This window comes from Odocoileus virginianus, chromosome 23 (assembly GCF_023699985.2).
Source record: "Odocoileus virginianus isolate 20LAN1187 ecotype Illinois chromosome 23, Ovbor_1.2, whole genome shotgun sequence".
NCBI lineage: Eukaryota > Metazoa > Chordata > Mammalia > Artiodactyla > Cervidae > Odocoileus > Odocoileus virginianus.
In genome coordinates this window covers 26307253-26595610 of record NC_069696.1, presented here as the reverse complement: position 1 = coordinate 26595610, position 288358 = coordinate 26307253, and the positions used below count along the sequence as shown (strand labels likewise).

The window sequence follows — 288358 nt, the reverse complement described above, 5'->3', positions numbered from 1 at the left end:
TGCCAACTAAAGAATTTAAGATAAAAAAGAAAACCTTGGCAATGACCTAGAGATTGTCATACTGAGTGAAGTAAGTCAGACAGAGAAAGAGAAATATTGTATGACATCCCTTATATGTTGAATCTAAAAACAATGATACAAATGAACTTATTTACAAAACAGAAACAGACTCACAGCCTTAGAGAAGGAACTTATGGTTCCCAAGGGGAAAGGAATATCGGAAGGGAGAGTTAGGGAGCTTGGGATGGACATGTACACACTGCTATATTTAAAATGGGTAACCAGCAAGAACCAATGTATAGCACAGGGAACTCTGCTCAGTGTTATGAGGCAGTCTGGATGAGAGGGGAGTTTGGGGAGAATGGATACATGTATATGTAAGGCTGCTCCCTTTGTTGTCCATCTGAAACTATTACAACATTGTTAGTCAGCTATATTCCAATATAAAATGAAACGTTAAAAAAAAAAAAGAGAAACAAAGGGAAGAAAGAAAACCTTTGCAATAATGAATCAAAATATGCTTCCTCTCTTGACATTTTAGTCACACAACATCTAATTATCTTTATTATCTTAATGAATGTATACAATATGAAAACAGTGTGGGTACTCAATAGCTTCTAATCAATATTTTAAATAATATACCATCAGTTATGATTTATTGTAATGCTTTCAGTCTTCTGGGTTATTTCCTTCTGACTAACATTTTATAAAGGGGAAAAAAAAAATACCAGAGGGCTCAAGACCATATACAGTATGATTCCATTTACATGATGTACAAGAAAGTAAAATTAATCTACACTACAGAGGCTAGATAAGAGCTTGGAAGGTTATCTTGTAAAGAAAGAATGCATAGAAGAGTTTTCTAGGGTTCTTGTAAAGTTCTGTTTCTTGAGTTGGTTGCTGAATACCTGGATGTGTTTAAATCATCAGGCTTTCATAATAAATACACATTTGGTATATATGCTATACTTTGAAAGTTAAAAAAATAAATTTTATTCCTAGGCACTAGCAACTATCAGAAATCATACTTTTAAAAAAACATTCTTCATACCTATGAGACAGGCTAATTTTAAAAATTGGCCATACCAAGTGCTGATGAAGATATGGGACATTTGGAATTTTTATGCAGTGCAGTTAGGAATGCAAAATAGCACAGTTTGGGAGTTTCTTATAAAGTACATGGCCCAGCAATCTCTCTCTCCTAGGTATTTACACTAGGGAAATAAAAAAGTATGTGTGGATGAAAAGCTATACACATATGTTGATAGCAGCATTATTCACAATCACTCAAAACTAGAAGCAACCAAATTATCCCTCAAGGGGTGAGTGCATAAATAAGTGCTGGTGTATTTATACAATGAAACACTCCTCATTAATTAAAAAAAAAGAAAATCCACACGTGTAATGACACAGATAAATCCCTAATGCCTGACCCTGAGTAAAAGAAGTCAGCCTCAAAAAGATACACACTATGATTAAGTTTGTATGACATTTTGGAAAAGGCCAAACTACAGTGATGGAAAATAGATAGCTAAGAGTTAAAAGTAAAGAGTTAGAAGTAAATGGGGTGTGACTACAAAAAAGTGGCATGAGGGAAGTTGAACGGGTGATATATTTACTTCTGCATTATTATTATGGAGATGATTAGGCAAATTTAGACATGAAAACTCAGATAACAACCATGCACCACTGAAATTTTGAAATTTATTATATAAATATTTTAAAATAATTAGAAATAAAGTAACCTTACTAATGGCAACAAAAATATCAAGTGCCTAGGAATAAATCTAACAAAAGAGAAGCAAACCTACTGGAGAAAATAATATATAATGTTTATTGAAAGATATTAAGGAGTATGTAAATTAAAGGAAAGATATATAAGTGATTCAGAAGATTCAATATGATAAAGATGTGAAGTGTCACCAAATTGATCTGAAGAATTAGTACTTTCTTAATAAAAATACCAAATGGCAACCCACTTCAGTACTAGTGCCTGGAAAATCCCATGGACGGAGGAGCCTGGTAGGCTGCAGTCCATGGGGTAGCAAAGAGTTGGACACGACTGAGCAACTTCATTTTTTCATTTCAGGATTTTTTTTTACTTATTTGATAAGATGGTTAAAATTTACATGGCAGAGAAGTGGTTGAAAAATAAGCCAACTTGCTTCTAAATAAAATAAAGTTAATAAACTCATTCTATTTGTAAATAAAACAATATAAAGCTATGGTAACAAAGACTGAATATTGATGCAGTGCTATAAAGAGAACAGTAGAACAAAATAATAAGTCTCCAAAAGGTCTCATGTATATAGATGAATTATAAGAGAATGAGATTGCATAATCAGAGGAGAAAAATAGACCTTCAATAAAAGAGTTAAGGGCAATAAATTTGTCTCCTTACTGTCATGATAACAAAAGGATGGATAAAATCACTCTGTTTAAAAAAAATCACTCTGTAAAAGAACAAAGTTAGAAGACTACACTATCTGACTTCAAGACTTACTACTTAGAGCTACAATAATTGAGAGAGTATCGTATTGGTGTCAAGATAGACAAATGGACCAATGGAATGAGATGGAGTTGACAAATAGATGCACAGATCTATATGGTAAATTGATTTATGACAAAGCTGCAAAGGCTTCTAATGAAGAAAGAACAATCTTTTCAACAAAGGGTGCAGAAACAATAGGACCTCTGTATTTTAAAAAAAAAAAAATGAACTTCAATCCTTAATTTTGCATCATAAACAACAGTTAACTCAAAATGGACCATAGACCTATTGAAAACCTAAATCTATAAATCTTCTAGAAAAAAAAATCAGGAAAGAAACTTTGGGACCCTGGGTTAGGCTATAATTTATTAAATATAACTCCAAATACACAATACATAGAACAAACTGATACACCGGACTTCATAAAAATTAAAAATGCCTATTCTTTGAAAGAATAGAATAAAAAGGCAAGCCAAAGACATGTTTCCAGACATTTACAACTCTCAAAACTTGATAATAAGAATTTAAATGTCATTAAAAATGTATAAATTCGAGCAGACAGTATAAAAACAAGATATACAGATGATACATTAAAAGATGCTCAGCATTACTGTCCACTGCTTCTGCTGCTTTGTCGTATCAGCCGTGTCTGACTCAGTGTGACCCCACAGACGGCAGCCCACCAGGCTCCAGTCCCTGGGCACTAGGGACATGAAAGTTAGAGATATGTAAAGATACCACTACACATCTATTAAAACATCAAAAAAATCTTAAAACTGACCATGTCAAGTGTTGGCAAGGATGTGAAGCCACTGGAACTCTCACATACTACAGCTGCAAATGCAAAATGACACAACCACATTGGAAAATAATTTAGCATTTTAAATTAAAAGACGCTTGCTCCTTGGAAGAAAAGCTATGACCAACCTAGACAGCATATCAAAAAGCAGAGACATTACTTTGCCAACAAATATCCATCTAGTCAAAGCTATGGTTTTTCCAGTAGGCACGTATAGATATGAGAGTTGGACTATGAAGAAAGCTGAGCACCAAAGAGTTGATGCTTTTGAGCTGTGGTGTTGGAGAAGACTCTTGAGAGTCCCTTGGACTGCAAGGAGATCAAACCAGTCAATTCTGAAGGAAATCAGTCCTGAATATTCAGTGGAAGGACCAATGCTGAAGCTGAAACTCCAATACTTTTCCACCCGATGCAAAGAACTGACTCATTTGAAAAGACCCTGATGCTGGGAAATATTGAAGGCAGGAGGAGAAGGGGAAAACAGAGGATGAGATGGTTGGATGGCATCACCGACTCGATGGACATGAGTTTGAGTAAACTCCAGGAGTAGGTGATGGACCGGGAAGCCTGGTGTGCTGTGGTCCATGAGGTCACAAAGAGTCGGAAATGACTGAGTGATTGAACTGAATTCAATAAAATTAAACATATATCTATCATATGATTAAGGCATTCCACTCCTAGGTATTTATCCAAGAGAAATAAAGGCATGTACCCAAACAAAAACATATGCACAAATGTTCATAGCATCTTCATGTGCTATAGCTAAAAACTAGATACAACCCAAACGTGCATCAACAGTTGAATGAATGAATAATTTGTAGTAAATACATACAATTGAATTCTACTCAGCCAAAGAAAAAAAGGAACTTGTTATATACCATAACAGTAGAAAAATCTCAGATTAATTATGCTGAATGAAACAAACCAAACAAAAAAGAGTACATGCTATAGGATTCCATTTTTATGAAAGCTTAGAAAATACAAAATAATCTACAGTATAGCAAGAAGGTCAGTGCTTGCCTGGGAATAGAGGAGGTTGGAACAGGATGCAAGGGATAGATTACAAAAGAGCATAGGGGAATTTAAGGTGTTTTAGTATATTTATCTTGCCTGGAAAATCCCATGGACGGAGGAGCCTGGTAGGCTGCAGTCCATGGGGTCACGAAGAGTCGGACATGACTGAGCGACTTCACTTTCACTTTTCACTCTCATGCATTGGAGAAGGAAATGGCAACCCACTCCAGTGTTCTTGCCTGGAGAATCCCAGGGATGGCGGAGCCTGGTGGGCTGCCGTCTATGGTGTCGCACAGAGTCGGACACGACTGAAGTGACTTAGCAGCAGCAGCAGCAGTATATTTATTATCCTGATTTTGTTTATGATTTCCCACATGTGCATATGTTAAAATTTACCAAATCATGCTCTGCGGTAGTTTTCTTTTTTGGCTGCGTGGGGTCTTTGTTGCAGTTCACGGGCTCTGTTGCTCCACAGCGTGTGGGATCTTAGTTTCTGAACCAAGGATTAAACCCGTGTCCTCCCCTGCATTGCCAGGCAGATTCTTAACCACTGAACCACCGAGGAGGTCCCCTGTATAAGTTTTCTATTGCTGCATAACAAATTGCCACAAACCTCGTGGCTTAACATGACACTAACTTAGTATTTCACCATTTCCATAGGTCAGAAGTCCTCGTCAAAGTATGGGTTAACTGGGTCAAGATCTCACCAGGCTTAAATCAAGGTGTCAGCTATAACTGTTATCTCATTGAAAAACTGGGGTCTAAGAATTCAGTGCCTTGTGGTTGTAGGATTAAGGTCTCTGTTTTCTTACTGGTTGTTAACCTGGGGTTCTCTTAGCTCCTAGAGACTGAGAGTTCTAGTCATGTGACCCTTTCACACATAGATACTTACTTCTTCAAAGCAATCAGGAGAATCTCCCTCCAGTCTATCCTGATAGAGTCTTCTATAACATAATCTCAGCATGATGATCTCATTGTATTCACAGGCCCTGCCCAAACTTAAGGGAGGATTTTTAGTCAGCTGGGCTGCCATAACTAAATGCCATATATTGGACGGCTTAAACCACAGAAATTATTTTCTCACAGTACCAGAGCCTGGGAAGTCCAAGATCAGGGCTGATTTGGTTCCTGATGAGAGGTCTCTTCCTGGCTTGCAGATGGTTGCTTTTTTACTATGTCTTCACTTAGCTTTTCTCCTCTCTCTTTCTTCCTGTTTCTAAGGCCACTAATCCCACTAGGAGGTTCGCATCCTTAGGTCCTTACTGAATACTAATTACTCCCAAGGGGCCCATCTCCAAATACCATCATACTAGGGGTTAGAACTTCAATATATGAATTTTGTGGAGACACATTCAGCCCACAACAGAGGGTATTATATAGGGTTTGTACACTAAGAAGTGGAATCTTGGAGCCATCAGAGAGGGCTGTTTACTACATATTCTCTAAATACGCACAGTTTATGTCAACAGAAGACATCAATATAAAAGAAGAAGAAATTATATAAGGGGAAGAAAATTAGATTAAACTCAGACTTTTTGAAGTAATGTTTTATTACTTAATACAAAATCATGCAATACAAAATATAGAGCAATATTTTAGATACTCAAAGAAAGAATATGTGAGCTACAGATTTTATACCTCATAAAACTCATATTCAAATATAAAGGGCACAAGCAAATTTTTATCAACATGCAACAACTCAGGGAATATTGTTCCTGTTTGCTTCATTAGAAATCTACTACAGAATGTACTTTAGACAACCAAAATGAATAGAAAATTATCAGCATTAGAGCAGATAATGAGTATAAAATATATACAGTAGTTACTTGTAGAACTGACAGTGAAAAAAAAAAAGAAGAGAGTATAATATATAAAGTCAGTGAAGTTATAAAAATATTGGGTTTAGGGACTTCCCTGGTGGTCCAGCGGCTAAGACTCTGTGCTCCCAATGCAGGGGGCCAGGGTTCAATGCCTGGTCAGGAAACTTGATCCCACATGCTGCAGCTAAGGCCAGGAACAGCCAAATAAATAAATAAATAAATATTTTTTAAAAATTAAAAAAATATATTGGGTTTAATGTATAAAACATATTCAAAAAATGGTTTTAAAATCCTTAGCAATTTTTAATCATAATGGTTTTAGTATGCTATTTTAAGACTATTCTCTTTGTAACATGGGATAAAGTAATAGGGTAATTATGGGAAATTCTAATTTTACTTTCTCCTGTATTCATGAGAACTGGGATACTTGATGTGGGAAAAAGTGGTTACAGTTAAGTAAAAACAAATAAACATAACCCACCATATGCATGCGTGCATGCTCAGTCGCTTCAGTCCTGTCTGACTCTTTGCTACCCCATGGACTGTAGCCTGCCAGACTCCTCTGTCCATGGGATTCTCCAGGCAAGAATACTGGAGTGGGTTGCCATGTCCTCCTCCAGGGGGTCTGTCTGACCCAGGGATTCAACCTTGTCTCTTATGTCTTCTACATTGGCAGGTGGGTTCTTTACCACTAGCGCCACCTGGGAAGCCCCCTAGATGCCAGGAGCCCTCCCAAGTTTTGACAATCAAAGATTGCTAAAATGAGGGGTAGGCAAATTACTCCTAGTTAAGATTAATTGATCTAGAAAAAGCACATGCTACTTCTGATATTTTCCTACTGCCTAGAATTTAGCTGTATAGTAGTCCAACAATGTAACAAGCTGGATAGCCATGCCCATCTAAAAGTTGGGAATTCTACTGTAAGAAAGAGAGAGAGAGAATGAATGTTTGGGGGCAACTAGTAGTCTCTGCATCTATTTCAGGCATGTGCACCATCAAATTTCTGAAGTCCCATCTCATGTCCTGAGATGCCAGCTCAGAATACACAATGGGGTTGGCTTTGGAGAGGAGAGAACAAGGGTGGTCACCAGGAGGAATTTCTGGGGTCCTTAGCCAGAATTCAAAATCTATATATAGTACATGATTTAAAATAGAAGAAAGAAAAAAGAGAACGCTGGTTAGAGATCTGAGGGAATCCCAGTTTGCCACCCATAGCACAACCCTTGAAGTGAAGAATTAGATCAGTTTTACATAAGAGTTTTTAAAAATTCAAACTGCAACAAAGTTGGCCTGGCTTTTCCTTAAGCCTCCCAGAACAAAACCAAAAATGAACTACCACACCCGCACAGACCTTCCCACACCTGAATTTTAAGTGGAAATATATTGATATGATTTTCTAAACTAGTGTATGTAAATGTGTGTATGCACACACATATGTCTATGTGTATATACACTCGGGGCTTCCTTGGTGGCTCAGTGGTAAAGAACCTGCCTGTAATGCAGGAGACACAGGAGATACCGGTTCGATCCCTGGGTCAGGAAGATCCCATGAGGCGGGCATGGCAACCCACTCCCAGTATTCTTGCCTGAAGACCCCACAGCAGAGGAACCTGGTGTACTAGTCGATAGGGTCACAGAGTCAGACATGACTGAAGCGACTGAGTACACACACACGCATTCACACTCATAAAAAGATATCCTCCCTTTTCTGCTCTTCTTCACAAAGGGTCTTCTGGCTACATGATCCTGCCAAGACAATCAAGAATCAGTTGTACATAATTCCTTGTGTAGGATCTAGTTCCTTACCACTGAGCTCAGGCATCTCCTCATATGACGTGACAATTAGGTTCTACACCCTAGTGATCGATCACACAGCCCTGGTTTCCCATTTCTATAAGGAAATTCTCAGGGGAGGGGGGAACACACCTATACTCCTCCATAAAACAGCATTTGTTAGGCTTGAGGCAGTCTAAATCTAAACTTAGTCGGGCGGAGAGGGAGGTGAGAGGGGGGCTCGGGATGGGGAATACATGTAAAACCATGGCATATTCTTGTCAATGTATGACAAAAACCACTACAATATTGTAAAGTAATTAGCCTCCCACTAATAAAAATAAAATAAAATAAAAATAAAAAAATAAAATAAATCTAAACTTAGGGAGAAAAAAAATTCTAACTTCGCAAAGACAGAGTTCAAACAATTTATATTATTAAAGAAAAACCTTGACACTGCAATTTGAAGTTACCACATTTGGTTTCCTCACTGAATTTCAGAGTTTCTCTAAGAGGAACCCCTGGAGAAGGAAATGGCAACCCACTCCAGTATTCTTGCCTGGAGAATCCCATGGACAGAGATCCATAGTGTTACAAAGAGTCAGATATGACCGAAGCAACTTAGGACCAATGGACTAAGAGTAAGAGGGTGGAGGCAACTGATCTTTTTGTATCTGCACTGGGAAGAGCTCTCCACAAAGGCAAATTCCTCCATCCCCACCAGAAGATGAACAAGAATCACTACTCCCCAGCTGAAAAGTTCTCCAACCGCCACACTGAAATCCAAAAGCTATGGAGCACTCGACATTTTAGAATGAGCCTTCTGTTGAACAAATAGAATTTGGTCACACAGGTTTGCCAAAATGCCATGTGGTTTGTGCGTTCCTAATACCTCAAGTGTCCCCAAGCAGATTTTTAAACATACAAGTTATTCCTTCAAAATGCCAAGATTCCATGGGAACATTATCCTCTGTTTTAAAAATAAAGTTTAAAGTTATTTGAAAAGGAAGTATTCATCAGTCAATGGTGAGTAGCCAGATTCACAGCTCACAGCAATATGTGATACAGTTTTAATCTCCTCTGTGGAAACAGATATTAAAGGCCCCTTGAAGACACAGGCTTTTAGGCTCAGTCAGTAAAGAATCTGCCTGCAATGCGGGTGACCTCCTGCAATGCAGGAGACCAGGGTTCAATCCATGGGTCAGGAAGATCCCCTGGAGAAGGAAATGGCAATCCACTGTAGTATTCTTCCCTGGAGAATTCCATGGACAGAGGAGTTGGATAGGCTATAGTCCTTGGAGTCACAAAAAGACAGGACTGAGCAACTAACGCTTTCACTTTTTTTCACTTTCTATATTAAAGCCATGCTCTTAAGTCTTTTTGTCATTTTAAAAAAAAGTTTCAAAGCACTGAACTACCTTATTTAATTGTCACTAAAATTATTCCAATTATAACCGCATAGGTTCCTCTGGGGCCTTCCTGGAACAGACCCCTCCCCTGGGTCCTCTGCCTGCCTCTTGTTTGTAGAAGAGATTTAGTATACTAGTCTTCCTCTAAATCACAAAAGCCTGGATCCATAATTAATGGTTAAAAGGAGGTGAACATGTAGTGATTAAAAAAAAAATAGTAAGTTAGGCCAGGAAAACTGGTAACCATCTAAACAGTAAGTCAGCCACATGACAGTCACAGAATCTTTCAGTTCAGTTCAGTTCAGTCACTCAGTCGTGTCCAACTCTTTGCGACCCCATGAATCGCAGCACGCCAGGCCTCCCTGTCCATCACCAACTCCCAGAGTTTACTCAGACTCATGCCTACGGAGTCGATGATGCCATCCAGCCATCTCATCCTCTGTCGTCCCCTTCTCCTCCTGCCCCCAATCCCTCCCTAAAGTACAACATTCAGAAAATCAAGACCATGGCATCTGGTCCCATCACTTCATGGGAAACAGATGGAGAGACAGTGGAAGCAGTGTCAGACTTTATTTTTTTGAGCTCCAAAAATCACTGCAGGTGGTGATTGCAGCCGTGAAATTAAAAGACGCTTACTCCTTGGAAGGAAAGTTATGACCAACCTAGATAGCATATTAAAAAGCAGAGACATTACTTTGCCAACAAAGGTCCATCTAGTCAAGGCTATGGTTTTTCCAGTGGTCATGGATGGATGTGAGAGTTGGACTGTGAAGAAAGCTGAGCGCCGAAGAATTGTTGCTTTTGAACTGTGGTGTTGGAGAAGACTCTTGAGAGTCCCTTGCACTGCAAGGAGGTCCAGCCAGTCCATCCTAAAGGAGATCAGTCCTGGGTGTTCATTGGAAGGACTGATGCTGAAGCTGAAACTCCAATACTTTGGCCACCTCATGCGAAGAGTTGACTCATTGGAAAAGACCCTGGTGCTGGGAGGGATTGGGGGCAGGAGGAGAAGGGGACGACAGAGGATGAGATGGTTGGATGGCATCACCAACTTGATGGACATGGGTTTGGGTAAACTCCGGGAGTTGGTGATGGACAGGGAGGCCTGGTGTGCTGCGATTCATGGGGTCGCAAAGAGTCGGACACGACTGAGCGACTGAACTGAACTGAACTGAACTGAAAGTACACAGAAGACAGTATCTGGTGCACACTCTTGAGCTGTTCTACAGAGACTGAAGAGAAAGTCGCTCAGTTGTTTCTGACTCTTTGCGACCCCATACACTGTAACCCACCAGGCTCCTCTGTCCATGAGATTCTCCAGGCAAGAATACTGGACTGGGTAGCCATTCCCTTCTCCAGAGCATCTTCACAACCCGGGGATCGGACCTGAGCCCCCTGCGTTACAGGCAGATTCTTTACCAACTGAGCTACCACAGATAATAAAGCCTCCACCAAACGGAAGAAGTTGACTCCATGATGACCATGCGCACGTAGCCCCCAGACTTACTGGATCTGAGAATTAATAATGTGAACCCTGGTGACACTGGCCTGTTTCCTCACCATCAACCAATCAGAGAGCTGTGCACGAACTGATCACATACCCTGCAACACCCTCCACCACCTTGCTTTAAAAATGCTACCCTGAAACCTGTTGGGGAGTTTGGGCTTTATGAGGGTTCATTGCCCCCCACTCCTTGTATGACATCTGCAATACACATGGCACTTTCCTTCACCACAGCCTGGTGTAAGCAGATTGGCTTTACTTCTTCTGGCCCCACGTTTGGTTGGGTAGTGGCTAAATCATTCCAATGAGGAGCATTGTTTCTTGTCCAAAGAAAAGGAACGTAATTTCTTTGGTCCTATCTGCTTCTCCTTCTCCCTCCTCCCCTTTCACAAATTCAGGCTAGTTCTGGGAGTGCGCTGGGCAGATACTCATGGAGGTATTTGGGGGTTCCCTGGTAGTTCAGATGGTAAAGAATCTGCCTGCAATGCAGGAGACCTGGGTTTGATCCCTGAGTCAGGAAGATCCCCTGGAGAAGAGAATGACTACCTGCTCCAGTATTCTTGCCTGGAGAATTCCACAGACCAGGGAGCCTGGCGGGCTACAGTCCATGAGGTTGCAAAGAGTTGGACAAGACTGAGCGACTAATACTTTGACTTTTTTTCCACTTTCAATGGAGGTGTTTCAAATGCTGTGATAAGCATGAGAATTGAAAATTCTTTTCCCCACTAGAATATCATTGGGAAAATTCCAGACCAAAAGGAGACAAGGAAGTGAATGTTTATAGAGTGCAACCAATGTGGAAGATAGAGCTTTGCTCCTTTGTAAGTTAAGTTTGAATCAGCCTGCTTTTATCCTGGGAGTAGATTGAAAAAGAGAGAAAGGGAACTCACCATTGTTGAGTATCGACCGTGTGCTGGCACTTCCTAGCCTGTGTCTCCGTGAATCCTCACGTGGGCATCGTTATCCTCATATTATATATACGCCCATGTATCTGGCATGCAAGAAAGTGCCCAAATCATACCCAGACCTATGTATTGTAATTGTAAAGATAATTGTATCTCACTGATAAAACTTGTGTTCCCTGGTCTGTAGCCACATCCTCAGTAGTGGAAGGAGCCCTGAAAATTACCCTTCTCTGCAGCAGCTAAAATCAGATCAGCTCATCACTTAAAGCTATTGAAAATGATCCAGATAAACCCCACAATCTAAAAATACAAAAAAAAAAAAAAAAAAAACCATCAATTTCTAGCTCTTTTTCCATGTCTCTTGAATTTTGAGTGTGAAATGTTTGGTTTAAAAACAGCTTCATCAAGCCAAGTTTAAAGAAGAATGTCCAAGCAAAGTTTTGGTTCAGCACAATTATAGGGTGTTTTTGTTCAATCTTTACAAGGTTTTCATAGATATTTTTAAGAAATGGGGAAAAAAAGTTTACACGAAAAAGTTTGTTCCCCAGGCTGAAACATGGACTTGTGGATACAGGATAGTTGAACAAGAAAATTATTCTTGGAGAAAAGAGCTGAGAAAGAAAATATTCCATATTAAGGCAAATTGAGTGAGAGGGTAATTAGGTGAGACTGAGACCAAGGTCATGTCAGATTAGACAGCCTCACTCTTTCATCCTTAAGGGAGTTGTGCCTAGGATGTGACAAGGATTGTTTATGACAGGTAATGCTTCAAGTCACATATATGCAACCACACCCCAAAAAGAGATTCCTCCCACTGCCAACTAACAGTTTTACATACACTTTAATGCATGGAATCCAAGATAATCTTTTACTGTTTACTAAAATTGTTTCTTACTGAAGGGTAATCCAAATTCCACATAAGATCACCTTATTTCCAGTGTTTGCTTCAAGGTTTGGCTTAGATGGTAAAGAATCTGCCTGCAGTGTGGAGACCCGGGTTTGATTCCTGGGTCAGGAAGATCCCCTGGAGAAGGGAATGGCAACCCACTCCAGTATTCTGCCTGGAGAATCACATGGACAGAGGAGCTTGGTGGGCTACAGTCCATGGGGTCACAAAGAGTTGGACACGCTGAGCGACTAACATGTATATATATATATGCCCAAGTGCACATTTTCGCACTTTTTTTACACCAGGAAACTATGACTCTAGCATTCTGGCTTGTCAGTGGTAATACAGTAGGAATTTTTAAGCATCAATCTTAACTTAGTCATTGATTCATTGGTAGAATAACATCAAGCAGAAGAACAAGGGATGGGATTGACGTGGAGAAATGGATGAATGGGTTATTACTGCCATCTGGTGGCAAACATGCAAAAATACAGGCAATACATTCAGTTCAGTTCAGTTGAGTCGCTCAGTTCTGTCCCACTTTTTGCGACCCCATGGATGCAGAACTCCAGGCCTCCTGTCTGTCACCAACTCCCGAAGTTTACTCAAACTCATGTCCATCGAGTCAGTGATGCCATCCAACCATCTCATCCTCTGTCGTCTCCTTCTCCTCCCGGCTTCAATCTTCAACAGCATCAGGGTCTTTTCCAATGAGTTCTTCACATCAGGTGGCCAAAGTATTGGAATTTCAGCTTCAGCATCAGTCTTTCCTATGAATATTCAGAACTGATCTCCTTTAGGATGGACTGGTTTGATCTCCTTGAAGTCCAAGGGACTCTCAAGAGTCTTCTCCAACACCACAGTTCAAAACCATCAGTTCTTTGGCGCTCAGCTTTCTTTATAGTTCAACTCTCACATCCATACATGACTACTGGAAAAACCAAAGCCTTGACTAGACAGACCTTTGTTGGCAAAGTAATGTTCCTGCTTTTTAATATGCTGTCTAGGTTGGTCATAGCTTTTCTTCCAAGGAGTAAGCCTCTTTTAATTTCATGGTTGCAGTCAGCATCTGCAGTGATTTTGGAACCCATAAAAATAAAGTCTGCCACTGTTTCCACTGTTTTCACATCTATTTGTCATGAAGTGATGGGACCAGATGCCATGATCTTAGTTTTTTGAATGTTGAGCTTTAAGCCAACTTTTTCACTCTCCTCTTTCACTTTCATCAAGAGGCTCTTTAGTTCTTCTTCACTTTCTGCCATAAGGGTGGTGTCATCTGCATATCTGAGGTTACTGATATTTCTCCCGGCAATCTTGATTCCAGCTTGTGCTTCATCCAGCCCAGCGTTTCTCATGATGTGCTCTGCATATAAGCTAAATAAGCAGGGTGACAATATGCAGCCTTGACATACTCCTTTTTCTATTTGGAACCAGTCTATTGTTCCGTGTCCAGTTCTAACTGTTGCTTCCTGAACTGCATACAGATTTCTCAGGAGGCAGGTCAGGTGGTCTGGTATTCCCATATCTTTCAGAATTTTCCAGAGTTTGTTGTGATCCACACAGTCAAAGGCTTTGTTATAGTCAATAAAGTAGAAGTAGAAGTTTTTCTGGAACTCTCTTGCTTTTTTGATGATCCAACGGATGTTGGCAATTTGATCTCTGGTTCCTCTGCCTTTTCTAAAACTAGTTTGAACATCTGGAAGTTCACAGTTCATGTACTATTGAAGTCTGGCTTGGAGAATTTTGAGCATGTGAGACGAGTGCAATTGTGAGGTAATTTGAGCATTCCTTGGCATTGCCTTTCTTTGGGACTGGAATGAAAACTGACCTTTGCCAGTCCTGTGGCCACAGCTGAGTTTTCCAAATTTGCTGGCATATTAAGTGCAGCACTTTCACAGTATCATCCATCAGGATTTGAAATAGCTCAACTGGAATTCCATCACCTCCACTAGCTTTGTTCGTAGTGATGTTTCCTAAAGCCCACTTGACTTCACATTCCAGGATGTCTGGTTCTAGGTGAGTAATCACACCATCATGATTATCTTCACATGTCGTAAGGATCTCTTTTGTATAGTTCTTCTGTGTATTCTTGCCACCTCTTCTTAATATCTTCTGCTTCTGTCAGGTCTATACCATTTCTGTCCTTTATTGAGATCATCTTTGCATGAAATATTCCCTTGGTATCTCTAATTTTCTTGAAGAGAGCTCTAGTCTTTCCCATTCTGTTGTTTTCCTCTATTTCTTTGCATTGATCACTGAGGAAGGCTTTCTTATCTCTCCTTGCTCTTCTTTGAAACTCTGCATTCAAATGGGTATATTTTTCCTTTTCTCCTTTGCTTTTCGAGTCTCTTCTTTTCACAGCCTTTTCTAAGGCCTTTCTTTTCACAGCCATTTTGCCTTTTTGCATTTCTTTTTTTGGGGATGGTCTTGATCCCTGTCTCCTCTATAATGTCATGAACCTCCATCCATAGTTCATCAGGCACTCTGTCTATCAGATCTAGTCCCTTAAATCTATTTTTCACTTCCACTGTATAAATTGTAAGGAATTTTACTTAGGTCATACCTGAATGGTCTAGTGGTTTTCCCCACTTTCTTCAATTTCAGTTTGAATGTGGCAATAAGGAGTTCATGATCTGAGCCACAGTCAGCTCCCAGTCTTGTTTTTGCTGACTGTATAGAGCTTCTCCATCTTTGGCTGCAAAAAAATATAATCAATTTGATTTCAGTGTTGACCATCTGGTGATGTCCATGTGTAGAGTCTTCTTTTGGGTTGTTGGAAGAGGGTGTTTACTATGACCAGTGTGTTTTTTGGCAAGACTCTGTTAGCCTTTGCCCTGCTTCATTCTGTACTCCAAGGCCAAATTTGCCTGTTACTCCAGGTGTTTCTTGACTTCCTACTTTTGCATTTCAGTCCCCTATAATGAAAAGGACATCTTTTTTGGGTGTTAGTTCTAGAAGGTCTTGTAGGTCTTCATAGAACTGTTCAACTTCAGCTTCTTCAGCATTATTGGTCGGGGCATAGACTTGGATTACCGTGATATTGAATGGTTTGCCTTGGAAACGAACAGAGATCATTCTCTCATTTTTGAGATTGCATCCAAGTACTGCATTTCAGACTCTTTTGTTGACCATGATGGCTATCCATTTCTTCTAAGGGATTCCTGCCCACATTAGTAGATATAATGGTCATCTGAGTTAAATTCACCCATTCTAGTCCATTTTAGTTTGCTGATTCATAAAACATCAACATTCACTCTTGCCATCTCCTGTTCAATCACTTCCAATTTGCCTTGATTTCATGGACCTAACATTCCAGGTTCCTATGAAATATTGCTGTTTATAGCATCAGACCTTGCTTCTATCACCAGTCACATCCACAATTGGGTGTTGTTTTTGCTTTAGATCCGTCTCTTCATTCTTTCTGGAGTTATTTCTCCACTGATCTCCAGTAGCATATTGGGCACCTACAGACCTGGGGAGTTCATCTTTCAGTGTCCTATCTTTTTGCCTTTTCATACTGTTCATAGGGTTCTCAAGGCAAGAATACTGAAGTGGCTTGCCATTGCCTTCTCCAGTGGACCACATTTTGTCAGAACTCTCCACCTTGACTTATCCATCTTGGGTGTCCCTACACGGCATGGCTCATAGTTTCATTGAGTTAGACAAGGCAGTGGTCTCTGTGATTAGATTGGTTAGTTTTCTGTGACTGTGGTTTTCAGTCTGTCTGCCCTAGCTGATGGAGGATAAGTGGCTTATGGAAGCTTCCTGATGGGAGAGACAGACTGAAGGGGGAAATGGGTGTTGTTCTGATGGGCAGGGCCATGCTCAATAAATCTTTAATCCAATTTTCTGTTGATGGCTGGAGCTGTGTTCCCTCCCTGCAATTTACCTCGGGCCAAACATGGTGGAGGTAATGAAGATAATGGCGGCCTCCTTCAAAAGGTCCCATGAAAGCACTGCTACACTCGTGCCCCCAGCCCTGCAGCAGGCCACCACTGACCCACACCTCCACTGGAGACTCCTAGACACTCACAGGCAAGTCTGGGTCCGTCTCTTGTGGGGTCACTGCTCCTTTCTCCTGGGTCCTGGTGCACAAACTTCTGTTTGTGCCCTCCAAGGGTCTCTTTCCCAGTCCTGTGAGTTCTGGCAGCGCCGTGGTGGGGTTAACGGCGACCTCCTCCTAGAGGGCTTACGCCATACCCAGGTCTGCTGCACCCAGAGCCCCTGCCCCTGCGGCAGGCCACTGCTGACCCACACTTCCACAGGAGATGTTCAAACACAGCAACACATTGGAGAGATCAAAATAGGACTCATTCATTTGGGAAATGCACTGTTGTACAGACTGTGAAGAAAATGTTTAATTGCCACATACTTTTGTGTCACTTATTTGACCCATACCAGTTGGAATGTCAACTGTTCTAACTCACTTTTTTTCTTGATATACAGGAACATAAAGGTGTGTGAGTTTTTGGACCTGAAGACCACAGAAAAGATTTAAGAATCATTGCGTCCATTTCCCGTTCCTGTGGAACTCTGCCCCCAAAAGTTTTCATCTAGAACTTAAAGTTGATAGATATTCTATTAAGGGAGTGCAACTTTCAAAGGGGACACCTTGTCATCTATTTGCATATCTCAGGTTCTTATGGTATGTTTCCTAGGCAGTTGTCAACATGATAAATCAGGTAAAATTCAGGATACCATTGTTTCAACAGGGGAGACTTAAAGTGTCTGACAATGGCTTGGCAGGGAGATTTGACTGCCAAGGATAGCTAAACATCCTTTTATGCCAAACCTCTATCCTACACTAAGCAACATCATCTCCTGCTATACAGTATGCAAATTCTGTCCAGGAAACCAACCTTCTTTCACTGAACACTTGCACAACTTGTTTGTTTCTGCCTTCGTCACGCCTTCTTTTCTTTCCACCTCTATTTCCTTCCACTCTGTCTTAGATAACTACCTGGCTCTTGGCCAAACTTCAAAATGAACCACCTTGAAAATGCTTTAAAGATGATTTACATGTGGTTCTGATCACTATAATTATCATTGGGGATGTTTCTTGCAATGTGTTAGACACTCTTTTAAACACTTTATACATATATTACTATTATTATTCCCAAATTCTCAAAAAGACTTGAGGAATTGTTATCCCTGTTTAAGAATCAACAAATCTTTGGGTAAGAGCAGTTAAGAATTGACTCACACCTACACAGAAAGTGAGTGGAGAAAGAGTAGAGAAACCAGATTTGGAAGCAAGTTCAGTCTAGTTTAAAGATTAAACTTATTCCTTCCTTCATAATCATTCCATCAACTCTATCTGTGCACCCACACACACACATACACAAATATGCATACACACACAGAGTTTGGTATGAATGATGCAATTATATATTGGCATACAGTGTATTGGAGAAGGCAATGGCACCCCACTCCAGTACTCCTGCCTGGAAAAATCCCATGGACGGAGGGGCCTGGTAGGCTACAGTCCATGGGGTCACAAAGAATCAATACGACTGAGCAACTTTACTTTCACTTTTCACTTTCATGCATTGGAGAAGGAAATGGCAACCCACTCCAGTGTTCTTGCCTGGAGAATCCCAGGGAAGGGGGAGCCTGGTGGGCTGCCGTCTATGGGGGCGTACAAAGTCAGACACGACTGAAGTGACTTAGCAGCAGCAGCAGCATACAGTGTATTGTTATTGTTGTTTATTCACTAAGTCATGTCTGGCTCTTTGTGACCCCATGGACTGTAGCCCACCAGGCTCCTCTGTCCATGGGATTTCCCAGGCAAGAATACTGTAGTGGTTTGCTATTTCCTTCTCCAGGGGATCTTCCTGACCCAAGGATCGAATATGTGTCTCCTACTTGGCAGGCAGATTCTTTTCACCACTGAGCCACCTGGGAAGCCCACGAACAATATTTATTTATTTATTCTCAAATCACTTGCATTTAAAATTGCATTCATTGACCTCAACAGAATCTGAATGATTTTAAATTAGAAATAATACCTGACATTTTCTTTTAGCAGTTCCAGAGAGGGCACATGGGCAAGTTGTATGGTCTTTTGATTCAGAGAGTGGATTCTAAGGTCATGCTATATTCTACCACCATCCGACCATCTGGATGGGACTAAAAAAGGTGCTTGACATCAGACTCTCAATTTGGTAACTTGGAAATGTTCATAAGGCTTTTGAAAATTAGATGCGATTGTCTAGGAAAAGAGTTTAACTAGCGTTATGTCTATCACATGTCCATCATGTATTAAAGGTGAGTTTTTATTTCTGCCTCTTCTACACACTGCCTATTGCATTCAGATGGTTGATTAACTGTTTTTAGTGATACAGCCATTTTTCTTCACAACAGTAAAAGAAAAGAGTTATTATACAAAGTTTGATGACTCGAGTGGTAACAGAATAACAGGACAAAGCTCCTTGCACGGGCTATAAATCTTGTAAGGTCTGGAGAGATGGATATTGGAAAAGCAGAGGGTACCAGACTCCTGAATTAATCTAGCCTGGCAACAGGCATATGGAAAGTTCTAAATGTGAAAATGCTAATTTTTTTTAGTTTCCTTCTCAAGGCCTGCCAAAGACTGTCATCCTCCTTGTTCATCTCTAGTAAATCATAGTATCTAACTCAGTTCCTCTAAATGTTGGCTTTTTCTAGGACTTTTCCCTAAAATAGAAATACAAAAAGGCATTCCAACACAAAAACTGTTAAGCTATGTAAATCACAGAAATTATATTCAAAATAAATTTAAGTTTTCTAGTTTTGTCAGAGAAATAAAATAGCAATCACAGGGAGGAAAGTCTAATATTCCTGGGAAAATAAAGTGCTTTTAAGAAGGAGAGCAGTCATCTCTCATTCTAGGAAATGACAGAATTTTTTGTTAATTATGGTTTAAAGTTTTATAAAAATTGTATGCAGTTCTATACTTGTATATATCATGCATACACATCACATATATATAGCCTAAGTTGATAACATTTCTTAAACCACTGCCCCACTGCCATGGGCACTGATATCTTAAGAATCCCCATTTCTGCCATGATCATGGCAAGAGTTACACACTTCAGGGACCTTGCATTAAGATTCGGAAAGAACCCAAATCCTTTCATTGTTAATCCAGGAAATCCACTTCTAGAAATCAATCCCAATACACTACCAAGATAAAAAATACATCTGCTCAAGATTATTCATTGCAAAAACAAAATACAAAGAGAACAAACAAAAAAGGAAAGAAAAAAAATTATTACAACATAATTTGTTACTTGAAAAGTCTAAAAACAATTCAAAGACTCATCAAAATGGGACTAATTATTTAAATAAAACATCTTTACATGATCAAACACTCTGCAGAGTTTAAAAAAGAGTGAGAACTACCTCCATGCTCCATGCATTTCTATGGATTGTGGTGTTGTTCATTCTCTAAGTTGTGTCTGACTCTTTGTGACCCCATGGACTGCAGTCAGTACTAAGAGTACCCTCGGTGCCCAGACTGTGATATCTAAATTTTTTTTCCCCCAATTAGGTGGAACCTGGGCTTCTTAGAGAACTGACTGATTCTGGATCTGGAGCAAGAAATTTACAAGATAAACTTGAACATTCTTGTTGGGTCAAAAAGCAAGAACACTGCCCAGATTATTTTCAAAAGACTCATGGTTCAACCTGAAAAGATTCCCACCATCCCAAAGTTAGACAATTAGAACACCAAGAAGAGTAATAAATGCAATCACATGAAATATGTGTGTATGTTATAATGTGTAAAATATTATCACAAACCATGTGATAGGATCACAAACCATATCACATGGTTTGTGATAATATTCAAGCAAGAGAACAGGCAAACTCATTGACCATACTTGGAGAATGATAGGGAACATGGTCATTTTGAAAACTAGTAAATAGAAGGAATGGACCAAACTTCATCCTGCTTTTTCTATATAAATTATACTTCAGAGTAATTCAGTGGGTAATGGGGCTAGAGATCTCTATGCACTCAGTCCCTTCAATTGTTTCTGACTCTTTATGACCCTAGGGACTGCAGCCCACAAGTCTCCCTCTGTTCATGGGATTCTCCAGGCAAGAATACTAGAATGGGTTGCCATGCCCTTCTCCAGAAAGAGTTCTCTATATAGAAATATTAATATTTCAGCTAATAAAAAAAAGGATTGTAGAATAGTGATATTCCAATGCATATCATTCTTGCAAGCTCTAATGTGTTAATAAATTTAGACAATGGTCATGAACTTCTAAAATCACAAAAAGAGAACCAGCTAGACAATAGGTGCCTTCTATTAAAAGGTCACTACCCACTATTCTTGCAAAAAATTAAATCTAAATTTCATCAAGACTAAATCTATCACTTTTTTTGAAATGACAGAAACATGTAAAATGATACCACAGATTAGCTAAATGCAGTGCATAAGTCTTATTTAGAACCTAATGATAGCAAAAGTGAACTCAAAATAAATTGAGACTATGGGAAAATTTGAACATTGACAGAACACTTTATGGTATTAAAAATAATTATGAATATCTTTCTTTGACAATCCCAGGTCTCCTGCATGGCAGGTATATTCTTTACAGTCTGCATTACCAGGGAAGCCCAATCCAGTTATGAGAGGCACACAAATGAAAGGGCGAAATATTCACTGGGGAAGGAGGCGTTTGGGGAGCTGCATTCCCTGATTTTTATTCCAGCTCCATTTTCCCAAGGGGAGGAGGGATTTTTTTACCTTATTTAGTTTAAATCAGAAGTGTCATGGCATCAGTGAATGATGGATGCTTCTTATCTGCAAGGCTAATTTTATTAGAATGAGAGCGTAATAAGCAACAAGTTACATTCCAAGGTAGGAGAGTCCCATCTTTCCCCACCTCTCTTTGTCTGCTTTCAGGACTCTTATCACCCAAAAGATGTGGTTTCCTGTTAGTCTGGAGGTTCCTACTTTTATTTGTCTGCCCATGGAAATCCCCTGTGTGCAAGATGTGTGATTTCCTGCCACCTGGCCTCTGCCTGCATGTCTCTGCTTGTATTTTCTCTACCTGCCTGCTGGAACAAAATGACCCAGACACCAGTATTAACATGCCTGGAGTGTGAGGTTTACAGTGATTAGATTCTATGTGACGCCTTTACAGCCAAGGTTTATAAGGGTGGTGGAGAAACAATAGCTCTTTCTCATTTAATTTGCTTCAGAAATGAGAAGGGAATAGAACGCTATCAATACAACTTTTGAGGTCTTCCAAAGGCACTGTTTTCCCCTTTGGTTTTTAGGGCAAGAAACTGACCTAAGGTAGGCTGAAGTGGGAGGCTGGCTTCAGACAACAGGTACTAAACAGGATCTGAAATGCTTCAGAGCAAAAAAGCAAGAACACTTAAATCAGAAAAGGACAAGAAAATGGGGGTAAAGAAGAAAGCGACTGCAGATGTGGGATGTTGTTTGTCCCCAAGGATTTCTTTATAATGACACAAAATAAATTCTACTTCTGTGTTCAGGGCTAGTTGTAGAAATCTGGCCATAAAATAAACAGTAGAAGACAAAGGGCACATTGCAGTAGAAAGGTGGATGAAGGCAGATGGTTATGTAATTTCACAGCAGCTCCCCACCCCTTGGTGAGAACTGATGGTTCTGTCAGGCGAGTGTAGTCTCCTTGGTTCTGTCTTGTCTCAACAAAAATTTGAAGCGATGGACATTAAAGCCCTCGGCGCGTCACAGCTCTTAGACAGACCATGTTATAGGTCTTGAACAGACCCTGTTATAGCTTTTGGACAGATCAGTGTTACAGCCCTGTGTTACAGCTCAGTTTTACTTAGAAAATAATAGGAAAATATATCCTGGAGGCGTGAGGGCATGCCAACCCAAAGACGTGAAGAGAAGAGAGAGAGAAAGAGAACGAGTGTGCGGGCGGGTTGGGGGAGAGAGACCCCTGGCCCTTTGGCTCCTCTTTTTATATGTTTTTCCTCCCCCCTGGGTCTGCCCTATGTAAATTGGGCTAGCCAGGAGTGCTGTTTGTTCTACCTGAGGTCCTCACTCCGGTCCTTGGACCTTCCTTTGTTCTGTTTTCATGGACTTTCCCCTTCCTTGTCTTTTAGCCACTGACTTTCTGGACTCCTTTTTCCTATTCTAACTACCTAACAGTTCCAAAAATCCAAGAATATCTCCCCATGTGATCCGGGACTTATTGGGAAGGAGCTTGTACCTGGCTTGATGAGGGGAGAGCTTGCCCAAAAAAGTGATGAGTGAAGAAATCATTTTCCCTGCTAGGCTTAGGACAGAAACCTCAGAGAGAAGAGATTTGAGATTCAAAAGACAGTGATGGCCACCATGGGGCTGCTTTTAAAGAAGCTGGAGGCTGTTAACACCATATGCCATTTACCTCATTTCCTTCCCCATATCACATTCTTTGAACAGACAACGCAAGTTCATGTGCCTGAGGCACACTGCGGTCAAACAAACTGAAACGTTGGCGTTTGAAGCAGAGAAAAGTTTATTGCAAGGCCTTCCGAGGAGACAAGGTGACTAATGCCCTGAAAAGCTTCCAGCTCCCTGAAGTGTGTGCTAAGTCGCTTCAGTCGTGTCCGACTCTGTGCAACCGCATGGACTCTAGTCTGCCAGACTCCTCTGTCCATGGGTTTCTCCAGACGAGAACACTGGAGTGGGTGCCTTTCCCCTCCTCCAGGGGATCTTTCCAACCCAGGGATCAAACCCACGTCCCTTACATCTCCTGCATTGGCAGGCAGGTTCTTTACCACTAGCGCCAGCCCCGAAGGGTTTCAACAAAGCGTTTTAAAGGGCAGGTGAGGGGAAGTGTCACAGGGCAGGTGATCAGCTTACACACAATTCTCTGACTGAGGGTGAGGGAGCAGAGTGCTGTCACGGAGTTTAACATGATCAGTCCCTAGGCTCCAGGAGGCCTGGGGCTACGCACTTAGTTAACATCTCCCATTTGGTGGGAAGGGTTTTCATGTCTGCAAAACAACTCAGGAAATTTGTATCAAATACTGTTCTCCAGGTACTTCAGAGAGGAGCTAAAGCAGAGAATATGGGGCAAGTCCTGTCCCAGGAAGGCCCCAAGAGGTTCTGCTCAGTTACAAGTTTGCCAAGCCCTGAGCTAGACCCAGGGATTGCATCACTGAGAAAAGCAGGCCTGGGGTGTCAGGACAGAGTATTACATCCTTGTCTATCAGGATTCAGTTGTCCAGTGATCTTCAGTTAGAAGCCCAGCAAAGGGCTTTCCTAGGCTCACCTTTCTCAGCTTCTTTTGCCAATAATCTTTCCCTCTATACCCCTGTAAGCCCTATTTTAAAGCTGACAGAATCCATAAAAGATTAGTACATGGAACAAAGGATAGGAGACAAATATCTCCAGAGGCCAGAACTCTTTACTCTGCAGAATTTCTGATGTACAGTGATGAAAAAAACAAAATCCTCAAACATTTAGTTATCTAAACAGGACAAAATAGCTCAATAAAAGTGTCCCATCCACTTCACCATCACTACTGTAGGCACTTTTGTTCAAAGATAGACAAGTCAAGGTTGGCCTTGCCTATTTCTATTTTGTCTAGTACAGAAAATAATTCATATTATGACAAATGGCAGTATCAAAGAATGGACTGAATGAAGTCTGCTTTATTTCATACATAGAAATTAATGTATATAAAGTGGACTGATTAAAAACTGAAAAGTTTTGGTGTGTGCAAAACTGGCATCAAAATTAAAGGAACTTAGACAACATGGTCCCACTTAACAGACAGGACACAATATACAGGTGCCACGAAATGAACAAATTAAGAATATCTTATCAGAATGTATACAAAACTTCTCCTAGTTTTAAAATTAATAAGTAATTAAAATACTAATACAGAAAAGAGATTTAAAACACCATTTTAATTCTGTTATAAAACCATGTAACCATTGGCATATTTTTTCTTGTATAAGATAACTATTTTAATTTTTTTGAATAGGTAATAAATGTGTTTGGTTAAAAAATCAGGAAACAGAACTTCCCTGCTGGCACAGTGGATAGAAGTCTGTTTGCTCATGCCTGGAGTTCATGCTCTGCAACAAGAAAAGCCACAGCAATGAGAAGCCCACGTACCACGATGAAGAGTAGCTCCCATCACCATAACTAGAGAAAGCCTGCAGGCAGCAACTAAGAACCAACACAGCCAAAAATAAATAAATAAGATTTTTAAAGAAAAGGACTCAATAGGAAAGTGCATCTCCTCCCCACTCTTTATCACCTCTGTCTCACTTTCAGAAGCAAGCAGTGAACCCGGATGCTTGAGTATCCAAGGGAAGCAAGCAGTGCAGACAGGTTTTGGATGGGTAGGGCTGGTATCGGAATGCTAAGTCACTTCAGTTGTGTTGGACTCTTTGCGATCCTATGGACTGTAGCCCACCAGGCTCCTCTGTCCATGGGATTCTCCAGGTAAGAATACTGGAATAGGTTGCCATTTCTTCCTGCAGGGGATCTTCCTAACCCAGAGGTAGAATCCACGCCTCTTAGGTCTCCAGCATTGGCAGGCAGGCTCTTTACCCTTATAGCCACAGGGGAAGACCCGCTCTATTGCTTGTTAAAAGTCAACACCTGTTCTGATTGGTCAGTCAGCATCCCCGAATGAGTACAAGTATGTGTACACGTGTAAAATCTTAGCACACTTTGTATCAATTGCTCTGCTTACTTAATTTATGTGTGATTTTCCACATACATTAATATAGACAGCTACTTGTCCTTTCAGTGTATTAGCTCTACTCTTCAGAATGTCCCAATTTACAGATGAGTAAACCTAGACAGCCTATTAAAAAGCAGAGACATTACTTTGCCAACAAAGGTCTGTACAGTCAAAGCTATGGTTTTTCCAACAGTCATGTATGGATGTGAGAGTTGGACCATAAATAAAGCTTAGCACCAAAGAATTGATACTTTCGAACTGTGGTGTTGAAGAAGACTCTTGGGAGTCTCTTGGACTGCAAGGAGATCAAACCAGTCAATACTAAAGGAAATCAACCCTGAATACTCATTGGAAGGACCAATGCTAAAGCTGAAGCTCCAATACTTTGGCCACCTGATGGAAAAGACCCTGATGCTGGGAAAGATTGAAGGCAGGAGGAGAAGGGGAGGACAGAGGATGAGATGGTTGGATGGCATCACCGACTCAATGGACATGAGTTTGAGCAAACTCTGCAAGGCAGTGAAGGACAGGGAAGCATGGTGTGCTGCAGTCCACGGGGCTGCAAAGACTCGAACACAACTGACTGAACAACAACAAATCCAAAGTTTAGAAAGATTAGGCAATTTCCCTAAAACCACAAAATTAGCAAGTGACAGAGTCCTGATTGAACCAGATCTGCCTCAGTTCAAAAACTCAACCTCTTAGCAACTCTTTACAATTTTAAATTCATTAAAAGCAATAATAAATAAAACATAAATAAAAAGAAAAAGACAATTTGTTAGCACTACTGCTGCGTTTTATTGCTCCCTTAGCTTCTAGTCACTGATTTCATGGGAATAACAAGAGGTGAGAGATGGGAGGTGAGGGAGGTCAGACTGAAATAGAGAACATGCTGGGTTTCCCACAGCAGTTCTAGAAAATTTCCACCAGGTGGCAGTATTTAAGAACATTACTGAAAACCACCAGGAGGACAGCTATTGCTGCTATGAGATTGAATGTCAAACAAGATTATTTAAACTTTGGCCCACACTTGCTTTTCCAGTAAACTTTTTTGTTGTCCTTGGAAAAATTCAGGAGCTAAAGTTTTACCATTTCCAGTAACGAAGGGTGGTTCACCCTTCAACTTGCTGATGTAGAATTTGGGCTTTAACAAATTACAGTAAATTTGGTTAACCTGATTCTGAGAATTCTGTCCTTGAAATTGCTCCAAATACCAATTCCCCCTCTGGAATTTTTTTGGCTATGCAACAAAGTGGTATTTAGAAGGCTGTTAATCTATATGGTGTCTAAAGTCCTGGGCCATGTGTGAAGTGCAAGGTCAGGAGATCCTGACATGGCCCAGGAATCATTGGTAAGAACTCTGCCTGGAAAGAAGAGTAACTTTTTCCCAACAGTTAAGGTCTTTTACAAGCTTCCCCACATTTGTCTTTTCTTATCACTTGGCAACACTCGACCCCTGACCCAGTCTAATAAGCCATTTGTCTTCCTGTAGACATCACATCACTGTTGCTCCCACTACCACACTTTGCACACACTTTTCCTGTTTAAAAAATTCCTTGATGGGACGTCCCCAGTGGTCCAGTGGTTAACATTCCATGCTTCATCTGAAGGGGTTATGTTTTCAATCCTTGTCGTGAATACTGCACGGCCCAGTCAAAATGATAATGATGATGACGATTCTTGCGTCATTCTTTTTTTTCATGTTTATTTGGCTGCCTTGGATCTTAGCTGTGGCACGTGGGAGTTTTTCTTGGGGAATGTGTACTCTCTAGTTGTGGCAGGAGGGCTCAGGAGTTGAGGTACTTGGGCTTAGTTGCTGGGCACGTGGGATCTTAGTTTCCCTTCCAGAGATCAACCCTGCATTCCCTGCATTCCAAGGCAAATTCTTAACCGCTGGTCCACCAGGGGAGTTCCTCTTGCTTCATTCTTTCTCAATTAAGGTACCTACTGAGAAACAAAGAAATTGTTTTTTCACCTCCCAGGTCAGTAAACAAAGAATGTAGACCACTATCAAGCTACCAGCTACTGCAGAGCCTTGAGGGGAATTTGGGTTGGAGAAAAGCAGGATATGGGGCCAAAATATTCAAGATACATATCTAAGGAATCATTTCAATGAACGCAGACTCTTGTATCTTCCCATACATAATAAGCGACTTTCCTGGTGCCTCAGTGGTAAAGAATCTGCCTGCCAGTATAGGACATGTGGGTTTGATCCCTGCGTTGGAAACATCCCCTGGAGAAGGATTCTTGCCTGGTGTATTCCTGTCTGGGAAATACCAAAGACTAAGAAACTGGGGTTGCAAAGAGTCAGACACCACTGAGAGACTGAACTGAACTCAACTGAGAAGCCTGGTGGGCTACAGTCCAAGAGGTCAAAAACAGTCGTACACGACTGAGCGACTAAACAACAACGACATACTAAAGATCATTAATTTGAGATTTCCGGCTTTTGCAATTAGCAGTAATCTTTTGTGGTTCAACTGCCTATTTTTGCTTTGTTTTTCAGCAAAAACTCCTGTATTTCCTGGTTCTTCTCTTACCTCTTCAGAACAGTTCCTCAGAGCTATCTGAGAGGCTGTCAACCAGGTTAGAATCTTCAGGAAGTCCCCCCAATAAAGCATAACTCACAACTTTTAGGCCATGCATTTTTCTTCAGTCAACACTCCCTTGCTTCAAAAGTTCTCTTCAAAAAAACAAAATCTAGGCATTTTCTTGACTGATTTTCTGTTGCTTTTTGCATCTCCACTCAGGACTTATGAAACTAATTTTCCTGTAATAATTTATGTATTTCATATATGTTTAATTATTCAAGTCAGCATTTACTTAGTACACACAAAAAGCCATTCTGAGATTTTTATATTTCCAAAGAGTCATCTGTGGCCAGTTTGATTTCTCATATTAAATATTTTTAGAATATACATTCCTCTTAGAATTGGGGCTTCTTCCATAGAGAGTAATTTACGTTTGCAAGGCACTCTGAATCAAATGTGCGTAATATTCACATTTTCCTTTTTTCTTTCTTTACTATTTTGTGTGCAAATTAATATTGCAGTATAATACACCTGCAGAAATACATGTAAATCACAGACATAGAAATGATAATTCTCAAAGAAAACATACTGCATAACCAAATCTAGATCTAGAGATTGAGCATTCTCAGAATCAGGCGTCCCATAGAGACCTTGTGGACAAGAATGTTGTCTGCCACATTAGTAGGTGAAGAATGTTGTCTGCCACATTAATAAGTGAAGAATGTAGTACAAGGCCCTTAAGTCATCAGCCCTACAGCCATCCTAACTGTGTACCCTGAGGGGATTCAGGAAGGAAAAAAGCAGAACACTGGCCCTGTACAGTTAAAGTGCATCAAAAGAATGATTTCAATGAGCCCAGACTCTTGCGTCTTCCATACACAGAAATGCACTAAGTTCATTAACTTGAGATGTCTGATTTTCCTTAATTAACAGTGATCTTTTGAAGTTTGACTACCTGGGATGTATTCTGGCTCGTTTCTTACCTCTTTGTAACAGTCCACCTGAGCTATTTGAGAGGCTGTCTCCTGGGTTTATGTCTTCAGGATGTCCACCCAGTAATGAATCTCAACTTTTAGGTTGCACATATTTTTCAGTGAACAGCATCTTGCAGTCAAAACTCTTTCTAACAACCATCCTGCCTGACTTCTACCACCATAAATTCACATCTAACTTTAAGAAGCATAAATAATCCAGCACACTTGCAATAGATGGAAACATAAATATATTTAGAATAAATATATCTAACTAGTGGTTGTACTTCATCTCCATTTATTTATGTCAACCTTCTCATTAACTCTATGAATTATGTCCTCCCATTTTCCTAATTTTCAGATAAAGAAACTAAATATTAGAGCAAAGACAGCATTTTCTTAAGGCCACCCAGACAGGTAATGGAAAAAGTGTAATTGTAAGCAACACTGTAAAGCAGTTATCCTCCAATTAAGAATAAATAAAATTTTAAAATAACATAGTAATAGCATAGGGAGAGATGAAAACAAACTATATCCATCAAATATTTACTGAATGGTTACTGTGCAGCAGGAATGAAACCACAAACAGTACAGATTCTTGTTCTGTCCTCTTACAGGTTTATACCCTTGCAACTAGAACTCTAAGAGGATGCCCTAAGATAACCTTTCCTCCTCATGCTGGTGGAGCATCCAAAGTAGAGACACCAGTCTCAGGTTGCCCTGATACACTTCAAGCATCCACTTGAGCTCAGAAGGATTTTGAAAGCTTTGTAAACATTCGTTCCCCAGCCTGCTCGAAACCTGAGCCTAGAAAGAGAGGTTAGGACCACAAAAGAAGAAGTGTGCTAAAACACCTCAAAGACAAAGATGGAAACGAAGGAGAATGAGGAAGAGGAGGAAAAAAGCAGCAGAAGCAACAGCAAAAGGGCCTGAAGCTCCCATGTATTCATATAATCTTCATTCATCCGAGCACTTAAAAGAAATGAATCATTAAATGGTTTTCTATGACATGCCTTCATTGTTTTAGCCCTGAAAATACAGAGATGGAAGATGGGCTTCTAGAAGTTCGAGCTCACGGATAAATTAACAGACTCTGCATGTTGGTGAGTAAATGCAGAGCGTCACACCTGTTCAGAAAGCCTTTCACCGGCTCAGGGGCACCCGTGATGTGGCCACACGGATACATGTGCAAGGTGCAAAGGAGCAGTGAGAGAGATGCTGCCCCCATCTTTGGGGTTTAGAAAAGTTTCCCAGAATTTTAGACCAGGAATTATTATTTCTCTCTTCAGTTCAGTTCAGTTCAGTAGCTCAGTCGTGTCCGACTCTTTGCGACCCCATGCAGCACGCCTGGCCTCCCTGTCCATTGCCAACTCCCAGAGTTTACTCAAGCTGATGTCCATTGAGTCAGTGATGCCATCCAGCCATCTCCTCCTCTGTTGTCCCCTTCTCCTCTTGGTTGCAGTTTTAGAGAATATGCCGCACATATTTTATCTAATTTGGGCTTCACCCACAAAACGATGCTATGCTTGTGCCCATTTTACAGGTGAGAAATGTTCAGAGAGGTTACATTGCCCATGCACTTTGACATAGCTAACAATGGGAGAGCCTGGATTCAAACCCAGACAATCTGTATACTTGTGATCACCACCTTCATTGACTCCTTTATTCGCCTATCACCTTCATCAAAGCATTTGGCATTGAAATATATATATTTGTGCCCTGTTTAAATGTAAGCCTGCATCTTAACTGTTTAAAACACCTATTTTTTTGACAGAAAACAACAAAATTCTGTAAAGCAATTATCCTTCAATAAAAAGATAAATTTAAAAACATAATTAAAGCAAAAAAATTTTAAAAATAAAAAACACCCCACCCAAAAAACCCCCACCTACTTTTATACTGATATAGTGGGAAATTGAGAATTTTCCTCAATTTTTGATTATTAAAAAAAAAAAGTTTTGGAGCTCTAGTAGAGGAAATGATGCCAGGTGGACTTGCAAATATAAACAACCAAAAAATAAACAAAATAGGAAAAGCAACAGTTTTTAGACACTGGAAAAAAGGCATAACAAGACCATGATCCAGAAAAAAAAAAAAAGAGGAAAGAAGATGACCCTTAAATTGAGCCTACTGTTGACCTGACTTTCTTTCTGGAAATATTTTTTGATCACAGCATTAGCAGGAGTCCACGCAAAGCACTAACATCTCACTGGATTCAAGTAACAGGGATTCCAAAGCTTAAGGTGACTGAAATATGTGGGACTCATGTAAGATTCGTGGTCAGCAAAGAACAACTGCCAAGAAATCTAACTGGATGATTCCCAGAACCCAAATGGGATTTGATGTTGTTCAGTTGCTCAGTCATGCCAACTCTTTGCGACCCCATGGACTGCAGCACGCCAGGCTCCTCTGTCCTTCACTATGTCTTGCAGTTTTCTCAAACTCATGCCCATTGAGTTGGTGATGCTATTTAACCATCTCATTCTCTGCTGCCCCCTTCACCTTTTACCTTAAATCTTTCCCAGAATCAAGGTATTTTCCAATGAGTCAGCTCTTCACATCAGATGGCCAAAATATTGGAGCTTCAGCTTCAGCATAAATCCTTCCAGTGAATATTCAGGGTTGATTTCCTTTAGAATTGTTGGTTTGATCTTCTTGCTGTCCAAGGGCCTCTCAAATGAGATTTGGTGGTATTCAAATTTTGATCAGCCATTGTGTAGAAATCTTACTGAAGGCCCAGGGTCTCAGTACATACCCTAGAAATCTAACACCTTGTTAAGACATGTAATCTGACCATAGACTAAAGCTACCATAGAACTATGTGTGTGTGTGTGTGTTAGTCATCAGTCATGTCTGACTCTTTGCAACCCCATGGACTGTAGCCCACCAGGCTCCTCTGTCCATGGGAGTCTCCAGGCAAGAATACTGGAGAGGGTTACTGTGCCCTCCTCAGGGGATCTTCTCAACCCAGGGATAGAACCTGGGTCTCTTATGTCTCCTGCATTGGCAGGCAGATTCTTCACCACTAGCACCACCTGGGAAGCCCCAGACTTCAACACTGAACTGTGTATCCATAGAAGATGGCAAAGTCTGGAGACTTTAATATGGTAGCATTCACAATTACAATGTCTAGCATCCAACTAAAAATTGATAGTTATAGGAAGAAGCAGGGAAACACTCAGCCAATACAAACAGAAAACAGAAGTGACAAAAATGGTTGAACTTAATATACGGACATGCTCACACTCAAAGACACAAAGGAAAATATGAATATAAACAAGAGAGAAACTGAAACTATGAAAAGAACCAAATGGAATTTCCAAAGATGAAAATATCATTTCCAAAATTTTAAATACACTCGCATTGACTTGAAAGTCGATTAGAAACTACAGAAGAAAATTTCAATAAACTTGAAAAGGCAGCTATAATAACTGCAAATTGAGGCAGAGAGAGAACAAAAAAGCTGATTTGTAGAACCACATCAAGCAGACTAACATTGATAATTTCATGCCCTCCTGAGTTTGGTTCTTTCTTACCATCACCACTTAGTACCTTTGTGGTCAATTGATTTGACTACTCTGTAGTAATAACACCTGGATTAAAGGAGTCTCATGGGAATGAAACATGTTTATATATGTTAATTTAGGTAAGGCAGTTATAAAGTAACCACTCAATGAATTTTAACTATTTTTATTAAATTCCAAAACAGGAAGAGAAAAATATTCATCTTGGTAAGTTATTCATTCCTAACTAGCGATCTAGGATTTTCAATATTTGAAACTAGAAAATATAATTAGCTAAAAATAGAACTATTGGTATGAATGAAAAATAACTTACTTCTGAAAAGGAAAAGGATTTATTAAAATCTTGTAATTAACAAAATTTTAACTGTAATTTAATTTTAAGAAGTGGAGACAGAAAAGATGCACAATAATTGTTAATTGTGATTATTTCTAAATAGAAGAATTAGAAGATGAGGAAACTGAAGACTTTTGCCTTCTAATGTGTACATTTTCATATATTTTTAACCCTTTCTAATATTCAGTTCAGCCTTTCAGTGGTGTCTGACTCTTTGCAACCCCATGGACTGCAGCATGTCAGGCTTACCTGTCCATCACCAACTCCTTGAGCTTGCTCAAATTCATGTCCATTGAGTTAGTGATGCCATCCAACCACCGTATCCTATATCATCCCCTTCTCCTGCCTTCAATCTTTCCCAGCATCAGGATCTTTTCCAATGAGTCAGTTCTTCGCATCAGGTGGTCAAAGTATTGGGGCTTCAGCTTCAGGATCAGTCCTTCCAATGAATATTCAGGACTGATTTCCTTCAGGATGGACTGGTTGGATCTCCTTGCAGTCCAAGGGACTCTCAAGAGTCTTCTCCAACACCACAGTTCAAAAGCATCAATTCTTCAGTACTCAGCTTTCTTTATAGTCCAACTCCCACATCCATACATGCCTACTGGAAAAACCATAGCTTTGACTAGACGGACCTTTGTTGGTAAAGTAATGTCTCTGCTTTTTATTTATTTATTATTTTTATGTCTCTGCTTTTTAATATGCTATCTAGGTCGGTCATAGCTTTTCTTCTGAGGAGCAAGCATCTTTTAATTTCATGGCTACAGTCACCATCTCCAGTGATTTTGAAGCCCCAAAAAATAAAGTCTGTCATTATTTCCATTGTTTCCCCATCTATTTGCCATGAAGTGATGGGACCAGATGCCTTGATCTTATTTTTTTGAATGCTGAGTTTTAAGCCAACTTTTTCACTCTCCTCTTTCACTTTCATCAAGAGGCTCTTTAGTTCTTCTTTGCTTTCTGCCATAATGGTGGTGTCATCTGCATATCTGAGGTTATTGCTATTTCTCCTGGCAATCTTGATTCCAGCTTGTGCTTCATCCTGCCTGGCATTTCACATGATGTACTCTGCATATAAATTAAATAAGTTAAATAAACAGGGTGAAAATACACAGCCTTGGCATACTCCTTTCTTGATTTGGAACCAGTCTGTTGTTCCATGCCCAGTTCTAACTGTTGCTTCTTTGTCAGGGAATGTTTAACAGGAGGATTCCTGAGTGCTGTTTCCTATCTCTCTTGAGCCCTCTGTTCCTTATCAGTTCCTGTCAGGAGCAAGAGGAGTGGCAAGCCACTCCAGGACTGAGATCACAGAGACGGGATGCTTGCATAGGATCTCCTTCAGTAGCTTTTCCATTTGATGAAAGGGATTATTTACGGCCCTCTTTTGATATGGATTGCCTTGTGGCCTTATAGCCTCTATTGCTCCTTGTTTCCCCGGTAACTTGTAAAGTCTGGTCTTTAGATCTTTATCTGAAGAAGCTACCTTGTAATATGGTATATATACTCACACAGAATTCAATAAAGCACCCTTGTTCCACCAGAGACTTGGATCCCCGTGTCCTTCTTTCTCTCTCTCTATCTCTCTGGCTGATTCCCTGGAGCACGAAGGCCGGCCGAGCTCATTTTCCTGCCCGGGCTTCCAAGACCTCTCAAGACTTCTTGAGAGGGCGCCCTGCGCCTACGTAAGTGGTACAATCTCAGTCCAAGGGCTTTATTGGTTTTCTGCATAATCCAGGGAATATTAGCCTCTTTCCTTCTTTCACTTTCTTATCGTCAACTCCGGACCACCAGGTTCCGGTCCATTAAAGGACCCCAACACTTCTTGACCTGGACACAGATTTCTCAGGAGGCAGGTAAGGTGGTCTGGTATTTCCATCTCTTTAAGAATTCTCCACAGTTTGTTGTGATCCACACAGTCAAAGGCTTTGGCACAGTCAATGAAGCAGAAGTAGATGCTTTCTGGAACTCTCTTGCTTTTTCTATGATCCAACAGATGTTGGCAGCTTGATATCTGGTTCCGCTGCCTTTTCTAAAACCAGCTTGAACATCTGGAAGTTCTCAGTTCATGTGCTGTTGAAGCCTGGCTTGGAGAATTTTGAGCATTACTTTGCTAGCATGTGAGATGAGGGCAATTGTGTGATAGTTTGAACATTATTTGACATTGCCTTTCTTTGGGATTGGAATGAAAACTGGCCTTTTCCATCCCTGTGGCCACTGCTGAGTTTTCCAAATTTGCTGGCATATTGAGTGCAGCACTTGCACAGAGTCATTTTTTAGGAATTTCAGTGTCATCTGGAATTCCACCACCTCCACTAGCTTTGTTCATAGTGATGTTTCCTAAGGCCCACTTGACTTTGCATTCCAGGATGTCTGGCTCTGGGTGAGTGAGCACACTATCATGGTTATCTGGGTCATGAAGATCTTTTTTATATAGTTCTGGGTATTCTTGCCAGCTCTTCTTAATATCTTCTGCTTCTGTTAGGTCCATACCATTTCTGTCCTTTATTGTGCCCATCTTTGCATGAAGTGTTCCCTTGGTATCTCTAATTTTTTTGAAGAGATCTCTAGTGTTTCCCATTTTATTGTTTTCCTCTTATTTCTTTGCAATGATCACTGCAGAAAGGCTTTCTTATCTCTCCTTGCCATTCTTTGGAACTCTGCATTCAAAGGGGTATATCTTTCCTTTTCTCCTTTGCCTTTAGCTTCTCTTCTTTTTTCAGCTATTGCCTCCTCTGACAGCCATTTTGCCTTTTTGCACTTCTTTTTCTTGGGGATGGTCTTGATCACTGTCTCCTGCACGATGTCATGAACCTCTATCGATAGTTCTTCAGGCACTCTATCAGATCTAATCTCTTGAATCTGTTTGTCACTTCCACTGTATAATTGTAAGGGATTTGATTTAGGTCATACCTGAATGGTCTAGTGGTTTTCCCTACTTTCTTCAATTTCAGTTTGAATTTGGTAATAAGGAGTTAATGATCTGAGCCACAGTCAGCTCCCAGTCTTGTTTTTGCTAACTATATAGAGCTTCTCCATCTTTGGCTGCAAAGAATATAATCAAACTGATTTCCATATTGACCACCTAGAGATGTCCATGTGTTGAGTCATCTCTTGTGCTGCTGGACGAGAGTGTTTGCTATGACCAGTGTGTTCTCTTAGGAAAACGCTGTTTGCCTTTGCCCTGTTTTATTTTGTACTCCAAGGCCAAATTTGCCTGTTAATCCAGGTATCTCGACTTTCTACTTTTGCATTCCAGTCCCCTATGATGAAAAGGACAACTTTTTTGAGTGTTAGTTCTAGAAGGTCTTTCTAGTATTAGGCACTATTTACATAAAAAAGTAAGGCATGAAATAAGATGACTTGACAGTATATCATCGATTAGCCAGAAATTGCTTGATATTTTCTTCCATCTCTGACTTTACTATGATTTTGTTGCCTCTTTAGATCATCACCCTTCTTCACTAAATACTATTAGATGATTGTCTCAAGGTCAATAGCATCAGTTCACTATTGATGATATTGCCAAGATTACGTTGGGCCATTCAAAGCAATCAGTGTGGCATCTAACATACACGAGTCTTAATAAATACTAGTTCCCTTATGCTATACTCCCAAATGGCACCCCCCCTCTTTTTTTTTTTTTTTTTTTTCATTTAATGAGCAATGTCAGGTTTCTGGATTTTAGGTGTTGCTTTTGGTGCACCTGTTTTTCTTAATTAGATGTTTTTGTTTGTTTGTTGTCCACACCATGTGGGTTCAAACCAGGGATTGAACCCTTGTCCTCTTGCATTGGACAGCCAGGTAAGTCTCTGTACTTGTTTTTCTGCAATTTGTTTTTTCAGTTTTGTTTTGTTTTTTATTTTTCCTTCTTTTTTTTTTCTCTAGCAGCTAGTATCAGAGAAAACAAAATGAGATTTTTTAAAAGGCTTTTTAAATTTTAAATGCAGATGAGAAAATTATTCCTTACCCTATTTTTGCTTTGGAGTGAAAGGTAAACACAGCTGCAGGAAAACCAATTTCAAAAACCCATTAAGAGAACTGATTACAGACAGATGGATGAATGGTAGAAATAAATTCCTTTGTGGTACACAATAGCACTGCAGAAAGTTGCATTTTAACCTGCCCTAGATAAGCAAGAAGACATAATAACTAACTTAAATACACATTCCATGCCAAAATGCCTGAAGCATGTGCTCTTTGCAACATTTCTACTCTATAAGTGAAAGACATTATTCAAGTCTATCGACATTGCCTAGAAACCTTCGTAAAGCTTGATGTATTTAAAGTATATATAGAGAATGTATTATGTTTATTTTCTAGTTAAAGAAATTATCTGTGGACATTGCACAAATTGTTCAATATAAAGAAATGTATATATTTTAAAAACAGTGAGATGCATATAAAATCTAGTGAAACCTGAATGAGTAGTTTAATTTTTGTAGTTTCATTTATAGAAGTGTACCAATATCAATGTATTGGTTTTAACAATGTACAAAGGTTAAATCAGATGTTAATCAGAAGAAGTTAAGTGATGAAGACATGGGAGCTTTCCAAGTGATTCTGCAACATTTTGTGAGTCTAAAATTATTTCAAAATAAAAAGATTTTAAAAATCAGCTATAGTTTTGATATTTTGGTGTGGATATAGGTTAGTGTGGTTTAAAAAAAAAAGAACAAAAGAATGTATCAGTAAGAACCCTTTCTTTGGTCAGTGATTTGTTTACCTGAAAAATTCCAGAGGAGCGGTTCAAATGCTATCATCTGTTTTTTTCTCTTGCCCATCATCTCCCAATTCTTATTTCTCTTGGTTGGTTCTAGTTTCAGACAGACTCTTCTCTTGAGCAGTTCCAGTGGATCCTAGGAGAGGATGGGGTGAGAACAGGACAGAGAACTCCGGGCTGGTTTTACAAGGTAAATAGTTGCTAAGTGGAAAAAAGCAAATGTCCACTTCAGTAGATGAGCAGAGATACAGAAAGTTAAACAAACAACTCCCTCAAAACCACCTTCTCCACAAATATTCAAAAGATATATATCTTAACAAATAGTCAAAATTACATAAATTTACAACATATTCCATTTTCATACAACAAACTGGAAAAAAAATTAAGCAAGACATACAAGGGCTGGGAAGCATAAAAGGGCACAAGACTTCTAGAAAACAGTACATTCATAAGCTTTGCTAATTTCATTTTCAGTGATTGTAAGGAAAGAACTAAAAACATGCATAATGACTATGTACAAGAGGTATTTATGCAAGATTTTTTTCATAGTGAAAGACATATGCCTCAAAATATGGGGATAAGTGAATAAGAACTTGATATTTCTGAATGACTGAATATTTGTAAACTTTCAGATTTCTTGTAATATTTAAAGTAATATTTTTTAAAAGAAACAAGTACATATAAATCTGTATTTTAAGAATGATCTTCAAATTTTAAAACAGTTTGTTTACTAGCTCTCTGATCTTGGTCAGGATATTAACTTCTGTCTCAGTTATCTCATTTGTAGAATGAGGATAATAAGAGAGCAATATAAGCTTGAAATCAGGATTGAATTTGTTACTACTAGTAAAATAAGTATTAAATTGTTGTTAATTTGTGTAATTGCATGTATTATATGCTTCTTTGATGTATTACATGTCTGGCACATAGTACTTTTTACAATAAATGAAAGTTTTTTATTATATAAAACAAACTCCTTGATGAATATTGATTTATAGAACTCTAAGAAAATATTAGGGGCTCCAGCGTTTCCCAGTTAAATATCTCACTTTGTGCATGTGTATTAGTCACTCAGTAGTGTCCAACTCTTTGCAACCCCATGGACTGTAACCCACTAGGCTCCTCTGTCCATGAAATTCTCCAGGCAAGAATACTGGAGTGGGTTGCCATTCCCTTCTCCAGGGGATCTTCCCAACCCAGGAATCAAACCCAGGTCTCCTGCATTGCAGGCAGATTCTTTTACCTTCTAAACGACCAGGGAAGCCTGATAACACTTTGCACCTTACAAATGGATGTGCTTTAAAGAAGTATATTGTTGTTTATATTTGAATGAGTGCAAAGAAATAAGGGAAGAAGCAGGTAGGCTTTAGAAGAATTCAAGAATTTAGGAAGACGGTACAGTTGCATCTGGACTGGGCATGACAAGGAAGGGGCAGGGGACCATTTATTTCATTATTAGTACAAGCATTTTCATTTCATTTAATTACTTATCTATCTTTTCTTTGCTAAAAGATCATGATATCCAGTACCATCACTTCATGGCAAATAGATGGGGGAAAAGTGGAAACAGTGACAGTTTTTATTTTCTTGGGCTCCAAAATCCTGCAGACAGTGACTGCAGCCATGAAATTAACAGAAACTTACTACTTGAAAGGAAAGCTATGACGAACCTAGACAGTGTATTAAAAAGCAGAGACATCACTTTACCAACAAAAGTCCATACAGTCAAACCTATGCTTTTTCCAGTAGTCATATACAGATGTGAGGATTGGACCATAAAGAAGGCTGAGCCAAAGAATAATGCTTTCGAACTATGGTTCTGGAGAAGACTCTTGAGGGTCCCTTGGACAGCAAGGAGAGCAAATCAGTCAATTCTAATGGAAATCAACCCTGAATATTCACTGGAAGGACTGATGCTGAAGCTGAAACTCTAGAACTTTGGCCACCTGATGTGAAGAGTCGACTCATTGGAAAAGACTCTGATGCTGGGAAAGATTAAAGGCAGGAGGAGAAGGGAGCAACTGAGGATGAGATGGTTGGATGGCATCATTGACTCAATGGACATGAGTCTGAGCAAATTCCAGGAGATAGTAGAGGACAGTGTGCCTGGCATGCTGCAGTTCATTGGGTCACAAAGAGTCGGACAGGACTTCGAGAGTAAACAACAACAAAAGATGGCCAGAATGCAGAAAAACTACTTATCTTCTTCAGGGTCTCTAAAATAGGAAAAGAAACCATCAAGAAAACCCGTGGCAGCACAAACATTAAGAGGTCACGATTCCAGGAATGGGAAACGTGGATGGAGGACTTTCACACAATGAGGACCTTGGCAATGCCCTTAAGGGCATGTGGAAGCAGCGCCCAGGCAAATTCAAGGGCGGCTCCTTGTAAGGGTAGGAAGTTCCTGCTTTCTGATTGGCTGTGCTGTAAGAACGTTCTGCTTTTTGACTGGCTGTGCTGCAGTTGGCCGGCCTGAAAGTTCACCTTCAGGCAAAAGTTGTAACCTTTTACCTGGTGTATAATTCACTCTGTGTGAATATTTTCATCTCAGTATCAAGTTAACCGGAGTGAACCTTTACCAAGGCAGGACTCACCAGAGGCGCCTTTCAGAGATTTATCCCCCTCCCCCAACAGAAGGGCAAAAAGACATTTTTCCGTGAGTGGGACATGGTTAGTCAAAAAGGTATCACTGACGTTTTTCAGACACCCAGAGAAAACATCCTCCAAGGCCAAGGGAAGTAAAAATGCATGCCTGATTTTTGGTTAGAGTCCAGGAACTTGTCACCAACGACACTACTTCTAAATGCCTAACACTCAGATGTACCAAGGGACCCTATGCTGGTTAGAACTAACCAGTTCATACCCAACTAGATTCAAATATAGGTCATTTCAAGACTACTAGTATAATTTAGAATATCATTACCTTCCTTTAAAAAGGAACAGCTAGAAGATGGCAGAGGAATAGGATGGGGAGACCACTTTCTCCCCCACAAATTCATCAAAAGAACATTTGAACGCTGAGTAAATTCCACAAAACAACTTCTGAATGCTGGCAGAGGACATCAGGCACCCAGAAAGGCAGCCCATTGTCTTTGGAAGGAGGTAGGAAAAAATATAAAAGATAAAAAAGGGGGCAAAGGAGTTAGGGATGGAGATCTGTCCCAGGAAGGGAGTTTTAAAAAGAGAGAAGTTTCCAAACACCGGGAAACACTCTCACCGGTGAGTCTGTGGCGAGCCTTGGAGCCTCAGAGGGCAACATAACTGGGAGGAAAAATAAAAAAATAATTAAAACCCACAGATTACGTGCTAAGGGCAACTCCCAGCAGAGAAGCAGCGCAGACGCAGACGCTTGCATCTGCCGCTAGCAAGCGGGGACTGGTCAGGGAGGCGCGGGCTGCATCCTTAGGGTAAAGACCAGACATGAATGCCCCGAGGGCAATCTGAGGGAACTAACTTGAGATAGCAACTCAGACTGGGATATCTATCCTGTGAAAAGCCCTAACCTAAGACACCGCCAGGCCCGCGCACAGAGCAAAGGACTGAGCAGAGCTGGCCGGCTGCGGACCGGCCCACCCCCCGCCAGAGACAGGCAGGCGAGGGCAGCCAGAGCCAGAAAGGGGCAGTTGCGGCCCCAGAGGGGCATCATCTACCAACCTGCAAGCAGGTTTCGTTGCTAACCAAGACTTCCTGGGATTCTGGACAGTCGACATCCGCCAGAAGGGTCAGCAGCCAGAGATCAGCTCCCCAGAGGAGACATAGCGCACATCTGAGAAAGCGCGCCCGCTATGCACCCAGAAAACCCAGCGGCTGGGACGGGGGAGGCGAGAAGATGCAGCCCCCAACTTGGGGCGACCGCGCTCGCCAAGCACCTGGTCACCTGAGCGGCTCAGACCTGTGAAGGGCACACAACGCAGGCCCCACCAAGTCTGCACCTTTGGCAAGAACCGGAGAGCCTGAACCTGAGCGGCTTAGACCTGGGAAGTGCAGGAAACCCAGGGCCCACTTTAGACAGTTCCCCTGCAGAGCAACCTGGAGCCTGAGTAGTGTAGATGGGGAAAGCACACACGCTGCGAGCGGGGGCAAACCCAGGGTGGCCGAGACACTGCGAGCGCTCCCCACAGACGCCAGTGCTATCAGTGATATGTGTCTGCAGTGTTCCTCCCTCCCTCAGCATGACTGAACAAGTGAGCCTACAGAAGTGACCACCACCGCCCCCTTGTGTCAGGGCGGAAGTTAGACACTAAAGAGACCAGCAAACAGAAGAAGCTAAAATAAACAGAGGCAACGCTTTGGAAGTGACAGGTGCAATAGATTAAAACCCTGCACTTAGCACCAACTACATAGTAAGGACCCTATAGATCTTGAGAGGTGTAAGCTGGATCAAGGAACTATCTGAAAATGAACTGACCCCACACTGTCCACAACAACACCGATATTTTTACTATTATCATTTTTTAATTAAAAAAATTAAAAAAAATTTTTAAGTCCTCTATTACTCCTTTAATTTTCATTTTTATAACCTACTATTACTTTGCCAAAAAAGACCCTATTTTTAAAGCAAACTTCATATATACATATTTTATAATTTCTGTGACTTTGTTTTTTTCTTTAATATTGTATTTTTGAGAATCCAACCTCTACTCTAGGTTTTTAATCTTTGCTTTTTGGTATTTGTTATCAATTTTGTACCTTTAAGAACACAATCTTCAGTACCCATTTTTACTTGGGAGCGAGATTACTGGCTGGATATTTCTCTCCCCCTTTGGACTCTCCTTTTTCTCCATCAGGTCGCCTCTAGCTCCTGCCTCCCCCTTCTCCTTTCTACCCAACTCTGTGAATCTCTTTGTGCGTTCCAGGCTGTGGAGAACACTTAGGGAACTGATTACTGGCTGGATCTGTCTCTCTCCTTTTGATTCCCCCTTTTATCCTCCTGGCCACCTCTGTCTCCTTCCTCCCTCTTCTCTTCTCTGTGTAACTCCATGAACATCTCTGAGGGATCCAGACTGTGGAGAGCACATAGGGAAGCGATTACTGGGTAGCTTGCTCTCTCCCCTTTTGAGTCCCCCTCTTCTCCTCCTGGTCACCTCTATCTCCCTCCTCCCTCTCCTCTTCTCCATGTAACTCTGTGCATCTCTCAGGGTGTCCCTCACTGTGGAGAAACTTTTCACCATTAACCTAGATGTTTTATCATCTGTACTATATTGATGGAGAAGTCTGGAGGCTACCATAAGATAGAAAACCAGAGGCAGGAGGCTTAAGTCCAAATCCTGAGAACAACAGAGAACTCCTGGATCCAGGGAACAATAATCGATAGGAACTCATCAAATGCCTCTATACCTACACTGAAACCAAGCTCCACCCAAGAGCCAACAAGTTCCAGAGCAAGACATGCCACACAAATTCTCTAGCCACACAGGAACACAGCCCTGAGCTTCAATATGCTGGCTGCCCAAAGTCACACCAAACCCATTGACATCTCAAAACTCATTACTGGACACTTCATTGCACTCCAGAGAGAAGAAATCCAGCTCCACCCACCAGAACACCGACACAAGCTTCCCTAACCAGGAAACCTTGACAAACCACCCGTCCAACCTTGCCCACAGCGAGGAACCTCCACAATAAAGAGGAACCACAAACTGCCAGAATACAGAAAGGCCACCCCAAACACAGCAATCTAAACAAGATGAAAAGGCAGAGAAATACCCAGCAGGTAAAGGATACATGCCCACCAAACCAAACAAAAGAGGAAGAGATAGGGAGTCTACCTGATAAAGAATTCTGAATAATCATAGTGAAAATGATCCAAAATCTTGAAAACAAAATGAGCCACAGATAAATAGCCTGGGGACAAGGATCAGGATGATGCAAGAAAGGTTTAACCAGGACCTAGAAGAAATGAAAAAGAGTCAATATATAATGAATAATGCAATAAATGAGATAAAAAACATTCTGGAGGGAACCAACAATAGAATAATGGAGGCAGAAAATAGGATAAGTGAGGTAGAAGATAGAATGGTAGAAATGAATGAAACAGAGAGGAAAAAAGAATTAAAAGAAATGAGGACAACCTCAGAGACCTCTGGGACAATGTTAAACACCCCAACATTCAAATCATAGGAGTCCCAGAAGAAGAAGACAAAAAGAAAGACCATGAGAAAATATTTGAGGAGATAATAGTTGAAAACCTCCCTAAAATGGGGAAGGAAATAATCAACCAAGTCCAAGAAACCCAGAGAGTCCCAAACAGGATAAACCTAAGGCAAAACACCCCAAGACACATATTAATCAAATTAACAAAGATTAAACACAAAGAACAAATATTAAAAGCAGCAAGGGGAAAACAACAAATAACATACAAGGGGATTGCCATAAGGATAACAGCTGATCTTTCAATAGAAACCCTTCAGGCCAGAAGGGAATTGCAGGACATACTTAAAGTGATGAAAGAAAATAGCCTACAGCCCAGATTACTGTACCCAGCAAGGATCTCTTTCAAGTATTAAGGAGAAATCAAAAGCTTTACAGACAAGCAAAAGTTGAGAGAATTCAGCACCACCAAACCAGCTCTCCAACAAATGCTAAAGGATCTTCTCTGGACAGGAAACACAGAAAGGGTGTATAAACTCGAACCCAAAACAATAAAGTAAATGGCAATGGGATCATACTTATCAATAATTACCTTAAATGTAAATGGGTTGAATGCCCCAACCAAAGACAAAGACTGGATGAAAGGATACAAAAACAAGACCCCTACATATGTTGTCTACAAGAGACCCACCTCGAAACAAGGGACACATTCAGACTGAAAGTGAAGGGCTGGAAAAAGATATTCCATGCAAATAGAGGCCAAAAGGAAGCAGGAGTAGCAATACCCGATATCAGATAAAATTAACTTTAAAACAGAGGCTGTGAAAAGAGACAAAGAAGGACACTACATAATGATCAAAGGATCAATCCAAGAAGAAGATATAATAATTATAAATATACATGCACCCAACATAGGAGCACCGCAATATGTAAGACAAATGCTAACAAGTATGAAAGGGGAAATTAACATAACACAATAATAGTGGGAGACTTTAATACCCCACTCACACCTATGGATAGATCAACTAAAAAGAAAATTAACAAGGAAAAACAACTTTAAATGCTACAATAGATCAGTTAGACCTAATTGATATCTATAGGACATTTCACCTCAAAACAATGAATTTCACCATTTTCTCAAGCACACATGGAACCTTCTCCAGGATAGGTCACATCCTGGGCCATAAATCTAGCCTTGGTAAATTAAAAAAAATTGAATCTTTTCTGACTGCAATGCAGTAAGATTAGATGTCAATTACAGGAGAAAAACTATTAAAAACTCCAACATATGGAGGCTGAACAACACGCTGCTGAATCACCAACAAATCACAGAAGAAATAAAAAAAGAAACCAAAATATGCATAGAAATGAACAAAAATGAAAACACAACAACCCAAAACCTATGGCACACTGTAAAAGCAGTGCTAAGGGGAAGGTTCATAGCAAAACAGGCTTATCTCAAGAAACAAGAAAAAGTCAAATACATAACCTAACTCTACACCTAAAGCAACTAGAAAGGGAAGAAATGAAGAATTCCAGGGTTAGTAGAAGGAAAGAAATCTTAAAAATTAGAGCAGAAATAAATGCAAAAGAAACAAAAGAGACCATAGCAAAAATCAACAAAGCCAAAAGCTGGTTCTTTGAGAAGATAAATAAAATTGACAAACCACTAGCCAGACTCATCAAGAAACAAAGGGAGAAAAATCAAAATCAACAAAATTAGAAATGAAAATGGAGAAATCACAACAGACAATGCAGAAATACAAAGGATCATAAGAGACTACTCAGAGAAGGCAATGGCACCCCACTCCAGTACTCTTGCCTGGAAAATCCCATGAATGGAAGAGTCTGGTAGGCTGCAGTCCATGGGGTCGCTAAGAGTCAGACACACTGAGTGACTTCACTTTCACTTTTCACTTTCATGCCTTGGAGAAGGAAATGGCAACCCGCTCCAGTGTTCTTGCCTGGAGAATCCCAGGGATGGGGGAGCCTGGTGGGCTTCTGTGTATGGGGTCGCACAGAGTTGGACACAACTGAAGCGACTTAGCAGCAGCAGCAGCAGCAAGAGACTACTATCAGCAACTATATGCCAATAAAATAGACAACTTGGAAGAAATGGAAAATTCTTAGAAAGTACAACTTTCCAAAACTGAACCAGGAAGAAATAGAAACTCTTAACAGACCATCACAAACACGGAAATTGAAACAGTAATCAGAAATCTTCCAGCAAACAAAAGCCCGGGACCAGACAGCTTCAGAAACTGAATTCTACTAAAAATTTAGAGAAGAGCTAACACCTATCCTACTCAAACTCTTTCAGAAAAGTGCAGAGGAAGGTAAACTTCCAAACTCATTCTAAGAGGCCACCATCACCCTAATACCAAAACCTGACAAAGATGCCACAAAAACAGAAAACTACAGGCCAATATTACTGATGAACATAAATGTAAAAATCCTTAACAAAATTCTAGCAAACAGAATCCAACAACATATTAAAAAGATCATATATCATGACCAAGTGGGCTTTAATCCCAGGGATGCAAGGATTCTTCAATATCCGCAAATTAATCAATGTAATACACCACATTAACAAAGTGAAAGAGAAAAACCATATGATTACCTCAATAGGTGCAGAGAAAGCTTTTGACAAAATTCAACATCCATTTGTGATCAAAACCCTCCAGAAAGCAGGAATAGAAGGAACATACCTCAACATAATAAAAGCTATATATGACAAACCCACAGCAAACATTATCCTCAATGGTGAAAAATTGAAAGCATTTCCACTAAAGTCAGGAACAAGACAAGGGAGCCCACTCTCACCACCACTATTCAACATAGTTTTGGAAGTTTTGGCCACAGCAATCAGAGCAGAAAAAGAAATAAAAGGAATCCAGATCGGAAAAGAAGAAGTAAAACTCTCACTGTTTGCAGATGACATGATCCTATACATAGAAAACCCTAAAGAATCCACCAGAAAATTACTAGAGCTGATCAATGAATATAGTAAAGTTTCAGGATATAATATCAACACACGGAAATCCCTTGCATTCCTATACACTAGCAATGAGAAAAAAGAAAGAGAAATTAAGGAAACAATTCCATTCACCATTGCAACGAAAAGAAAAAATATTTAGGAATATATCTACCTAAAGAAACAAAAGACCTATACATAGAAAACTGTAAAACACTGGTGAAAGAAATCAAAGAGGACACAAACAGATGGAGAAATATACCGTGTTCATGGATTGAAAGAATCAATATAGTGAAAATGACTATACTACCCAAAGCAATCTATAGATTCAATGCAATCCCTATCAAGCTACCAATGGTATTTTTTTTACAGAGCTAGAACAAAAAATTTCACACTTTGTATGGAAATACAAAAAACCTCAAAAAGCCAAAGCAATCTTGAGAAAGAAGAATGGAACTGGAGGAATCAACCTGCCTGACTTTTAGTCTCTACTACAAAGCCACAGTCATCAAGACAGTATGCTACTGGCACAAAGACAGAAATATAGATCAATGGAAGAAATAGAAAGCCCAGAGATAAATCCACACACCTATGGAGACCTTATCTTCGGCAAAGGAGGCCAGAATATACAATGGAGAAAAAACAATCTCTTTAACAAGTGGTGCTGTGAAAGCTGGTCAACCACTTGTAAAAGAATAAAACTAGAACACTTTCTAACACCATACATAAAAATAAACTCAAAATGGATTAAAGATCTAAACATAAGACCAGAAACTATAAAACTCCTAGAGGAAAACATAGGTAACACACTCTCTGACATAAATCACAGCAGTATCCTCTATGACCCACCTCCAATAATATTGGAAATAAAAGCAAAAATAAACAAATGGGACCTAATTAAAATGAAGATCTTCTGCACAACAAAGGAAACTATAAGCTAGGTGAAAAGACAGCCTTCAGAATGGGAGAAAATAATAGCAAATGAAGCAACTGACAAAGAATTAATCTCAAAAAATATACAAGCAGCTCCTGCAGCTCAATTCCAGAAAAATAAACGACCCAATCAAAAAATGGGCCAAAGAACTAAACAGACATTTCTCCAAAGAAGACATACAGATGGCTAACAAACACATGAAAAGATGCTCAACATCACTCCATTATCAGAGAAATGCTAATCAAAACCATAATGAGGTATCATCTCATGCCAGTCAGAATGGCTGCTATCAAAAAGTCTATAAGCAATAAATGCTGGAGAGGGTGTGGAGAAAAGGGAACCCTCTTACATTGTTGGTGGGAATGCAAACTAGTACAGCCACTATGGAGAACAGTGTGAAGATTCCTCAAAAAACTGGAAATAGAATTGCCATATGACCCAGCAATCCCACTGCTGGGCATACACACCGAGGAAACCAGAACTGAAAGAGACACGTGTACCCAATGTTCATCACAGCACTGTTTATAATAGCCAGGACATGGAACCAACCTAGATATCCATCGGCAGACGAATGGATAAGAAAGCTGTGGTACATATACACCATGGAATATTACTCAGCCATTGAAAAGAATACATTTGAATCAGTTTTAATGAGGTGATGAAACTGGAGGATGAAACTGGAGCCTATTATACAGAGGGAAGTAAGCCAGAAAGAAAAACACCAATACATTACACTAACGCATATATCTGGAATTTAAAAAGATGGTAATGATAACCCTGTATGCGAGACAGCAAAAGAGACACAGAAGTATAGAACAGTCTTTTGGGCTCTGTGGGGAAGGGTGAGGGTGGGATGATTTGGAAGAATGGCATTGAAACATGTATATTATCATATGTGAAACAAATCGCCAGTCCAGGTTTGATGCATGATACAGGGTGTTCAGGGCTGGTGCACTGGAATGACCCAGGGAGATGGGATGGGGAGGGAGGTGGGAGGGGGGTTCAGGATGGGGAACACATGTACACCCGTGGCAGATTCATGTCAATGTATGGCAAAACCAATACAATATTGTAAGTAAATAGCCTCCAATTAAAATAAATAAATTTATATTTTTTAAAATAATTTAAAAAAATAAAAAGGAACAGCTAATATGTACACAGAAAAGTCACTCCAAGTTACAATTATTCAATAAATGGTCAGACAATGAAACTTTCATTTCTCTTCTTTTCCCACAGGCATTGATTTCTCTCCCTTGGCCACATCTGTTTCTTGTAGTTAGAGATAACCAGCAACATCAGTTCTTCATTTTATAAACAAACGCTGCTAGTACAGTTTCAACTTGAATGACAACCCACCCACTAGAAACTCAGCTTCAAGAAATTTAAGTATTGGAAACATGCTTAAGAGATGGGAAATAAAAAAAAATTACTCTCTCTCTCTATATATATACACACATATATATGCATATAATGTATGTGTGTATTTGTGTGTGTGTAAAAGAGTCTGAATCAAGTCTGAATCTTAAATCCTTGCTCATATTGTACCCCAAGTTTAATAAGTATCTAGCTATAAGAGACACAGGTTTCTTTCAGATACTATGTTATTTGTCTATAAAAGGATGAAAAAAACCTCAAGTAATTAACAATTCTAATATGATTAACCTGGTTTCATAACCACAGAAGAACAAAAACAGAAAAAAAATAGAACTGAAAGGATTCCCACAGGCAGGCACACAGACAGTGGCAAGACCAAAGTGCTTTCTGGTTCTATTTTAAACTAACAGAGTAACTTGAGGCCAGTCACTCAGACTCTGGGTATTCATTTGGATGACATGATGTCAAGGTTTCTATTCCATTCTAAAGTTCTATGAATTTGGTTTTAGAAACAGTCGATAATCTGGTGACAGGGCTCCCTAGGTGGCTCAGTGGCAAAGAATCTGCCTGCCAATGCAGAAGATGCAGGGACTCAGGTTCAATCCCTGGGTTGGGAAGATCCCCTGGAGGAGAAAATGGCAACCTACTACAGTGTTCTTACCTGGAGAACCCCATGGACAGAGGAGCCTGGCAAGCTACAGTCCATGGGGTTGCAGAGTCAGACACAATTAAAGCAACTTAGCACACAGGCACATAAGGGATAAGAGTTAAGTCGCTCAGTCGTATCTGACTCTTTGAGACCCCGTGGCCTGTAGCCCGCCAGGCTCCTCGGTCCATGGGATTCTCCAGGCAAGAATACTGGAGTGGGTTGCCATTTCCTCCTCCAGGGGTTCTTCCTGACCCAGGGATCGAACCTGGGTCTCCCACATTGCAGGCAGATTCCTTACCACCAGGGAAGCCCTTAGCACACAGGCACGTAGCTGAGAAATAACTTTTCCTTCCCCCTCTTAAGGCTCCCTGGCTGGGTCTGAAAAGTAAATTGACAAAGACAGGTTAACAAGAGAAAAGCATTTATTGAATCATTAAAATTTTGTTAAAAGCATTTAATTAAATTTTATTAAACTTTCACACATACATGGGAACCCTCACAAAAAGAAGCCCCAAAGAATTGACCAGAGGAGAGAAGTTTCATAACTTTTAGACCAAGAAACAATAAATTTGTGAAGAATTTGACAAGACAGGGATTTGGGCTAGGGGTAGTAGATAGTGAAAAAGTGGTTAGAAAGCTAAAGGTTAGCTTAACAAAAGTTTGTCTATACACATTTTCCTTCCTCCTGGTAAAGGAAGGGTACCTATCACAGGGGAGATTTATCACCTGCTCTCAGGGAAGACGGGTGATACAGGGGGAGGGGAGGTCAGAGAAAACTTATTGATCCTACCGTTTCCTCAACCCCTTCAGTTTAAGATATTCAAGATGCCAAGGTACAGTATTTTGAGGGTGGCGTGTCCTGAATCCTGCCAAAGGATTTTATTGTATGAATCATTGTATATAAAATTGTCTTTCACACTGCATACATAAAAAGATCACTGGTCTGGTTATACAGTTCTCAAAAATCTTCGAGGCAGGTGGTGTGTCCCCTCCTGGCACTGAAAGCTGCAGATGGAGAACTCAGTTTGATCAATCAGATTAGTAACTGAATGTGGAGGGAGGGGATGGAGCTATGGTAGAAGAGCTACAACTTCTTATTTTTTCTCGTCCCATCTCCTTACCAAAGACACGCAGCAGCAGGGCTGACAAGAAGGGGGAAAACTAGGAAGATACTTAGAAATCTATAGCAATGTAGATTGACTGTTTTTGGAAAACAGAAGAGAAGGATCTATGGTGGCTTCTAGATTTCTTGTCAGAGTGAGTCACTGGTCTTATTTCAAACTTGGATTCAAGATGAACATAATACTACTTTTGAGGTTACAGTGGCTCAGAAAGTAAAGAGCCGCCGGCCTGCAATGCAGCAGACCCAGGTTTGATCCCTGGATTGGGAAGATCCTCTGGAGAAGGGAAGGAAATGGAACTCCACTCCAATACTCTTTTCTGGAAAATCCCATGGACAGAGAAGCCTGAAGGGATATAGTCCATGGGGTGGCAGAGTCAGGCATGACTGAGCAGCTTACACTTTAACTTCCTTTCACCAAATCCTTTCTATCCCTGATTATCGTGTTTCAGTTTGTAAGTAGACTGTGTCTTCATGGGCATCAAGGTCCTCACTAACTGGCCTCTGTAATCCTGGAGTTTGAGGTTTATCAATTTTTCTAGCCACACTCTTTCTTAGGGGCTCTTTTCTTTGCATTTTTTTATTGTATTTTAGCCAAATCTCTATTACCACTTATCACATTGAATTGTAATTGGAAGAGTTTGCCTACCTATCTCCTTGGAACTGGGAGCACCTCAGTGAGCACAGTGTTACATTCATCTTTGTACTTCCCACACTTGCCACTGAGATAAAATTAAAGAATAGGATTAATGGCCATCTACACAAAATAAATAAATAACACTAGCAAAAAAAAAAAAAAGAAAAAGAAAAAAAAAACTCCATTTCAAATGCAAGGGGTTTCTGAGATTGCTGTACCTGAAAACATAATAAACACATACAACTGAATCCAAATCTTTGGGAAACTTTCACCTGCTTGATCATTCATTCACTCACTCATTCATTCACTCATTCACCAACACTGAGGCACGGGGCTGGGTGTTGGAGACACAGACTGAATGGACACATGAAGCCTTGGAGTCGCTCAGGGACTAAGAGAAACTGCATTTCACTCACTAGTGGCCCAATTATATGCCCTTGAGACCAAACAGATTGGTAGAGAAGTTTAAAATGCAGGCACTAGGCCTCACTGACTTCACAGGCAAGTGTATGTGTGTATGTGTGTGCGCGCACACACGCTCAGTTGTGTCTCTTTGTGACCCCGTGGACTGTAGCCTGCCAGGTTTCTCTGTCCAAGGAATTTTCCAGGCAAGAATACTGGAGTGGGTTGCCATTTCCACTTCCTCCTCCAAGACACCTTTCCAACCCAGAGATCAAACCTGCCTCTCTTGCATCTCCTGCATTAGCAGACGAATTCTTTACCGCTGAGCCACCAGTAGGTAGTTACTGCCTATTTGCTGAGTTAAGGTGGGGAAAACCCTTCCATCAAATGAACTTTATATCAGAGATGAGGAGAAATGAAAATCCAGCTTTACTTTTAAAAACATCCAGAAGCAGTATTATTCCAGAGAAACTACACACACCAGCAGCATCTCAGCTTAGAAGAGTGGTCCTCTAAAGTTGACCTGGGTGCTCGCTTCGGCAGCACATATACTAAAATTGGAACGATGCAGAGAAGATTAGCATGGCCCCTGCGCAAGGATGACACGCAAATTCGTGAAGCGTTCCATATTTTTAATAAAAAAAAAATAAATAAATAAAAAATAAAGTTGACCTGGAATGCCAAAGAGAAATTTACTTCTACTGGGACTAAATTTATCCAATCAAGAGCGTGAGAGTCCAGAAGGGCTGAAGATGGCCAGGTTTCAGAAATAACGCAGCCTCTGTGTGCAAGAGTCTTTAAGCCCGGAGGCTAGCAGAGATCGCGGCCGCCTTAGCGGCCAGAAGGTGACCTCCTCAGTTGGGCCGAGGGAGGGCGCGGGCGCACCCGAGCCCTTGTCCTTGAAGAGGATTGAACGAGCCGGGGGGAGGGGTGGGCGGTGCTCGGGTTTCCAATCACAATAGAGGAAGCTCGGAGGCGGCCAAGGGGCGGGCCCGCCGGTTCTTCCTCCCTCCTTGCCGATCCTGCGCCGAGGAGACGCACGCTGCCGACCTCGTCTTCTTCGTGCAACCCTTACCAGTGTCTGGAGAACTTTCTTTCCCCTGGTAGGTTTCAGCTGGGACCCTGCATCCTGGCTCTGCGGAAAGACCTGGTGGGACTTGTGCAGCAAGACTCAGCGGGGGAAGGACCAGGAAGGACGTCTGAGCTCGCGGGCCTGGAGCCCTGAGCATCCGGATCGGGGTGGGGCGGGGGCCCTGTCCCGGGGCTGGGGGACCCGGCGGAGCCGAGGGCCTCCGCCCGATCTCCGGGCTGTGTCGGTCGCCCAGCGGAGCTCGCGGCCAGCCTGTGCCCTCCCAGGGGACGGATTTGTCGCATTTGCCGCTACATCCCGGTCCTGCGTGTCCTTGATGGGTTCATGGCGGTCGCATCACCCTCGGTGCCTGCTGGCGGGCGCCCGGACACGTGCCGGAGGAGTCGGGGCAGGGAGAAGGGGCCAGGCGACCCGTGAAGCTGGGGGGTGAGGGGGTTTTTGGCGCCCACCACCTCGGGCCTGGAGAAATGCCCGGCTTTTCGGGGCTGAGAGTGAAAGATGATGATCTTGGCCCTGCCCTTAGCCTCTTCCTAGCCCTTCCCGGAGCGATGGGCCGGCTCGTTTCTGGCCTTTTTTTCCTTGATGCTTCGGATGCTGTTTATTTACCGGCTTTGGGTGTTGCGAGTTTAGAAAGGCCTAGACTTTTCCACGCTAGAGACCTTCTCTGGGGAGATCCGTGGTGGCTGCCTCCCCTGGTGACCTGAGCTCAGCGCTGCGGCGCGAAGAGGAAGAGGTTGCCCGTGGGCGGTCGGCGCTGCGGGCTGGAGGGATGGAGTGGGGGAGGGGAGAGCCGGCTCTCAGCCGAGGAATTGCAGGGCAAAAATTGGCTGTTAAGAAGGTTAGAATCGAGATAGTCTGCAAAGTGGAGCTTTGTTCTGAACTAAAGGCACGGGTTCTTTTCTAGTGATTTATATCCACAGAAGGGGCAGAAGCATGGGGATGAAAAGGACCAAATATCGATTATTTTTACCCTGTTTTTCATTTTTTGCCCTTACAAGCCGCCACTGATCTTGAGACAGCCCTGTGTATGATATAAAACACTTTCTTGTCATTTCTTACAATCCTATTAAAGAACCCCTGTTAAAGAAAAAAAAATTTAAATCACATTTCTGTGGAAAGATCTGAAAGAAAATCTGTGTTGGCTCAAGCCTCTACAATGTCGTTTCTGAAATTCCCCAGATAGTTTAAAAGGTCTATCTGAACAACTAATCTGTATTACTAGAGCAGTCTTTCTAGATTTTTGTTTTCCACTGCTTTGCTGGATCCTCTATACCTAGAAGATTTTAAACCAACTAGTGAAAAAATACCGTGATGAAGAGAAACAGCGTTTGTATCTCAGTTCAGCAGGAGAGGCAGCATTCGGATTCTGCTCAACTGCTCAAAATGCAGGACGTGTAAATTTCACTGCAAGGTCATCTATTTGTGGAAACATTTGCACCATTGTATATTTCTTTTTTCTCTAGCATCCAGGAGAAAACTGCCAATGTGCTTTGGAAAGGCAAAATAACCTCCCAGCATAGACCCTAATGATTGGTGGGGAATAGTGTTTTTTGGGAAAAATAGCTATAGAACAAAACAGTTGCTAAACAGTTGTCCCCAAATTCAAGTCCAACTAGGAAGTCTTACGGACTCTTACCTAATATATACAATTACTCAACCAGGTTTTGTTACTTAGTCCTTTGCAGATGACAAACAAAAAAGGAGACTGGGAAGCAGGGGTACAATTTGAAAGAGGGACCTTGCCCTGCCACGTGGCTGTCTGCAGCAAAAGTAAAAGGCAGACATAAATAGTAGACATTTTAATGGGTTATAATTATAAATGATACTTAATTTTGAAGAAAGGGCTTTTTAAAAAATATCATCTGAATCCTCTCTTTAAGAAGGCAGGTTGATACAACAAGTTTCACCATTTGTTTTATTTATCCAGAAAACTTACCTGATAACCTGATGACAGAAATACAATTGGTGTTACTTGTATAAATGCTTCCTAACAGTTTCCTTTTTTTTTTTTTAACTTTATTTGTTTATTTTTACTTTTTCTTTAATAGCTGGAAAGAAACTGACTCAAAGACTGGTGTTTTCCTTATGTGGTCCCTTTGGGGGGAAATGTGTTAAGCATCTACCCACCTTCCAGTAAGCTTCAAGGCACACTAAAAGGAATTCAGAGTAATAATTTTTACAGATTTTGTGCAAACATATTTGTCACTATTTTATCATTATTGTATTTATTGAAGCACACGTTGCATGTCCAGTACACTGACAAATTTTAAGTGAGACCTCAGTAGAAGAAAATAGACAAACCAGTTGGTCCCTATCTTCTAAGAGTGATAATAACCATTGATAGTTGAAATTATATTCATAAGTAGCTCTTCTTTTAGACTGAGTTTAATATGGGTTAATACTGGGCCCTAACTTAAATAAATATTTTGTAGGGAGCATGGAAACCAATCAGCTAATCTAAATATAAATGTTGTTTATCCAGTAAATGAATAGCCACAAGACAATTATTACAGCTTTGTTAAATACAACTAGATAGTCATAGGCTGAAAAGAAGAACACAAACTCCAAAGGGCTTCGTGGAGATTTTTGTTAGTGGGTCACATTTTTTCTTTTTCTTTTTCTATTTTTAAAGAAACTGTGTTCTGGAATACCATTAGGCTCATTTTAAAATGTATTTTGATTCAGACTTGCAACAGTAACATACAAGTTTCCCTTCCTGTTTCTCAAGTGGATACATGTATCATATTTTGATTATTTTCTTTCAGGGCACAATGGCAACTCTTAAGGACAAACTGATTGCACCAGTTGCGGAAGAAGAGGGAGCAATCCCAAACAATAAGATCACTGTAGTGGGTGTTGGACAAGTTGGTATGGCATGTGCCATCAGCATTCTGGGAAAGGTACTTTTCAAGAACTCCATATGTGATAGGTAGTTTCATCATGTGTATGCAATCTCTTTAGGCTTTTGAGAATTTGATTGTATCTTTAAAAGGTCTTTTTTCCCCTGAAAATTTTAAAATAAGTTGTAGACCATAATCAGTTCAGTTATCAACATCAGAAGCTTTAATACTGATAACCTGCTTCTAGCACCTTCCACTCCTCTAGATTATATTTCCCCACATACCTCCGTAGACCTGGTGATGCTTTATCTTTAAACACATTAGCAAATATTTCCTGAGAGAATGACATTCTTATCTGATACAATAGACTTACTGTACTCAGTAATACTGATTAAACACTATTATCTACTATACAGTACCCAGATTATAGTTCTCCAGTTATCAGAATCATACCTTTTCTCCCCTAGTCCAAGATCATATTTTTATATACTTTTCATGTCTCTTTATTCTTCCTTAATCTGGAACTTAGCCCTTCCTCATCTCTCATGTTACTGGTCAGTTTGTAGAGACATCAGTTTTGTAGGATGCCCCTCGATTTATGTTGGTCTGATGTTTGTAACTGAGTTCAGGTTATATTTGGGGGTGGCATTATGACCAGGTGATGGCCTTTCCTTCACAATGCATTACATCAGGAGGTGTGTAATGTTATCTTGCCTTGTTATCGGCACAGTTGCTTTTTGAGGTCATGGAAATATCCTATATTATTCCCCTCAAGCCTTCACTCAGTTGTTTAATTTTAATGTAATTTCAAATTTACAGAAAATTTGCAAGAATATTTTTTAAAAAGTAAAACTTCCGTATTCACTTCACCCAGATTTACCAATTCTTAATGTATTTCTGTTTGTGTGTGTACACAAGTGTGTGCCTGTGTGTATGGGCATATGCATGTGTGTGCACGTGTATGCACATGTGCATATGGGCTTTTTTCTGAACCCTCTGAGAATAAATGCAGACATGCCCTTCCTTCTATCTGAGTACTTTTCCTCAGAATAGGACATATTCTAACATAATCAGTTCAGTTATCAACATCAGAAGCTTTAATACTGATAACCTGCTTCTAGCACCTTCCACTCTAGATTATATTTCCCCACATACCTCCGTAGACTTTTAGTTTGCCTCCTCTCTAATTACTTCATTGCTTTCTGAAGGCTGTTTTTAATGTTTTTTAGGGGGATCCCCTGCCTCAAAAAATGTTGCTGGGCCTTCGGTAGAACACACTTGTCTTTTTGTATTGTATGCGAAGGCTGCTGGAATAACTCCTAGGCGAGCATATTTCTGTCTATAAAATTTAAATTCTAAAGGATCAAATTCTGAATCTTCACTGAGGAAAGAATCATCAGAGAAATCAACTAAAATGTGTAGTGCACACCAATGAAAGTTTTATTCTTTTGTATTTTCCCCGGCTAGTTTAATTGACTAGGTTCCCCTAATTTAGGAGAAGAGCTGCTCCCCAAATTACAGGGGAAATAAATAATCACAATTTAATGTTTACCATTCATACCAATAAAAATGGAAAAAAATATTCCAGCTTACTTTTCTTTTAAAATATTTATTGTGTAACATATTTTAAGTGTTTTGTTTAAAATGCTTTATTTAAACAGTAATCTCAATAAATGGAAACTGTTCATATCCTGTTTCCAGATACAGCAGCTGAGGCTTGACTAGATTAAGTGGCCTGCTTGTTATCACACAGTTGGTAATGGTTGAGCTGTATTTGAGCTCAGGACTCTGAACTCTTAACAACAGTAACTCTGTCATTTCTTTTTATTCTATGCTGGTGTTGGGGCAATTAAAGACAATTTTTTTTAAAAATTGAAGTATAGTTGGTTTACAATGTGCTAGTTTCAAGTGTACAACAAACTGATTCAGTTATATATATATATATATAAAATGTATGCATATTCTTTTCCAGGTTCTTTCTCATCATAGAGTATTACAAGATAATTGAGTATAGTTCCCTGTGCTGTACAACAGGTCTTTGTTAGTTTACCGCTTTTATATACAGTATTGTGTATGTGTTAATCCCAGACTCCTGATAATTTCTCTCTCCCTGCCCCAGACATAAATGTATTAATAAAATAGTAAAGATTTTTCATTCCTTAAGCTAAACTCAAAATTTGGACTTTTTAGGAAATTAGCAATATATCTGAGCTATCATTATTCTCTGAGAACCTCTCTGATTGTTTTAATTGTAAATGTAAAGTCCTCTTTGATAAATAATTTAATTGACTCTCTCTGCTGTTATATAATACTTTGGCCCAATTCAAGTGCTTGAGAACCAACCAGGCTCCTAGCACAGTAGGAATCTTTCAGCTGAGCTGCTGTGAAGGAAGGACTGCCTTGTTCAAAGATCATTTTACTAATTAAAAATGTTTAAATCTTCTTGTAACGGGGAAGGATTAGAGTCAAAGTTGTTATTACTATTTGGTAAGGATTATAAGCCCCATTCCTTTAAAAAGAAAGATACCCCAAAAAGGGAGAGAGAAAGGGAACTAGTCAATTCTATTTTGTTAAGTATCTATATATTACTTTATTCCTCTGCAAAGTTTCTAGGGAATGTTGTCATCCTTATACTACTGGTGGAAAAACACAAACTCAGAAAGATTAAGTGCCTTGATTAAGATCTCAGAGATCTTACATCCCCGGTGTGGTTTTCAGAGGATACACAATGCTTTGGCCCAGAAAGGGGATGAGCTAGGGCATCAGACTGGTTGAGAAGGTTCGTACCTTGACTGGGCCCATGGAGGTACCTGAGTCCAACCTCCACCATGACAAAGATGCTGATGTTTTCTGCTTCTCTTGCCCATTTTCCACATCCTAATTGCCAACATGGAAACCATTGTATAAAAATAGCTCCCCAGCTTAGAACTGCACACATAAATGAAATACAGGCAGGATCTTTCCCTGCCTGTCTCTCCGAGCAAGGCAGGGTGCACCCCTCCAGGGGGTGCCATTCAGAATGTTGTGGTTTCCTTCCAGTGCTGTGTGGTGCCTGGTGCCACCTCTGACTTCATCTCTTACCTTCTCCCCTCTTCAAAGCACTAAGATCATCACGGCTTCAGTATTAGCCACTCAGTCATGTCCAACTCTTTGTGACCCCATGGACTGTAGCCCACCAGGCTCCTCTGTCCATGGAATTCTCCAGGCAAGAGTACTGGAGTGGGTTGCCATTTCCTTCTCCAAGGGATCTTCCCAACCCAGGGATCGAACCTGGGTCTGCTACATTACAGGCAGATTATATACTGTCTGAGCCACCAGGGAAGCCTATGGCTTAAACCGTTGTATTTTTAAAAAGTATTTTAAACATTATTGTATTTACTTGGCTGTGTCTGGTCTTCGCTGCAGCCTGCAGGATCTTTTGTGGTGGCGTAGGCTCTCTGCTTACGGCACACAGGTTCTGGATTGCACGGACTCAGCAGTCGCCGTGCTTGAGCTTAGTGGCTCTGTGGCATGTGGGAATCATAGTTCCCCGACCAGGTATCGAACCTGCACCTCCTGCATGGGAGGCAGATTCTTAACTACCAGGGAAGTCCCTTAAACCCTTTTAGAACTTGATTTCCCTTCCTCTGGAATGACTGCCTTGGATCATCAGAGTTAACTCCCTCCTATCATTCATATCAGGCCTTTGCAGACGGGTCTTCCTTAATCATCCAATACCAAGTAAGCTTCCTTCCATTTCCTTTAACTTCGCTCTGCCTTGCACTGCTTATAGCATTTCCATGATCAGAACCATCTTAAATTGTTTGCTTCACTCCTCTCCCCTTCTTGGTACATTCCATGAGAGCAGGAACCTTGTCAGATTTGCTCATTACTATATTCCTCACTAGTAGAATAATGCCTGGCACGTTGAGTAGTGAACATTATTAAATAATGGATATTCCTCTTACTAAGAAACAGCACTTATATCCGGTCAAATTTTAATCAGAGCTTTTCCTTTTTCATGGTTTCTCCTGTCGCCCCTACCAATCATAAGGTGTCTGCTTTGGCTGCCAAGACCCCATCACGTTGTCAAGGTCATATAGAGCTTCCATGTGATTATTCTGCCCTTAGCCTCTGACCAGCTGTTTTTGGTTTGAGTGTCTGTCAGTCAGCTGTAGTCACATTCTTCTATAAAGACAGCATACAGAGCAATGTAATTACAGGCATACTGCAAAGTAGTTTTCGCACTGCAAGACTTGGCCTAAAAGTGAAACTTAATTAGAATTTGGTGTTTGTATAAGAATAGACAGGCTAATGGAACAGACTCAAAACCCAGAAACAAAACCAAAGAATATTTAATACAAAGGGACATGCCAGAGAAGAAAAACAAATTATTGAATAAGCGGTGGTTGTCCATTTAGCTATTTGGAAAAAGTTATACCTTTTCCCCCCACAAAATGTCATGCAGACTGAACACTTGAATATAAAAATGCAGAATTCAGCCATCAAATATTAAGGCACTGTTAGCACAGTTGGATGTGACTTAGCAACTAAACAGCAACAAAAACAATAGTTTGCTAGCTCAGGGACCAAGAGGTAGGTTGTGGCTATGTCTGGTCCACACAGGACTTAGATTAAGAGATTTTTTTTTTTTTTTGCCAAGCCTTCCAGCATTCAGGATCTTAGTTTCTCCACCAGGGTTTGAACCTGTGTCCACTATAGTGGAAGTACAGAGTCTTAACCACTGAACCACCAGGAAAGTCCAAAGCGATGATTTTTGTCTTATGTTAAACAGGCTATCAACAAATGTTGTTCTTGGCTTCTAACTGACCTTGTTCCTCAATAAGTTAGTGCTTTTGCAGTTAATCTAAGCCTTGATGTATTGATCATTTTAAAATATTCAGCTTAAGTGGAATATACATGTGGTAAGTTCATTGGCTAGTATACACTATGTGAATACAGAAGGATTTATTTAAGTCCAAGTGTCAGTACTTAGTCACACATCTTCTGTTTGCCTGCCTCCCACTGGGAGGATATTCAGTCGCATAAATGCAGCTAAATTCAGCTCTGCAATTATTTTCTCCAAGTGTTGGATCTCTTCCTTCCTTGCCAGCTGACTATGCACTTCTCCGCCAATTCTCTACCCACAGAGACAAAACAGAGGATCTGAGATCTTGTGACATCCTTTTCCACTTAAGCCCCAAATTGTGCCCCTTGACTTCAACAGCACACGTGATGTCCCCAAAATAAGAGTGACATCCCCAGTACTTGGCACCTGAAAGGAATGGCTATGAAGTTCTCTGGAGTGAATTTAGGGCTCCAGAAACATAAGTGAGGGCTTTGTGTGATCTTGCAAAGGAACGAAACCATTTAAGTGTTAAAAACATGTGTAAGTGAAAAGGGGTGAACATTAATGCCTGCATTTGACATACACGGAAGGAGAAAATACTTCACAGGGAAGCCTGGCGTGCTGCAGTCCATGGGGTCACAAAGAGTCGAACACGACTCCGTGGCTGAGCGACAGCAAAGCATCCCCCAGTTCACGAAAGGGTCTTTTGACGTTGGCAAGTGAGTCAACTGCTTGGAACTAAGAATGCATTCAGTCACATGGAAGTTTGAGTCTCATAGAAACCCTCCCAAGCAAGCCTATTGTAGCTCTCTGCTTCAGGTCAGCCGACACTGGTTTTCTAGAAACAGGTGACAGTCTTTATTCCTAGGCTCCTACCTGGAGCAGGACCTGTTTTGCTGGCAAGTTAACTGGGTCAAGTTTTCTTATTGGCCACCTCACCTCTCTCTGCCTCTCCCTCTGCTGCTCAGAGCCTTCCTGACCCCTCCTGATTCCACATGGATTATTCTATCTTAGCCTTCAAAGCTCTTTCTGAACCTGAGTTACTTCATACTTTTTTCCCTTTACATAACTTATCAAACTATCCTTCACATATTAGGCTAATTACTTTGCTAACAGCCTGAAAAGCAGTAAAGGCCAGGATTTGGGTGATAGGTCAAAGGGAAGGGTAATTGCTTTTTAAAAGAGTTCGTAGGGACTTCCCTGGTGGCCCAGTGGTTAAGACCCCATGCTCCCAGTGTAGGAGGCACGGGTTTGACCCCTGGTCAGGAAACTAATATCCCACACGCTACAGGACATGGTCAAAAATATAATTAAAAAAAAAAGAGTTTGTAAATTACGAGTTTTTACAAGACAACTGACTTATTTTTTAAGTTTTGGGGCCATGTTGCATGACATGCAGGGTCTTAGTTCCCTGACTGCGGATCAAACCTGTGCCTTCTGCATTGGAGGCCTGGAGTCTTAAAGACAACCGATTTTAAAAGCTGAAAGGTTATTTAAATGCAACTAGATCTCTTGATGCGAAGAGCTGATTCACTGGAAAAGACTCTGATGCTGGGAAAGATTGAAGGCAAAAGGAGAAGGGGGTGGTAGAGAATTAGGTGGTTAGATGGCATCACTGACTTAATGCACGTGAATCTGAGCAAACTTCGGGAGATGGTGAAGGACAGGAAAGCCTGACATGCTTCAGTCCATGGGGTCACAGAGTTGGACACAACTGAGCAACTGAACAACAGATCAACAGCTCCCTTTCCCTGAGAAGAAAAGATTGAGGACTTGCTGAGAAGCAGACAGGATAATTGATTGAGGGTATTACTTGGGATGGATGGCACAAGATGACAATCGGAATAGAAAATAAGAAAACATTGACACTGGCCAAGTTTGCCTTGAAAGCGTATGGAGAATTCACTAGCCCTGTAGCCCTGTGCTCCTGACTCTTATCTTTCATCAGCAGGATATTCAAGTTAGTCAGAGCCAACCTGAGGGTTCCTAGCTTCAACCAGGGCTTCAAAGCCTCCTCTGAAGTGAACTGAGCCTCTTGTTTTAAATGAAATCTGCCCTCTCTAAATCCCTCCAAACTAGGAGTGACCTTCAGGATGGACACAATGCCCAAGACTGTTTCTAGGTCTTTGTGAGTCTATTTGTTTGCCATCACCCCCCTTTAATGTGAAGACTTGAGCACCCTGAGGCCACTGTTGAACCATAATACTTGCATGTTTACAGATTCTTAAAACAATTATATCAAGCTCATTGAATGTCCATTGAGTACTAGAGGTGAAATTCTTTCTAAAAAAATGGTATCAAACATTAATAGTTCATTATTCAAAACGTTTCATCATCAAATTGTTTAAAGCACACCTAACTCCATGGTAAAAATTCTTCCCTAGGTTTTTAGACTTTGGGCATTTCCATTTCAAGGGTCTTTGACTTAAATACTGTGAACTGAGGTGTCCTTGAGTGGCTTGGAGTCCTAACAGCTCTTTTTGTGTTTATAGTCTCTGACTGATGAGCTTGCTCTTGTGGATGTTTTGGAAGATAAACTCAAAGGAGAAATGATGGACCTGCAGCATGGGAGTTTATTCCTTCAGACACCAAAAATTGTGGCAGACAAAGGTAGGCTCCTTTCATGCCTGAAGTGATCAAATAATAAATTGATATCCTTGCTCCCTGAGAGAAAACAGGTTTTCCCATCCCGGTGAATCTAATGTCAGCAGTTTCTTGTTTCTTCTGGGTCCAGTTCATCCTCCGGGACAATCGTAATTGTTATCTCTGTAAACTTTCCCCCTCTTGCCTTGCACATATACAGTGCATAACATTTTAGGAAATTGGACCCAAATACTTACTTATATATACCTGAGAACAGGGATGTTTTAGATCCAAAAAAATATTTGCACAAAATAATTTGAGTGCCTCAAAGAATCTAAATAAATTCGTATTCTAGCCATCTTCTGGATTAATGCATTTATGCAGTAATTTGGCAGTGCCTACAGATGTCCAGCCTCCAAAATAATTTCTAACAATACTACTAATAATAGTGTGTGTGTCAATCACTCAGTCATGTCCAACTCTTTGCCACTACATGGACCCCTCCATAACCCAGGCTCTTCTGTCCACTGGATTACCCAGGCAAGAATACTGAAATGGTTGCCATTCCATTCTCCAGGGGATCTTCCCAACCCAGGGATCAAACCTGGGTCTCCTGCATTGTGGGCAGATTCTTTACCATCTGAGCCACAGGGCAAGTCCTCTACTAATAATAGCTGTTACTTATTGAATTATTAGCATTCTGGGTATTGTGAAACTTGTTGCATGTCTCATCTTCACTGCAGCCCTGTGAAAAGTGGGTCTTATTACCTCCATTTTATGGAAGAGGAAGCTGACAAATTATTAGTAACTGTCAAAAGTCACATAGCAACATGGTTTAATTGTATGAGTCAGCCATAAGTATTGAGTCTAATGACCACATCAAATCAAAATGTCTGATTTGAGAAAGGATTCACTTGCTTGGGGAAAAAAATAAAATACTCTCTAGAGAAACTCACTGCTAAAAACAATAAGCTTCTTTGAAATATTGAGTATTAGAAATTAAATTCTAGCCAAGAACAAACACTTGAGTGCCTTCCTTAGCCTTCATAGATTGAATTAACATTACAAGTCTACAGTTACCTTCCAATTGCTTTTTTGTTGGATGACTGCCAGTTGAACTTTGCACTCACTGTTTATACTTTGTATTATTACTAACAATCCAATATTCTCTGAAGGCAATAGAATTTTGAATCTGTTAACAAGAAACATAATTTAGGGCCGTCTTTGTTTCCTGGGTTCATTTTCTGAGCCAGTGTTATGGTCGGAATAGTTCCACATCGCTCAAGGAGGAAGAACACCATGGAACACTGGTGTCACAACACGTTATACAGAAAACATGATTCTCACATACGTTCCATGAGCTTATGTATGTTTGGGTTCCTAGAGCATCTCATACGGCATGTTTTGATGCAGAGTTGTATGTAAAGTCCTTTTCTCCTCTCTCCTTCAAGATTACTCTGTCACTGCCAATTCCAAGATCGTGGTGGTAACTGCAGGAGTTCGCCAGCAAGAGGGGGAGAGTCGCCTGAATTTGGTGCAAAGGAACGTTAACGTCTTCAAGTTCATCATTCCTCAGATAGTCAAGTACAGTCCTGACTGCATCATCATTGTGGTTTCCAACCCAGGTATCATTGTGATGTCTTAAGGTTCAGTTCTGTTCAGTTCAGTACTTTGGGATTTTTTTTTTGTTTTCCTTTTTTTTTTTTAACTTATAAAATATCTTTTATGGTGTTTGGCCTAAGCAATTCACGTGTCTTCTGTTAATTGGCCACAGAGAATGATGTTTGCAAAAACCCTGGCACGTTCCCAGGCCACATGCGGAAGAATGTGAGAAGAGTTTTATTTAAAGCAGTTTCATCTCCTTATTTTATCTGGGTTTGTTGGAAAGTCTAAAAGCTTTTAAAATTTTCTATTAAGATTATCCTGGGATACAAAATGAAGCATTTGAATGTGGCTCCAGATTGGAAGGAATATTTTGGCATATTTGACCTTCTATTTTCCAGAAAACACACTTTAGTCTTCTTATTTCTAAAATTCTCGAAAATTAAGTTGACTGATTTTTTTTTTTAAGGAGTTAAAGAAAGCCATTAATTAGTCTATATTTAAAGATGGAAGATAGCCTATTGAGGGACAAATACATATTTAACACCAAATGTTGTAACTTAAAATTTCTGATTAGAAAAAATTGTATTCTTTCAGCCCAAAGAGTCAGAATTCACTGTTTCACACTTCTTTTGCCTATAATTTGCCACCAAACTTACTTTTTATTGGTAAGCACAGTAGATAAATATGTTGTTAAATGGTAAAGCTGATTATCTCTGATACTTCACGTAGAGAAACATTGTAAGAGCCAGGAAAAATCCTTAAATTTTATGGGATGTTGAGAGTTGGGAGCCAGCAAGACCATCTTGGCTTGGAGTTTCCTAGTCAACCTTGTATCTAAAATTTCTCATAAATGGAGAGTGGCAAATAGATGTAGCGCATTAGTGACAAACAGCAGGCACAAATGAAGTTGCTACATCCTGTGCTTAAGGCAGACATTATTAACTGGTTATACAACTTTTCCAGGTATAGCTTCAAAGTCTTAAGTGTCCAGGGAGTCACTCCTACTGAGTCAGTGTTGCCAAGGAAGAGGTTATGATATCCAGGCCAAAATGACCTTAAAATATCTCAGCCAGGGTCTATATATGAGAGTGGGGGTGGAGACTTGCCTCCTTGGTGTGCACATTTTCCTGCCTTTTACAGCTTAGCCTGTATAAATGCTCTGATCTTCTCTAGCCCAGCAGGTTTTACCTCTGTGCCACACCAGAATAAAGGCTCTGTCATTAAATTCTTTCTGTTAAATACTAGGAAATGCTAATAACCTATATTATAATAATTGTTTACTGAAAACTGTCTTGTTCCCAAAGGTAACTTTTAGTGCATGCCTTGGTTGTTTAGTAACCTATAGCTTTTGATTTCTGCAAACAGTTGTTACAATCCTAGAATGTTAGAATTGGAAGAAACTTGTGATAATCGAGTTCGGCCCTTTTTTTCTTTCTTTCCATATATAGTAAATTAATCTGCAAGACTCATATATTCTTGTTTCAATGATAATGTAAATTAAAACCACAATATTGCATTTTTCATGTTTTATAATCTCTTGACTATACAGCTTAAAAGTTTTTCTTATCTTTCTAACCCCCATGGCCCCTAATTATGAAAAGTCAAATATTTATATCTTTCTGTCCACATCTCATTTGGGGGATGAGGCAGAGGGGAGAGGAGAAAACCAGGGCACTGCTGATTAACATAGCAGTTGACATCAGTTTTGATGTGCTTACATATATTATATTTTAAAATTTTAGTGGATATTCTCACATATGTTACCTGGAAACTAAGTGGATTACCCAAGCACCGTGTGATTGGGAGTGGATGTAATCTGGATTCTGCTAGATTTCGCTATCTTATGGCTGAAAAACTTGGCATTCATCCCAGCAGCTGCCACGGATGGATTTTGGGAGAACATGGCGACTCAAGCGGTAAAAAAACAAAACAAAACACGGATAGTGTTTGCTGTGTACTTAGGATATTGTTTTTGCCATTCTGAATTTTTTGTTTGTTTTTACATTATAGTTTACATTTTCACATACTTCACATTACAGATAAGTAATTGTGAGAGAATACTTTGATAGTGACTAGGTAAATACCTGATTCCTTATCTGTTTTTTGCCTCATAAGTTCAGTATCCACTAATGATTCTTAGTTAAATATTATTTAGATAATAATGGTTTAAAAATGGTTATTACTGCGATAGTTTTGAAACATTCTAATTCCATCATTTCATCTTAAACATTGAATATTATACATTGAATAGGCTTATTGTATAAAACTGTAATAGTCCAAGACAATGATAATATTGGTTTTACTAAATCTGCTTCTGCCCAATATGCAAGGGGCTATTTTCTCCCTAAAGGTTAAGGTGTAAATTTTTCTTTGAAAAATTAGTAGTATAATTCTGAAAGAGTGAACTTTGGTACAGTAAAATTGGGTCTTAAAATTATTACTTAGTTTTTAAAATATAAGCAGGCAGAAAGTTCAGAATTCCTCAAACCCAGAGTCTAGGATAGTCCCAAACTAGAATCCCTCAACGATTTCACAAACCCACAGAAAGGGAAGAATTTCATAACGCCTGTGAGTCTGACACAGAAGTTCTGTTTGCATCAAAATGGTTGAAAGGTAAAAGGTCAGATTTGCCGGCAAATGTTAGTCCCTGGGGGGAAGTGTATGCGAGTGAATTGTCACTGGAGCAGTTAGTGGATAACTTGCATCAAGGGTGAAATCTGAACTAAGAGAAGGAAAGATTTTTTTAAAATAATGTCAGAGGTAAAACGCCTATCTCTCCCCCACCCCCAATAGTGGCTGTGTGGAGTGGAGTGAATGTGGCAGGCGTTTCTCTCCAGGAACTGAATCCAGAAATGGGAACAGACAATGATAGTGAAAATTGGAAGGAAGTGCATAAGATGGTGGTTGAGAGGTAAGCAGGGGTAGGAGGTTTAAGATTTAAGACAATTAATATCATCTCAGATAAAATTGGGAACACTTTCCATGGTTGCCTATTCAGATAAACTTTTTCCAAAATTTTTTTTCTCATAAAATTGGGAACACTTTCCATGGTTGCCTATTCAGATAAACTTTTTCCAAAATTTTTTTTCTCCTTTTAAAAAAATTTACTCTTTTTTTTTATTTGTTTGAGAGAGAGTGGTTTTTTTTTTCTTTTCATTTTTTAATTATTTTTTTCTTTTAGATAGACTCAGCATAGCAAATATGCAGCTATTATCTTCTGAAAGAGGCAAGACTGACTTATACTGGTCAAACTTGCTATGCTGGTGCCCCTAGGGAAAGCAGATATTTTTCCAGAGAAATTCTGTTGTAATAGGAGTGAAACATGGAATTCACAGATGACAAAGTTGGCTTATTTAGAAAAGTAAACCTAGGCGCTGTTGTGTCATAATTGACTAAAATGATACTTACTGATTGATTGTTAATAGTTTTCAAGCTATTAGCAAGCAATAGCTTGAACACTGATTCAGTGTTTCTCCACACCCAACCAAGGATGTCCCCTTCCCCCTGTTTTTTAAAACTGCCTTTTGTGACTAACCATTCTCTCTATGACCCTCATGTTTATCATAAAATAAGGTATCATTTTGGACCAGAGTAAAGACTGTGGGCTTGGACTGAAATTATGGGTCTTTTGACACTAACTGTATAATATTGGGAAGCCATTTAACCTTTAAACTGAATCTCAGTTTTCTCCTCTGCAAAGTCTTAAGGTGTTTATAAGTCTAACTGGTTTCTCAAATATGTCATTTCATTTAGTTCAATTTTAATGACTTTTTTCCCCCCAAGAATTTGACCTGTATATGGAGGAAAAGGATCTTTAAAAAGTTGAAAGAGTTCTTAGGATTTCTTTAAGATAAACACAATGTAGCTCACCCAAGGTCTTTTAATTAGTGATAGATTGCATTAAGTCCCATTTTTCTAGTACTGAGTTACTCCTGCTACCTAATTCTCAAATACAAGAGCCTTTGTGGGTTCAGAGTTGTAGATAATTTGTGCTCAGAAAGTTGTCTGCAAGGTTTTGACATCACGTTGCTCTTAAGTTAGTTGGTCATAGAATTTTAGGTGACAGTGATTAGTGGCCTCAAAGGGACCTGAAAATCAAGGTGTAACTTGTCCTTTGAATGTGAATGTGAAGGTTCTTTTACTTCCATTGTTCCCTGATTTTATTAATCTCTTTGGAAATATTTATGTTTATAAATAAGAAGATTGGTTGCAAAATGTGTATGCTACCACTGTGACTTTATAAATGGCCATTTATACAATAAACTACTTAAATTTGTCAAAGCATTTACATAGTACCTACCATGTAGTTTTAAAGTTTTAAATATTTTACATAATGTACTAACTCATTTAACAAACTTATGAAGTAGATACCATTGTTACCCTTATTTTACAGAAGTGGGCTCTGAGTTAGGTAGTCTAAATACGGTTCTCAGGATGACAGAGTTGAGACAGCAGGAATCAAACCACCAAAGCATCTGGTCAGTTACCAAAGCATCTGGTCAATTATCTCCGATATGATTTTTTTTTTCTTAGTGCCTATGAAGTCATCAAGCTAAAGGGATATACCAACTGGGCTATTGGATTAAGTGTGGCTGATCTTATTGAATCCATGTTGAAAAATCTATCCAGGATTCACCCAGTGTCAACAATGGTGAAGGTAAACTGTTACAAATTAGGTGGTTTCTCGTCCGAGTATTCCATAAGTAGATTAATTTTAAGAAAGATAATGTCTCAGTCCATAATTATTTTTCATCTCAAAGTTTTATGGAAACTTTACTCGTTTCTATCAGAAGCTTAGGCCAAAAGAGCAAAAGTTTATAGAAGCTGAGACATCAAATGCCTTTTTATAATTCTCCTTTGTATAATGTGGCAAATTAAATAATAACTCTGAGTCTTATTCAGCATATTCTTAGATGGTCATTTGAATAAGTTAAATAGTTTCATTTCAAGTTGGTGTATTATAGACTATAGCTTGGCTTTGATGTATGTGGCACTGATACCTTAGCAAATTGAGTTTAATTCAGAAGCTATGGAACAGTTAAGTAGAAATTGATTATTTTTAAATAAAACTGAGATAACTGACTCATTTTCTGCAAGTCAACAGCAGGAGTGAAAAAGTAAGGGGGAAAGTGCATTAGACTGAAAGAAACAGAAGAGGTAAATATAGAAGTATTTGGGGATAAAGCATGTATCAGATGTTTTGAGGGTTTTTTGTTATTGTTGTTTGGCTTTTTGACACTATAGCAAAAACAAAAAATAAAAAGCAAGTATGGCAAAATCAGATAATTGCCGAGTCCATATATAAAAATTTGTTTATTCCCTCCACTTCGGTGTATGTACAAAAACTTTCAGAGCTAATTTAAGAAAATATTAAACTGACTTGATTAATATACTAAAATAATTACATAGTTAAATTGACACTGTGAGTAAATTACTTTGTACAAACCAGTACAGTGTTTGGGGAATTGTGTGATTTTTTTTTTTTTTTTTTTTTCCCAGCAGTTCTTGAGTATTCCAAGAATCTTGCCTCTGTGTAACTTCCAATTACTTTCCTGGACCTTGTAGGTCAACTACTACCTGAAATCTTCTACTTAACTAAAGAATTTTCAGGATGTTTAAAACTTCATGAAAAAAAAAAGTCCAATAAGAACCACATTTGAATGTGATTTAATTTGAAGACATAAGCAGAGAGGTGTCAAAAAGTTTGATAAAGTATTTTAAAAATTCTAGTTTTATCATAGAGTCTATTTGTATATTCTATGTGCAAAATCAAATTTGAAATACAAATATTAGAGATAGATAGCACTGTCAGTGATAAAAACTAGAGGAGTTTATGCTTATCAAATTTCCTGTAATTCGTCCTGTTCAACCCCAGGACCTGTGGTCGTTTTTACCTTTGGTTTCATTTCTTAATCTTGGTGCTTTTCTTGTTCTGGCAGGGCATGTATGGCATTGAGAATGAAGTCTTCCTGAGCCTTCCATGTATCCTGAATGCTCGAGGGTTAACCAGTGTTATCAACCAGAAGCTGAAGGATGAAGAGGTTGCCCAACTTAAGAAGAGTGCAGATACCCTCTGGGGCATCCAAAAGGATCTAAAGGACCTGTGACTTCTGGCTGCGAGGCTGTAGAAACTTAAAACTACAGTTTGATTAACCACAAGCCTTTAGTTTGCGTCCATGTACATGGAGCACAGTTCGCTTTTGTCTTCCTAAGTCTGTGAATCTAGGCTCCCAGAATCAAAGCCCATGCTTGCTATTAAAGCTTGCAAGATGAGTCCTTGAACAAATAAAATAAACCACCTAGCGTAGTGTGCTCCTGTCTCTCGAATTCTTTAATTTCTGAAAGATTTCCATCTGTTTGTTTTTTTTTAAATAATTCTTCCCCCATATCATAAATTTCCTTAAATTCTGTCATCTACATTTCATCCTGTACTTCTTCCACCAAACAGCACTACAATTCTTTGTCACAACATGTGCTGTGATTTTGTTGTCCTAAGAATGTTACCATTTTTTTGTTTCATGTATTTTAAATTTATTTGGCTGTGTCGGGTCTTAACCATGACATGCAGGATCATTATTGCATCACGTGGGGTCTTTTGGCGCAGCACATAGACACTAGTTATGGCTCACTGGTTTAACTGCTCCATAGCATGTGGGATCTTAGTTCTCCCACCAGGGATTGAACCTGCATTCCCTGCATTACATAGCGAATTCTTAACCATTGGACTGCCCGGGAAGTCTCAAGGATTTTGGGGGTTTTTTTTTTTTTTTTTGAGAGTTTAGTTTCACAGCAAAATTGATGCAGAGGTTTCCCATAAACACTTTCCCCTGTGTTTATAGGAAATCTGTCTATGAATATATGTATATGAACACATATATTCATAGCATCCCCTGTTATTAGCATCACTCAGAGTGGTGTATTTGTTATGTTATGGTCAATGAACCAACATTGCTATGACATTCAAAGCCCATCATTTACATTATGGTTCAGTCTTGGTATGCATTCTGTGGGCTTGGACAAATGTAAAGTGACATGTACCCAGTATTTTCATGGCCCTAAAAATGCTGAGGGTACCATTTTAGGTTTACCAGTGAAGAAAGAACTAGAACCAATGGATGACATTTACGAAGAAGTCCATTTTATTTCTCTCAAAGGAAAAGCCTCTAAAATGACTTTCTAAAGTTGGGATTAACTTTGTTACAGTTGGTTCAATTTGATAATGAAAAATGAAAATGAGCTAAATTATTCACATCCAGGCTACTGGGAGACAGCTTAATACAGGGGTTAAGAGGGGGCCTTAATGCAGACTTCCTTTAAAAAATAGAGTCTACTTTACATGTAATATCTAGGGGTCAGTTGTGGTAGTGTTAAAAGCATGGTAATTATTATCATGTAAACCTGGATTTCATTGATTAACTGCAATTTGGGGCAAGTTACCTTCTTAACCACCCCCAAGCCTCAATTTTCTCACCTATGAAGTAGTGGTAATAATGGTACCTCTTCAATATGGTGTATGAATTAAATGAGAAAATTAAAGCACAATGCTTGATTCTAATAGTATTTTAGTGCTTACTGTTATAAGTGATTTCAGTTCAGTCGCTCATTCGTGTCTTACTCTTTGTGACCCCATGAAACGCAGCATGCCAGGCCTCCCTGTCCATCACCAACTCCCAGAGTTCACCCAAACTCATGTCCATTGAGTCGGTGATGCCATCCAACCATCTCATCCTCTGTCATCCCCTCCTGCCTTCAATCTTTCCCAGCATCAGGGTCTTTTCAAATGAGTCAGCTCTTTGCATCAGGTGGCCAAAGCGATTTACATATATGTAATATATGTGAGTTACACAAATCATCCTAAACTGGCTTAAAACAGCATTCGGAAGATTATGGCATCTGGTCCCATCGCTTCATGGCAAATAGATGGGGAAAAAATAGAAACAGTGACAGACTTTTGGGGTCCAAAATCACCACAGACAGTGACTACAGCCGTGAAATTAAAAGACACTTGCTCCCTGGGAGAAGAGCTATGACAAACGTAGGCAGCACATTAAAAAGCAGAGACGTTACTTTGCCAACATTGGTTCGTCCAGTCAAAACTGGTTTTTCCAGTAGTCATGTACAGATGTGAGTTGGACCATAAAGAAAGCTGAGCCCAGAAGAACTGATGCTTTTGAACTGGTGTTGAGAGTAGACTCTTGGAGTCCCTTGGACTGAAAGGAGATCCAGCCAGTCCGTCCTAAAGGAGATCAGTCCTGAATATTCATTGGAAGGACTGATGCTGAAGCTGAAGCTCCAATACTTTGGCCACCTGATGTGAAGAACTGACTCATTTGAAAAGACCCTGATGCTGGGAAAGATTGAAGCCAGGAAGAGAAGGGGATGACAGAGGATGAGATGGTTGGATGACATCACTGACTCGATGGACATGAGTTTGAGTAAGCTCTGGGAGCTGGTGATGGACAGGGATGCATGACATGCTACCATCTATGAAGTTGCAAAGAGTCAGACACGACTGAGCGACTGAACTGAGCCATAAGGTAGTGTTTCTGCACCTTGGCACTATAATTTGGGGCTGGAATATTCTGTGTTGTGGGAAGGTATTCCCTGGTAGCTCATTTAGTAAAGAATCTCTCCTGCAGTGCAGGAGACCCGGTTTGATCCCCGGGTCAGGAAGATCCCCTGGAGAAGGAAATGGCAAACCACTCCAGTATCCTTGCCTGGAAGAATCTATGGACAGAGAGCCTGGTGGGCTGCAGTCCATGGGTTGTAAATAGTTGGCACAACTGAGCAACTAACACACAGTGCATCATAGCATGTTTGCTAGCATCTCTGGCATCTACCCGCTTGATGCCAGTTACATACACCTCTCCCCAGTTTTGTCAACCCAGAATGTCTGCAGACATGTCAGATTTCTCCTGGGAGCAAAATCACCCCTGGTTGAGAACCACTGCTCTAAAGTATTTGAATCCTCATTTTACAGAAAAACTGAAACACACACAGAGGTCACACAGCTGCTAAGTAGTGAAAGGTTGTTGCTGAACCACGAGAGATGCCAGGATTCTTGGCTTCCGAAGGAGAAGAATTCAATCCGGGGCCAGAGACGAGGCTTGATCGCTCAGAGCTTTTGTGCAATAGAGCTATGTTAAAGTATAAAAGGGATAGAGAAAGCTTCTGACATAGACATCACAAGGGGGCAGAAAGAGTACCCCCCTTGCTAATGTTAGCTATGGAATTATATACTTTTTAATTACCTTTTACAGTGAATCAAAAGAATGTCTGGAGGTTGTAAAGACCTTACTAGATCCACTCCCATAATTTACATTTTAAGATAACAGGATTAGCCAGAAGGTTTTTTCCAGAAACTGTCCTCAAGCAGGATGCATTATTGTTTTATAATCCTAAGGAATGTAGAGGGAAAAAAAGTTTGTCCTTTCCTCCTTGAGAATTTCAGACTCCTCTCTTCTTGGGGACCCCTGGACTTCTTATCAACCTGCCTAGGAATTGACTCTCTCAATAGCAGAGTTGAGGTTCAACCCAAGCACCACAGCTCCTTAATCTGTCCTGTGCTACTATTGCTATAAATACTAACACTTATTGTTACATTTTTGTATCTTTAACATAAAATAATGTCAAAAATCACTGTTTCATTTAATGTTCCAGCATATTATGAGGATGTTCTTTTTTAAAATTTGGTGTAATTATCAGTTTGCATGTGTTCACTATTCTTGCATCCTGCTTACAATGTCTAACTTACAATGTTACTCCATCTTACATGTCTTTTTTTGTTTTTGTTTTTGACTTTCAACATTAACATTTTATTATGCAGGGACATCAAATGTCACTTATAATTTACATATATTTGAAGAAATTAACCAGTTATATGTATCCGTACCTGGCTCAAGATACCAACCTTAAAACATCTCAGAATTTTTACAGAAAGGGAGTCTAAACCACAGGTACTAAGTATACTTCTCAGGTCACATTTTTTAAATGACTCAGTCTGCTGAACAGAACAGAATGCTATACTCAACATTTTGCAATACCTATAAAGGGAAAGAAACTGAAAAAAAATACCTGAATTACTATGCTATATGAAGCTCAACACAGTACTGTAAATCAACCATACTTCAATTTTTAAAAATGACAATCTTAGGATGATAATCATATCTAGCTAGATGTAAGGAGAAAGGTTATTTTAATTTGTAATTCATTGTTTCGCTTTATTCGTGAATACTAAATTTACAACAAGCCAATGGTTTCCAAGCTTGCATTTCATAGAGCAGTTTAAAATCTTTTAAACTTTGTCAGGGATAGAAATGAGTCTTTCTGTGGAGGGAGATCCGGGGCCTCAAGATAGCCAGATAAAGACATGGAGGGGGAAAAAAAGACTATGTATTCTTACCATTATACAGAAGAACAGATACTTTAATGCCAAAAGAAGGAAAACATTGCAATCAAATTTATCAGCTGTCCTGCACCATGAGCAGAAAAGCAAAACCCTTGCTCTGGAGGAGCCAACAGCTGGAAGAAGTCTGGGTCTTTGGAGTTTATGGAGCTGCTCTTCCAGCTACAGACTGCCTGCTTCCAACTTGCTTTTGCCTGAGGAGGAAACAAATGCCTATTGCTGATATTTTGGGTGTGTGTCTCAGCAGCCAAATTTAATTTAGTAACACATTCTGTAAGACTTTATTGGGAAAATTACCATAAGGCAAAGCACCTGCTAGCAAATAACTGTTTTTAAAATTTTATTTGCTTATTTCTGGCAGCACTGGGTCTTGGTTGCTGTGTGTGGGCTTTCTCCTCTTGCAGCGAGCAGGGACTGCTCTCCAGTTGCAGTGCATGGGCTTCTCACTGTCGTGGCTTCTCTTGTGGAGCATGGGCTCTAGGGCTCGTGGGCTTCAGTAGTTGGGGCGCAGGGGCCAGCTGCCCTGAGGCATGTGGAATCTTCCCAGAGCAGGGATCAAACTCATGTCCCCTGCATCAGCAGTGGACCCCCAATCCCTGGGCCACCAGGAAAGTCCAGAAAATAACCTTTTATCTAATGGAGGAGATAGTCGTGAATGATAAATAGCAAAACAAGGTGCAGTAAAATCAAGACTGACTTCACTTCACTTGTGCAGTCAGAGCTCTTTGGTTGTTTTCTTATTCTCTGGGGAAACAAAAAATGGAATTGCTAAGATTCCTTAGGAATAGAGTGGATCACCAGTGAGCCCCTGACTAGTTAATATATAAACTCAGAAATACCCTGATGCTGGGAAAGATTGAAGGCAGAAGGAGAAGGGGACGACAGAGGATGAGATGGTTGGATGGCATCACTGACTCAATGGACATGAGTTTGAGTAAACTCCGGGAGTTGGTGATGGACAGGGAGGCCTAGCATGCTGCAGTCCATGGGGTCGCAAAGAGTCAGACATGACTGAGAGACTGAACTGACCTGAACTGATTCCACGGATCAGTATCCAAAATGCAAAACTCATGGACTCTTTGGGGCCGACATTGATAAAGAAAGCTAATTTTGTCTCATATAATGTTAACATTGGAAATGACCTTGGCTCAAGCATTTCTAGAGCCACTGAGACCCATGTGCTAATCTAATTTACCTAAATGTGACCAAGCTAGTTTACGGAGCTGATCTATTGGCTAGTGGTCTTTCAAACTAGCTAAAACAAAACAAAAATGAGGGATGATTTATTGGTGCACCCAACTGAAAAGCGTAGAAGTGGAACCGACATTAAGCAAGATTATATTCAGGAACAAAAAAATGTTACCAGAATATTCAAGGTTTTCTCTAACCCTCTAACTTTTCTGTCCTTAGTATATGTGTTTGATTTTGAGGTTCCTGTGGTGGTAAAAGTTCAGTCTCACATAATCTACTAATGAGATCTACTTGGAAACTACCTATGCTTCCTAGAAGCTTCAGGAAATATCTCATTGTATCCTACTCTCACTGAGTCAAATGCACATCCCTGGACCTGTCTCCATGGCCTAGAAGATACTGTGCTCACACTGACTAGTGACTTTGTTTTTCTGGAGCCAGAGCCCAGGAAAGCTGAGTGGTAGAGGAAAGTGTCTGAGAAGAAATTTAAAATGTTCTTACCAAACATTGGGGGAAAATAGATGATAAATGATAAAAACAATAGATGTCAAATCTCAACACCTAATCTGTGATCTTTCCAACACCCTATTTTATTGCCTAGTGTTACTGTCCTCCAATAGCTAACCTGGGCTTCCCAGGTGACACTAGTGGTAAAGAATCATCAGTGCAGGAGACGTAAGAGACGCAGGTTTGATCCCTGGGTCGAGACGATCTCCTGGAGGAGGAAATGGCAGCCCGTTCCTGTATTCTTTGTTGGAAAATTCCATGGGCAGAGGAGCCTGGTGTGCTAGAATCCATGGGGTCACAAAGAGTCGGATAGGACTGAGCGACTAAGCAGCAATAGCCAATGTAATAAGTGCTTTCAGTTATATCTGGATTCTGCCTTAGTGAAGGTTTTTTGTTTTGGTATGGTTTTTTTTAGGTCAATTGCACATCTTATAAGGGGAAACTATGACATTTTCCACTGTAATGTCTGACTCAACCTGGTTTCTATTTTTATTGGAGCTCCCACATAGAAACCCTAGTGATTACTTTAGGAAACTGAAAGATCAAAGGAAAGTAGGAATTCTGCACTGTTTTGGAGCAAACAGGTCTATGTGAATAAAATTAAGGCAAAAATTAAAAGAAGAAGCCATACAACACTAACTCAGCCAAGACACAAATGTTTATTGAGTGTTTATTTAGCATATATAGCTTCTAGTTGTCATGGTGAAAGTCAAAAGACAAAGTCCACATCTAAGGGAAATAAAATATATAGAAGTGTGGTAATTTGTGTGTTTAATATAGCACACAGAAAATTACACTTGGGTCCAAATGTCACACTTGCAGAGGGAGTCATTGTTCTTACTCAAATCCATGTGATCACAATGTCATATTCTTCCATTTAAGTTGTAGTGAATAAGGACATAAATGTAGAAAACGAGTCCCCCAAATTGTCAAAACCTACACATGTACATTATTATGATAAAACCACAGTACAGTGGTAAAACCTGAAGTGCCATGAAAGTTCTTAAAAGTAAATCTCAGTGGACTAAGATATACTTTATGGAGATGATTTAGATAATAAGATTTAGATAAGTGGAAAAGATTATGAATAACTCAACAGCATGACTAGAAAAAACATTGTATACATGCCCCACACCCTAAAACATGACAATCTGTAAAGTAATCAAAGATTTAAATGCAGGAAGAAAAAAACAAGTATGTTCTAAAAGAAAATAGTACATTCCTTTCTTACCTTGGCTTGGGAGGGACTTCCTAATTAAGTCTCCAAATCTAGAGTCATTAAAAAAAATATTGGTCCAATTCAACCACAGAGAAAAAGAAAAACCTGCTTGGAAATACAATGCAAACAAAGTCAAAAAACAACAACATGCTGGGGGAAATTATCAACTAAAATCTCAGGCAAAGGATTAATATCTCTACTGTATGTGGATTTCTTAAAAATTGATTTTTTGAATGCCATAGGAAAAGAATCAAAGATATGCATGAACAGTTCACAAAAATAAAGAAAATTACTATGAAATATGTGAAAAAATTCCCAGCTTCATTTAAGAAGTTCAGGTTAGGGACTTCCCTGGTGGTCCAGTGGTTAAGAATCAGCCTTCCAATGCAGGGGATGCAAGTTTGAGCCCTTGTCAGGGAATTAAGATCCCACGTGCCACAGGGCAACTAAGTCTGAGCACTGCAGTGAGAGACTGAGCACTCTAGAGCCAGTACTCTGTAACAAGTTAAGGCTCCCTCATGAGCCTTAACTAGAGAAAGCTGGTGCACCACAACAAAGACCCAGAACAGCGAAACGTTTTTTTTTTAAAGAAGTGCACGTTAAAAGTGATATACCACTTTTCACCTAGGAGGAAAAATCCCAATGTTTGCTCACACTCCATAATAATAACATGCCGATAGGGTGGGGAAGTGGAACTCATATACTTCTGGAAGGAGCATGAATTAATGTAACACTTATGAAGGGCAATTGAGCAACATCAATCAGGTTGTAAAAGCGAATGACTTTGATTCAGAACTTCTAGTTTTGAAACTTAATCTTGCTTGTTAGCACAAGAGGGACACAATGTATGTGTTAGTTTAATCAGGCAACATTGTCTATAAGAGCAAAAGATGGAAAACAATTGAACTATCTTTCAAAGGAAGACTGTTAGAGTATATTGTTTCACTCAATGGACTATTATTCTACTGTGTAAATGAATCAGCATCCTCTCTACGTATCAATACAAGAAGATGGATTGATAGGCAAAAAGAATAGCTTGCAGAAAAATGGAAGGAACAAGAGGACATATTTGACATTGAGTATATGTACGTTAAGAAACTGTAAGGGAGGAGAGATAAATTAGGAGTGTGGGATTAACATAAACACACTACTATATATATAAAATTGGTAAACAACAAGGACCTACTATATAGCATAGGGAACTGTGTACTCAATATCTTGTAATAACCTAAAATGGAAAATAATCTGGGAAAGAATACTTATAATTGAGGCACTTTGCTGTACATTTGGAACTAATGCAACATTTTTTAGCACGTATTTATTCGGCTGCCTCTGGTCCCAGCTGTGGCATGTGGGATCCTTCGTGGCAGTGAATGGACTGTAGTTGCGGTGCACAGACTCAGTAGCTGTGGCTCCCAGACTTACTTTCTCCATAGCACATGGGTTCTTAGTTCCCCAACCAGGGATCGAACCTGGGTCCCCCGCATTGCAAGGTGGATTCTTAACCACTGAACCATTAGGGAAGTCCCAACATTGTAAATTAACTATACTTCAATTTTTTAAAAAGTTGTAAGGTTATAAAAAATATCCTATGTATCTTTACAGTGAACTAGTAATGGTTGGGGATGGAGAGAGGGGCTGTGGTAAGACCTGGGCATATGAAAGGGCATCTTAGGGTATAATTTTTATACTTTTATGGCTTTTGAATCAGATGAATGTATTGATGATTAAAGTGAATTCAAGTTTTTTAAATAAAAAATTGTTAAAATTGGTTTCAAGGTAAAAAAAAAAAAGCAGCAAAGACATTAAAATCTTCAGAAATTTTTATAAATTAATTTTGTCTTATGTTTTCATCTTTTCCCCAGCCTCCTACACTGTGGGAAAATAGCAAGAGTAAGATAATCTTTTTGTAAAACTTTTAATTTTGTATTAGGGTGTAGTCAATTAACAAAAAAATGTTGTGATAGTTTCAAGGAAAGAGTGAAGGGACTCAACCATACAGATACATGGATCCATTCTCTCCCAAGCCCTCCTCCCATTCCGGCTGCCACATAACATGAGCAGAGCTCCATGTGCTTATACAGTAGGTCCTTGTTAGTTCTCCATTTTAATTAAAGAAGCATGTACATGTCCATCCCAAGCTCCCTAACTATCCATTCCCCCACCTCTTTCCCAGCAACCATAAACTCAAAGAACAATATAATCTTTTATGAAGTGTTCTTTACAAATATTCTGAGGGCTCTAGTGAATTTTTTTTTTTTAAATAATGTTCTTGCCTAGATCATAAAGTAAAACAACCCATGACACTCAGGTCATTAGATTGTAAGAGTTATTTGCTATTGTTTATAGAAGTCAGAGTTCACAAAGCTTTTTCTAGATCTCCAATTTTCTTTGGGAAATTTTGGAGATTCTACAGAACATAAGGTATTTTCATTGTAAGACAACTTATAAGCAGTATTATAAGACAAATTCTGTGTCTCCTTTCAAGCCCACGGAACAGGGTGATTTTGAATAGACACTGTTTTTCAGAGTCTAGCATTGAGACACTTCTTTTCTTATTTCTAGATTAATAGACACTAATGGTTAAAGAACTACCTTTCTCTTTAAATATTCTGTATTACTTTATCTGCGCTCAGATAATAAGGAACAAATTTTACCATCTTAAGTCAATAAATTTAGCTGAGTGATATGGAGGAAAAATGAATTCTAACACCCTTAGACAACAGATTTAATTTAATTTGAAACAACCAAGAAATTTTACTATTTAGAGATCAGAGAAATAAAACGTGTGTGTATATTGATATGACTTTTTTATGTTTAGCCTAAGGCACACAACACTACACGTGTGTGCAAATGTTATGCTTCCAAAGCCATGGATCTTCTACTTCAAATCCATGTGATGAGATTATTCTGAGATAAATCTGGTTTGGGGCGAAAACAGCTTTCTAAGAAATATAGAAAATCCTGAGGTTTTTAGAAGGGTTAAATATACAGGAAGTTTTCCTTCCAAGGGAAAAAAATTCAAACAGAAGGTGATGACAACTCACTTTTCAGGTTATCTCTTGTTTATTCTACTGGCATGGTATTTGGCCGCCTGCATTACCAAACACTCAAGGTTGCTGGGCATGTCCTCTTAGCCACGAGGAACTAGCTAGCTGGCTGAAAATTATGACGCCCACCTGATACCAGGCAGCTGGTGCTTTCAATTCTTGTTGAAGACATCCGTGGTCATTTCTAATCAATTACATAATTCTAGAACAATGCACAGGATATTTTTAACAGTAGACAAAAACAACACATATATTAGCCAAGGGGTTTACAAGGAAACATCATGAGCTTATTTAAAATTTAAAGATTTATTACAGTTTGTTTCTAGCTCTAAAAATAATGTGAGGGAGGGGAGATGGGAGAGGAAAAAAAGTGTGCTAAAAAATTTGTGTGAAAAGCTTTACACAAGCAGGATGAATGTTATAGTTCACGTATATATTTATAGGATGGATTTTTTAGGTTAAAAGGCCTATTTTATACATAAATATTGTATCTATGCCCATTCCATACAGATACATAAAAGACATGTATGTTTTTTCTGTATGTTAATTTTGGACACCTTGCAAACTCAGTAATATATTTACATCTCAGTTTTAAATTCAGTTCTGTTCAGTTCAGTCAGTCAGTCAAGTCCAGCTATTTTCGACCCCATAGACTGCAGCAAGTCAGGTTTCCCTGTCCATCACCAACTCCTGGAGCTTGCTCAAACTCATTTTAAATTAGATGCCTATTAAATGGTTTCCTCCATGTTTCAACCCATACACTAGTCAGATCTTTAAAATTTTAATAGTAATCATATCTTTGAATATTCTAAAGTGTTTTAAAGAGAAAATCTGCTAAGAAATTGGTTTTGCTTTTTATTTTGTAAGCATCAAGAATGGAATGAGAGATGATGTCTTGTTTTATGTGGACATATTTAAGGCTAAATTATACTGCAAGGAATTTTGTCTATGATAGTAACAGTTTTCACTTTAGTCCTGAATATCCTTTATCCTCATTCTTATTTTTTTTTCAGTCCTACTTCAGAATTGTGCTACCTTCATACTATTATATGAATCATTGTAAGCCATGTGAAATATTGTCTAAAAAATGTATACTTTAAATAAGTCAAACTACATAAAGAACAGTAACAAGAAAATCTTCAGACTTTTATTGACTGTCATGTTCCAGACGTTGTGCTAGGGGCTGAGAATTAAAGGTGAAAACAGCACAATTCCACCTTTAACCATCTTAGAAGAAATAGAGGCAAATAGGAAATTGCTATAAAATACAATATGACAAAGTAGCCAGGGATACATCCAGGGCATTAAAGAAACAGCTGGACCAAGGCTTTCTGAAACTCCACTTTCCTAAGGTCTCCTTAGATATTCTTCCTTAAGGGATATCTTGAGGTCACTTAGAGGTGCTGGCTGGGGGCCCAGAATGAGCAGCGCTTAGACTATTCCTGGCAAAGGGGACAGTAACTGCCCAGGGAGAAATTCAGGTCTGGGGGTTTTGAAATGCAGCCTGATGGCCCTGGAACATTAGATTCTTGGTTCTGCATGTTAGATGGTGAGGCTGGGGCAGGTGAGGGGAGGTGGCTATTTCACAGAGATTCCACTACTAAAAGTGGCCACAAAACACAGGGCATCACAAAATCGACAGTGGGTGCTGACACTGTGGAGCCCTACACCAAGGTCACAGATATGGGGCCCTTTACCAAGGTCACAGAACAAAAAACTCCGTCATTGACTGAGCCCCATAAAAACTGTTGCCTTGAGCCTCCTGATCTAAACTGGTCAGCTCCCCGACTTTAGCACCCTAACAAATCACTTACTGCCACCCTTCCCGCAGGCATTTTCTTTGTCTTGAGGCTATAAAAATTAGCTACCAGCCCTCGAAAGGTGTCAGCTCTCCCTTGAACCAGCCCATTGTTCTAATAGCGTCTCCTGCTCTAATAAACTCTATTATCCTCTCATTCTGCTCATGTCTGAAAATTTTTTTCCAACCCATGCATGGACCACAATAGGCATTATTTAGACGCTGAATAATTATGGACTTCTGGCCTTATTGGGCTTATGAATAATGTATCTGTTAAACTCTACATAAAGATATTCATTGAGTTACATGTATTTTTATAAAGAAAAATCATCTCTTTCCTCTTCTTCCTCCATTACTTAACTTGAGAATGGACTGCAAGTACACATGGAGACCTCAGACTCAAGTGAGAAACACATCATTTCCAAAGGAAGGATTTTCCAGGGAAGGCAGAGTTCCTGGTTCTTATCAAGTACTAATACTTCCAATTTCCTTGCATGCCAGTAGTGGCTTAGAAAGATGGGTGCATCTCTGCATTATCCTTTCCCCGCCTCTTTTCCTTGTTCCATTAATCCATTCCACATCTTCTATATTTCCCCTATTATTTTTTAAATTGTGCCATTTCAACATTTCACTCATACTTGATAACTGAAACTTTCCTGATTTTGCTTCTAGAAAGTGCCTAAATATGTTGAAATCAGCCTAGGCCTCCCTCGAGAAACAGATTTGTACATTCATGAATCTAACCATTAATTTCAAATGAGTACTTACTTCCCTTGTGACTCAGCTGGTAAAGAATCCACCTGCAATGCGGGAGACCTGGGTTCGATCCCTGGGTTGGGAAGATCCCCTGGAGAAGGGAATGGCTACCCACTCCAGTATTCTGGCCTGGAGAATTCCATGGACTCTGTAGTCCATGGGATTACAAAGAGTCTGACACGACTGAGGACCTTTCAATTACCGAGTACCAGGCAATGTAACAAGCACTGCAGATAGAGCGGATAACCACAGACATGAGCCTAGTGGACAAAAAGATTCCACTCAAATACATGTGTGCCGCCCTTCTTGCTTCTACTTGAGCTTAGTCTCCGGCATTGCCAGGCAGACTAGCTCATGTAGAAGCAAGAAAGGAAACCTTACACCACCAGACAATTTTTGGAGGTCTTGTGAGATTAAGCAAGACCAAAAAAAAAAAAAAAATAATAATTACACAGTTAGATATATTGAATGTGTAATTACAAACTGTAATGCATATTATGAGGAAAGTGTGCCTTGCTTCAGGGAACAATAGAGGGCTTCTCTCTGGGACAGGTACACTTGATCTGAAGGGGAAAGATTTGAGGAGCATTCTAGGCAGAGAGCAAAGTATGTACAACCAAGACTCTGGCAGAAAGAACCATGATCTATTTAAGAAACTGAAAGAAAGTCAGTGAGGAGGGGGCTCAAAGGGGGGGAAAACTTGATAAAAAAGAAGCTGTGGAAGTACACAGGAGGTGGATTCTGTAAGAACTTATAAGTCAGGCTTCTGATCTGAATATGTAGCCTAAGAACCTGAAGGCAATTGAGAGTTCTGAGTTTGAGTGTGACTTGATCCAATTTGCACTTTTCAAACAAATAAAAAACACCAAACAAATAAACAGCACAACATTTTAGTTGTCAAGTGACAAGAGTGAATCCTGGAAACGATTACAAGAGATGACTGTAACTTAGACTAGGATAGCTCAGTCGGTAAAGAATCTGCCTGCAATGCAGGAGACTTGGGTTCAATCCCTGGGTTGGGAAGATCCCCTGGAGAAGGGAAAGGCTACCCACTCCAGTATTCTGGCCTGAAGAATTCCATGGACAGTCCATGGGGTCACAGAGAGTTGAACATGACTGAGCAATTTTCACTTTCATTTAGACTAGGATGATGATGGCAGATAGAGAAGCTGAAGAATTTTGGAGATATTTACCAGGCTGCATTGACAAGGGCTTAAGAAAAACAGGCAGAGCAGTTTCTAGAGCCAGACCTCTTGATGTAAATTGTAGCTCTGACACCTGTTAGCTGTGTGATGTTGAACCAATGCATTAACCTTTGCCCCATTTTTCTCATGTGTAAAATGGGTAAAATATTGGTCCTTCCCGGAACATACCTCAACATAATAAAAGCTATATATGACAAACCCACAGCAAGCATCACCCTCAATGGTGAAAAATTGAAAGCATTTCCCCTGAAATCAGGAACAAGACAAGGGTGTCCACTCTCACCACTACTATTTAACATAGTTTTGGAAGTTTTGGCCACAGCAATCAGGGCAGAAAAAGAAGTAAAAGGAATCCAGATAGGAAAAGAAGACGTGAAACTCTCTCTGTTTGCAGATGACATGATCCTCTACATAGAAAACCCTAAAGACTCTACCAGAAAATTACTAGAGCTAATCAATGACTACAGTAACGTTGCAGGATATAAAATTAACACACAGAAATCTCTTGCATGCCTATACACTAACAATGAGAAAACAGAAAGAGAAATTAAGGAAACAATACCATTCACCACTGCAACAAAAAGAATAAAATACTTAGGAGTATATCTACCTAAAGAAACAAAAGACCTATACATAGAAAACTATAAAACACTGATGAAAGAAATCAAAGAGGACACAAACAGATGGAGAAATATACCGTGTTCATGGATTGGAAGAATCAATATTGTCAAAATGGCTATACTACCCAAAGTAATCTATAGATTCAATGCAATCCCTATCAAACTACCAATGGTATTTTTCACAGAACTAGAACAAATAATTTCACAATTTGTATGGAAATACAAAAAACCTCGAATAGCCAAAGTAATCCTGAGAAAGAAGAATGGAACTGGAGGAATCAATCTGCCTGACTTCAGACTCTACTACAAAGCCACAGTCATCAAGACAGTATGGTACTGGCACAAAGACAGAAATATAGATCAATGGAACAGAATAGAAAGCCCAGAGATAAATCCATGAACCTATGGTCACCTTATCTTCGACAAAGGAGGCAAGGATATACAATGGATAAAAGATAACCTCTTTAACAAGTGGTGCTGGGAAAACTGGTCAACCACCTGTAAAAGAATGAAACTAGAACACTTTCTAACACCATACACAAAAATAAACTCAAAATGGATTAAAGATCTAAATGTAAGACCAGAAACTATCAAACTCCGAGAGGAGAACATAGGCAAAACACTCTCCGACATAAATCACAGCAGGATCCTCTATGACCCACCTCCCAGAATATTAGAAACAAAAGCAAAAATAAATAAATGGGACCTAATGAAACTTAAAAGCTTTTGCACAACAAAGGAAACTATAAGCAAGGTGAAAAGACAGCCCTCAGAGTGGGAGAAAATAATAGCAAATGAAGCAACAGACAAAGGATTAATCTCAAAAATATACAAGCAACTCCTCCAGCTCAACTCCAGAAAAATAAATGACCCAATCCAAAAATGGGCCAAAGAACTCAACAGACATTTCTCCAAGGAAGACATACAGATGGCTAACAAACACATGAAAAGATGCTCAACATCACTCATTATCAGAGAAATGCAAATCAAAACCACAATGAGGTACCATCATACACCAGTCAGGATGGCTGCTATCCAAAAGTCTACAAGCAATAAATGCTGGAGAGGGTGTGGAGAAAAGGAACCCTCTTACACTGTTGGTGGGAATGCAAATTAGTACAGCCACTATGGAAAACAGTGTGGAGATTTCTTAAAAAGCTGGAAATAGAACTGCCATATGACCCAGCAATCCCACTTCTGGGCATACACACCAAGGAAACCAGATCTGAAAGAGACATGTGCACCCCAATGTTCATCGCAGCACTGTTTATAATAGCCAGGACATGGAAGCAACCCAGATGCCCATCAGCAGACGAATGGATGAGGAAGCTCTGGTACATATACACCATGGAATATTACTCAGCCATTAAAAAGAATTCATTTGAATCAGTTCTAATGAGATGGATGAAACTGGAGCCCATTATACAGAGCGAAGTAAGCCAGAAAGATAAAGACCATTACAGTATACTAACACATATATATGGAATTTAGAAAGATGGTAATGATAACCCTATATGCAAAACAGAAAAAGAGACTCAGATGTATAGAACAGACTTGTGGACTCTGGGAGAAGGCGAGGGTGGGATGTTTCAAGAGAACAGCATTGAAACATGTATATTATCTAGGGTGAAACAGATCACCAGCCCAGGTTGGGTACATGAGACAAGTGCTCGGGCCTGGTGCACTGGGAAGACCCAGAGGGATTGGGTGGAGAGGGAGGTGGGAGGGGGGACTGGGATGGGGAATACATGTAAATCCATGGCTAATTCATTTCAATGTATAACAAAAACTACTGTAATGATGTAAAGTAATTAGCCTCCAACTAATAAAAATAAATGGAAAAAAAAAATATTTGTCCTTCCCACCCAGGGTTGTTGTGAGAACTAAATACTTGAGAGACATAAGGCACCTAGTCCATTGGCGGACACCAGAGCTCTAGAAATGTGTGGATGCTCTCAGCCTAGATACAAAGTAGGTCAGTGGCGAAAAGGGAGGTGCCCTGGGCTACTCATAAATACATTCAGTGCATTAGAATGTGACTTGAATTGGTTTAGGAGGAATCACAAAGGAACATGAACTTGTTAGGCTCTAAACTGGCAACAGTTTGGAGAAATGATCTGTGTTGTGCTCAAGGAGAGAAGCTTTTTTTTCAGTTCAGACCCCAAAGAGGAAATTACTCTCCCTTCAAAAAGTGATTTAAAACAATAGAACTCGATTTCGCCGAGGAATGTTGAACATCAAAGAGAAAAATCACAAGTGGGTACCCTTATTACCTCAGGTAATAAGGAATTAGCAGTAGCTTCCTTAGGAAGCTATTGACACACCCAATCATCCACCCTTTCAGCAAATACTTCCAGACTGTGTGCAATATGTCAGGCAATTTGTGCAGTGCAGGATAGGGAAGTGACTATAACAGAGTTATGTCTGTTATAACCATGTTACAACAGATTAGTGAATATTAGTATGGAAGCATTAAGCAAATCCAAGAAATTATTTTAAATAAAACACTATACTTGAAATTAACAAATTTAAAAAGGAAATAAAATTGATAAAGAAAAACAGGAAAAATAGGAAAAGTTAATAAACACAATAAGGGCTGTGTTTTAGAGTTCAAGAGCAAACATTCTATTAAAATATTAATACTTAAAGCAGTCTCATAAGAGTCACTGATAGACACTTGTCATGATTATTTGGCAATGCTTAGTATATTCTAGCTCTTACAATCAAAGAAGAATGAGATGTGCTATAAATATTAAGAAAGAATTACCACCTTGATATGATTGCCTACCTAAAAATATTCAAGAAACACTATTAAAAACCTATCAGTGCTAATAACACAATGTAATATGGCAGATACAAGAGAACTGTAAACATCAACTACATTTCTTTATACTAGAAATTTAAAGTTGAAATTCATTTCACATATCACACTAAAGATAAAGAATTTAAAATAACACATGAAAAGATGCCCAACATCACTCATTATCAGAGAAATGCAAATCAAAACCACAATGAGGTACCATCTCACACGGGTCAGAATGGCTGCTATCAAAAAGTTTACAAACAATACATGCTGGAGAGGGTGCGGAGAAAAAGGAACCCTCTTACACTGTTGGTGGGAATGCAAACTAGTACAGCCACTATGGAGAACAGTGTGGAGATTCCTTAAAAAAAATGGAAATAAAAGTGCCATATGACCCAGCAATCCCACTGCTGGGCACACACACCGAGGAAACCAGAATTGAAAGAGACACGTGCACCCCAATATTCATCGCAGCACTGTTTATAATAGCCAGGACATGGAAGCAACCTGGTTGTCCATCAGCAGACGAATGGATGAGGAAGCTGTGGTACAGATACACTATGGAATATTACTCAGCTATTAAAAAGAATGCATTTGAATCAGTTCTAATGAGGTGGATGAAACTGGAGCCCATTATACAGAGTGAAGTAAGCCAGAAAGATAAAGACCAATACAGTATACTAACACATATATATGGAATTTAGAAAGATGGTAATGATGACACTATATGCGAGACAGCAAAAGATACACAGATGTAAAGAACAGACTTTTAGACTCTGTGGGAGAAGGCGAGGGTGGGATGATTTGAGAGAATAGCATTGAAACATGAATATTATCATATGTGAAACAGATTGCCAGTCCAGGTTCGATGCATGAGACAGGGTGCTCGGGGCTGGTGCACTGGGATGACCCAGAGGGACAGGATGGGGAGGGAGGTGGGAGGGGGGTTCAGGATGAGGAACACATGGATACCCATGGCTGGTTCATGTGAATGTATGACAAAAAACCACCACACTATTGTAAAGTAATTAGCCTCCAATTAAAATAAATAAAAATAAATAAATAAACAAAAGAATTTAAAATACCCATGAATAAATTAAATGAGAAGGTGAAGTAAAAGTAAAATTTTATATGATGAAAATTATAAATTTACTAATCATAAGTAATAATAAAATAACTTTATAATTGATGAAATTTATTAATGAAAGGATGCAATTTCAGAGAAATTTATATTTCTGGGTGGAAAGACAATATCCTAAAGATATCCATCCTTCAGTTCAGTTCAGTCAGTTGTGTCCGACTCTTTGTGACACCCATGGGCTGCAGCATGCCAGGCTTCCGTATCCATCACCAACTCCCAGAGCTTGCTCAAACTCATGTCCATCAAGTCAGTGATGCCATTCAACTATCTCATCCTCAGTCATCCTCTTCTTTGCCTGCCTTACCAATATAAAATAACTTGAATCCCAGGCAAAATCTGAATGAACTAATGTTTTGGTGTTTGGTTTGGTGGGGTGAGAGCTGTGAGGGGAGGGTGATTGTTTTGGTGGTGATGGATTCATCCAAATGCAATGGAATTAGATGATACATTTAAAGTAAGATAGAAACACGTCATCCAGGAGCCACGACCCTGTGGAGGCCCTCACCCAGCAGTGAGCACCAAGTACGGGATGCCCTCCAGCCACTCCCAGTTTATGTGGTTCTTCTCCGTCTACTCCTTCCTTTTTCTGTATTTAAGAATGCACCAAACGAACAACGCCAGGTTCCTGGACTTGCTGTGGAGGCATGTGCTGTCACTGGGTCTCCTCACTGTGGCCTTTCTAGTCTCCTATAGCAGGGTCTACCTGCTGTACCACACCTGGAGCCAAGTGCTCTATGGGGGCATCGCTGGAGGCCTGATGGCCATCGCCTGGTTCGTCTTCACCCAGGAGGTCCTCACCCCGCTGTTCCCTAGGATAGCAGCCTGGCCTATCTCTGAGTTCTTCCTAATCCGAGACACGAGCCTTATTCCCAACGTCCTCTGGTTTGAATACACAGTAACCCGGGCAGAAGCCAGGAACAGACAACGCAAGCTGGGGACGAAGCTGCAGTGACGGGTGAGCGTGGCTGGCTCCAGCCTCCAGATCTGGCCTGCACGATTCCTTGCAGGATGGATGGGATGACAGTCAGAGGGACGAAGCAGAGACCTCTACAGACCCAAGTCACCGAGTGGAGCCTTTTTTTTTGCTTATTTTAATTTTGATGAACAGAGTGGACCAAAGGGCTGAGCCAGCCCCTCAGCCAAGACCCTGGAGGGCCTGCTGCTGGGGGGGGTGGCCTTATGGCCAGAGACCCTCACAGTGCTGCTGCCAGCCCCCAGTCGGGCAGAGCGTGCCCTTGGCATGGGCACCGGGGTGTGGGGTAGAGGAGGAGGGCTCGCACCTCTGGTCACAGGGCCAGGAAATCCAGGTGGCGTGAAAAGTGCACACTATTTATTTTTGGGTTTTGTCAAAGGCAGATGGGATTTTGGAGAGGAGGCTAGAAGAGCCTGCTGTGCGGGGGCCTCCCTGCGTACTGAGGCGCCCAGGTCAGCTCCCCAGGCCCTTTGCCTTGGGCCCAAGAGGTGGCCTGCCTGGGGGCCCCAGGGGAGGGAGCATCCCCACGTCCTTCCTGGCGCCAATGCCATTCCAGAACCTCGGTCAGTGTTTCCTGCGTGGGGATGGGCCCAGAGAGAGCGCGTGTCTGGCGCTGCTGTCCTTGTGTCCTGCCCGCATCGACCCTGCACCACAAGGGCTTTCTCTGGTCCCCTGTCCCCAAGACAGTGGTCCCTCTCTGACAGAAAGAGCCTGCACATGTGGGTGAGCAAACCCAAGCTGTTTACAGCTCTTTCCTGTCCCGCCGTCCAGTAGTGGTTCGTCTTCATCTCCACCCAGACAAACTGCAGAGGGAGTGGGAACTGGCGGGGGGAGTGAGGCGGTGGTGTCTACTGTCTCACCCCCCAGCCCCCCACCCCTGCCCTCTGTGTGTTCTGAGCATTCCTCATCCTTCCCACCCCCTCCGAGAGGCTGGGAATCTGCTTGGGTCACCTTGGCCTGTGTCCGGGGTGTGGCTCGCAGATCCCCAGGGTTAAGATAGTAATATGATCATAGTTTTATGTTTAAATGGCCACTTTTACTACTGAGTGGAAAATAGACTGTATATTTGTGGCGAGGAGGAGAGCTAGAGAAATGCAAGAAGTCTAGGTAGGAGGAGTAAGAAGGTCCAAGATGGAGGGAATATATGCATACATACAGCTGATTCACTTTGTTGTACTGCAGAAACTAACATGATATTGTAATTACACCAATAAAAAAAAAAAAAAGAAGGCTAAGGCAGTTTAAGGGCTTCCCAGGTGGGTGACTCAGTGGCAAAGAATCCACCTGCAATGCTGGAGACACGGGTTTGATCCCTGGGTTGGGAAAATCCCCAGGAGAAGGAAATGGCAGCCCACTCCAGTATTCTCACCTGGAAAATTCCATGGACAGAGGAGCCTGTCGGGCTACAGTCCATGGGGTGGCAGAGTCGGACACGATTTAGTGACTAAACAGCATTAATAACAGCAGCAGGAATGCAGTTTAAAGGTAATAGTTAACGGCAGCAGTATCGCAGTGGTGGCCAAGGTGGAGGAGAGAAATGGGCTCCCTTGACATATAATTATACGAAAAAAATTGTTAGGACTCAAGGCTTAAACTGTGAACATTTTCAGATGCAGAATGAAAAGTTTGGAAGTATTATTAATAATAAGAATCCTGACATGAGATAATGATTTCTAATAGGGATGTCATGAAACAGACCGATTGCTAGGAAACATTAGGGAAAGCCCACGTGGACATCTCAAAAAGACTGAGACTCAGAAATGATGAGAGACTTTGCTCTCATCCGAATCTAGCTAATGCTGGGCTTTCGGTAGCTCCCTGTAAAGAGAAAACTGGAAGTTAATATTGGAACTTCCCTTTGTATCTGCTGCAAAGGTTATGCTGAGGTGTTTAAACATTGTTCATTTTATACTTGAATTCAGTCACAATCTAATCCTGTTGTCTTCATAAAATCCTTGCAATCTTCCAGAGGCTGATACACATTAAATATATCGACATTAAATATCTCGACTAGGTGGATGCTACCTGAATTAAACTCCAGCTTCTGCTATCCAGAGTAAGAAAACTGGGTGAGCAGTATTTCTCATATAGAGTTTTCTTTCACCAGGTCAAATTCCTGTATGCTGTGTTGATTCCAGAGAAGAAATAATTTTCTCCAGGGGAGGATCAATTCCTTTCTCCTGACTTCTCAGGCAGGTTTAAGGAGGTCAATTCTCCATGAGAATGTTTTTTAAAAGTATCATTTTGGCAAATAATTACCATCACAAATAACAATAAAAGCCTAGCTATAACAATCTTCTGAATCTCTTAAAAAAAAAAAAATCAAAAGAGAAAGAAACATAGGCTTAAGACAGATAATAACTTTCTCTTCCTGTTATTCTAGAAATTGCTCTGCTTCTCACTGAAAGAAAATTTTTTCATTTTAAATTATATATTTCAGTAGAGGTGAATTTTTAAAATTCTGCCCAATGAAGATAAAGTTCTTTTTTTTTTTTTTTACAATGATGATAAAGTTCTTAACTTCACATATATACTCACAGGCTGGTACACATGTCCCAGGTTGTCTGCAAAGCTTCTTATAGTAGTATTCGGATATCTTACAATTCCTAATTAAAATTTGTGTGATTTGAGACAAAATAAACTTTAAGAACAAGAGTCAAGGTCTTTTTCTATTTTTCCACAAGTGATCTTGTGAAAACTGTGTGCTCTATTCCTGAATCCAGGCCTAATTTTTTTTTTTTTTTTTTTTGGCTGCTCTGGGGTCTTCACTGGGGGTGTGTGGGCTTTCTCTAGTTGGGTACACTAAATTGTCCCAAGGTATCTGGGATCTTTGTTCCTGGACCAGGGATTGAACTCACAATCCCTGCATTGGAAGGTGGATTCTTTACCACTGGACCACCAGAGAAGTCCCTCGAGGCCTAATTTTAATGAGGTGCAAAGATGAGAAAATAAATTCTTTCTGAACAAGCAGTATCTTTGAACTTCCATCCAGAAGTTTATCTGGTCTTGGATGGAAGGACTCAACATCAGTTTTTAACTGCAAAACTGTAACCTAGTGCCAAACCGATTTTCTCATTCATTCTGGGAATTTGGCCACCTGACTGAGACACATTTCCCAGCTTTTCCAGAGACCAGATATAGACATGGAAGTAATTTTCCACCAAAGGAAAATTAACCTAGATCAAACCAGTCAATCCTGAAGGAAATCAGTCCTGACTATTCACTGGAAGGACTGATGCTGAAGCTGAAGCTCCAATACCCTGGCCACCTGATGTGAAGAACTGACTCATTGGAAAAGACCCTGATGCTGGGAAAGATTGAAGGCAGGAGGAGAAGGGAGGATGAAATGGTTGGATGGCATCACCAACTTGATGGACATGAGTTTGAGAAAGCTCCAGGAGTTGGTGATGGACAGGGAAGCCTGGCATGCCACAGTCCATGGGGTCGCAAATAGTTGGTCACAACTGAGCGACTGAACTGATACTGAACCTAGTGTATTTTGCTCATCTCTCCCCTGAAGGTAAGAACTGCTAGGCTAACTACAAGAGATAATAAATTGCTTTTAATTTTAACTCTTCCTTGGTTATCTAGAAGACATTGCTTGCTTATATTCATTCTGATTATTCATTTCCTCAGCCTACCTATCTGCTTTGCATTGTAGTTAACTTTTCTTCTCTGATTGGTTCATTCTAAAATGTCATCCCTCACTACTCAGCTAATTATGATGTTATATGATATATTTCCAAGAAGAAAAATTTTCATAAATTCTGGGATTTTCTAAAGTCTGGGACATTAATCAGTTCTGTTCACATTCCTTCGGTGGAAAATTACTTCCATGTCTATACCTGGTCTCCAGAAAAACTGGAAAGTGTGTCTCAGTCAGGTGGCCAAATTCTCAGAATGAATAGAAAAATCAATTCAGCACACAATCTAAAAAGTAAGCTATCCAAGAAATAAACTTTTGATTTTGCAAACCAAGTTAAAATTTCTAAGTATTGTTGCAAAAAAAAAAGGAAAGAAAAATTTAAAAAAAAATCATAATATTGTTAACACATTCTGTGGATAGTAGAGACAACAGCATTACCTTTATCATTCACTCTCTTATTCATCTTTGATTTATTTATTTATATATGATTTTTAACTAGATAGCTATATATATGTTTGGTGAAATGCCGACTTCATTTAAAACACTTACCTGAGATCATGCATCAAAAAAAAAAAAAAAAAGGGACAACCTCAAAAGGCAAACCCACACTCTTAATCACTAAGATACCAATATGGTGAAGAATATATGTGCCTCCCACAATGCTTATCTTCATTGCCTTGCATTAGAAAGACCTCTGAAAATAAACACAGTACTTATTTCCCATGTGTAGAAACATGGTAACTATGGATGGACTTAGAAAAAAATCTCTTGGCATTTTCTAATACTACTTTCCTCTTAAACTTTCAGTTTAAATTCAACATTAAACAGCTTTGTAATTGTATCAAGAATACTTCCACAGTATTTGTTGGGGACATTTCTGGGTCACAAGAACAACTTTTTTTCTAATTGAAGTGCACATGCAATTGCCAGCCACATAAGGTAATAAATACTGTTTCTCCTCCAAGTGCAGGGATTGAGAAATAGCCTGGTACTGCTCTTGTGAAAGATATGATTTTAAAAGAAACTTTCTATATATATAAAAACGTTTTATATATATATATATATATATAAAACGTTTAGCATTAAACAGATATGTTTAGTATAAAATCATTGTGTAAAAAGTTGTGGTCATATTTTATTTCCTGATTTGGGTGGAGAATGTCAGAAAAGTAAGCCTGTAACTTATTTCTAACCTCCATACCAGTGGCCTTGCATCCAAGTAGTGCTCAGAGAAAAGGGAGTCTAACTGGCAGCCAACCAGTGGTCTCCTGGGTGGAGACTGGGGCAGAGGCAGCTTTGCATCTTGGCCAGCCACAGGTCAACTTCATGCATCAGGATTGCAGTCCCCAGACTCTGAGCCAAAGCAGGATTCGACAGACCCTACGAAGGAGGTGCTTACATTCTCAAGTAATCCTCACAATGACCTCATGAGATAAATGTTAATACCCCCATGTCACAGGCTAGTGAGTAGTTCAGTTCTAACTGAAACGAGCCTGACTCCAAAGCTCTTTTTATTTTTATTTTGTTTCTACTAATTTTGCACACCTCATGTGGGATGTTAGTTCCCCGACCAGGGATAGATCCCTCGAACCCTGTATTGGAATTACAGAGTCTTAACCACTGGACCACCAGGGAAGTCCACCAAAGCTCCCCCCTTTTAAAAAAATTTCACTGTCCTACCTCTCCAGCAATCTGATACGTGGACAGTCTCAGCAGGCTTTGGTTTCTCCCCTTGGCAGATTTTGTCATCAACTTTACACCGCTTTGCTTTGATTCTGATTTTTTTAACTGATATTTTTAAAAAGTGGTCATATTGATTCTATTAAAATTTGAATAGGAAAAAAAGAGGATGGGTACACATTGAAAAAAAAAATCACAAAGTTCAATTGAACATCTCAGGGTGACTTCCTCTCTCCCCAGAGAGAAATCCTGTCTCTGCCTTCTGTCTTCCCCCAATCCCACTCTTTCAGCTCTTCATTCACAGGAGCTAAAGCTCCTCCTCCGAATCTCTTCATCTTGTATAATCGACTCAGGAAAGAAGAGTTTAAAATAAAGCCAGAGAAGAGAGCAGAGTGAAGCAAAAGTTCTATTCCAAAAACAAGTTCTGAGTGTCTGAGCAAAACTCCATTTATGCTCCCCTAAAATCATCTCAATGATCAAGGTCAAAAATCTTTCTCATTGTCATCAATAAGCACGACAATGGGCATTGACAACTTAGATTACAAGGTTAATTTTAGAATAACTTCTTTCTTTGACCATTTCCTGATCCAGAAACTCCAAGTGCACACAGTAAAAAATAAAATTAAAAGCCTAAGATTCCTGTGTTTTTAGGGAGTCATTTACAGTTAACCTAAATGAGTAAAATAGCCCTGTCGAGACAAGGTAACTATGGTGACTGGTAAACTAAGACAGGTTTCTCCAGTTCCAGTGACTGGTACTGTGAAGGTATGCAAACAGAATCTAGATTTTTCAGGAGAAAATAGAAACCCAAAGTTTTATGTTAAATTTCCCTTTTTTGAGAAATAATTACTCCTTTTATATTAAGCACTAGGAATCTGCCTGTAATGTGAGAGACTCGGGTTCGATCCCAGGTTGGGAAGATCCTCTGGCGAAGAGAATGACTATCCTCTCCAGTATTCTTGCCTGGAAAGTTCCATGGACAGGGGAGCTTTGCAAACTATAGTCCATGGGGTCACAAAAAGTCAGACACAACAGAGCAACTAACACTTTCACTTTCACACTAAGTAAAATTCAGGGGACCGTATTGTGACTTCTGCCATAAAAGCTGAATTTTCTGGAGCTCTGTCTCAGCACCCTGCAGTCCCTCTTCCTGGGATCTTACTATTCCCATAACCTCAGTTACCAGTTATGTCTGAGGTCAGTCCTCTGAGGTTCTGAGTAGGGAGTATATCTAACATCTATTTGAACATCTGGCTGGTATTTCAAACTCACCATGGCTAAAACTGAAGTCAGTCTAATCTCTCAAGTAAATCTACTTTTCCCCTGTTTCTTATTTTAGTACACTGCATGACCATCTGCAGAGATGCCAGGCTAGGCACCAAACTACCTTCTCTACTATCAGAACTCCAGGTCCTAAGATCCTGTAAACTCTTGTTTTGTGTGTGTGCCAATTGTTTCCACTATTTATTTATTATTTATTTATACTGAAGTATAGTTGATTTCTGAAAGAGATGGGAATACCAGACCACCTGACCTGCCTTCTTGAGAAACCTGTATGCAGGTCAGGAAGCACCAGTTAAAACTGGACATGGAACAACAGACTGGTTCCCAATAGGAAAAGAAGTACGTCAAGGCTGTATATTGTCACCCTGTTTATTTAACTTATATGCAGAGTACATTATGTGAAATGCCAGGCTGGATGAAGCACAAGCTGGAATAAAGATTGCCAGGAGAAATATCAATAACCTCAGATATGCAGATGACACCACCCTTAAGGCAGAAAGAGAAGAAGAATTAAAGAGCCTCTTGATGAAAGTGAAAGAGGAGAGTAAAACTCAACATTCAAAACAAAACTTAAAACTCAACATTCAAAAAACAGAGGTCATGACATCTGGTCCCATCACTTCATGGCAAATAGATGGGAATATAATGGAAAGAGTGACAGACTTTATTTTCTTGGGCTCCAAAATCACTGTAGATGGTGACTGCAGCCATGAAATTAAAAGATGCTTGCTCTTTGGAAGAAAAGCTATGACCAACCTAGACAGCATATTAAAAAGCAGAGACATTACTTTGCCAACAAAGGTCCATCTAGTCAAGTCTATTGTTTTTCCAGTAGTCATGTATGGATGTGAGAGTTGGACTATAAAGAAAACTGAGCATCGAAGAATGGATGCTTTCCAACTGTGGTGAGAAGACTCTTGAGAGTCCCTTGGACTGCAAGGAGATCAAACCAGTCAATACTAAAGGAAATCAATCCTGAATATTCATTGGAAGGACTGATGCTGAAGCTGAAACTCCAATACTTTCGCCACCTGATGCAAAGAACTGACTCATTAGAAAAGACCCTGATGCTGGAAAACATTGAAGGCAGGAGGAAAAGGCGATGACAGAGGATAAGATGGTTGGATGGCATCACTGACTTGATGGACATGAGTCTGAGCAAGCTCTGGGAGTCAGTGATTTACAGGGAAGACTGGCGTGCTGCAGTCCATGGTGTTGCAAAGAGTCAGACATGACTGAGCGACTGAACTGATAGTTGCTTTACAGTGTTGTATTAGCTTTGAGTTTATATATATATATAATATATATATTCTTTTCCAGCTTTTTTCCCTAATAGGTTATTAGAAAATGTTGCTATACAGGTTTTTGGTGATTATCTATTTTACATATCAGCCGGTCAGTTCAGTCGCTCGGTTGTGTTCGACTCTGCAACCCCATGGACACACATAGTAGTGTTTATATGCTAATCCAAAACTTATTTCATCCCTCCCTCCCACTTTGCCATTTGGTAACCATCAGTTTGTTTTCTATGTCTGTGGGTCTGTTTCTGTTTTATTAGTTCATTTGTATCAGTTTTTAGAGTCCATATATAAGCCATATCTCAAGATACTTGTCTTTCCTTGTCTGACTTGCATGACTTACTATGATAATTTCTAGGCCATGTTGCAAACAGCATTATTTCATTCTTTTTTTAACAGCTGAGTAATATTCCATTTTATGTATGTACCATATCTTCTTTGTCAATTCTTAAACACATCCCCCATCCAGGTCTCTCTACTTCCATTGCTATCACTCTAATACAAATTACCACCATCTCTTGCATAGATCTGGGCTTCCCTGGTAGCTCAGATGATAAAGAATCTGCCCACAAGGCAGGAGACTGGTTTTGACCCCTAGGTCTGCAGGATCCCCTGCAGAAGGGCATGGCAACCCACTCCAGTATTCTTGCCTGGAGAACCCCCATGGACAGAGGAGCCTGGCGGGCTACCGTCCATGGGGTCACCAAGAGCCGGACATGTCTGAGTACTTGCATAGATTACATTGGAGTCTTTTTTTTTTTTTTTTTAATTGAGATTGGGTTTCATATCCAGCATATAAGTGGAACGTCTAGGTCAAAATGTATGTGTCAACCCTCAGGCACATTCAGCTGGTGAGATGCTCAGACTCTGAAAAGACCAGTTGTAGGAAATACAACCTTCTAGTTCCTTCTCACTCTAAGACATCCTCTCTTCTCACTTGGGATCCTCCCAAGCTATTTAAATTATTCTCTCTCTTTCTAGCTTCTATTTGTCTTGCAGGTATAATTGAATTTTAAGAATTTAGATGTTCATTTATGGGTATTCAAAAACTGCAAACACATCTTCTTTAGTCTCATCCCTCCATAATCTATTCTCCAGTGTTCAGTGAGAGTGATATTTGGAAAACATAAATCATCAGAATGATTCCATTTTCAAACTGGCACACCATGGAATCAGAAGCCACTCACAAAACTTGTCTGAAAAAAAATCCTCACACTCCTATGTGATTTCTTCTAATTTTTCATTAAGCTATTATACAAGGGTATTAACTTTCTAAGAGCTCATTGGGCTTACAATTTACACATCCTACTGTGTGTATGCAGGTTTGCTAAGTCACTTCACTTATGTCTGACTCTTTTTGACCCTATGGACTGTAGCCCACCAGTCTCCTCTGTCTGTGGGGGATTCTCCAGGCAAGAATATCAAAGTGGGTCACCATGCCTTTCACCAGGGGGTTTTCCAAACCCAGGGATTGAACCCACATTTCTTAAGTCTCCTGCAGTGGCAGCCGGGTTCTTTACCACCAGGACCATCTTGGGAAGCCCATGTGTGTACTCTGTCTCAACTTAAAATTTAAATATATGTAAAAATTAAATTTAAAAAATTAATTCTATCATGGTTTTTCTTTGCTGTCATGATAAATTCATAACTCCTTTTCTCTCTCTCTCTCTTTTTTTACCAACTTTATTGAGATGTAATTGACACGTAACATTGGGTAAGTTTAAGTTTTACTACATGATGATTTGATGAATTTATGTATTGTGAAATCATTACTACATAGGGGTAATTAATACCTCTTTCACCTCATATAATTACCCTGGTTATAGCATTCAAGATCTACTCCTCTACCAACATCAAGTATGTAATAGCATTGCTAACTATAATCATCATGCTGTACATTTGACCCCCAGAACTTATTCATTTTGTAACTGGAAATTTGTATCCTTTTACCAACATCTCCCCATTTTTCCCAGCCCCTAGCCCCTGGCAATCACCAATCAACACTGTTTCTATAATTCTGGCTTTTTTTAGATTGCACATGTGGTAATTGTATTTCTCTGACTTATTTTGCTTAGCATAATGCCTTCAAGGTCCATCTGTGGTGTTAAAAATGGCAAACTGTCTTTTCTCATAGTTAATATTCCATTGCACACACATATATACATATATATATATTTTTTTTTTTCTTTATCTATTCATCCATCAGTGAATACTAAGGTTGTTTTCACATCTTGGCTATGGCAAATAATGCTCCAAAGAACAGGAGGATGGAGTTATCTTTTCTAGTTAGCATTTCTATTTCATTCAGATAAATACCCAGTGCCGGGAGCCAACACGCGAGACCCTACCCCTAAAAAGGCCATAGGGGATAAAACCTGACAGGCAAGGCGAATCAGGTTTTCAGGGGTTTTCGAACAGGCCAGCTCACGAGATCCTACCCATGACAAGGTCACGAGGAGAAAGCCTGGCAGGCAAGGCAGATCAGGTTTTCAGGGATTTCGAAAAGCTGCCCCCGGCTCTCACCTTAAAGATGATATCTGTCTTTCTGATGCCTGCCTCAATGAACTCTGACACAAGCAGGAAGGCATTTCCCGATCTCTTCCCAAATAAGAATCAATTTAGAACTTTAATCAATAAGTTTCCCAGGTGGTGGTATTTTATGAGATTATTTAGGGTGAAAGGGGTGTTTTAATTCAAACTCCTTTGCTGGTAGTTTGTTAGCCAAATGCATTTATGCGCTTGGTACTAATATGCATGATTGCTTATAATATTCTAATCATAAAATAGCATAAAGAACCTGATTATATAAAAGCCCTAATAGATATAGAGCCCTTTTAAGGCATAAAGGAGTCCTATTAGAAAACATAAGAAAATTATCCTATAGGTGGTTATTGGGTTGTGATTTGTTTGCTGTGTTTTGCTTGCTGTATTTTTGCCTTTAATGTGCTAAGGTTGTGTTATAGAAACCATTGTTAATATAGTTAAAGATCTAGAAAAATAAGAACTTAGCCCTAATGTGGTAACAATGGGATGGTTGTTAATTGTCAGCCAGGAGTACTAGGCAGAAGCTGCCTCACTGAAGCCGCAGAGTCTGTATGGGGTAAACTTCTTAGATAAACGCAACTGACAGCTTTTGCAGAAAGATTAATTTTTGTATTAACAAGAATATAATTCTACTCTGTACTATTTCCCTATGACCCTGTTACCTTTCAGTTAAGGTCACCATAAAAACGGAAAATAGGTTTACAATCACCTGACCTGCATGAAATGTTAATAGGCCCCAAGGCCAGAAGATAATGTACAAGACCCTCATAAACAAAGAAGTATGCAGAAAACACCCTGGTTTTGTGAAGGACAAGCTGACGTAATGTTAAACTATCTTCCCCTTAGAAATGTACTAACTTAGGGTATAAAAGCTATGGTAAAAAATAAAGCATTGCCAGACTCTGCCAGACTCTGCACCCCCAGTCTGGTCACACTCTCTCTCTCTCCCTTGCAGATTTGGCCCTATCAAGGCTGGTCTCACGTGTCTTCTCTCTCTCTCGCCGACGCTGTTCATCCTGAGGGTACCCCCTGGATCCTGCCGAGGCTGGACCCCGGCAATGCAGAATGCAATTGCTGAATCAAATGGTAGTTTTCAGTTTTTTGAACTGCTTCCCACAGTGACTACATTAATTTACATTCCCATCATCAGTGTCCGAGGATTTCATTTCCTCCACATCCTCACCAGGACTAGTCATTTTTGGTCCATTTGATAATAGCCATTCTAACAGGTGCGAGGTGGTATCTCATAGTGGTTTTGACTTGCATTTCCCTGATGATTAGTGATGTTGAGTACCTTCTCATGTACCTGATGGCCACCTGTATGTCCTCTTTGGAAAAACGTCTATTCAGATCCTCTGCCAATTTTTAAATCAGGTTTTTTTGGGGTTTTTTTTGGTATTTGGTTATATGAGTTTCTTATATACTATCACATATACGATTTGCAAATATTTTCTCTCCTTCATAGTTTGCTTTTTTATTTTGTTGATGGTTTCCTTTTCTGTGAAGAAGTTTTTAATTTGAAATAATCCCACTTGTTTATTTTTGCTTTTGTTGCCTTTGCTCTTGTTGTTAAATCCAAAAAAACATTGTCAAGACTGATGTCAAGAAGCTTATTTATTATGCTTTCTTCTATGAGTTTTATGGTTTCAGGTCTTATATTTAAGTCTTTAATCCATTTTGGGTTAACTTTTGAGTATGATATGAGAGAGCATCCTAATGTCATTCTTTTGCATGCAGCTGTCAGCCTTCTCAACACGGTTTATTAAGACCGTCCTATGCCCATTATTTGTTCTTGGTTCCTTTGTCATAAATTTATTTCTGGATTTTATTCTTTCTGAAGCAATCGTCTTTTAAAAAAATATTTATGTATTTATTTATTTGTCTGTGTTGGGCCTTAGTCGTGGCACTCTGGCTCTCTAGCTGTAGCACACGGACTCCAGAGTATGCAGTCTCAGTAGTTGCACTACATGGGCTAAGTTGCTCTGTGGCCTGTGGGATCCTAGCTCCCTGACCATGAATTGAACCCAGGTGCCCTGCATTGGAAGGTGGATTCTAAACCACTGGACCACCAGGGAAGTCCCCTTCTGATGTAATTATAATTGGAATTGTTTTCTTAACTTCTCTTTCTCACAGTTTGTTATTAGCATATAGAAATGCAACAGATTTTGGTATTGATTTTTTATCCTTCAGCTTTACTGAATTCATTTATTAGCTCTAATATATTTTTGGTGGAGTTTTTAGGGTTTTCTGTATATAATATCATGCCATCCTCAAATAGTGACAGTTTTACTTCTTTTCTGATTTCCTTCTGTTTCTCTTTCTTGGGAGATCATTCTCAACATCTAGTTGTGTTAATTCTACTGTTACCTGTATTTAATTCATCACTTTCAAAGTCCTTTAATTACTTGTTTCATACTGACTTTCCCTGCTAGAATGTAAACTTCATGAAGTCAAGGATTCTGGTCACAGTCCCTGAGACATTGCATTTAATTCTCTATTTTAATCTTATTTCTGTAGTGACAGCAGCAGCCCATGTGTAATAAGCTACAGACAGTGAACAAGTGAGAGTGTAGAAGTGAACTATAGAGAGCTGCCAGCTTGGAAAGTCACTCTCTATACTTTAGGAAGGAAAAGATCAAATGTTAATATCTTTTTGAGAAGAAAACAGGAGATTATCTATGGAAGGGGTTAAGTACCACGTTCTAGAATCTGTTACTGATAGAAAAGCTTCATTAACCTCAGATTCCAAGCCTCTTCTCTTGCCCTTCTTGATATTCCTTTTTTTTTTTTTTCTTTTTTATAGAGAAAACTGAGAAATCTTTTCAGAGCATAAATAAGAACACATTGCTACCCTGCATAAAATCAGTCAATGATTTTCCAAGTCAACCAAAATAAAATGCAAGTTCTCAAACAGCATTTCTTTTATTTGTTCTCTGCTTTTGTCTCTTTTTCCCCTCCAGACTTATTCATTTTGCTCTGGGCCCCAAGCACATTGGCCTTTCTGTTGCTGTGTGACTTAAAGGTATTACTCTCTCTTCTCTCCCATCTTCAAGTGTAGCCTCTTTTCATTTTCTGTGTCTCAATTCATGTAATACTTCCTCAGAGTCATCTTCCTTGCCCTCTCCAGCTGAAGCACCCATTTCTATCAAATGGCACCCTCTAACATTGTGGTTTTTCTTCTTTGGAAACTTTGGCTTACATGATTAATGTCTGTCTACTCACACAGAGGCAGAGACTTGTCTACCGTTTATAGAAAATACCTTCAGCTCCTACAATAGTAGTACACAGTAGGTTCTCCCTATATGTGTTAATAGAATCCTTCTGGATATGCAGGTGAGGGCTAATCAAGCCTTGGAAATCCTAAAGACTTGCAAGAAGACTGCAAACTTGCAAAGCAAATGCGTGGTTTTCTAAATGTATCTAGTGACCCCTGCTGGGATACTTACCAAGGAAACCATCTAGGAATCCTTTTTTCTCCCCTCTCAGTTTCCCTCTCACCTCTCTCTTTCTGGTTATTCTCACAGTTATGGTTTATTACAGGGAAAACCCAGAGATTAAAATCAACCAAGAGCAGAGCAGCATAAGGCAGAATCTAGGAAAAGTACTATTAATAAATATGGAGCTCCCGTGTCCTCTCCCCATGGAATCTTGTACTTGCTCTTTTCCTGGGATCTGCGTGCAACACATGGAATATTGTCACTGTGGAAGCCCACCTGAGCCTCACTGTTCAGAGTTCTTATTTGTTTAAACTCTCTTTAATTGAATGCATAGTTTTTTTGTGGATTTTTTTTTGGCCACCTTACATGTAGCTACAAGATCTCACTTCCCTGGTGTTGTTTAGTTACTAAGTTGTGTCTGACTCTTTTGTGACCCCATAGACTGTAGACTACCAGGCTCCTGGCTCTATGGGATTTCCCAGGCAAGAACACTGAAGTGGGTTGCCATTTCCTTCTCCAGGGGTTCTTCCCTACCCAGGGATTGAACACACGTCCCCTGCATTGGCAGGCGGATTCTTTATCACTGAGCCACCAGGAAAGCCCTTACTTCCCTGACCAGGGATCAAATCCCATCCCCCTGCAGTGGAAGCATAGAGTATCGACCACCAGGGAAATCCCTGAAGAATAGTTCGTTTATAATGTTGCATTAGTTTCAGGAGAACAGCAAAGTGATTCATGTTATCTTTTTTGAATCAGAGTTTTCTCCGGATATATGCCCAGGAGTGGAATTACAGGATTGTGGTAACAATTTCTAGCTTTTTAAGGAATCTCCATACTGTTCTGCATAGAGGCTGTGCAAATGTACATTCCCACCAACAGTGTGGGAGTGTTGCCTTTTTTCCCACACCCTCTCCAGCATCGATTTGTAGACTTTTTAATGATGGACATTCTGACTGGTGTGAGATGATACCTCATTGTGGCCCTGATTTGCATTTCTCCAGTAATTAGTGGCTGAGCATCCCTTCACGCAGGGCTTCCCCAGTGGCTCAGCAGTAGAGAATCCACCTGCAGAAGAGGAGCCACAGGAGACACGGGTTCAATCCCTGTGAGGGGAGGATCCTCTGGAGGAGGGCGTGGCAGCCCCCTCCAGTATTCTTGCCTGGAGAAGCCTGTGGATGGGAAGCCTGGTGGGCTATAGTCCATGGGATGGCAATGAGTCGGACATGACTGAAGCGACTTAGCATACATACACATCCTTTCATGTACCTGTTGGCTGTCTGCATATCTTCTTTGGAGAAATGTCTGTTTAGGTCTTCCACCCATTTTTTTGATTGGGCTGTTTGGTTTTTAGATATTAAGGTGTATATCACCTCTTTTTACTGAATGATAAAATGTTGGTGTGAATGTAAAATTAGAGCTCAGGAACTGTTGAGAGTTTTTCTCCCGTCTTGGAGAAATCCCACCTCCCTTTCTGTCTAGATATCTGTTCTCTTTTGGCTCCCAATTAATCAGTTTGTCCTTTTAGCACAAACCTTAAAGGAGAGTATTCATGAATATAGGAAACAGAGAACTTTCTCTGATTCTCCTCTAAATCTTATTGCATAAATGACTTCATTCTTTTCATATATATCTGAAGGAAAGCAAATTCATCCAGATAAGTGTGGATTGATAAAGGTATTTTCCATGGACATATTTCCATGGAAAATATGTATTTCTTTTTCCTGAAAGAGTGTAAAAGGAGCTGAGAATTCTGCCTTACATTTGGAATTCTCTGCGAAGTCCATGAGATTTATTTCTGCTGGTTTACCTCATATGAGAATCTACCAAAGCCTGTGATCTCCCATCTCTGAACCTCTGTGTCCCTAACACGCACCACTCCTAGGATTACAGTTCACCAAAAGAGGGACCAAAAGTTCCGGAGAACTGAAGGAAGAATGCTTCAACGTCAATTGCTATCTGTGACATCCCTATGTGGGCTGCCTCAGTGGGAAAATATAGTTCATTTATTTCACCTCTGTTGACTCAGGGAGCAATTTTGAAAAAGACATTCACTGCTAAAAAGCAAAGAATTGACAAAGTGTGTCCTGGTGTCAGGAATAATAGGTTCAAGGGTTATATTACTTTGGGTTAGTATTTACGAGGGTTAGTATACTTTGAAGGATTGTTAGGAAATGAAGGGTTGTTGAGAGTGTTGGTATTTGAGGCAAAGCCCCAGGTGAAAGCCAACAGCCAGGAATTTAAAAAATCCAAAGTAATGAGAGTGAGAGTGAAATAATTAGGAGGTGATCTGATTGTACTTTCAAAAACTCTATGCTTATTCTGTGTATGGTATGACTATATGCACATGTGTTTATTGCAAAAAATTTGTAGGATAACAGTGAACAGAAAAGATCACCTAAATATTAATCATCATCATTACCACCTAAAGAAAACCATTGTAAGAATTTTGTTCTTTATAATATTTGAGGTAAATTGACTGAAATTAATTTCTCATTAAATGATTTCTCATTAAAATGATCTGGTGATCATTGATCAAAATTACATTCTTTGTATATTATACCTAAAGACATCCTGGTATTTATACTTTTTCATTAGGAAATTTTTAAGAAAAGTAATCAAGGAAAGGGGAACCAAGATCAACGTTTATCATCAAAATTCAATTTGTCAATGTGGAATAAAACAATTAGAAAAAATATTCTTATTGACCTAAAAATCGGAATCAGAAGAAAAAATAACACTTAGGAAATCTAAAGAGATTTAAAGCTTATGATGTCCTAGTCAATTCTACATGTAACCTACAATGATCTGCATACTTTATAAGTGGAATTGCTATTCCTGGATCACTTCGGAGGTGATGAAATAAGTTCCAGTGACTGTGTGAGTGTAGGAGTTTGTTCTAGAGGACAAGGGTTAAAGGTCCGTGCTAACGTCAGGATGAGCCTGTAAAGATTCCGTTATCCTAAGAGTGTTTACCTAAGCCCTAAACTGGTGGGTTTTGCTTGTGATTGCTCTGGGTTATTTGGGTAGATATTGATCAGAGATAGTGTCCTCACTGGACCTCCCCAGAAAGAGTGTAAAAGGAGCTGAGAATTCCGCCTTCCATCGGGAATTCTCTGGGAAGCCCTTGAGATTTATTTCTGCTGGTTTACTTCATGTGAGAAGCTACCAAAGTCTGCCATCTCCCAGCTCTGAACCTCTGCGTCCCTAACACGCATCACTCCTAGGATAACAGTTCTCCGAGAGAGAGACCAGAAGTGCCCGAGAACTGAAGGAAGAATGCTTCGAGGTCGATCGCTATCTGTGACATCCCTAGGTGGGCTGCCTCGGTGGGAAGCCGGACTTCCTGTGGAGAATTTACTGCTCTTTGAAGTCTCTTGGGAAGTGACCAATAAAGGTTTGTACTACCCCTGAGGCAGCTCTTTGCCAGGGCACTGAAGAATGTAAATTAGGAATTCACGGAACGCACTTTAGTGAGAATGAACTGCCCTTGTGAATGAGGAAAATACTCAAACCGAACATAGGTTTAACCTCGTTTATTTCAACAGGCGACGAAAATTTACACTGGTGTACGTGTTGAAGGGAGAGACAACTGAAAATATTAGTCTTGGTCAGGGAATGTGCGTTTAAATTAAAATTAGAAATTCAAGTTATGACAAAAATAGAAATATAGAATTAATATTTACTTTTTGGGCTTCATGATTATTTTTTTCAGGAACAAACTTCAATTTTGTAGTTTATTTTAGGAAGAATTGTGCCTGATCAGGACTAATTAGAAATTTCAACCCCTGTTGAAAGGATCTGAAATATACATGTGCTGTGTTAGCAAGTATGTGAAATATTTAATAATATTTCTAATAATTCAAGATTAGCTTGGAATTAAAATTTTAACTTAGAAGAAGTTCTGAAGGTATAATATTGACCTCCTATTAAGAAGAATGCATGTAGTTTTTTCTTCAATGCTATATAAACATAGAAATTATAAGATAAAGGAAATAAAATTAACAAAACTAGAACTATTTCCTAGTAAGATGTAACCTTTTATGCTGGATTAGAGAAGGCAAGGCAGAGAACTGTGGCCTAAACTTTTTTAATGATAAAGGTACCTGTAAAATTCTTAAAAAACAATTCCTTTTGGGTTGATAATGTCTAGTTTAAAAGTCTCAAGGCTATTACCACTAATATTGAAGGAATATTGGTAGAGAAAAAGCAACAGTTGTGAAGGTTGAGTTTTTCAAGGTCAAGGAAAACCAGCCCAAATGATTGTTGGATGAAGGCAGTGATAATGTGTGGAATTTAAAGGATCTGAAACGAAAATATGTGATATGTTCTATTATATACTCATTTCTGGTGAAATTATATTTTTTGTTTTTGTTACTTATGTTTATTGCAATAATTTAAAGGATCTGAAATATACATGAATGTGAAAATTGCATCTTCCTTTTAGCTAATCAGAAAGAACCAGCAAAACCTCAAAATCAAAGAAATTACATTTAGCATCTGTTCTGATTTTTACCTTATGCTCAGTGTTCACTATCACACGTATGCACTCATAAAATTCATAAACTCATAAATAAAAATAAATTCTTCCTAGGTAGAAATGTACAGAATGAATGTAAGAGAACAAAGCACTGTCTTCCTCTCTGTAGTTTACTGAGTAAGAGGCAAAGAGGACAGAAACCTTAATATGGAAAAGCCAAGTGTTTTTCAGTCAGCTTGTTCCTAATGTTCTTTTTCCAGTCACAAGATTTTTAAATATGCCCAAAGCTCCTGGGAGCAGAGCCATCTTTACTACACATAAATCCCAGACTGTGACTTGAAATAGAGATTTTCTCTGCCTAGCAAGCAGGCATTCAAGGATATAGCTTATTGGTGGAAAAGAAACGGGGCGGGGGGCCTCTTTTGCACCAGGAATCTGTTCAGAAGTGTTCTGTGTGGGTTCTTCTTTTTGGTTTGTTTTTAAATCGTTATCTATTTGTTTAGTTTTACTACCTTTGGGCTGTGCTGGATCTTCATTGTTGCGCGGGCTTTCCTCTGGTTGCAGAGGGCGGAAGCTACTCTCTGGTTGTGGCGCTTGAGCTTCTCTTGTTCCAGAGCGCAGGCTCTAGGGAACACAGGCTTCAGTAGCTGCGGCATGTGGGCGCAGTGGCTGTGGCTCCAGGTTCTAGGGCAGAGGCTCAATAGTGCGGTACACGGGCCAAGTTGCTCCATGGTATGTGGAATCTTCCTGGATAAGGGATTGAACCCATGTCTCCTGCATTCTCTGCTTCTGAGCCAACAGAGAAGCCCTTCTGTGGGTTCTTCTGAGCAGAATGCTTCCCATTCCTTCCTTTTCTCTCCTTTTAGCAAATGTTAACAGGGTATTGTCTCCTGGTGCTGGGCCCACAATGGTGACACTGACTGTTCCCCATCCCCCAGCCTGAATCTTCTAGCCTGATGACATGCATGCTGCTCTCAGGGCCTGGAACAGTGCCTGGTGCATAGAAAATGCTCAATGGATATTTTTTCTTTTGAATGAAGGAATAAATACATTTATTTTTCAACTTCTAAGCTGCCTTTGATACTATTATTCTTTCATTTTCCGTGCAGGATAAAGGGAATTTTCTTGTCGAGAGGAAACCCATTAAAGTGATTTACCCAATCACTTCAATATCTCCTTCAATCTTTATTCCTTCAATATCTATCTCCTTCAATATTTATTATAGTCTGATTTTATTGCATTTTTATATAAATGGACAATTATTGTGTGCATCTCTGACAAGACATTGACACTATAGTTTCTTTGAATTTGAATTTTACTTTGAGTTTTTATTTCCCTGCCACTCACAGCAATATAGGAGACATCTTCAAGATCATGGATCCAACTTCTCTACTTCATAGATGAAAAGGATGCCTACAAGGATGCATTAAATGGTCAAGCACATAGCAGGGTTGGGATTAGCATTTTGGTCTCCTGAGTCCACTTCTCTTTTTTATTAGCATGCAAGAATAAAAAATTAAAATGTCCACTGTCTAAGGAAATATCCTGTAGGTATAAGAACACAAGAGTTGCAGTCCAAAAAGATCAGGGTTTTCTGAGACTTAGAAAAAAATCCCTTAAACTGCCTGAACATCAGTTTCTTCATGATGAAATGTACATACTACATATGCTCCAGCCATCTTACAAATGTTTCATGGCAAGCAAGAAAACATATCCAAGAAAACAAAAGATTTTTTAGAGAAGGGGACAATTGCGTACTGACAGAATTTTACCTGTAAACAATGGAAATGTGTAAGATATAACAAATAATTGAATCATAGTTAAATTATTGGGTGTTAATTCTCTGACTTCAAAATAACCTTTTCTACTTTAATAATTAACCTTGAAATATTTTGCTTTTATGCATTCATTCATTCTTATGCAATAAAGATTCATCAGCTATCTATTGGATATCAGACACTGGGAAATGAAGGGCATAGAGTTCAACAACACAGAATTGATTCTCAATCTTTCAGAATTTATAGACATTAAACATGCAATTGTAGTCAACTGTAATGAGTGTAAGAATGAGAACAAGTTGCTCTAGAACTGTACAGGCAGACCTGATTTTATTGTGTTTCACTTTATTGTGCTTAGCCAATATTGTTTTCTTTTGACAAGTTGAATGTTTTTGGCAATCTTGCATCAAGCAAGTCCATTTTTCCAATGGCATTTAATCACTTTCTGTCTCTGTGTCAGATTCTATTAATTCTCATGATATTTCAAATTTTTTCATTATTAATGTATTTGTTATGGTGATCTGTGATCAGCGATCTTTGACATTACTTTTGCAAAAAGGTTATAACTCACTGAAGGCTCAGGTGGTAGGTAGCCATTTTAACAATAATATATTTTTACATTAAGGCAGGTACATTATGTTTTCAGACAAAATACTATTGCATACTTAATAGACTGCGTTATAGTGTAAACATAACTTTTATATGCACTTGGGAAACCAAAAAATTCATGATTCGCTTTATTGCAATTTCATTTTATTGGGATGGTCTGGATAAGAATCTGTAGTATCTCCAAGGTCAGCCTGTGCTTTAGTGCGGGAAGGGAAGGTTTCTGTCTAATTGGAGGCTTGGGAAAAGCTTTAGCAGAGAGACATTTGAGCTGGTTCCTGAAGGGTAAATAGCTGGTGGGTAGAGATGAGGAGGCGGTGATAAAGAGCAGACAGTATTCTGTGTGTGGGAATGGTACATACCGAGTTCAGAAGTGAGAAAGTGAACCATGTTTAGGGATCTGAGGGAAGCTCAGAAAGGGTAAGAGGAGCGGAGCCTGAGCGGGGATGGGAGACCCCAACAAGGGCTGGATTGTGGAATGTAGAGTGAGTTAATAGCCGTAAGGGGCTCCATTTCCAATCCATGAAGCATGGGAGGCCATTGAACGTCTAGACAGTGGAAAGCACTAAGGAGTGAGATGTGGTTTTTAATTTTTTTTTTTCCTGAATGAAAGATTCTTTAAATCCTAGAGTGCTTTATAATTTTCAAGTCCCACACACGTGATTTCATGTAATCCTACAATAACTTTCCCCCCAGCCCTACATTGCTCCTCTTCCATTCCCTCTCCCCATGAGTAACCACTAATTTGTTCTCATGATCTGTGAGCCTGCTTCCTTTCTTTTTGTTTACTAGTTTTGTTGTGGTTTTTAGATTCCACATATAAGTGGTATCATACAGTATTTGTCTTTTTTGGTCTGACTTAATTCAGTTATCATGATGCTTTCCAAGTCCATCCATTTTGTTGCAAATGGCAACATTTCTTTCCTTCTTTCTGGCTGAGTAATATTCCATTACTGTATATTAATGCTGTGCTTTGCTTAGTCGCTCAGTCATGTCTGACTCTGCAACCACGTGGACTGTAGCCTGCTAGGCTCCTCTGTCCGTGGGGATTCTCCAGGCAAGAATACTGGAGTGGGTTGCCATTTCCTTCTCCAGGGGATTGTTCCAACCCAGGGAATAAACCCAGGTCTCTCACATTGCAGGTGGGTTCTTTACTGTCTGAGCCGTGAGGGAAGCCTGTATATATTAATATATACCACAAATAGCACTAACTAGTTGGGGGACAAGTTAGCAAGAAAGGAACAATAAGAGATTGTGCTGTGGTCTAGGAAGGAGCGTTTGGCCCAAACACTGGAAATAAGCTTTACTTTCAACTTCTCTACTGCAATTATTTCTTCTGTACAAACTTGCCTGAATCATTGAAAACTGTGGACCAATGATCACATTGAGAATTTTTGGAGTCATTAAAAAAGACGTTAATGAATGTTGTCAAAAATAATGTATGGTAATTTAATAAATGTGAACTATTTTGAAATTTAGTCACTAAATAGATGCTTCCCTCTAAAAACTGACTAAAAACAACTTGTTTTAGCCCTAAGCCAGTGTCAGCTAAAAAAAAATTGCACAATCTAAAAGTTGAGAGTTGTGTTTTATTTGGCGGACTTTCTGAGGACTATAGCCTGGGATACAGCCTGTCAGATTGCTCCAAGGGACTGTTCCAAAGTGGTAAGAGAAGAGTCAAGATATACAGCAATTTTTGCTCATTATATGTACATGTTTTTTCAGAGTCAACATCTGAATGATTTCATTATATTTCTAAAGGGCTCTATGATCAATGTGAGAACCACTGCTCTGAAGTTCCCTTAACCCAGGTTTGTTTTATTTATTTATTTTTTATTAGACCAGAATGTTTAGAGCCAAAGTAAAAGAGCCATTTCCCTTACGTGTTGTTTTCCAGATGGACCTTCTCTAAAGCACAGTAGAAATGATTCCACCCTCTCCAAGACTTAAAGATGCTTGTCTTTGTGTGACCCTGCTCACTTTCTACTTTTGTCCCTCCCACCACCACTTGCAAAGATTCATCAATATGTTGCTCCATAGAGTTAAAGGCAGCCCTCCATATCTGTGGTTCCATATCTGTGGATTGAACCAACTCTGGATCACAAATAGTGGGGAAAAAATTCCAGAATGCTCCAAAAAGCAAAACTTTACCACACACCAGCAGACTGACTATACCCCATTTACACTGTGTTAGATGTTACAAGTAACCTAGAGATGATTTAAAGTATGTGGGAAGATGTGCATAGGTTATATACAAATATTATGTCATTTTATACATAGGACTTGAGCATCTGGGATTTTGGTATCCAGAGTGGTAGTCAGGGAGTTGTGTCCCAAAACCAACCTGCTGTGGATACCAAGGCACAATTCTACTTACAATCCTGCTGTCTAAGGTTTGTGAGTCTGTAGTCAGACTGCCTGGATTGGAAATCCCAGTTCTATCATTACATGTCTAATATTGGACCCATCTCACAGCCTCTATGTCTCAATTTTTCCACTTAAAAAAAAAAGATAATAGCATCTTCCTTAACAATGTGGTGAAAACAAAAAGAAAATAGCAACTGTAAATCAGTTAGAACAGTGCCTAGCATTTAATTACTCTCTGTTAGCTTATTATTATTTCTTACAAAATTTATTAATAAAATGGGGACCTTGAATCATTCATTTTCACACTTACTCTCAGTTTGAACAATTGCATGATTCTGTTTTTAAATGCAAAAGCAGGGAAAAGGGAAAAAAGACATGGATCAGGATTACTATAGTCATGAGCAGCACTGTAATTAGAGGTTGGGATTGCTCTTTCTGAAGTGGATATACACAGCCATGTCATGTCAAAGGCACCCCAAGTCACACCACACGAAACACACAGTTTCTGTAAGAACTATACTAGGCACACACATAGGTTCAAGAAGAGCACTAGTCTCCCCACTTCCCTTTCATTCAGATTGCCATGACTAAGCCCTTCTTGTATAAAGCATTCAGATCTGCCATTGTGGATATAATCAGAGAGGGCATGCCTGTGGGCTTGCTCCAAGTCTGTCATCTCCCACTGCCCTGGACTACAGTTGCTCTGATTGGAACCTCAGACCTAGTCAATTGCCAGGCACACAAACATTTGGTGACCATCAACACCAGTAGCATTTAGTCTCTTTCCCGCCAGACCTGCTGCCTCAGAGAATGATGTCTAACACTGTAATGACTAGCCCTGCTTCTGCAACTATGTCTTGGGATAGGAATCAGATGAGCAGCTATGACACTGAAATCATAGACTTCTAAATTCTCCGACTTTTAATCACTTAAAAATAGTGAAGAGTCTCTCTGTATACATACTTATATATTACTATATGTATCTCCTTTTTATGTCTTTCCTGGTGGTTCATTGATAAAGAATCTGCCTGTCAGTGCAGGAGATGAGGGTTTGATCCCTGGGTCAGAAAGTTCCCCTGGAGAAGGAAACCCCCTCCAGTATTCTTGCTTGGGAAATCCCATGGAAAGAGGCATCTGGTGGGCTCCATACAGTCCATGGGGTTGGGAAAGAGTTGGCCATACCTTAGCGACTCAACAAAATATCCTTTTTAACAGGCTCCCACCTTCCATACTGCCTTGGAGTTCTGCTTTTAACAATGTTGGCAGTGCTTCATCAGTCGTAGATGACGACTTGAAGTTTTAGCTACTTCACTGACACATATGTTATGAGAGCTCATCTTTTCTTTACTTTGCCCTCACATGAGAGATAGCTCCCATGTTGTTTCAGGAAAATAGAGATCAATAAAATGCAAAGTACATGTTTGAAAGTGAAGAGTCAGTCCAAATTCAATGACCTACACTGTGGAAAAACAATAATTCATTAAAAAATAGATTTTAGTGAACCTTGGTTTATATTCCAAATTTAAAAATAGGAACGACCCTATTTCTAGGCTATCATACTCATCTTTAATTAGCATGCCAGGTGGGGAGTTGGTTTAAGATGGTAAATAGAGTGAGAACTAAGGGGAGTTCAGTTCAGGTCAGTTCAGTCGCTCAGTCGTGTCCGACTCTTTGCGATCCCATGAACCGCAGCATGCCAGGCCTCCCTGTCCATCACCAACTCCCAGAGTCCACCCAAACCCATGTCCATCGAGTTGGTGATGCCATCCAACCATCTCATCCCCTGTCATTCCCCTCTCCTGCTTTCAGTCTTTCCCAGCATCAGGGTCTTTTCCAATGAGTCAGTTCTTTGCATCAGGTGGCCAAAGTATTGGAGTTTCAGCCTCAGCATCAGTCCTTCCAGTGAATAGTCAGGATTGATTTCCTTTAGGATGGACTGGTTTGATCTCCATGTAGTCCAAGGGGCTCTCAAGAATCTTCTCCAACACCACAGTTCAAAAGCATCAATTCTTGGCATATAAATCTGAGAAGGACAGAGAGGGCCTGAAATGAAGCTTTAGCATATCAATTAGCAGTAAGAGCACCTCCTCACAGAAAGACTGTAAGGGGAGAAGTCTGAGGGATGGGGGAAAATTTATTTACAATCAGGTCTCAACCAATATGGGATGAAAAAAATTTTTTTTAGTTTTATGCTTCTATTCCTAAGAGACTGAAATAATATAGTCATAGTATTTATAAGCACTCTAAGACTATTTGGGGACTGTTTTATTTCAAAGCTGAAAGCCTCAAATGGGAAAAAGAAGTAGAAAATTAATTAATTGTGTTTATCTTTGCATTTCAATTCTCAAATCCTATCTTTTTTTGAAATACAGAATTTCTCTTCTCCCTTATACCCTTTAACAAATAAAAATGTTTTGTTTGCATTAATGCAATTGTATTTGAATTTGCAACACAAAATCTAACAAACAGGAAAGATGTTTTAAAATCTCTGGTCAAGATACATAGTTGCAAATAAAAGAAAGTGTTCAAGGGACACCCCTGGTGATCCAGCCATTAAGAATCCACCTGCCAATTGACCAGACACAGGTTCAATCCCTGATCCAGGAAGATTCCACATGCCGCGGGCCAACTAAGCCAGTGGACGCAACTACTGAGCCCTTGTGCTAGAGCAGGTGCTCTGCAATAAGAGAAACCACCACAATGAGAAGGTCAAACACCACAACGAAGAGTGGTCCCTGCTCCCCACAACTAGAAAAAGCCTGTGGGCAGCAACGAAAATCCAGCACAGCCAAAAACAAGTCAACTAATGAATTTTTAAAAAAGTTTACCGTTAAAAAAAAGATTGTCCAAGAATAGAAATGTAAGACATTTAAGAAGTGTATGCCATCAGAACCCGAAAATGTATTCCCCTGGATCATATACAGATGAAGGAAGAAAGTCTACAAAGAGGAGAAATTATTTGAAGATTTTGAATTATTTTGGTAGTGGGTTTGAATAAAGCTTATATAAATATATATATTTAAAGATGTTGCTAAGACGTGACTCTCAGACTTTTGAGAAAAGTTCTATTTAGTTACCCTTGCAAACTGTTTGTCTAATTTTTTTTTTCTCAACAAATGGTTTCGATGGTCCCTAAATTTTTCTGGAATTTGGTGAAGTGCGTAGGTGTCCTTGATGTTGGCATCAATCAGATTCATCATTGAATGGCTAAGTGAACCCTGTCAGTTCTGATCCAGTCTGGAAGGCTCTGCTAGTAGATTTGCAGATCATCTCCTGTGTCCCATACTGCATTCATCAGCCAGTGGAACTGGGATTGATAATATCTTTATTATCAGACTCTGCTCAAGTGGCCGTTTCAATTTCCTTTAGGTATGGTCAAAAAGTTTTTTCTTAAAGATCAAGTTTCAAAGGACAATAAGCTTATGTAGGCTTATATGAAAACTACATATAATATTTACATTTTGGAAGTTATATTAGCTCTTTTCTAAGTTAGTGAACCCTGTTTTGTCATGTAGTAGTATTTATATTTGCTTTTTGTGTCTCACCTCTCAAAAAGCAACTTATCAAAAACTTTGTTTTGAGTGGTTCAAAACATTTGCAGAGGGCAATTCTACCTTTTGGCTGTCAATTATAACTATCATTGTAAGTCACATAGTACAAGTAAAATGTATTATTTAAGGTCTGAGTGATTGAAATAAGAAATTTAAGAGATGCAGTTGCCATCAAACTCCGTATGCTGAAGAATTGAAATACTTTATGAAAAACCATGATGAAAAATAAGACTTTTTCTTCTTCATGTACAAGTAACGAAATTGTTCTTGGAGGTAGAGTTGATGATTAGTGCCAGAATCTGTATTAGCTTGGGGGATTTTACATGGAATTTCTTGAGTCATTCCTTTGCCTTGCAAAGTACCACTCAAGAAACTGATTTAGACTGTTTTCATATTCTCATACTAGGTGATTGCTCTGAGCTGGCATAAGAATCTCTGGGCAGTTTACTAAGGGTCTTCTTCCCCTGGACCTTCCCCATCCCTCCTGCCCGTCTACTGAACTCTTCCTTTTGAATGCCCGTGGCTCTTCTGGTACCGCCTCTCCTCCTAAATTAGTGCCTTGGCTCTAACTGTTCCCTCTGCCTAAAAAACTCTTCCTCATGAATCAACTTGCTTGATTTCCTTACTCTTTTAAGTACTTACTTTAAATACCACCTTTTCAATGAGGCATAATTTTTAATACTGCTGCTCCAACCTGTCCTTTCTCCCCAGGTGAGGTATTGGGTTGGCCAAAAAGAGGTCTTGCACTGAGGTTTTTCTGTAACATCTTAGGGACAAATCTGAACGAACTTTTTGGCCAACTCAGTACTATTGTATCCCCGTTGAACAGGTGAGCTAATTAGCCTCAGACAGGTTAAATGAGTTAACTAGTTCAATTTAAGCTAGTTACAATTTTTCACCTTTATAATTCTTTAATAAATATCCTTATGCATGCATATTAAGTTGCTTTAGTCATGTCTGACTCTGTGTGACCCTATGGACTGTAGCTCGCCAGGCTCCTCTGTCCATGGAATTATCCAGGCAAGAATACTGGAGTAGGTTGCCATTCCCTCCTCCAGGGAATCTTCCTGACCCAGGGATCGAACCTGGGTCTCCTGTATTGACAGCTGGATTCTATACCATCTGGGCCACCTGGGAAACCCAAATATCCTTAAACGCATACCTTATTTTCCCCTCAGGATAATTTTCCATATGTAGACATGCTGGCTATAACAGTAGGCATATTTTCTGAAAGCATACTATTTTTTGGCTTTGTGTTTTAATTGTAGTGGCAGCAATGGCAGAGAACTAAAGTGAAGTACTATATGAAAACTTGGATTTATGTCATGTAAGTTGGACCAAGCATCCCCCTTTAAGATCTGTTAGGTTTTCCGCTTTGTCAAAAGGTACTTGCTTGGTCCCTAGAAGAGAAGTGGCTCTTTATCCTGGGAGAAAGTAAAAAAAATGTGAAAGTGTTAGTCACTCAGTCATGTCCAACTCTTTGCAACTATGAACTGTAGCCCACCAGGCTCCTTGGTTCATGGAATTCTCCAGGCAAGAGTACTGGAATGGGTTGCCATTCCCTTCTCCAGGGGATCTTCCCGACCTAGGGATCGAACCCAGGTCTCCTGCATTGCAAGCAGATTCTTTACCATCTGAGCCACCAAATTTGCTCATAATTTGAGCAGTAGCTGATACTTGGTCTTCTGTTATGCCCTTGGGCCACTGAAGGAGAAGAGGTGAAAGGTGATTACTGCTGCTGAGGGCACATGCCATGACAATAGCTGTTTGTCCCACCTTTGACACTTCCATGTAGATAGAGCTTTAAGCCAGGTACTGCTTTATCCCAGTTGTCTCTTCAGGTTTCTTTGAAATATTTGTGATTTGCTGCTGCCAATCTGCTGCTCTCTGACAAAGTACCCAGCATGGAATTGAAACAAATACTAACTCTTTGATAGTATTCTTTAAAAACTTTCTTTTACAAAGCTAAATAAATCCTTGTGCTTGATTTCAGGTGCTAACTTAAAAATGAGGACTAAAACAATATTGTAGATCAACTATACTTCAAAAAAAAGTTGTCTTCAACTTTCCTGATGGTTCAGTGGTTGAGACTCTACCCTTCCAATGCAGGGATGCAGAGGGCATGGGTTCAATCCCTGGTCAAGGAAATAAGATCCCACATGCTGCATGGCACAGCAAAAAAAAAAAAAATTGACTTAAGCAATATAGAAAAACTTAGGACTTATTTCCATCCCTTCATCACTTAACATGAGCTACTAACCTGAATGATAATAGGACCTTTTCTTTTTAACAGTCGGTGGCATCTATACTGTGATTCAGACAAAGGCCAAAACTACAGCAGATGAATGGGGAGACAACTATTTTCTGATTGGTCCATATTTTGAGCATAATATGAAGACTCAGGTGGAACAGTGTGAACCTGTGAATGATGCCGTTAGAAGAGCCATGGACACGATGAACAAACATGGCTGCCAGGTAAAAGACACCGTCTGATGCTTCAGCATCTCAGTACACTGTTGTGGAATCACACCACACTTTACATAACTCATGAGAAAAGACCACTCATCTTCTTCGACCAAAGAAGTTGGTTTATGAGAAAGATGATGAACTTGATTTTAGATAGGTTACATTTGAGACACCTTATGAAAACCTAGTAGTATAGTAGGTTTGGGACTCAGCAGAATGTATAGAATAGAGATGCTTGGGGGAAAGTCAGTTGTGTCTAAATTGTAATTGACATTATGGGTGTTTATAACATTATTCAGTGGGAGATTATAGACTAAGAGGCAACATTTTGAGCCAAACCTTGGGTGATGTCAGTGTGTTAGAACATCCACATGAAAAGAAGTCAGGGACTGCAAAAGTAGAAGTTCAGCTAATGATTAGAACCAGAAGGGCTTTGTAGTTGTGACAGTGTTAAGGTTCTTGAGATGGGAAGGTTATCCTGGATTATCTGGGTAGGTCCAATGTAATCATAAGTATCCTGATATTAGTAAGAGGGGAGCAGTAGAACTAGAATCAGAGAGGAGATATGACAATGCAAGCAGAAATTGAAGTGATGAGAGCTTTGAGGTGGAGGAAGGGGCCACACGCCAAGGAATGCACATGGCCTCTGGAAACTGGGCAAGGCTAGAAGACAGATTCTCCCCAAGAGACTGCTGGTGAAATGCACCTCTGCCAACATGTCAGTTTTAACTCATAAGACCCATTTCGGAGGGCTAACCCCCAAATCTGTAAGACGATAAATTGTGCCATTTTTAAGCTACTAAGTTTGCAGTAGTTTTTGCCATCTCAATAGGAATAGAGATATCAAGGCAAGGAAGGAGAGAGTTTCAAGTATAAAGGAGGGACTGGATCAACCAAGGATTGAACCTAGGCCAGTTGGGTTGAGCAATACTCAGGTCATTTGTGGTCATCTTGCTAATGACAACTTCAGAGGAGAAAGTGGGGTTAAAGCAGATTGCAGTAGCTTGAGGAATGAATAAGTAGTGAGATAAAGGATACAGAAATGTGACTGTGAGGCTTTTCTATGAAGAGGAAGGATAAAAGTTATTTCAAGTGATATGGCTTTGAGAATTTATGTTTTCTTAAATATGAGTGAGCATATTTATATTCCAAAATGAAACATCCGGAGGATAGAGAGAAAATGAAAGCTTAGAAGGAACAGATGATGAAAGAGAGTAAGGTCACTGGGAACAGGAGAAGAAATGAGATCCAAAACCCTACTGAAAGGATTGTTCTTCACTCCTTTTGCTCAAACTGGAAACACAGGATAAATGCAAACAGAAATGAGTTACTGAGGAATTCAAGATCATCTCACTCTGTGTTTTCAATGATCTTAAGTGCTCAAGATAAACTTCTGAGAGTTAGAAGGCAAGTATTAATATAAGAGTGTGAAGAAAGAAATTCTGGAAAAGTGTTTAAGGAATAGGGAAAAGAATTCCCGAACACTGTTAAAGTATGTGTGTGTGTTAGTCGATCAGTCATGTCTGACTCTTTGTGACCTCATGGACTGTAGCCCACCAGGCTCCTCTGTCCATGGAATTCTCCAGGCAAGCATACTGGAGTGGGTTGCCATTTCCTTCTCCAGGGGATCTTCCTGACCCAGGGATTGAACCCAGCTCTCCTGCATTGTAGGCAGATTCTTTACCCACTGAGCCACCAGAGAAGCCCCTCTTTAAGGTATAATCATGACTTTTTAATGGCACAAATATACACAACTGTGACTTTCTCCAGCTGTCTCCTACATAGGAATGAGTTCTGTTTTGAGAGCACATTCTCAAGTTCAATTGTCTGTTCACCAAAGTTAGCCTAGGTACCCAACTAACACAATTGGCTATATAGCACTGTCCTGTAATAGGTTTATAACACTTTTCAAACAAACAATATATAAAAAATGGACACAAAAAGTAAAACATTTTTAGTCTTACAGCACAGTGCCTTGAAAAGTGCAGTAGTACGGTCCCACAGCTAGCATTCAAGGGCTGGCATCAGGTAAACAGACGAGAAGATTTACTGACTGGAGGAGGGAGGTGGGAGGTGGTAGAAATGGAGGATCATCAGCAATAGGAGATGGAAGGTGAGTTGCAATTTCACGAATGCCTGATGTTGATGGCACAGGGTCTGGGGCCTGAAATAAAGCACTATACTATTGTACTCTATACAGTCCTATACAGTAAAGTACACAAGAGCACAACCATTTGTAGAGGATGCACACATGTGACCGTATATGCCACACATGTGAACTAACTTATGTGATTGGACATGTGAACACATGTTTGCATCTTTGAAAGTTTGCAACTTGAAGGTTCATATGTAGAGGGGATTTACTGCAGTCAGCAGCCTGACTGAAAGTGTTAGAAGTTAAATAGCTGGAGATTCAGGTCGTTTAATATCAGCACGTGTGCAACGTGGCAAGGTGGCATAAGTCTTGAAGGTAACCATGCAATTGGCTGAATTAATGGTTGAGTTGCTGGACAGTTGGATCTGAAATGGACAGGAAAGGAAGCAATGAAAGGAAAAAAAAAACGGTGATAATGTAGGACAAGAAGGAGGGTTCTAGAGACTGGAGATGCTGAAGAGAAAAATGAAAGAATACATACACTGGGAAAAACACAATGAGAGAAGTATGGAAGTTGTGGTTGAGGGATACAGTGCTAAGGTTAAACATTTCAGAGGAGTAACAGTTCGGCTATTGACAAGGATAAGATTGTAGCCTTGAGCTTGGGGGGCTAACATGCGGTGGACATGAAGTTCTTTAAAGTCAGTAAGGTCAAATAGCTAGGAGGTAAGTGTGTAGGATACAATCCTGAATTTTAAAATTTCCCAGAATAAGGTAGAAAAGTACCCAGGAGAGTCATAGAACAGGGAAAGGTAACATGTTTGGATGATGTAAATTTCAGAGATGTCTTTATATACAAAGAAAGAATAAGGTTTTAAAAGTTTCAGTGTGATGTAAAAAAATCTGCACTTTCCTTCACTTTCACCCAAGGAATATAGTTTCTAAGAGTGGAAAAAAGAGTTTTCATTAAGATGTCGATAGGAGTGGTGGTGTCTAGGAGGTTTAGGGTGTAGAACATTTAGTTTAAAAGGTAAGTTGAAGTCCCAGAGGGTACTTTGGAAGCATATCACAGTGAAAATGGTGTGGAGAATTAGGAGAATAGGGAAGGTTGCATGTTATAATGTTGGTATGAAATGAGTGAGATGTTAGAAGGGGTTCACATTTGCAAGTGTGAAAGTGAAAGTTGCTCAGTCATGTCCGACTCTTTGCGACCCCATGGACTATACAATCCATGGAATTCTCCAGGCCAGAATACTGCGGTGGGTAGCCTTTCCCTTCTCCAGGGGATCTTCCTAACCCAGGGATCAAACCCAGGTCTCCCACATTGCAGGCAGATTCTTTACCAGCTGAGCCACAAGGGAAGTCCAAGAATACTGGAGTGGGTAGTCCTATCCCTTCTGCAGAGGATCTTCCCGACCCAGCAATCAAACTGGGGTCTCCTGCACTGCAGGCAGATTCTTTACCAATTGAGCTATGAGGGAAGCCCCTCACATTTGAAGCTCTTGTGAAAGAAGAGGGAGATGAAAGTCATGATGAAACTGACTGCTCTCAAGATTCCAAGAGGATTTCTAATGTAAAGATGTTTCCTGTCATGAGCAAGAATACACTGGAAGTCAAGACAAGCTAGCTTACATTTTCTGTAGTTTCAACACTTCGCTGTGCTCTTAGCTCACTGCATCATATGCCACATATCAGGCAGCCAGTAGCTGTTTGTTAAATGAATGTATAAATCAATGAATGTCCCAAAAGAATCTATTGAAAGGTTGTTTGGAGCTCAGGAAAACTAAATCTGAAAAGGAAATTATGCCATGATAAATACTGAATTGCAATGGATGCAACTGACAAGTAATGAGGACTTTTCATTGTTGACCAAGGCATGGACGGGAGAAAGAAATCACCATGAATTCCCGAGTTCCAAGCAAGGGGATGGTGATCAAATGGGCTTTCATGCTCTGGAAAATTCAGCCTTGGGAGGAGTCATAAGGTCAATGTTAGCAATGTAGACAAATTCAGTTTACTAGAGAGGACTAGATACCCAATGAGAGAGGCTCTTCACTTCTGCCAACTTCAAAAAGGGTTTGAAGTCACTTATGGAATTGCCTTGCACATAATAGGAGAAGAAACATAAAATAAAAAACATGAGTAAATTACTATAGAAAAGTGGATACCAAAAGGGAAGTTAAAATTTAGCTATACAAATGACTATATAGTTACAACTGGAAAAATTTGAAATAGCTACTGAATTAAAACTTGCACAAAGTAAAATATTTTGGAATAAAATAATCAATTTGAAGAATATAATAGAATTAGACTGCTATCTTAAAGAGAAAATGCGTCTTGCCTGTGTACGTGAAGTCACTTCAGTCGTATACAGCAGTGCAACTGTATGCACCATAGCCCTCCAGGCTCCTCTGTCCATGGGATTCTCCAGTTAAGAATATTCGAGTGGGTTGGCATGCCCTCCTCCAGGGGATCTTCCTGATCCTGCATTTTATATCTCCTGCATTGGCAGGTAGGTATTCTAGCACTAGCACCACCTAGGAAGACCCCAAAATATATCTTGGTCAATATATTTAGTTAAGACTTCTTGCAGCAACCATATTGGGAAACATTTATTGTCACTTTTTTTTTTTTTTTGAAAGGAGGAATAAGAGCAATCATATACCTTTGTCTAGAGAAACAACCTAAAACCATGAGCTCAAGGTCATGGAAGGTAATGATAGACAGAAGAACAAAGATCACATGATCTACATACTTCATTTTTGAATGACTAAATTTAATGAAAAGCAAGAACTCGGAGATTCTAGATGAATGGGTGCTGGCTCATTTCCTCTTCAGGCTCAAACATGAGATGCTCCGTGTTATCACTATTGTTTCCTATATGGCTCGTGTCATCTCTGGAGTTCTAAATACAGTTTCTATCAAGCACAGCTTCTAAGTACAAATAGATTTTCCTCCCCTGCATCGCCTAGTGTTACTCCATGGCTGTGTGTCCTTTCTATGGCAGGTGCGCTTTGGAAGATGGCTGATAGAAGGGAGTCCTTACGTGGTTCTCTTTGACATTGGCTTTTCGGCTTGGAACCTGGACAAGTGGAAAGGAGACCTATGGGAAGCATGCAACGTTGGCATTCCTTATCACGACCAGGAAGCCAACGATATGCTGATCTTTGGGTCACTAACTGCCTGGTTCTTGAAAGAGGTACTGTTTACTGTAGAGTCCCATGAGAGAGGAGAAGCATATTGTAGTACCCAGCAATGATCCTCTCGTTTTTAAGCTAGTTTTGAGATGGTACCGTTATTAATTGTTTTATTGACATATCAAAGGAATCTGAGAAAATGCCTTCTTGTAACTAAATGAGGATTCTCCAGGCAAGAGTACTGGAGTGGGTTGCCATGCCTTCCTCCAGGGGATCTTCCCAACCCAGGGATGGAACCCAGGTCTCACACATTGCAGGCAGATTCTTTACTGCTGAGCCACCAGTGAAGCCCTGTAACTGAATACCAGTCTTTGAAACATGATGATAATCATGCTTATTAATATTTACCTCATGTCAGGTTTAACTAGAACAATGTGGGTAAAACACCCAATTATATTTCCTGCTACATAAGTAATATTCAGTATATATATGCAGGAAAAAATATTCTACATCATGGACTATGTACCTGCGTTCCAGTATCAGGGGAGTAGAAAATGGCTTGAAATATTTGGCTTTGTTCATGCCTGAGTGCTTGTGTGACTGCAGTGGCTCTTAGATCTGTTAATCATTTACGAAAGGGTGAAGTGATCTCAGCAGTTGCTAAGAAGTCCACAGCAGTGAAATATTCTGTAGATTTAAAAAAACAATAAGAGCCTTGGAAATCAGTCTTTGTTAAATGAGCCATGTCTGTACCAATTCCTGAGAGCATGGCAGTGAGATTTCTTCACATTCCTTGCATTACCTCAAGATGATTATGATTTGCTTAAAAATAAAAAAATTAAGAGTACCTCTGGCAAAGTGGGACTGTGTTCTAAGAACAAATCACAGAGCTGTATATTAGCTGTGTGTCCTCTTTACCAGTATAACTTCTTTCTGATGAAGCCAACAGTCATAAAGGGTGTGTAGGTTATTACAAGATATAAAATACAATTTGTGAATCTTTACTGCTTATCTATTTTATATATAGTACTGTGTATCTCTTAATCCTATACTCCTAATTTATCCCTACCCACCACTGTTTACCTTCTGGTAACTCTAAGTTTGTTTCTATGTGAGTCTGTTTCCATTTTGTAAACAAATTCATTTGTGTATTATATTTAAATTTCCCTTATAAATGATATCTCTGTCTGACTTACTTCACTTAGTATGATAATCTCTACTGCACCTATGTTGTTGCAAATGACAGTATTTCATTTTTTTATGACTGAGTAATCAGCTCAGTTCAGATCAGTTCAGCTCAGTTCAGTTCAGTTGCTCAGTCGTGTCCGACTCTTTGCGACCCCATGAATCGCAGCATGCCAGGCCTCCCTGTCCATCACCAACTCCCGGAGTTTACTCAAACTCATGCCCATCGAGTCAGTGATACCATCCAGCCATCTCATCTTCTGTTGTCCCCTTCTCCTCCTGCCCCCAAACTCTCCCAGCATCAGGGTCTTTTCCAATGAGTCAACTCTTCGCATGAGGTGGCCAAAGTACTGGAGTTTCAGCTTCAACATCAGTCCTTCCAATGAACACCCAGGACTGATCTCCTTTAGGATGGACTGGTTGGATCTCCTTGCAGTCCAAGGGACTCTCAAGAGTCTTCTCCAACACCACAGTTCAAAAGCGTCAATTTTTTGGCACTCAGCTTTCTTCACAGTCCAACTCTCACATCCATACATGACCACTGGAGAAACTATAGCCTTGACCAGACGGACCTTTGTTGGCAAAGTAATATCTCTACTTTTTAATATGCTATCTAGGTTGGTCATAACTTCCCTTCCAAAGAGTAGTCCATTGTATATGTATGCCATGTCTTTATCCATTCATTGGCTGATGGACATTTAGGTTGCATCCAGGTCTTGGGTATTGTAAATAGTGCTGCTCTGAACACTGGGGTGGGTGTATCCTTCCAAATTAGAGTTTTCATCTTTTCCAGACATATGCCCAGGAGTGGGATTGCTGGATTGTATGATAGCTCTATTTTTAGTGAAACAAAGTAGCTTTAAGGCTAAGAAATTGCTGCCTTGCCTAATGTTAGAGTTAGACCTGGAATTAGATCTGGGTCCTCAGTGTGTTACTAAATTTCTATTTGATTCTAGTCAAGTTATTAACCTCTTTCTCCCCCAGTCCCATATTCTTAAAATAATAATATACAAAATAAGATATATTAAAATAATATTAATAATATAAAATAATATCATAATATAAAATAATGGTGTATACAATAATAATATACCAGCCAAAATGTTTTTGGCTCTAAGTAGCAGAAAATCCAAATAAGACTGACTTAAAACATGAAGTCATTACTTTTAATTTAAAAAGAAAGATTGTAAGTGGCTTGTCCCAGTTGATTAAGCTGCTCAGTGAAACCTCAAAAATGTTATTGCTATTAATCATTCATTCATTCAATGAATATTTATTGAGCACCTCCTGTACATTTATTCTAGAAGTCCCCTCTGTGAATGCAAAAATAAATCTGATCCATATTGAAAAAGAGGATTAAGTCATAAACATATATGGGCTTTATGAATAGGAAGCTAAATTCTAGAAAGCCTTTATAGTTGATAAATCTGCATGGTTTATATTTAGATTCTTTCTAATTGTGCTAAAATTTACAAGCATAACAACTTTCCTTATGCTGTGGACCATGAGCAAGATCAAACTTCATCCTCAACTTTTCTACAAGTTTCTTTTCTGACCTAGGTGACGGACCATGCTGATGGGAGACACGTCATTGTCCATTTCCATGAATGGCAGGCTGGGATTGGACTGATCCTTTCTCGAGCTCGGAAACTGCCCATTGCTACAGTCTTTACCACCCACGCCACACTGCTTGGGCGGTATCTCTGTGCAGCTAACATCGATTTCTACAACCAGCTTGATAAGGTAATTAGCTCTTCCACCCTCGCCACCTTTCCTTCCGACCCTTGAAGCTGAAGGATGGGAAGTATTGATCTTCACCTTTCATCTGTCATCCAGATGGCAGAAATGCCCTTTTAACCAATCAATATTCATGACGCAGCCTCCCCGAGGGGACTGAGAGCTCATATAAAGTTTAACTTTGTTCAGAGTGCAGCCGAGTGTAGCCAGGACAGGCCAGATGCCTGTCCACTTTGAAGTAACAGACCCAAGATCCAAAGAGGCCTGGAAGACATCAGCCACTGCGGTCCTGAGGTTGGGCTGCTCGGGAAATGCTTTCAGGACCCGGGATCCTCACGCAGCTCTGAGTGACAGGTACCCCACAGGGACGCTAGGCATCCGCTTGTACTATGAGCCTCACTTCCTCCATCCTCCAAGTGAACCAAGGTCAGATTTCTGCTGTAACTCTGCAGTGAGTTATAGGTGGAGTTTTGTGGGGGTCCAGTCAAGACAGAGTTACCAAAAACAGGAATGTAGATCCTTGGTGATCAAAGAGTTGGGTTTGCTTATCTTAGAACACTGCCCTATTCTGTGACCAAAAGTCATTCAGTTTTGACTTCTTTCTTCCAGTTTTCATCAGTTCAGATTAATGTAGCTATGTTTTTCATATCATCCTGTCAATAGTAGTGGTCAAGGAACCAATATAACATTGTAAAGCAATTACCCTCCAATTAAAATCAAACAAATTTTAAAAATAAATAAGGAAAGAATGTAACAAAATTAAAATTAAAAAACCGTGGTCAAGCATTTGAGTAACATACAGTCAGGACTTTTGCAGAATTGGTGTCTATATTGCCAGTCAAATCAATTTAGCATTTTAGGGTTTTGTCTCACTCTCAGGAACATTAGGAAGTTGAAAAATTGACACCCCCCCCCACCCAGTTTAAAAAAGCTCTAGGAGTCTATGCAACAGACTGCATACTTTTCTGAGTGTACTTTTGTGCCTATTTGTAATACGTGATTAATACTACTCAAATAATGAGAGTAGGAAGTTATACCACCATCTCAGAGGCATTTTGAGTGTAGGAAAGTTCTTTTGATCAAAACTTAACATTTGCAAAACAGTAAATGGTTCTAAGGAGAGCTTGCCTATGAAAAGGTCAACTGAACCTGAAGGTCAAATTGTAAACATAGATGTATATTCAAAATAAAGTCACCAAGGAATTCAGAAAGGTCAAGAGGTCAGGGAGATTTCCTAATAGTAGACTAATAAGGGCAAACCAGTGATCTGTGATGAGCTCGACCACTGTGTTTCCTGGAAAAGAGTAGGCTTTGATGCTTGTGAAAGAGAAAACATTACAGAGGCGTAGTGAATATTTCAAGCACAGCAAATATTTCACGTCAGAATACTTAAGAGCATAGTATATAGCAATTACTAAAAACAACTCATAATATTCATCAGGTTTTATTAGTTGTTTTTAAGGAACAAAATCATAATATATAGTTATATATCAATATTATAACTTTATCCTTTCAACAAAAGGTCAGTGTTCATATCACACTGTCTTCAAATATGATTGCCTATCTCCCCAGCTTAAAGTAAAGAGCATTCTTTGTAAGCATAAGTAACTTTGTGTTTCAGTGATGGGTTTAATAAAAATTTATCGCTCCTTTTTTGTGGTCATAGAATTCCACATAGCCGTAAGGAAAAGCGGTGTGAGAAATATGTGATTTTGCTTTGCCTGTGCAGAAGGACTGGTGTAAGCAAATGTCTATGTGTGTGTGTTTGTTTTCACAGTTTAACATAGACAAAGAGGCTGGGGAAAGGCAGATTTACCACCGGTATTGCATGGAGCGCGCTTCCGTCCACTGTGCTCATGTTTTCACCACAGTTTCTGAAATTACAGCCGTAGAGGCAGAACACATGCTGAAGAGAAAACCTGGTAATTAGTTATTATCCCTCAGTTTGTCACCAACCTGTGATAGTCTTGTTTTAAACAAAAATGCATAAAATAATTATAAGAGGAAAACTGCACTATCACTTCTCAAATCTTTATATGTATTTGAATTCTCATTTTCAGTAGCTTTGTTGAACACTAAGCTATATCTGGAACATAATAGTAAACGATCTGTGCTTGTAGAATAGTCTATGTTTAAAATACCCTAATTCTGAACTGGGTTGTCATAATGACTTCCTGTGTTGAAGCAAGCTGAGTTGACTTTTCTATTTTAAGAAAATGAATGTCAAGAAAATATCAGAAATGTGTATGTGACTTCCCCAGTCCTACATCTTAGAACGTTGCCTCATTGGTCCTGTTTAGTAGAAACCTGTTGTTTTACTTCTCGAAAGATTTTCTTGCAGGTTTTTCAGGGAACTAGCCCCAGACCCGTCCAGAGGTTGCAATGCCAAGCGGTGTGTTTGCAAAACATGACCCTGTCACCTGGCCGGGGTCACAGCTGATTGGTCCAGAGGTGAATTCCTGGTATAAGTTGGCCCAATCAGAACGCTTTCATAATGAGTCTAAACAGATGAGTTTGTTTGAATACTCTTGTATAATAGAAGCTTGGAAGCTGTAAAGATGCAAAGAAAGATAAACTACAGCGAAGTACAATTAAGAAGCAGAAACAGACTGAGAGACCTCTAGATTCTCTACAGTGTTTTAGACCATGGTTTAAACTAATTCCTGCGGCCCAGCTACATCTCTGCCATCAGACACTCCAGGATCCTAATAATAATTCCTCCTTGTAATACTTCAACCAATGTTAGTAGGTTTCTCCTGTGCTGTGCTTAGTCACTCACTCATGTGTGACTCTTTGTGACCCCACGGACTGTAGCCCACCAGGCTTCTCTGTCCGTGGGGATTCTCCAGGCAAGAATATGGGAGCGGGTTGACATGCCCTCTTCCAGGGGATCTTCCCAACCCAGGAATCGAACCAGAGTCTCCTGCATTGCAGGCGGTTTCTTTACCAGCTGAGTTACCAGGGAAGCCTAGATTTCTCTTACTTGCAACAAAACAGTCCTGATTAATACATCTTCCTTGCTTAATCCCTGTGATCTTAACTCTAGTTAATTAGTCTGTCTTTTGTATACCAGTTTAACATCTAGAGAAAGCATTATAAAGTTCTACATAATTAAAAAGGAAGCAAGTAATTTGAACAGTGGCAGCCGAAAGATGCTGTGCTATTCTTTTTTCTTTCCAAAGGTGCTCTTGAGTCCACTTTGCTTCTCACACTCGTGTCTCTTGCAGGAGTTTGCTTCATCAATATGCTCACTTGTTTCTTGGATCTTACTTTTCTTCCTGTCATCAGTATCGTTTTCTGTGCTTACAAAAATGCTTTGTTTTTTCCTATTCTGAAATAAAAGTTTCTCTGAAAACCACTACTCTCTTAGATGTCTACATAATCTCATCCTTCCTCCTGCTATCAAGTATTTTACAAACATAATCCATAGTTTTTCCACTTAGAGCCTCTTCAACTTTAACGTCCAACCTCCAACACTTGATCTAAAATTGCTTTTTCAAAACTCACCAGGTTCACAATTCTGTAATTTTTTTGTATTCCTTGACATTCTTTAGCAATTAAAGGTGGCAGATACCTCTATCATTCCTTATTTTCATGACATTACACATTCTGAGGTTTCTCAAATATTCTTTTCTAGTGTCTAGTAGTTTCTCTACTAACTTCTGTCTTTTAAAAGCAGACATTCTCCATCATCAGGTTCTGGACCCCACTTTCTCTATATACTGTTTTCTTAACTCCTTATTTTCTTAGGGGGTTTGTTGCAGGTAGTGGTGAAAACTGTGGACTTATCGCCAAACTGTCTGAATTCAGTAGCAAGAATGACTTTGTGTTGAATATATGTTATTAGCTGTAGACACTGTGGATATTGCTTAAGTCCTCTTTGCCCAGATTGTATAATGAGGATGATATCATCTCTTATGTAGAATTGTCTCAATGATTAAAGGAGCTACTACATGGGAAGGACTCAGATACACACCTGGCCCATTGTAAGAGTTCAGAAAGTGACAATTATTATTTTGTGTGGATTAGGCTTTTCATAAATTCTCATCTCTATTTCTGCTAACTTCACCTTGAGGTTCTACTAGAACTATAAACCCCATAATCTACGACATTTCTGACTAGTCATGGGATCACGTGTTGGCCCTAATTGAAATTGTGAAATCCTTGATGCTTTGTGGCTCGAGAAAATCCACAGACTTTTAGTGAATTATCAAACACAAAATTTTATTGAGTGCTTGGTGTGTGCCAGACTCATTCTAGTATTTTATCCACATGTATAATCTCATTTCATCATCACAGTAGTCTAATGAGATAAGAACTATCATTATCTTTCCTTGCTATGGATGAGGAACCCAAGGGACAGAGAGGTCAAGTGACTATTCCAAAGCCAAACAGCTTGTAAGGGCTGCCATCTGGATGCTGTTCAGCTGGACCTGTTATTTCTCTTATTAATTTATTCTATTGAAGTATAGTTCATTTACAATGCTGTGTTAATTTCCACTGTTTAGCAAAGCAATTCAGTTATACATATATACATCCTTTTTCATATTCTGTTCCATTATGGTTTAATCACAGAATATTGAATATAGTTCTCTGTGCTATATAGTAGGACCTTGTTGTTTCAATAATGCTATTTTAGATACCCAAGGAATCATAACTCATCTTTGGTTCAGAATTTCTGAGCAATTAGACTTTCCAACTGTATGGAGATTCTAGAATTGCAAGTATGGAGCAACATTTCAATAATGTCATATGCAAATTAATCATGAGTCAACCAATTAATTATTAAACCCTGCTTCAAGCAATATGAAAGAGTAAGTGGCTAAAAACACAAGTCTACTTTCATAAAGCTTACATTCTAAGAGGAGTAAGTAGGTAGTAAACCAGATATTCAAATAAACATATGATATGTTTGGGGTAGGGCTTCCCTGATAGTTCAGTTGGTAAAGAATTTGCCTGCAATGCAGGAGACCCCGGTTCAATTCCTGGGTCAGGAAGATCTGCTGGAGAAGGGATAGGTTACCCACTCCAGTATTCACGGGCTACCTTTGTGGCTCAGCTGGTAAAGAATTTGCCTGCAATGTGGAAGACCTGGGTTCGATCCCTGGGTTGGGAAAATCCCCTGGAGAAAGGAAAGGCTGCCCACTCCGGTATTCTGGCCTAGAGAATTCCATGGACTATACCCATGGGGTCACAGAGTTGGACGTGACTTACACTTTCTTTTTCATGTTTGGGGTAATAAATGCCATGAAGAAAAGTAAAGCCGGTAAGGGAGTGTAGGTGATGGGCATATTTTGCTTTTGTATTTTCTCCTTTATATAGGGTTTCAGACAAGTCCTCTTTGATAAGTGGAATTTGAGGGAACACCAGATGAGACTCAAAGTTTCATCTATATGGGGATGCCTTTGTATCCAAGAGGGAGAAAAACAAATACGAAATAATGAGTCCCTGATATCTCATTTGGGGCTTCCCAGGTGGCGCTTGTGGTAAAGAATCTGCCTGCCAATATAGGAGACACAGGAGACAAGGGTTTTATCCCTGGTTTGGGACGATCCCTGGGAGGGCATGGCAGCCCACTCCAGGGTAATTGCCTTGGAAATTCCATGGACAGAGGAGCCTGATGGGCTGCAGCTCATGGGGCTGCAAAGAATTGGACATGACTGAGCGACTGAGCACTCATAGTCACATCTCACTTTGACATAAAATAATAATACATACCTCAGAGGTTATTTAAAAAATTAAATGTTAAAATTTCTGTGAATGCATAGCACCATTGCTGACACATGAATAAAATAAATTTTAAGTGGTTTTAAAAAAACTTTTCTTTCTTGGACTGTCACAATTCTGTGAGCTCCATGCTTAAGCTGCTTGCAGTCTAAAATGTTCCCTGCTCCAAAAGCCAAGCAAGATATTTTATTTTATCTTTAATATATATTTTAAAATATTTATTATATATCAATATATGCATGAGTGCTCAATAGCTAAGTCGTGTCTGAGTCTTTGTGACCCCATAGACTATAGCGTGCCAGGCTCCTCTGTCCATGGAATTCTCCAGGCAAGAATACTGGGGTGGGTAGCCATTCCTTTCTCAAGGGGATCTTCCCGACCCAGGGACTGAACCCGGGTTTCCTGCATTTCAGGCAGATTCTTTACCATCTGCACCATCATGGAAGCCCATGAAGATAGGCAAATCTTTACTAATAATAAAACATTTCTCTCTTTTTCTCTTTTTCCTGGAGTGTTAGATACCACTGCAATGAATATTCATCAACTATAGTAGTGAAAGTGAAAGTTGCTCAGTCATGTCTATCTTTTTGTGACCCTGTAGTCTGGGACCTGCCTGGCTCCTCTGTCCATGGGATTCTCCAGGCAAGAATACTGGAGTGGGCAGCCGTTTCCTTCTCTTGGGGATCTTCCCAACCCAGGGATCGAAACCAGGTCTCCTGCATTGTAGGGGAATTCTTTACCATCTGAGCCACCGGGAAGACCAGGAATACTGGAGTGGGTAGACTCCAGGAGATCTTCCCGACCCAGGAATGGAACCAGGGTCTCCTTTGTAGCAGGTGGATTCTTTACCAGCTGAGCTACCAGGGATAAAACTTATAGAAATAGATATATTGTAAGAGGGGATTATCTGCTATCCTGATCACACTATATGGTTAATCTAGGTATTATTCACACGAGGGCTTTTATTGGAAACCTTGGTAACCTAAAATTAACTCTGCTGTGGCAAGATATGGAAATGAATGTAGCAAATGTTCGATTAATTAGTAAAAAAAAAAATCATAAAAACAGAAGTTCTTTTTAAATTTTTCACAAGAAATGACCAAGACGCCTGGATTAATTTTTATGGAGCCATTTCAAGGGAATATCTTGTTTTACTATATAAAATATCCTTCAAAATGATTACGTTCTTATAATTCTAGCTCAGATCTCCTTTGAAAAATCTGTATGGCGATGTACTAATTTTTTTATTTCTATTGCTTTTACTGTTTCTAAATACAATAACCCATGAATTCAACTCAGTAGGTGATTTCCATCATGCATTCTGAGCAGTCTTTATTTTTCTTGACATAGACCACTATTCTGAAAAATCAAAATTGTCTCCCTACCCAAGCAACAAAATCTTCTAGGCAGAAAGAATCAGTTATGTGTTGGAATAAATGGCTGCTTTTCCAATGTTCCTTATGGACAGAACACTCTTCACACATTTGACTAAAGTAAAATGAAGAGGTAGTTTAACATGGACGGACTTAGAGGCTATCATATGGAGTGAAGTAAGTCAGAAAGAGAAAAACAAATACCATATATCAACACATATGTGAAGTCTAAACAAATTGCTATAGATAATTTTATTTACAAAAGGGAAATAGAGACCCAGGCGTAGAGAACAAACGTATGGATACCAAGGGGGAAAAGGGAGGATGGGATGAATTGAGAGATCGGGATTGACATATTTATGTGACTGTTTATAAAATAGATGGACTTCCCAGGTAGCCCTAGTGGTAAAGAACCCACCAGCCAGTGCGGGAAACATTAGAGACCCGGGTTTGATCTCTAGGCCAGGAAGATCCCTTGGAGGAGGGCATGGCAACCCACTCCAGTATTCTTGCCTGGAAATCCCACGGATAGAAGAGCCTGATGGGCTAGTCCACTGGGTAGCAAAGAGCTGGACAGGACTGAAGTGATTTAGCACGCATGCACGTATGCAATAGATAACTAATGAGAACCTACTGTATACCACATGGATTCTACTCAGAGCTGTGTGGCGATCTAAATGGGAAAGAAATCCAAAAAACAGGTGATACATATACACATACAGCTGATTCACTTTGCCGTACAGTAGAAGCTAACATAACACTGTAAAGCCACTTTACTCCAATAAAAATCAAAACAAAAACAGGTAGTTTAGCACATAGCACAGTTAAAGATAAAACAGGTGGAGACAGATAGCATAGACTCCACCCATGTGTTCTGGAACAGATTCTGTAACAACTCTGTGTCTCAGCTTCTGCCTCTGAAATATCACCTCGCTCCACCGGGTGTTGCAGGAATTAAATGAGTTACACTGCAAGGCGTTTAGAGCAGAACCTAATGCATAGTAAGTGATCAGTAACTGAAAACTCTTAACAATGACTATTTTGCTATTGGTCTATTACGTAATACCCATTACTCAATGCTATTTCAGTCAGCTCCTTCTGATTGTCTATGTCAGCGGTTCATGGTGGATTTTTTATAAACTTCCAATTCTATGATAGTCAGAAACTAGAAATGTTAATAGACACCTAACTTGTTGTTTTTGTTCAGTTGCTAAGTAGTGTCCAACTCTTTGTGACCCCATGGACTGTAGCACTTTAGGCCTCCAGGTCCATGACCAGCTCCCAAAGCTTACACACTCATGTCCATTGAATCGGTGATGCCATTCAGCCATCTGATCCTCTGCCTCCTCCTTCTCATCCTGTCTTCAATCTTTCCCAACATCAGGGTCTTTTCCAGTGAGTGGGCTTTTCACATCAGATGCCCAAAGTATTGGAGTTTCAGTTTCAGCGTCAGTCCTTCCAATGAACATTCAGGGCTGATTTCCTTTAGGATTGACTGATTTGGTTTCCTTGCTGCCCAAAGGACTCTCAAGAGTCTTCTCTAGCAAAATACTGTTGTTTTTGCAATGCTATCCTCTCTCAAAAGAGATTTTTCCATGAGGATTTTACTTTGCTTTTCCAGATGTAGTTACTCCAAATGGCTTGAATGTTAAGAAATTTTCAGCTGTACATGAGTTTCAAAATCTCCATGCTATGTACAAGGCCAGGATCCAAGAATTTGTTCGAGGTCATTTCTATGGGTATGCTTCTCTTTATTTAAAAAAAAAAAATTGTCCTGTGATGTTAGGGATCTGGGGTATAGAGAAAACAGGGTTGTTAAAGTAAATGTTTATCCTTCCCAGTCCCCTTTGTACTTTCACAGAATTCATGTGTACATTTTGTTGCTGTTGCTTTCTTTCATTGGAAACTGTTTTGTTTTGTTTTAGTCATCTGGACTTTGATCTTGAAAAAACATTGTTCCTCTTCATTGCTGGGAGGTATGAGTTTTCAAACAAAGGAGCTGACATCTTCTTAGAATCCTTATCCAGGTTAAATTTCCTGCTGAGGGTAAGACCACTCTATAACACCAAACAGTGCTTTTGTAGAGGACTTTCTTCTGTGGAAAGTAAAGAACTTCCTGGCTTCTTAAATGGTTTTCAAAAAAATATATGATTTTGAAGACTTAAAATGACAGCTTTATTTTTAAAATGCCTTTGGTCTTTCAATTATCATATTTAAAATGACAAATATGACTGCCACACAATTGTGTATTTGTCTAGAATGTCAGGTATTTTTTAAAGAGAGCTACAAACTTATCATGTTATATTGGGTATATAGCCAATATAATAGTATGGCTTTTTTTTTTAAGAATCATAGAAACAAAATTTTTTTGGAAATGCACCCCAAAGAATGTTTTATCTTAATTTAAAATTTTTAAAAAATTCTACTGATCTATAGTTGATTTACAATGCTGTGTTAGTTTCTGGTGTATGCAAAGTGATAAAGTTATGTGTGCTCAGTCGCTTCAGTCATGTCCAACTCTGAGACCCTATGGAGTGTAGCCCACCAGGCTCCTCAGTCCATGGGATTCTCCAGGGAAAAACACTGGAGTGGGTTGCCATGCCCTTCTCTAGGGGATCTTCCCAATCCAGGGATTAAACCCACATCTCCTATGTCTCCTGCATTGCCAGGCAGGTTCTTTACACCGGTGCCAGGTGGGAAGTCCTGATTCAGTTATACATATATATATATATATATATGTGTGTGTGTGTATATATTCCTTTTTTTTTACATTCTCTTCCTTTATATGTTATATATGTGCCATGTTTTAAGCTGACCATATAGCATCCTCTTTCCCACTTATCCCCCAAAGTTTGTAAACAATTGAAAGATACAGAGAAATCAAGCAAACAGAGAGTAAAGAGAACAAAACCTTGCCTTTTTAAAAACTGGTAGACTTAATACACTGTGGTGACCTGAATGGTAAGGAAGTCTAAAAGAGAGAAGATGTATGTGTATGCATGGCTAATTCACTTTGCTATACACTAGAGACTAATGCAACATTGTAAAGCAACTATACTCCAATAAAAATTAATTGTAAAAAATACTCTAATGGGAACTATGGCTTGGTTGCATGGCATTAATAGGCTTCCCAATATTGGACCTTGGTATTAAACTTTGCAGTATTAGACATCTGATCACCGACAGCCCTGACCATATCCATCGCCTCCAACCAGAAGCCTTCAGAAAAACATGTGCGACGTGACTGAGAGCCAAGCAGTTGCCCTTGTAGAATGGGGCAGACACACACAAACTCTATTCCTCTCCCAGCTCACTAGCCATGCCTTGACTCTGAAATCCGAAAGCCTCAAACCATGCATCTAGGAGAGGCCCCACCACACATAAACATAGAGGAGAGTTTCCCACTCCTAAATATGGAATGATTTTTTGCTCAATAGGTTAGATTTGCTCAGAATCTTAAAATATATTCTGAACTGTTGTTGTGTGTGCATGTTCAGTCATGTCTGACTCTTTGTGACCCCATGGACTGTAGCCCGCTGGGCTCCACCAGGCAAGAATACTGGAGTGGGTTACTCTTTCCTTCTCCAGAGGATCTTCCCGACCCAGGGATCGAACTCATGTCTCGTGTTTCTTGCATTGGCAGGCGTATTCTTAAAATAGATTCTGAACTAATCCAGCAATAAAACCTGTGCCAACAGAAGTACTGCATCATAGATATTGATGAAAGTTATCAGCTTATATTCTTGTCACATCATAGAAAAATACAGAATACATAAGGAAAATAGAAGAGGTCAGTATAGAAGTCTAATTTTACTGAGATGCTGAGACAATCTAAATTTTCCTGAGCTCTGTGTAACTCTCCCGCTAAGTTTTTATTTCTCGGACTTAGATTTATCACTGTCTTAGCCCAGATATTCCTGGATGGCTCAGAGGGTAAAGAATCTGCCTGAAAGGCAGGAGAGACAGGAGTTGCAGGTTTGATCCCTGGGTCCAGAAGATCCCCTGGAGAAGGAAATGGCAACCCACTCCAGTATTCTTGCCTGGGAAATCCCATGAACAGAGGAAGCTAGTAGTCTACAGTCCAAAAGGTGGCAAAGAATCAAACATGACTGACAGACTAAACATATACACTGTACCAAGTATTTTAGGAGATTACTAAAATCACATTAATAAACACCCATGCTTATAAAATAGGATTGAAGATCAGAAAGATTATTCAAGAATAAACAGGAATAATCTTATTTTACAGTATTTTCTGATATGTATCTATTTAACAAACTTTATAGATGGACTCACAACTATATAAAAATGTAGCGTGTCTAGAGACATTATTAATTTATCCATACATTTATTAAATATTTGCTTTATTTTTAGATGTGAAGAAAAAGTGAATTTCTCTTATTCTAGACATCAAAGATAATTATGATCCTTGGAGAAATCAAAATAAGACATTTTCCTTCCATATAGTACATTTAGTCTTCAATAAAAGCACATTGCCTACTCCTGGGGTGTTTCCTATTTTATGATTCCTATAGATATTTTGAATAGAATATAAGGTCCCAGAGGGCTGAGACCATAGGTTAGATGATAGTGCTCCACATTCAAGAGTCAGTCATTTCAGAATATAAAAGCATTCATCAGTACACAGTCTTAAGTAAGTTTACACTATCATTCCCACAGCTGTTTGGCATGTCATTTCTTTCTGAGAAACTTCAGGTCAATAGTGTTTTTGGAATAGGAAAAGTAAACAGATTGTAGAGTCAAAAAACACTAGTTTAAAATAACAAAACAAAACACTAGTTTGACTCCTAGGTTTGCCAATAACCTGTGATAGGAGCTCAGGAGAATAATCAAAAGTCCTGTGACTCTCTTTTGAAATCAATGAGGAAAGTGATAGTTAGGCTTGGGTTAAGTTATGTGTTTAAAGCACCTAACACAGTAACTGCTACACCAAAAGTTCTGAGTCCCCGTTCTGGTTCCTTTATGCTTGGAAAAAAAACACAAAATGCAACATCATGAGAACCAAGATATTTAACAGAAAAATGTAATAATCTCTTTGTGCAAATCCATGTAAATTAGCTATAAGACATAAACCCAAGTGAAATCCTTATTAACTTTCCAATCTGGAATTTTAACATTTGTGTTATCTTTTATGTAATTTTTTTAACGACAGAAAACCACAGTGATATCAGTAACAATTGCTATATATTTTAGATGATGGATGCCATGAAATTATTCTGTGTGGATTTTTAATTGTTAATTGTCAGATCTCAGTTGAATGTCATATTTAAATTTTCTGAAGAAGCTTCAAGACAGTGGTGTATAATTTGTCAGTCATAAATAAGTATTCTTATTCCCTCAAGATGTTTCAAAGCACTCTTTGCCACAGTTTAAGGTCCAGCTGTCACATGGTTTATTTTATCTTTGATAGTTGACTCTGTTGTGTTTTCTAACCCCTCATTAGATGCATAAAAGTGACGTCACCGTGGTGGTGTTTTTCATTATGCCTGCCAAGACAAATAATTTCAATGTGGAAACCCTGAAAGGCCAGGCAGTACGCAAACAGCTATGGTAACCTCGCATCTTGTAAATATTCTCAAGCAATAGGTGTAAAGGGATCTTTTTTTAAGTGCATGATTTCTGATCTATTTCCTTGAACTATTTTTTCCCCTTAAGGTTATAATAGCTTACATACTACTTGGTTCTCTTCTCATTGGTTCTTTTGTTAAATTTTGTCATGTCTGTTCATATAAAAATGTTGGAATGAGCTACTGTGGAGGGATAAGGCCTTTGTAGAAATCTTTAAAGATGGCTCAGATTTTTAAAAAATTTATTATGGAAATGTTAAAACATATGCTGAAGTAATGAAATTAGTATCGTGCTCCCCCTCTTCCCCATAGGCCAGACTCAACAATTATAAATGTTGACTTAAAAAATAGTTGCAACCTAAAAATTGAGAGTTATGTTTTATTTGCTGGGAATATTTAGAACTCTGAGCCCGGGAGACAGCATCTCAAGTAACCTTGAGAGAACTGCTCTGAGGAGGCCAGGAGAGGAGCCAGGTTATGTAGAAGTTCTGCAACAAAGGGCAGGGAGTCTGAGCATCAAAAGATTATTGCTAATTAAGGAAAATCAGATATCCCCAGTTAAGGAACTTAGTGCGTTTCTCTGTATGGGAAGATGCAGGAGTCTGGACTCACTGAAAACATTCCCCTGATAGAAACCTCCCCTATCTGCGGCTAGTTTGCAGTGTTTTTCACATTCTGAGCTCCCTTGGGACTCACAGTAGTTAGTGACTGCAGTCTGATGGCTGCTAGATGGCAGTATTCTTCTCCTTTCTGAGTTTCCTTAGGGCTCACTATCTCACACCAGGGGCTACAATTGCTGATGACTGTGACATCCTTGTTTACTGATATGGCAGGAATGTTCCATTTCTTATAAACAAATTCCTCATATTATATGCATACCTCCATACACTCCCTTTCCCTTCCCCCAACCTTCTCCTGATTATCATCAAGCCAAAGAAAGTTACACGCCCCGCACTGGTCAGGGTGTTCAGTTGCCTCAGCTCTAGAGGTGTTAACTCAGGCTAAATTGGCAAATAAGAAAAGAACAAAAGAGGTGATATAAACGAGACCTGAAGTTTCAAAGAATGCACTGACAGAACACCGTCATGGAAAGAAAGACTTAAAAGGGTGACATTGTTTGAGTTGTATATCTTTCTGTTCATACAGGGACACTGCACATTCTGTGAAGGAAAAGTTTGGAAAGAAACTGTATGATGCATTATTAAGGTAGGAGCTTGGAACACTAAACCACTCAAACATTTAGGGCTTCACTATTGAGACACGTATTTAGACACTATACTAATTTTGTTCCAAATATAAAAGAATTAATAGCCTCTGAAGATTTTCCAAGCCAGGCTTCAACAGTACCTGAACCCTGAAGTTTCAGATGTTCAAGCTGGATTTAGAAAAGGCAGAGGAACCAGAGATCAAATTGCTAACATCCGGTGGATCATAGAAAAAGTGAGAGAGTTCCAGAAAAACATCTACTGTTGCTTATTGACTATGCCAAAACCTTTGACTGGGTGGGTCACAACAAATTGTGAAAAATTCTTAGAGGTGGGAATACCAGATCACCTTACCTGCCTCCTGAGGAAATCTGTATGCAGGGCAAGAAACAACAGTTAAAACTGGATGTGGAACAACAGACTGGTTCCAAATAGGGAAAGGAGTACATCAAGGCTGTATGTTGTCATGCTGCTTATTTAACTTATATGCAGAGTACATCATGTGAAATGCCAGGCAGGAAGAAGCACAAGCTGGAATCAAGATTGCTGGGAGAAGTATCAATAACCTCAGATATGCAGATAACACCACCCTATGGCAGAAAGTGAAGAGGAACTAAAAAGCTTCTTGATGAAAGTGAAAGAGGAGAATGAAAAAGTTGGCTTAAAGCTCAACATTCAGAAAACTAAGATCATGGCATCCAGTCCCATCACTTCACGGCAAATAGATGGAGAAACAGTGGAAATAGTGGCAGACTTTATTTTTGGGGCTCCAAAATCACTGCAGATGGTGACTGCAGCCATGAAATTAAAAGACACTTGCTCTTTGGAAGAAAAGTTATGACCAACCTAGACAGCATATTAAAAAGCAGAGACATTATTTTGCCAACAAAGGTTCATCTAGTCAAGACTACGGTTTTTCCAGTGGTCATGTATGGATGTGAGAGTTGGACTGTAAAGAAAGCTGAGTGTCAAAGAATTGATGCTTTTGAACTGTGGTATTGGAGAAGACTCTTGAGAATCCCTTGGACTGCAAGGAAATCCAACCAGTCCATCCTAAAGGAGATCAGTCCTGGGTGTTCATTGGAAGAACTGATGCTGAAGCTGAAACTCCAATACTTTGGCCACCTGATGTGAAGAGCTGGCTCATTTGAAAAGACCCTGATATTGGGAAAGATTGAAGGCATGAGGAGAAGGGGACAACAGAGGATGAGATGGTTGGATGGCATCACCGACGCAATAGACATGGGTTTGAGTAGGCTCTGGGAGTTGGTGATGGACAGGGAGACCTGGCGTGCTGCAGTCCATGGGGTTGCAGAGTCGGACACGACTGAGCGACTGAATGGAACTGAAGATATGTTGCATCATATGAGCAGGCTTTGTTTAATCCTTCATCTGACAAATATTTGTAGACAGGTAATATAAATGAGAACACAGTTATATACACGGGTAAGTTATCTGTGTGTGAACTCAGTCACTCAATCATGTCTGACTCTTTGCGGCATTTTGGACTGTAGCCCACCAGGCTCCTCTGTCCTGAAAATGGGATTTTTCAGGCAAGAATACTGGAGAAGGGTGCCATTTCCTCCTCCAGGGGATCTTCCCCATCCAGGAATTGAACCCAAGTTTCCTGCATTGCAGACAGTTTCTTTACCTGCTAAGGCATTGAGGAAGCCCTCAGATAGGGTCTCCTTCAATGGAATTCTCATTGAGAGTTAACATGTCAATTTGAAGCTGCAGAAGATTTCAAGTCAAAATATATACTGACATATTAACATATATTTATTAATGAACATATTAGTTAATGTTAACTTATATTTACTTAAGTAATATACATTACTTAATGCATATTTAGTATACACTGAGAAGCTCACCAGAATGAGAATCCCATGCACTGCAACTAGAGTAACCACCACTCGCTGAAACTAAGAGAAAAGCCCACAAAGTAGCAAAGACCCAGCACAGCCTAAAATAAATACATAATTTTTTAAAATATCAACTTACAGATGGAAAGGTTATGGCCACTGTAGAACATAGTACTCACTTCCTATAATTGTTAAAGTAGGCAAAATATTATGAAAGTATCCTCCTGATCATCAACAGTAATGCTTTAAAAATTAATTTTAATTTTCTTTTATGCTAGCAATGGTATTCTTTTATCAAACTTCCTTGCCCTTTGGAATTTGTCTGTGAGCTTCATCAGGAAACTATGTATGTTTGACATTTATTTTTAAATTGCTTGAAATGGTGTTTGACGCATAGGAAGCAGTTGGTTAGTGCTAACTGTTTTTATTTTGATTTTTAAAACTATTTTCCCGACAGAGGAGAAATTCCTGACATGAACAATATTTTGGATCGAGATGATCTGACAGTTATGAAAAGAGCTATCTTTTCAACTCAGGTAATAAAGGAAAAAATGCCCATTACTTCCCATAGTTGTTAAAGTCTATTTAGATCAATATCTTAATTTTTTGAAATGGGCTAATTTGGGAAATTTTTAAACCTGAAAGCTAGAAAAGTCATCCTCAGGTATTCACCTAAGGGACACCTTTGTAAGTTCTTTTTCACCAGTGTTTTTCAAGGCTCCTATAAACAAACGTCATGGAATTTGTCTTCATATCTACTTAAAAAATTCATTTGGAACCTATGTATCAATTGAAGAACTATGTATACTGCAATGACAAAAAAAGTGCCTAAAGTTTTCAAAAAGCTTAGACTTTGGAGTCACTCTAGAGAAGAGGTGAATGTTTCTCAGTCGAGTGGAATTGTTAAAAAGATAATTGTGTTAGCCATGTATAGCAATCTTGTCATTAACAGGGAGGCATCCGAGAACAGCCCCCTAGTGGGAAACAGCAGAGTCGCTCACCTGGAGTTCCACTGTTATTGCAAATACAGTCAGTCCCCTACATATGAATTCTGAGAGCATGTTCCTAAGTCCCTCTTGTTCATAAGTCCAACGAAGTTAGTCTAGGTACCCAGCTAATATAATTGGCTATATAGTACAGTACTGTAATGGGTTTATGATACTTTTCACACTAATAACACATAAAAACAAACACAAAAAATAAACATTTTTAATCTCACAATACAGTACCTTGGAAAGTCCAGTAGGACAGTCCAACACATCTGGCATACGGGGGCTGGCATCAAATGAACAGGCAAGAAGAGTTACTGACTGGAGGAGGTGGCGGAGGTGGGAGATGGTAGAGCTGAGGGACCGCCAGCAATAGGAGACGGGGGGCCAGCTGCAGTTTCACACACGTCTGATGCTGATGGAATGTGCTATTGTATCTTTTTGAAAATTCCCAACTTGAAGGTTCGTATGTTGGGGACTTACTGTAAGTCTCAGGAGACTTCAAGAAGTCTAGGCTTTCCAGAGAGTGGCTGCTGGTGAACAAAAGCATCGTGTGTTCAGAGTATAGAAGAAAGTTCTTTAAGCTGTTATCTTCCTATGAAATACACAGACAACCCCTCATCCCCTTTAGTGGCATCTCAGACCATAAAGGCATAAAGGTTGGATGACATATCACTGATGAGCTATTGTTGAAATTAGTCACACTTAGTAATTCTTTTCCTGAACTGACATTTTCTTCCCCCTGCTCCTTCAGAGGCAGTCTTTGCCCCCGGTGACCACTCACAACATGATCGATGATTCCACCGATCCCATCCTCAGCACCATTAGACGTATCGGGCTCTTCAATAGCCGCACAGACAGAGTCAAGGTAAAACTCATTGTTTACATGGGACATTTCAAAGTCATAGAGGACAGGTTTTTGAGAATTTATTAGAAGCATCCCTTGTTTGTTTTAACATCTATCAGAAATATTGTAAATGATACTTCCAAAGAAAATTAATTCTGTTTCCTGTCTTGAGCAATTAAAACCTGCTATGTTGGTATCATTCCTAAAAATAATTGCAAACTATTTATGGCTTTGAGTTGTAATGTTGCTTTCATTTTCATTGTCAAATATTGTCAGCAAGCATCAGGAAATGGCCTCGTTTTTAATGAAGCACATATGGTCTAAGAATTGTTTAATGAATGAATCTTGGAGATTAACATAAATTGTCTTTGTTTCTTCCTCATAAAGTTCAATTTAAGGGCGTAGTATGAGAAGCTTCTAGTTTCAGAGAATGTGGCTAATGATGGCTTTATATAATTTCCTGTAGACTAATTTGTTCTTTTGACTCTTTGAGTTTCTCCAGTGATGAAGCACAGTGTTGAATAAGCTCTTGTTTCTGCTGCAATGGAGCTTAATCTCCATGATGTTTACTGAGGGTGTGTTACGTTCTAGGCACGGGGTTAGGTGTGGGAGACAAGGGTAAATGTGTCAACAGATCATAGCTTATTCCTACTCACTTCCATCCACCAGCATTCAAGGTCAAGTTGTCCTAAGAATTTACCAGTCTTTTTGAAAGGAAGGTCCCAGTGTCCCTTCTTTCTTTTGCCTTTAGCAGATGATATGAATTCTAAACTCCTTCACAGTCCCTTCATACTGGCCTCACATACAGATTTTGACTCATTCTTACTTCTTTTCCTTCAGATTGTTAAGAGTTTTTCTGGGATCTTATTTCCTCCCACATTCTTAGGAAATGCACCCTGTTTACCCTTTTCTATATTATAGGCTTACTAGCTCTTTCCCTTGCTGTTTACAAATATTTCTGAAATTTTTCCACATGAAAAAACAAGCTTTGCCTTAACTCTACCCCTTCTTGATGTTAAATATTCTTCTACTCTTCTCTGTAAAGTCCCTTGGGAAAATACAGTCTATTCTTAAATGTATTTCTCATCTTGCACTCAGTTGTTGACATAGGCATCAGTGGATGCCATGGAGACAAGTTAAGGACCTACTGCATCAGTCCAGGTGAGAGATACCAAGGGCCACTTCCAAAGGCCTCCTCAGAAGTTCCGGAGAGGATGGAACAATGGCAGGAATGGTTGCCTGCAGAAAAAGACCATACTTAAGTGACCAGTGGGCACAGAGTGAGGAAGAGGCAGAAGGCAAGGCTTTAGGATGTAACCCACACTATCTAGAACCTAAGGAAAATCTTTAAAAGAAGTTGGTTTCAGGGTCATATCTCAAATGAAGTTCAATTTTTCATAGATTGAGTTACATATGGGATATTCAAGTTAAGATGCTTAAGAGGTACTTAGAAAACATAGGTCTGGGGTTTATAAGGACATTGTGAGGGAGGCTATTGGCATGTGGGCAGTAGTGGAGGCCAAGGAATGATGACCTTGCCATGTCAAAAGACTAGGTGGAATGAATGAAGAAAATATTGACCCAAGGGAACTTCAAGAGAGGATTAAAAGATGAAAGATTAGGGAAAGAAAGAAAAAGATAAATATATCAGAGATCAAGGCAGGAGAAATTTTAATAATAGTAGAAAGAGCTAATAGTACAGCATTAGATGATCCATGCTGTTTATAAAATGCTCCATATTGTGTTAACTCCTTCATTTCAAACAATCTACACATAGACCCACATGTATGTGTATATTGCCCTGTGCTATAGAAATATGAGTGATTTTTTATTTCTCATTTGTGTTTGTGGATTTCCAAATTTTCAACACATAGCACACATATAAGAGCCAGGCTGCACATTTTCTCCTGGAAATGCAGGACTCTTGCTGCCAAGACTGCGTCACTCTTTACATTTTTTCAGCAGGATTCTTCCACAGAGTAAGTCAACACACACTTGTCATCATTCTCATGTAATTTACTCCAGACTGGTCCTTCTCAGTTTTTTGTGTCTTGGAAGGAAAATAGTGGGAGCAAGAAAACATCTTATTTCCTCTTTGATTTCTGCTTTTCTCAGAACATTTCATGTCACAGTTCAGTTCAGTCACTCAGTCGTGTTCAACTCTTTGTGACCCCATAGTCTGCAGCACACCAGGCTTCCCTGTTCATCACCATCTCCTGGAGTTTGCTCAAACTCAAGTCCATTGAGTTGGTGATGCCATACAAACATCTCATCCTCCATCATCCCCTTCTCCTCCTGCTTTCAGTCTCTCCCAGCATCAGGGTCTTTTCCAATGAGTCAGTTCTTTGCATCATGTGGCCAAAGTATTGGAGTTTCAGCCTCAGCATCAGTCCCTCCAATGAATATTCAGGACTGATTTCCTTTAGGATTGACTGGTTGGATTTCCAGTCCATGAGTCCAACACCGCAGTTCAAAAGCATCAGTTCTTCAATACTCAGCTTTCCTTATCATCCAACTCTCATATCCATAAATGACTACTGAAAAAACCATAGCTTAGATTAGATGGACCTTTGCTGGCAAAGTAATGTGTTTACTTTTTAATATGCTCTCTAGGTTGGTCATAGCTTTTTTTCAAATAAACAAGTGTCTTTTAACTTAATGGCTGCAGTCACCATCTGCAGTGATTTTGGAGCTGAAAAAAATAAACTCTGTCACTGTTTCCATTGTTTCTCCATCTATTTGCCATGGAGTGATGGGACAGGATGCCATGATCTTAGCTTTTTGATTGCTGAGTTTTAAGCCAACTTTTTCACTCTCCTCTTTCACTTACATCAAGAGGCTCTTTAGTTTCTTCTTTGCCCCCTGCCATAAGGGTGGTGTCATCTGCATATCTGAGGTTATTGTTGTTTCTCCTCGCAGTATTGATTCCAGCTTGTGCTTCATCCAGCCTAGCATTTCTCATGATGTACTCTGCATATACATTAAATAAGCAGGGTGACAATATACAGCCTTGACGTTACTCCCTTCTCAATTTGGAACTAGTCCATTGTTCTATGTTCGGTTTTAACTGTTGCTTCCTGAACTGTATATGGATTTCTCAGGAGGCAGGTAAAGTGGTCTGGTATTCCCAGCTAAGAATTTTCCACAGTTTATTGTGATCCACACAGTCAAAGGCTTTGGCATAGTCAATAAAGCAGAAATAGATATTTTTCTGGAACTCGCTTGCTTTTTCAATGATCCAGCGGATGTTGGCAATTTGATCTCTGGTTCCTCTGCCTTTTCTAAAACCAGCTTGAACATCTGGAAGTTCATGGTTCACGTATTGCTGAAGCCTGACACTGAAATCAGATTGATTATATCCTTTGCAGCCAAAGATGGAGAAGCTCTATACAGTCAGCAAAAACAAGACTGGGAGCTGACTGTGGCTCAGAGCATGAACCCCTTATTTCCAAATTCAGACTGAAATTGAAGAAAGTGGAGAAAATCATTAGACCATTCAGGTATGACTTAAGTCAAATCCCTTATGACTATACAGTGGAAGTGAGAAATAGATTCAAGGGACTAGATCTGATAGAGTGCCTGATGAATTATGGATGGAGGTTCATGACATTGTACAAGAGACAGGAATCAAGACCATCCCTAAGAAAAAGAAATGCAAAAAAGCAAAATGACTATCTGAGGAGGCCTTAGAAATAGCTGTGAAAAGGGAAGCGAAAAGCAAAAGAGAAAAGGAAAGATATACCCATTTGAATGCAGAGCTCCGAAGAATAGCAAGGAGTGATAAGAAAGTCTTCCTCACTGCCTCCTGTACAATGTCACAAACCTCTGTCCATAGTTCTTCAGGCACTCTGTCTATCAAATCTAATCCCTTGAATCTATTTGTCACTTCCACTGTATAATCGTAAGGGATATGATTTAGGTCATACCTGAATGGTCTAGTGGTTTTCCCTACTTTCTTCAATTTAAGTCTGAATTTGGCAATAAGGAGTTCATGATCTGAGTCACAGTCAGCTCCCGGCCTTGATTTTGCTGACAGTATAGAGCCTCTGCATCTTCAGCTTCAAAGAATATAATCAGTCTGATTTCAGTGTTGACCATCTGGTAATATCCACGTGTAGAGTTGTCTCTTGTGTTGTTGGAAGAGGGTGTTTGCTATGACCCATGCGTTCTCTTGGCAAAACTCTGTTCACCTTTGCCCTGCTTCATTCTATACTCCAAGGCCAAAATCGCCTGTTACTCCAGGTATCTCTTGACTTCCTACTTTTGTATTCCAGTCCCCTATGATGAAGGGGACATCTTTTTTTGGTGTTAGTTCTAGAAAGTCTTCTAGGTCCTTGGGGACAGAGGTGGGAGGGGGGATCGGGATGGGGAACACATGTAAATCCATGGCTGATTCATGTCAATGTATGGCAAAAACCACTACAATATTGTAAAGTAATTAGCCTCCAACTAATAAAAATAAATGAAAAAAAAAATAGAAAGTCTTCTAGGTCTTCATAGAACAGTTCAACTTCAGCTTCTTCAACGTTGGTGGTTGGAGCATAGACTTGGATTACCGTGATATTGAATGGTTTGCCTTGGAAACGAACAGAGATCATTCTGTCATTTTTGAGATTGCACCCAAGTGCTGCATTCAGGACTCTTTTGTTGACTATGAGGGCTGCTCCATTTCTTCTAAGGGGTTCTTACCCACAGTAGTGTAGGTATAATGGTCATCTGAATTAAATTTGCCCGTTCCAGTCCATTTTAGCTCACTGATTCCTAAAATGTCCATGTTCACTCTTGCCATCTCCTGTTTGACCACTTCCAATTTACCTTGATTCATGAACCTAACATTCAGGTTCCTATGCAATATTGCTCTTTACAGCATCTGACTTTGCTTCCATCACCAGTCACATCCACAACTGGGTATTGTTTTCGCTCTGGCTCTGTCTCTTACTTTTTTTCTGGAGTTATTTCTCCACTGATCTCCAGTAGCATATTTGGCACCTAGAGACCTGGGGAGTCCATCTTTCAGTGTCCTATCTTTTTGCTTTTTCACAGTGTTCATGAGGTTCTCAAGGCAAGAGTACTTAAGTGGTTTGCCATTCCCTTCTCCAGTGGACCACATTTTGTCAGAACTCTCCCCTATGACCCGTCTGTCTTGAGTTGCCCTACACGGCATGGCTCGTAGTTTCATTGAGTCAGACAGGCTGTGGTCCATGTGATCAGTTTGGTTAATTTTCTCTGATTATGGTTTTCATTCTGTCTGCCCTCTGGTGGATAAGGATAAGAGGTTTATGGAAGCTTCCTGATGGGAGAGACTGACTATGGGGGAATCTGGGTCTTGTTCTGATGGATGGGGCCATGCTCAGTAAATCTTTATTCTAGTTTTCTTTTGACGGTGGGGCTGTGTTCCTTCCCTGTTGTTTGACTGAGGCCAAACTATGGTAGTGGTAATGAAGATAATGGCAACCTCTTTCAAAAGGACTTGTGCATGCACTGTTGTATTCAGTGCCCTGGCCCTGCAGTAGGCCACTGTTGACCCATGTCTCTGCCAGAGACTCCTGGACACTCGCAGGCAAGTCTGGCTCAATCTCTTGTGGGGACACTTTTTCTTTCTCCTGGCTGCTGATGTGCACAAGGTTTTGTTTGTGCCCTCCAAGAGTCTGTTTCCCTGGTCCTGTGTAAGTACTATAATCAAATCCCACTGGCCTCCAAAATCAAATTCCCTGGGGGTATTTTTTTGGGGGGAAGCAATATGGTGGAGTAGAAGGGTGTGTGCTCATCTCCTCCTGTGAGGACTCCAAAATTACAACTCGCTGCTGAACAACCATCGACAGGAGAATGTTGGATCTCACCAAAAGAAGATACTCCACATCCAAGGGCAAAGGAGAAGCCCCAGCAAGATGGTAGGAGGGGTGAAATTGCATTTGGAATCAAATCCCGTACCCGCCAGAGACACTTGGAGGGCTCAACCAAAACCTTGTGCACACCAGGAACCAGAGACCCCACAGAGACCGAGCCAGACCTGCCTTTGAGTGTTTGACCTCCTGCAGAGGTACGGGTCAGCAGTGGCCTGCCACAGGGGCAGGGGCTCTGGGTGAAGCAGACCTACGTCACACGGCATGTGGCATAAGCCCTTTTAGAGATGGTCACCATTAGCCCCACCATAGAGCCATTGAGCAGACGACCCACAAACTGCAGAACAATTATACCAAAGAAATTCTCACACTGTTAAGAAAGCTCTAGGACCCACAACAGACTTCCCAACCTGGGGATCTGTCAAAGGGACTGAGAACCTACAGGAGATTTGATTTTGGAGGCCAGTGGGATTTAATTTCATGTCACATCCATATCTAAACTTTTGACTCTTCCTCTGATGATCTATCTGTGCTTGGCATTTATTAAGTACAATAAATACAGATTGATGTTTTTAAAAAAGATTGATAACAGTGAAGCAATTCCCAGGAATGGACAAGTAACTTATTTCCTAAACATGTGAAATACTTTCATACTTCTATGTAATTGCTGATATTTTTTTTCCCTCTGAAATAATCTTATTTCTGTTATTTGAACAATTCTTTTTTGGAATCCAACCTAGAAGTCATCTCTTTCTTACACTTCTCCTTAATATACATTTACCTACTCCAGACAGAACAGTTGTTTCCTTGTCTGTATCTTCTGCAATTATAGGAATTATCACATTGAATTCTATATATTTTAATATAATGTGTCCATTTCTCCAGAGACTGTGGGTTTTTTGAGCTGGTGATCATGTCTCATCTGTTTTCTCAATTTTTGTCCTCTGAAAAGCAGATACCAAGACAAGAGTAGTTATGAAAACATTTATTGACAGAAATACCTGTGTAAGATAAAGAAGTGGAAAGCAAGAGCAGGCAGAGAGGTGCAGCCAGACACAAGGAAGAAAGCGAAATGGAAAGAAGAGGTTGTTGTTTAGTCCCTCAGTCATATCTGACTCTTTGCTACCCTATGAACTGTAGCCCCCTAGTTTCCTCTGTCCATGGGATTTCCCAGGCAAGAAGAGTGAAGTGGGTTGCCATTTCCTTCTGCAGGGAATCTTCCCAACCCAGGGATTGAACCCATGTCTCCTTTATTGGCAGGCAGATCCTTGACTGCTAAGCCACCGGGGAAGCCCTAAATAAGTCATAGGTGCCTTGTTTAGCAGGCTTCTCATACAAATTGTGTTTATGCAGTTAAGCTCATGAGCATGTTCCGATATTCACTGTTTAATATAAGACAAACACACAGAAAAGAAATAAAAGAATAGCCTTTTGAAAAGTCTGTTTTAAATTTTTATTGGAGTATAGCTGATTTACAATGTTGTATTTGTTTCTGCTAAACAGCCAACTGAATCAGTTATACATGTGTCAGCTCTTTTTAAAAAATTTCTTTCCCCATATAGGTCATTACCGAATATTGAGTAGAGTCCCTGTGCTATAGAATAGGTACTTATTTGTTATCTATTTTATATATGAAAGTGGAAGTGTTAGTCGCTCAGTCGTGTCCAGGACTGTAGCCCTCCAGGCTCTTCTGCCCATGGGATTTCCCAGGCAAGAATACTGGAGTGGGTCGCCATTCCCTTCTCCAGGTGATCGTCCTGATCCAGGGATCGAACCTGAGTCTCCTGCATTGCAGGCAGATTGTTTACCATTTGAACCACCAGCGAAGCCTATTTTTTAATATAGTAGTGTGTCAGTGTCAATCTACATCTCTACATTTATCCCTCCCCGCCTTAGCTCCTGGTAACTGTAAGTTTGTTTTCTAAAGAATAGCTCTTTCTAACAATATACATTCAAAGCACTGAGATAAACTTTGGTTAGTTCAGAATTATGTATTTTATTTTATTAATAGTGTCCTTTAAAAGTTTGACAGTATGAGTATCTATTGGATTACCTGCATGTTTATAGACAACTATAGAGTGATTCTTAACTCTCCAACTGAATTGACAAGTTTTTTATATTAATGTAACCGTTTGATTCAGGAAGCATTGCAGATAATTTTGAATCTTAATTTATCATCAATCCTGCCTCGGGTTCAAGGCATAGTGAGAAAAGTCTAGACTGTAGATTTCAGATCTCGACCCTGTGCTGCCTGCAGTGAAAGCAAACTAACTTCCGGGGACCTTGCTTCCCTCCCAGGATAAATACAGCCTGACAAGTTTTTGTTGTATGCTGACTGATCCAGGTCTTGCTGTGAACCAGCTGCTCTGCTGGGGGGCTTTGCACACAGGATCTCATTTAATCCTCCCTGTGACCTTGGGCTGACCTCTAATATCCCTTCCTCTGCCCTGGGCTTCTGCCATTGGCTGTTTTAGGATGTAGAACAGCTGTGTTCTTATTTTAGTTGTGCTGTTATTCTCTTTAGCTAGGAACAAAATGAATGAGCCATGATGTTTTCATGTTTCAAAATGGGATTTGGAGAGAGTTTTGCTAAGTTTGGAAATGCCAAAGCAGGCATAATGCCTTTCAAATCCCTCTTTGCTGATATTTGCCAACAGAGTACAGTGGGCTTTGGACTTGAAGACATAGACACGGTCAAGTGTCTGCCTCTTTGGTCTCTTTCCCTAGTGCAGTACTTTGCAAGTAATAGGAATTAAAATTATGTTTTGTGGAAGAAAATACTTTATCCATTATTTTCTTTGCCAATTTGTAATTCTTGTGATTGAATAAACCATCATTTATAGGTACTAGTTTTGGGCATTTTTACCATTTCATTTCTTCTTTAGTGTTACAGATCTCCTATTTATTGATCTCTTGACATATGCTTGCAAAGTCTTAGTTTCCTTATTTCTAAAACTAGAAATAAAATAAAAACAATGAGAATGTCTACTCTCCTTATCACAAAATGTTGCTAAGATTAAATGAGGTAATATATGTGAAACTGATTTATAATATATAAAGTATTGGACAACTATTGTCATCATTATTGCTGTATATCCCAAATTAGGTTTTGTTTCCTTCAAAGGAAAAAAATCTCTTTGGAAGAATATTCACTTATTTCAGTTGTTAATTTCAACCGTACAGCAAAGTGTTTCAGCTATATATACATATATATTCTTTTTCAGTTTTTTCCATTATGTTATTAGTATTATGAGTCTCATTTCCTGTGCTATACGGTGGGACCTCATTGTTTACTTATTTTATACACAGTAGTGTATATATGTTAATCCCAAACTTGTAGTTTATCTCTCTTCCCCTCTCCCTCACTGTTTCCTTTGGTGACCATAAGTTTGTTTTCTATGGCTATGAGTCTATTTCTATTTTGTAAATAAGGTCATTTGTACCATCTTTCAGATTCTATGCATATGTGATGTCATATGATATTTGTCTTTATCTGACTTACTTCACTTAATATGATACTCTTTAGGTCCACCCATGTTGCTGCAAATGGCATTATTTCATTTTTTATGGAGTAATATTTCATATTTACCCATTTATCTCTCAAGGGACATTGAGGTTTCTTCCATGTCTTGGCTATTATAAATAGTGCTGCTATAAACACTGAGGTGCATGGTATCTTTTAAAATTAGAGTTTTCTCCAGATACATACCCAGCAGTGGAATTGCAGGATCATATGGTAACTCTATTTTTAGTTTTTTAAGTGGGAATATTCTTGTTTGCAGTTAACACATGTTAAGTATTTGTGGATGATGAGCATCTAGTCAGCAATTTATACTCATATGGATCTGGAAAAATATTAATTCTATTCACATTATACTTGCAACTTCTCTGTAAATTTGACATTATTTCAAGTTATATATAAACATGTTTACATATAAACAAATAAAAAATATATAAAACACACTATATATGAAAATATATAATATATATATATAATTTTATTTCTCTGTTTTATTAAAGTTCTCACCGAACCAATTTTAGGTTACTTATCAGCCTCCCCTCATAGCTAAGTAAGTTATTAAAATGAAATTCTAATAAATGAATTAGAAAAATCTGATTTTAAAGTACTGGAGTAATATAATTTATATATTATAATTATATTAAAGTTCATAATTCATCATTTTAGTAAATAGGAGAAATAGAACTAATTTATCTAGGTTACCAGCTAAGTAGCTATTCTATTCATAGCTGTCCAAGTACAGCTGCATTCTGGTCTCTGCCTTTGCAGAAAATTAAAGGTTGCGGGGCTTCCTAGGTGGTGCTAGTGAAAACCCTCTTGCTAATGCAGGAGACGTAAAAGACACAGGTTCGACCCCTGGGTTGGGAAGATCCCCTGGAGGAGGGCATGGCAACCCACTCCAGTATTCTTGCCTGGAAAATCTCGTGGACAGAGGAGCCTGGCGGGCTACACAGTGCATGGGGTTGCAAAGAGTCAGACACGACTGAAGTGACTAGCCCACACACATGCACAGGCTGTGCAGTCCAAGAAAAGGCTCTTACCAGTGCCCGGGAGCCAACTGCTAACTTTTCAAAATGCTGTGGGCCAGTTTTAAACACAATTGCTGTGTAAAATCAAATTGCATAAACTTTAAAAAAAATCAACTATGCTAAAAGGAAAGGTAATGCTGAAACTCATTGCATCCTAGTTGTGTACTGCATTTTTCTATGACCTGTGCTCTGGAGGTTATTTTTGACCACTATACTCGCATGATGAAAATATCCTCTCAGGATGCCCTGCTCCTCTTCCTGTCTCCAGTTCAGCGACATCGCGGTGGTAGCTTGCGCTTGTTCCTCAGTTTCATTCACTCAGCGTGTAAGGGTAGCTCCCTTCTTCTCTGCCTCTGGTGGGAATAAATTGAAAGACAAGACGGGGCAAGCAGTTAGAAAAGCAAATAAAATCTTTACTGTCAATAAAGGCTGGGTTGGATGAGTTTAGCATGAGAACAAAAATGGACACAACTCTATATCCTCCAATCCAGGCCTGGGAACTTGAGGGAAAATCGGTCCTCAGAGTAGATCTTCACAGAGAATAGAGAGAGGAGGAAAAAAACACCCAGGTCTTTTCCTTTTTCTTTTCCCTTATCTCTCTCTTTCTTTCCCCTGAGTCTATAACACAAGGATTCTATAGTATCGAAATGCTGAAATAAAAAAATTGTAGGAGATTTTTTTGCTCTAATTTCTTCTTTCTTTTCTCTTTTTCTCATTAGATTTTTTTTCTCTTTCAGTTGATTTTGCACCCAGAGTTCCTGTCCTCCACCAGCCCCTTGCTACCCATGGATTACGAAGAGTTTGTCCGAGGTTGTCATCTTGGAGTATTTCCATCATACTATGAACCCTGGGGTTATACTCCAGGTATGTGACATGTATAGATTATGAGATGCTTTAAGTTGTATTAGAATATTATTCTACACACATGTATATAATATTCCAAGTTTATATGTCATTTCTGCTAAGGTTCTGGTTTTGTTTGTTTGTTTTAAAAGTGATTTGGTTGGATTTATCCCAGAGGTCAGATTTACACTTTGTCGCTCCTGACGTAAGCATAAGGACATAATGCGTGTGTGCGTGCTAAAGTCGCTTCAGCCATGCCCGGCTCTTTGCCACTCTATGGACTATAGCTCACCAGGCTCATCTGCCCATGGGATTCTCCAGGCAAGAATACTGGAGTGGGTTGTTGTGCGCTCCTTCAGAGTATCTTCCCAACCCAGGGGTCAAACCCACCTCTCTTATGTTTCCTGAATTGGCAGACAGGTTCTTTACGACTAGTGACACCTGGGAAGCCCAAGGACATAATACATAATCTTTTATATAAGTGTAAGAGGTTGTGGTTGGGCATATTTTAGTATCTGAATTGTTGCCTCACTGCATTCCAAAGAAAAAGACTGTTTTATAAAAAATATATCTTTTTAGTTAAATTCACCAGTCTTATCCATTAATATGAAGAAGAAACTAACTACAAGGAGATTAATATGAGAAACAGTTGTTTCTGAAATTGTTATAAAGTTTATTTCAGAAGAATGCCTTTTAAGTTAAGGATATATTTATCTTTTAATTAGGTAATGCATTCACATGATTAAAGACACAAATAGTATAAAGAGATGTATGGTGAAAAGTCATCTTCACACCCTTGTCTCTCAAAAAAGAGGTAAAGATAGAATGTCAGTTTGGTGGTAGGCATTATGCCAATGACATAATTCCATTCAGACCCTACACCTGCCCCACCCCCTTTTTTTCCCACAGGTGGTAGATTCTCAGATCCATTATCTTTTTTTCTTTTCTGTATCCTACTAACATGGTTGTCATTGGCATCAGGAGCTGTCAATTTGTATTTGTACTGAAAAGCCTAATTTAAAAGGAAACAATTACTTTATATGCCAATGCTAAGAAGACATTGATGACTTTTCCATCTTCCTGCTAATCATAGATTTTCCTCCCAGTACAGCTATAATTCCATTTATAATCGAAAATAAAAGGCTCAGAAAACATTTTTATTTATAATGAATACATTTTGCCTTCTGCATCTCAGTGTCACCGTGGTCTAAGTAAGGGGCAGCAGCAATTAAGGTGAGAGAGGTCATGGGCTGAATTATGAGGAAGGTTTTTCTAATCTTTACATTCTGGCCCTAGAATTTAAGTATAGAATTTTAAATTCTATATAAATAGGTTACTATAATCTTTACAATAGGAGTGACAAGGCTCTGCATCTTTTGATCAAGTTCCTTTTTTATTGTCTTAGGCTCCAGCAAGAATAATTTGCCAGCAGCTGTAAAACCATTAGAACGTTTGGGGAAAGACTGACAAAGAATTACCCGTTCTTGAAACATGACATAGTAAAGTTACTAATCTGACTCTTCCAGTTATCTCTCTTGTAGTTCTAAAAGTTGTTTTTGGCACCAATTCCACTTTTGTGAAGGTAGTATCTTCTTACTTGTAAAATGCCCACACAGTTATCTTAAATTGTTTTTAATGAAGTAGCTATCTTTTGAGATACATTAAAACAATTCACTTGATGAACTGACAACTTTGCTACTCCTATTATTTCTAGTAAGTAACATAATTTTCAACTGTAAATATGGAGAACAAAAAAGTACAAAATCAAAACATGAGTGAGAACGGGAATGTGGAAAGTCATTTATACTGGATAAAGAGGCTATCTGACTTACTTCCCACCAGAATATCATATCATAGGACAAAGGTAAACCTAACCTGAAATGATAGAGGAGCCATATCTAGTTTGTTAAGATAAAGGCCAGCAAAGGTGTTATAAAAGATAAGTAGATGGAAAAGGGAGTGTGAGAAATACGTGCCAAATAGTGAATGAGTCATTCTCTAAGGAAGTTGGCCCCTCCTTTCCTAACTTGAATTGCAGAAATAGCAGAACCTCTGGTGGTATAAGTTTGGTATTCGTATATTAGATAATTTTTTAGAACAATTGCTTTATGTGGTGCTAACTCTCACCCCAGAAATTATTAAAATCTGTGTTTTATGTTTTGAGAAAACCCAGTGAAGATAAACACTGACTTCATTAATTTCATTCAGTGGACATATTCGGTGCTTACAAAGGTGCCTGAAATTTTATTATTTGGGTGTAAAAGAGTATTTAATAAAACTGAGGATCTGTGAAGTTTCATAGAATTGTAGGCAAAATTTTTCTGGGGAGGAGTTCTAGGGTTTCATCACATTCTCAAATGAGTCAATAATCCCTGACTCAACTTCCTCTCCTCTTCCATCTTCCCCCAAATTTGAAAACCATTACTCTCTGGAGCTAAACCAAGAGGAAATACTTGCAGAATAGGAGTACATGGGTCATGCGGAAATTTTTTTTGTCCACTCATGCCCACTAATCAACCAAGAAAAATTCCATAATTAAATATAAATTTCACATTAACAATTCAAATATTCTTGAGTGTGGTAACATGTCTTAAGACACATCTGAGATTGTCTGGAGAAAAGGTTTTGACTAAAAGGTGATAGAGGATTGAAACAAACCATGGTTTCACTGAGTACCCGAGAAAGTGGAAGAGATTGGTGGCCAAAGAGATGAAAATGAGGGGAGGAACTGGTCTTGTCCACAATGTATTTTGTTGTTCAGTCACTCAGTCGTCTCCAACTCTTTGTGACCCCATGGACTGCAGCATGCTAGGCTTCCCTGTCCTTCACCATCTCCTGGAGTTTGCTCAAACTCATGTCTATTGAGTTGGTAATGCCGTCCTACCATCTCTTCCTGTCATCCGCGTCTCCTCCTGCCCTCAGTCTTTCTCAGCATCAGGGTCTTTTCCAATGTGTCGGCTTACCGCATAAACTTGCCATATGCTTAGAGACACAAGCTTAGAACAGAGCAAGAGAAAAGGCAGCTGGAATCAGAGAGGCAGTGTTAGGTAGCAGTGCTGAGTAGCTCTGGGGCTGGGCACTTGGCTACAAATCCCAACTCCACCACATCCCCTGGCTTTGTGAAGCTGGGCAAGCTATTTAACCTTCCTGGGCCTCAATGTCTTCATCTGTAAGATGAGGCTAATGATAGCCTTACTTCACAGGCTGCTTGAGAAGATTAAATTTGTTCATGCATGTAAGGAGCTTAGTGCTGTGCCTGGCACAAACCAAACATTGCTGTTACCAGGACTGGAGCTTTTTCCTTCCCTGAATGTATAAGAAAGTATAATTGCTGGTCTGAAGCCAAGCCTTTTTCTGTTTCCCCTGACAGCTGAATGCACTGTGATGGGCATCCCCAGTGTGACCACCAATCTCTCTGGCTTTGGCTGTTTCATGCAGGAGCATGTGGCTGACCCCACTGCATACGGTGAGGCTTTTCATCATGAACCCAACCAGCGAGAAGGGACCTCTCACCAAACAAAGCACAGGGTCTTTACAGAGCCCAACTCTTAACACTATCCCAGTGATTGTTTTTTTGTTGTTGTTTAGATGCCAAGTTGTGTTAGACTCTGTGACCCCCATGACTGTAGCCCACCAGGCTCCTCTGTCCATGGGATTTCCCAGGCAAGAATACTGGAGTGGATTCCCATGCCCTCCTCCAGGGGATTTTCCTGAACCAGGGATCAAACCTGGGTCTCTTGCATTGCAGGCAGATTCTTTACTGCTGAGTCAGTAGGGAAACCCCAATTAATATTTATACTTCTTGGTTGATTAAAAGTAGATTACTTATATGGTTCATAGAAAAGGATGATATTAATATTGAATATACTGCCTAAAAGTCAAACTACAAAGTGTGAAAGTGAAAGTGTTAGTTGCTCAGTCGTGTCCAACTCTTTGCGACCCCAATGACTGTACCCCACCAGGCTCCTCTGTCCATGAGATTTCTCCAGGTAAGGATACTAGAGTAGGTAGCCATCCCCTTCTCCAAAAGGAGTGCTAAAGTTGGACAAATCTTGCCTTTTAACCGTTTTATTTTTCTGAACTGGTTTGGTCTTCTATTACCTGGAAGTGATATATGATAACCACTGCTTTAGAGTACATGTATTGGTCAGCATAATTATTTTCTAAGTTCCATCTACCAAGTTATCAAAATTCACATTTCAGATGGCAGATGGTGTCACCATCTCTACGTCCATGTTGCCTAGCAACAAGAAAAATTAGAATGGGCTGGATGCTCTGCCTGGACATGCTGATTCTCTGGTCTTGCAGAGTCACACTGTCACCGTTTTCTTTGCTTGGGTGACAGCTGTAGTCTCACCCCATGGTGCACAGTGGGGACACTGGGGAACTTGAAAAACACTGAGATTCAGTCCTTACCCTGGAGACTCTGGTTAGCCAGTGGCCCCAAGGATGACCACCGATCTGGGGTAGCCCTGTTGTGCCAGGTTTTTTCTGGCAACATTCATTTGGTTGGCTGTGTGTTAGTGACAGTTGTGAGCTATTAGAAGGAAATCACAGGAGAAACACAGTCTTGGAAGGGAAAAGGTGAAGCAGAAGCAGTAGAGGTGTCAGGGAGTGGATAAGCATGTGGTCCATGATGGAGCCTAAGGAACAGGAGTAGAAATGCTCAAGGTCAGCCTTACCTTTACCTGTGCGCCGGCGTTTGTGTCCCTCAGGAATTTACATCGTTGACCGGCGGTTCTGCTCCCCTGATGATTCCTGCAATCAGCTGACTCAGTTTCTCTATGGATTTTGCAAACAGTCACGCCGCCAGAGGATTATTCAAAGGAATCGAACCGAGAGGCTCTCAGATCTTCTGGACTGGAGATACTTAGGCAGAGTAAGCAAGTCTGTGATCTACACAGAGGACCCCTTTAAAAATCCCCCCTGGGTTATGAAAGATCTGATTTGAATTGCCATCTGTAAGGTCAATCTCTATCATCATTGTTAAGATCTCACTGATGTTCTCACGTACTTAACTATGATTACTTCTAAACTTGATGTGAGTTTGGCGAAATCCTAACTCCAATTCATATTTAGTTTGAGACCAGAACAGCCAGTTCAGAGAGATCTAGCCAGGATCTTACTAATTATTCTATTTCTAGGGCTTAACTTGATGCATTACAGGTATTGTTTCATGAAGATGAGGAAAACATCAAGAAGAAAGCCCCTGTTTTGTTTCACTCTAAGAGAGAATATGATCACATTTCTCAACTACAATGGGGAGTGGGAATAATCTTGTTTCTCCAAATTACAGGTACAGGAAATACCTCCTTTCTAGTCTGCAGTAAGTTTATAAATACTCAGATAGATGTTCATACATCTTAGCACTGGATGATTTAATAAAAACGAAATTGAGTTTGCCTTCACATAATGTAACTGCTTAAATACTGCTGAACTCTGGCTGACAAATGACAGCTGCAGCCAGCAGCTGAGGATACACACACACTAATGCTGACGGTTATGCTTACTACCTGGAAGGTTAATTCTACTGTCTTCATTGTATAATGAAAGCAGGATGATAGGCACTTAGAAGTTATGTTTCTTTCTTAATATCTGAAGCAGAATTTAAATCCCGTTTGTCTGATTATTCAGGCCCCAACTTTTTTCCACACCATACTGCTTCTCTGTAGAATAAAACCAGTGTTTTCAATCACCTTTGTGCTCAATTCAGAGTTCAAGTAAGAGTTTGTTTACTTAGAAGGATGGCCTTTCCTTCAAATTTTTGGTAATATTACTTATTGACTGAAAAATAATAAACCTATAAATTACCATATTTTAAAAATTATTTTTAATTGGAGGATAATTGCTTTACAATGTTGTGGTGCTTACTGCCATAAAATGTGAATCAGCCATAAGTAAACATGTATCCCCTCCTCTTGACCTTCCTCCTATCCCCCCATCTCATCCCTCTAGATTGTCACAGAGTGCCAGGTTGAGTTCCCAGTATTACATAGCAATGTCATGGTTTTTTGATTCTTAAGTTTAGGATGACTAAAATCTGCCACTTTAAAATATATATATATTTATAAGTGGGAGAATAAGATTTTATATAATAATTTGGCCATATATAATAATATGGCCACATATATATATTTATATATATAAATACATAACTATAAATTTTTTTAAACCATGGATTGATTTTCTATCACAGTATCATCAGCATGCCAGGCTCCTGACATTAAGCAGAGCCTTTCCAGAAAAATTCCACATGGAACCCACATCGCCACCAACGGTAAATAGTTTATGTATTGTTTGTTTGTTTTGAAAGCTAAGTGGTTTATGTGCAGTAAGTCCTTTTATTTGAAAGTAGCTAAATTCACAAATTATTGTACTTTTTCATAGTGTTGCAACAAAACAAGTAGAGAAACTGACAAGTCGACCATCTCTAAGCCCTCGGTTCAGTTAGCCTATACCTAGGGTCAGCAGTCAGCTACTTCGTGTCACTGGAGAAGCACTTTCAAATGAAAACTCTCATGCTTTGGTGCCTGAAGCTTCTCTGAGACATCTGTTCTTTTGAGAGCGGTCTAAAAGTAAACTGGACTGCTTTCATCAGAAGTGAATTTGCTATCCAAGGAGATGTTTAAATATTGGTTGCTGCTGCTGCTGCTAAGTCGCTTCAGTCGTGTCCGACTCTGTGCGACCCCATAGACAGCAGCCCACCACGCATCCCTGTCCCTGGGATTCTCCAGGCAACAATACTGGAGTGGGTTGCCATTTCCTTCTCCAATGCACGAAAGTGAAAAGTGAAAGTGAAGTCGCTCAGTTGTGTCCGACTCTTCGCGACCCCATGGACTGCAGCCTACCAGGCTTCTCGGTCCATGGGATTTTCCAGGCAAGAGTACTGGAGTGGGGTGCCATTGCCTTCTCCGGGTTGATGACTCGGCAAGAATAATAGAGAGACTTCAAGCACCATAGAAGAAATTGGACTAGATGACCATTTCTGTTCCATTCAGCCATGCCCACCAGCTGAGACATTTATGTTCATGAGACTAGAACAGACTACTTGTCATCACATTTACTTAGAAGGAAACGCAGCTCTAGGTAGAGCAGTATCAGACGTCTCTCTCCAATGGAATAAGTCCTCACAGCCATCTACACAGAGGTCTAAGAGCTGAACTTCTGTGTCCCCTCCCCACCAGGTGGACACGTAGGAGCAAAAAGATGAAACCCCTGCTGTTGACCACGACATCTATTTTAGCTTAGTAGTTCCATGCCCCACAAGAGCCAACATCTCATGTAAATCTTCACTGATAAGCTTCTGTGGTCTCTGCAAGGATTGGGACCAATTATAAGAGTCATCAAATTCAAGGATTTCTAAAAGCCAGAGATCTTTGTCAAGTATTTATAATACTCCAAATGTAGATGTAGTTTTTCAATCAGGAGTCATTTTTACCATAAGCAATTTTGCCCAATACCTTATGTTCACCTTTATTTGGTGTTTGAGGACCAGATCTAGAGAGCTAACCTGAGGTAAAAGTTGCTAACAGAGGAGATGAAAGGGTTTCATAAATCCCTCAGTATATAAATTTCAGTCCCCATGTCCATATCCTCAGAGTGACTTGCTTAGATTATTCAGAGGTGGTCACTACCCTGAATGATAATTCAGCTATATTCATCCATTTATTCAACTAATTCAACTTAATAAGTATTGAACTCCTATGCTAAGTATAGGACTCAGCTTTTTTTTCTCTTGTTTTGTATCGCTTTCAGGTAAAGTATGAGTCTTGAAGTGATTGTACATATATGACATAACAGTGTCTAAAAATAGTTGAAAGAAATTCAGAATGACAAGTGCTGTTACATTTGTTTTCCTGATGGATGAAGCATCATGTTTTTCGTCTTTGTTTCCCCAGTGGCATTAGGGTGTCTGTCCTATAGGTGGTGCTCGTGTCTGCTTATCAACTGAGTTATCTCAGTGCATCTTAGGTAGAAGGGCAATTGATTAAAACCTAGTGATAAATGCTCATTAACTGAAATAAATGGAACTGGTGGAATTTCGAGGTCAACGAAGTGGCCTGGCTTCCAGGAATCTTTCTAGTGGTGGCTTCCGTGGATATGCAGGCTGCCCATGTTCTGCAGTTTGACTGAGTAAATCTGAAGGATGAAATAGAGACTGATAATCTCAACAGGGTATCATGGCAGTAGATATTAAAGTCTCTCGGGTAGTCACAGCCAGATCATCCCAAAAATCATCGTAAAAATACTAGCAAAAATAAATAGCCTACTTAATTATAATAAGGACAGTATCTCTGAGACATTGCTGAATGATTGTAGTTAAATGTATTAATGTTTTCAGTTCAGTTCAGTCGCTCAGTCCTGTCCGACTCTGCGACCCCATGAACTGCAGCACAATGTTTTAAATGTAGTTAAACCTAAACTGACCAAAAAAAAAAAAAAAAAAACCAAAACCCACATTCACCCATGGATTAGTTTTTTCCAGAATTGAGAATTGTTACACTTAGATCACAGTGAACATCTTGACTGGCCCATTAGTTGGCCCAGGTCTGTAGAGGCTCTGAAAATATCAGGTCTTCTGGAACCAATCTTTGCTCTACCATCTGCTCTATGACCTTGAGCAAATCATTTGGACCCTCTTGGACCCTCAATTTTCTTCTGTAAATGGAACAGATTGGTTGGAGATTAAATACGATCACACATACACACAGCACCTGGCACATTTCAGTGCTCCGTAAAACGAAGCTATTTATTTAGAATCTCTCTTGAACTTGGTGGTACTAGAGGAAAATTAAATCAAAATTAATAGCCCCTGAACAGACCACAAAAAATATCCAACTGTGATTTTAATAAATGCACATGCCAAGTGTTTACCTCACTGAAAAATCAAGAAGTCCTTCTGATGTTTCGTGTCTTATTTTTGGCTTTGACAGACAGAAGGGTTCAAGTATCCCAGGCCCTCCTCGGTACCACCGTCGCCTTCGGGATCTCAGGCCTCCAGTCCTCAGAGCAGCGATGCGGAGGATGACAATGAGGATGAAAGATATGACGAGGAAGAAGAGGCCGAAAGGGATCGGTTAAATATCAAGTCGCCGTTTTCTCTGAGTCACGTTCCTCGTGGGAAGAAGAAGCAGCACGGAGAATACAAGAATTGAACTCCGCTCCGGTCCAACAGGCTAACTTAGTGAGAACATAGTAAGAATGATTATTGACAGAAATGGAAATGCCACACGTTTCACTGTCTTCCTCTCAGTGTTACAATGGGATTTATTCTCTGCCTAAAAAATGGAGGAGGTTAAGTGAATGGCAATTTGGCAATTTATAATGAAATCCCAGTTATTTTCCCCAATTCCTTTTCTCCAATCAGTGTAGGTCATGAGAAACATGACCTAATTATAGGAAGAAAACTGGAAGTGTTTTTAAAAATGGTTATTTTAAGCGGTAAGAATTTTCATTTCCTAATGTCGATTTTTTAATTATCATCACCATAACCCTTTGCTTAGTGTTTATACAGCTTCTATACCTACTAAACAAGTCTGCCATCCCGCCCCCAAAGGATCCTGACCTTAGCCTTGAATGTGTTCTACGTTTATATTTTAAATAATTTGGCCTTTAGTGATTACTTTTAATTTTCACATGAATCAGAACCATGAATTTAAGCTTACTTTTGCATCAAATTCCATAAGACAATAGCTATCCAAAATCCAGATCTTGCTATGTTAATGCATATGTACAAGGTCACTTCTCAAATTAATGGTGGGAAGATGTTATCTGTATTGTGCCACCTGACTATATCAGCTTTTTCTATTGTGTAAAAGGAAGCTCTTTTTGAAAACTTGGTTAGTCTTTCATAGGGGATAAATTGTTAAATTCATATGAATAAATATATCAATATTTAAAGTTTAACTGCATTGATAATGTCTTGTTTAAAATTCTTTTAGGCATTTAAATAATACGTTCAAAAACACTATAAAATAGTGCCTTATGAAGGATAACATTTAAAACTATCTTTAAAAAATATTAGCAAAAGAAAATAGAGAGTCTATTATAAGAAGGACAGTGTCTCTGAAACATTGTTGAATGGTTGTAGTTAAACATATTAATGTTTTGAATGTAGTTAAACCTAAATTGGCAAAAAACAAAAAGAAGCCCACATTCACCTGTGGATTATTTTTCCGTAACAGAGAACGCCTTGGTTGGCTTATTGGTTGGCCCAGGTCTGTAGAGGTTCTCTTTAAGTCTGCTCAATTTTGGGTTGTTGATGGCAATAAAGAGAAACAGGGACTTCTCTCGTGGTCCCTGATTGAGAATGGTTGAGAGTGGCTGAGAGTCCTTCTGCCAATGCAGGGGACATGGGTTCGATCTCTGGTCTGGGAGATTCCTCATGCCATGGCATAACTACGCCCATGGGCCACAATTACTGAAGTCCAAGTGCCTAGAGCCGATGCTCCACAACAGAGGGAACCACTGCAATGAGAAGTCCACACACCACAAAGAAGAGTAGCCCCCTCTTGCTGCTACTAGAGAAAGCCTGTGTGCGGCAATCATGACCCGGCACAGCCAAAACTAAATAAATAAATAACCTATAATTTTTACAGAAGGAAAAGAAACAATGACAGTGTATCAGATCATGCAGTTCAGTTCAGTTGCTTAGTCATGTCCAACTCTTTGCGACCTCATGGACTGCAGCACACCAGGCTTCCCTGTCCATCACCAACTCCCGGAGTTTACTCAGACTACTCATGTCCATCGAGTCAGTGATGCCATCCAACCATTTCATCCTCTATTGACCCCTTCTCCTCCTGCCTTCTATCTGTCCCAGCATCAGGGTCTTTTCCAATGAGTCAACTCTTCACATCAGGTGGCCAAAGTATTGGCGTTTCAGCTTCAGCATCAGTCCTTCCAAGGAACATTCAGGACTGATTTCCTTTAGGATGGACTGGTTGAATCTCCTTGCTGTCCAAGGGACCCTCAAGAGTCTTCTCCAACACCACAGTTCAAAAGAATCAATTCTTCAGTGCTCAGCTTTCTTTATAGTCCAACTCTCACATCCATACATGACTACTGGAAAAACCGTAGCTTTGACTAGATAGACCTTTGTTGATAAAGTAATGTCTCTGCTTTTTAATAGCTGTCTAGGTTGGTCATAACTTTTCTTCCAAGGAGCAAGCATCTTTTAATTTGATGGCTGCAGTCACCATTGGCAGTGATTTTGGAGCCCTAAAATATAAAGTCTGTCACTGTTTCCATTGTTTCTCCATCCATTTGCTATGAAGTGATGGGACCAAGATGCCATGATCTTAGTTTTCTGAAAGTTGAACTTTAAGCCAACTTTTTCACTCCCCTCTTTCACTTTCATCAAGAGGCTCTTCAGTTCTTTGCTTTCTGCCATAAGGGTGGTGTTATCTGCGTATATGAAGTTACTGATATTTTTCCCAGTAATCTTGATTCCAGCTTGTGCTTCATCCAGCCCAGCATTTCTCATGATGTACCCTGCATGTAAGTTAAATAAGTTAAAAGAAGAACTTCCAGATGTTCAAGCTGGATTTAGAAAAATCAGAGGAAGCAGAGATCAAATTGCCAACATCTGTTGGATCATCAAAAAAGCAAGAGAGTTCCAGAGAAACATCTACTTTTGCTTTATTGACTACACCAAAGCCTTTGACTGTGTGGATTACAACAGACTGTGGAAAATTCTGAAAGAGATGGGAATACCAAACCATCTGACCTGCCTCCTGAGATATCTGTATGCAGGTCAAGAAGAAACAGTTAGAACTGGACATGGAACAACAGACTGGTTCCAAATAGGCAAAGGAGTACATCAAGGCTGTATATTGTCACCCTGCTTATTTAACTTATATGCAGAGTACATCATGAGAAATGCTGGGCTGGATGAAGCTCAAGCTGGAATCAGATCATGAAAGACTAGTGGAAACTGAATTCTAGCTCTACTATTGACCCTGAATTCAAGCTCTTCTATTGCCCTAAATTCTAGCTCTTCTATTGTCAACATCTCAGACCAAAATGGAAGATCATGGCAAACTCCCTCACTTAGAGGTTTGTGGGGAAGGAAAAAAAGTTACCTAAATCCTACTTTTTAAAAAATGCCCAATGGCTTCCAATTAACCCAGCATCTGCAAAGCAGTTTGGAAAGCTCTACAGAGGAGATTAGAAAAACAAAATATGAAATAGATTTGTATTACAATTCAAATACCCATTTGCTGAAGCACCAGAAAGATCTCATGATAAAAATGGGTTTCACTCTTGCAATAACTATGAAGATATATCCCTAGTAAAGTGATGTGCTGTTGTGATGTGTATATTCAAGTGATCCTCTTGATTGGTAAGATGTTGAAAGCATGAACTCTATAGAAGCTATAACTTCTTAATACTTTAAGAAGTATTACTTCTTAAATACTTAAAATACTTAAATACTTAAGTATTTAATACTTAAGTATACTTAAATACTTAAAACTTTAAAATTCAAGTTTCATTTTAAAATGAAAGAATAGTTTTCTGATTAGAAATGAGTACAAATGGTGCAGGTCATGGGGAAAGACTGGTTTGCAAACACTTGGCTTCCAGTGGCATGTGTAGGAATCAATTTCTACCCTGCATTTGGTCCTCTCTTCAGACAGCTGCTGCCATCTGACGGCAACCCTTTGCTCCAGGCACTTAGTTGTCATTTCCCCAAAACTGACAAAGCTCGTGTTTAGTTGTTCTTTCCCCAAGACTGACAAAGTTCAGTGTTTGGTTGTCATCTTCCCAAGTTTGACAAAGCTCAGTGAGGAACAACCAAGGGGATCATTAGATGACTCTGTGCCTATCATAGTGCCTTATACACGATTTTAATGAAAGAAACGGATAAGAAAATTGATGCTCTTAAAGAATGTATGTATAAAAAAGGAAAAAATAAAGAATGTATGGGATTTCCCTGGTGGTCCAGTTGTGAAGACTCCATGCTTCCAATGAGGGGGTGTGGGTTCAATCCCTGGTAAGGGAACAAAATTCCCACATGCCATGGAGCGAGGTCAAAAAAAAAAAAAGAAAGAAAAAACATGTATGTATCCATAAACTGGAGGTCAGGAACTATAGAAAACTGTGTGCTTGACCAGCTGACAGCAAGACTTTTTTTTTTTAAGCATTGTGTGACCCTTCCTTGTATGGCTGGAGAAGGAAATGGCGACCCACTCCAGTATTCTTGCCTGGAAAATCCCATGGTCGGAGGGGCCTGGTAGGTACAGTCCAAGGGGTCGCAGAGCAGACACGACTGAGCGACTTTGTTTTGCTTTGCTTTCCTTCTATGGTAGGAAGAAGGGTGAATAGAGCTGGCGTTACATATACAGATGGGAATATAAAATATTACAAGTGCTATTCAATGTGTGCCGCCTTTCTTGCCTCTACTTGAGCTTAGTCTCCAGCATTGCCGTGCAGACTAACTCATGTAGAAGCAAGAAAGGAAACCTTACACCGCCAATTTTTGGAGGTCTTGTGAGATTAAGCAAGACCAAAAGAAAAAAAAAATATTACAAGTGCTATTCAAATAGCTTTTCAGGAGGTCTCAGAAGAGGGATTGGTTAAGTGCATACTTGAAGATATTCAAAGAGACATCTTATGGGGAGACTAAATTTCTCTGAAGTAATGTGGGAGACACAGTTGCCCATTTGACATTACGATTTTAAGGATGAAATCAAATTAGACATGAACATTTCCTAAAGGAATTTATAGTCCAGTAAGAGGAAGCCAGGAAGTTGCATTTCCAATTGCGCTTTCTCCTGAGGCCAAGGTAAAATAATGTAACTCAGGGTTGGTGGGATATAGACTTTTATTTCTCATCAGCAGGTAAAGAAGAAATGCTACTTGGAGGTAACCTGTTAGGACCTATCTCCTTCTCTCCTTGTTTAGGATCACCACGGTGATGTGGGACTTGGGGGAGAGACGGCATCCACTGGGGAAGCCCAGGGAAACAGAAGATAATTGCGAGCCCACCCGGAGGCCACGTAGCACAGGGGAAGAAGGATATAGAGCAAAGAGGGCGAGAGCAACTGGAGGGTATGAAAGTGGCTGCAAGGCCAATCTAGAAGTGGGGTATTTTAGGACATAGATATGGATAGGAGGCAAACATTTCCCAGTTTTAAAGTACAGGCCATACAAACCTCTTGGAGGGCAGGAATAGAGACGCAGATGTAGAGAATGGACTTGTGGATATGCGGGGCAGGGGGAAGGGGAGGGTGGAGGTGGGATGAGTTACTCAAAGGGAGGTGGGATGAACTGAGACAGTAGCACTCATGTATATACATTACCATGTGCAAAGCAGATAGCTAGTGTGAAGTTGCTATATGATGACCTAGAGGTGTGGGATGGGGGGTGATGGGAGAGAGGCTGAAGAGCGGGGATACATGGATATATATATATACATATATATATAGCGGATTCACTTTGTTGTACAGCAGAAACTAACACAAATTATAAAGCAACTATGCATGCATGCATGCTAAGTCGCTTCAGTTGTGTCCAACTCTTTGCAACCATATGAACTATAACCTTCTAGGCTCCTCGGTCCATGGGATTCTCCAGGCAAGAATACTGAAGTGTGTTGCCATACCCTTCTCCAGGGATAAAGCAACTATACTCAAATTTTTAAAAAAGTAAAGCAGAAGGTTGAATAATTCTGAAAAATTGTAAATAAAATACAAGTCATACAATGTGAAAAATTTTGACCACTGATCACTTGATTCATTTCAGTTTTGAAAAGGCAGCAATAAAGAGAATTGCAAAGACACTCCAGGAGAGATAGAAGGTTATAGCAAACCAGGCATAGGGGTCTTTATGCAACTACTGTGTTAATGAACACATCTTTATAGCAGAAGAATGTTCGGGAAGTTCAAATACTTCTAATATTGGAGCTGATAATATTTTAACAGCTGTTGGCCATTTAGACAGCTTATAAAAGCTCTGTTTTAGTGGGAAATGCTTGAGATTGTTCTAGGTGGAAGAATTACTTTGTTAGATAGACTTTAAATGTATCCTGCAAATAGACATAGTATTTAAGTAGCTCAAATGTGCAAATCTATGTCAGGTGAGTAAATAATTCTCAATAGACTGGACATTTATACTATCGAGGAAATCCATTTTAAAATCAAATAATAATTAATGACAGGCATCTATTATAATACCACAAAGAATTTTTTAATGCTAGCATATTAAGTTTTTGGCAGAGAGCCGTGTTACATTAACTTGAAAACAGTTTCGTTATTCAATTATGAAATGAGATACAGATACATCTTACATATAGGCTTTTGTTTACTTAATACAGTAAAACTGTAATTCCAAGTTACAGAGACATTCATATAATGATATTCTTTACCTACTAATAGCTTATGTACTGATGATAATAAGAATTGACAATGCTTTCCACTTATGACAATTATCAGTAACAATTTTCAATTAATTAAGTCAGAAATAATTAACATGCTGGTCATATTGTAATTCCAAATAAATATACTATATGCTTGGTATAGGTAGTGCATATTTTATTTTTCAGACAGTACTGAAAAACTGTTGACTTTATAGTTGAATTTAAAAATAAACGAGGCATAGTATCATGCACTTACATTCTCGGGGTGCCTTTATGTTATGTTTTAATGCAAATAAAGTCTAGTTTGTGCTCAATCTCTCAGTCATGTCTGACTCTTTGCAATCCTGTGAACTGCAGCCTGCCAAGCTCCTCTGTCCTTGAGATTTCTTAGGCAAGAACACTGGAGTGGGTTGCTATTTCCTCCTCCAGGGGCAAATAAAGCCTCAAGTTCTAGACAGTTAGAATAAGCAATCTTTGAATCTGCTTAGCCAAGGAAAATGGCTCTAAAAAAAATGATTCATTTCTTTTGTACAGTATATCCAGGAGTGGAGTGTGTTTCCATCTTATTTTCCAGTAATTTTTAGATCCTCGTTTCTAAACTGAATTCAAGGAAATCCCCAGAGAGCACAGGGGGAGCACCCCGCTGTAGAACCTTCCACTGCCTCCTGCCTCACCAAGGGTCCCCTCCCTCAGCAACTGCAGTGTCCTGACTGATCACAGGGCTTCTTCCCAGTCATCCCCCTGCTTCCCTTCCTGACAACTCACCTCTCCTGGATACTGACAATCACATTTCACTCTTTCCCATCCTCCCATGCTTCCCACCTCTCTCTCCTTGGAGGTGAGGAAAGGGGGGAAAGGAGAGGAGATTCACTGTTGAGTGCTAAGACAATGCAAGTGGGTAATAAAATGAAAAAAAAAAAACAAAAAAAAAACTAAGAATGATTAAATCAAGATGGGTATTGTAACAAAAAGAAGGAACACTTTAAAGAGTCTTCAACCTAATAACTATAAATGGGTTAAATTCAAGAGTAAGATACCAGGTAATCTAAACAGGACCTGAAGTCATGGAAGAAAGCAATGATGTTCTAAGAATGCAGCATCACTTTAGCTTCTGGAAGAATAAAACTGGCTGCACATGTTCCTAAGATTACAAATGAAGGAAAAAGGGTCCGCAGACTTTATTCACATGGCTCATGTTTTCAACAAGAATAGAATGATAATTGAATGGAATCCGGTATATTGTCACCAGTTTAGCAGACTGTCTTCTAGGAATCTGGTTTGATCCAAGTTTTCTTCTCCAGCTGTAAGGGAAAAAAAATATGTAACATAAACACATCCTGTTTTTTATAAGAAGAAGACACAAGATGAAGAGAACCTCAGGAAGTAAACATTTGATTTCCCCCCTTACATTATGTCGACTCATGCCCTCTGCTACGGAATGCCCCCTAATTGGATTCTGATTGATTTTGTTACAAAATTTCCTCCCTCAGCTTTGGACCCATCAGAGAATTCATATCTAACATGTGGGTCTCCACAGTGAATGAATTTACATGGTGTGTTTAATAGAAATCCAAAAAGGCCACGTCTTTCTCTAAATATGCCTCGTGTCTAAAATATCCACTAGTAGAACCACGCACTCGCATCAAGGTATTGTTTCTATGTGTGCATGCATGCTAATTTGCTTTATTCATGTCCGACTCTGTGCGACCCTATGGACTGTAGCCTGCCAGGCTCCTCTGTCCATGGGATTCTCCAGGCAAGAATACTGGAGTTGGTTGCCATGACTTCCTCCAGGGGATCTTCTGATCCAGGGATCAAACCCGAGTCTCTTACATCTCCTGCACTAGCTGGCAGATTCTTTACCACTAGCACCACCTGGGAAGTCCCACTGTTTCTATATTTCCTGTTAAAATACACTTTGGTTAGGAAAGATGCCAAAGGAACATATATTATCTTATTAGCTGAACTAGAGGCCTGGGGTGGAAGGAAGACAAAAAGAAGGGATACTTCTTAGCTGGATGGGATTGCAAAACTTCAGAGCAGGAGGAATCACCTCTTGTGTGGGAATAGCAGACTGAGAGGACACTAGGTTTCTAGAATTAAAACTGGGTCTAAGGGCTGAAACTGACAATGGGGAAGGGAGAGGAAGTCACCAGAGGCAAAATTTCACTGTTCATTTTGTCTAAGGTCATCTCTAGAGAAAACCACTTTCCCCTGGTGAGTTACATTATAGTTGGAATATCCGAGTTAGTTTAACCTGAATTGCTACCAAACTTCAAAGTACTGAAGAAAATCAGATGCTCTATTTATTCTTTAAATTAAAACATTAAAAATATTTATTATAGTGTTAGTTTCTTCTGTAGAGCAAAGTGAATCAGTTACACATACACATGTATCCACTTCTTTTCGCATATAGGTCATTACAGAGTATTGAGTAAAGTTCTCTGTGCCACACAGTAGGTCCTCATTAGTGATCTGTTTTATATAGGGCAGTGTGTATTTAAAGGAAAGGAAAAAAAGCCAAGAAAGGAATCATCCCTGTATATCCTCCACTGAAATAATAATCCACTACTTAAAATAAGGGCTTCCCTTCTGGCTCAGCTGGTAAAGAATCCGCCTGCAATGCAGGAGACCTGGGTTTGATCCCTGGGTTGGGAAGATCCCCTGGAAAAGGGAAAGGCTATCACTCCAGTATTCTGGCCTGAAGAATTCCCATGAGGTTGCAAAGAGTCAGTCCAAATCATATCTAGGGACTTCAGAATGAAAATATAAAGGTGAACACTGATTAATCTATCATGTAAAGAATCCAAAATTTCCCATCAATTTAGACTAATAAAATTTTGTTTTCTAATTTCATCATCAGAGACAAGCCACTTCAGAAACTTAAAGACCTAAAAATTTGAATTTATTATTCCAAAAGATTTGAAATGGAGACCTAGAGTCAAATCATTCTGTAGTTTCTAATGAAGATCCTTCTCCTCCTCTTTATTTTTTAAAAAATATTTATTTATTTGGCTGTGCTAGGTCTGAGTTGTGGCATGTGGGACCTAGTTCCTGACCAGAGGCCCCCTGCCTTGGGAACTCAAAGTCTCAGACACTGGACTGTCAGGGAAGTTTCCCTTCTCTTTCTCTTTAAAACGAGCTCTCCTTTCTCCCTTCCAGCTCACTTTCCTTTCTGGCTCTGCAAATCTTCCCAGCAATGAAATCTCAGACTTCACGATCCACTCATCGCAACTTCTGCTGTCCTCCTACTGACTTCAAAACTCAGCAAGAATGCCAAATGTTGCAGGCAGCATCCTCTACCCATGACTCAACTATTTCTCACCTTTTCATTGCAAGAATTCTGAAGGCCATGCCAGCAAGCGTCCACTTTCTCTTACCTCTGCAGTCTAATTTCCTTTCCCAAATTCCCTCCAAACAAGCTTTCAGAATGGGCACAGCAGCAGTAAATCATACCACTGGGCAGGGCAAGGGAAAGATTTGTGAGCCGCAATTTATTTTATTATTATTTAATTGAAAAAAATTTAAACTGGAGGATAACTGCTTTACAATGGTGTGTACAGTGTGAATCAGCTACAAGTATACATATATCCCCTCTCTCTTGAGTCTCCCTCCCACGCCCCCACCCCACTCCTCTTTAACGACCCTTCCTACTCAACACAATCTTCCTCCTCCTTTGATTTCTGTACTCTTACTAAGCATTCTGCTATATTTGATACAGTTCCCTGTGCTATACAGTAGGACCTGATCGCTTATCCATTCTGTTTTATGCTTTTAGCAAAGAGTTACCCTGTGTTATCTGCTCTCCTTGTGGCATGCCTCAGCATTGAGCCTCCATCCCCACTGACTTCATGACTCCACTCCCGAATGACTGCCCTCGTTTCTCACTGACTCCCCTCTCCAGCTGTCCTCTTATCACCATCCATTTGAGAGATGGCAAAAGTTACAGATACCCACCGCCCTGAATTAAACTCCCCATATCACTTCTTACTAACTACGTGGCCTTAGGAAAGGATATACACTCCAGAAGGTTCAGTTTTCTGAGCTACAAGGATGACATTAACATCTGACACACAGTAGATATTCTCATATTGTAGCTATTTTTCCTGCTTTGATGGTTACCCTATGAGCCATAACCAGTTACATCTTCCTTTACCATGTTCCCTCTCTGCTAAAAATCCATAGACCACGTGATTAATTCTCAGATGAAGACTCAGCTACTCCTGTTTCTCAGCTCAGTTCAAGTATGTCCCTGCCTCCCGAGAGTGGGCAAGCTATTCAGTCTTTGTGCTTCTATTTCCTCATAGGTAAATGAGGAAATTTACATCCATATCATATGGATGATAAAGGTGGGTAATCCTCGGAGGTAATTCACTTATTATGGATGAATGACTTATTAATAAATGTACTGGGCTTCCCAGGTGGTGCTAGTGGTAAAGAATCTGCCTGCCAATGCAGGAGATGCTGTCTTAACCGTGCTCTTTTGCTTAACCTGCTTTTTTTCTCTATCTGCCACAGGGCCTAGCACCTAGCAGACATCAATGCAGACTTGCTGAATTAACTAGTATAATCTCCTCCATGCAACCAAGTCAACCCCCACCTTGCTCTGAGTTCAAAAGACCTCTTTATCCCCGTCTCTTCCATTTACTTCTTGTAGGGTTGTTTTTGTTTTGTTTTTCCACAACAAAGCTGTAAGTCTGAAGCCAGAAAGAACCTCCTGCTCTCTTCCTTGCCCAGACATCGCCCATCCAGTACCAGGCAGTGAGCACAGGGTTTTCTTCATCAGCACAAGTGTCAGAGCAGCAGGCCAGCAGTTTGTGCTCTGACCACCAGACAGCTTTCCAGGTGGCTCAGTGGTAAAGAATCCACCTGCCAATTCAGGAGATGCCGGTTTGATCCCTCAGTCAGGAAGATCCCTGCGAGGAAGAAACGGCAACCCACTCTAGCATTCTTGCCTGGGAAATCCCATGGACAGAAGAGTCTGGTTGGCTACAGTCCACGGGGTTGCAAAGAAGATTCTTTACCCACTGAGCCAGTGGGAAAATCCAAGAAGTAGAATAGTGAAACACAAATCACACAGGTTTAGCATTTAGCATCAGAACGAGCCCATATCTCTTAGGGTGAACCATAAGAAACTGCCCTGTTAGTAAGTTAAAAATGAATGATTTTCAGCTATTTCATTTGCTTCAAATTTTAATAGCAAGTAACTGGATTTGTGATTACTTGGCCTCAGTTTTTTCAAATATAAAATAATGAAGTTGGAGTCTCTAGGATTCTAAGAGAAAAAAAAGCTCCAAAAGGCTATGGATTATGGAATTAACATGAAATCCCACCATCTCATCAAGGAAATGTTTTTACATTCTTGGGACTCACTATAATGAGAAATATGGTAGTCTGTAAATAACAAACATTTCTGTTAATTTCTGATAGCCTGGGCAACTGTTAATTACTTTTTAAAATCTAAATAAATAAAAGCAACTTTGCTGCACCCAACACAGAATCTCCAAAGCACTCAAAGCTTCTCTGTCCTGCAGTTAAAAGAGTTTACTAATGCTTGTACCTTCTTGTGGTTTCTGCAAAAAAGCCAATAGTACAGCTGCTGCCTCTGGAAGAGTTAGTCGTTGGGAATTTGGGCTTCGTCTTTCTGGAGAAATGAAAAAACATATACAGGTTCTATTAGCATTTGAACATTCATATAAGTAAGTAACCGTTATATAAGTAAGTAACCGTTAGTTGCTCAGTTGTGTCCAACTCCACAACCTCATGGAGCCCACCAGGCTTCTCTGTCCATAGGATTCCCCAAGCAAGAATACTGGAGTGGGTTGCCATTCCCTTCTCCAGGGGATCTTCCCGACCATCTGTCACCAGGGAATCCTAAATATTCATATAGGGAAGTCTTATTCTACTATGCTATAATACTAGAAAAATCTCTGTGAAATAGCTTTTTGATTGCTCAGCAAAGAGCCCCTTGCACAGACTGATATTTTTATAAGCTGAAAATTGGTTATATTGTGTACGACAGGGAATGGAAGAGAATTTAAACTATATATACTACAGCAAATTTCACTAAAGCAAGGAGGATTAAGATAAAGAGCCCAGGAGGAATTTTCCCCCTCAGAGGTTAAAATGGGATGCTTGAGTGGAAAAGTTTAGACGGGACTCTGCCTGGAGTCTGATCCCTGGGTCAGGAAGATTCCCAGGAGAAGGAAATGGCAACCCAACTCCAGTATTTTTGCCTGGAAAATTCCATGGACAGAGGAGCCTGGTGGGATTGCAAGAGTCAAACACGACTGAACGACTAACACACACACACACACACACACACACACACACACACACACACAGCCTGGAGTCTAATTCTTTCTTATTCCTTCCACACACACACACACACACACACACTGCCTGGAGTCTAGTTCTTTCTTATTACTTACACACACACACACACACACACACACACACACACACACACACACACACTGCCTGGAGTCTAGTTCTTTCTTATTCCTTCCAAAGCAGTTTGAGAAAATAATCTACCTTCTTGGCCACATATAAGGCAATTATTTGACTGAAAGAGAATCTGAAGAATATTCAAAACTATTTCAAACAAGTTGGTGGAAGACAAACCGTCCTGATTCAACACAAACCATAAATTTTGGTTATCTAATGAAGTGGGAAAACAAACCTTAACCTCCTACAGTAAATAAGGTGCCGGCTTGAAGAAGGTAAACCAAAATTTGATAAGCACCTACTATGTGCTCAAAATGGTGTTTGGTATTTTTCAAAACGAGTAGACTTGGTAATTTTCAGCAATCTTGAATGTTTATCAAAATGAATGATGTTGCTATTTTTTAATCCAACGGCGTGGAAAGTTTATCGTGAAAGAGTCTCTGGCTCCATCCTTAAAGGCCCCCCACTTCTTCACTATTTCTGGCTTTGAACCTTTTAATAGTTCTTTTCAGTAATAAAATAGAGGCGTTTGAAGTTTTTAGGCAAATCACTATTTTAATAATGACGATGATGATAACATTGGTAACAACAGCGTTTAAAGAAAATCTTGTAAAGACCCTGCGTTAAACGGGAGGCACGTTTCTAGGGGCAGACGCACAGCTCTCACACCCATCCTGGCCTCTCCGCCCCACCCCGCGCCCCGCCACTCCCCCCGTCCCCCGCTGTCTGGAGCGGAACCCCGGCTCCCGCCACCGGATCTCTATCCTTGAGGTCAGCGGGCCCGGGCGGGGCCGGCTCTTCCTCGGGCGGCCCCAGAGCCCGCCTTCCCGGGGGCGGGGTGCGCCCTCCCGACCCGCGCGGTCTCCTGGCGCCCGCGGCCTCCTGGTTCCCGCGCACTCACCGAGCGGCGGCCGGTCGGAGAGGTCCTTCCTCCGGCTCTGGTCGGAAAGGAAGCGGCGCCCCTCTGCCAAGGCGAGACAAGGGCTCAGCGCCCGCCCGGCCCGGCCGATCGGAGTTGCCCCACCAGGAGCGGGCGAGCCGGGGCGGCGAGGCCGGGTGCTCCCACCCGGGGCGTGCGGGGGTGCGGGGCTCCGGGCCCCAGGCGCGGATCGGGGAGGAGACCACCGGGAAAGCCGCGCGCCTCCCCCAGCGCGTCGGAGGGGGCGGCGGCTCGCTCACCAGCCGGGGCGGTGTGCCTGGGAAACCCCAATCTTCCTTTGAGCAAGAGCCAACTACTTTCCGGTTTGGCTTGGAGGATTTCTGATCATCCTCCCCACCCCACTCCCCACCCTCGACCTTTCTCCTTGATTAACTGAGACCAGGATGGTCTCAATTATTTATGGGAACGAACTCGATAGGATTCTCTCCCCGCAGGCCCCCTTCTGTCCCGCGGATTCATGCGCCCCTAAGGCTCCCCGTTTACCACTATCGGAAGAGCAAAGTGTTTGGAACATACGTGCACCCTTCAGGTAGAGCATAGCTTGAGGAGTCCAGTTCCTTCTCTCGAAGAGTCTCTACAACCCAAGAAGAGGAAAGCAGTTAGGGAAGCGTTGCTGCCCAGCCCAGCATTAGAAATCAGCGAGAAGGGAGGGGAGGGAACGAAAGAAAGGGAAGGGAAGGGAAAGAAGGAGAAGAAAGAAGGAAAAGAAGGGAAGAAATAGAGGGGAGGGAAGAAGGAAGGAAGGAGTACCCAGCGCACAGAGGAGCCCCAGTTTTTCCTTGTGATTACCTGCGGAGCACTGTTGCAATTTCCCATGAAAGAAAACACCAGGAAGAAGGTCAAGGTCATTACCACCAGACTTTTGAATCCCTGCATGAAACGATCAAAGTCATTTCTGTGCCTATAGAATCATACTTTTTTCTTTGGCTCCTGGACAATTACACCCCCCGCCTTTTTTTTTTTTTTTGCTATGTTTTGTTTGAGCACTCAGAATGTAGGAAAGAAGGGAGTTCCCTAGTTTATCATCTAGTTAATTCACAAAGAGATCTTTTTTAAAAATTATTTAGAAATATTTTATTTTAATTATTTAACCCAAACGAGGATTTAAGAGAATAAGTGAATTTTTTTCTTTGTAAAATCAAATGAATCTGATATTTTAAGGGCACAAGGTTTGACTCTGAAACACATTAAATATGAAAGAATTTAGAAAAAAAAAAACACTATACAGCTTTTATAAAATAGCTAAAAAGTCTCAAATAAAACTTTTCCTTACCTTCATGTTCTGCACCTTTCCAGAAGCTGTGATAACTAGAACTTAGCCTGTGAGTTTTCTAAATCTTTCTGAGAGTGGGGCTTTTAAATCTTAGTGTCAAGAATCCCTCCTGATGTTGCATAGAGTTGGTGTCTGCAGGGACTTCCTGTCAATCTTCAAGATTGAGAGCATCTGATGACTCCTCCAGGGAGATTCAGTTGCAGGGAGTGGAAAAATGATTGATGGGTGAACATCATTTACTGCCCACATCAGCCAGGAGATATTCTGAGTTATATCAGCATCATAACCTTTGGTTTTCTTACTAGCTTTTCAAGGCATTATTGTTATATTATTAAGGAGAATGTTTAATAACTCCAGGCGGAATCGAAAGTAAATGAACAAAACTTGTCTTAGATAACTAGCTATCAAGCTATCACCAGTGAGTAAAGATGAGTCATTTGGATAGGAATGAAAAGGTTAGGGAATCTCAATGGAATATGACATCAGTCATTCACTTAATTATCAATTCAGTTATTTAACAAAATATTTATGGAATGCCTACTGTGTATCAGACATCCCACGGGACACAAACATGAATCAAAAAGACAAGTTTCTGCTTTGATACTGCTTCTAGTCAGGGCAGAAACACTTCAAACTAGTAAATAAGGTAATTTCAGAATTTTAAAATGCTTTATAAAGGAAAAGTAAGCAAGATAAGGTAATGAGGTGATAAGGTAAGTGGTGGGCTAGTTTAGGGAAGGTAAAAATCAAGAGGGATCTGGAAGGGTAATGTGGAGTCAGAATGGGATAAGCTGGCGTGGATTTAGTATTGCTGACATTCTAGGCAGAAGAAAAATGCAAAATCTTGGGATGGCAAAGAGCTTGACTTGTTTGAAGAACACGAAGGTGATCAATGGAGCAAAGTTGTGTGGGGGGTCTTGAGATGGGGCTATGAATTGAGGATGGAGAGGAAGAAATGGGCCAGTTCAAATGGCAATTTGGGAATAAGCAAAAAATGATGACGGCTTAGACTAGGGGAGTGCTTGTAGGGAATGGAGAGCTGTAATGAATTTGGGTGGTAGAAAATATGGACTTGTGGATAAATGGGATATGAGAGTTTAAGAAAAATAAATCAAGGATGATTCTGAGATTTTTGGCTTAAACACCAGCTGAATGATGGAGCCTTTTATTGAAATTGGAGGGACTTCATAAGGAACCAATTTAGAGAGGGAAATTAAGAATTCTCTTTGGACATACTAAAATTAAAATATGTATTAGACATACATGGAGAAGTACAAAGTAAGCAGTTGCAGATGCAAAACTCTAAAGCTCAGTAAACAGGTCTGTAGATTTTTTTCTAAAGGCAAGAATTATCAGATTTGAGAATTTTAAGCCAGGAAAAAATTGAAATTGAAAGAATACTTAGGGAGTGAATGGAGTTAAAGAGGAAGGGATAGAGCTCTGAAAACAAACATACAGAGATTGAGCAGAGGGAAAGTCAGCAAAGGAAGCTGAGCTGAAACATTTGGAAAAAAGTGAAATTCCAAGAGACCGTAAATTCATGGGAGCTGGGAGATTATCCAATAACATTGCAAGGTTAAACTGCGTGAGCTGAGAAGTGTCTGCTGGATTTGGGAATGTGATGGCTTTTGAGGAACAATGCTAGATTGGGTAGAATAGGATATGAGGAAATAAAGACAAGTGTGGACAACCTTTTTTAATTCCACCAAAAGAGGGAAAGGAAAAAATAAACTTTGAAAAAAGATAAATGAGTGTGGTAGAAATGGGATTATTATTATTTCTTTAACCTTTCAATAACATCTGAATCCTTTTCACTGAAGGACATTTCTGAAATTCCCTAAACTATAAATTATGACTTTTGGTGGGAGGCAGTGTCCTCCCTCTATTGTAGACGCTGAACATGTTAGATACTCCTTCCCAGTCTCCCTATCAGGTAGAGTGTGGTCATGATGCAGGCTTCACCAATCAGATATACCCGCTTGGATGGAGACTGGAGCTGGGAGGGGATAAGTGGGGAGTGGGAGAAGCACTTTCTGGTGCAGCAGTGGTTGTAGGATGCTCAAGTTTGTGTGGGCAATACTGGCTACAATGCCAGTGACAGACTCCTGCATGCAGTGCCGAGGAGATAGTGATTCACCTGCAGTGTCCTTTTAATAAAGTCCACTTTTGCTTAAATCAACCAGGTTTGTTGCTTCCTTTTGATGAACATTTGCAGAACCTGTATGCTGATGGAGATGATTGGCAGAGAAGGAAAAATTGATGATATGGAAGAGAACTGCAAAAAGGAATTTGGAGAAAGCAAGAGGGCTATGACCCAATTAAGTTCAGTTTAGTTCAGTCACTCAGTTGTGTCTGACTCTTTGCAACCCCATGGACTGCAGCATGCCAGGCTTCCCTGTTGATCGCCAATTCCCAGAGCTTGTTCAAACACATGTCCATCGAGTCAGTGATGCCATCTAACCATCTCATCTTCTGTCGTCCCCTTCTCCTCCCACCTTCAGTCTTTACCAGCATCAGGGTCTTTTCCAATAAGTCCGTTCTTTGCATCAGGTGGCCAAAGTATTGGAGTTTCAGCTTCAGCATCAGTCCTTCTAATGAATATTCAGGACTGATTTCCTTTAGGATTGACTGGTTTGATCTCCTTGCAGTCCAAGTGACTGTCAAGAGTCTTCTCCAACACTACAGTTCAAAAGCATCAATTCTTTGGCACTCAGTATTCTTTATGGTCCAACTCTCACTTGCATACATGACTACTGGAAAAACCATACCTTTGATTAGATGGATCTTTGTCGGCAAAGTAATATTTCTGCTTTTAAATATGCTGTCTAGGTTGGTCATAGCTTTCCTTCCAAGGAGCAAGCGTCTTTTAATTTCATGGCTGCAATCACCATCTGCAGTGATTTTGGAGCCCAAGAAAATAAAATCTGTCACTGTTTCCAATGTTTCCCATCTATTTGCCATGAAGTGATGAGACCAGATGCCATGATCTTAGTTTTCTGAATGTTGAGTTTTAAGCCAGCTTTTTCATGCTCCTCTTTCACTTTCATCAAGAGTTTCTTTAGTTGAAACAGTTACACACACAGGCAGGCAGTGAACAAGGATCAGAGTGGCCACCATGTGCTAAGGTCCCGTGGATGAGAGAGATGATCTCTTTCTTCTAAATGTTAGAGTAGTGCTCTGAAGGTGTTTATTAATGTGTTTTTGAATCATCTGGGAATCTCATTAAAGTGTGTGCTCTGATTCAGTATAGATTGGATGGGGCCTGAGAATCTGCATTTCTAATAAACTCCCAAGTGATGCTCATAGATCCTATTCTGACTTCTGGACATTTTGAGTAGCAAATCTTAGATGGTATAAAAAGTGATAACACAAACTAAAAAACTTGAAAGCTTAAAGTCCGCATAACTGGGAGAATGGCTAGCAATAGAAATATCAGGGCGTGTGGAGAAGGAACAGACGAGTGTGATTTGGGATTGAAGCTTGATGGGTGATGCTGCTGCTGCTAAGTCGCTTCAGTCATGTCCGACTCTTTGAGACCCCACAGACCGCAGCCCACCAGGCTCCTCCATCCATGGGATTTTCCAGGCAAGAGTACTGGAGTGGGTTGCCATTGCCTTCTCCGATGGGTGATGCTATCTACTTGTGCAAGAGAGATTGGGGTTTGGGCACCTGACATTTGGACTTGATGGTCATGTGCAGAAAGGAGATTTGGTTAGTAAATGAGAATGAAATATATAAAGGAGTTTGTAGGTAGAAACTTGAGAAATATTTACTCCCTTTAAAGAATAATTAAAGCAAGAAAGAGCCAAAACCATGAATGTAGTATTTTCTACTGTTTAGGAGAGGAGAAAGATAAAAACTAAGGACTAAAATATTACCACCTTATCTAGAGAAAAATCTTAACATTAAATATTAGGTTTTCAGATTTTATAAGTTAATTTCAAGGGATTTTAGCAACTTCCAAAGAAAAAGCAATAGAAAAAAGAAGACTATATCTATATTTTAAAAGAACTCATAACTGAAACCCAGTTATTAGGTTATCCTAACAAGCAACTGGGCTTCCCTGCTGGTTTAACAGGTAAAGAATCCGCTTGAAATGCAGCAGTCGCAGGAGATGCGGATTTGACCCCTGGGTTGGGAAGATCCCCTGGAGGAGAGCTCAGCAACCCACTCCCACTACAGTATTCTTGCCTGGAGAATCGCACGGACAGAAGGAGCCGGGCAGGCTACAGTCCATAGGGTCGCAAGGAGCCGAAGTGACTGATCATTCAGGCAAGAGACAACTAAAATGTCTTTTATCCCCTTTCCATACCAAACACACACAAAGGTTTTAGAAAGAAGGACAGGAAAATAAATTGCCAGTCAAACTGTGTTTTGAAATTACAATTTTAAGGAAAAAATAAATTAATGTGCTTTGTCTGTAACAGGTTCACTAATGAATTCATAACCAGATGTTTTACGTCAAAGCTGCCATTTTCAGCATAATATGCACAAGTGAGGAGAGTGGCTTTGACATGTTATCAATATTGTAGTCTTATCAAAAGTAACATGGCAGAAGGTAAATTTATTCTAAAAAGGCATTGACTCCCAATCAAATGTTTTTGTTAAATCACAAAAGTTAAAGATTTTTACAGGTCTAAACCTAGAAATGGGCTAAAAAAGAAGTTACTTATTTGATTAAAAAACAGTTGACATACAAAAACATTACCTTTTATTCTGCTGACATGATGACCTGGCAGTGGCTATTGGACAAACTGGATCCGAAACCTATTTTTCCCTCATTAAAAAAACCCAAAAAAACAATTGGAGTGTAATTCCTTTATAATATTGTGTTAGTTTTTGCTCTACAACGAGAATCAACTGTATGCATTCACAGAGCCCCTTCCGCTCAAACCTCCCTCTCACACACACTCACCCACCCCTCGGCATTCCATCCCTGTCATCACAGGGCACTGAGCTTCCTACGGTGTCCAACAGGTTCCCACCAGCTATCTATTTTTTACCCACGGTAGTTTATATATGTCAAGCCCAATCTCCCAATTTATCTCACCCTCCCCTTCCTCCATATCCCTCTGTCCACATGTTCCTTCTTTCTGGTCTGGTCTTTCTTAAAGACCATATAACTGATATATGATATATATATATATATGGTATATATGATATGTATATAAAAAAACATATAACTGATATCATACAATGTTTGTCTTTCATGTCTGGTCTTTCTTCCTGCTCTGTAAATATGTTCATCTATACCATTTTTTTTTCCTAGATTCCATATACATAAATACATGATACTTGTTTTTCTCTCTGAAACTTTTTTAAAAGGCATATTTAATGGAGATAATTTTGCCCACATCACTGATGTTATCTGAATTCTTCCAGTAGACTTCAGGGTGCCCGGGCCCAAAGTTTAAACTGCATTCTTACAAGATCCATGATTACTGTGTTCACACACACAACCGCACCTATCTTGAGAAAATAATTGTTTACATTTTATTTACACATTTAAAAAATTGAAGTATAGCTTATTTACAATGTTATATGAGTTTCAGGTGCAGGTTATATTAGTGTCAGGAAATTCTCCAGGCAAGAACACTGGAGTGGGTAGCCATTCCCTTCTCCAGGGGCTCTTCCTGACCCAAGAATCAAACTAGTGTCTGTTATGTCTCCTCACTGCAGGCAGATTCTTCACTGTCTGAGCCCCAGAGCCCTTCAGTTGCACAGCAAACTAATATGCAGTTATATATATATATATATATATATGACCTTTCTCAGATTCTTTTCCATTATAGGTTATTTCAAGGCTGATTCATGTCAATGTATGACAAAACCCACTACAATATTGTGAGCTAATTAGCCTCTAATAAAAATAAATGAAAAAAAAAGTCACCATAAAAAAAAAGTTATTTCAAAATGTTGAATATAGTTCCCTATGCTCTACAGGAGGTCTTTGCTGTTTATCTATTTCATATATAGTAGTGTGCATTTGTTCACCTGAAATTCCTCATTTATCTACCTTCTCCCCACTCCATCCACTTTGGTAACTATAGGTTTGTTTTCAATGTCTGTGAGTCTATTTCTTCTGTGAGTTCATTTGTATCAATTTTTTTTTTTTTTTTTTTTTTTAGAAATCACATATAACTGGTATCATACAATGTTTGTCTTTTTCAAACAGCACCTATCTTGGGAAAGATTACCTGGACAATATGGTTATTAAGATACTCAAAGATAGAAATTACCTCTGATGACAGAAGAGAGGATTTTGCTACTGGATGTTGAGGTCACTGGGTTTAATCCCTACTTTGTTTTGGCTTTATTCTCTGTGAAGGCCAGTCGACTCCATAGGCCAGTTGTCTCACAAAGAGGTGGAAGAAGACTCCCCACAGAGCTACCAGCTTCAGATTTAGGGCAGAGAAGGCCCACTGTCCAAAATAAAACTCCCCACTCGTTGGCCAATGTCTTTACCATTCTTTACTTAAGCTTTGAAGCTCAAGAATCTCTTTCCCAAAACCATATAAATACAAAACAAGTGGAACGGTCTAGGAGAGGACACGGAAGGGCCAGCTGTTTTGGCCTAGTCAAATAGAGCTGCCCTTTTCTGTTAAAAGGTCTTAGTTGGTAAAGGTAAGGCCATGGAAAAGCGTCAGTTGAAGGATCTGGGGCAGATGCTATGTCCAACCTCCTACACAGATACAAGAAGTAGAAACACAGAGGCTGGAACATTTTAGCCGAGGAAAAGGTTAGAAAGATGTTGTTTAGCCCCTAAGTCGTCTGACCCTTTGCGACCCTTGGACTCCAGCACACCAGGCTTCCCTGTCCTTCACTATTAGAAAGATGAACTGGATATTTAATAATGGATTCAAGACTTGCAGTTCAACAGACAATAGTCCAGACTTGTGGTTTAATGATCAGATGCAACAAACTTATTGTGTACCTTAACTGATAAATTTGTCCAGTGGTTTTTGGCCTTACTAAAGTTTATGATCAAAACACTGCTGACATTAAGTGAGTTTAAGTCATGAATACTTAAATATTATATATTCCTTTCATGCTGAGAAAAAAAATTAAGCATTTCTCCACCAATTTCTAAAGTTACTTTTTTCTTTTAACCTGAAGTCTATTTCTAACTGAACAATTTGGAAATGAAAGATGTGATTATCTTTCTATAAAGAAGAAAACTGCATATGAGGCTAATTTAAAACACAAGTTTGGTTATTGTGCAATGCTCGATTTTTATAATTCATAATAAAAATACATCTGGCCATTGTTATGGATTGAATTTTTGTTCCCTTCAAACTTTTAGGTTGAAAACTCAACCACCAACATGATGGCACTGGGGGTGGGCTTTGGGGAGATAGTTGGGTTTAGATGAGGTGACCAAGATGGGACTCCTCATGAAGGGATTAGTGTCTTTATTAGAAGAGAGATGAGAGCTCATTCTCTTTTTCTATGCCATGTGAGGACATAGTAAGAAGGCAGCTGTCTGCAAGCTAGAAAGAGGGCCCTCTCCAGGAACTGAATCTGCCAGCATGTTCATTTTGGACTTCCCAGAATCCAGAATCATGAGAACTAACATTTGTTGTGTAAATTGGTCTGTGGAATTTTGTTTTAGCAGCCCAAGTTGAGACAACCACCAATTAATAGAAAAGTACCCTTTTATTGAGAAGTAAGACAAGTGTATTTACAATATTCAATTGTTAGATCATATAATCTGTGAGACTTTTAAAAGCAGCAGTATTCCAGGAATTACAATGTATAAGGGGAAAAGAAAAACATTCCAAATAGGTTTCTGTTACAGAAAATAGATTTGAACAATGCCAGAAACACTTAAGGCTAAGTAGTATTAGACCTTTTCTTCCACCTTTATAGCAATAACTGATGCTTTTTTTTGTCACAGACAGAAGACTAATTTTGGAAAGGAAGAAAATATGATGTACAGTGTTTTCTGTCAGAAAACAAGTTATGTTTAAAAATAGAGCCTCATCAATGGTTCTAAGAAACATACAATGCTGCCAAGCAGTCCCAAATTCACATCTGATAAAACTGAAAACTGCTCCAAGCCTCTCATTCTTATTGGGAGATTATCACATCCTTTATACACTTCTGTCTAATAATGTTTTCTGAAACAAGATTGTTGAAAAAGAGATCTCTGCTACAGTGCAAAGAACATTTTGATAGAAATTCATGTCTACAAAGGAGTTAAATAATATAGATGCTCCTTACATTAACAGATATTGTTCTTGCTCTAAAAAAGGTAGATTTATCTAGACACTGTAAATAATATGGGTCAGTCAAAAATATGTATAACAGAGTCCCACAGGGCAACTTATATAAGTCAGTCCCCCAAGTATGTAGATATTTGACACTCTCCAAGTGAGGATACTACTTTTTTGAAGAACATTAGACAACAAAATGTTTCTTATCATTCCATGAACTATTGAGGTAGGAGTCTCATTTTGTCAATATCACCTATGTTCACAGATTATGTCATAAGTCAAATGCCAGTACCGAAAAGACAGTAATCCACAAGGCTGAACCGTTAAGACTATCTACCAAGTCGTTCTTTCTTTAGATGAGCAAGGATGGGACTTCCCTGTGCATCAAGAGATTTAACTACTAATAACATAGGCAATAATGTATCTTGTAGACACGTTTGTAAATAAAAATCACAAATTTCAATTATGATTTTATGTATTAAAAAGCTTTGCAACTGTTAAAAAAATGAGTAAATACCACAATCATTAGTAGTAAAACAAATAGTACTATGACTCTTGAAATGGCTTCCTACATCTACAAAAGGGTGTCTCCTTGGAAAACTACTACTGAGGAAACCACCGCAGCTTCCTACTTACTGCCTGTCGAGCAGCAACAGTGGAGAAAACAACACATCATTTTTGTAGTGTCACATTTTGCAGAACTATAGCCAGTTTAATTACGGTAAAATAACTCTAGCGTGTGAACTCAGATATTCTCTCCACAAACTCAAGATGAAGAGCGAGTGTATGAAACACACATTATGCATACTGATTTTTATGTTAGGAAAAAAGCTGAAAATAAGGGAAAAATTGGCTTCTGTGAACAGCCCTTAAAAAAACAACTGTAAGTTTAACCTTATAACGTGTTACATCTTAAAGTAAAAATTACCAGTAGTTATTTTAATGTATGAAAAGCAAAATAATAAACCACTGCTAAAATTAAAAAAAAAAAAAATAAAAGGAAACACTGGATCATGACATGGAAAAATCTCGCTTGGTATCTTGAAGAACACACCATTCAATGAAACAAGCTTTGTAACAGACTCTTTCATGGCCGAGATGGCTTTCTGTTAAATGCTCATGCGTGATGAAAGATACACATGCTCAGATGAGAGTCCTAAGAAATATCAGGATTTCCAGAGTGTGTTGCTGAAGGAAAAAGTGCTGAGTGAGCTGTAACTTAGAAACTGTAAGCTAGTAAAGAATGACCTTTGTAACATTCCAACAAAGAATATCTAGGTTGGATTTTCATCTGGTTTTAAAATATTCAGATTCAGAAGAACCATGAAAGTTTTATTAAAAAAAAAAAGAAAGTTTTATTTTAATCATATTCTTACCAAAAAAAAAAAAAAAAGGGATTAATACATCAACACTGGGTTTTCCTGGTTTTAATAGATTAAAATGACATAATCCAATCTAACTCATGCATCATTTTCAGAGACAGAGTGCAACTGAAAATAGTTTTGCCATTGCAGTGGACACTTCTAAAAAGCAAATGCCTACGGGTATGCTTGCATCTTCAACATAAAAAGGAAAGAAATAGGGATTACAGTTCTCTAAGGATGGCTGTGTTTCGCACATTGTGGAAAAATAATAAAAATGGCCTTCAAAAGTTTCAATACACATGTAACATAGATTTCACCTCCTTCGGTTTGCTTGCTGACCTCTTAGATGACTTGGTTAGAAGCCTGTTTTCATTGCTTCTTTGTTAACTGCTGTTGGTACTTTGTAGGCTATACATTTTAAACTTCTGTAAAGAACATTACAAGCTATTTCAGGTAATTTAATTTTGTGCTGAATATTCTTCAAAGGATTTTATAAATAATACAATATTTTAAATGAGTCTTCAATTCAATGGCTGTTATACCATATTGTTGCTTTCTCCGACTTTATCTACAAACTGCAAGAAGAAAAACAGATAGTTAAAAGAAAGCCTAAAGCACTTAAAAATGTCACATACACTTTAAATGTTGATTAAAAAAGCCCAGTTTTGTAAGATCTGTGGAAATTTAAGGTGTGACCGACAATGATTCATCCAGTGCTACTCACCACCATCTTCTGACACATACATGTATAAAAAAATTTTTTCTACGAGTTTTTGCATGACATGTTATACATATGACTTTAAAAGTGCAACACGAGAAATGCGACACAATGAATTAAAAAAACTGGATAAAATGAAGCTAACGCTTCTAGCTTAACAAAAGAAAAATTAAAAAAAAAAAAAAGCTGAAATGTCAGCCATTCATGCATTAATGAACCCAATAATATTATTTCAACTGACCATTATTGTGGATCTCTTCTGGGCCTATGTAGTCTTTGAACAAACAGATTTAGCTCCATTAAGTTCAATAATTAACAACAGCTATTGACTAAAAATACTTTAAATGTGTATTCTGGACTTCAGACTGTAAGTGGCAATGACATTAAAAAGAGACTTAATGATGCAAGCATAAATCGATAATTACAGAACATAAGTTTTAACACACATTAATGTAAGTGCTTATTTACTTTGATTCCTCCACCCCAAATATAAAGCAATTGGGCTTTCTTCAGTATTCCAGATGGTGATGCAAACAGATGTTGAAACAAAGTAATTAGTGAAGATATTAAGTTACATAACCCAAGTGGCTATAATACTATCAAAATGTAGCAATCATTTAACCCTTTATTTCACTATTCATACTTTTACTTAATAATAATAAAATAATAATATTAAGAAATGCTTATTTATTTTAATGAAGCAATAGTAGAAAAAATTTATAGCACTGAATGTCCATTTATGCAATACTGAAGAATCCTTAAATTAAGGACATGATTAATAAGTACAACTCTATATAGCTAGAAGTTTTAGTACATTCAAAAGACATTCTAAGTATAAACAACACTGACTACTGTATGAGTTTGGGGATTAATGCAAATGAAATCAGGATATACCCCTATAAGCCTAGGTCCCAAAATTTAATATTATTGCAAATAAGTGACTGGAACTCATGGATTCATTAGAATTTTATGACAAATTTAGGTGGAGAGAAAGCAACATTTTCTCTCCAAAGGTAACTTCAAATATCTAGGTTATCTGAGCTGTAAGATTCTCACTCTAAAATTGAAATGAGATCAGGCTTACAGTGGTACCTATTCCTTAGTGGGAAAGCCATCCTTTAGCTCTTTGAGAATTCAATACATGCTACGGAGTATCTCTAGAAGCATCTATGCAAAGCTGCAAACACCAGTAAGAAGTTGATGACCTGCCCTGGAGATACAGATTTGACAAGACTGTTCTAACTGTGGACAGAGCTGGGAACAGAATTTTATCATCTGACTCAGTATCACAACGCTTTATTTAATTGTTTCAACATACTCCATTTGGTGATACAGTCTAAGAGAGAACATGTTTGTAAGAAATAATGGTGTTCTTTTATATTATTGCTTCTAAAATGAGAGATCTTATAAAAGTTAATTGAAAGGTACCTTGAACTCTCAAAGAGAAAGGTAGCATAGCAATCCAAGTCACATGAAAAAAGGAAAACAACATTAAATGTGAATACAGTGAAACAAAATTTCAGGTTTTATAGGTTTAGCAATGATTATTTTCTGTTACTCATTGTAACCACAATGTATGTGATTCAACAGTTATATCATAATAAAACGTATCAATCATGTTATCAATTCCTCAAATTTCTAAAAAGAGCATCAGAGAACAATTATTTATCTTTAAAATTTTTAAACAATTTAAAAATTGTAGTTGATTTACAACATTGTGTTAATTTCTGCTGTAAAGCAAAGTGATTCAGTCATACATATATATACATATATTCTTTTTTATATTCTTTTGTTATGATTTATCACAGGATGCTGCATACAGTTCTCTGTGCTACACAGCAGAATCTTGCTGTTTATCCATTCTAAATATAATAGTTTGCATCTGCTAAACCCAAACTCCCAAACCATTCTTTCTCCCAGAGAGCACTTATTTTAATGGTTCAAACAAATATGCTGCTAAATATAGGATTACTTACCGATCTAATTCCAGGTAAGTTCAAGAGTGATCCAAGGACTGGCACTCTTCTAATAAAGCCAACAACCACAGGAAAGAAGCCCCTGGGAGAGGGAGAAAAAGGTCTTAGAACGAACAGATTCTCTATCACCAAAATCGACTGTTAGCCACGTAAAAAGAAAGGAGTTTGTTAAAATTTTGAACTTTTAAGCAACTTCAAAATTCAGTTACCATTTCTTCCCTCTCCCTGGATGTGATCCCTTCTTTAGTTGTGCTCTATAACATTCTGCATAAACATCTATAACCGCATTACTACTATATCCTACCAGTACCTTTACAGTCTATTTCATGAATCAGAAATAAGAGATCCTTAAAGCAGATTTGGCACTTAGTTTTTATGTTTCCTGTGGGCAATACGGTGCTTGGCAGATAGAAGACAAACGATATACCTTTCTTGAATAAATAATTTAACCAACCTTACTTATAAGTGTTTTCTCACATTGCATACTATTATTTACTTGGTGAGTGGCATTCATAAAATATTAAATGATCAAACCCTCCCATAATGTATTTAGTCCAAAATTTTTTAACATCTGCACGCACTGAAAAAAGCATCATCAAGTGGCAGTAACTGTGCAGTATCAGGTTCTACATGTTAAAACACCAGATTGATCTATCACTGGTTGGTTGATGAAAATAGCAAACAGAGACAGAGTGCCTTAAGATGCCACCAAAGTAAATTTATAGCATTAAAAATGCTTTACAAGTTAATTTATACCCTGACACAAGCAATCATCTGCACTTGATAAACACATCTGGGTTTCTGTAATAATTATCTGACATAATGGTTTACTGAAGGAATAAAATAGTTGCCTTACCTGAACAAGAGAAAGAATCCATAAATTTCAAAGATCATGCCTATCAAAGGCCAACCAATCAGGACCACAAACACACCACCCAGGAAAAATCCCGTAGCTTTCATTTTATGTTTTTGGAAGAAGAATCTGAATGTTCTTTCTAAACCAATTACAAAAGCCAAGCCAGCCACAAATAAAACCTGCAAGAGAAGGAAAATGCAACATAGTTAAGCAGTTAAATGCATCGAAAAGGAAGGTCAAAGCCAAATATGATAAATGTTTAGAACATGTGGCTTTTAATGTGGGCAGCTGGCCAGAGCAGGCCACAACGCACACAAGAGGCAGGACCACGTTAAAGTGGTAGTTACATCCCACTCTGTTCAGCCCTCTTCTACTGTGATCAGATGAAGAAAAGAGAAGCAAAGACAAATGAGGCATTACCCATGGGTGTCTGCACCTGCAGTGGTTTCCCCAGGTTTAGCTAGATGGTAACAGCTTAGTCAATTAGCAAGATGAGCCGCAAGGCAAAAGACAGTAGTTGCACATAAAAATGGCAACTGAAGGGACTCCCGGTTCTGAAAACTTTTATCAGGACTGATAGGCGTTCCTTCAGATGGGAGAAAACCTGACATGGCCCATTTGGTAGCAGAAGAAATCACACAAATCCAGGAGGAAGATCCTAGTTTTATTAATTCCAGAAGTCTGGGAGCAGCTGATATGAAATACAGCTGTGCCTTCTCAAATATATTCTGTATGTTTTCAGACAGTGGACAAGAGATGGTGGTCAACTAAAAGCTTGTGTTTTCCCAGGTTTTATTCCTAAACACTTGCCTTTCTTCATTACTGTACTTGAGAGAAAAATATTTCACACAAATATTTATTAAGCCTAATGTTTACGTTTCACATCCTGAGATGCCAACGCTGTTGATGTTACTGTGTATTAAAACATTAATATACACTTCAAAACTATGCCATCCTTACTCAATGACTTTATTGCCCTCTTAGGAGGGTTACTGGGCTTCCCTGGGGGCTCAGATGGTAAATCCCTAGGTTGGGAAGATACCTTGGAGGAGGGTATGGCAACCAACTCCAGAATTCTTGCCTGGAGAATTCCATGGACAGAGGACCCTGGCTACAGTCCATGGGGGCATTAAGAGTCGGACATGACTGAGCGACTAACACTGTTTTTAGGAGGGTTACTAATTTCTAGGGCTCTTGCACAGCCTTCACCATAGACAAGAGAGTACACATGACAAATAAAAATATATACACCTTTCTCAGCAGGTCAGTTATTAATAGAGGTATATATTTTAAAGGTTGAAGTGGTTTTTAAGAACTCTTCATCTTATGCTATTGAAGCAATAGTTAAATCTCAGATGTTTCAAGTCAAAACAACATTAACAAATTTACCAAGATATGGGGTGAAGTCATTTACTTTGAACTACTCAGAGGTAGTCTTGATTTTACTCTATTGTAAATCATATATCAAAACATTCAACCAAGCAGTTATGGGATTAGAAAACCTTATTAAGTGTTTACCTTTTATTTAAACAGAAAGCTTGCAAGTTTCATCCCTGATGGAAACAGAAAATGTAACAGGAATCTTCATATGAGTAACAGTGAATTATCTTCCCCCAGTTTCACCTGGCAATAATTCATTTGTATTAAGTTAAAATTTCACTATGCATGTAGCTAAAATATATGTTGAAACACTCACATTTCCAATAGCCAGTAGTGCTTTGTCAAAAAAGAGGATCATTCCAAAGAATAGGAAGAACACTCCAAATCCTGTTAATCCCATTCCAATTTCTGCAACATAAGTCATATAGTTAAGGGTAGAGCAAAAGTGAAGTTACATTCAGGTAACTGTAAACTAGGAAAAATTTTTCAGTTTTTCTTTTGACTCATATAAGGAAACATGGGCCCCAACACCGCAGGTTAACTTGTGATGACATTCTTTATGAACTGTAACAAATTAAATTAACATCAACAAATTACTCTCAAATTTAAAAGAAGAATTTCTGATCCTTAAATGAAACAGAGGACTTCTTTTTTTTTTCATCTTCTGAAAGGTTACTTTTATTTATTTATTTTTTCCATTTATTTTTATTAGTTGGAGGCTAATTACTTTACAATATTGTAGTGGTTTCTGCCATATACTGACATGAATCAGCCATGGGTGTACATGTGTTCCCCATCCCGATCCCCTCTCCCGCCTCCCTCCCCATCCCATCCCTCTGGGTCTTCCCAGTGCACCAGCCCTGAGCACTTGTCTCATGCATCCAATCTGGGCTGGTGATCTGTTTCACCTTTGATAGTATACTTGTTTCAATGCTGTTCTCTCTGAACATCTCACCTTCTCCCACAGAGTTTAAAAGTCTGTTCTGTACATCTGTGTCTCTTTTTCTGTTTTGCATATAGGGTTATTGTTACCATCTTTTTAAATTCCATATATATGCGTTAGTATACTGTATTGGTCTTTATCTTTCTGGCTTACTTCACTCTGTATAATGGGTTCCAGTTTCATCCATCTCATTAGAACTGATTCAAATGAATTCTTTTTAATGGCTGAGTAATATTCCATGGTGTATATGTACCACAGCTTCCTTATCCATTCATCTGCTGATGGGCATCTGGGTTGCTTCCATGTCCTGGCTATTATAAACAGTGCTGCGATGAACACTGGGGTGCACGTGTCTCTTTCAGATCTGGTTTCCTCAGTGTGTATGCCCAGAAGTGGGATTGCTGGGTCATATGGCAGTTCTATTTCCAGTTTTTTAAGAAATCTCCACACTGTTTTCCATAGCGGCTGTACTAGTTTGCATTCCCATCAACAGTGTAAGAGGGTTCCCTTTTCTCCACACCCTCTCCAGCATTTATTGCTTGCAGACTTTTGGATAGTAGCCATCCTGACTGGCGTGTAATGGTACCTCATTGAGGTTTTGACTTGCATTTCTCTGATAATGAGTGATGTTGAGCATCTTTTCATGTGTTTGTTAGCCATCAAAACAGAGGACTTCTCACAAACATACCCATAATAGAGAAAGATGAATCAGGATTCTAAACCTTTGGTTATGTAATTTTTTTCCTCCAAAGAAACCTTCTGGCTTCCGACATAAGTATATGGGTTTACTTTTACTCTTTGTCCCCTCTTCTCCTTTTATGTTCCAGGACTAGTATTTATATGCACAAGACCTGCAGTTTCTTCTTAAAATGCTTAACCAACCAGAAATGCAACAGGACGTCAGTACAACAGACTTCACTCTATTATGCGCTGCTTCTCACAATGGCAACACAAGGGATTCTGAGATTCAAGTAGCTGTCTCCTCTAAACGTCAATATTCAGAAGGTGAGGCATCACTTTGACTTCCTGATGGTTTATTATGCATTTATCTACTACAAGTGTCTCTCAACTATCGACCTATTCATACATTTAGTCTGAGTCCTAAAACCATCTCTCCAACACTGTTTTACTTAATATTAACATTCTGGATCTTCTTCACTCAGAAACAAAAAATTGTTGATCAACTCCTAGATGTTGGCAACTGTTCTAGGTACTGAGTATAATAGAGTAGTGGAAAGTATAAGCTTTTAAGGCTCCATTTACTCTTTATCTAAAACTAATCATTTTACTGCCTTTACATTCCCTAGACTTATCTGTACTTCTGAAGAGTCTTAACTTTCTATGATTACAGTTGCACAAGTCTGTTAATGTTACAAAGTGCAACCCATGAAATTACTTCCTTGCTCATTTTAGTTTTGCTTGCAGGAAAACAGTCACCAATCCTTATTTTACCTAGCAGCACTACCTGCAGAAAATAATGGATCCAAACTGAAACTGCCATATTTTGGGAAATACAATTTTAAATATGCAGCAGTGATTTCTGATCTGTTACCTCAGTTCCAGAAAGCTAAAATCTAAGTCACAGCTCCTTAAAAATTGAAGCCATGCAAAATGTTCCAATGAGTTGAAAATTTAAATGTGTCTTCTTCAACATCCGTCACTTCAATCTACAGTTAATGAATGCCTCCCATTCCAGCTACCTTTTTCTCTGAAAGTAAGACTAAAAGATTTCAGGTTCAGTTCAGTCACTCAGTTGTGTCTGACTCTTTGTGACCCCATGGACTGCAGCACACCAGGCTTCCCTGTCCACCACCAACCCCCGGAGCTTACTCAAACTCATGTCCATTGAGTTGGTGATGCCATCCAACCATCCCATCCTCTGTAGTCCCCGTTTTCCTCCAGTCTTCAATCTTTCTCAGCATCAGGGTCTTTTCCAATCAGTTGGCTCTTAGCATCAGGTGGCCAAACTATTGAAGCTTCAGCATTAGTCCTTTCAATGAATATTCAGGACTGATTTCCTTCAGGATTGACTGGTTTGGTCTGCTTACAGCCCAAGGGACTCTCAAGAGTCTTCTCCAACACCATATTTGGAAAGCATCAATTCTACGGTGCTGCTCAGCTTTCTTTATGGTCCAATTCTCAGATGACCACTGGAAAAATCATAGCTTTGACTATATGGACCTTTGTCAGCAAAGTACCTATCCATAAATACACTGGGAAGTGTATGCTATGGACATAAATTCTCGTGAAAGTTGGAGGTCGATACTTACATGCTTAAATGCTTCAGGAGAATTTACCAAAATAACTATTCAGATGTCAGATATAATTCTGAGAGAAAAATGTGGACAAATGAGCAAGTAACATTCCATTAAATAACCATTTAGTAGTTAAGCTTTAATCACTGGCAGCTGTGATACTTAAATACAACCCATTTCTATTTCTTCACAAGTTGTCCTAATGATAACATAAACATGTCGAGATGTTTGTTCTTCAGAAAGGAAATTATATGGCAATACACATACTATATACTGAGAATTTACCATGAACTGGCCATTATGAAGTGCTTCACATCTCTTATAGAACTTAATTCTCCCAGTAATACTGCAAGGTAGGTATCATTACATCATCTTAGAGATGGAGGAAACTGAGGTTTAGAGAATTGACTTCATTTGCCCAAAGTCACACATTTGGTTAAGCATTTGAACTCAGGTCTATTCGAATCCAAAATCCCTGTACTAAACCATGAAGCCATACGGCTTCCCAAAGGATCCCCCTCTCCCCAGTTAAATCAGATTAAATGAAACTCAAGGGTATTGGGGTATGCTGAACTTCTGGGAGAAGCATCTTTAAGTGATTCAAGTTTAATATAATCAGCTTGTTACTAACATAATGTCAGTTATGTTATTAAAAACTGCAGTGAAAAAGAGAGACAATGTATATGGTTTTACATTTAATGAGATGTGTACACAAATGTTCTAATTCATTTGGCAAAACTGGGGGGTTAAAAAGTATCACTGGCTCCATGTTTCATGTGGGCAACTTAAGACTCAGATTAGCAACTCATCCTTGATCACAGAATCGGCAAATATGTGTGTGTGTGTGGAGGGGGACGGGTGTTGGGTGGGAGGGGAGGGTGTGGGGTTTGGCTAGAATTCAAATCTAGTCTTGAGGCTCCACAGCTTACAACTATAACATGGGAACCGAAACATTCCACTGCTTTACCCAGCACAGTCCAGCGAGAGAGGGTTGCCTCTAACGTTTCTGCCGAAACACTAGCAGGTTATTGCCACATAGTCCCTAACGTGAATGCATCAAAAGTCTCAAACTGGCCTCACTGTTCAGCATGAACAGCATGTTTATTTCCCTGGGTACGATTCTGATGGTGAGAGGGCAGCTCCAAGTAGTGCTTTAATAACCAGAGGGCTTGGGAACACATAGGCTTAGGGAAGAACTGGAGGGGAGAAAATGGGACAGCAAGGCCAATTTGAGACTTTTTGACCCATTCACATCAGGGACTATTTGGCAATAACCTGCTAGTGTTTCGGCAAAAATGTTAGAGGCAACCCTCTCTTGCTGGATTGCATTGGGTAAAGCAGTGGAATGTTTCGGTTCTCAAGTTATAGTTATAAGCTGTGGAGCCTCAAGACTAGATTTGAATTCTAGCCAAACCCCACACCACTCCCCTCTCACCCAACACCTGTCCCCCTCCACACACCCACATTTGCCGATTCTGTGATCTAGGATGAGTTACTAATCTGAGTCTTAAGTTGTCCACATGGGATGAGAATACCAGACTACCTGACCTGCCTCCTGAGAAACCTGTATGCTGATCAAGAAGAAAGTTAGAGCTGAACATGGAACAACAGACTGGTTCCAAATCAGGAAAGGAGTACGTCAAGGCTGCATAGTGTCACCTGTTTATTTAACTTCTATACAGAGTACATCATGAGAAACGCTGCACTGGATAAAGCACAAGCTGGAACAGATTGCTGGGAGAAATATCAATAACCTCAGATATGCAGATGACATCACCGTTATGGCAGAAAGAGCAGAAGCACTAAAGCACCTCTTGATGAAAACTAAAGAGGAGAGTGAAAAAGTTGGCTTAAAACTCAACATTCAGAAAACTAAGATCATGGCATCTGGTCCCATCACTTCATGGCAAATAGATGGAGAAACAATGGAAATAGTCACAGACTTTATTTTCTTGGGCTCCAAAAATCACTGCAGACGGTGACTGCATCCATGAAATTAAAAGACGCTTGCTCCTTGGAAGAAAAGTTATGACCAACCTAGACAGCATATTAAAAAGCAGAGACATTATTTTGCCAACAAAGGTCTGTCTAGTCAAAGCTATGGTTTTTCCAGTAGTCATGTATGGATGTGAGAGCTGGATTAAAGAAAGCTGAGTGCCAAAGAACTGATGCTTTTGAACTGTGGTGCTGGAGAAGACTCTCGAGAGTCCCTTGGACGGCAAGGAGATCCAACCAGTCCATCCTAAAGGAAATCAGTTGAATATTCATTGGAAGGACTGATGCTGAAGCTGAAACTCCAATACTTTGGCCACCTGATGTGAAGAAATGACTCATTGGAAAAGACCCTGATACTGGGAAAGATTGAATTCGGGAGGAGAAGGGGACAACAGAGGATGAGGTGGTCAGATGGCATCACCGACTCAATGGACCTGAGTTTGAGTAAGCTCTGGGAGTTGGTGATGGACTGGGAAGCCTGGCGTGCTGCAGTCCGTGGGGTCACAAAGAGTTGGACACGACTGAGCGACTGAACTGACTGAAAATAAATGTATTTTCTTGTGCATTATTAAAATTTCATTCTTCGTGCCCATGTGCATGCGTGCATGTGCACGCATGCATGTGTGTTTTTAAAGCACAATCTGATTTAAAAAATCTAATAAAACTAGTTTATCTAAAATCAAACCTTATTGTAGAAATTGGATAAGGAGAGATATTCTTACTCCAGTGACAATCACCTTAGCACTTTAATTTCTTATTTAAGATATTTCAAGGCAGCACTGTCTATCCCCTTTCAAAAAGAGAAAATTTATAATAAAGAACTCAATTCAACATCATGGTAGAATTTAGGCAATGTGACATAATGAAGTAAAGATTTATAGGTAGCATGGGAACTGCCCCACTCCAGCCTCCTCAATAAATTTTGTGGGTTTTTTTTGTGAGGGGTACTGGAGGGGATTATACAATTCCTTTAAAGTCATGAATTGCTTTTTTATTATGACCAGTACTTGATCACTCTCTCGCAGAATCGGGATGCCAGAATAATCTTGGTAAGTCACTTGAATGATGGCCAATTCCTACAGTTGAACACACACACAAACACCAGTTGAAATCCAAAGAGCTTTTGGTCTACTAATCATTTTGTATTCTCATCCATTATCTATTTAAAATATTCAGCAAATGAGCAGCAAAGGGTTTAATTTCCTCCTCTTCACCACTGTAATGAAGTGAAGAGAATGCTGCCTATTCTGCCCATATTCCAACCCAACCCCCTCATTCTGGTTTTTGGAAGGATGTAAATTAGCACTTGTCCCCTTAAGACTTCAATGGAATAGAATCTATATGCACAGGGTAAGTAAATAATATATATATGTAATAATCACAGACTCAGGAGTATTACCAGATAGGAAAACTACATAGAGATCAAGTACCTCCTCTGAGTAATTAGTAGTACTGTTAGAAATAAATTCTAGCAATTTATGTATAGTATTCTGCTAAATTCTGGGTTTCAGTCAAGAGGACCAGAGTTCTGCCTCATAATGAAAATAGGCTCTGAATATTTTACCCATCTCTCAAAAAATCAATGCATAAGTCTAAAGAATAAATATCTACTGTTGAAACTATTTTTTGCTATGGGAAAATTTCATCCCTCTAAGATAGATTTCAAATAAACTTTACATCAAGTCTTCTTAGATGCTACCAGGGTACAGTGAAAAGAACAAAGATTTTTGAGCCTGCAGGCCTGGGATTCAGTCTTGTTTCTCTCGCTTTCCTCATGATTATACACTGGATTTCTTTTGAGCCTTCCTTAATTTATACAAGAGACATATTCCTCTTTGCCTTACAAGGCTCTTATTAGAACTACAGAACACATTTTACATGAAAGCACATGATAAGCTGATATGAGATGCTTTTATATAATTGGTAGTTTTATTATAACACCAAACCAAAAAAAAAAAAAAAAAAAAAAAACCACCCCAAACATAAAAACCTACAAACAGAAAAGGACTCTGTATTTTCTCTGATCAGAACAGGTACACCAAAAGGGGCACTCAACGGCGCAGACGCAGTTCAATCTGAGGAAGGGAGGGACCTCTCCTGGGGTGGCAGTGTGTGCAGGAGTTATAAGCAGGTTTGTGAAGTTCAATTTAGTCAAGACTTGAATCCAAACCTTACGACTTCACTTTAAAATAAGCCATTTTTAAAGGAAGCTCTATTTTTTATTTCAACAGACTGTTTAGTTCTTAAAATCTTTAAAATTCAAGTAAGTTATACAGAATAAAAAAAAAAGGCATGGCTGATAAAGTGAGATTAAAAAGACTATCACTACCATCAAAAGACAGGAAGCACGGGGTTGGCAGATATGTAAATACAAAATTATTAAGACTGACAAAAAGGGGTAGAAAACTGGAAATTTTATATTGAAAGAAAACAGACAGCAATACGAATCTTAGAGATAAGATAGGCTGGAGAACTCTGTGGCAGACAGAAAGATGCTAAAAGAATAAAACATATCACAAAGCACAACATACAATTTTAACGAAAGAAGTCGTTTAACTGAACACAAAGTTTACGATTGGGAAGACAGCAGCCAGTAGAAAAGTGAAGCTATTTCAAGGGATTTTTAAAAGGTTGCTTCCAGTGGTGGCAAACAGCAAATACTCAAAATATTTAAGCGTAAGCACATTTCCAAAAAGAGCCTATCATGGATGACATTTAAAACACGGCCTCCAAACAACCAGGAGTAACTTGTAGAGGACCCCAAGTATGTCAAGTGCAAAAATATCCCCAAGAGTGGGCCGCTGGCATCGCGCATCAAACTTTCTCTCGCGGCCGCCTGCAGGAACAAAGCGCCCATCTTCCTGAGTGTGAGAGCGGCGCGACCCCCGCGCGCTGGCGAAAGCTCCCCCTCCCCAGCTCGGGCGTCCCCCCAGACCCCACTGACTCTCCCCTCCCGCCAGGTCCGCAGCCGCAAGTCCAGCATCCGGCTCCTCCAGGAAGCCCTCCAGGGTCCCGCAGTGCTAGCTGAGTATTGCGGGCCACCGCCCCCATCGCGGAGCTTCATTCATTGACCCTGGCAAGCGAAGGGGAAGGCGGGCGAGACCCAGCCCGAGGAAGGTGTGTGCGGGGCTTGAGGCGGGGCCTCGGGGCAGGTGCTTACTCTGTGTGTCCGTTAACGAGATCATGGCTGCAGAGATGAGGACCGCGACAACAGCACCTCGGAGTACCCTGGGTGTGGAGCGAAGTGGAGAGAATGAAGCCGGGAAGCAGCCCAGGCGAGAGCCGCCACGTCTTCCGGAAACACGCAGCCTCCCCCACCCTAGGTTCAAACCCGCTTCCTATTGGCTACACCTGCTTTCAACATCAACCAGTAATCTCTGGTCTTGTTCAGTGACGCAAATGGTGGCCACACCCCTTGACCAATAAGAAAAGGGTAGTACCTGCAATTGGTTGAAAGGACCGACCCGGAAGGGTGAATGCCCCCGGCTGGAGAGAAAGGAAAGCCTGGTGGCGGGAAGTTTTTATTGGAGTGCGGCTGAAAGGGGTAAGTAGTAGACCTGAGTCAGGGGGGTCTTGGGTCGGAGATCGAGGAGGAGGAATGTCTTCCTTAACTTCACCGAGGAGAAGTTCTGGGGTAACCCTTGTTACCTCTTTGAAAGAGCTAACATTCCTTTTCCTGGTAGATGGGGAAGGCCGGCTCACTTCCTTCCACCAGTACGTTGGCGAGGGAGAAACTGGGGTCCTCGCACCTCTAATGGAACTCTCCATCATCACCCAGCTCTAATGGAACTCGGGCCTTTAGGGGCACGTTCCACTGCGGGTCTGTCTCTTTATCACCAGCTTTTTCCAGGCAGGAGACTCGGTCACCAAAGCCTTTTATTTGCAACCACTGTTTATTAGGAAAAGCCAGAGGGGACGCCTAAGCGTGACGGAGGGTTTTATTAAATTGCTGTTGCACCTAAACCCAGGTGGCGGAGAGAGGGTGTGTGTGTGTGTGTGTGTGTGTGTGTGTTAGAGAGAGAGAGATTTAGACTCTGGTACTTGGTGTCAAGTCCCTGATGCCTGGAAAGATTGAGGGCAGTAGAAGAGGGCTTCAGAGGATGAGATGACTGGACGGCATCACTGATGAACTTGGTTAAACTCTGGGAGATGATGAGGGACAGGAAGGCCTGGCGTGCTGCAGTCCTTAGGATCGCAAAAAGTCAGATATGACTGGGAGACTGAACAACACCAACACTTGATGTCAGGCATGCATGACTGACATGAGACCTTGTAAAGTATTTCCTGAGGATGCTACCAGAAGTTCAGATATAGCAGAAGTAAAACCACTGAATCATGGAAGTAGTAATTAGTAAAAGTTCATTGTGTATATGCCAAAAAGACAATTTGCCAACCAAGAGCACTCAAATCAAAACATGGAATTAGGCTCAAGGCTATATAGTTAATATAAAGCAGCTTGTTTAGTAAGAGGGCATTGATTGTTTATTCTTTACACTGATTGGTTATATTAACATTTTCTTAAAAGATACAGAATTGGTTAGTGGTTACCTCATAGCAATCTTGGGTAACAGTGGGAGTTTTGCTTCTGATTTCCAGAGGCAGAAACGCAAAGTGCCCCAGGTCAAGTTAGTCTTTCAAAATAAGCTAAATTAAGCTTTGTTTGTATGGCTATGTTGGTTTTGTCTGCAAAGGGAATTTTCAAGGCTGATCTCCCTTTGTTTTGGATTTTAAACAATGTCTAGGTATACTTCTGACAGACTTGCTATACATAGCTCATTAATTTTTGAACATATATTCAGCTAGCTTTTGCTATTAAATCACATCATTTGGGGAAGGAGTTTATAAGAAGTTTAAAAAAAAATGATATGATCAAAGGAGTTGTTTAAAATAGTGGGGGGAAATGGTTGTAGGTTTGTAGATTACATTCTTTCATAAGAGTGGAGAAAGCCTCTGCTTTCAATCTCAGCAAACCTGTGTGCCAGGATGCCAAGTCCCTTCAGTCGTGTCCAACTCTTTGTGACCTTATGGACCATAGCCCATCAGACTCCTCTGTCCATGGGGATTCTCCAGGTAAGAATACTGGAGTGGGTTGCCATGCCCTCCTCCTGGGGATCTTCCCGGCCCAGGGATTGAATCTGTATCTCTTAGATCTCTTGTATTGGCACTAGTGCCGCCCTGAGCCTTCACTATCTGCAAGGCATTTTACCGGGCTACATGGATACAGAGGCGAAGAGACTCAATCTCTACCCTGCTGGAGAATCTTACAGTCCAGAGAAGGAGAATTCTATTTCCATGAAATGGTGAAGGCATGTTCATATAGATAAAGAATTAGAAGTCCTTGGTTTACTCCTCTACTTAAATAGCTTTTAGTGTTGTGACTCTTTCAAGCTTCTTAGCAAGTCACAGAAGACCCTACCTATTTTTCCAGCCTACTGGTGGCTCAGAATTCTACATGAGACAGGGCATAGGGTGAGCAATTTGGATAAGGGTAGGGTGATGCTGAAGCTACCTTTGGAGACATTGACTTAGTTTCAGAAAATGTTAGTTGTCCATATCAGAGTTGGAAAAGGTGTTCTTGGAGGTTATGGATAAGCTAAATAAAGTTCCTCCAGACTCAGCTCCTTCCACTTGCTTGTGTGTACTCTTAAGTGTTAACCATTCAGAACTATTTCTTAATACAAACCAGATTTTTCCCCACTTCTGAACTCTTTGTGTTCTCTCCATCTGAAATCTCATCCCTCCGCAAAATACCAATTCCTCTTTTAAAATTGAGCCTAAATTGCAACCCTTTAGAGCAAATATTCAGTAAAATGCTAAATGATTAATTTGAGTAGTTCATTAATGGGTTTTGCTTTATCTGGGATATTTGAATCTATCCAACTTGCTATTTGTAAAATAGGTTCCACCATCCCAATTTTACAGACAGGGAAAGTGGCTGAGAGGAACAGATTGTTTTAAGTTTGCTAAAATCACACAATAATATAGTGGTAAAGAGTTGACTCATTGGAAAAGACCCTGATGCTGGGACAGATTGGGGGCAGGAGGAGAAGGGGACGACAGAGGATGAGATGGTTGGATGGCATCACCGACTCGATGGACATGAGTTTGAGTAAACTCTGGAGTTGGTGATGGACAGGGAGGCCTCGTGTGCTGTGGTCCATGGAGTCGCAAAGAGTTGGACAAGACTGAGTGACTGAACTAAATTGAACTGACTGAAAGCTGTTTAACCTCTAAGCTTTGCTTTTTTTTTGCAACTTCACTAAGTATTTGCTGGGTGTTTGTTAAATGTTTTTGGTGTCATACTTGTTGTTATATTTGTGTGACTTTGGTTACTTCTCTGAAATCTAGAGAATTCCCCATAAAAAGTAGAGTGGGAAGAACCATGTAGATTGTTGAAAAGTCACTGCAGTATATAATCTACTTTCTAACATTTTTTGTGCTCAGTAACGACAGATTATCATTGAGTATTATCAACAGTACTGTTTTTAAGAAAACGTTGCTCTGATTTTTCTTTCACTTTTAGAGAGAAATTTGGCTCTCCGGTTCAACTTTAGAATGGCATCCATTTCAGGTTAGTGGAGATTATTCCATTTTGTAGTTCATTCTGTTCTTTTCCTAACTGCATGTTTTTCTCTGTCCCTTCCTCTCAGTTTTACTGTGAGTCTTAAACTGCTTTTAAAAAAAGTTTTAGTAGGAATAAGTAAAAATAAATTTAGAAAATATTTGTCTTAATAATTCCGATATTTTTCCAGATTTCTTTTTATTGTTGTAAAGTATATTTAAACTTACCTGTTTAGCTAGTTTTAAGCAGACAGTCAAGAGCATTGCATGCATGGCATTATGTGCATCTGCGTGTGTGCAACCATGGCCAGTATCCATCTCCAAAACTTTTCATCACTCCCCACTGAATGCCAAGAGTAGGTGCCTGGAAAAGGTAAAATGCATGTCTTTCTTTTATACTTTAAAAGTATTTTAAATAACAGCACTTAAGAACTTACCTTAAGGAAATAGTGGAAGAAGTACATAAAGCTCTTGGTTCAGAGATGGACAGTGCAACAGTGTACCCAGTGAACAATAACTTCCACTCCACCCACTTCCCTGCAGCCCCTGGTTACATCATTCTGCTTTCTCTCTGGGACTTTGACCTTTCTAGGCACCTCATAGAAGTGGAGTCATACAATATTTGTCCTTTTGTGTTGTCTTTGAGGTTCATCCATTGGGTAACATGTAACTTTGTAAGGCTGAGTAATATTCCACTCTATGGGTGTACCACCTTCTGTTTATCCACTTGTTTGTCAGGAGACATTTGAATTATTTCCATTTTCAGCTTCTGTGAATAATGCAGCTGTGAACATCGGTGTACAAACATCTGTTTGAGCCTCTGCTTCCAGTTTTTGGGTGTATACACCTACAAGTGGGCTTCCCTTATAGCTCAGTCGGTAAAGAATTCGCCTGCTATGCAGGAAATCCAGGTTCTATTCCTAAGTCGGGAAGATCCCCTGCAGAATGAAATAGCAACCCACTTCAGTATTCTTGCCTGGAGAATCCCATGGACAGAGGAGCCTGGCAGGCTACAGTCCATGGTGTTGCAAGAGTTGGACATGACTTAGTGACTAAACCACCACCATACCTACAAGCGAAATTGCGGATAACATGGTATTTCTGTGTTTAATTTTTTGAGGAACTGCCATACTGTTTTCCATAGTGGCTACACAATTTTACATTCCCACCATGTAATACATAAAAGTTCCAAGGAATGATATGTTTTTTGATAGCATTCTAGGAACCTAAGAAAATTATAAAGTAGAAAGTATAAATCACTAATAATGTTACTACTCAATACTGTACCATTTAGATGTATTATTTTCAACAAAATTTTTCACATTTTTTACATAATGTTTGGTAGTGTGATTCTTAAAAACAATGTAGATAAAGAATATAGACGTAACATAAATTTTATGTTGTCAATATTCTGTTTTTAATACTGCTCTGTATTTTGTTGTTTTATAGTGGCATTAAAGAATTAACACTTTGAGTGTTGGTTTTGAACTTTTAGGCTGTCTCCATTTTTAAAATATAAAAAAAGTTGCATTGAACATCTTGGAATCAAAAGGTTTGTGTACTTCTTTGATTATTTCCTTAAGATAAGTTCCTAAATGGTATCATTTGAAATATTTTTAAAACATAAAAGAAAGACATCTGTTTTACCTTTTCCAGGCAGCTACTCTTGGTATTTTTATGTGTTTCCTTGCATTGTTTGTTTTTATAAACTTGACCAGATCCTTTTGTACTTATTAGTGAAGTTTTGCTGTTTATTCAGTTAAGAGGTGAATGGTAGGAGGGAGGAACTTACTCTATGGTTATTCTCCTGTTCTTTGTAGGATATAGTAAATATGACCTTAGCACTGTCAGTGGAGAAACAAGATTAGTTTCTTAACTAACTTTATATGCATGGTTTTCTTAAGTATGGAATCCTCCTCTCCACACCCCAAAACTTTACAATTTATTTAAATATAAATGCGAAAAAATTAGTGACATAGCTTTTGTCTTCATCTCTCACAGCTTAATGATTCATACTAATAGCCTAAGGGTTAATAATAAATGGTAGCAATTTAAGTTATATTAAATGCTAACCCAGATATTCTTCACTAAGAGACAAAAGTGTGGGTTTCATAGATGTTACCAAACCTTACTGTAGATGGTGACTGCAGCCATGAAATTAAAAGACACTCCTTGGAAGGAAAGTTATGACCAACCTAGACAGCATATTAAAAAGCAAGATGTTACTTTGCCAACAAAGGTCCATTTAGTCAAGGCTATGGTTTTTCCAGTGATCATGTATGAATGTGAGAGTTGGGCTATGAAGAAAGCTGAGCACCGAAAAATTGGTGCTTTTGAACTATGGTGTTGGAGAAGACTCTTGAGAGTCCTTTGGAATGCAAGGAGATCCAGCCAGTCCATCGTAAAGGAGATCAGTTCTGGGTGATCATCGGAAGGACTGATGTTGAAGCTGAAACTCCAGTACTTTGGCCACCTGATGCGAAGAGTTGACTCATTGGAAAAGACCCTGATGCTGGGAGGGATTGAGGGCAGGAGGAGAAGGGGACGACAGAGGATGAGATGGTTGGATGGCATCACTGACTTGATGGACATGAGTTTGGGTAAACTCCGGGAGTTGGTGATGGACAGGGAGGCCTGGCGTGCTGCGGTTCATGGGGTCGCGAAGAGTCAGACACGACTGAGCGACTGAATTGAACAACCAAGCCAAACCTTACCTCAGTTGAAATAGTTATTTTTGGATCACATCAGTGAGCTTTTCTATTTAGTAAGACTTTACTCTTTCTCAGTAGGATGTGATTTTTTTAAAAGTTATGTATTTATTTATGACTGCACTGGGTCTTCCTTGCTGCACAAGGACTTTCTCCAGTTGTGGCCGGCAGGGGCGACTCTTCATTGTGGTGTGTGGTCTTCCCATTGTGCTGGCTTCTCTTGTTGCAGCTCCCAGGCCCTGGAGTGCGGGCTCAGTAGTTGTGGCGCATGGGCTTAGTTACCCCGAGGCGTGTGGAATTCTCCCAGACCAGGGATCAAACCTGTGTGCCCTGCATTGGCCGGCAGACTCTCAACCTGTTGTGAACGACCGGAGAAGTCCCTGGGATATGATTTTAAAATAACCAAATGATGCCACAGATCAATTTTATTTAAGAAGAGATGATTACTTTAAATCATTGCTTTTACAATATTTCACCCCTTTCAAATAACCCACCTCTTCTGTTGTTCTACCCACTTGTCAACCTGTATTTGAAATGCCTCTGAAATTGCCTTCAGATATTTTGTTGAGTTGGATTTGGTGGTTCCCTGGTGGTAAATAACTTCCCTTTCACTGTGGCCTTCAGTATGGGAGATCGCTAGAAACTGTCCTGCTTCTGAAGAATGGTACCTCGCTTGTCTCAGTGTAAGCTTACGGGCAGAATCCCTGCTCAATGCCATGTGCTCTTGAGATATAGTAATAAGCCCTCTTCATGATAAATGATTGAAATCCTTCCCTTTTCAATCTCATCTCTCATCATACAGGTCACATGTTGTCCAAGCTGGCGTTAGAGATGGTTATAGTTTTGAACAAAAACGTTAAAAGACCTAGATTTGTTACAACTGGCTCTCCTCTGTTATATTCTGAGTCAATCAGGACTTTGTCCAGGGTACAGTCATATTGACTTTGTAGCACAGGTTGACATTACTATCTCTGTTAGGTGGGATTCAATGAAAGAAGCAGAGGCACTGTGAGTGATAAGAGGGATTGACTGCAGGAATTCTTGGTGGGAATTTGGGAAGGTGTTGAGGCTCTTTCTTTGTGTCTGTTGGCGGGCCTGGCATCGGTGGTGCCAGTAGATAGGAAGAGAAGATGCTTCTACCGTGGGGATTCCCCAAATGGAATGCTCCCTGTGAAGATGAATCTCATCAGAACCTGGACCAGTCTCTGGTTGCCTCAGAGCCTCCAGTCTAGGTGAGGCAGCGCCTGTCAAAGTGCTGGCGTCCTTCCCTGAGTCACACATGATCTGGCTGAGTATTCAGAGGAGCCCAAGGAGGAGAACCAACAGGATCCAGAGGAACTGCAGGCACCTTTGTTTCCCCAAGGATATCTAGCAGCAGCTAGAGTCGTGGGCCCAGCTGCTGTCCCATGCTGGAGAGGTCACCAGACCTGACCTTGCACTGCCCTTCTTAAGTATGGAAAATACAGCTACTGCTTCACTTCCGCCTTCTAAAGCTCTGGCTCCCCAAGTTGACACAGCTCTCTCTTGTCCAAACAAATGTATGCTGATCCTCTCCCCTGAAGGGGACAGGAATTCTCTTTATTCATCTTTGGGTGATGCTCATTCCTCTTCTTGCTCAATCACATCCTCTGTGATAATCTTCTAACTTAAATCCTGAGATACAAAGTTAGTGACTGTTAACAGCTTTTATTTTAAAATTTAGGGGAATGGGAGCCAGAAGGTCAGTCTATCCTTCCATTCATCAACTAACTAACCCCCAACAAGAGAAATCCAAACTTGGCTTCTACAGGAATGTCAAAATAAAGGAGAAATGCTTAATAGCTCTTCCAGTTCTTGGGTCTCACCTGATCATGTGGTTATAGCTGTTATTTTTTAACTGCCTTTTCTGCTTTCCGTATCCCCTTGTTCTCAGCAAACAGCTCACCTGGTCGTGGGACCTTGCCTGGTGGCATCTGCCTTAGCAGTTTGCTTGTGATGGGTTTTTGTGGTTTTCCATTAACTCTAAGCAGGGGATGTGGGAATACCAAAAGATAACCCTAGAGCAGGGATCCCCAACCTCTGGGATCTAATACCTGATGATCTGAGGTGGAACTGATAACAGAAATAATGTGCACAATAAATGTAATACACTTGAATCATCCTGAAACCATACCCTTCCCCACCCCACCCTGGTCCTTGGAAAAACTGTCTTCCATGAAACCGGTCCCTGGTGCCAAAAAGATTGGGGACCACTGCCCTGGAGGATCCCCCACATTCCAGACACACTGCTCCTCACCTCTGCAGTGTCACAGCAGTCGTTTCCTTTAATAGTCAGGGTCATTTGCCCCAGCCAGTCCAGTAACGCCTTTCTTTGCCTTTTGGTTTCCTGGCCGTGAGGAATCCAAACTGGCCAAGTGGTAATCAACTTTCAATTAAATGGAAGCATTGCTTTTCCCCCTGGTAGAAGCAGTTCTAACTGGCCAATCTAGACTAGCAGAGTCCAAAGTTTCAGGGATGGGAAGCAAGCATTTCACTAGTGGATCACTAGGGGATAATAGGAACCTTGTTTCCGGCCCTGTTTCCCAGGCCCCTGAGTCCTGGCTGTGTGAGGAACAGCACTATTCACTGTTTTGGTAGTAAGCACTCTTTGTACTGCCTTCCCCTTGGTCCTTCGTACCATAATAGTCCTTGCTCTTAGGTCAGGAAACCAGCCCGTTGCTGAATGCATGCATGCTAAGTTGCCTCAGTCATCTCCGACTCTTTGCGACCCTATGGACCCTATGCCAGGCTCATCAGTCCCTGGGCTTCTCCAGGCAGGAATTCTGAATTGGGTTGCCATGCCCTCCTCCAAGGGATCTTCACCACCCAGGGATGGAACCTGTGTTCCACAGGTCCCACAAGTCTCCTGTGTCTCCTGCACTGGCAGGCGCGGTCTTTAGCACTAGCGCCACCTGGGGGTGTCTGTTCTAATGACACCTGCTGGAGCTGGGGCGATAACCAGAGCGGACCTCCTAAACCACAGAGCGGACCTCCTAGCCCCGTGTGTGATGCGCCTGAGCAGGATGGCATTGATCATCTGTTTTGCCCAAGTTCAGTCCATACTCTTAACTGGTGGGTCACCATGTCATTATAGTTCTCCAGGAATTACCAGATTACAGTTGCTGTCCAGGAAATTCTCAGAAGTTATTTTCCTTTTCCCAGTACACAGTTGGTACTTTGGTAAGTTTCTCTGGAAAAGAATAGTGGAAAGATTTACTGCATAAAGTTTTAGCTGTGTATGAGGGTCCTTTTTTAAAGGGCCCCAACCTCTACTTTACACAGGGAGCTTTGGATCTATAAATTGGCTCATTTCTGGGAACTGGTTGAGGGACTATGATTCTGTTGTGGTAATTCAAATCAGACATGTGTTCACCAGAATCAGGCCTTTGTACTCTGCCTGTACAGATCACATAATCTATTTCTATTTCAGACTTCATGATCACCTAGCCAGTGCCAAAGATGTCTTTGAGTCAGACTGTTCTGTTACTTCTGCGTATTGCTCCTGGGTTTCTCAGATGGTAAAGAATCTGCCCGCAGTACAGGAGACCTGGTGGGGAAGATTCTTTGGAGAAGGAAATGGCAACCCACTCCAATATTCTTGCCTGGGAAATCCCACGGACAGAAGAGCCTGGCAGGCTCCATGGGGTCACAAAGAATTGGAAAGGACTGAGCGACTAACACTTTCACTTTCTGTTGCCCATTTTGGCAGCCACATCTGCCTTCCCTTTGGTCATGAATTGAATTGCTGACAGTTAGCCCCTGTGTCTTAGAAATCATCATTCTCATTGATTCAGGTAGTCTAGTTGAAAGGCAGTACTTGCCATGGTCATTCCTGGCTTACAGAGAACAGCCAACCCAGACTTCTTCAGGGATTCATTCCCCTCATGAATGCATTTGTTACAGGCTTGGAAAAAGGAGGGTCTCCTGGATCCTCCTGGGGGGTTGCAGGAGAGTGGATGATCAACCACTCTAGCACTCCCATCTCCCTAAGCCTCGAGTTCCTCTCCTTTAGCGTATACCCAGAAAGTTCTAGCCTTTCCATTTCATTGGCATCTTCCCCTGTGTCATTCCATCCCAACTTTCTGATATTCATCTTTGGGGTCAGCTAAGTAAAGAATTAGAGCCAATCCTGGCCACTATATTTAGCGTACTAAATCCGGAATTTCTTATTGAATCCTCACCAGTAATTTGGCTTCATTCACTATTGTGTATTGTTGGGCTTCCCCGGTGGCACAGACTGTAAAGAGTCTGCCTGCAGTGCAGGAGACCCAGCTTCAATTCCTGGGTTGGGGGAGATCCCCTGGAGAAGGGAATGACAACCTACTCCAGTATTCTTGCCTGGAGACTGGCGAGGAGCCTGGCAGGCTGCAGTCCATGGGGTGACAGAGAGTCAGACATGACTGGGCACAAGAGGAACTGACTTCTGCCCCCTGTCGGCCAAGGTGAGCCAGTACATCGGCCACAAGGTGAGCTGCAGCGGCGCCTGACCTTATGTCGACTTTAAACCCGGCTGCCGTTTCCTTTCCACCTTCCACATCTCAGACAGACGTCGCTGGTGGCCAGCCCTAAACCTGGATCACACAAGCAGTTGATAGAATACAAAAACACTAGAGCATCCTGTTTTAAATCATAACTGTGAGATTTTATCTCATGGGAAGACATTAAAACTGGACACTGATTAAAGCAGGCAGATGTTTTAGAAAGCGGCAAGGATGTCTGTAAAATTTTCTAGCTTCCACTGATATAAAAGGAAATCTCATTTTGACTTTAATATTTGGATTGTTTAGTATCATATGTTAAGACTTCTTTATAAATTATCATGCTGGCCTCGCAATGCCAGTTTTAGTAGCACACTTGATTTCTCTTTTTATTGATACGTCATCTTGTTTATAATCACCAGCTCCTTACCATGTCACAGTATGAACCCAAATACAAATGTTTTTGTAAAATGATAGCTAAGTAGTTAGGGGATTACTTTTAGATAACTTCCTCTTGCTTTAAAGTCTAGTCGTTTTACTGAAGTGATTTAGAAGATTGTTGGACCACTGTCCTACAACATGATTTTTGTTACTGTTTGGTCGCTCAGTTATGTCTGACTCTTTTGTGACCGTATGGACTGTAGCCCACCAGGCTCCTCTATCCATGGGGTTTTTCCAGGCAAGAGTACTAGAGTGGTTTGCTGTTTCCTCTTCCGGGGGATCTGCCCAACCCAGGGATTGAACCCACGTCTCTTGAATTGGCAGGTGGGTTCTTTACTGCTGAGCCACCAGGGAAGTGCACCATGGTAAAATTAATAATTTTTATTTATTAAATGCTTAACTGTGTACCAGGTGCTGTGTTAAGAACTTTCAAAATTTTGTCTCATTTAATTTTTTATAGCAATACTGTGAAAGCTAGGTATTATCCCCACTTTATAGGTAGGGATTTTGAGGCTCAGTTAAGTATCAGGCACTTAGCTTGAGGTCGCTCAGCCAGTGAGAGGAAGACCTAAGGTCTACCTCCTGTCTGGGTGGCTCCAAAACGTGCACTTCACCACTCTTCTAGACTACTCTCAGTTTATACAGTTGATAGTGAGGAATACCAAGAAATCAATCATAAGGAAACCTAAAATTGTGATTAATTCTGTCTGGTCATTGTATCTTTTTTCTTCCCTTGTAGCTCTGAGTGAGGAACTGGATTCTGTAACGAGTGAGCTACATGCAGTAGACATTCAAATCCAGGAACTTCTGGAAAGGCAGCAGGAGCTCATTCAGAAAAAAAATGTACTGACGAAGAGAATAAAGCTGTGTTTAGAGGACTCTGATGCTGGGGAGAGCAGTGAATGTGATTCTTCACCTGCCTCTTGGAATAAAGAAGGTTTGCTCTCTCTCTTTTTTTTTCTTTGCTAGTTTTGTTTCCTCTTGTTTCTTTGAACTGGAATTGAATCATTGTGTCTGGGTCAGTGCTTTTCAGTAGTTTAGAAGTGAAACTGACCATTCCTTAAGTGGCAAGGGAACTAGTAGGCAGACCATCCTTTACCCACGTCCTTTTAAAATGAAAGCCTTTATTATTCAGATCAAATATGTTTCCAACAGCATTAATCTGTGCTTGGAGAAAGATATTTATTTAACTCAGTTTTCTCAGTTGTAACGAGAAGAAATTAAAGAAGAAAAAAATTCAGACTCCTCATCAAAGTCTGGTTCATTCTCCCCTAGTCAACAAATCTTCCTTGATTCAGGATCTTGCCAAACATCTTGTTTATCATTAATTTAGAATACTGTATCTCTTGACAGAATTGCAGCGCTTTCTGGGCTTTCTTGTCCAGTGTTGTCCACTTTTTAAACAAGATATTGACACCAAAAAGTCCATATAATTGTTAACTTTGGTTCATGGTATTTGAGGTTTCTGATACTGTGAATTCCCTGACGACATTCAGACTATTTATCAAATACCTGACTACCTTTCTCCTCTGTGTAGTTTATTTCTCACTGGCAAATGTTGTCATTTTATTCTGACATAGTTTTTCTTATGATATATCATTAAATTTGGTTTTGCTTAGCTTTGTGAATTAAACTGATCTCAAAACTATTATTATAAAAATTAAATTATTCATCTGATTCTTCTGTATTATAGAAGCAGCCACTCACATTTGTGTCTCATTTATAATTCTAAATAGTTCTACCCAACTTGTTTTTCTCTTTCTAGATTTTCCATGGTCTGGTAAAGTTAAAGATGTTCTACAAAATGTCTTTAAACTGCAGAAGTTCAGGCCACTTCAGCTCGAAACTATTAACGTCACAATGTCTGGAAAGGAGGTATTTCTCGTTATGCCTACAGGAGGGGGAAAGAGCTTATGCTACCAGTTACCAGCACTGTGTTCAGATGGTGGGTATTAATAAACATCAATTCTAAGGTGAAGAAACATCATTTCTGTGAATGTATTTTTAAGTCTTAAAAAAATATTTTTAACCATGTATTTGCCAAAATCAAGTGCATGTTTTTGTCTGTCTCTCCACTCATAGACATTTACTGGGGAAGGAACTGGCAACCCACTCCAGTATTCTTGCCTGGAAAATTCTATGGACAGAGGATATCCTGGAGGGCTACAGTCCATGGGGTTGTACAGAGTCGGACACGACTGAGCACATGCATGAATAGATATTTAAAGTGTTCACTTAGAGAGGATATGTTAAAGACTGAGAGTAGTTCATTCTTTTATCTGATTCCGGAAACATCCTTGGAAAGCATGCTGTAGGAGGAAAAGCCCTAGAAAGGGAATCGTTAGGCTTGGAGTCGAGCCCCAGGTCTTTGTGGAGTGTCAGCTGTGGTCTTAGACCCGGAAGATACTGGAGTCAGCAAATGTGCACGGTCCTCGCTTTTCAGAGGACTCACAGTGCCCAGCGGTGCTCTCTCACACTTTGATGCCCGTGACAACCAGCCGGGAATCTGATCAACATGCTTACTATGAGACCCAGATCGTGCGTTTCTAATAGGCTCTTGGGTGATGCTGATGCTGCTGTCTGAGGACCACTGGGGTACAGAGCAGGTCCGCATGCTTTTCCTTGGAGAGCCAGGCAGTACCTGTGAGAGCCTGTGTGGTCTGCAAGGTCTCTGCTGACTACTGAACTGCCCCTGTGGCAGGAAAGCAGCCACAGATGACACGTAAAGGACTGGCCCTGGCTGTGTTCCAGTAAAACTCTCTTTACAAAAACAAGCAACCAGCCCTTAGTTTATTGACCCCTGGTCTAAAGAATACAGGTTACTTGCAAGCCATTAAGAGTTTTGTGATAAAGGTTTTAATAGGGAATTAAGTCAGTGCAAAGATCTGGTCTAGGGGTTTTAGGGAAGGCTGTCCTGAGGAAGTGGAATTTTTTATTTTATTTTTTTCATTGAAATATAGTTGATTTACAATGTTGTGTTAATTTCAAGTGTACAGCAAAGTGGTTGAGTAATACCCATATATGTATATATGTTCTTTTTCAGATTCTTTTCCTCTAATGTTATTTTAAAATATTGAGTATAGTTCCCTGTGCTATACAATAGGTCCTTGCTGGTTATCTATTTTCTATATAGTTCTGTGTATCTTTAATCCTAAACTCCTAATTTATCCGTCCCCTCCCCTTTCCCTTTTGGTAACCATAAGTTTGGTTTCTATGTCTGTGGATCTATTTCTGTATTGTAAATAAGTTCATTTGTATCATTAAAAAAAATTTTTTTTTTAGTCTCCATATAACTGATATCATATGACATTTGTCTTTGGCTAATTTCACTTAGTCTGATGTTGCTGCTGATGGCATTATTTTATTCCCTTTTTGGCTGAGTAATAGTCCACTGTGTATGTATGTGTGTGTGTGTGTGTATGTGGAAGTAGTATCTGAGCTGAAGGTGGAAGGATAAGCAGGCACAGAAAGGACAGAGGAGGAAGGAAGAATGTCCACGCAGGGGAACAGGGTTTGTGAGGGCCCAAAAGCGAGACAGAGGAGAGCGACGCAGCTGACCTACAACTCGCCATTCAGAACACTAAGATCATGGCATCCGGTCCCATCACTTCATGGCAGATAGAAGGGGAAGAAGTGGCAGCAGTGACAGATTTTCTCTTCTCGGGCTCCAGAATCACTGCAGATGGTGGTTGCAGCCATGAAATTAGAAGACACTTGCTCTTGGAAGGAAAGCTATGACGAACCTAGGCAGTGTATTAAAAAGCAAAGACATTCCTTTGCTGACCAGTGTCTGTATATTCAAAGCTATGGTCTTTCATCTGACAGTAGTCATGTGCAGATGTGAGAGTTGGACCATAAAGAAGGCTGAGCGCTAAAGAATTGATGCTTTCGAATTGTGGTACTGGAGAAGACTTTTGAGAGTCCCTTGGACTGCAAGGAGATCAAATCCTAAAGGAAATCAACCCCAAAAATTCATTGGAAGGACTGATGCTGGAACTGAAACTCTAGTTTCAGCTGATATGAACAGCTGATGTGATCTGGCCACCTGATGTGAACAGTGACTCATTGGAAAAGACCCTGATGCTGGGAAAGATTGAAGGCAAAAGGAAAAGAGAGTGGCAGAGGATGAGATAGTTGGATAGTATCATTGACCCAATGGACAGGAACTTGGCTAAACTTTGGGAGATGGTGAGGGACAGGGAGGCCTGTTATGCTGCAGTCCATGGACAGCACTCCTGGTATGTCTTCAAAGAGTCAGACACGACTTAATGACTGAACAACAACAATATAAAGTGAGAAACTGTGGTATACTCAGTAACCTGGCAGGGAGAGAGTGGCACAACATGGCTGAAAGAGTCTATAAAGATATTTTTAAAACTTCCTTCTATGAGTGGAAAGCTATGAAGCATCTTAAACAGGTGAGAAACTTGTCAGAAGGATAATTCCAGCAGATGGAGGAATTCCAGAAATATTTAGAGGGTAGGTTCAATAGGACTCAGTACTCATTAGATACAGGGCTAGAAGAAGAGATAGTCCAGCTGTCTAGATTTCAGGCTGGGACAGATGGGGTGAAGTTATTTGCTGAAATCGGGTACACTGGAGAAAGAACTTATTTGGAAATGGAGAGAGAGGGAAGGTGATGAATTTAATTTGGGGTCCGTTGAATTAATGATTCCTGCAAGACATGCAGGTAGAATTGTCCTCTGAGTTTGAGTGGAAAGGTTGGGTCTGAGTGATCTGAGGTTGCTGAGTCTGAGACTCTAAGAGTGGAAATGGCTCTTGTAGTGAATTGTATCATCCAGAGCAGTGTGAGAGAAGAGGGCCCAGAACAGAAACCAGAACACCAAGAGTTTTAGGGATAAACAGAGAATGAGGGCCTGCAGAGAAGGCTAAGATAGAGCAAGAAAGTGGAGGAGGCTAGTCTGGAGACTGTGGTGTTTAATTAGAAGCCCAGAGAAGGGAGTACTTCAAACAGGGAGTGGTTAACAGTGATGACTGCTGGCACAAGGTCAAATAAAATAAAGACATGGAAGTTCCAGTGGATTTAGTAACACAGGACTCACCTATGACCTTGGCTAGAGCAGCTTCAACAAAATGGATGGGTGGAAACCAAATAGCAATTGTTTGGGAGTGAGTAGGAGTGAGGAAGAGGAGCCAGTGAAAGAGACACTCTAGGGAGAGAATTGCTATGAAGGGAAAAAGTCAAGGAGCCCTGAATTAGGTGCCCATTTTTTCTTTATATTTCAGAGACTTGACCATATTTGATCAAGTCTCTATATTTGAAAAGCTGATGCTTTTGAACTGTGGTGTTGGAGAAGACTCTTGAGAGTCCCTTGGACTGCAAGGAGTTCAAACCAAGTCCATCCTGAAGGAAATCAGTCCTGAATATTCATTGGAAGGACTGATGCTGAGGCTGAAACTCCAATACTTGGGCCACCTGATGAGAAGAACTGACTCATCTGAAAAGACCCTGATGCTGGTAAAGATTAAAGGTGGGAGGAAAAGGGGATGACAGAGTGTGAGATGGTTGGATGGCATCACCGACTCGAGGGACATGAGTTTGAGCAATCTCCGGGAGTTGGTGATGGACAAGGAAGCCTGGTGTGCTGCAGTCCATAGGGTTGCAAAGAGTCTGACATGACTGAACTGAACTGACCATATTTAAATACAATGAGAAGGTACCAGTAAAAAGGGAGAAAGTGAAAATACAGCAGAGAGGACTAGTTGAGAGGGTGAAATCCATGATAAGGTCTTAATCTGAATATATTTTTGCAACTGGTCTGCTCTCTGCCCCAGGTTGTTTTAAGGAACAAACTATGGAAACATAAGACCGCAAGATTTTAGCAATCTAAATAGCTCTCTTAGCTGTGAACAATTTCAATTCTCACAGAAAGGGGATTTATTACCAGAACTTGAGTCAGTCAATAAACTGTTAACTGATTTCTGCTCAGACTGAATTAATCTTGTGCAGTAAGTGGATAGATACTCATGTAACTATCATTCTGGATGATACAAGGTGCTATGTTTCCTTTGGAAAGCTTTTTTTTTTTTTAAAGAAAATTATTTATTTATTTGGCTGTGCTGGTCTTATAGTATGTGGGATTTTTTTTTTTTTTTTTTTTTCAGTTGCAGCATGCAGGTTCTAGTTCCCTGACCAGGGCTCGAACCTGGAGCCCCTGCATTGGGAGCACAGTCTTAACCACTGGACCACCAGGGAAGTCCCTGGAAGGCTTTTTTTTAGTGAAGTATAGTTGATTTACAGTGTTGTTATTTTCCACTGTACAGCAAAGTGATTCACTTTTTTATATATATATATACACACACACACACACACACACCCTTTTTTAATATTCTTTTCTATTGTAGTTTATCATAGAGCTTTTTTCATTGTTTCTTTTTATTGGAGTATAATTGCTTTACATTGTTGTGTTAGTTTCTCCTGTACAACAAACTTTGGAAAGCTTCGGAATAACTTTTTCCTGATGTAACTGGATAGTATATGACTTGACTTATGTAATTTTACTGAGGTTACCAATACTGATTGTCAAGAATGATAGTAAGTTCAAAATGATAATATCTCTCCATGTTTTTATAATACTGGATAAGGTGAGAGTTTTCTGTATAACTTATGTGTCTTTGGCTTATCATTTATTCGTATTTACTTCCTGTAATAATGAAGGTAAGAAATAGGTGGTATATTGCTAAAGCTGCTTTGAAAATCAGTCTGAACTGAACTGGTGGGCAGGGCCACAAGTTATAGTCAGTTCAGTTCAGTCTCTCAGTTGTGTCCGACTCTTTGTGACCCCATGGACTGCAGCACACCAGGCCTCCCTGTCCATCACCAACTCCCGGAGTTTACTCAAACTCATGTCCATTGAGTCAGCGGTGCCCTCCAACCATCTCACCCTCTGTCATCCCCTGTTCCTCCTGCCTTCAGTCTTTCCCAGCATCAGGGTCTTTTCAAATGAGTCAGCTCTTTGCATCAGGTGGCCAAAGTATTGGAATTTCAGCTTCAACATCTGTCCTTTCAATGAATTTTCAGGACTGATTTCCTTCAGGATGGACTAGTTGGATCTCCTTGCTGTCCAAGAGACTCTCAAGAGTCTTCTCCAACACTACAGTTCAAAAGCATCAATTCTTCAGTGCTCAGCTTTCTTTATAGTCCAGCTTTCACATCCATACATGAGTACTGGAAAAACCATAGCTTTGACTAGACGGACCTTTGTTGGCAAAGTAATGTCTCTGCTTTTTAATATGCTGTCTAGGTTGGTCATAACTTTTCCTCCAAGGAGCAAGCATCTTTTAATTTCATGGCTGCAGTCAGCATCTGCAGTGATTTTGGAGCCCCAACAAATAAAGTCTGCCACTGTTTCCCCATCTATTTGCCATGAAGTGATGGGACCAGTTGCCATGATCTTAGTTTTCTGAATGTTGAGTTTTAAGCCAGCTTTTTCACTCTCCTGTTTCATTTTCATCAAGAGGCTCTTTAGTTCTTTGCTTTCTGTCATAAGGGTGGTATCATCTGCATATCTGAAGTTACTGATATTTTCCCCTCCAATCTTGTTTCCAGCTTATGCTTCATCCAGCCCAACATTTCTCATGATGTTCTCTGCATATAAGTTAAATAAGCAGGGTGACAATAAACAGCCTTGACGTACTCCTTTCCCTATTTGGAACCAGTCTGTTGTTCCATGTCCAGTTCTAAGTGTTGCTTCCTGACCTACATACAGATTTTTCAAGTTACAGTAAAGAAGGTAAATGGTTGAAACTCACTTTGGTGGTGGTATGAAATTTAAGATGGATTTCTTTCTTTTTTAGGTTTTACCCTTGTGATTTGCCCACTAATCTCCCTTATGGAAGACCAGTTAATGGTTCTGAAACAATTAGGAATTTCAGCTACCATGTTAAATGCTTCTAGTTCTAAGGTATGCTCCTGTGGCTTTTATTGTATTTTAAAATTTATACTCTTCAGTGAAGTAGGAACCTTAGCTACAGTTTGAGTTGCTTATAAAAGAAAAAACTGGTAACTTTATGTTGGAGTCAAAAATCACCACTCATAGATCAGGCTAGCCCACTGCTTATTTTGTATGGTGTGTGAGCTCAGATTAGTTTCAGTAGTTTTAAATGGTTAAAAAAAAATCAGCAGTGGAATTTTCCTGGCAGTCCCAGTGGTTAAGACTACACTTCCACTGCAGAAGGCACAGTTTCCATCCCTGGTTTGGGAACCAAGATCCTGCATGCCGCATGGTATGGCAAAAAAATAAAATCAAAAGAAGAATAGTATTTTGTGAAGTGTGAAAATTATATGAAATTCAGATTTCAGTGACCATAAATAAAGTTTATTGGAACAGAACCATGCTGGTTCTTTTATGTGTAGCCTCTGATTGTTTTCACCCTGTGACAACAGAGTTGACTAGTTGTGATGTGGACTACAACACCTAATGTTTACTATCTAGCACTTTACAGGAATTTTGCTGACTTGTTTCATAATATCCATTCTAAAACAGTGAGGAAGAATTTCTGATTGTGGGATATAATTAAATACAAAAAATGAATTAGAAACAAGATGCTCAACCTTGTGGAATTTCTTGTTAGGAAATGGACTCTTTTACCTTTGTCTGTACAATAAAGCATTTCCCAGGTGTTCTTTTTAAAAAAGCATATTATTAAAATTTGTCAAAATATACAAAAATAGACTAGTATAAAAACTGTTAAGTAGCTCTAACAGTTATCAACATATGGCCAGTTTTTTTTTTCATCTGTATACCCCCAATTTCCCTCCCTGTCCACCCTTGGTTTATTTATTTGAGACAAGCCCCAGACATCATACCATTTCAGTTGTAACTTCTTCAGTATATATCTCTAACATTTAAAAAAAAAATAACTAAAAAATAGAACTAAATGCCACTATCACATCTAAAAATTTAGTATTAGTTCCTTAAAACCATCAAATAAAAATACTCGGGTTTCTGTCTCATCAAATGTTATTATCTGTTTAAAATCTTGGTCCAGATTCATGCATTATGCTGTATTGGTTGATATATCCATGCATGCATGCATGCTATGTCACTTCAGTCATGTCTGACTCTGTGCGACCCTATGGACAGCAGCCTACCAGGCTCCTCTGTCCATGGGATTCTCTAGGCAAGAATACTGGAGTGGGTTGCCATTTCCTTCTCCAATAGGTTCCTTTTATTTCTTGTTTGTTTCCTGTGCAATTATTGTTTAGGTTTTTGTTTTTGGTTTTTTTTTTTCCTTAAGTTTCCTATATTCTGTCTTTTCCCGATTGCATCCTTGTGATGTTGTTACACTTAATACTTTTAGTCAGTCTAAAAGTTGACTGAATTTGGGCTTTTTTTTTTTCTGTAAGAATATACTTACTCCTGGTATCACTCAGAAGGTCTTTAACACCTGGTTATTTTGTGTGTGTGTGATGTTAGTTCGATCAGTGGGGTCACCTTGTGTCTGCCTGCTCTGTAATTATCAAGTTCTCAATCTTCTTTTCGTTTAATGGCTTTTAGTAGCCACTGATAATAATTGCCTACCTTAGAGCGTTTTTTAATTATGGGGTAATAAAATGGTGATTTCTAATTCTCACTTCTTAAATTAGCTAGACTTTTCCTGTAAAAAAGAACTTTTTCCTTATTAACTCTTTGCAGATTGAAAGCTCTTTCTCTTTCTGTGGGGCTTCCCTGGTGGCTCAGATGGCAAAGAATCTGCCTGCAGTGCAGGAGACCCCAGTTCAATCCCTGGCTCGGGAAGATCCCCTGGAGAGGGGAATAGCCACGCCAGTGTTCTTGCCTGGAGAATTCCATGGACAGAGGAGCCTGGCAGGCTACAGCCGCTGATAATAATTGCCTACCTTAGAGCATTATTTAATTAGGGGGTTATAAAATGGTGATTTCTAATTCTCACTTAACTTAGCTAGACTTTTTCTGTAAAAAAGGACCTTTTCCTTATTTATTCTTTGAAGATTGAAAGTTCTTTCCCTTTCTTTAACCAGTTTTCATTATGGAAATGAAATTTCAAGTATTATGGAAAGAGTTGGTTTTCCAGCATTCTCCAAAGGTGGTCAATAAATTCTTTTTTTTCCCCCCAAGTGTCATTTTAAACCTATGGATTTTTAACATGTTTGATGTCTTTCCATCCATGGTTATTATTCTTTTTTTTAATGTTGAAGTAGTCCCATGTTTGGGTAGTGAGAGTCTATTTAATTTGGCCCCTAAGTCTAACTCCTAGCTTTTGAGTCTGGTTTCTTTTCTAAGATAACGTCATGCTCATTTTGTGTATTTCTTCCCAGACCTGAAATCAGCCATGTCTTCAAGAAGTTCTGGTTCTTCTATTCTTTCCCAAATAGTTTTAATTTATTTAAACTCTTGTGTCATTTTAAGTGCTTTCTAGTTCACCAAAATGAATCTATGGAGAACACTGCCTTCTCATACTGCACTTTTTTAAAATTGAAAAAGAGAGTAATAATAATGGAAAGTACAGTTGACCCTTGAGCAACATGAGGGTTAGGGGCCCTAACTGTCCACACAGTCAAAAGTCTGTGCTTAACTTACAGTCAGCCTTCCACATTCAGGGATTCAACTAGTTGTGGATCATGTGGTACTGTAGTCTTTACTACTGAAAAAAATCTGGATGTGAGTGCACCCATGCAGTTCAAATTGCAAGTGGCTCAGTGGTAAAGAATCCATCTGTCAATGTAGGAGACATGGGTTCCATCCCTGGGTTTGGAAAGATCCCCTGGAGGAGGAAATGGCAACCCGCTCCAGTATTCTTGCCTGGGAAATCCCATAGAGAGAGGGTCCTGGCGGGCTAGTCCACAGGGATCGAAAAGAGTCGGACATGACTGGGTGACTAAGCATCCTTTTGTCAGGCAATAGCTCAGATGTTTGCTCCTCTAAGATTTCTGGGACATATGGACCAGTTGAAGTATTTAATACACTTCGGCCATTTCTTAACAAAACTAGGAATATCTCGAGGAGTTAACAAACTGCTTTCCTGGGATGATGAGGGCATTTTGAATTTCTATTTCTATCACATTGACCACTTCTTTTGTTCCTAATTAGATTAGAAGGAAGAATACAACATCCAGTGTACTAAATGTTATGGAAAACAACGGCACTAAGAACCAAATAGCTGTTAGCTCTTAAGATGTATTCTTATTGTATATAATACATAATATATAGAATCTTATTTTCATTATTCATAATTATAAAATATTGATATAATGAATCAGATACTTTGTAAAACCTAGATTATGAATAGATTTGATAACATCATTAAAGTATCTAATCAAGAATAAATTTTGTTCTGTGAAATCAGATCTGTCAGATCTATGAAATGATTTCAAATACAACATTAAAATTAATAAAACCTGTCTTTATCACCATACTTCATTTAGCTTACATTTTGGCATTTATTGTGAAAAATTTAGAATTATGCCTTCATGGAGTAAATGCTTTTTGGAGTGTCTTCATATTCGTTTTTGTGTTCTCTTTTTTGTCAAATGAGATTGATTATTCTTTTATCAATAGTCTGAATGTAAATAAATAACTAAAATGCTATTTGCACAGCTACCATGAAGCTCAGTACTAGGACATCATTTTGATTTTAATGAAGTAAGCATCTGCTGCTACAGCAGCTCAAGACTGTTGCTTCTGGGTAATGAGCATCTTCATTTACCACTGAGTATTGCATTCTGCTGGCTTAGTTGTCCTATCATTGTGTCTGTATTTCCTTTCATAGGAGCATGTGAAATGGGTTCATGCTGAAATGGTAAATAAAAACTCCAAGCTAAAGCTGATTTATGTGACTCCAGAGAAAATTGCAAAAAGCAAAATGTTTATGTCAAGACTAGAAAAAGCCTATGAAGCAAGAAGATTTACCCGAATTGCTGTAGATGAAGTTCACTGCTGTAGTCAGTGGGGACACGATTTCAGACCTGGTATGTATGTTCTGGGTTTCTCAGGTGGCACAGTGGTAAAGAATCCACCTGCCAATGCAGGAGACATGGGTTCGATCCCTGGGTCGGGAGAGTCCCTGGAGGAGGGCATGGCAAACCACTTTAGTATTCTTGCCTGGAGAATGCCATGGACAGAGGAGCCTGGTGAGCTGCAGTTTATGGGGTCACAAAGAGTCAGACAAGATAGAGTGCACACACACGTGTATATTCTACCTAGAAAACCCTGTAATGCTAGGGACTCTTTCCTTACTCAGCTTTACATGATGCAAATCCTTGCTTCTATTAAAATTAACCTCTTAGATAGTCATTACTTATTTTTTTCTTGCCTTAATACAAGAGGAGTCAAGAGGCAGAATCTTTAATCTCTTTATTCCCCACCCACCATGGTAGTGCTTATTATTAGTCCAGTTGCCTTTATCTTTTGAAATGTGGATATATTAGCAAATACTGTACTTTCTCATCTTTAGCTGTAAAGTTTTACTGATTTCTGGATTCTCCTTCATATCTCTTGAGGAATTTGCTTTTGCTTCAAAATTGTCTCTTTTAGTCATCGTTTTAGCTATCTTCAGCACTCACTTCAGGATCTATGCCGAGTGAACTCCTCACTGTTATAATTCTGTGGTATACTTTAGTAACCTTAGTCTTTGCTCTACCAGCATAATCCTACAGTCTTAGCCTAAAACAGATTGCTTAAACTTGTTCTATGCAAAGAAATCTGAAAATCAATTTTTTTTTTTTTTGCTATTGAGCTGTATGGGTTCTTTATCAATTTTGGGTATTAGCTAACCTCTTATCAGATACATGATTTGCCAGATGTTTTCTCCCATTCCCTGGGTTGCCTTTCATTATGTTAATGACTTCCTTTGCTGGACAGAAGCTTTTTAATTTGAAGCAACCCCACCTGTTTTTTTTTTTTTTGTTTTGTTTTTGCTGTTGGCCTTAGATTCAAGAAATCATTGCCAAGACTGATGTCAAGGAGCTTATCTCATGTGTTTGTGTCCAGGAGTTTTATGGTTCCAGATCTTACATTTGAGTCTTTAGTTCATTGTGAGTTCACTTTTGTGTATGGTGTCATATGAGGGTCCAGTTTTGTTCTTTATGCATGTGTCTGTCCAGTGTTCACAACACCATTTATTGAAGAAACTGTTGTTTCCCCATTATGTATTCTTGGCTCCTTTGTAGAAGATTTATTGACTATATATATGTGGGTTTACTTCTGGACTGTGGTCTTTCATAACTTTCCAAACAGATAACTTTCTTCTCCCTGATGTTATAGTAGCCTTCAACCTTAACATTGAGCCATTTCTACAACATTTCTTTCTCACTTTTCTCCAAATAGTTTAACTACTTAAGGGTGTACTCAAGGATGACAAAGCTAGTGATTTAGATGTATATGATAAATATGAGCCCAGAAGTTTCCCTAAAGTGGGTTCTATAAAAACCAAGCATTTTCTTGTCTGAGTTTAACACCCTTAGGTGGTCTCTGTGGTAGAAGGGTTTTGACAGATGGTCTTTTTATCTTTTATCCGTTGCCATAATTCAAACACTGCCACTGCTCCCACTCCACCTCTTGAATCCACTACCCAACAGGTGTAGACCAGTGCTTAGCTTCCTGCAGACATTTCGCAGGGCATTCCACCTGTGGCCAAGAGTGCTTGTTGCTGATGAACCAGTTATAGAAGCAGAGTAAAGCCCATCTGTCACAGAGGCTAGGCTGCAGTGGCAGATTAGATACAAATGGCTGTGGAAATAAACTCACAGTCATCTTGATGATCTGCCTAAAAGATCAGTCCTTTTTTTATTCCTGAAAGAATAGGAAGAGGGCTACTCTGTATTTTCTTTTTCCCCAGATTATAAGGCTCTTGGTATCTTGAAGCGGCAGTTCCCAAATGCGTCACTAATTGGACTGACCGCAACAGCGACCAGTCACGTTTTGAAGGATGCTCAGAAAATATTGTGCGTTGAAAAATGTTTTACTTTCACGGCTTCTTTTAATCGGCCAAATCTCTATTATGAGGTATGTAATTCTATGTCAGTTTATTTTGTGAAGGATTTACAAGAGAGTTTCAGTTCAGTTCAGTCGCTCAGTCATGTCTGACTCTTTGCGACCCCATGAACTGCAGCACGCCAGGCCTCCCTGTCCATCACCAACTCCCGGAGCCTACCAAAACTCATGTCCATTGAGTCGGTGATGCCATCCAACCATCTTATCCTTTGTCGTCCCCTTCTCCTGCCCTCAATCTTTCCCAGCATCAGGGTCTTTTCAAAGTTTACTTTTTCATTATGTCTGTTTACATGAGTCACAGTTATGTTCAAAAGTTTAAAAAAAATTGGATGAGTATAAACAGATTTATTCATGAATGGTTCCTTCATTTATCTTATGCTATTTAATCCTTTGCTTGGTTAAGTAGAAAAAACTGCCTTGTTAAATTTGCATACATGCTTTTTGTGTAAGGATGGAGAGAAAGCATGCATCGATTGAGGGACCTGGGACTTCTTTGACGGTCCTGTGGTTAAGACTCAGTACTTCCAATGCAGGGGACATGGGTTTAATGCATAGCATAGCCAAAAAAGTGAAAAAGATAACCAAGGACCCTAATGACATCTCTGTAAAATTAATTATGAAATAATGCAAAATTAATATACCCTTAAAGATTTGCTAATCCTCCCTATTTAGATTTTATTTAGTATATAACCTTGAAAGTCAAATAACCTCACAGCCATTTTTACTTTCCAATCCTTTAAGGATAGACTTAATATTTTTCTGAATTCTTACTGAATAGTTATTTGTGCCGTGGTTTATGTTTTTACAAATATAGGGTTAGAAAATAAAAAAAAGTGTACATCTTTACAAGTTATTCATTGCTTCTGTGCCTCCTTTTTGGTGAATTAAAAATTAAGGATCAAGAAGAGTCTGGGTGGTGACAGGGTCAGATGAAGCGAATGAAAGAATCATAGGAAAAAACACCATGTCCAAGAAAGAATGGCACCTTGAAAGTTGTAAGTAAATAACCACATGAATGGCACTCATTAATTTACTTTTTAATAAGTTAACATTTTTTAGGTTCGGCAGAAGCCCTCAAATACTGAAGATTTTATTGAGGACATTGTAAAGCTCATTAATGGAAGATACAAGGGGCAATCAGGTAATATAAAAACAAACCAACTATATAGACTGAGCACTTTACAGAAGTAACAAATACTACAGCAATTCACTGAAAAAGATTAATGCATGGCAGAACATGCTTGAAAGTCTCATGATAAAATTAATTTTCTTGGTGACCTTAGAAATCGGGTTGGCATTTGCTAATGACACATAAGAGTCATGAAACTGATTTGCTTATTTACACTTAATTGCATTAGAATAGACCTAATGACATAATGTTATCAATAGCACTTATTTAGTAAGTATCTACTGTGTATAAAATTGGAGGCTAAGCAATGATGTTCTATAGGGATATAAAATACAGTTTTCTTATAATAAAGGACACATTAAAGAAATATAAAAAGTAAATGCTGAATGAGTTAAGTGCAGATGGAGTTGAGATTGTGTATAACATGTTCCAAGATTAATGTGTAGACAGGTGTTATTAAAGCAAAGAATTGGTATAAAAGTTGTATTTCAAAACTATTCTGTAGATTGCCTGGAGATATTAGTGGGTGCCCTGGGTAAAAGGAGTTCTAGGGTCAAATAAGTTTGAGAAAGTCTGCAGGTTATTTCTTCTTCCCACAGAGTCACAGGGTATATCAGCACCTCTGAAGTTCTAATCAGCCTTGCAAATAGAGAGAGACACCTGTTTAACTTTGTTCAATGCAGTGCTTCCCAAACTTATTTGCACATGGAACTCTTTTTTCACAGCACACTTGTTTACATTTTGTAGAGGATGAAGCATCAGTTTGAGAAATACTGTGTAGTGGAAGATAAAGTTGGAGAGAGAACTAAGATAATGGAAACCTAAACTGGTGGCTCCAGGCTCGTTACTGCTCTAGAGCAAGTTGCTGATCAAATCTTGAGTTATACTGGAAAGTCAGTCTGTGTTCAGGGCCTTGAAATTTTTCAAAATTCTTTTTTTCCCCATGCATTGTAATTACCAGTATCTTGAGTGTGTGAGTTAAAAATTTTCTAGGAATGTGCTATATATATCTAACCATTTGACATCTTTTACTACAGGAATCATATATTGCTTTTCTCAGAAAGACTCTGAGCAAGTTACAATTAGTTTACAGAAATTGGGGATTCCTGCAGGTGCATACCATGCCAATATGGAACCAGAAGATAAGACCAAGGTTCACAGAAGATGGTCAGCGAATGAAATTCAGGTTAACTAATAAATCCTTAATTGAAACCTAATTCACCTTTAAATATATTTTAGCTTAACTAATATATATAATGTTAATACATTTTAGGTAGTTGTGGCAACAGTTGCATTTGGTATGGGAATTGATAAGCCAGATGTGAGGTTTGTTATTCATCATTCAATGAGTAAATCTATGGAAAATTATTACCAAGAGAGTGGCCGTGCAGGTATGTATAACTCATACCCAGAAGTAATTTTTTAAAAGAGCTTTAAAAACACTGTAAGTGATATTTATTAATACTGTATTTTTAATTCTCTATTGGCTAGTATTTTTATAACAAACAATGAAGTCCTTTGAAGTTTTATATTTATTTGCCTATGGAGAAATTTTCCTTATGTTCTATTGGAGTGTAATGAATTATTTCTTCTTATGTTTGCTAAGATAATTTGATATCCATCTTTGTCTCCTGAGTTTTTAATTAGTGGTTTCAAGTTTATAATTTGAATAACTGGATTATTTATGGACAGGTTTTTAAGCTAATAAAGTTGATTGTTGACAGTTCTCTTCAGTCATATTTTAAAAAATTTGAGGACAGCTGTTACAAATTAACTTTTACATCTCTATCTGAAATTCCTAGATATGATATGTTTAGACCAAGATATCACCAGCACATTTTATATTTATTATTTTTGCATGTTTGACTTTTTAAAGTAACTATGCAATCTGAAGATGCTTCCCACTGCAGGTCGAGATGACATGAAAGCAGACTGTATTTTGTATTATGGCTTTGGAGATATATTCAGGATAAGTTCAATGGTGGTGATGGAAAATGTGGGACAACAAAAGCTTTATGAGATGGTGTCCTACTGTCAAAACATAAACAAGTAAGCCACACACTTTTTTGTCACTTTTGTCAATTAAAAACAAGCACAACATGAAAGCATGTGACGTTACTTGGGTCCTTACTTAAGTGAGTAAATACGTTGGTGAAACATCAGGTGTAAACCAGTAAAAGCAGATGTCTGAAGGGGTAGAAACCAGTACATGAACCTGTAGAATGCCTGGATTTAAGAACATATATTATAAGATATAGAGAACAAACTAGTGGTTACCAGTGATGAGAGTCGGGGGAGGAGGTGGGGGTGTGGTAGACTTTTGGGTATAAGATAGGCTCAAGGATGTATTGTGCAACACAGGGAATATAGATAGTATTTTGTAATACTTGGAAAGTAACCTTTAAAAATTGTCAAAAATAAAAATATAGTATCTTAAGTCTAAAAAGAAAAAAGTTATTCTCTCTTTCTTCAAGAAGGATAACTGTTAACTTTTTTTTTTTTTCTTCCATTTATTTTTATTTGTTGGAGGCTAGTTACTTTACAACATTGCAGTGGTTTTTGTCATACATTGAAATGAATTAGCCATGGATTTACATGTATTCCCCATCCCGGTCCCCCCTCCCACCTCCCTCTCCACCCCATCCCTCTGGGTCTTCCCAGTGCACCAGGCCCGAGCACTTGTCTCATGCACCCAACCTAGGCTCGTGATCTGTTTCACCCTAGATATACATGTTTCGATGCTGTTCTCTTGAAACATCCCACCCTCGCCTTCTCCCACAGAGTCCACAAGTCTGTTCTATACATCTGAGTCTCTTTTTCTTTTTTTGCATATAAGGTTATCGTTACCATCTTTCTAAATTCCATATATATGTGTTAGTATACTGTAATGGTCTTTATCTTTCTGGCTTACTTCGCTCTGTATAATGGGTTCCAGTTTCACCCATCTCATTAGAACTGATTCAAATGAATTCTTTTTAATGGCTGAGTAATATTCCATGGTGTATATGTACCACAGCTTCCTCATCCATTCGTCTGCTGATGGGCATCTAGGTTGCTTCCATGACCTGGCTATTATAAACAGTGCTGCGATGAACATTGGGGTGCACGTGTCTCTTTCGGATCTGGTTTCCTCAGTGTGTATGCCTAGAAGTGGTATTGCTGGGTCATATGGCAGATTTATTTCCAGCTTTTTAAGGAATCTCAACACTGTTTTCCATAGTGGCTGTACTAATTTGCATTCCCACCAACAGTGTAAGAGGGTTCCCTTTTCTCCACACCCTCTCCAGCATTTATTGCTTGTAGACTTTTGGATAGCAGCCATCCTGACTGGCGTGTAATGGTACCTCATTGTGGTTTTGATTTGCATTTCTCTGATAATGAGTGATGTTGAGCATCTTTTCATGTGTTTTTTTGCCATCCGTATGTCTTCCTTGGAGAAATGTCTGTTTAGTTCTTTGGCCCATTTTTTGATTGGGTCATTTATTTTTCTGGAATTGAGCTGCAGGAGTTGCTTGTATATTTTTGAGATTAATCCTTTGTCTGTTGCTTCGTTTGCTATTATTTTCTCCCAATCTGAGGGCTGTCTTTTCACCTTGCTTATAGTTTCCTTTGTTGTGCAAAAGCTTTTAAGTTTCATTAGGTCCCAGTTGTTTATTTTTGCTTTTGTTTCTAAAATTCTGGGATGTGGGTCATAGAGGATCCTGCTGTGATTTATGTCGGAGAGTGTTTTGCCTATGTTCTCCTCTAGGAGTTTTATAGTTTCTGGTCTTACATTTAGATCTTTAATCCATTTTGAGTTTATTTTTGTGTATGGTGTTAGAAAGTGTTCTAGTTTCATTCTTTTACAGGTGGTTGACCAGTTTTCCCAGCACCACTTGTTAAAGAGGTTGTCTTTTTTCCATTGTATATCCTTGCCTCCTTTGTTGAAGATAAGGTGACCATAGGTTCGTGGATTTATCTCTGGGCTTTCTATTCTGTTCCATTGATCTATATTTCTGTCTTTGTGCCAGTACCATACTGTCTTGATGACTGTGGCTTTGTAGTATAGTCTGAAGTCAGGCAGGTTGATTCCTCCAGTTCCATTCTTCTTTCTCAAGGTTACTTTGGCTATTCGAGGTTTTTTGTATTTCCATACAAACTGTGAAATTATTTGTTCTAGTTCTGTGAAAAATACCGTTGGTAGTTTGATAGGGATTGCATTGAATCTGTAGATTGCTTTGGGTAGAATAGCCATTTTGACAATATTGATTCTTCCAATCCATGAACACGGTATATTTCTCCATCTGTTTGTGTCCTCTTTGATTTCTTTCATCAGTGTTTTATAGTTTTCTATGTATAGGTCTTTTGTTTCTTTAGGTAGATATACTCCTAAGTATTTTATTCTTTTTGTTGCAATGGTGAATGGTATTGATTCCTTAATTTCTCTTTCTGTTTTCTCATTGTTAGTGTATAGGAATGCAAGAGATTTCTGTGTGTTAATTTTTATATCCTGCAACTTTACTGTATTCATTGATTAGCTCTAGTAATTTTCTGGTGGAGTCTTTAGGGTTTTCTATGTAGAGGATCATGTCATCTGCAAACAGCGAGAGTTTCACTTCTTCTTTTCCTATCTGGATTCCTTTTACTTCTTCTTCTGCCCTGATTGCAGTGGCCAACACTTCCAAAACTATGCTGAATAGTAGTGGTGAGAGTGGGCACCCTTGTCTTGTTCCTGATTTCAGGGGAAATGCTTTCAATTTTTCACCATTGAGGGTGATGCTTGCTGTGGGTTTGTCGTATATAGCTTTTATTATGTTGAGGTATGTTCCTTCTATTCCTGCTTTCTGGAGAGTTTTAATCATAAATGGATGTTGAATTTTGTCAAAGGCTTTTTCTGCTTCTATTGAGATAATCATATGGTTTTTATTTTTCAATTTGTTAATGTGGTGTATTACATTGATTGATTTGCGGATATTAAAGAATCCTTGCATTCCTGGGATAAAGCCCACTTGGTCATGGTGTATGATTTTTTTAATATGTTGTTGGATTCTGTTTGCTAGAATTTTGTTAAGGATTTTTGCATCTATGTTCATCAGTGATATTGGCCTGTAGTTCTCTTTTTTTGTGGCATCTTTGTCTGGTTTTGGAATTAGGGTGATGGTGGCCTCATAGAATGAGTTTGGAAGTTTACCTTCTTCTGCAATTTTCTGGAAGAGTTTGAGTAAGATAGGTGTTAGCTCTTGCCTGAATTTTTGGTAGAATTCAGCTGTGAAGCCATCTGGTCCTGGGCTTTTGTTTGCTGGAAGATTTCTGATTACAGTTTCGATTTCCTTGCTTGTGATGGGTTTGTTAAGATCTTCTATTTCTTCCTGATTCAGTTTTGGAAAGGTATACTTCTCTAAGAACTTGTCCATTTCTTCCAAGTTGTCCATTTTATTGGCATAGAGCTGCTGGTAGTAGTCTCTTATGATCCTTTGTATTTCAGTGTTGTCTGTTGTGATCTCTCCATTTTTGTTTCTAATTTTGTTAATTTGGTTCTTCTCCCTTTGTTTCTTAATGAGTCTTGCTAATGGTTTGTCAATTTTGTTTATTTTTTCAAAAAACCAGCTTTTAGCTTTGTTGATTTTTGCTATGGTCTCTTTAGTTTCTTTTGCATTTATTTCTGCCCTAATTTTTAAGATTTCTTTCCTTCTACTAACCCTGGGGTTCTTCATTTCTTCCTTCTCTAGTTGCTTTAGGTGTAGGGTTAGGTTATTTATTTGACTTTTTTCTTGTTTCTTGAGGTAGGCCTGTAATGCTATGAATCTTCCCCTTAGCACTGCTTTTACAGTGTCCCATAGGTTTGTTAACTTTTTTCTGAATGTTTGGTAGCAGTCACCTGTGAAGCCATCTATTCTTAGAGTTTTGTTTCTTGGGAGTTTTCAAATTACTGATTCAGTTTCATGACTGGTAATTGGTCTGTTCATATTTTTTATTTCTTCCTTGTTCAGTCTTGTTCACATTGTACATTTCTAGGAATTTGTCCATTTCATCTAGGTTATCCATTTTATTGGCAAATATTTGCCAATAGTAGACACACATAGTAGTGTCTTTGATCTTTTGCATTTCTCTGGTATAGGTTGCAACTTTTTCATTTCTGATTTTATTGACTTGGGCTTTTTTCCTTGATGGGTCTGGATAAAGATTTATTAATTCTGTTTATCTTGAGACTTTCCTGGTGGGCCAGTGGTTTAGACTCTTTGCCAAGAACCAGCTCTTAGTTTCATTGATCTTTACCATTATTTTTTTAGTTTCTAGTTTTTCTGCTCTGATCTTTGTTTCTTTCCTTCCTTCTATTAACTCCTTCTACTAACTTTGGTTTTTGTTTGGTCTTTTTCTAGTTCCTTTAAGTGTAAGGTTAGGTTGTTTATTTGAGATTTTTCTTATTTCCTGAGGTAAGGTTGTGTTGCTATAAATTTTCCTCTTAGAACTCTATTTCTGAATTCCGTAGATTTTGAATTGCTGTGTTTTTGTTTTTTCTCCAGGTATTTTTGCATTTTTCTTTGATTTCTTCAGTGATTCATTGGTTGTTAAGTAGTATATGGTTTCACCTCTGAATGTTTTGAGTTTCTTGCAGTTTTTTTCTTATAGTTAAATTTCTAGTTTCCTAGTGTTGCGGTTGGAAAAGATGCTTGATATTATTTCCTGTCTTAACTTTACCAAGGCTTGTTTTGTGGCATAGCATGTGATCTGTCCTGGAGAATGTTAATGTTCCATGTGCACTTGAAAAGAATATATTCTGCTGTTTTTGAAAAGAATGGTCTATATATGTCAAGTCTGGTCTGATGTATCATTTAATGCCAGTGTTTCCTTATTGATTTTCTGTCTGGATCATCTGTCTATTGATATAAATGGAGTATTATAGACCCTTACTGTTATTGTGTTAGTCAATTTCTCCCTTTATGTCTGTTAATATGTTTTATGTATTTATATATATATGTGATTCCTGATCATTATGTAAGGTCCTTCTTGTGTCTTGTAATAGTCTTTGTTTTAAAGTTTATTTTATCTGATATGGGGCTTCCCTTATAGCTCAGTTGGTAAAGAATCTGCCTGCAATACAGGAGACCCCGGTTCAAAGGTCCGCTGGGGCAGGGATAGGCTACCCACTCTAGTATTCTTGGGCTTCCCTTGTGGCTCAGCTGGTAAAGAATCCACCTGCAATGCTGGAGACCTGTGTTTGATCCCTGGGTTGGGAAGATCCCCTGGAGAAAGGAAGGGCTACCCACTCCAGTATTCTGGCCTGGAGAATTCCATGGACTATATATATAGTCCATGGAGTTGCAAAGAGTCAGACACGACTGAGCAACTTTCACTTTCACTTTCTTGTCTGATACGAGTGTTGCTACTGTGGCTTTCTTTTGATTTCCATTTGCATGGAATGTTTTGCCAGCCCCTCACTTTCAGTCTGTGTGTGTCTTTAGAGCTGAGTCTCTTGTAGGCAGCATATATGCAGGTCTTGATTTTGTATCCATTCAGCCACTTTATGTCTTTTGGTTGGAGCATTTAGTCCATTTAAAGTTAATGGAATTGTTGATAGGTATGTACTTATTGCCATTTCATTGTTTTGAGGTGGTTTTGTAGACCTTTTTTGTTCCTTCTTTTATTCTCTTGTGGTTTGATGGATTTCGTGTTTGAGTTCCTTTTTCTTTATTGTGTGGGTTTCTATAATAGAATTCTGTTTTGTGGTTACCATGAAGTTTATATATACCAATTTCTCTATATACATGATGATGTAAGTTGCTACTCTCTTAATTTCAAATGCATTTTAACAATCTTGCATTTGTATTCTTCCCTCACAATTACTATTTTTACTCTTAGTCATCTTTGTAGTCTTACTGCCCATCTTATTATAAGGACTCAAAAATTTTTAAGTAAACAGTAATTAGTGATAGTAACGGAGAAGGAATGGCAGCCCACTCGTGTTCTTGCCTGGAGAATCCCAGGGATGGGAGCCTGGTGGGCTGCCATCTGTGGGGTCGCACAGAGTTGGACATGACTGAAGCGACTTAGCAGCAGCAGCAGTGATAAAAAATGGTATTTCTTTCCTATTAATGCTACAGCAAGTTTAAAAAATGAGAAAATGAAAATGTCCTTAGATATCCAATAGGCCTCATGAAGCAAATTTTGGGACTTAGACTCAAGATCATATTATGAAATACAGGAAACTACTTTGCTATCAGGAAGATTCTCTAATACAAGTATACCTTGGAGATATTGCAGTTTGAGTTTGAGACCACTGCAGTAAAGTGAAAATTGTAATAAAGCTAGTGATGTGAATCTTTGGTTTCCCAGTGCATAGAAGTTATTTTTACACTAACAACATATGGAAAAAATTACTACATATGGTGGGCAGAGTAGTAGTCTTCCAAAGATGTCCACATCTGAATCTCTAGAACCGGTGAGTATGCTACTTTACATGGCAAAAGGGAGTTAAAGTTACAAATGGATTTAAAGTTGTAGTCAGCTGATCTTAAGATAGGGAGATGATTCTGAATTATTTGGGTGGACTCACTATAATCACAAGGGTTCTTAAACATAGAAGGAGGAATAAGATGTCAGAGTGATGTGAAAACTTAACCCGTTGTTAGCTTTGAAGATAGAGGAAAGGGGGCCATGAGCCAAGAAGTGCAGGCAGTCTTCAGAATCTGGAAAGGGCAAGGAAACAGATTCTTCCCTAGAACCGCTTGGAGAAATCCAGCCCTGCCAACACCTTGCTTTCATTGATTTTAACCCAGTGAGACCCACGTCAGCCTTCTAACCTATACAAATGTAAGATTATAAAAATGTAAGATTATCTGCGTTGTTTTAAGCCACCAAGTTTATGTTAATGTTATGGCAGCAACAGGAAACTAGTAACAGTATATAACCCTGCATTTTGAAATGGGGATAATTCATACCTCTAATGTGTTTGCAGATGTCGCCGTGTATTGATAGCTCAACATTTTGATGAAGTATGGAGTCCAGAAGCATGTAACAAAATGTGTGATAACTGCTGTAAAGAGATTTGTGAGTTGTCCTTTTTAGATTTCTATAAGCTAATGTTTATAGCTAGGACTACATGAGGACAGTATTAGACACCCAAAATGGATTTAAAAGAATTAGCCAGGTGTGAATAGAATTTCTCAGATTTGAGAGGAGTAACACAAAGTTTTGAAACAAGTACAAATAAAAGCTATATGTGTATGCATGTATTTTATATTGCTACACTGAGATGTTAAATTTTTAGGAAATGAAGGGAAACATTTAAAATCCCTGATTAGAAATACTATTTATATATGAGAATGCTGACCTCTTGTAATAATCTCCAGTACTTTATAGTCACTGATTGAAGAGAGAAATTTAGTACAAAATAGAGATTATAGTGTATCATTTTTGATCCAGGTAATATTCAATCACTTTTAAGACACTAGTTTAGTAGTGCTGGTGCTGTATTTTCACTTTTAAAAATTCTGTATATATGCATATTGTTTGATGAGCTAGACTAACCCATTCCTGAATTCTGATGCCTTGGTTGGGGAAGGTCACAACAATTTAAACTTTGCAGGTAGAGAAAATTATTTGTGTTTACTAGACCGTTTTATACTGACCAAATTAACAACAGTCTGATAAATACGTTTGAGTGCTTGTGTCAATAGATGCGAATAACTGTCCAGAAATTAGGGTCCCTAGGAAGCCACACTGGTTGTCAGAATATTGCTTAATGAGCATGCATCATTAAATATGAAGCAATGAAGAACAGATTGACTAAATATGGTAGTCTAAACCTGGTAAATATGTAGAAGAGACTTACCCTCTATAAACACCTCTCTGTCATAATCATGTCTGGCTGATACCTTTTGGTTCCGAGAGCATCTCCAAAGACCTTCCAAATAAACAGATTATTTTTTTTTTTATATCATTTAAATTCGTGTCTTAGAGAGACTATATACCTTAATCTAATGAAAAGAGACTTGAGCAATAGTCTTAATTCAGAACATAGGAACAAACCAGTGTTTAGGGTGGCCCACATTGGATGACTTAAACGAGTCTAACCACTTAGGACAGCCTATCCTTGCCCTAATTTCAAAATCTCATTCATCTTTAACCATGTCTCTTTCATTACAGCATTTGAAAGAAAGAATGTAACTGCATACTGCAGGGATCTTATTAAGATCCTGAAACAGGCCGAGGACCTGAATGAAAAGCTCACTCCACTAAAACTGATTGACTCTTGGATGGGAAAGGGTGCCTCGAAATTGAGAGTGGCAGGCCTTGCTCCCCCCACACTTCCTCGTGAAGACCTGGAGAAAATCATTGCACACTTCCTCATACAGCAGTATCTCAAGTATATACAGACCCATTTCTTGCCCTCTCATGCTGTCTTTCCGGATTCTTATTTTTATATAAGTGCAACAGAACAAATGGTTTAGTGGTTGTTTCATAGGAACTTTTAAACACTCTATAAAATTTACCTAGTAAACAAATTCAAACTTTTAATTATCATATGTCAAAGCAGCAGGAAAGTAGAATACTTTATTGCATTTTTATACTAAAAGTTTTATTTCATATCAATGTTAATTAAAATTATTTATTTATAAATTTCAGTTTGTTGTCTGCAACTTCTCAAAGCCTGACTGTTGGCCTTTGTCTCCTGCAGAGAGGACTACAGTTTTACAGCTTATGCTACCATTTCATATTTGAAAGTAGGACCTAAAGCTAGTCTTCTGAACAACGAGGCCCACGTTATTACCATGAGAGTAAAGAAGCCCATGCAGAACTGTTTCAGGGTGATTACTAATTTTCAATGTTTAATTATTTGAAAAAGACATTAAAGCCTGTGTCATGCTTTTCTTCCCAGTGCACCAGGCCCGAGCACTTGTCTCATGCACCCAACCTAGGCTGGTGATCTGTTTCACCCTAGATAATATACATGTTTCAATGCTGTTCTCCTGAAACATCCCACCCTCGCCTTCTCCCAGAGTCCACAAGTCTGTTCCATACATCTGAGTCTCTTTTTCTGTTTTGCATATAGGGTTATCGTTACCATCTTTCTAAAGTCCATATATATGTGTTAGTATACTGTAATGGTCTTTATCTTTCTGGCTTACTTCGCTCTGTATAATGGGCTCCAGTTTCATCCATCTCATTAGAACTGATTCAAATGAATTCTTTTTAATGGCTGAGTAATATTCCATGGTGTATATGTACCACAGCTTCCTCATCCATTCATCTGCTGATGGGCATCTGGGTTGCTTCCATGTCCTGGCTATTATAAACAGTGCTGCGATGAACATTGGGGTGCATGTGTCTCTTTCAGATCTGGTTTCCTTGGTGTGTATGCCCAGAAGTGGGATTGCTGGGTCATACGGCAGTTCTATTTCCAGCTTTTTAAGAAATCTCCACACTGTTTTCCATAGTGGCTGTACTAATTTGCATTCCCACCAACAGTGTAAGAGGGTTCCCTTTTCTCCACACCCTCTCCAGCATTTATTGCTTGTAGACTTTTGGATAGCAGCCATCCTGACTGGCGTATAATGGTACCTCATTGTGGTTTTGATTTGCATTTCTCTGATAATGAGTGATGTTGAGCATCTTTTCATGTGTTTGTTAGCCATCTGTATGTCTTCCTTGGAGAAATGTCTGTTGAGTTCTTTGGCCCATTTTTTGATTGGGTCATTTATTTTTCTGGAGTTGAGCTGGAGGAGTTGCTTGTATATTTTTGAGATTAATCCTTTGTCTGTTGCTTCGTTTGCTATTATTTTCTCCCAATCTGAGGGCTGTCTTTTCACCTTGCTTATAGTGTCCTTTGTTGTGCAAAAGCTTTTAAGTTTCATTCATGCTTTTCTTTAGTACTCTTCTGGGTCCAGTGGAACACAGAAGAGATGAGTCAGTGTTCTTGGAATCTGGGTATAGAAGAGAGAAAGCTTACTTTTGTGTTCTGCAGAGGTATCAAGTGGAAGGATTTAGACTAGTTTTTAAATAGACTAGGGGTTTCCAAGCTTTTGGAATGTGCAGACTCCATTTTAATGTCTGATGTTACGATGCGCCCTGCTTTCATGACCTTGCTGTGGTCAGTACTAGCTCCAGTCGGCTTGTGCAGCAGAAGCTGGAAACCCCCGTCACAAACTAACTGCTCTCCAGCCTGCAAAGGCGCAGCGGGCACCAGCATGTCCACGCACACGTCAGCTACTCTTTATGGTCTTGACAGAACAGCCCTTCCTATTCCAGATGGGGCTCATACTGGAAGAAATTTGAAAATAAAAACAAGACCATTGGACATTTAAAAGAGCTGATTAATATAGAAGACTCGATATTAATCTCCTGAGAAAATGAAATAGCTGAATTTTTACCAGTGTTTGTCTTGTTGTTTTGCAGACTGAATCACCTCAAACCTGTCATTCTGAAGGAACTGATAAAAAGAGGGAAGAAAAAACTCCAAGTACCTTCCTGAAGAGGTCTGCAAACATGCTTCAGCAACCTGATTGTAAGAATACAGGGGCTAAGAAAAGAAAAACTGATAATGCATGAGATGAGTGTTTCTAAATTTTCCAAGAAAATACCTTATGCATGGATACACTACTAGTTTTGTAGTTAACCAGAAGTTTAAGACAATTTTATTAATATTTTATACATATGGAGCTACATTTTCAAAATTTATCTCTGAAGTATTGAAAACTTGAGAATTTGAGACATTCTGAGATCTTGAGATCATGAACTGCATAAATTTACAGTATGAAACAGGAAAAATAAATTAACTTTATTGTAAACCCTTTAAATGTAAAATATGTAAGAGATTAAGTTCATGTACCTTTGTGAAGTTCTTTATGCCTTGCCACAACTAGCTGTGTTTTTCTTTTCACACAACTGGCTTACAAAAGCTGATCATAGAAAGTGAGTGATTTCATGTAACAATAGTTGTAGAACACAAATAAGGAATAAGGTATCAATACAAATAATATAGCAAGTAAGATACTGCTACACATCTGCTTAAGTAGATTACAACAGTAAGCTTCTTGAAACCACAGCCTGCCTTTGACCTTTCATGGTCAAAGAATGGCTCTGGTATGTTAACCAGATACCACACTGTTGGTTAAGTAGATGACAAGCTAATTTGTTTCAAAGCTAAATCACAAATGAATGTCTCTAAGTTTAAAACAGAAATGGATACTTCAGGCTTATCTTTACATAATTAGTGGTCAATTGTGTGTTAGAAAAAAACTATAAATTATTTTAACTTCAGCTGGTCATCATTAAATCTGTGTAATCCTCTGACTTTTAAAATCTTATTTGCAATGTGATGTAGCTCTTGAAATGCCGTTTTTAGTCAAAATAATCTTCTATATCAATATTTGGATCCAGCAGATCTTCTCCATATGCTGAAAGGTTCATCTGGTTTAAAATTAAATTTTCAAATGTTTCTTCTAAGTCGGTTTCACCAATTAAGACTGCGCCCATCATTCGCCCGTTCTGCAGGACGGCTTTGATGTACTCCTGCCCTTTGGTACACCTCAGCAGTAGTTCGTGGTTTGAACCCAAACCCTGTGCATTGTATTTTCCCAGTAATACAACCTGTATAGAGAAATATAAAAATGTTATTTTATTGAGTATTTAAGAAGAAACAAAACACATAGTTATTTTGTGTTTTCCTAGAATGGGAAATCTCATCACAAAGTTTTACTGCTAAAAGTGCCATTTAGAAGGAACCAAAGAAAACATTTTTACAGTATGCATTTACTCTACAGATGACACTACCATACAATATATATGAACACTAAAGATACCTAGTGATTATACAAATATGTAGGATGTGGAACTACATCAGCTTGGAGTCATGATATAAAGGCTGAATAAGAAACTGAGTTATATCTTTCAAGGGCAAATTGTTGAACCTCTCTGAAATTTATGTATATATTTGTATGTGTGTGTTTCTCCTCGTCAGTAAATGAGGAGGAAAAAACCTGCCCCAGAGTGATGTAAAGAGGGTTAAATAATATGTAGGGGGTAGTACCTGCTCATTCTTTGGTATGAATAGCTGTTAATTCCCTTCACAAAGGAGTGAATTTCAAATAAAACTCAGAAATGTACCATCAGGGAACAAATCTGGAAGAGATTTCCCCACCCGCCCCTGAACTACAAGAGTTCAGTGAGAAGGCAGGTCTGACTATCAGATGACGAGGGACCGTGCTTAGTCGCTTCAGTCCATGGGGATTCTCCAGGTAAGAACTGGAGTGGGTTGCCATGCCCTCCTCCAGGGGATCTTCCCAACCCAGGGATTGAGCCCAGGTGTCCGGCTTCTGTCTCCATGGGTTCTCCAGGTAAGAACACTGGAGTGGGTTGCCATGCCCTCCTCCAGGGGATCTTCCCAACCTAGGGATTGAGCCCAGGTGTCCGGCATTGCAGGCAGACTCTTTACTGACTGAGCCACCAGGGGAGCCTGACCCTATGAACTGTATGTAGCCCGCCAGGCTCCCACATCCACGGGATTCTCCAGGCAAGAATACTGGAGTGGGTTGCCATGCCCTCCTCCAGGGGATCTTCCCAACCCAGGGATCGAACCCAGGTCTCCTGCACTGTAGGCAGATTCTTTACCTTCTGAGCCACCGGGGAAGCCTCCAGCAATAATACCAGTTACGGGTTTGTAAGAAATGAGGAAATCTGTCATTTTTTGTACAGTGATTAAAACCAGATTAAGCTCTTATTCACGTGCAAAAAATTAGATGACTGTAATTAGTTATAAGACTAACAAGCAGGAAAGGTACTTGTCTGTCTATCTTACCTTATAGTTAAAAAATTTTGTTACATGAGCGAAAAGTTCAAAGCTGAAATCCATGTCAATGGACTCTCCCACACTAGCTGCAGCCATGCACTTCGCCGCATACCAGCCCATCTGCCTAGCCTGGGTCCACAGCCTCATCTGAAATAAAGAAGGTCATGCAGTTTTATTTTTCATTATCATTATTTGAAGAATGTTACCACCTTAACCAAGTACAATTCCTTAAAGTGCTTGACAGTCCCTGAGAACAGTTACACCTAGCTTGTTAGGTAACTGACTGGATCATTGTCACACTAACCAACTGCTTCTGGTATTTGGTAATTCTTATACCTCATGTGTGGCAACTAATTTCTTTTGTGTGTGCAAAAAATAATAACTATAATCATGAGTTTCAAGAATTTCTGAAAGAAGTGCGTTTTTCTTTTTTTTAAATTTGGTCTCCTCTCTAAACAAGGTTTGGAGAAGGCGATGGCACCCCACTCCAGTACTCTTGCCTGGAGAATCCCATGGACGGAGGAGCCTGGTGGGCTGCAGTCCATGGGGTTGCGAAGAGTCGGACACCACTGAGTGACTTAGCAGCAGCAGCAGCTGAACAAGGTTAGGCCTGGTGAAGTAAGAAGGCGGCCTACGGAGCACAGTAACAACTGGAGAGTGGCCAGCAGAGTGGCCTGCGATACTAAACTGCTGCACTGTTAGTAATGCATTTTAGCCTCCCAGTCCCTTCAGTCTGCGCCGTGGACTGTGTGAAACGATTACTGCTTATGCAAATTAAGAGATGAGTTTATTAGAGACACTCACAGTAAGAAACACCTGTTTGTTTCTGGCCATTTCTCCCCTGTACTAGAGTACAAGGCACGTGAAGGACGTAATTGACATGTTCCCTGGCTTCAGCCCTTCTGCTGTGCTGGGTTTAGTCACTCAGTCGTGTCCGACTCTCTTCGATGCCATGGACTGTAGCCCACTAGGCTCTTCTGTCCCTGGGGATTCTCCAGGCAAGAATAGTGGAGTGGGTAGCCTATCCCTTCTCCAGGGGATCTTTGCGACCCAGGAATTGAACTGGGGTCTCCTGCATGGCAGGCAGATTCCTTACCACCTGAGCTACCAGGGAAGTCCGGCTTTAACCCTTAGTAGGTTGAAATGTTAAAACGACAACAACAAAAACAGTAACTCCAATTCCTAATTTGAGTTTGCGACAGATATGCCATAAAAATGACATAGGATGTCACTGTAGAGAAAACTGAAAACAAGTTAGTTTGAAGCATTTTAGAAATATGGCTGACATCACCCTCTTGTTGATGCTATCTCTGATGTATGTAAAAATAATAAAGCTGATTCTTAAAATACATCTAGTTCTTCTACTACTTCACACTCCAGTTAATCTGAATGAATAGCCCTACCAGTGGAACTGGTCTTTCACCAAGGTAAGCGGTTTTTTATTTTTTACTGGAGTAATCACCAAGGTAAGTGTTGACTGGTTCTTTTATCTGTAACATCTACCTCTGACTCTCCTCCTCCTAAAACAATGCCACTCCTGGCCCCTGTCTTGAGTATCTTCCTCTAGGACTTCTGCCCCACCGTTACGAGGCAGGCAACACTGTGACAGCAGGGGGAAATCTAGATCCAGGTGGAAGGGGTTGTTAGGCTGAGGAAAGCTGTTTACCATGGGAATCCACAGGGACCAGGATCATCAGAAACGATGTATGGTTTATAATCTCAGTGTGCTATTTTTTAATCTAAAACTGTGCTGAACTAAATCACAGCCACTAGTTACATAACTATTTAAATTGATTACAAGTAAAATTAGAATTCAGTTCCCCAGCCACAGCCACCTTTGAAGTGCTTAGTAGACAAGTGGCTAGTGGATGCCTGACTGGACACTGCGAAAGTACACAGTGTATCTGTCACCACAGAAAGTTCTACTGGACACTGCAAAAGTACACGGTGTATCTGTCACCACAGAAAGTTCTACTGGACACTGCTGATAAGCATCTGAACATGAAAAAGTAACAGTCATAATTCTTTTTAAAATTAAGACATCCCAGTCTATTCCATCACTATGTAATATCTCACCAAAAGGGGAAAAATTCTAGTGTTTTGTTTTTGTGACCAAAAAACAAAACAAAACCTCTGATAGCTTCCCACTTAAAGTAGAAAAGCTGGAAACCCAGAAAGCTGTATTTACTTGAGGCAGCTCCTTTATTTTCAGATGGACTCTCTGATAAACATCTGTGATCGGTTATGCCAGCTTACCTGCAGCCAAACAGGGCTGGGATGCCAGGAGGCTGTGCAAATATCACCTGCAGCATAGATGTCAGGAAGGGACGTGTGCATGTGGTCATCCACCTTCAGGCCACCGTCTTCTCCTACATCAAACTAGACAATGTTCCTCATAAGCACATAGGGTAAGGAAAAGGAAACATGACCTTTTCGTTCTGAAGTAAAAGAACAAGTCAAATTTCTACATGTTGATATGCTGACTTTTAGTGAGGAAAGTGAAAAATAGCTGCCAAGTTTAGGCAACTAATCTGAATTTCCAGTCAGTCAAATTCCTACTAAAGATGAACCCATACCATTCTTGGGACTTCAAATTCTTAGGACATCAAAAATTGCCAATAAACATATGACCACCCCACTCATAGTTACAAAAATATTCCTCAGTTACTACAAGCTTCAAATGCTAAAAAGCAAAAAATACAAGCTGGTTTCTCTAAAAGAATCACTTTTTAAGAATTCATAGGAAGTCTTTGAGGCCCACTTCCAAGGGGGCGCTAATGGCAAATAACCCGCCTGCCAATGCAGATGTAGGAGAAGTGGGTTCGATCCTGGGTCGGGAAGATTCCCTAGAGGAGGGCATGGCAACCCACTCCAGTATTCTTGCCTGGAGACTCCCATGGACAGAGAAGCCTGGTGGCCTACAGTCCATGAGGTTGTAAAGAGTTGGACAGGACTAAAGTGACACAGCATACACATCAGTCTCTTACCAACATTAGATAAATGAAGCGTGAATTATGTCACCTTAAATAATGCTGAGATGTTAACTGCTTAAGGATTTGACAGTAAAAAAAATACTGAACATGAAGACATGAATATAAATTGTTTTCAGCCATCTTAAATTACAGTTCTGTGCCACGCTTCAAATGAACAATGTTCATGCTTGAGAATTAGAGATCTTTACAAATAATACTTAGCAATGTTCACAGTGAGACAAAAATTTTCAACTTACATTGTTGCCACAGAGAAAAGGTTCTGTATTTGGTGTAACTCCTGTAGCACTGACAATGAAATCGCAGCCAAATATCTTTTCATTGGTCAATTCCACATATACAGGCCATATCTCTTAAAAAAAAAAACCTTTTTGTTCTCAAGTGTAATCACAACCAACAGCCTGTAACATTATGTGAATATGACAACTAGAACAAAGAAGAACTGAACAAGGCAAGAGGTGACTTTAAAACAATAACTCAATAATATTTACAAAGTACATTTGCTAAAACAATTTTGATATAACCAATTCCATCTTCTTATTTTGGGTATAGTCACGAATCCACGGCAGGCATTATAAACATTTTTCCTTCAAATTTAGAAACAAATTCTAACAAAGTAAATTGATAATCACTTTACAAATTTCTTTAAAAATCTTTATTAATAAATTATACTCCATTGAGAGTTTAGTCCAAGTAAGTTACTCCTTTTTTAAAGTTTTCCCTTATTATTGACACTCAGACAATTCCTTTCCCTGTGAAAAGATTCAAAGAATTCAGAGCAATGGGGTATCTCATACAGGAGGTTTGGTTGAATATATTTCATAGAGTAGTTCTCACAGGAATGGAAAGTAGGAATTTCAGGAGATCTGTACCTTAGTTTCAACTTTATAGATTTCAGTCTGTCTGATTTTAAGGATGTTACTTCAACTCTAACAGCATCAGTTTTTTAGTTTTTATTTTTTGTCTTGATCTGCAAGACACTCTTAATTCACTCACAGGGGTATGATGGTCAAACAATGGCTTTGCATAAAATGTTAAGCTCTATAAAATTTAATTTATTAGAAAATGCAAAGAGTTAAGTATTGAAGATGAAATTATTTACATTATTAAATTGTGGTTTTATCTTTTCACATTTAAATTTCATATGGAAGTATGGAGTTTTTAAATATAACAATAAGGCAAAAGTGTCTTCTTTTTAAATAAGTGATTATTTTTTCTTATTTTATCACTTACCTTTGTCAGTAGTAACTGACTGATCATGATGGTCTCTTGGAAAAGACAAGGATTTTTTCTCAGAAATTCTAAATTCTTCCTGAAGGTAAATTTTCTTTACTTCACACATGGTTTCAATGTGAATTTTATGAGAAAACTAAAATAAAGAAGTACTGGTCACCATAATACTTCCAGAAAGAAGGATGGGTTACTGATGATGAAGAAAAAATTTATAATACTTACAGAAACTAAAAAAAAAAAAAAAATTCTTATAGTATAAGTGAAAACACATTTAATGCTCCCCAACATGCCTCTTAATTTTGTGTATGAAAAGTGTGAGCAGAAACTCAATTTAGTATTTAGAGATCAAGAGTTGAATTGGCAGGTAGCATTAAGGGCATACTTTTTAATACAAGCCTTATCAATAATTACATGTATATGAATTTGTATTTTATTTATTTTCGGCGGTGCTGGGTCTTCGTTGCTGCACAGGGCTGCTCTCTAGCTGCAGTGAGGGGGCTGCTCTAGCTGCAGCGCACAGGCTTCTCATTACAGGGCTTCTCGTGTTGCGGAGCCCAGGCTGAAGGGCACACGGGCTCAGTAGTTGAGGCTCCTGGGCTTTAGAGCACAGGCTTAGTTGCTCCACGGCACGTGGGATCTTTCTGGATAAGGGACTGAACCAGTGTCTCCTGCACTGACAGGCAGATTCTTTACCGCTTAGCCACAGGGAAGTCCTGTATATGTATTTTTAAATTATAACTGTTACGGACTAAAAAGTAAATTGACACATCCTGACTGTTATATTTTAGAACTTTAGTAAAGTGCCACTTAGGTAGGAGATACTCAACAAATGTTCACTGAACTAAACTGAAGTTGCAAGTTAAAAATACCATTAACTGTAGGACCTGAAGGTGCAGGAATAAATGATTTTGTGTGATTTCTATCACAAAATTTGATATACACAAATTTGATATACTGTGAAGCCAGGCCCACTCCAACCTAATGAAGGCTGAAAAGAAATCATACACAGTAATAAAGACTGTGTATGTATTTCTTACAATATTTAAATATCATAGCCTTTTAACCACAAATAACTAAAACATCTAGTAAATAAAATGAGTAAGAGCAATTCATCTGCTTATGCAATTAGGATATTAAATGTGTAATTTATTTAGAATCTATCTAAATAATCTTTAGAATAGACTGCATCCAAAGAGACCTTTGAGAAAAGATTAATTTAAAATAGGATGGGTGTGTTTAAAAGCCTGTGTATGGAGATCTATCTTTAAAGTTCAAATGGGCCAACTGGCCCCAAAGTCCATTCTTAACGCCATGGATTTTAAAGAAAATGACTTGGCCAATTCTTTGACTATAGGGTTAATAACCAGTCTTTAACAAACAGTTCAAAGAATTTAAAATTGGATTTAGATATGTTTAAACGGTATATGAAAACATACCTCTTTTGTTCCTTTAAGATCCAGCCCTTCATGCCAGTCAGGTCCCAGGGCGCTGCCTATGTTACCAGCATTAGCTCTGGTTTGTGCTTCCTTTTTCCGTCCTGAAGAGACAAACTCAGTTCAAAATCCAAAGGATGCAGAGAATTATGTGTTCACAAGTTTTTAGGTAATGTAATAATTCTCATACACACATTCATACAGCAGGACTAAACTTATCTATATTATTTTATTCATTACTTTGGTAATTTTGTGATATACAGCTACAAAATGGATAATCTTTCAATTGAGTGTTGTGTATAAACACATATAGAGTGCTTCATGGATGTTATAATCACTGGTTAATATAAAGAGTAAGAAAATCAGACATTAAATTTTGAAAATTTTGTCAATTTTTAGTGTGACCCAAACTTACAAAATTCTTGTTCAATTTTATAAGTCAAAATTTAAGGAAAAAAAAAGCTCTTTTGTTTTTAAACTCATTGCATTTTAGAAACTTAGGTGTTGTCAAACTATAGCATCTGCCTGCACTGATGTAGATGGGCTGGTTTATTTAATTCACTTTAAATTTCCAGTTTTAGTTATATTTTTCATAAAAATATATCCTACATATATATGTGTGTGTGCATGTGTGTGTATAATCTTAAAAGTTACATAAACAAATAGAAATAAGTATTATCTATAGTCCTATCAAAATATTTTGCTAAATTTTCTTAATATTCTTTTTCTATATGGTTAAAAAGTAAAGTCTCATCTGTGAATGAATGAGCTAGACACCATACTTACCTTCAGTTGTATATCTGGTTCTTTTTTGTGCAATTTTAGCCTCTGGTTTTTCATCAATGAGCTTTGAAGTCAAGAATTCAGCTGCTCCTGCATCGAAGAAAGTATTGCCAATTGCTTTATCTTTAATGACCCAAATTACTTCACAGCCTTCAATTTCATACCTAAAAGGAATATGAAAGTTACTTAGAGCAAGTTCAAAGCATAAGAAGAAATCTTTGTATGATAAATAACAACCACCTCTTCGGGCAAGAGTAAAGAAAATATTTTAAGGCAAACTGAGAATGATTATTAAGCACAATATAACACATTTCAGGGTAATAAGAGTTACAGTAGAATAAATAATAAGGGAAATTTAAAGTTTATTTAGAGAACATATACATGACAAATATATACACTGAATCCCTGGAGGAGGAAATGGCAATTCAGTATTCTTGCCTGGAGAATCCCATAGACAGAGGAGCCTGGTGGGCTGTAATCCATGGGGGTCACAAAGTTGGAAACAATTTAGCGACAAAGCATGCACACATATGCACTGAATAGCATGTACAAATTTTTAATGAGTATCACCTAAAAGTGTTCAATTTCTAAACAGTTATTTTATGAATGTCCCCCAGGGTTCCCAGTAGTGAGCAATGCCTGGTTTATCTAGTTACAATGTAATCAGTAATGGAAGGATGGGTGACATATAGCTACAATATTGAGACAGTTGACTTCTTTGCGAACAAATATTTTATTAATATGTATTCAAAGCACATTAAGGAAGGACAGAGAAAAAAGAAAGAATGAGAGTTACAATGAAAATCTTTGCTGTACAGGAAAGGATTACCCTGCAATGAATTCCTTTCATCTAAGAAATTTCCAAGACATCTAGCCAAAGAAAGACTCAGGTCACAGAAAAATGAAGGATCTTAGAGGAAAAAAGGAATGCCCAAGATATATAGAAACCACCTTCCATTAATGTTCATGAGGTAGCAAGAGCTTCTGGGCTTCAGCAATTTTATCTCTAGGTTTGGACACTGAAAGTGTGGTTTTCTTAATAATCACTCCACAAAGTCCCTGGAGTTCATTATAATTTATCTGCTCTTAATACATGTTTTGGTACAAATGAATGGGGACAATCCTGAACAAACAGGATATATGGTCAATCCTAACTATACAAGGATTTTATTGGAAACTGCAATAGGAATCAGTGTGTTAATGTCACTGGTCACTTCCCCGGTGGCTCAGATGGTAAAAGCATCTGCCTACAATGCCGGAGACCTGGGTTCAATCCCTGGGGTGGGAAGATCTCCTGGAGAAGGAAATGGCAACCCACTCCAGCACTCTTGCCTGGAAAATCCCATAGACAGAGAAGCCTGGTAGGCTACAGTCCATGGGGTCACAAAGAGTCGGACATGACTGAGCGACTTCACTTTCACTTCACTTTATGGTAAAAAGTGTTACCACAATTTATTTCTCAGAGTGACATAATATAACATAGCTAGGTTATATGATTTTTCAAGGCTTACTGATAGATAAGCTGATAAAAGAAAAAAGAACGTTTAGTACATCTGACACCAGGTCACCTGATGTTCATGCTTTTTGGCATACGGTAAAGGAGCCCTTTGCCTTCTCCAGTAGGCCTTTGTTTCTCCTCCTCTCTTATGCCATCAGAGTACTTAATAGTTACTAAATTTCAGATTATCTGGAGAACATTCTATCTCATGCTGCTCAGATTATAAAATATTGCTGATAAACAGAAAGCAGAATACACATAACTTTTATATTCCAATTTTACACACAATTTTTTTTTTTGGAATTTTAAAGTAATGTAGCAACATAACACATAGCAGTATAGCTTAAAATACTGATGCTTGACTGGTTACTTATAATAAGTATTATAAGTTATTAATAATAAGTAACCACCAGAAATAACTCCTGGATGTGCTGTACCTCACAGGATGCCCTCTAATCCTCTTATCCTATGACCTGTGTCCTCAGAAAGATGCATAAGCAAGAAGATATCATCACACTTTGGGAAATTCTGCTTTCATTTTTAAAACCACTTTTAAAAAAGCCCAGAAAACAATGAAGTATTACATTTTGTGAAATTATGAAAAACTATGTTTGCTTAAAAAAGAAAGGATTAACCTACATTTGGAAACAGAGATAATAGCTGAAATGAAGGCATACTGAAGGAATCAGTACTAGCATCAGTGGAACATGGGGGCTACTATAAAGCAGAAAGAGTCTGGATATGTCATTTTCATTAAGACAAAAAAGCCTAATCATTCACTTAACCTAAAATGAGAGAATAGCACTACATGGGCACATTCTTAAACAATCAGAGTTTACTGAATATAAGAGTATGAATTTTATCCAAGTATATGGTCTTCAATCTCCAACCTAAATAAAGAATAGGATTAAATATTGTAAGACTTGGAAACTTTTTGAATGTGAGCAAGCTTTTCAATGTTAATAATAGTATTAAGTTCCACTTTTGGTGATAATTGATAGAGAAAAATCTGTCATGTCTATGTAAGGATTTGAAGCCCCTCTTACAATAAATCTATGCCTCCCTCTTCTGGCCCATTTGGTCTTGACTCTGGTTTTTTCTTTGCATTTTTCCATACAATGCCACAAACTTCATAATTACATTAATGACTGCCAATGCTCACACTCAGGCAATCCAAGAACTCTTACAGGCTTCCACTGAGATTCATCATCCTCTAAAAAGAGGCAAAAACCTACTTTCAGGGCTGGAACAAATGAAAGGGAGCAAAGACAGGGTTCTGGCAGACTCCTTATTTGGATATAAATTTGTCCTCTTTGTAGCCAGACCCAACTTTCTGGCCTGAAAAATATCTAGACTAGTCCATGTCTGCCATCTGCGGAAAGATAAAATCACAAAGGAAGCGCATCAATGCTCTGGAGACTACAGCAGGATACTCCTCAATAGATTTCAAACTGTAAACACCATATTAAGATGATAGTATTTCATATTAAGGTGTTCACATTCCCCAAACTTTCAGAAACGAAGAGTTACTCCTCTTACGTGGGAGCACCACGTATCTTGAAACAGAAACTCACACACACTTTGAGTTTCATGGCCAGACGGGTAAGGTAAACACGTGAAGCAGGATGGGGCATAAGCAATAAACAGTCATGGGGACTATGGGCCGGACTCTCAAAGGTGTACATATTTAAATTGTTTTTCAATATAGCACATGCTTACAAGAACACATGCATGGGTCAAATCTAACCAGTCGTCAGTGAGACTGAAAGCTTTCCTGAAACTCTTTGTTTCATAAATTTACCTTTTCAACTATGAATTATTTCATGAAAGCTAAAAAAGAAAAGTGGATTTTCTCCTTGAAAATACATGAAAAACAATTATCCTTATTTTTGATTTTTCAGGATAACAAGATATTTTCTCATCTACCAATAATTACACGAATCACAGAGCAATCCTTACATAATATTAAAAAACATGTACTTACACCAATTCAAGTGCGATACCACCATTCCCTATGATCATTATTCTCTTAGCTTTAGTAAGTTGTTTCTGAAATTCCTGTATCAAAAAGAAAACAAGTGTTTTGTAGTATGGGCAATGCCTGAAGCAAGAGGTTCCACTGATAATAAATCTCTTTCCCTCTCTGCCAGGACGTATCCTCCCGATTAATGTAATAAAAATGCTGTCTCCATGTTTTACCCCAGATTGCCTTTATAGCAATGCTTCTTTTAGCTTTCTTTACCTGTGTGTCATTACACTCAAATGCAGCACGAGGCTCTGTCTTTAGCTTACTACATTGCTAACTACTGGACCAAGTCAATTCACCAATGACACTGAGCTACATCCTGGACACAGGAGTCTTCCTGTCCTAGTCCCTCAGTCGACACTGTCCCTGCAGTCTCAGAACTTACAGAAATGAGGAGCACAGTGGCACAGTGGTTCAGAGCACAGACTACAGAGCACAGTTACTAACTGGGTGACCTTGGGCAAGCTGCTTAACCTCTCTGCACCTCAGGTCCTCCCAATTTATAAATGAGAGTAAGAAGTGACTATATCTCAAAGTTTCTTTAAGCATTAAGTAAGATGATGGAGATAAAGTTGTTAGGAGTAGCAGGCACATAATAATGTCTAGTATTTGTTTTTAACATGTTATCACCATTGTAAAACAACTAATTGATGCCTCTACTTCCCACTCTCCGCCAAAAAAAGAAGACAATGAGCTTGGAGAAAAAGTGACCAGAAATCATTCTTTTGGTAAGTTCCGCAGTAGAGGAAAGTCCCATTGCTTCAGGATGACAATTGAACAGCTGAAGCAGTTAGCTCTACTTAGTCCCCCATCTCTGTAGAGTGGAAGTAATGACTGCCACAGGATTATCATGAGGATTGATGAGTTCATGTACCCAGAGGACATCACTCTAACATAGTTATGAACTCAATCTTGATAATATGAACCTCAAATGTTTATAAGAACAAAACCCAGTTCTTCTAGTATTCTCTCAAATTCCTATTTAAGAATAAGCTTTAAAAAAAATTGCTATCAATTTAATAGACTATGAAATCCTATTCAGTTCAGTTGCTCAGTCGTGTCTAACTCTTCATGACCCCATGGACTGCAGCACTCCAGGCCTCCCTGTCCATCACTAACTCCTGGAGTTTGCCCAAACTCATGTCCATAGAGTCAGTGACACCATCCAACCATCTCATTCGCTGTCCTCCCCTTCTCTTCCCACCTTCAATCTTTCCCAGCATCAGGGTCTTTTCCAAGGTGTCAGTTCTTCACATCAGGTGGCCAAAGCATTGGAGTTTCAGCTTCAGCATCAGTCCTTCCAATGAATATTCAGGACTGATTTCCTTTAAGGTTGGTTGGTTGGATCTCCTTGCAGTGCAAGGGACTCTCAAGAGTCTTCTCCAACACCATTGTTCAAAAGCATCAATTCTTTGGCGGTCAGCTTTCTTTACAGTCTAACTCTCACATCCATACTTGACTAGTGGAAAAACCATAGCTTTGACTAGATGGACCTTTGCTGGTAAAGTAATGTCTCTGCTTTTGAATATGCTGTGAAATCTTATTATGTAAATATAAAATTACTACCTCATAGGACAGAACAACACTGAGCTTGAGGTAAGAGAGGAGTATTGTGACTGGAACCAAGAAGATGTTCTTGGCAATAAGGATTAATGAATTCTGAAATAAATTACCAAAAGGAGTTGCAAAAGGTTCCAAATATAGAATTTCACCTTTTTGGGATACTTTACCACTGTTCTCGAGCAGAACAAACCATGCGTTTTTTTCAGTTCTAGGATTCTTTATCACAAAGATCTTCTGAATATTGATTTATTTGCTAAGAAGTAAGTCTTGGACATGCTTGGCCTTTTGAGAAAAAGATCATTACATCATTTAGGATGCAAATCACATATTCCCAATCGGAGTAGAATAATGTGTGGTTTGTCTCCTGAGAAATCCGTATGCAGGTTAAGCAGCAACAGCTAGAACTGTACATGAAATAACAGATCAGTTCCAAATCGGGAAAGGAATAGGTCAAGACTGTATACTGTCACCCTGCTTATTTAATTTATATGCAGAGTACACCATGCAAAATGCCAGGCTGGATGAAGCACAAGCTGGAATCAAGACTGCCAGGAGAAATATCAATAACCTCAGATATGCAGATGACACCAGAAAGCGTGTCATCTTATGGCAGAAAGCAAAGAAGAACTAAAGAGCTTCTTTACATCAAGAGCTTCTCGATGAAAGTGAAAGAGGAGAGTGAAAAAGTTGGCTTAAAGCTCAACATTCAGAAACTAAGATCAGGGCATATGGTCCCATCATTTCATGACAAACAGATGGGGAAACAATGGAAACAGTGACAGGCTATTTTTTTGGGCTCCAAAATCACTGCAGATGGTGACTGAAGCCATGAAATTAAAAGATGCTTGCTCCTTGGGAGAAAAGCTGTGACGAATTTAGACAGCATATTAAAAAGCAGAGACATTACTTTGCCAACAAGGGTCTGTCTAGTCAAAGCTATGGTTTTTCCAGTAGTCATGTATGGATGTGAGAGTTGGACTAAAGAAAGCTGAGCACCGAAGAACTGATGTTTTTGAACTGTGGTGTTGGAGAAGACTCTTGAGAGTCACTTGGACAGCAAGGAGATCCAACCAGTCAATCCTAAAGGAAATCAATCCTGAATATTCACTGGAAGGACTGATACTGAAACTGAAACTCCAATAATCTGGCCACCTGATGCAAAGAACTGACTCATTGGAAAAGACCCTGATGCTGGGAAAGATTGAAGGCGGGAGGAGAAGGGGGTGCCAGAGGATAAGATGGTTGGATGGCATCACTGACTCAATGGACGTGAGTTTGAGCAAGCTCCGGGAGTTGGTGATGGACAGGGAAGCCTGGCGTGCTGCAGTCCATGGGGCTGCAGAGAGTTGGACATGACTGAGGGACTGCACTGAACTGAATGTTAGTTGTAACCTTCAGCATAGACATTAAACCTGAGATAACACAGAAAGAGAAAGAACATGGATAAAAAACAAGATAAATTATCAACTAAGTGTTAGTTGCTCAGTCCTGTCTGACTCTCTGCAACCCCATGGACTGCAGTCTGCCAGGCTCCTCTATCCATGGAATTCTCCAGGCAAGAATACTGGAGTGGGTAACCATTCTCTTCTCCAGAAGGTCTTCCTGATCCAGGGACTGAACCCAGGTCTCCAGTATTGAACGTGGATTCTTTACCATCTGAGCCACAGAGAAGCCCTAAATTATCAACTAAAACTGAACTCAAATTGGCAGTACTAGAACATTAGACTACTTTTTGATTTATGAGTCATGAAGACTTTCTTCTGCTGCTACAGTTTAGAAATTATCATTATAAGTATAGCACTTTGATTCAAATGCAGAAAACGTCTAAGAAGTCTTCATGTTTCTTTCCCATGACCCAAATGTTACCTGTGCACTGTCTGTATCACGGATTCCTAACACATAAGGATTTCCTTCACATATCAATTTTGGTTTCGCTCCAGCACACAGACAGAGCTTCTTATAAATATGCTGATTGCCATCTTCAGTTAAAATGCACTGTAAAACCGTAGAGCAATGAAGAGAGGGGAAACATTTATACATGAGTACAATTATGAAACATTCAATAAGGCAAAAGGAAAAAATATATTAAGGTTGCCTCTTGGTAGCACTCAGTACTTGCTACAGCAATGACAAAGCTAACTAAGTACAACATGTGTTCTCTAGCCCAGTGATTCCGAATCCCTTTGGAACCATGAACCATCTATAGAAATCTGATGAAAACTAGTCCTTTTCTCATGGGGGAAAAAGGTACATTCCCACAAAATTTTGGATAAAACTTTGAGAATCTCATGTCTGGAAAGGTATGTTGGCCTTAAAGACTAAACATTTAGAAATTTTTAAATTGAGCAATCTGATGAACATTTCCTTGATAAACACTCTAATCTCAAAGGGAGTCATTATAAGTATATTCATGATTATAATCATATCAGACCTTAATGTCTGTTACGGGTGCAGAGGAATAGTTAATGGCAGAAGAGGTAACAATAGCTTCTGAATCTAAAAAATCAGAAGTGCTGAGAAACAGTGTTTATACTCTTAAGTACAAATTACAATCGCATTACTGGCAAACATCATGCTCTTTGTGGATTACATGTTTCTGTAAGTGAAAAACATGTTAACCTTAAATCCTAGCATATACTGGCTTTAATTTATATTAATTTTTAATTAGTGAATTTAGATGAGTCTAAAAATACATATCAGAGACCCATGGTTTTTGTTTCTTAATACTGAATGGGTATCCACGTAGGAGTAGCATTTAGAAAGCAGATAGACATAAACTATGAGAGATGTCAAGACTTTGCTGGAATAGTTTTAGGAGTTAATCTTTATACCTTGTGTTTGATTTATAAAATTTGTCAAATAGCGAAGTACATGCCCACTGAAATATGTTACACGTTTTAACTCTCCAGCTACGTAAAAAATACAACATAAAACCAATAAACCAACAGAGTATAATCATACAGAAATGTTATACAAGTCTTCCTTTAGATAATCTGGTTACAATTTTAACAGAAGTTATAGGCACTGACCAAATTTAAAAAATTATTTGCACCTAGGTACTATAAAAACAAACACGAAACCTGTTCATTGACTACTGTTAAATTTTTGGAGACAAAAAGGTAAAACACATCATTTCTAATTCACTAAAGAATATGAAGGATGGATCACAGAAGACAGACATGTATACTATACAAGACACTTTTCAAATGAAACACTTGGTACTCCGGCTCATTCCAATGCCCTGACACTTAAGTTCCCTCACGATTCACTTGTCTACTTCTGAGCCTACCTCAGTGTGCAAATTCACTGACATGGGTGTTTTATGGAACAAGTGTGGCCGTTACAAATATTAGGAAATCACTGTGGTGTTTGGATTCAGATTTGTAAAATTTTTCTCATAAACTCAGTAGTTTTTCTTACTTTTATTTTTTCCTGTCAAGTTATTTGTTTCACACATGACACATAACCCTTTCTCCCTAAGGGAGAACTCAAACCTGAGCTGCTTCAGAGAAACAACTACAAACCCTGGTTCCCATCTTAGTGCCTGAAGATACTGTGTATCACTGTGTAACATGTGAAGATACTGTGTATCATATGACACGGAGACTTCCCGACATCTGAGACCGAGAAGTGGCCTTTCCTGAGACTGCCTCTACTTGGGCCTTATATCATTTTGGACTGTTATAACCATCTTCTAATTTGGTTACTGGCTACTAGCCATATGTTCTACCCTGGTTTGTCTTTGACATTGCGGTCAGATACATCTTCCTAGATGAATATTTTATCAACCCTTCTTCCATGTAAAATCTCTTTACTATTTATCCACTGATGATAAACTGAACTCAGTTTATTAGCATGACATAAAAAGTTCTTCACAATCTTATTTACTCACTTCTCTGGCCTAGTTGGCCCTTATCCTTTCCTTATCCATACCCCAACCCCTCTGACGGCCTCTCTCTCTCCACATGCCCTTCTCCTCTCTTTGGGTCTCTCAACACGCAGTCTCCACTTCCAGGAATGCCCTTTTCCACGTGGAGAACTGTTACTCCACCTACCTTTTTAAAACATAGCTCAGTATTACTCACTGTGAGGTCTTCCTAAACACCTAATAAAAGAGCTTTGATATTTCAACATTAAACATATAGCATGTCTGTATTCCCCGTGATGCTGAGAGCTGCTGGGAGCAGGTTTCTGCTATTACTGCTCCTGGGCCCCACAATTAATGCAGTGCCCAGAATACAGTGAACACTATACAAATGTTAACGATCATTTAAAATGTAAAATCTAAAATGCTAACCTAAACTAATGATATGTCCCCAAGAAACTCAAAAAAAGGGTACATTTTTCTAATACTAACGGGCATCAATGTCAATAAAATTTACACGCCAGGGACCTGGGTGGTGGTGCAACAGGTGGGGTCAAAGGAAGGCAGGCGAGATCTCTCACCAAGATTTAACAACAGCAAATGTCATCAAGAAAAAGTCCACGTACACGCTCTTTGCTCTTTAGTTGCTTTACTCCAGATTCTATAACCTTAATGTTGGGAAAGCGATTTTCTAACATGGTACTTGGTTGTTCTTCAACATCAAATTCTTCCAATACTTTAGAAACCTATATGAGACAAAAGAGATAAAAATGCATACTTAAATTTTTTAAGAATTTTAAATAATAAAATATTTTCATTTCTTTTTTATACACTATTTATTTCACATTCATAAAACAGGAAAGTCTGCCAGCTGCAATATCCACAGCAGAAAGGCTAGACTCCGTATCTTTAGACCGAAACGCAAACACTAGTCCTGTCTCTCATGGGCAAGTCAGGAAGTCACCGAACCTTAGTCTTCTGGCCTGTAAAATGAAGGCTAACACTACTTACTTCTGTACAGTTTAATCAAACAGCTTATCTATTTCTTTATCCTTTCAGCTTTCTCTTTCTATTTACTAGCTAACGTTACTGTGAGCTAGTCCTTGGACTCTGCGTTCCTGTTCTTCAAAACTGTCAGCCTCCTCTTGGACTCACCTTCTGTCCTATCCCACTAGGACTCCACTATGGATCATTTCATCTTCTCTCCAAATCCTTTACTTTCTTGCTCTCTTATCCTTAACCATTAATCACCCTGAAAACTGCCAACCACAGACCACATTACATCCATTCTCCAGTTGTAAACCCAGGCGGCTACAGAAGACCCCCACATATTATAGACTAGTATTTCCCCTCAAATGCTGTCTGGAAATCCTGCTGCTTGGCTATAGCAGTTCTCAAACCTTTTAGTCTCAAGACCTCTTTATAGGCTTACCAACTGAGGACCTCAATAAGCTTTTGTGTTTTTGAGTTAGACCTAGCAATATCTGTTCCATTAGAAATTGAAATGGAGAAAAATTTTAACTATTTCTTAATTAACTTAAAAGTAACAACAACAAATCCAATACATGTTAAAAGTGATACACTTCTAATGAAAAATAACTATTTTTTTTTTAAAAACAAAACAAACTGAGAAAGCAGCCCTGTTTTGCATTTTTGCAAATTTCTTTCATGTCTGCTTTAGTAGAATGTAGCTGGGTATCTGCTTCTGCATTCAAACAGCTTCTACATTTAAAACATTGCACCATTGTTTTGGTTGAAGTACATGAAGACAGTTAGCCTCACACAGATATGTAGCCCTTTCAGATAACTGTACATTCTTCTTGATGTTACACTAAAACTCAACAAGTGATGGTTTCTTAAAGATTAGATGCAAAGTAGAATTTGATACTGTATCAAGAACTTTTCATTTTGGGACTGCGAAATCCATTAGTCTATCCTGCACTTTGATAGTTACAAGTCTGTCTTGTAATTTCACACATCGGATAATACTGGTTCTCAAAATTACAGAGATCTTCCAAATACTGACACATTTCTTGTCAATAAATATTAAAAAAATAATCACATTTATTATTATCACCAATCTCATGAGAAAAAGCTAAGTACTATAAGGCTAACAGTGAAGAATGAGTTTTCCAAAAATCTAATTTTTGCTTGAAAGCTCTAATTTTGTCATATTGGCAACAAATACCATTGGCTGGTTTCTTGAAGTGACAGGCTCACTTCATTCATTTTCCAAACATGAATGGCCACAGTGGTGTCAGTTGTTCTTTCAAGCAAAAGTGATGTTCCATGAAAATAGTAGCTAGTTCATCTTGCAACTCAGCAAGTATACAACTGCTTTTCCTTGAGACAATGTTGTACTCTTCACATGCAGAAATGCTTTATGCATACATATTGTGTCACAAAATATTAAAAATATGCACACTCAAGAGGCAAGATTTAATAAAAGTAACACTTTTTAAGAAACGGCTTTTATTTTTCCCACTAACTGTGCGGCAGTCAAGAATACAATGGCTACCAGGGTAAGTAGCTACCACTCCTCTTATACCATCAGTGCAAATACAGTGAAAAGTCAGTAACATCTTAGTAACATACTTCAATCCCTCAGTGACTTTTTCAAATTCTCACCATTCTGATGTTCCCCAAACTTATTCTATCCTCTTTATTCTCAGCAAATCACCTTACACACAGAGACCATAAAGAACTCTGACTACTTTCCCACTATCCAGATGTTTCTCTGCTCATGTCCACTTTCCTTGACCCACTTTCACTATTTCAAAGTCAATCCACTGCTCTGTGATCCAGATCCCATCGCCTCTCACCTCCTCAGGACTCCCTCCTTGTTATGTATGCCTTGCTTTCCTTCATCTTCAGGCTTCCCCACTGGTTTCTTAATCTCAAGAGGTGAACATGCTCAAGCAATTCCCACCTTAAAAGAATAAAATTCAACTTAATGCTAGATCTCACGTCCTCTTGTTGCCATTCTAAATCTTTTCTACCTCCATAGCCAACATTTTCAATAGAGAAAAGTTCATGCTGTCATTTTAGAATTATCTCCCATTAATTTTTCAAAATTGCATAAATTCTTTAAAAGTCACCAATGATCTATACTAGAAATAACCACTTTCCAACCATCATCTTACTGACCATTCCACAGAATCTGACACAACTGACCACTCCTCTTAATTGAAACGCCACGTGATCTCTTGCAAACACAGTAAAACCTTTTTATTCTTTAAATCTCATTTCAATGCAATTTCCTATGTAAAGCCTTCCTTAACTCCCAAAGGCAGGCTTTGGTGCTCTTTCACAAAGTTCAGTATGTATAAATATAAATATACTGGTAAATGACCTCATTTTTTGCCTCTATCAGGATAATGATGAAATTGTATGATAACTATTTCGGGCATATTTGTTGCCCCAGTAGAAAATAATCATCTGAGAAACTGACCATGTGGGCTCTATAGCCAGAGTGTCTGGATTCAAACCTGACAATAAACTTGGAAATTGACAGAACCTCACTGGGACACATTTATTTCATCTGTAATGTGGGGAGAACAAGCTACTTCACAGGGTTAAGAATTAAATACATTACTACATTTAAACATTCAGAAGTACAGCATAATAAGTACTCCATAAATGTGAATTACTATTAATTCCTCTTCTCCTTTAAAAATTATACAAGTCATGAATATGTGTTCTTAACACTAAACAAATAAATAATTCATAATATAGAATAACTGTCAAACTCCCTCTTTACCACTCTTTCCCCTAAACACACTAATAACCATTAGTGACTTTTTGATGTATGGTCTATGTAAACTTCCATATCCTGGATGCCTAGCACAATGGTAAATAATCTAAATATTCAATAAATGATAAAAGGAATGAAATTTCTGACTTCTATACACTAAAAAAAAAAAAGACATTTGCTATTTCAATGCACTTTCATATATATTAGTACATCTTAAGCTTACAACCCTGTTGAGTAAGCAAAGAAGATATTATCCTAATGGATACAACTCAGGTACAGAGATTTGTCAAGGCTAAACAGCCAGTAAATAATCGCTAGACCTAGAACCCAAGTTTTCTCTTTCTACTGTACAACACTTGTACTTGGAAGATTCAGCTATACATCTCTAAGTATGTACTCGTAGCCTATAACTATAATTTATGCTTTTTTTCTTTTAGAAATTAAAAGCCTGTTTAATCTGTTCTCTGGTTCTCTCAATCCCATACATAGTTCTTTTGGCTATACCTAAGTACTAAGATATCTTACCTATCTGTAGGCAGGTTATAAAGTGCAACATATGGCACTAAATTACCCTTGGTCTTAAGAGTTTATGTAAATCTTAGGGATTTATGTATGAAAATAGGGTAGCTTAACTGTATACTGATCTCTTCCCTGAAAGACAATATTATTAAGAACTTTTAGAAAACACACTTCAAGATTGGAAAGGTGTGTTTGTGGGAGATGGGTAGATTGCTTTTTCTCCCTAAGATCAAATCTTTAACCTTTATTTCAAGATTAAGTCTATACAAAATGCCAAAAGGAAAAAAAAAATACATTCCATCATCAGTGTTATAAGGGAAAACCTGTACTCAGTCAAAGACTATGTGAATAGTCTTCATTGTAGTATGGGAAGAAAAGATTTATGTTTTTCACCTTTTATTCATTTATTTTTTACATAGGTCCTATAATATTCAGAACTATAGCACTGCAGTACATGTATGTAGTTTATAAATATAATGTTAAGAAATGAGTGCAAAAGTTTTTAACAGGTGAGATAAAAGATCAAAAATGTTTGCAGTCTCCTTTTCTATACTATGACACAAATGCTCTTTAGACTGCTGTTATAATGTTATGTGTAAAATAAACTCATGGAACTACAAAGTGTTCTGAGATGCTTACTACACATCTGAAGCATTAATTATCTGCAAGTGTAAACTCGGCTCAGAGGTAGTGTTCTTCTGACCTGTACATACACACACACTTATCATCAAGATATACATGTATATTTGCATTCCTATGTAGATGTGCATAACATCCTTCCTCAAAAGAGAAACTTTCTGAAACATACTTCTGAGTGGGGAGGAAAAGATGAGAGACAACCAGAAATTTAATACCTTCCAGGTGCTTTTGGTATTTCATGTGAACAACTCTAAACTTTGAGCTATGATTTGAAAATGAGTATCAAAAGAGCATTTGTTAAACAATTAAAATACTACAATTACACTAACTGCTATGTGAGTTACTGCAGTTTTTGAAAATTAACACTAAGAAAGGTATATGATGGTTCTTACCCGCTTGAAATTTGTAACTGCTTTAATAACAGGAGAAGCTGTTATCAGGAGAATATCTTCTGATGGAAAATTAATTGCCAACTTATTAAAAAAAAGAAAAGAAAATTATGATAAATAACTATTAATACATAGAGGGATGAGACAGATAATGCAATTTTAATGTTATTAACTTAGGAAACTAAAAACTCACTGCTCTCCTTTTAAAGGTCTCCATTATCCTGGGTCTTGGCTCTATTTATGGGGTAGTGGTGAGAAGCTTTCAACTCCGATATTGATTAAAATGAAATATACATTTACACTACACTCTAACCATGAAAAGGATGAGAAGGAACTATCTTCCTAATTAACAGTTAAACCAACTTCTCTTCACTGCAAAATAACTTCATTTGTCTTAAGCAGAATGAAATCACAGCAAACCTCCAATAAAACACTTAAAACTTTAGCAACTTCCCCAAGTGCTTTGGCATGCCCAACCAGTAGAGACTCTGAGAGTCTTATCAAAATCCGGAGGTTTAATCTGCCAGTGTCTCATCATCTTCCTTAGCTACAACCTCTTCCTTGCTCACTTTAAATTTCCTGAAAGGATTTTCTTAACCCCTGCACTCTGTAACTCCACCTATCTTGATCTGTCTCTGCTTGTGATTACGAAAGACTGCTTTTCGCTTGTGCCTTTTGGTTTCCTGTTATGCACGTTAACTTTTAAGAAATGAATGTTATTATAAAAACCTTAAAAAAAACCAACTGAGCATGTTCAATTCACCTACACATCCATTATTCTTTTTTGTACCACCTTACTTAAATTTTTTATAATATCTGACATCAATCTCTCATTTCCTATGTATATTCTGTTATTTATTTCCTCACTTTCTGTTTCCATTACAATACTACTAATACCACCTCTGAGTTGGCCTTCTAGTCTCATATTGACCTGCTTGCTCTGCTCCAACACACTGTAGTTAATAATCTTTTAAAATTTTTCATTTGATCATGTTACTCCACTGGTCACAATCATTTGAATACTTGTAAGTTTTTGTTAAATTCTTAGCATGACTTAAAAGATCCTTTATGTCCCTGCCAGTCTTCCTGGCTTCATCTCTGGTCACTTTCCCCAAGCAGCATATACTTTAAGTTTTGCTGCTTCCAGATGGTTCTATGCTTTTTCACCCGAGATTACACTGCTACCTCCCTTTGGAATATCTGTCTTTTCTTGTCTACCTGGTAAACTCTTATTCATTCCTCTATACAGGCATAACAGACACCGCGGGCTCTGTTCCTGACCACTGCAATGAAGTGAAGACGGCAATAAAGCCAATCACATGAGAATTTTGGTTCCCTAGTGGATATAAAAGTTATGCTTATACTACACACTGTTGTCAATACTAAGTGTGCATAAAAATGTGTTCTGAAAGTGTTGTAAAAAATGTACATGCCTTAATTAAAAAATACTTTATTGATAAAAACGCTAACCATCAGCTGAGCCTTCAGTGAGTGTTAATCTTTTTGCAATCTTTTTTGCAATAGTACCACCAAAAATCACTGATCAAAGATCACCATACAAAATAGCATAATAATTTAAAAGTCTGAAATATTGTGGTAATTTCCAAAAGAGGACAGAGAGGGCTTGCTCCACAGGCCTGCTGAAGACCTTCAATTTGTAAACAAGTTATTTATGTGAAGTACAATAAATCAAAAGGCAAAAAAATGAGATATGACTGTACTAAGACAAAGGGCCATCTCCTGTGAGAAAGGACACTTCCTCCCTAATTCATGCCTTACCAACTCCACAGGCACCCCTAAGGTAGTGAACACACTGATGAAATGATTTACTTATTTACATTACTCACTAGGCTTTGTCTCCAAAAAGGAGGCACCATGCTCTGTTAGTACCAGTCTAATCAGTCCTTAGTACAGTATCTGAAGTATAGGTGTTCACTTGATGAATAAATGAAATCTACGCATATCCAAAGATTAAAAGTTAAGGGAAAAAACTTTTAATTTCCAATGACTTCGATTGCTTATATTTACTTCTTACCAATACAATAATCTAGACCCTTTTGGAATACATGTATTCATGTAAAATACATGTAAAAATTCCATACGTATATATGTTGTCTGATTGTATACTATAAATCAGAAAAGCATCACCTCGCTTCACTTAAGCCCATGTCGGCTGTTTTACAAGATATTACTGGAGATGACACCTCTTCTATCTTGGGAGTCCAAAGTCTACAAAACTTACGTAAGGACTTCTTTATAATCTAGTTACGATGCACTGAGGACGTGGGCACCTATGAGGAAGCTGGTTCAATCAGGCCATTAAGAAAGAAGGCGGGATTTTCTGGCCAAGTACTTCCTAGTCGTAACCCATCCCTCTTCTCCCCGCATCTGCTCTGGCATCACCAGGACCAAAACCGGGTTCAGTCGGCTTCGGGTTTCCCCTAATGACTTGCTCGCCATTCCTCGTCGCTGCATTGGAGGCGAAGCCTGGGAGGTACTAAGGACATCCTCTGTGAGCCAAGACAGAGTCTCTAATACCTAGGAGACGGAAGGGGTGCGTAGGGAAAAAGGAAACGGTAAAAACAACCTGGAAGAAACACTAGGGAAAGGGGCGGGCGGGAGCCTCAAGCGCCAGCGCCTCCAGGGTCTCGGAGAGACGAAATCTCTTGCGCGCCCGCCTTACCTGCTCCGCACACGTGACACCCGCGATGCCACCGCCGACCACCACGAACTTCCCCGCTGTCGGGGGCGAGCACGGAGCCTCCATGCTCGTAGGGGTTTGAGGACTACAGTGGGAAGCCGGAAATGTTTGCCTTCCGGGAGAGGGAGGGCTCAGGACGCCCACTTCCGGCGCATGCTCCTGAGAATCCGAGCTACGGGTGCCTGGGAACTCACACTTAGTCTCTCCGCGTTCTTGGGAAGCCGAACTACGGGTACCTGGGAATTCACACTTAGCCTTTCCTTACTCTTTGAAAAGTCGAGCTACGGGTGCTCGGGGAGCTCACATTTAGTCTCTTCGCGTATCGGCTGTGGTTTCTTGCCCAAGCCAAGAGGCAGCTAGCTCATCGAATGCAGGGCTTTGCCTTCCTGTCACTACAGCTGAATGAAGCGTTTATGTGTAGATTCGATAAAGATAAAACAAAAGCCAAAGTAAAGTAGATCTTGACCTATTGTCTATAGACCAGTGTTCTCGCGGGTCAGAGCGTTCTTCGAATAAATGAACTGCTCTGAACTTCTCACTGTTCCTTCCTGCCTGAAGTCAAGTATACCCTCACTTCCCTGGTGGCCCAGACGGTAAAAGCGTTTGCCTACAATGCAGGAGACCCGTGTTCGATCCCTGGGGTGGGAAGATCTCCTGGAGAAGGAAATGGAAACCTACTCCAGTACTCTGCCTGGAAAATCCCATGGACCGAGAAGCCTGGGGTCACAAAGAGTCGGACGCGACTGAGCGACTTCACTTTCACTAGTACTTTTTCCCATCGCTTTCTGAAGTCCAAGCAATACAATAAAATAATGCCTGATTTGAATCATTTCCCATTTTACAGGCTGTAAATCAACATGATATCACTGAACAAGTCATTGGGAAAAAGTGTGCTGTAGTACAACATTATATCTTCACCATATGGATAAAATAGATAGGAATAACCTCAAGAGTAGATAATGATAAAATATTGATAATTAGAAAATAATGAGCTTTATAATGCATTAAATGAAAATTTTATTAATATTGTTTCTGAGTGATCATTTGTGGCACGTTGTGAATAGCACAAAGATAGGAGGAAATATTATTTCAGTGTTCAAAAACTACTATGCAATTCAGCAAAGACATTACTGATGTCATAGATAAACAAGTGAAACTGTTTGACTTTTTTTTTTGGCTGTGAATCTTGTTCCCTGACCAGGAGTAGAACATCGCCCTCTGCAGTGAAAGTGCTACAGAGCCTTAACCACTGGACTGCTAAGGACCAAAATAACATTAAAAAAAAAAAATTCAATTAAAAAAACATATAAAAAAATTCTTCCGAGTGCCAAAGATGGGCACGCCCAACTTCCCTAGCTTGCCTCTCTGTAGGGCAGAAGGGGAAAAGGTAAGGCATGGCTGTTGATAGCTGTCAACAGCTCAACATTGAAAGTGAGGTCAGGCTCTTTACTAAAATAGGTAGCCTTTCTCTTTTGATTTCCAACTCTATGTGATTGGTTTATAAAATTTCCAAGCTCTTCTCAGGCTGTATGATGGAGCTCATGGCTTAGTTTCAATTTCAGTTCTTATCGCCAGAAAACACTCTTAAATTATAAGCACACAAGGCAATTCCAGAGTCAAATATAAATTCCTTTTTATTGTCCATATCTTTTTTTCTACTATAGAAAATTGGGAATTCTCTTTAGTCTTTTAAACTTTTTGAGTCATGATTAAAACTTCTAAAAGATGTCTTTCAGAATGTGAAATGGTATTATAACACAATTTGCATATATTTTGCGTATATTATAAATAAAAAATATTAGGATTCAACCTTATAGCGGTCATGCTATTTTCAAATAAAATATTTCTACTTAAGTTCCATATAATTTATTTAATTTCTATGCTTTTCACATATAAAATTACTGGACAACACTTGAAGGAATTATTACTTAATTATTTTCCATTTTAGCATGCAATGCAACATTTTAACATCAGCTACATTGAAGATAAGAGAAATTCTGATTGCTTTCTCAAAAATAATGACATAGGTTCCATAGCCAATTATTATACTAAGGGGCTAGAAACAAACAATACTTTGCGTTTATACTTGTTTATTGAAATCATTAGTATTTCCCATAAAATAAGTGAAGATATAAAGAAAGTAAAGTATATTTTCCCCTCAAAATGAGGAAAACATATTAAATTATGCTATCAGGTGAATGACTAATTTAGTAACTATTAAATACTGAAATTATAAATAAGGTTGTATCTCTTAATTTTATCTGTTTTGAAAAGAAAAACAAACCTTTGTTGTTTAAATAATATGTCAAATACTGCATTATCCATTCATTACTTTAACTGAAAGCAGATTGATATGAAGTTTCAGTAAATTTCTCTAGTCTTGAACTTATTTGAAGGTTTTTATGAAACTTCAGAATTTTAGCTGTTGAAATGATCTTTAACAAAATTCATATGTTGTAACCACACTGATTCACACTGAATGTGCTTACCCAAGGCATCAAGCTAAAAGTGAAAAAGAAATTCTCATGTCTAGACTTGGGAGAAGAAAGTTAGCCAATTTTTGCTTTGGTTCAGACCAGGTCACTTTTGCATGGATGACAGTTGAAAGAACAGCTGAGTAAAACATTTCTGTGGGACTTCCCTGGCAATCCAGTGGTTGAGACTTCACCTTCCAATGCAGGGGATGCAGGTTCCATTCTGGTCGAGGAGCTAAGATCCTACATCCCTTGGAGTCAAAAGACCAAAACATAAAAACAACAGAAACAATATTGTGATGGATTTAACAAAGACTTCAAAGATGACCCACATTAAAAAAAAACAAAACACTTTTTTTTTGGTATAACACCAAAAAATGTTCTCATTGTGTCTTGAAAGATACTCATGGAGGGAAAAGCTTTTCATCAGGAAGATGTGCACACGTGCTCAGTCATGTCCAACTCTTTGGAACCCCGTGGACTGTAGCCCGCTGGGCTCCTCTATCCATGGGATTTTCCAGGCTTGAATACTGGAGCAGGTTGCCATTTCCTTCTCTAGGGGATCTTCCCAACCCAGGTATTGAATCTGTGTCTCCCGACTTGCAGGGAAGTTCTTTACCGCTGAGCCATCTGGGAAACTCTAGACTGGATATGAGATTAGGGGTAGAGAAGCCATTTTGTAACATGAGATCAAAAGTATGAAGATGAAGATATATTTACTAATGACATGTAAGGAAAAGATGGAAATGTCTTTCACTAAAAGTTTTTTGAGCCACTTTTTAAACTCTGGCTTGCATACATTCAGCTCTCTTGTTTCTTGAGACAAACAAATCTTTATATGTTTAAGTCACTGTTGGTTTTCTGTGCTTATTGCTGAATATAATCCTAAACCTAGCCCTCTGTTATTTAAGTATGTTAGAAGAGAAACACTTGATTCACTCCTGTTACATCCTATCTTGTGGTTTTTTTTTTTTTTTTTTTTTTTTTGCCACAAGGCATGTGGGATCTTGGTTCCCTAACCAAGGATCAAACTCACATCCCCCCTGCACTGGAAGTGCAGAGTCTCACATTTGCAAAATCAGAGAAGTGACTTTTAGTTCAAAGGAGTTCATTGATTTATTGTGACATTTCTCACTGTGATTTATCTCCAAAATTTTGCTGTAGGCATGATGTAATTTATAATTTGGGGCTTGCTGACAGTCTGATTTCCATATGCCATTCCGAACCACCTGGTAATCACTCCTGCAAATCCAATCTAAATAAATCTTTTTGATAAATTTACCTTGTGAGATGGCGTGACATATTTTATCAGACATAGATTTCGATTTGTTACCCTTTTCACACTGAGGCTGATTAAGAGTGAACAGGAAGTAGGCCACTGAACAGATTAACTTATAATTAATATCTGTATGCATGCTAAATTGCTTCAGTTTCCTTTGCTATGGACTGTAGCCTGCCAGACTCTTCTGTCCATGGGATTCTACAGGCAAAAATATTGGAGTGGCTTGCCATCCCCTTCCAGGGAGTCTTCCCAACCCAGGGATCAAACCTGAGTCTCCTCTGATTCCTACATTGCTGGCAGATTCTTTACCACTGAGCCACCTATACAGGAAGCCTAATACCTGTACATTTACTTCCAGATGTTTATCTGCTTATCTCTATGCCTAGATCTGATGGGGTAGCTATACAAATGTAACTGGTTTTCAAGTGGTGCCTTTGTTTTCTTCCCAGTTATCATGGATTCGATTTAATGATTTAATGTGGTCAATTTCTGAATTTGAATGTATTTCTTCAGTTTCAGAAGTTTGTAGTAGTCAAAATTGCCCAAATGTACTCTAAAAAACATGTTTTATTTTAAAATGAAAAATATAATAAAATGAATTAAGAGAAGTACATTTAGGTTATGCAAATGCAAATCAGTATGACCATTCTAATGTCATTTGAAAATTTTTGTTACAGTTATTCATTCAACAAATATTTACTGAACACCTGTTTCATGTCAGACATTATTCCAGTCACTTGGATATATCAGTGAATAAAACAGACAAAAATTTCTGCCCTACCGGGAAAATCCCCTGGAGTAGGAAATGGCATCCCACTCCGGTGTTCTTGCCTGAAAAATTCCATGGACAGAAGAGCCTGGTGGGCTATAGTTCATGCGGTTGCAAGAGTTGGACAGGACTGAGCACACACATGCACACGTGCTTGCACACACACACACACACACACACACACACACACACACAAACAGATTAACTTGGATTATATGGTATGCAATAAAATTGATGGATCATAGCAATAAGTGAAAACCTTGAGTCTTCTCAAATTACATACAGCCTGAAGCTCTTTATAAAGTTTAGAATAATTAAATACCTACACGGGTACATGCAGGCACACACTCTTCAGAATTATACAAAAAATGAAAGCAAGAGAATGATAAAAGATTCACAATGAAAACAAAGGCTCAAGTGAGTGGTTACCTTGGGTTGGATAAAACAGAAGTGGCTTGGTGGGGGAAAACTACATGTTTAGATGTAGTTTATTCTAGATCTTATGAATAAGAACATACCACGTGTGGACAATGATGAGAACAAATTTTGAAACATTGAGTGATTAATCTAATTCTCTGTTTCTGAGGTCCCTAAAATAAAAATTTTTTCCCACGTGAAAAAAAAGAAATCCTTTCCCCTGAAAGGGTTGTTTTCCACATTAAAAAAAAAAATAGAGCACAGAAAACAATTATGAGAGATCATGTCTGACTCATCATAGCTCACAGTGAGGAAAGAACTTGTGCAATGGCATGAGAAGAACATTTATAATGTGTTTGATGTTCAAAGAGACATAAGATGCATGTACAGATTCCGAGGGAAGCTTCTGTACCATACAGCTCAAAGACACAACTGTGATCTCAGAATTATTGTCAAAGCCAAGGATGCCAGCCACACATGGATGTGATCTCCCATGGCCTTGGCCTGCAATGACTTAGAGCTGGGCTTTGGTTCCCACTCAGAGATTGAGGCTGGGTCCTGATGGTGAGAGCACCAGATCCTAACCTCTAGACCAGTAGTCAGGGACAAGGGCCCTGGCCCTTTGACTTTGCAGAAAAGAATTTCCAAAAGGAAGGGAAGTAGTAAAGCAAGTAGTTTATTAAGTGGAAAAAGAATACACTACGTGTAAATAGACACATGGGCAGGCTCAGAGAGAGTCCCTGAGTCACACCCTCATGGCAGTTTAAGTCACTTCAGTCAGTTCAGTTCATCACTCAATGTGTGTCTGACTCTTTTGGACCCCAGGCACTGCAGCATGCCGGACTTCCCCGTCCATCACCAACTCCCGGAGCTTGCTCAAACTCAAGTTCATCAAGTCAGTAATGCCATCTGACCATCTCATCCTCTGTCATCCCCTTCTCCTCCTGCCTTCAGTCTTCCCCAGCATCAGGGTCTTTTCCAGTGAGTCAGTTCTTCATGTCAGGTGGCCAAAGTATTGGAGTTTCAGCTTCAGCATCAGTCCTTCCAATGAATATTCAGGACTGATTTCCTTTAGGATGACTGGTTGGATCTCCTTGCTGTCCAAGGGACTTTCAAGGGTCTTCATCAACACCACAGTTCAAAAGCATCAATTCTTCGGTGCTCAACTTTCTTTATAGTCCAACTCTCACATCCATACCTGACCACTGAAAAAACCATAGCTTTGATTAGACAGACCTTTGTTGGCAAAGTAATGTCTCTGCTTTTTAATATGCTGTCTAGGTTGGTCACAGCTTTTCTTCCAAGGAGCGAGAGTCTTTAAATTTCAAGGCTGCAGTCACCATCTGCAGTGATTTTGGAGCCCCCCAAAATAAAGTCTGTCACTGTTTCCACTGTTTCCCCATCTATTTCCCATGAAGTGATGGGACCAGATGCTATGATCTTAGTTTTCTGAATGTTGAGCTTTAAGCCAACTTTTTCACTCTCCTCTTTCACTTTCATCAAAAGGCTCTTTAGTTTCCCTTCACTTTCTGCCAAAAGGGTGGTGTCACCTGCATATCTGAGGTTATCGATATTTCTCCCAGGAATCTTGATTCCAAATTGTGCTTCATCTAACCTGGCATTTTACATGATGTACTCTGCATATAAATTAAATAAGCAGGGTGGCAGTATACAGGCTTGACACACTCATTTCCCGATTTGGAACCAGTCTGTTGTTCCATGTCCAGTTCTAACTGTTGCTTCTTGACCTGCATACAGATTTCTCAGGAGGCAGATAAGGTGGTCTGGTATTCCCATCTTTTTAAGAATTTTCCACAGTTTGTTGTGATCCACACATCAAATGCTTTGGTGTAATCAATAAAACAGAAGTAGATGTTTTTTCTGGAACTCTCTTGCTTTTTGGATGATCCAGTGGATGTTGGTAATTTGATTTCTGGTTCCTCTCCATTTTCTAAATCCTGCTTGAACATCTGGAAGTTCATGGTTCATGTACTGTTGAAGCCTGACCTGGAGAATTTTGAAGATTACTTTGCTAGTGTGTGAGATGAGTGCAATCGTGTGGTAGTTTGAACGTTCTTTGATGTTGTCTTTCTTAGGGATTGGAATGAAAGCTGACCTTTTCCAGTCCTGTGGCCACTGCTGAGTTTTCCAAATTTGCTGGAATATTGAATGAAGCACTTTCACAGCATCATCTTTCAGGATTTGAAATAGCTCAACCAAGATTCTATCACCTCCACTGGCTTTGCTCGTAGTGATGCTTCCTAAGGCCCACTTGACTTTGCATTCCAGGCTGTCTGGCTCTAGGTCAGTGATCACACCATCGTGGTTATCTGGGTCATGAAGATCTTTTTTGTATAGTTCTTCTGTGTATTTTTGCCACATTTTCTTAATATCTTCTGCTTCTGTTACATCCATACCATATCTGTTCTTTATTGTGCTCTCCTTTGCATGAAATGTTCCCTTGGTATCTCTAATTTTCTTGAAGAGATCTCTAGTTTTTTCCATTCTATTGTTTTCCTCTATTTCTTTGCATTGATCACTGAGGAAGGGTTTCTTATCTCTCCTTGCTATTCTTTGGGACTCTGCATTCAAATGGGTATATCTTTCCTTTTCTCCTTTGCCTTTCATGTCTTTTCTTTTCTCAGCTATTTGTAAGGCCTCCTCAGACAACCGTTTTGCTTTTTTGCATTTCTTTTTCTTGGGGATGATCTTGATCACTGCCTCCTTTACAATGTCACAAACCTCTGTCCATAGTTCTTCAGTCACTCTGTCTATCAGATCTAATCCCTTGAATTTCTTTGTCATGTTCACTGTAAAATTGTAGGGGATTTGATTTAGGTCATACCTGAATGGTTAAGTGGTTCTCTCTACTTTCTTCAATTTAAGTCTGAATAAGTAGTTCTTGATCTGAGCCACAGTCATCTCCCAGTCTTGCTTTTGCTGACTCTATAGAGGTTCTCTGTCTTTGGCTGCAAAGAATATATCAGTCTGATTTCGGTACTGACCATCTGGTGATGTCCACGTGTAAAGTCGTCTCTTGTGTTGTTGTAAGAGGGTGTTTGCTATGACCAGTGCATTCTTTTGACAAAACTCTGTTAGCCTTTGCCCTGCTTCATTTTGTACTCCAAGGCCAAACTTGCCTGTTACTCAAGTTATCTCTTAGCTTCCTGCTTTTGTATTCCAGTCCCCTATGATGAAAAGGGCATATTTTTTTGGTGTTAGTTCTAGAAGTCTTGTAGGTCATCAGAGCGCCAATGAACTTTAGCTTCTTCGGCATTAGTGGTTAGGGCATAGACCTGGATTGCTGTGATATTGAATGGTTGGCCTTGGAAATGAAGGGATATCATTCTGTTTTTGAGACTGCACCCAAGAACTGCATTTTGGAGTCTTCTGTTGATTCTGAGGGCTACTCTGTTTCTTCTAAGGGATTCTTGCCCACAGAAGCAGATATGATGGTCATCTTATGTCATTTATGTGGAGTTTAAGTCACTTATATGGGACTTAAGTCACTTATGTGGGCCATTTCTTTTGGTTTTCCTTAGGCCGGTCATTTTGATTTGCCTGGTTCACTGCATATTTGGTATATCTCAGGATCCTTCCAGGTGTGTGCACGATGGGTTCTACTGCAAAGGCATCTGGGTAGAGCATCCCTTGACATTTCTCCCCCTTTGACCTCCAAGGAGTAATTGGGGAGGTCTCCTGACTCTGGGAATGAGAAATATGTGGCCTGAGCAAGGCCCAGCTTTCTCCCTTAATTGTCCTGCTTTTCTCGTCTTGGAGTTTTGGTCAATACGGAAAGAATCTCCAATTCCTTTACCCTGGTGGAGGTAGAAGGTGAGGTGGGAGGTGTCATTGGTCTCCTGCCTCAAATCCATCCCAAGACTTTACACTGCTGTTTAGCTGTATGTCCCAATTTTCACCAGAACGTCTGCTGATACTACCCCAAACTGGTATTACTGCTACCAAAAGCACTGTCTCATACCAAAGGTCAGCAAACTTTCTTCTGCAAAGTGAAAATGAAAGGGAAAGTCACTCAGTCGTGTCTGACTTTTTGTGACCCCATATGGAATAATCTATGGAATTCTCCACCCAGAATACTGAACTGGGTAGCCATTCCCTTCTCCAGTGGGTCTTCTCAACCCAGGGACTGAACCCAGGTCTCCTGCATTGCAGGTGATTCTTTACCAGCTGAGCCATGAAGGAAGCCAAATAGTAAATGTTTTAGGCTCTGCAGGCTATGAGATCACTGTCACAATTATTCAAGCTTGCCATTGTAGTTATGAAAGCTCACTTGTGGTCAGTTGTGTCCAACTGTTTGTGACCCCATGGACCGTGGCACGCCAGGCTCCTCTTTCCATGGTATTTCCCAGGCAAGAATACCGGAGTGCATTGCCATTTCCTCCTCCATGGGATCTTCCCAATGCAGGGATCAAACATGCATCTCCTGCATCTCCTGCATTGCAGTTGGATTCTTTACTGTTGACCCACTGGGGAAGCACTCAGTTATGAAAGCAGCCAGAGATAAAATTTAAGTGATTGAGTATAGCTGTATTCCAATAAAATAAATTATGAAACCAGGCAGCATGCCAGATTTGACCTGTTCTCTACTATCCATCCAAAGATGAGTCTCTTTACTTTACAGTTAGGGGATATTCTTTACACCTTGCCAGCATGTAAGGCCAGATCTTAGGATTTAATGGGTTATTTCCCAAGAGCTGCTACATCTTCCAATGTGAGAAGAAAGAGGACTCCGTGGTCCACACTACAGAAACCTTTACAATGGACTTATTATTAAGTAACACTACTTCCACTGTGGCAAACTTGAAATGAAAATATGAGGGAAAGCAAGCTATACTTTTTAGAACTTTAAGGAGCCCTCTCGCATTTTGCCAGGGAGTTGGACTTATCAATGCTTTCAGAACCCAAGCTGCCTTTCCGGGGGAAGGGTGACCTATTGGGTTGGCCAAAAAGTTCATTTGGATTTTTCTGTAAGATGTTAGAGAAAAATGTGAAAGAACTTTTTGGCCAACCCCATACAAACTCTGTCTACACCATTGCCTGGGTATTTAAACATTTGAAGCTATTTGAAAACAAAAGTAAGCTCTCTTTTATTGGCCATTCAGACACTGTTTTAGGAAAGCTTTGGAGACCTTTGGACATATTTTTTTCCAGCCTCATTTTAAGAGTGAATAACAAGCTCACTTTTTGCAGTGATGCAGCTCTGTCTTATCTGTAAAAAAGAAAACAAACCCCACAATAAAAGGGGAGCTGAAACATCTTCACTTCCTGCTTTCCTGATTTCTCTGTCTGCCTGGAGATTTTATATGGCAACTCACAAGGCCAGCATCTTCAACATGACATGGATCACACTGGACTTTCATCTGCAGGGAAGAGACTGGGCGGCTAGTTTCATGAACAATTTGGTGAATTGTTATAGTGTTCTCTAGTGGACTCACCAGCAAAGTGCAGAGGAGGTCATACATTCAATACTGAAATCACATTCAATACTGGGAGCCGAGCCAGGGTGACAGCAGGAGCATCAACAACTCTGTATTTCACTGCTGCTGAGGAAGGGATAGTGACCTTGGGTAGATACTTATTCAAAGAAGAGCCATTGTTTCTTAATAATAATTTAAAAAGTGGCTGATAGAGACAAGCAAAAGAAGACTGTGTTTATGATCGAGGGGCAATTGTTAGTGTTTTGAAAACCTTTTAATCTGTGGTGATTAAGTCCATTTGTTGTACAATCATAGTTATTTTTGAGTATGTTGGGCAAGACCACATCAGTTGGGAGAAAAGTACTTGTTTTTTTTTTTTTTTCCCATTTATTTTTATTGGTTGGAGGCTAATTACTTTACACCATTGCAGTGGTTTTTGTCATACATTGAAATGAATTAGCCATGGATTTACATGTGTTCCCCATCCCGGTCCCCCCTCCCACCTCCCTCTCCACCCGATCCCTCTGGGTCTTCCCAGTGCACCAGGCCCGAGCACTTGTCTCATGCAGCCCAACCTGGGCTGGTGATCTGAGTACTTTGTTTTAAAACTTAACAGAATAGTAAATGTCTTGGAGAAAATAATCCTGACAAATAAATAAAGCCTTAGCTACCAAGAGTCCTTGAATTGTCACAGAGATTTCTAAACATTTCCCTCACGAATGTGTGTGTGTGTGTGTGTGTGTGCACGATCATTTGCATCTGACTCTTTGCAACCCCATGGACTGTAACCCTCCAGGCTCCTCTGTCCTTGCGATTCTCCAGGTAAGAATACTAACTCCGGGTGAGAATATGAGAGTGGGTTGCCATTTCTTTCCCGGGGGATCTTCTACCAGTGGTCGAGCCCACTGTCTCCTGCATTGGCGGGCCAACTCTTTAACATTGGGTCACCCGGGCAGCCCTCACAAATAGGTTCCTAAAACACCTCCAACAGCGAATCCTTCAGGCTGTCTCTCAAACGTTTGGAATGTGTGCAGGTCCCGCCATGGCCACTGCCACCGCCCTTGTCCTGGACATTGAAGGCTTCAGGCCTGGACAATTACATTAGTCATCTAGCTGCCCTCTGGTTTCCTGTGCTCAGCCTTTTTTCTACACTGTGGCCCAACTGATCTTTTATCATTTCTCTGTTCACTTCCTCTGATGGTTTCCCATTTCTGACAGTCTTATCTACTGGCTTTGCAGACAGCGCTGGATGGGGTCTGCCTCTGCTCAGCCCTAGCCTCCCCGGCCCGTCCACCTTCAGCTCCCCGTCCACGCCTCTGCCCCCAGCCCATTTCTCTCCTTAGGTTAGAGCTTACCCTGCTCCAGAGCTGCAGAGCTTACACCAATGAGCTGTGGATACCCTGCCCTGTAGAGCTTCCACCAATCTCCTTGTCAGTCTTCAAATATACCCTGCAGGTTGTCTTCCACCCGAGCGCTTTTGTATTTTCTATTCCAGTGTGCCTGGAGGGCGTTGTCTCTACACCTTCACGTGGTGACTCATTTTAATCTCTGATTTTAGTTCAGTTCAGTTCAGTCCTCAGTTGTGTCTGACTCTTCACGACCCCATGGACTGTAGCTCGCCAGGCTTCCCTGTCTATCACCAACTCCCAGAGTTTACTCAAACTCAGTCATTGAGTCGGTGATGCCATCCAACCATCTCATCCTCTGTTGCCCCCTTCTCCTCCCGCCTTCAATCTTTCCCAGCATCAGGGTCTTTTCCAGTGAGTCAGTGCTTCATTCACATCAGGTGGCCAAAGTATTGGAGTTTCAGCTTCAGCATCAGTCCTTCCAATGAATATTCAGGACTGATTTCCTTTAGGATGACTGGTTGGATCTCCTTGCTGTCCAAGGGACTCTCAAGAGTCTTCTCCAACACCACAGTTCAAAAGCATCAAATCTTCAGCGCTCAGCTTTCTCTATAGTCCAGTTCTCACATCCATACATGACTACTGGAAAAACCATAGCTTTGACTAGATGGACCTTTGTTGGCAAAGTAATGTCTCTGCTTTTTAATATTTTGTCTAGGTTGGTCATACCTTTTCTTTCAAGCAGCAAGTGTCTTTTGATTTCATGGCTGCAGTCACCATCTGCAGTGATTTTGGAGCCCCCCAAAATAAAGTCTGTCACTGTTTCCATTGTTTCCCCATCTATTTTCCATGGAGTGATGGGGCCGGATGCCATGATCTTGGCTTTCTGAGCCTTGAGTTTTAAGCCAACTTTTTCACTCTCCTCTTTCACTTTCATCAAGTGGCTCTTTAGTTCTTCCTCACTTTCTGCCAAAAGGGTGGTGTCACCTGCATATCTGAGGTTACTGATATTTCTCCCAGCAATCTTGACTCCAGATTGTGCTTCATCCAACCTGGCATTTCACATGATGTAGTCCGCATGTAAGTTAAATAAACGGGGTGGCAATATACAGGCTTGATATATTCCTTTTCCAGTTTGGAACCAGTCTGTTATCCCATGTCCAATTCTAACTGTTGCTTCTTGACCTGCATACAGATTTCTCAGGAGGCAGGTAAGGTGGTCTGGTATTCCCATCTCTTGAAGAATTTTCCAAAGTTTGTTGTGATCCACACATCAAATGCTTTGGCGTAATCAATAAAACAGAAGTAGATGTTTTTCTGGAACTCTCTTGCTTTTCCTATGATCCAACAGATGTTGGTAATTTGATCTCTGGTTTCTCTGCCTTTTCTAAATCCTGCTTGAACATCTGGAAGTTCATGGTTCACGTACTGTTGAAGCTTGGCTTGGAGAATTTTGAGCATTACTTTGCTAGTGTGTGAGATGAGTGCAATTGTGTGGTAGTTTGAACATTCTTTGGTGTTGGCTTTCTTAGGGATTGGAATGAAAACTGACCTTTTCCAGTTCTGTGGCCACTGCTGAGTTTTCCAAATTTTCTGGCATATTGAGTGCAACACTATAATAGCATCATCTTTCAGGATTTGAAATAGCTCAACTGGAATTCCACCACCTCCCCTAGCTTTGTTTGTAGTGATGCTTCCTAAAACTCCCTTGACTTTGCATTCCAGGATGTCTGGCTCGAGGTGAGTGATCATACCATTGTGATTATCTGGGTCATGAAGATCTTTTTTGTATAGTTCTGTGTATTCTTGCCACCTCTTCTTACATCTCCTGCGTTTGTTAGGTCCATACCATTTCTATCCTTTATTGTGCCCCAGACCTCTGAATTTAAGCTCAGGTATTACCTCCTCAAGGGCTTTCCCAGATAATCCCACCAAATATATACCTCTTGGGCACTCTGTACCATCATACTATTCACTTCTCTTCATGACATTTATTTTTTTAAGGGCTTCCCAGGTGTCTCTGTGTTAAGCAATGTGCCTGCCAATGCAGGAGATGCAGGAGATGGGGGTTAGATCCCTGGGTGGGAAAGATCCCCTGGAGGAGGGAATGGAAACCCACTCTAGATTCTTGCCTGGGAAATCCCATGGACAGAGGAGTCTGGTGGGTTACAATCCATGGGGCTGAAGAGAGTCAGACATGACTGAGCATTCATGCACAATGACATTTATGCCTTCTAGAAATCATCTGGTTAAATTGTCTCAGGAAACCTCTGGATGATCCTGCCAGAAGATGGAGGATTGGAGATGGGCTAGGGGTTTGGACAAGGGGAAGGTTCAGGCAGGGATTAGGAGTGTTTTGGGATATCGGCAAATATTGGCAATGGGATTATGTTTTCATATGATAAAAGCTAAAATGTACAAACTCATATGTTTTCAGAAGTATGATTCTCCAAGGCTTTGAACACTCTAAGAGTGCATACATAATGCATCATAAGAAGGAAACAGAATACATAAATCTCTGCAAAATTATTGTAATGCTCTTTCCCACCTGTTTGCTAACTTAATTTCAGCTCTTAAAAGTTAGTGCAGTGTGTGATTCTGAAGCTCAGCTGCTGGAACTCAGCAGCCAGAACTCAGCTTTAAATCCCTCTTCTTCAGTTTCCCAGTCATCTAATCTTGATGACATTAAAGCTTGCCTATGTGCCCCAGTGACCGGATGAATTTGTTGAGAGAACTAAATGAGTTAATACACTTCTATTCTGGGGATGGCTCATAGCACAGAAGGAATAGTTGATAAATATTAAGTATCATTATCAGACAACAGGAAACAATCCTGCCACTTGGGGCTCCTTAAGAGAAAGGGAATGTTGGAATCTCCTTCTCCACTGTGGAAATGGAGGTGACCAGAAGGATCAGAGCACTTCCCGCTCCACCCCCTCTCACATTCAAAGCAGTTCTCAGATTTTTGTCCACAAAGCTGCAGGTAGGCAGATATTTTTTTGTCCATCTTTCCTCAAACTACTTAGACAGGCTGAAAACAGTGACAGAAATATCACCTTCTGAGGTTGAGGAGCAGTACAAGAAATATCTGAGAATTACTAAATGGCATTTGGGTAGAGAAAAAATGTTGCAATTGATTTAGTTTTTGAGTATTCACACACACACATATACACATCTTCTACCTTTTAAAATGTATTTATTACATAGGTCTAGTGAAGGGAAAAGAGTCCCACTTACAGAACTCAAGATCTCTCAACATTCAGATATTTGATCCTTTTGGAGGTAGTTAACCGATCTGTGGATTTATTTTATCATCTGCTCTTTGTGCTGCCAAAAGGCAATTGGGAAATGCAAGGCTGTAGTGGGGGAAAAGGTAGGGTTTAGAGGTAAAACAAAACAAAAAGCAGGAGAATAAAATCTTGGAGGAAAGCAAGAGTAAGGAGAATTGGACTGTTATTTTCAAAATGAAAAGTCATTAGGTTTTTGAAGGAAGTAAGGCCAGTTATCAGGCTTTGAAAGAAAGTAAAGCCATGGATTTACATGTGTTCCCCATCCCGACCCCCCCTCACACCTCCCTCCCCATCCCATCCCTCTGGGTCTTCCCAGTGCACCAGCCCTGAGCACCCGTCTCATGCATCCAACCTGGGCTGGTGATCTGTTTCACCCCTGATAGTATACTTGTTTCAATGCTATTCTCTCAGAACATCCCACCCTCGCCTTCTCCCACAGAGTCTAAAAGTCTGTTCTGCACATGGCTGATTCATGTCAATGTATGACAAAACCCACTACAATATGAAAAAAAAAAAAAAAACCCAGAAAGTAAAGCCAGGCTCCTACACTCAGGGTCAGGTTGTCTGACTCAGAGGTAAGAGCTCACCTCTGCCTTCGTCCTGAGCCTTTAGTAGGGGATACAGCCTGAGGCAGTCACCGCACAGGATTTACTTAGATTCCCGTCAACAGTTTGAGAGATGAGCTTTCACCCCAAATCTCACTAACGCTGTTCGCTTCTGTTCAGAGTGTCTCTGATTTCCAGAAAGGAGGTGGAGAAGCTGATGATCTGTGTAGAAAGGTTTGTTGAACCTGTGTTGATTCATAACCTCCTGGCCTGAGGAGATGGAGCTGTTGGCTCACCAGACTCGGACCACAGCACTCTTGGAGCTCTCGCTTCTTCTGGGTCAGCCTCAGGGTGATCGCTGACCCCCCCAAGCTTCTCTTAGATGTCCAAGAGACCTTACACCCTGCTGTGACAGGGCTGAAGGAAGTACAAAGTTTTAATGCAATGAGAGAAAACGGGACGACAGGACAAGATGTCTCTCTTCAATATTTAAAGAGCTGCTGCAAGAGAGACTGGAGGAGTTTTGTGGCTTTAAAGAGCAAAATCAGAGCTGATAGGAGTTACCCATCTGAACTCAAAATGGTTCAGAGTTGAGGGGAAGGGGAATTGGATGAAGGTGGTTCAAGGTATAAACTTCCAGTTATTAGATAAATAAGTCCTAGGGATGTAAGGCTAAACATGACTCATCTGATTAACACTGTATGTTGCACGAAAGTTGTTGAGAGTAAATCCTAAGTGTTCTCATTACAAGGAATACATTTATTTTTTGTCTTAAAAAAAAAAATCTGACAGTGAACTGCTTGCTTTTTTTTTTTTTTTTTTTCAAACAGTTTTGGATTGTGAACTTACCTTCAGTGGAGTTTTTCTGAAAAATGTATTTATTATATTTTTTGACTGTGTTGGGTCTTAGTTGTGGCATGTGGGATCTTCCTTTCGGCACAGGGGTTCCCCGCAGTATGTGGGATCTTAGTTCCCCAACCAGGGATCAAACCCACATCCTTTGCATTGGAAGGTGGATTCTTAACCACTGGCCAACCAGAGAAATCCCAAGAGTCCCTCTTAATCTTAGTATGTTGACTTGCTTATTTTCGTCCTTCCTTTAACCAGAACTGACAAAGTAGAAATTTAAACTACTTTGCTTATTATTATATCCTTAGTACTTAGAATAGCATTTGGCATAGAATGTGTGCTAAGTCGCTTCAGTTTTGTCTGACTCTTTGCTACACCATGGATTATAGCCCTCCTGGCTCCTCTGTCCATGGGATTCTCCAGGCAAAATACTGGAGTGGGTTGCTATGCCCGCCTCTAGGGGAGCTTCCCGACCCAGGAATTGAACCCTCGTCTCTTGCATTGCAGGCAGATTCTTTACTGTTGAGCCTCCAGGGAAGCCCTTGGCATAGAATATGTACTCAACAAGTGTCTGTTGAAAGAAAGAACTATAATCTCAGCAATTGTTTCTGATTAGTGCTATAATTATCCCATAGCATAGATAAAAAAACTGAGGCTAATGAACTTGCTCAAGATCACAACTCATCAGTGCTAGAGCTGGGTCCAGCTGGCACTTTTGAGCATCATAATACATTTGTATTATGTTTCCTGTTTTAACATATCAGTCCAAACTGTGCTTCAAACTTCATCTCAAATTCCATTTGGATAAGACCACCTTAGCACCTGACACCGTCGCTAATATTTCGCTCATCCAATTCTGCAAGCGAGTTTTGCGTGTGCTCAGTTACTCAGCTGTGTCCAACTCCTGTGATCTCATGGACTGTAGCCCTCCAGGCTCCTCTGTCCATAGGATTCTCTAGGCAAGAATAGTGGAGTGGATTGCCATTTCCTTCTCCAGAGATCTCCCTAACCCAGGGATTGAACTTGCGCCTTACATCTCCTGCATTGGCAGGCGGATTCTTTACCACTGAGCCACCTGGGAAGCCCAGGTAGAAAGTTATCATGAGAACAATTGGTAAATGGTGGTTTTCTCACCTCAGTCAACTGTTCAAAAATGGTGGTGGCCCTGAGTAGAAATGAATATCCCTGCCTAAAAAAAGCTCTGTTCTTCAAGTTTATTTCTGTTTGTGATATTATCTTTTCTTACATTTTCCAGTCACACGAGAAATTGAACTCATGTTTAGTTTATTAGCATCTTACTTAACTGAATGAGTATGTGAAAGCAAAAGTCACTCAGTTAAGTCTGACTCTTTGCGACCCCATGGACAGTCCATGGAATTGTCCAGGACAGAATACTGGAGTGGGTAGCCTTTCCCTTCTCCAGGGGATCTTCCCAACCTAGGGATTGAACCCAGGCCTCCCACATTGAAGGTGGATTCTTTACCAGCTGAGCCACAAGGAAGCCCAAGAATACTGGAATGGGTAGCCTATCCCTTCTCTAGGGGAACTTCCCAATCCAGGAATCAAACTGGGGTCTCCTGCATAGCAGGCAGATTCTTTACCAATTGAGCTATCAGGGAAGTCCTACTGAATAAGTTAATCAGTAAGTAATTCTCGATCTACAAAAGGCTTCTTAAAGCACAAAAGAAAAAACCCAGAAAAGAGGTTCAGCTAGTTAAGTAACATGAACATTTTAGCTGAGTTTTCCTGTAGTCTCTGAACATAACGTCATAGTCAGAGCCCTGGCCAGGTAAGGGTTAACTGTTCAGACAAAACAAAACAGAAAGGAGGCGCCTCTGGTTCCAGTTGACTAATCTTTTCTCTCACCTGTTTCATGCAGCCTTCAGAGCCAAAGAAACTTTACCAAAGGATTAAAACTTAGGTAAACAGAGATTCTTTTATTTCCAGCTCTGATTCTCTGGAGAGCAAGAAGCTCCAGCTTATATGTATGCAGATGTTAATTCATATTGGTTACTCAATATATAATTTTTAAAAGTCTGATTATCTTACAGTATAGAGGCAACAATGAATGAAGGTGATGGTGAATGCTAAGGTAAAGGAAGTTCATTTATTTGGGATGTTGTGGGTTGCAGTTTATCACTTCTGGTTGCAAAAAAAAAAAAAGTTAGACTTAATGACGAGAAATATAAGACTCCTTGGGTTTTCTAATTTGTCTTTAATTTCCTGATAGTGACAACAATTCTATTTAATGCAGGATCATGTATTAGCACTATCGCTTGTTCACAGACAAATCTGGAAATACAGGTGTTGATTTTCAATCATGAAATATATTGATTTTTTTCAAATACGCAGTTACCTGTGGTATAGAATATTTGAAGTGAGTTTAAATGATCCAGATAATATTTCCTTCCTGCTTTTTTCTATTGTCTGAAAAGCCCCCTTTTGTTTATCCAGTTCTTCCAAGTTCATCCTTCAAGTTTGGATCAAGCCATGTGTTTTCCATACATCTGTTTCCCTCCCCTGAACTCCTAGAGCATTAGTGGTCTATACTATACTGTACTACACAGCTACATACACACACACACACACACACACACTTGGTAGAATTTTCTTTCAAAATTCACAAATGAGAAAGTTTTTTAAAGCCAAATAAACAAAAAAGTATAAAAAGACAAAGTCAACTTGGTGAATATCTTTTTACATGTAAAAATAAGTAGAACAAATATAATTGCATGAATTTATATGTGTGTTCCCTACTTTTATTCACAGGAATAGGATCATCATTAGATACATGACTTGACTTGCCACTGTATTCATTTAAACTGTGTACTCTGGGTATTCCTCTGGGTCAGCACATGTGTCTCAGTCATTCTTGGCCTATTGTTTTTTTTCTTTGAAATATGTCTATTTCTATAGAACAGATTTCCAAAACTGAAATTACAGAAACAATGTGTGGTGTAATTCACAACCCTACTGCTTCTATACCCCATTATGTTGAATATCATAAATCTTTAAAATTTTGTTAACTTATTATATGAAAAAGTGAGAGTATTGTGTTGTTTTGAATTGTGTTTCCTTGTATATTAGTGAGACTTAACATCTTTTATAAACTGCTTTTAATACATTTTTTGTTTATTTGCATTTCTTCTTTTATGAACCTCAGTCCATACCCATGTTTGTTCTTTTTAATCAATCTTTAGAAGCTCTTTTTTTCACATTAGCGATATAACCTCCTGCTTCTTATATATATTTTAAACATTTCCTCCATCTCTGTCTGTCAAATATTATTTATGGCAATTTTCTTGCCTTTGTTTACATTGTATTATGATGAGTTCAACTTTGAGAACTTTTTCCCTTATGGTTTCTTAAAGTTTCTTTGGTCTTTTTGAAGAAACTTTTTTCAATCCTTGCACTTTTCTACTTAAAAAAAAAATGTTTATATTTTTATAATATATATTAATATAGTATTAATTTAATAAATCAACACTATATAATATATTATAATTTGATAAAATATGTATTAATATATATATTTTACATTGAAGTCTTTCATCCTTTGCTCTTTTTATTTTAAACATGATATTTAGACAGGGCTAGCAGTCTATTTTCTTTTCAGATAGCGATTCAATTATATCATTCATTATATAACCTCTAGTTTTTCCTGATGAGCTATTATTAATGTATTTATCATATACACATTTTCTGTTTTACTGGATGTTGTAATGGACTCAGTTTTGCAGCAGTGACCTGTGCACTTGTTTTTTGGCTCAGAACGTGCTGTTCTAATGACTAATGTTACAGAGGGTTTTAGTATCTCCATGGCAGTTTCCTACCATCCTTTTTGATTTCAGGGCAGGGTGGGGGCAGTCTTTCTCTCAAACTCAAGCCCAGGGAGCGAGCATGACTTTAAGAAGTTCGCTGTGAGTGGTTTATCTGTCCTCTGTAATTTGGATGACACAGGGACTGGTGTCCAATTCCTGCTGAAGAAGTTTAGGAGGTTGTGATCCACCTGCCAGGAGGTGGAAAGAAGAGAGGGCTACATTCAAAAAGGAGCGACGTCCCAGTCAATCGTGGGTCAACCAGAGCCAGTCTGGGGCTGTCTTACATCTGGACTGGATTCTATGGAGCGATGCTGAGATCCCAGTAGAAAGAGGCTAAATGTGTATGCTGCTCCTTGAAATTTGAAGGAGAAATTGCGCAATTTCTGATCAGTTCGAGTAGGTGCATTTACCCTGCCAGGACACTGCAGGTGAGATGGTTAATGAGGGATGGGATCATCCAAGACCCCTGAAAGTGGCCACCAGAGAGCGTTAATTTCAAATATCAATACTGGCCAAAGGAGGCAAAGATGACATTTCCTGCTTCATTAACCGCCCCTTCCCCCCACCAACTCCTAAAAGTTTCAAGTTTCAACTCTGCAGGAGACAAAGCCAGCTTTGTTCTACTGAGGAGGAAGAGAGGGGTGTGTGGGGATGGGGAGAGGCCAGAAGAAGCTG

The 288358-nt window shown here is 39.5% G+C and overlaps 7 protein-coding genes and 1 non-coding gene across 17 annotated transcripts; 5 read left to right on the top strand and 3 right to left on the bottom strand.

Annotated features, from left to right (window-relative positions):
* Positions 1-52063: 52063 nt before the first annotated feature.
* Positions 52064-52170, top strand: LOC139030737 (U6 spliceosomal RNA). Its single transcript, XR_011483140.1, has one exon. It is a non-coding gene; the product is annotated as a U6 spliceosomal RNA (small nuclear RNA).
* A 332-nt stretch (positions 52171-52502) lies between these two features.
* LDHB (lactate dehydrogenase B) lies at positions 52503-70785 on the top strand. Its single transcript, XM_070453743.1, has 8 exons — positions 52503-52639; positions 55392-55526; positions 62787-62904; positions 64329-64502; positions 66225-66398; positions 67276-67393; positions 69016-69139; positions 70422-70785. Exons 2-8 carry the CDS (start codon positions 55398-55400, stop codon positions 70587-70589), a joined length of 1005 nt encoding a protein of 334 aa, XP_070309844.1. The 5' UTR covers positions 52503-52639; positions 55392-55397; the 3' UTR covers positions 70590-70785.
* Positions 70786-87460: 16675 nt separating this feature from the next.
* On the top strand, positions 87461-90236 carry LOC110125832 (dolichyldiphosphatase 1-like). Its single transcript, XM_070453066.1, has 2 exons — positions 87461-87511; positions 89641-90236. The coding sequence occupies exons 1-2, from the start codon at positions 87461-87463 to the stop codon at positions 90127-90129; spliced, it is 540 nt and encodes a 179-aa protein (XP_070309167.1). The 3' UTR covers positions 90130-90236.
* A 16754-nt stretch (positions 90237-106990) lies between these two features.
* GYS2 (glycogen synthase 2) lies at positions 106991-166169 on the top strand. 4 transcript variants are annotated; one of them, XM_070453737.1, is made up of 17 exons: positions 107345-107433; positions 112626-112711; positions 119112-119293; positions 124387-124578; positions 127262-127444; positions 129216-129360; positions 136160-136277; positions 136464-136584; positions 140003-140109; positions 141273-141332; positions 143651-143729; positions 144937-145050; positions 156158-156284; positions 159634-159729; positions 160979-161142; positions 162460-162540; positions 165197-166169. In XM_070453737.1, the coding sequence occupies exons 3-17, from the start codon at positions 119210-119212 to the stop codon at positions 165416-165418; spliced, it is 1893 nt and encodes a 630-aa protein (XP_070309838.1). In that variant the 5' UTR covers positions 107345-107433; positions 112626-112711; positions 119112-119209; the 3' UTR covers positions 165419-166169. The 4 variants fall into 4 exon arrangements, with proteins under 4 accessions (XP_070309835.1, XP_070309838.1, XP_070309839.1 ...); XM_070453738.1 differs by having other exon boundaries at positions 107417-107433; positions 112662-112711; XM_070453734.1 differs by lacking the exon at positions 112626-112711 and having other exon boundaries at positions 106991-107433.
* A 5261-nt stretch (positions 166170-171430) lies between these two features.
* SPX (spexin hormone) lies at positions 171431-180628 on the bottom strand. 4 transcript variants are annotated; one of them, XM_070453739.1, is made up of 6 exons: positions 180282-180606; positions 179759-179878; positions 179525-179582; positions 178970-179032; positions 177182-177265; positions 171431-172922 (listed from the first exon to the last, which is right to left on the bottom strand). In XM_070453739.1, exons 1-6 carry the CDS (start codon positions 180285-180287, stop codon positions 172864-172866), a joined length of 390 nt encoding a protein of 129 aa, XP_070309840.1. In that variant the 5' UTR covers positions 180288-180606; the 3' UTR covers positions 171431-172863. The 4 variants fall into 4 exon arrangements, with proteins under 4 accessions (XP_070309840.1, XP_070309842.1, XP_020725162.1 ...); XM_070453741.1 differs by lacking the exon at positions 178970-179032 and having other exon boundaries at positions 180282-180628; XM_020869503.2 differs by lacking the exon at positions 180282-180606 and having other exon boundaries at positions 179798-179909.
* A 7290-nt stretch (positions 180629-187918) lies between these two features.
* GOLT1B (golgi transport 1B) lies at positions 187919-203306 on the bottom strand. Of its 2 annotated transcripts, XM_070453733.1 has the most exons (6): positions 203145-203306; positions 195108-195199; positions 193412-193590; positions 192556-192637; positions 190821-190853; positions 187919-190436 (listed from the first exon to the last, which is right to left on the bottom strand). In XM_070453733.1, the coding sequence occupies exons 1-5, from the start codon at positions 203167-203169 to the stop codon at positions 190845-190847; spliced, it is 387 nt and encodes a 128-aa protein (XP_070309834.1). In that variant the 5' UTR covers positions 203170-203306; the 3' UTR covers positions 187919-190436; positions 190821-190844. The 2 variants fall into 2 exon arrangements, with proteins under 2 accessions (XP_070309834.1, XP_020725166.1); XM_020869507.2 differs by lacking the exon at positions 190821-190853.
* Positions 203307-203430: 124 nt separating this feature from the next.
* Positions 203431-242717, top strand: RECQL (RecQ like helicase). The gene is made up of 15 exons (XM_070453732.1): positions 203431-203528; positions 206508-206555; positions 214930-215127; positions 215956-216135; positions 222009-222115; positions 225942-226140; positions 228009-228175; positions 229223-229304; positions 230330-230478; positions 230566-230683; positions 231203-231341; positions 238228-238319; positions 239418-239637; positions 239950-240079; positions 241668-242717. The coding sequence occupies exons 2-15, from the start codon at positions 206540-206542 to the stop codon at positions 241818-241820; spliced, it is 1950 nt and encodes a 649-aa protein (XP_070309833.1). The 5' UTR covers positions 203431-203528; positions 206508-206539; the 3' UTR covers positions 241821-242717.
* On the bottom strand, positions 242017-267681 carry PYROXD1 (pyridine nucleotide-disulphide oxidoreductase domain 1). 3 transcript variants are annotated; one of them, XM_070453728.1, is made up of 12 exons: positions 267435-267681; positions 264755-264835; positions 260077-260196; positions 257452-257580; positions 253981-254054; positions 250502-250662; positions 249719-249819; positions 248283-248418; positions 247289-247401; positions 246316-246438; positions 244069-244206; positions 242017-242861 (listed from the first exon to the last, which is right to left on the bottom strand). In XM_070453728.1, exons 1-12 carry the CDS (start codon positions 267516-267518, stop codon positions 242613-242615), a joined length of 1509 nt encoding a protein of 502 aa, XP_070309829.1. In that variant the 5' UTR covers positions 267519-267681; the 3' UTR covers positions 242017-242612. The 3 variants fall into 3 exon arrangements, with proteins under 3 accessions (XP_070309829.1, XP_070309830.1, XP_070309831.1); XM_070453729.1 differs by lacking the exon at positions 267435-267681 and adding an exon at positions 262273-262379 and having other exon boundaries at positions 264755-264837; XM_070453730.1 differs by lacking the exons at positions 264755-264835; positions 267435-267681 and having other exon boundaries at positions 260032-260108.
* Positions 267682-288358: the final 20677 nt, after the last annotated feature.

Bases quoted from the DNA above. Each gene is read 5' to 3' on its own strand.
- LDHB (XM_070453743.1), top strand. From the start codon at position 55,398: ATGGCAACTCTTAAGGACAAACTGATTGCACCAGTTGCGGAAGAAGAG. The intron at 64,503-66,224 runs GTATCATTGTGA...TTAAAATTTTAG, and splicing joins CATTGTGGTTTCCAACCCAG to TGGATATTCTCACATATGTT. The intron at 69,140-70,421 runs GTAAACTGTTAC...TTGTTCTGGCAG, and splicing joins CAGTGTCAACAATGGTGAAG to GGCATGTATGGCATTGAGAA.
- LOC110125832 (XM_070453066.1), top strand. From the start codon at position 87,461: ATGTTGAACATCAAAGAGAAAAATCACAAGTGGGTACCCTTATTACCT. The intron at 87,512-89,640 runs GTAATAAGGAAT...AAAGTAAGATAG, and splicing joins GGGTACCCTTATTACCTCAG to AAACACGTCATCCAGGAGCC.
- GYS2 (XM_070453734.1), top strand. From the start codon at position 107,316: ATGCTTCGAGGTCGATCGCTATCTGTGACATCCCTAGGTGGGCTGCCT. The intron at 145,051-156,157 runs GTAAAACTCATT...TTTCTCTTTCAG, and splicing joins GCCGCACAGACAGAGTCAAG to TTGATTTTGCACCCAGAGTT. The intron at 162,541-165,196 runs GTAAATAGTTTA...TGGCTTTGACAG, and splicing joins AACCCACATCGCCACCAACG to ACAGAAGGGTTCAAGTATCC.
- SPX (XM_070453739.1), bottom strand. The intron at 177,266-178,969 runs GTGAGTGCGCGG...TCATTTCTCCAG, and splicing joins CTCCGACCGGCCGCCGCTCG to AAAGACGAAGCCCAAATTCC. The intron at 172,923-177,181 runs GTACAAGCATTA...TTTCCCTTACAG, and splicing joins TTTGCAGAAACCACAAGAAG to CTGGAGAAGAAAACTTGGAT.
- GOLT1B (XM_020869507.2), bottom strand. From the start codon at position 203,169: ATGATCTCGTTAACGGACACACAGA. The intron at 195,200-203,144 runs GTAAGCACCTGC...CTTATGTTGCAG, and splicing joins CTCGTTAACGGACACACAGA to AAATTGGAATGGGATTAACA. The intron at 190,437-192,555 runs GTAAGTAATCCT...TTCTTCTTGCAG, and splicing joins ACTTACCTGGAATTAGATCG to TTTGTAGATAAAGTCGGAGA.
- RECQL (XM_070453732.1), top strand. The intron at 215,128-215,955 runs GTTTGCTCTCTC...TTCTCTTTCTAG, and splicing joins TGCCTCTTGGAATAAAGAAG to ATTTTCCATGGTCTGGTAAA. The intron at 238,320-239,417 runs GTGAGTTGTCCT...CTTTCATTACAG, and splicing joins TAACTGCTGTAAAGAGATTT to CATTTGAAAGAAAGAATGTA.
- PYROXD1 (XM_070453728.1), bottom strand. From the start codon at position 267,518: ATGGAGGCTCCGTGCTCGCCCCCGACAGCGGGGAAGTTCGTGGTGGTC. The intron at 260,197-264,754 runs GTAAGAACCATC...TGTCTCATATAG, and splicing joins CAGTTACAAATTTCAAGCGG to GTTTCTAAAGTATTGGAAGA. The intron at 250,663-253,980 runs GTAAGTACATGT...TATTCCTTTTAG, and splicing joins GGTATCGCACTTGAATTGGT to GTATGAAATTGAAGGCTGTG.